At 55.6% G+C, this 216,402-nt stretch overlaps 20 protein-coding genes and 3 long non-coding RNA genes across 46 annotated transcripts; 12 read left to right on the plus strand and 11 right to left on the minus strand.

Moving 5' to 3' along the window:
* Nucleotides 1-7,161: 7,161 nt before the first annotated feature.
* Nucleotides 7,162-20,688, plus strand: LOC147209887 (LIM domain and actin-binding protein 1-like). Of its 2 annotated transcripts, XM_086109822.1 has the most exons (9): nucleotides 7,162-7,400; nucleotides 8,143-8,516; nucleotides 15,092-15,158; nucleotides 16,099-16,187; nucleotides 16,275-16,340; nucleotides 16,414-16,468; nucleotides 17,735-17,784; nucleotides 17,854-17,987; nucleotides 19,230-20,688. In XM_086109822.1, the coding sequence occupies exons 2-9, from the start codon at nucleotides 8,388-8,390 to the stop codon at nucleotides 20,248-20,250; spliced, it is 1,611 nt and encodes a 536-aa protein (XP_085965948.1). In that variant the 5' UTR covers nucleotides 7,162-7,400; nucleotides 8,143-8,387; the 3' UTR covers nucleotides 20,251-20,688. The 2 variants fall into 2 exon arrangements, with proteins under 2 accessions (XP_085965948.1, XP_085966032.1); XM_086109906.1 differs by lacking the exons at nucleotides 7,162-7,400; nucleotides 8,143-8,516 and adding an exon at nucleotides 12,663-12,799.
* A 2,409-nt stretch (nucleotides 20,689-23,097) lies between these two features.
* LOC147209888 (uncharacterized) lies at nucleotides 23,098-26,435 on the plus strand. The gene is made up of 3 exons (XR_015100856.1): nucleotides 23,098-23,355; nucleotides 25,119-25,252; nucleotides 25,334-26,435. It is a non-coding gene; the product is annotated as an uncharacterized LOC147209888 (long non-coding RNA).
* A 5,489-nt stretch (nucleotides 26,436-31,924) lies between these two features.
* Nucleotides 31,925-40,110, plus strand: igfbp6b (insulin-like growth factor binding protein 6b). 2 transcript variants are annotated; one of them, XM_086110236.1, is made up of 4 exons: nucleotides 31,925-32,484; nucleotides 33,014-33,048; nucleotides 33,542-33,661; nucleotides 38,304-40,110. In XM_086110236.1, the coding sequence occupies exons 1-4, from the start codon at nucleotides 32,154-32,156 to the stop codon at nucleotides 38,415-38,417; spliced, it is 600 nt and encodes a 199-aa protein (XP_085966362.1). In that variant the 5' UTR covers nucleotides 31,925-32,153; the 3' UTR covers nucleotides 38,418-40,110. The 2 variants fall into 2 exon arrangements, with proteins under 2 accessions (XP_085966362.1, XP_085966279.1); XM_086110153.1 differs by having other exon boundaries at nucleotides 33,542-40,110.
* Nucleotides 40,111-41,544: 1,434 nt separating this feature from the next.
* Nucleotides 41,545-48,087, minus strand: pip4k2ca (phosphatidylinositol-5-phosphate 4-kinase, type II, gamma a). The gene is made up of 10 exons (XM_086110026.1): nucleotides 47,688-48,087; nucleotides 46,397-46,494; nucleotides 46,218-46,314; nucleotides 45,784-45,933; nucleotides 44,079-44,225; nucleotides 43,310-43,348; nucleotides 43,105-43,218; nucleotides 41,973-42,225; nucleotides 41,769-41,872; nucleotides 41,545-41,650 (listed from the first exon to the last, which is right to left on the minus strand). Exons 1-10 carry the CDS (start codon nucleotides 47,859-47,861, stop codon nucleotides 41,570-41,572), a joined length of 1,257 nt encoding a protein of 418 aa, XP_085966152.1. The 5' UTR covers nucleotides 47,862-48,087; the 3' UTR covers nucleotides 41,545-41,569.
* Nucleotides 48,088-50,534: 2,447 nt separating this feature from the next.
* On the plus strand, nucleotides 50,535-52,647 carry ackr5 (atypical chemokine receptor 5). Its single transcript, XM_086110886.1, has 2 exons — nucleotides 50,535-51,105; nucleotides 51,433-52,647. Exon 2 carries the CDS (start codon nucleotides 51,444-51,446, stop codon nucleotides 52,512-52,514), a length of 1,071 nt encoding a protein of 356 aa, XP_085967012.1. The 5' UTR covers nucleotides 50,535-51,105; nucleotides 51,433-51,443; the 3' UTR covers nucleotides 52,515-52,647.
* A 744-nt stretch (nucleotides 52,648-53,391) lies between these two features.
* zbtb39 (zinc finger and BTB domain containing 39) lies at nucleotides 53,392-59,360 on the minus strand. The gene is made up of 5 exons (XM_086110775.1): nucleotides 58,936-59,360; nucleotides 56,942-57,952; nucleotides 55,947-56,003; nucleotides 55,517-55,816; nucleotides 53,392-54,925 (listed from the first exon to the last, which is right to left on the minus strand). Exons 1-5 carry the CDS (start codon nucleotides 59,017-59,019, stop codon nucleotides 54,068-54,070), a joined length of 2,310 nt encoding a protein of 769 aa, XP_085966901.1. The 5' UTR covers nucleotides 59,020-59,360; the 3' UTR covers nucleotides 53,392-54,067.
* A 1,049-nt stretch (nucleotides 59,361-60,409) lies between these two features.
* On the minus strand, nucleotides 60,410-77,084 carry agap2 (ArfGAP with GTPase domain, ankyrin repeat and PH domain 2). 7 transcript variants are annotated; one of them, XM_086110648.1, is made up of 19 exons: nucleotides 73,531-74,955; nucleotides 73,400-73,488; nucleotides 72,609-72,667; nucleotides 72,420-72,507; nucleotides 71,775-71,860; nucleotides 71,560-71,695; nucleotides 70,723-70,857; nucleotides 70,502-70,620; nucleotides 69,147-69,293; nucleotides 68,926-69,000; nucleotides 68,733-68,837; nucleotides 67,818-67,995; nucleotides 66,579-66,713; nucleotides 65,490-65,549; nucleotides 65,214-65,365; nucleotides 64,849-64,939; nucleotides 64,255-64,477; nucleotides 63,616-63,868; nucleotides 60,410-62,761 (listed from the first exon to the last, which is right to left on the minus strand). In XM_086110648.1, exons 1-19 carry the CDS (start codon nucleotides 73,587-73,589, stop codon nucleotides 62,552-62,554), a joined length of 2,400 nt encoding a protein of 799 aa, XP_085966774.1. In that variant the 5' UTR covers nucleotides 73,590-74,955; the 3' UTR covers nucleotides 60,410-62,551. The 7 variants fall into 7 exon arrangements, with proteins under 7 accessions (XP_085966774.1, XP_085966476.1, XP_085966467.1 ...); XM_086110350.1 differs by lacking the exons at nucleotides 73,400-73,488; nucleotides 73,531-74,955 and adding an exon at nucleotides 75,071-77,084 and having other exon boundaries at nucleotides 67,854-67,995; XM_086110341.1 differs by lacking the exons at nucleotides 73,400-73,488; nucleotides 73,531-74,955 and adding an exon at nucleotides 75,071-77,079.
* A 3,389-nt stretch (nucleotides 77,085-80,473) lies between these two features.
* On the plus strand, nucleotides 80,474-89,100 carry tspan31 (tetraspanin 31). Of its 2 annotated transcripts, none has more exons than XM_086111017.1 (6): nucleotides 80,474-81,464; nucleotides 82,941-83,108; nucleotides 83,184-83,264; nucleotides 83,736-83,876; nucleotides 84,637-84,747; nucleotides 85,905-89,100. In XM_086111017.1, the coding sequence occupies exons 1-6, from the start codon at nucleotides 81,402-81,404 to the stop codon at nucleotides 85,977-85,979; spliced, it is 639 nt and encodes a 212-aa protein (XP_085967143.1). In that variant the 5' UTR covers nucleotides 80,474-81,401; the 3' UTR covers nucleotides 85,980-89,100. The 2 variants fall into 2 exon arrangements, with proteins under 2 accessions (XP_085967143.1, XP_085967229.1); XM_086111103.1 differs by lacking the exon at nucleotides 85,905-89,100 and adding an exon at nucleotides 85,412-85,893.
* Nucleotides 89,101-90,402: 1,302 nt separating this feature from the next.
* Nucleotides 90,403-102,681, plus strand: marchf9 (membrane-associated ring finger (C3HC4) 9). Its single transcript, XM_086111226.1, has 4 exons — nucleotides 90,403-93,240; nucleotides 98,153-98,308; nucleotides 100,749-100,941; nucleotides 101,916-102,681. Exons 1-4 carry the CDS (start codon nucleotides 92,884-92,886, stop codon nucleotides 102,248-102,250), a joined length of 1,041 nt encoding a protein of 346 aa, XP_085967352.1. The 5' UTR covers nucleotides 90,403-92,883; the 3' UTR covers nucleotides 102,251-102,681.
* Nucleotides 102,682-103,824: 1,143 nt separating this feature from the next.
* On the plus strand, nucleotides 103,825-117,533 carry LOC147209896 (natural resistance-associated macrophage protein 2-like). Of its 4 annotated transcripts, XM_086111439.1 has the most exons (16): nucleotides 103,828-104,296; nucleotides 105,221-105,316; nucleotides 105,688-105,827; nucleotides 106,064-106,186; nucleotides 106,824-106,943; nucleotides 107,004-107,110; nucleotides 107,190-107,260; nucleotides 107,349-107,416; nucleotides 107,991-108,146; nucleotides 108,213-108,371; nucleotides 108,446-108,532; nucleotides 109,896-110,015; nucleotides 110,087-110,236; nucleotides 111,103-111,176; nucleotides 111,256-111,409; nucleotides 117,052-117,530. In XM_086111439.1, the coding sequence occupies exons 1-16, from the start codon at nucleotides 104,164-104,166 to the stop codon at nucleotides 117,238-117,240; spliced, it is 1,947 nt and encodes a 648-aa protein (XP_085967565.1). In that variant the 5' UTR covers nucleotides 103,828-104,163; the 3' UTR covers nucleotides 117,241-117,530. The 4 variants fall into 4 exon arrangements, with proteins under 4 accessions (XP_085967477.1, XP_085967565.1, XP_085967653.1 ...); XM_086111351.1 differs by having other exon boundaries at nucleotides 103,825-104,296; nucleotides 107,991-108,371; nucleotides 117,052-117,533; XM_086111527.1 differs by lacking the exon at nucleotides 117,052-117,530 and adding an exon at nucleotides 113,074-113,427 and having other exon boundaries at nucleotides 103,829-104,296; nucleotides 107,991-108,371.
* A 1,580-nt stretch (nucleotides 117,534-119,113) lies between these two features.
* On the plus strand, nucleotides 119,114-128,548 carry ctdsp2 (CTD (carboxy-terminal domain, RNA polymerase II, polypeptide A) small phosphatase 2). Of its 3 annotated transcripts, none has more exons than XM_086112791.1 (7): nucleotides 119,114-119,865; nucleotides 121,553-121,728; nucleotides 122,986-123,087; nucleotides 123,461-123,517; nucleotides 124,119-124,211; nucleotides 124,607-124,792; nucleotides 125,197-126,008. In XM_086112791.1, the coding sequence occupies exons 1-7, from the start codon at nucleotides 119,805-119,807 to the stop codon at nucleotides 125,494-125,496; spliced, it is 975 nt and encodes a 324-aa protein (XP_085968917.1). In that variant the 5' UTR covers nucleotides 119,114-119,804; the 3' UTR covers nucleotides 125,497-126,008. The 3 variants fall into 3 exon arrangements, with proteins under 3 accessions (XP_085968917.1, XP_085968999.1, XP_085969085.1); XM_086112873.1 differs by lacking the exon at nucleotides 125,197-126,008 and adding an exon at nucleotides 126,533-128,548 and having other exon boundaries at nucleotides 119,140-119,865; XM_086112959.1 differs by lacking the exons at nucleotides 119,114-119,865; nucleotides 121,553-121,728; nucleotides 122,986-123,087 and adding an exon at nucleotides 123,305-123,370.
* A 462-nt stretch (nucleotides 128,549-129,010) lies between these two features.
* On the plus strand, nucleotides 129,011-134,475 carry LOC147209898 (putative Bax inhibitor 1). Of its 3 annotated transcripts, none has more exons than XM_086112433.1 (10): nucleotides 129,011-129,147; nucleotides 131,260-131,336; nucleotides 131,408-131,516; nucleotides 132,543-132,663; nucleotides 132,750-132,798; nucleotides 132,869-132,966; nucleotides 133,190-133,269; nucleotides 133,634-133,734; nucleotides 133,820-133,895; nucleotides 133,967-134,475. In XM_086112433.1, the coding sequence occupies exons 2-10, from the start codon at nucleotides 131,281-131,283 to the stop codon at nucleotides 133,988-133,990; spliced, it is 714 nt and encodes a 237-aa protein (XP_085968559.1). In that variant the 5' UTR covers nucleotides 129,011-129,147; nucleotides 131,260-131,280; the 3' UTR covers nucleotides 133,991-134,475. The 3 variants fall into 3 exon arrangements, with proteins under 3 accessions (XP_085968559.1, XP_085968477.1, XP_085968396.1); XM_086112351.1 differs by lacking the exon at nucleotides 129,011-129,147 and adding an exon at nucleotides 129,449-129,610; XM_086112270.1 differs by lacking the exon at nucleotides 129,011-129,147 and adding an exon at nucleotides 129,854-130,040.
* A 103-nt stretch (nucleotides 134,476-134,578) lies between these two features.
* LOC147209899 (nck-associated protein 5-like) lies at nucleotides 134,579-138,393 on the minus strand (the record flags this gene model as incomplete). The annotated part of the gene is made up of 6 exons (XM_086129173.1): nucleotides 134,579-135,394; nucleotides 135,667-135,821; nucleotides 135,900-136,166; nucleotides 136,495-136,552; nucleotides 136,619-136,745; nucleotides 136,973-138,393. Coding segments are annotated over 6 exons (2,289 nt in total), but the record flags the coding sequence as incomplete, so codon positions are not given.
* Nucleotides 138,394-138,419: 26 nt separating this feature from the next.
* On the plus strand, nucleotides 138,420-143,654 carry LOC147209900 (carboxy-terminal domain RNA polymerase II polypeptide A small phosphatase 2-like). Its single transcript, XM_086113077.1, has 4 exons — nucleotides 138,420-138,623; nucleotides 139,225-139,317; nucleotides 139,713-139,898; nucleotides 141,639-143,654. Exons 1-4 carry the CDS (start codon nucleotides 138,426-138,428, stop codon nucleotides 141,762-141,764), a joined length of 603 nt encoding a protein of 200 aa, XP_085969203.1. The 5' UTR covers nucleotides 138,420-138,425; the 3' UTR covers nucleotides 141,765-143,654.
* A 462-nt stretch (nucleotides 143,655-144,116) lies between these two features.
* LOC147209901 (putative Bax inhibitor 1) lies at nucleotides 144,117-149,581 on the plus strand. Of its 3 annotated transcripts, none has more exons than XM_086112672.1 (10): nucleotides 144,117-144,253; nucleotides 146,366-146,442; nucleotides 146,514-146,622; nucleotides 147,649-147,769; nucleotides 147,856-147,904; nucleotides 147,975-148,072; nucleotides 148,296-148,375; nucleotides 148,740-148,840; nucleotides 148,926-149,001; nucleotides 149,073-149,581. In XM_086112672.1, exons 2-10 carry the CDS (start codon nucleotides 146,387-146,389, stop codon nucleotides 149,094-149,096), a joined length of 714 nt encoding a protein of 237 aa, XP_085968798.1. In that variant the 5' UTR covers nucleotides 144,117-144,253; nucleotides 146,366-146,386; the 3' UTR covers nucleotides 149,097-149,581. The 3 variants fall into 3 exon arrangements, with proteins under 3 accessions (XP_085968798.1, XP_085968723.1, XP_085968675.1); XM_086112597.1 differs by lacking the exon at nucleotides 144,117-144,253 and adding an exon at nucleotides 144,555-144,716; XM_086112549.1 differs by lacking the exon at nucleotides 144,117-144,253 and adding an exon at nucleotides 144,960-145,146.
* Nucleotides 149,582-149,684: 103 nt separating this feature from the next.
* LOC147209902 (nck-associated protein 5-like) lies at nucleotides 149,685-161,948 on the minus strand. 3 transcript variants are annotated; one of them, XM_086111895.1, is made up of 13 exons: nucleotides 158,129-160,073; nucleotides 156,844-156,926; nucleotides 156,020-156,271; nucleotides 155,107-155,175; nucleotides 154,991-155,029; nucleotides 154,797-154,916; nucleotides 154,536-154,628; nucleotides 152,079-154,420; nucleotides 151,725-151,851; nucleotides 151,601-151,658; nucleotides 151,006-151,272; nucleotides 150,773-150,927; nucleotides 149,685-150,500 (listed from the first exon to the last, which is right to left on the minus strand). In XM_086111895.1, the coding sequence occupies exons 3-13, from the start codon at nucleotides 156,149-156,151 to the stop codon at nucleotides 150,240-150,242; spliced, it is 3,663 nt and encodes a 1,220-aa protein (XP_085968021.1). In that variant the 5' UTR covers nucleotides 156,152-156,271; nucleotides 156,844-156,926; nucleotides 158,129-160,073; the 3' UTR covers nucleotides 149,685-150,239. The 3 variants fall into 3 exon arrangements, with proteins under 3 accessions (XP_085968021.1, XP_085967938.1, XP_085967861.1); XM_086111812.1 differs by lacking the exon at nucleotides 158,129-160,073 and adding an exon at nucleotides 161,782-161,948 and having other exon boundaries at nucleotides 150,773-151,272; XM_086111735.1 differs by having other exon boundaries at nucleotides 150,773-151,272; nucleotides 158,129-160,074.
* An 870-nt stretch (nucleotides 161,949-162,818) lies between these two features.
* kansl2 (KAT8 regulatory NSL complex subunit 2) lies at nucleotides 162,819-169,338 on the minus strand. Its single transcript, XM_086112150.1, has 10 exons — nucleotides 169,241-169,338; nucleotides 168,010-168,270; nucleotides 167,566-167,738; nucleotides 167,193-167,310; nucleotides 166,847-167,010; nucleotides 166,603-166,766; nucleotides 165,310-165,406; nucleotides 164,072-164,325; nucleotides 163,812-163,991; nucleotides 162,819-163,735 (listed from the first exon to the last, which is right to left on the minus strand). Exons 2-10 carry the CDS (start codon nucleotides 168,261-168,263, stop codon nucleotides 163,700-163,702), a joined length of 1,440 nt encoding a protein of 479 aa, XP_085968276.1. The 5' UTR covers nucleotides 168,264-168,270; nucleotides 169,241-169,338; the 3' UTR covers nucleotides 162,819-163,699.
* A 137-nt stretch (nucleotides 169,339-169,475) lies between these two features.
* ccnt1 (cyclin T1) lies at nucleotides 169,476-176,591 on the minus strand. Its single transcript, XM_086112019.1, has 9 exons — nucleotides 176,407-176,591; nucleotides 175,245-175,326; nucleotides 175,031-175,159; nucleotides 174,640-174,700; nucleotides 173,832-173,894; nucleotides 173,675-173,720; nucleotides 173,377-173,540; nucleotides 172,725-172,795; nucleotides 169,476-172,021 (listed from the first exon to the last, which is right to left on the minus strand). Exons 1-9 carry the CDS (start codon nucleotides 176,577-176,579, stop codon nucleotides 170,816-170,818), a joined length of 1,995 nt encoding a protein of 664 aa, XP_085968145.1. The 5' UTR covers nucleotides 176,580-176,591; the 3' UTR covers nucleotides 169,476-170,815.
* Nucleotides 176,592-177,239: 648 nt separating this feature from the next.
* Nucleotides 177,240-178,766, plus strand: LOC147209905 (uncharacterized). The gene is made up of 2 exons (XR_015101178.1): nucleotides 177,240-177,347; nucleotides 177,421-178,766. It is a non-coding gene; the product is annotated as an uncharacterized LOC147209905 (long non-coding RNA).
* On the minus strand, nucleotides 178,396-184,811 carry sarnp (SAP domain containing ribonucleoprotein). Of its 2 annotated transcripts, none has more exons than XM_086113333.1 (11): nucleotides 184,220-184,811; nucleotides 183,088-183,187; nucleotides 182,434-182,483; nucleotides 182,290-182,360; nucleotides 181,747-181,798; nucleotides 181,578-181,651; nucleotides 180,882-180,919; nucleotides 180,770-180,795; nucleotides 180,609-180,677; nucleotides 180,012-180,098; nucleotides 178,396-179,322 (listed from the first exon to the last, which is right to left on the minus strand). In XM_086113333.1, exons 1-11 carry the CDS (start codon nucleotides 184,250-184,252, stop codon nucleotides 179,281-179,283), a joined length of 642 nt encoding a protein of 213 aa, XP_085969459.1. In that variant the 5' UTR covers nucleotides 184,253-184,811; the 3' UTR covers nucleotides 178,396-179,280. The 2 variants fall into 2 exon arrangements, with proteins under 2 accessions (XP_085969459.1, XP_085969528.1); XM_086113402.1 differs by having other exon boundaries at nucleotides 182,434-182,477; nucleotides 184,220-184,789.
* Nucleotides 184,812-185,559: 748 nt separating this feature from the next.
* hsd17b10 (hydroxysteroid (17-beta) dehydrogenase 10) lies at nucleotides 185,560-188,591 on the minus strand. The gene is made up of 6 exons (XM_086113208.1): nucleotides 188,446-188,591; nucleotides 187,582-187,746; nucleotides 187,257-187,421; nucleotides 186,846-186,974; nucleotides 186,119-186,227; nucleotides 185,560-185,885 (listed from the first exon to the last, which is right to left on the minus strand). The coding sequence occupies exons 1-6, from the start codon at nucleotides 188,467-188,469 to the stop codon at nucleotides 185,695-185,697; spliced, it is 783 nt and encodes a 260-aa protein (XP_085969334.1). The 5' UTR covers nucleotides 188,470-188,591; the 3' UTR covers nucleotides 185,560-185,694.
* A 1,636-nt stretch (nucleotides 188,592-190,227) lies between these two features.
* Nucleotides 190,228-192,582, minus strand: LOC147209908 (uncharacterized). 2 transcript variants are annotated; one of them, XR_015101186.1, is made up of 3 exons: nucleotides 192,402-192,582; nucleotides 191,373-191,490; nucleotides 190,228-191,290 (listed from the first exon to the last, which is right to left on the minus strand). It is a non-coding gene; the product is annotated as an uncharacterized LOC147209908 (long non-coding RNA). The 2 variants fall into 2 exon arrangements; XR_015101182.1 differs by having other exon boundaries at nucleotides 190,228-191,490.
* Nucleotides 192,583-193,685: 1,103 nt separating this feature from the next.
* Nucleotides 193,686-215,223, minus strand: fam120c (family with sequence similarity 120 member C). Of its 2 annotated transcripts, none has more exons than XM_086113792.1 (17): nucleotides 213,673-215,223; nucleotides 209,766-210,012; nucleotides 209,541-209,623; nucleotides 208,095-208,223; nucleotides 207,250-207,352; nucleotides 205,557-205,630; nucleotides 204,809-205,083; nucleotides 204,034-204,196; nucleotides 203,865-203,948; nucleotides 203,610-203,781; nucleotides 201,650-201,899; nucleotides 201,132-201,246; nucleotides 200,840-201,049; nucleotides 200,519-200,756; nucleotides 200,301-200,436; nucleotides 199,088-199,151; nucleotides 193,686-198,970 (listed from the first exon to the last, which is right to left on the minus strand). In XM_086113792.1, exons 1-17 carry the CDS (start codon nucleotides 214,198-214,200, stop codon nucleotides 198,719-198,721), a joined length of 3,123 nt encoding a protein of 1,040 aa, XP_085969918.1. In that variant the 5' UTR covers nucleotides 214,201-215,223; the 3' UTR covers nucleotides 193,686-198,718. The 2 variants fall into 2 exon arrangements, with proteins under 2 accessions (XP_085969918.1, XP_085969838.1); XM_086113712.1 differs by having other exon boundaries at nucleotides 203,580-203,781.
* Between the last annotated feature and the right edge of the window lie 1,179 nt (nucleotides 215,224-216,402).

Below are 216,402 nucleotides of genomic sequence, written 5' to 3' on the forward strand. Positions count from 1 at the left end.
CGGCATACAGGCGGTTTGGTGTTTTTGACGCCTTTGGAAGGATACGGGGGTTAGGGTTTAGAGTTTAAAGTTGGGCTATGGTTTAGGTTAGAGGAAGGGTGTGAGGGTTCGAGGTCATTCTGAAATGTGATCAGTTAGTCACTGCAACCCTAAAGAACACACGTTTGGGGTGTTATAGGTTGGAGTTTGGAAGGGGAGTTAGGGTCAAGTATATGATTGAGGTTAGGATGAGTGTTAGGGGTGGTGTTACGTTTGGAGGTGATACATAGTTATCACAACACTTGCAGCTGAATCAAAGCGCTTTACAGAACACTTCACATCAAATCACAAATGCAGTCATATAACACAACAAGCATTAGTCGGTTAGGCAGTTAAGCGATTATGGTTTGGCGGTGAGAGTTACGCATTTTGGTGCCTGGTAGATGAACAAATACTGCATCTGCAAGACGGAAAGGAACCAGGACCGTTTGTGTGAATTTACCACACCGTATGTACAAACGAGGTTTTGGGGCAGTTCTGACTCACGTCCATCTGGAAGAGCTGCAGACGCTGCTCTCGGATTTCCAAACGAAGCCAAACACGTCCACTCCTGCCCGGCGTGCAGCTTGTCCGTCATCCTGACAATCACGATGAACCTGCCTGTCTGACCGACACTGGCGCTGGGGTAAACATCAGGCATGTCAACTTTGGATTGATGTCACCAGAGTTATGAATGGAACTATTAATTGATTTACTATTAGGGTGTTAAGACTTGCGCCGAATTTTCTGACCTCATCAAGTAGTTTCAGCAGCTATCTTCTTAATATTAGCCAAAGAAATATTTTGAAGTGCGATGCCTTCGGTGTACCTGCAGTGGACCACAATGGACGCCAAGGGCGGATTGGGCGCCTTTGACTTTCTTGGGGAACTTGAGCATGCCGAGGGGAGAGATGGGCCAGCTGGTGAAATGGAGCTGCGTGACCACACGTGGCATCTTGCCGGCATCGCAGGGTTGCTATGCGATGAACATAAAGTGTTATTGGCAAACCTTGCAAAGAACGAGCCATTCGATACTTCTGCCAGCGTATGTGTTGGATGTAGAACTTGAATTTACACATCGCATAATCCACCAGGATGGCAGTCCTCCACTGCCACGCACACGTAGGTCCAGCAGCCCTGATCCAGCCAGTACTGTCATACATGTCAATGGACATCTTTCATTTTGTTTCAAATTGCAATTTCAGAACCCTTGGAATGTTAATTCTCCACCATTGCTTTGACTATTCCTCCATTTTTGTCTTGCCACTTGAGGGTGCGACCCGAATGAAATTTTTTGGGAGGATTGGGGGGGTGGTCAGAAGCCCCTTTTATGCCACCATTTTTCCACCTGTTTTGCTGCATGACAACCACTCACTTCCTCTCCTTCAGGTGCGCCAGCATGACAACAGTCAACACCTTCTGCTCCCAAATCATCCTCCAGAGATCAGCTATCGTGTCCTCTTTCGACCTGGCACAACAAAAATCTTGTTTGTTTTTTTTGTGAAGTAACGTGAATCAGGTGAGCATCAACATACCTTGTGTTGCTGAGAATTTCTTTATGGTGAAACCCTGTTCAAGACTTGGAAGAAAAATCATACAATTATCTACCACTCACGTCAATGTTGAAGGTGTATGAGTGTTAGAGGGTCAGGTGTTTGGGTGAGCCCCTTTGGCCCTGTACAGCAAGCAGCGATAGCTGCCCTCTGCTGGTCAAACTTTGTCACTGCAAACTGAAAGAATACAGGTCGAGGGTGTCCGAAGTTGGTGTGTGGTTCGTGTTAGGATTAGTGGTTTCGGAGTAGGGTGAGGTCTGGATGTGATACATCGTTACTTCCGTTGAGCGTACACAACAGCTGGTTTGAGGTTAGGTGTTGGGGTTGAGCATGAGGATTGGGGTGTGAGGGTAGGCGTGTCCAGCTCTGGGGCTTGAGGGCCACTTTGCTGCCCGTTTTCCAGCTCAGACGGGTGCAACATACCGGATTTAGATGATCAGCTCATCAGCCAGCATTAGAACGATCCTGATTATTTGAATCAAGTGTGTTGCTCCTGGGAGATGAAAAACAGGCAGGACAAGGTCCTTGATGCTAGAGTTTGGACACCCCTGGTTTTAGGAGTGAGGGGGTTGGAGTTCGGTGGTTTGGGTTTCTTGTTAAGAATCAGGTTTGGGATCGGAGGTTAGAGTAAGGCTAACGGTTTGGATTAGGCAGTAAGCGTAAGGCAGGTTTGACAGGAGATGTTTGACGTTATGGGTAAGGGGGAGACTCAGGGTCCACGGCAGGCCCGCGGCCCAGGCCGGGCCAGTCCTGCCAAACCCCTCGAGCCGCGACGCAGTCCGAGCAGGGCCGCAAACCCTTGCGAGAGGAGCGCAGGCCGGACCAGGCTTGAGCCCACGCTGCGGAAGGCCTGCGAACCAACGGCCCAGCCGTGAATGGCCGCGTGCCAAATTTAACCCATCCACGAGCCCATCAGCGCTACGCCAGCGCAACGCCGAGCCTGACGTCGGCCTGTTAAGATCCATCCTTACTTCGAGGCGGACCTTACCTGAATGGCAACCCGGTGGAGATCGACGGTACAGGAATCACATCGACGGTACAGGAATCACAGAGACCCTCTTCTCGATATACTCTCATGATGGGAGTGCATCGCCAAAAGGGCCCCCCCTTCAGGAATAAACCCCACAGTGGAAGGGGGAGCCCGCCGACCCCAAGCCGTTGTCCAGGAACGCAGGTGGTGAGGCCACCGGCCCCAAGCCGCTGTGACGTCTGGAGGGATAAACCTGCCCGCCCGAGATCCAGTGGCGTGACATAGGCACCTCCAGGAGCGCTGTCGTAATGATCTTCTTCTGCAGGATGTGCTATCTTTAATAAGGGGGTTTAAATCGCCTTTATAAAGGCGCCCCTTAAGGAATGTGCCTCCAAGAGAAAGGCGGTGCAGAATGCATTGGAATTTGTTTAATCACGCCACCCCTTACAGTCAAGGTGTCACATCAAATTTGAAATGATCACATTCGGTCATCACAAACTGAATAAAATATGAATATTTTATAAGAAATATAAGAAATAACGTACCTAAAACATACATTTAAACAACATTTACATACTTCCTGAGTGCCGCAATGAATGCTGGGAAAGTATAGTTTCCAGCCCAGCATTCCGCCACGCAGACCATTCAAATATAGAAATGCATACAACTCAAAAATTCCTTAAAATACATCGTGAAGATTGGAAAAGTGTCAGAATGCCATTTAAATTTTTTTCCAGAATATCATTAAATCAGGAAAAGGAGCAAGAGCGGAAGCCATTTTACATTTAATGTAAAGGCGACGGAATAGCTCCCAGCATGCTCTGCGGCACGAAGAATCGAGTTTAAATGCATGTTTTGTGAGACTTATTTTCTTATTTTGGATACATCATTTATTCAGTCATTGTTCTCTCTTTTCATTATCAGCCCAGATTGATTTCAGTTTGCTTCATAAATGTGTTTAAAAGTGGTACCGTGAGTCTACAAGAAGGTTGGATTAGAAGCCTATTTATTTTTCATAAATGCTCCCACAATGCTTTGCAGCACTAAGAATCGCGTTTAAATGCATGTTTTGTGACACTTATTTTCTTATTTGTTTTGGATACATCATTTATTCAGTGGTTTTTCTCTCTTTTCATAATCAGATAAGATTGATTTCAATTTGCCTTCATGAATTGGTTTTTAATGTGGTACCGTGATTGAACTGGAAGTTCAGACAGGATTGGGTGCGATGTCGCGGCCTGTCCACCGGAGGGAGACACACACAGGCCTTCGGAGAGTGTGGCTTTGAGGTAGATGATTCAACACGAGTTGATACGTGGACGAATTTGGAATGAAAACCTAAATCATCCAACAGCTAGTCGTATGACGGCAAAGAATTCTTTGCGAATGCCATTGTTGTTTTTACTGCTGCGAAAAGGCTCCCAAGGGGGTGTCAACGAGCAGAGGGGAAGTCCTATCCAAAATGGAGGGGTGCAGTGGGGCAAGGTCTCCACCGGAGGAAGCCATATTGAGGGCTCGGAGATGCTGGCTTTTCTTGTATTTAAAACGATCATTTAGTCGATGAGTTGATAAACGGAAGATTGAAGAGAAACAAGCACCCGACTCATTCAACAGCTCGTGATATGACAGGACATTAAATGAGTTAATGAGGTCCGGTCGCAAAATTGCTACTTCTCTTCAGCCTTTGGATTACATCCAATTAAAAAAAAACAAACAGGCAAAGATTAGGGCAGTTTGAATAGAAAATACATATTGACCATAGATCTTGTTTTTTAACTCGCGAATGTATAATACAAGCATCCCTTTCGCAGTCAACACTGACGTGTTTATCATCAATTCAAGCTGAGCTGTATTTTGCTCAATTCTAGTCCAATTAATTTTATTCACGTCCCTTCATATATTGATCATCGGCAATGCCTTCATTGTAATCACCATTTTTGGATCAATTCACCCACTATCAAGTTTCAGCTGCAACACACAAGCATTGATGGTGTTTGTGTTGGTTTGGTTCAACTTACCGAAGAGCTCAAAAAGTTGAAAGCTGCTCGAGACGCCGAAATGCAGCGAAGTCCACAGCGTGAGCAAGTTTCCACGCGAAAGCATTTTCACTCCTCAAGTGTCAGAATTGAACACAGTAATAGTGACACGAAAGCGCCTAAGAGCAACCCCAATTTGAGTCACTCCAACTTGAAAGAAAACATGTCATAAAGGTCACCTATTTGCTGGTCATAAAGAAGTCTTAAGATTCAAGGAATGAGCATGACCCAAATCAATCCGTATTAAAAAAATAAAAACCAAGCAAATCCTGTCCAATCTAGTCACAATGTTTTCACAGATTAGCCACAGCACTTTGGTTCCAGGAGCTGCGGTAACAAATTTAAAATGCCCCCAAAGTTGTCCACTTAAGCCCGACTGGAGTCAATCAACTTGATTCCCTTCCCCGCGGCTGGCTAATCAAGACAAATCATACCGGCTGGGTGCCCTCAGAGAGAACCTTCTCCACAAAAGGGGAAATATTAACAGAGAGGAGAAATGGGATCAACCCCTCAAAGCTGAGGCACTTGGTTTAGATTTCAGTTGGGTTTTTTTTTTTAGCAAGAGCTCCCACCATGCTTTGTGGCACTAAAAATCGTGTTTAAATGCATGTTTTGTGATATTACCTTCTTATTTGTTTTGGATACATTATATATTCAGTCGTTTTATCTCCCCTTTCATAATCAGCTCAGATTGATTTGAGTTTGCTTTCATAAATGTGGTTTTTAATGTGCTACCGCGAAGGAACTGGAAGTTCAGACAGGATGGGTGCGATGGCGCGACGTGTCCACCGGAGGGAGCCACATTCTGGCCTTGGAAGCTCCCGTCTTGTGAGTTTTCAGAGTTGATAGTTTATTGCTAAGAATGAAGCAATCTAACACCTAAATCATCCAGCAGCTCTAGTGACATGACAGGACAGACTTTTTTTTCTCACGTCATCACTTTTTCATGCCGGTAAAAGTCAAGTCAACTTTATTGTCAAATATGCTCTGTGTGCAACATACAGCACAGATGAAATGTCTCTCGTCTCAACCACGGTGCAACCGCAGGAGAGAGAGACAGAGAGAGAGCTTTGAAGAACCGAGTGGAGAAGGCTTCCATGTTGAACAGCAGTTGAACAAGGCTCCGTCGGTCCTAAGGGATGGGGGAGCGCCATTTGGGAGCGCGGGGACAATGGTTTACGTCGATCAAAAGGGAGTCGGGTTCACGATGCGCTCCATCGTAAAAAGCGACTCGGTTAACGTTCCAAAACACAGTTTGTTCACGGTGACATCGCTCACTGTTTCCCACTAAGCTAATTGGCACGATTGAAATGCAGGATTTCAACAAGTTCATCTCGACAAGTGACAAAAACGCAGCACATGTTCTGCTACTTCAATGCTCGCCAGCCAACGGGAATAAATGACTCTGTCTAGAAAGGACAAATGACACGCGGAAATATCAACGCGATGGGCGGTCACGGCGCGAAGGAGCTCCGTTTGGGCCACCCGGAACTAGACGCTTGCGTTTCCTTCCTCACGCGAGTGCCGAAACAAGACGGACGTTTCAAAATTCAGCGATCGCGCATTCCACGTGTCACTGACCAATGGAGCGGCTTCATTTTTTTGACCTCATCGGCACAAATATTTGCGTGGTACTGCGATATTCCAAATGACTAATAATGAAAACATCGAATTTCCCTTCGACGACAACAATCGAGCCGTAAGTGTCACGAGTCATTTGACCCCGGTCAAGCGGAGAAGACGATGACGTTCATTCGCGCGGCCCGCGTGACTCCGGCTCCTCGCCCGCCCCGGCGCCCGAGACCCGCTCTGTCCGCATCGTGGACTGCTCTTCTCGCTGGGGCTTCGCTGACTTTGCGGGGAGCAAGTGAAGACCCGCGCGGAGCAATATCGGCCCCGCCTCCTCGGTTGCTGTCCGGGTCAGATGGGTTTGGCCGCGGAAGGGTGGGACGGACAAGAAATGCGCCTATCGGACAGCGAATATACACCCAATAAGCTGGTAGGGGCCAAAGTTCAGATCAAATGATTTACGAGTGTGTCACATGCCCAAAAAACTCCATGAAAATGTCATGAATGAGAAGAGGAGCGGACGACATCATCTGCGTCCATCGACAATTGTTTTGCTGCGAATGGATCGGGTCTGGAGGATATGAGAGGCATTTAATCAAGGGCTTATTCGATGGCTCATGGTTTTGTTGTTGTTGTTTTTGGAATGCAATTCTGTAAAGACGACCGACTGCCACTCGTCACGCTTTAAAAACGCGCTAAGCGCAGGCACCGGATGCCGACGGCATCCCCGGTCCAACCAAAACAAAGGCCGGCCGGCAAGACGCGTGGAGTCTGCTGCTTTCTTTGTCACGACTTGTACCGACCACCGACTCGTCGGTCGGGCAGCGGATGGCGGCAGAGGAGGGCAGCGAGGATGAAAAGAAAACGTCTGCCGCATTCGAATCCCAGTTTGGCTGCTGACCGATAGAAGGTGCAAAAGAGATTTGAGATGACGGCATGGCAATGCATGTGGAGCGCCCGCTCCCCTCCCCCTTCTCATTTCCTGGACTTATTTTCCTTCACTGACCACCTCTGTTTCAGATTTTCTCATCTTCCCCGCCCCCTGGCGTCCCTCCCTTATTCCCGGTTCCCTTGCTTCCTTCCTTCCTTCTCTCTCTCTCTCTCTCTCTGTGCTTCTCTCGTGGGACGTTGGGGGTGGGAGAGGTCGCAATCGCCGGTCCCGGCTCTCACATCCGGAGCGCGTTGTGGCGTTTGTTGCCGGCCGGCCGACGCTCGTCGACGCCAGCGGACCAGCGGGTCTCCGGCCCCTCTCAGGTTTTGACTTATTCTTTGACTTGAAGTTTTTTCTCGGTCGCTACTTTCGAAGCGCATCCAGCACACCCTTGTCTGAATCGCTCTTTGTCTTCTTCTGTTGGGCGGTTTCCTGTCTCTGCTGGCTTTTCGCTCCCCATAGCCCCTCCTCCCCCTCTGACAAACTCGCTTGCCATTAAGTTGTGTTTCAAAGTGATCAAACCTCCCTCAGCCTGTCTCGGTGGCCTTCGTTGTCTAAACTCTGCTCGCATCTAAATGGCGGCTGGTATCGCTCTTTGTATGTCTCCAAATGGTGAGTCATCACATCTGGAACCTTGTTGTGGCTCCGCATTCCATGTTGGAGGAAAATGTAGTTTTTTCAATCTATTGCGTTCGGCGTGTCTCGTTTGATGATAAATTTCATATTTCTTGTGTTCGGACAAAAAAAAAAAAAAAAAAAGTGTGGGTGGGGCAGTGAATTCTCCAACCGGGACAAAGTTTCAGAAACAGAAACTGTCGGCCAGGTCACAGAAGTTCTCTTCAACCGAACACAAGAACTCAAAAACTCTTCACATTTCTCGCTTCATTCCGGGTGAACTTGTGAACAGATGAAGAGGAGACGTATCGTCTTCGGTTTCCGGCCGAAAGGTTTTAGCTTGAGGACAGACATTCTTGTGCTCATTGTCGAGTGCGCCGAACCAATCGGTGACAAGTTCGAGCGACGTTGTGTTCCTTTGCGTCTCATCAAACATATTCCTCTCCGCAGGTGGCGGAATCTCGGCACTCGTCCCTTCGCGGCGGCGACCTGAGCGTTTGAAAGAAGCGCCATCCGGCGGCAGCGAACCGCCCGGCAGCGGCTCCGCCTTCCGAGAAAGTCGGCCCCGTCTATCAACGGCCGGCGAGTCGCGGGCCCAGAGAGCACCGGACGCCCGCGAGCCGGGCCTGCGGGAGGACCGGCGAGACGCGGAGTTGGCGGCGCGCGGCCGTCCCGCCCCTCGGGAACAGGCGACGATGGAGGCGAAGGCCGGCGGAGTTGCGGAGCGGCGGGAAGGAGCGCTCGAGGGGGCGCCCGGCCCGGAAAGACCGAGCGTTCCCCTCAATGACCTGAAGATGGTTTTCGAGAAGGGGGAGGCCCGGCGGGTGAGTCGTCGCCACGAGGATCGGCAACGGGCTCCGACCAAGTTGCCCGACGTCCGGGTCGATCCGGCCGCTCCGATTTCAAAACCAGTCCAGACAAGAGCCCGCCGATCGCTCACGCGTTGAGTCAATCGCTTCGCTCGGTGTCAAAGAGCCTCGGCGGCGTCACGCTCCTTGTCACGTGCTGTGCTCGACCCTGGCTGGCCTTCCCTCAGCTGACGGGTTCCGAGAGGGGGGGGCTGATGCCCCAAAGTGTCACTCGCACGGCAGAATAATAGCCTCGAGGTCAACTCGAGAAAAGATGAGCTGTAGCAGTCCCACAATGGGCAAATCTGTATCGTTTCAGCGGCAATAGTGGATGCGGGAAGTCCACCCCCCCCCCCTCCAAAACAAAACACCGCATGCAAGAGAAGACATCCCGCACTAGACACTAACTGTTGTCCACGCTTAAACAATCCAACGTTGCAGTTGCGTCCTGAATGTTGGAAGGCAAACATCAGTCACGGGTTCAGGCCGACCGCTCACATTTTCAGGTACGTTCCGAACCACCGGCGATAGGTGAGAATTTGCCTGAGAGGGAGAGAGAGGGAGGGGGAGAGAGAGAGAGAGCGCTTCATTCAAAAAAAGCTTGCTTGACAGATTCAACTTCCCGCACACACGCTCATCACATTGAAACTTTTGTAATCGCACTTTTCAAAGACGTCGTCAACATATGTCAATTACAAAAAAATGATGCTTCAAAGAATGATCTGCGATGCAGGAGGACCCAAAATGGGGGGGGGGGGGGGGGATTACTGCGCACGAAGAGATGTTTATTCCCAATTACAATTGCAAAAAGAAGAAACAGAGAATTGCAAAGAGTCCTCGCCGGGTCACATGACGAATGAATGCGGTCGCTCCTTATTAGGTCAGCAAAGACGAAGATCCGTCGAAAGCATTCAAGCCGCAGCGCGTCGGCGCGCATCATCATCAAGGACGCCATGCCAGCTGCACACTTCTTGATGAGCGAGCGCGCTTAGCGACTGGCGAGCGAGCGCTCATTGCGATGCGCCCTTTGCCTTCGAGCGAGGGAGGATGCGCTCCGTTAAAAAAAAAAAAAAAAGGAAAACCCTCATCGAATCGTCCCATCTTGGACAAGAAAGTCGGCCAAAATGCTCACGAGTCACGTGTGTTTGAAAGCGGGAGGATGGCACTCAGTTTGTCTGGTGGCAGACTCGCAACCAATGTACGTATCGCTCTATTATTCCCAAATTCTAATATTATTCATATTCTAATCGACGTATTGGGCAGATTCAAAGGACTCTTTTCAGTGGCGTGTCAAATGTTTTTGTGTGGACGTGGGCCAACCTCCAGTCCATAAAACAGTTGCGCCCGTGGACTTTTTTTCCCGCTGTTAGGACGGGGCCGGACTGGGAAGAGCAAAGCCGTATTGGTTGGCTTTCGGAACGCCGTGGTAGCCGTGACCGGGCTTATTTTTGTCGTCGATGATGTTATTCGATTTGTTGGCGTCGTCATTCCAATATTTCTACTCGCGGCGTGATTCGGGGTGACACTTGACGCGCGTGCGCGCGGGACACGGAGGCATACAGGAGCCCGTTGCTCGGGGTCTTCCCTGAGCGCCCCCATAGTGGCGCGACGCAACGCCGCAGCCGCAGCCGCAGTTAAAATACGAAGAGAGACGTCAATCGGCACGACCGGAGCTTTACGCCGTGCGGAGCGAGATCAATCGGGCCGGCCGGGGGGCGGCCGCCGCGCAATTTTGGACGCGGGCAAAACCCCGATCGCGGAGAGCGTAAATAAAGTCCAAAGCGCTTCTCCTTACCAGGGTCACGGGCGTGCCGGAGCCCACCCCGGCCGTCTTCGGGCAGCGGGCGGGGCGCACCCTTAACCGGTTGCCGCCCGATCGCGGGGCACGCGTAGACAAACGACCGTTCGCGCTCACGCTTTCCAGAGATCCATTAAACTGCCATGCACGTTTTTGGAATGGGCGAGGAAAGCGGCCTACCCCGAGAAAAGCCACGCAGGCACGGGGGAGAACATGCAAACTCCAACCACTCCATCGCCGGGTCGCCGTATAGTGTGTGGTGTGTGTATATACTTTATACACACACACACACACACACACACGCAGAAAATAAATATTTGGTTCCTTTTTTTTTCTTCGATGTGCAAACCAATAGTTTGCAGTGACGGCGACAGTATTTGGGATTGTTTAGAAGCAGACACAATTCAATCACAAGGCAACGAAAGCACGCCAAATTAGTTCTAGTGTGCAAAATATTTCACACCATCTTTTTCTGCCAACAGAACCAAAACGGAGGTCATCGTTCTAGCGTGGTTTGTAAGTCCAGAGAAGGCGAGCGGTGGAATTACTTTGCGCAAATCATTTTTGCGTGATGACATTTGTTGCGAAAGGGAAACAAAGTTGAAAGTCTGAAAATAGGCCCGCGGGAAGATGAAATTGGCCGATAGCCGTTGGCCGCCGCGCTCGACGAGCGCAGCCTCGTCAAAGTGGCCGTCTTGCGATGCACGGATGAGCGGAGCCGCGTGAAAGGACGCGAGCGCTCAATTGGACGCGAGCGCAGAAGGGCCGGCGCGAGGGCCCCCGCGGTTGCTCTTTGGAAGAGCGCCGATGTCACGTTGGATGGTCATGACATCAGCTGATCTTCAACCACATCAATCACATGTGTGCAAACTTCCGCTCCAACCGCCCCCCCCCCCCCAACACACACACACACGCTTGAAACCTCACGTCGACCTCCACTTTTGGCTAACCCTTTAATCCAGCCATCTCCCTCCACTGTTTTACTGAACCCGCCCCCTCCCCCCGCACGACGACACCCCCGTCGTCCCGTTGTCAGGCATGGAAATGAATGCGGCCCTTTTTGCCATCTGGGTGACATGCGCAAAAGGGCGAGGGAGGCCCCCTCCGCTTCCCTAAACGGCCGCGAGCAATGGCCGACGTCGACCGGCCAAATGTTCATATTTGTTGCGTGGAAATCTGATCAAGAAAGCCCTCGCGGTCGATTCTGTTCATTTGCTTTCCAGTACGTGGCTGTGCCGTTGCACGTGGGCCCCTCCGATGCGCCCGGGGTCTGCGATTGGTTGGGCAGAGCAAGATCGGACAAGCCAAACACATCTCACCCTAAATACACTTGATGGAAAGGATCTGTGCTAAAATGATGCGCTTACATTGGCTTTTTCTACGGTATGGACGGTTTCCCCGATGGCAAGCTCGCGGCGCCGTTAAGTCGGCTAAATATCGAATGAGAAGACTGACGGGCTCCTTCTTTATAAACAAGGCGCCGTTTTCCTTGTTTTGGGTTGACCTTCCGCCGGGAGTGGCACCAAACGGCCGGGAGCTTATTTGTCAACCAATTGTGAGACAATGCGACCGGCGAAGTGGCTTGAGTTCACTCCCGCCCTCCGGCGCTCGGATCTCAAACGTCACCTCCTACGCCGAGGCAAAGGATTGCGCGAATGACGGCTCGTCCCTCGGCCCGGCTACCAAATACGCCGGCCGCTGCTGAATGCGCGCGTGGGCCTCGGTAGGCCAACTCGGCGACGCGAGGTCGCGGAGGCCTCAACTTTCAGTCCCGCGCCATCATCCGGAGTTACCCGGCGGTCGGGCGGGCGAAGGTTCGCCGCCACCTCCGCCGATGGCGCGGCTCATCGCGGAACGTTAGCCGTCATCGCGTACGTTGGTATTATTCACGTTTGAGCCGTGACGCTGACGGAAGGTTGCCGGGCTACGTGATGACGCGCGACTTGCATTCACTGTCCTTGACCTTTGACCGTCTTCTCCTTAGAGGTGGATCTAGCCTACGTGTTGGTGAGTTTTCAAAGAACACAAATGGCACGCTCCCTTGACAGCGCAAATGTTCAAAAGGCAAGAAGGCAAACTCGTCACGTCATGGACGCAGTTGGTCTTGAGTCTTGAGTCATGGTCTCGAGTCCCGCAACTCTGGTCGCGGCGGCGATTCCGCAGCAGCTCGCGGACGCAAATCGCTTGCTCCCGTTTGGCCTCCTCCAGAGCCTCCCGATGACGTTCCTTCAATTGCCCTCCTTCCCTTTTGACAGCGCTACCAATCCAGTGCGAGGACCCCCCCCCCTCCTTCCCCAGCCGCACCCGCTCCCTCTCCCCTTCGCCTCATACCCTCTTGCGTCATGAGCCAGTCTGGGCCGGCCCACACCGTCTGCGCCTCGGAGCCGAGCGCTGCATGGCCTCAACGCGTCCGCGCCGGCTTCTTCTTGCCCCTCAGTCGTCGTTTCTCTTCACGGGAGAGGTAGTTATACGCGGGTGCTTTTGTTTGCGTTTTCTTTGAAAGTACTTTGTAGTTGAGCTTGTGAGAGCTGCCTCCTCTCAAAGTTGCCTTCGCAGATGAACAAGTGGCTCTTTGGGGCCAAACATTGTCGCCTGTGCAGAGTCAAAGGCTTTCCTTCTTTTGCTTTGTTTGTGAAAGGCCAAACGTGAGGCGAGGCTGCTGTCGTCATTTGGTCGCGTGTGAGCCACAGACCGTGTCGTTTGCACATTTGCATTGCTGCTTTGAAGGCATCCAGATTAGCAGCAGATTCTTTGTCTGGCCTGCTGAGACCCCCCCCCCCCCCCGTTAGAGCCCCCGTGCACGTTGACATGGGGCGGGCCAAATGTTTACACCCCCTCCTCGTGTGTCTGGGCTACACCCGGCAACATCTGCCGGCGCCTCTTCTTAGCCGCCGCCTCGGCCCGCAGAACCGAATCCGGCCAGGGCGATTGATCCATTCCAATGGCGCCGGTTTGGGCGTCAAGCGGGCCCGCTTGAGCGCACTTTCTTCGTCTCCTGCCAAACGTTGGCAACAAATACAACGAAACATCTGCCCTTTTTTGACAGTCGACATTTCTCCACCAATTCAAGCCTTAAAACCTCCGAATGATTCGGGGAATCCGAGAATCCAATGCTGCCCCCCATTTTTTCCACAAGGAAAAAATAAAACCTCCTGCCAATAAACGGAGCTGTTCAGAGTTGAACTTGCACTTTTAGAGTTCAAAACGATTCCAACTTGAAACTGTTGGGTTCATTCGGGACACAACAATGTTTCATATTCCCGCAAGGGGAACCGAAAGGCACAAGTTGTCTGCCATTTTGTTTTCCCGGTGCCTTTTATCGATTCTTTCGCCCCGCCGAGATTTTTGCTCATCTCCGGGCACGTAGTCGAAATGTCATCGTGAGTTCGACTTTGGCTCAGCGAGCGCGCGGCGTAAGCAAACTCAAGAAGCAGGTGAGCCGCGATTGGTCGTTAGCGGAGCCCCGAGTATCGGCGCTGCCGTTTTCAGTTGACGGCAAGTAGCAAAATGGCCGCCCCCTGAGGGAGATCCAAACACCCGTTGGTATTTTGCCGCTTATTCCACAAACGCGATCTTAATCGGAATGCCGTGTTTAGACTGGCGGGGCTGCATATTGACGTTTTGGACTGGACTTGCCCCGTCAAGAGTGAGCACGTTGATGTGAGACAAAAGGCGCCGGAGCGTCCCTTGACAGCGCGATCAAGTGAGGGCAAAGGAAGGCCTGCGCTTCTGCTCCTAAACACAAAGGCAGCGCAAGCCCATCTGCTCTCCGCTCTCCGCTCTCGCCAGCGGACGTTTGTGGGAAACGACACGCGAGCGACATGAGTCGAGCCAGTAAAGACAAAATGGAGGGCTAACTTCATTTTTGCAGGCTGCCTTGCTGGGCGTAATGTGCGGAGCTGAGCGGTCTGAGTGAAGGCCACGTAAACGATCTCTAAAGAGCAAAAGCTGGCATGAATGCGGCCGATCTCGGCGCGTTCATAGCTTGACCGGCGCCCGAACTCTGCACACTGCAGCAGATGGATTCACTTTTCCCTGACCAGAGTTGGCACGACTTTTGATCAATCATCGTATTCATTTTCAGGATGACTATGCAAAAACAAACAAACAAACAAACAAACAAAAAAGCCCATCGAAAAACTCCCCTCATTCATTCCAATATCGTTTAAAATGTTGGTGGCGGGTGTGGGCGGATTGCACCCGTTACGGCATATGATGAAACTTGAATTCAGCGCGTGGCGTGACGTGATTTGTTTTGGACGTGCGAAACGAGCGTCTCGCATGTTGCGCACTGTGTACGGTTTGGATTTGCTTTGTTTGACGATGGTCTGCAGTCAGCTTGGCATCGCAAAGGAGAATCTGTTGTCCTCGCTGGATAAATAAAGGTTCTATTCATAAAGTGGACACTCCCAAGCCCAGTCACGTTGAATTCTATCAATTTCAATCTCGAGGCATTCGCCGACTGGGTAAATAAAGGTGAAATCAATCGAGAGAACAATTGCCTTCCAACCCCAGCGGGCTTGAATGATTTCAATGTGAATGCGGAGACACGTCACGGGCGCAGCGCGTTTTGTCTCCGGCCGATCGGACGGCTCGTCTGCCGGCCTCGCTGAGCTCATTAAGCGGATTAGCGCGGCGGGGCAACAAAGACGCGCGTGGCCAGCGAACGGCGGCTTTGTTGCGAGCCAGGAAGCAAACGTCTTTTTGCTTCCTGGCTCGCGTTTGATTGGCTCCCGTTTCGTTTTCTTTGCAGGTGCCTCGAGAGCAGTCGAGCAGCGGAAACGGTGGCGATACGGCCGGCATGGAGCAACTTCTGGGGGGTATGTACTCTGCGCCAAAACCCCAATGCATGCGACAGGGTCCCTTCGACGCGGAACACGGGCGCTTGAGAGCCGTGACGTCGATTCCGCTTTCAGACGGAACGCGGCAAAGGGCTGCGACTCACAATTTCGCGAATCATCAACGATTTTATTTTCGAGCGATCAGTTGGATTGAAACGAAAACAGATATTTTTCCATCATTCTTGTCAAAAGTCCAAGCCCATGTTTTGCAAACGTTTACTCTTCTATTTACGGTTGAGAGGCTGAAATTGCGAGGACCGGCAAGTTCAACCGTGCCTCCAAACGATGAATCACTTGTCAAAATAGGCGGCGGTACGTTTGACGGGCGATGAGCTGTCGCAGCTGCCGCGCTTTCACACGACCGACCGGCACACGGCTGTCGCGTGCCGCATAAAACAGCGCGGACCTCGATATGCTATGAGGAGTGAGTCCGTTTTGAAGCCTGACTTTTTGCTCCGGTGCTGCCTCTGAGGGTGGAATATCCCTGGCTCGGGTGCTTGCTCAGAGCAGCCGGCGAGAACCGCGTAATATTGGGCCTTTTGCGAGCGGTACCGAAAGGAGCTTTTAACCCTAACCCCAGAGGTGGGAAACTCGCCCCTCATTCAGGGTCTTACACAACATACCGTAGATGTCATTGACCTATAGACGAAAGCTAAGTAGTCCTACGATTGCACCCTGTGGACACCCTCTTCTAATTTTTGAAGGCGACTCGGTCAGAGACAACATTCCATTGGACAATCTTTGAGAAAGACCAACGCAAGCATTCGCAGGTGGTGTCGGCCTCATCGTGCACCGGAGAGATTCTAGTTCTCAAAGGGGGAAACTGCCCGCTCGACAAAATTGGCCACAATTTTGCAGGTTAACAGATTGACCACAAAACAAGGACCTGGAATAACGCGGCGTCTTGTTTTTGCGTCAGACGGAAGTCTCGCAGAGTCGACTCCTCTCCGAGACAGGATGGCCCTCTACCGGGCTGCCATCTCCAAGCAGGACGCCTCCCCGGTCAATGTGAGTACTCTACTTGGTACCCCCCCCCCCCCCAGAAAACAAACAACAACAAAAAAAGCACCAATATTAGTTATCGATCACTCTCAGAACGATCCGCAAGAAACATTTGGTGGCAAACAGAAGGAGAACGTCCCACCCTTCTCCCTGGACATGGTGAGCTCGGCCTTCGCGGAGTTATGTTGAGGATCATGACCATATGATGCAAGTTGTTTTTATTTTATGCCAGAGTCCAGAAGCTGAGTTGCCAAACAACAGAAAAGGTTTGAACGCCGACAACAACGGTAACGTATTTCTACACGGATAAAATTGTGGAAATTTGAAAACGAATTATAAATCAATCAATCATAATGCTTCAACAGAATGATCTTGAATGAAATATTCATAAAAATGGCCAGGACAAAATGGCGCCACCCTGAGCTCTTCCCTAGAAGGAATGTTTCGGTTTCACTTGCGGAGAAAAAAAACAAAATCATTGGCACCGCCCTAACCACTCTGGAGGACTTGCACAACACAAGAACCGAGACAAGGGCACGGACCCCCCCCCCCCCCCCCCTCACCACCTTTTCCAGCTACTCCCCTCAGGCAAAACCGGCAGACGATCAAACGGCTTCTCCCCGCTCGCCATGAACTCCCGAAACAGTAACCCAAATCTCTCGTGGCTCTTCGCATTGTCGCACACCCCCGTGGAACAGAATTACCTACCGCATTGATCCTCGGAGCTCCAACAATTCTCATCGATCTACGTTCGACTGCACCAGACACTTTCAAGCGCTCAAGGACTTTCTGTATGATCGCACACCAAAAGTTACTGCTAGTGGCCACTTGAAAATTGGGGCAACGATTATCTGCGCTAGTTGCACGACGTCGCGGTATTGTACTGCACCGCCGATGACGTTATCTGCGCTCGATAACTCTGCACATTGTCGCACAGCTGTCATTGGGTGCTACGACCGCACGACGGTACCCTGACGTGACTCAAAGTCTTTCGATACGACTACGTCACGTCCTTGTTGATGGTAGTTGCTTGTGATTGCAATCGTCGTGTAGCTTGTACCACCGGAGACAAATTCCCCGCGTGTCCGACCTACTTGTCCAAATTGCAGCGAGTCCCTCAGAAGGTTGTCCAATACAATCCTCAAGACAGCCTCGTTCCTCTCGCAGTTTGTTCCTCTCGCCGTTTTATGCCGCCGATTCGATCTTCCCGCACTGAGATCAGATCCTTCAGATTACGATGTGGATGGGCACATTTTTCCCATTTGGCTGCTCACTAAATGCTCCTCAAATGATAAATCCCATTTTGCAAAAGGCACATTTCCATCTCTTTCTTGTCCACGCCATGATTTCAAATCTCCTGATTCTGTTACTGGTTCGGTCCATGGCATGCGGCGTGAAGGAATTCCACGTTTGGCGAGCGGGAATTTAAAAAAAAATGTTTTTAAACCGAGCTTCCCCTTCTCTGGCAAAATGAGTTGTGATTGGTGAAAAGGCGGAAGGGACGGATGCTCGAGCGCACCGCCTGGTGTTGAAATGTGGATTTGCCGCCACAGGTCTCGGTGCCAGCAACGCCGCTTGCTGCTCTGCGGCCAAAAGCCCAAAGGTGAGTGGCGCGGCGCCTCGACGCGCGCCGACACCCGCACTCCCACTCAGGCATATCTACTTGGAGCAGAGTTTCCGTCCGGCCGTTCGGGACGCCTGCGTGTCCTGCCGCAAGACGGTGTATCCTCTGGAGAGGCTGGTGGCCAATCGTCAGATCTTCCACAGCGCTTGCTTCCGCTGCTGTCACTGCAACACCAAACTCAGGTGAGCATCTATCCATGGCCGATATGGATGACTTTGTTTGTGGGGGGGTTTTTGTATAGCTTGGGCTTTTGCAGAGCGCTAACCAGGAACAAAACTTGACAAAAGCTGCCGGCGCGCCACGTCAAATCGAATGGCGATCCCACTGAACCGAAAGGCTCCACTCGTATCCACGTACGGTTCCGGAGTCGATTGTCCTCCATAAGTTGAGAGATGACCCGAGAGGGGGTGAACCGGTTTCCACCTCTTGGAAACCGCAGTGCCACTTGTTCTTCCGCAACACGGTCCTGAATGGAACGGACTCGTTTAGAGGAGATCAAATGAAGGTCATTGCGCGTTTGACTTGAAAGCCCAACGCGCCGCGAGCCTTTTGTGAGTGCTGCCCGTCTACTCCATAAAGGTTGAAAAGACCTTTTTTCGGATTCACTCGTAATCTTCTAGTCGTGAGTGGTATATCAGGGCTATGTTTGTAGGAGTTGTGATTTCTTGTGCCGCTTTGGATTTTCACTCGTTTGTTTTTCCTGCGGAACCTCCTCTCAGCTAGCGTCGAAAACTTTTTTTGTTGTTGCGCTCGCTCTGCAATGCTCTTTCGACGCCACAAGATGACGCCAAAGAAAAAAAGTAATTTTTGTCACGCAAATATGTTCAGCTTGACATCTTGACAGAGAATTAGAAGGCGACGACTGGAGTCTGGGTTGTAAGCAGGTGCTTGAGAGCGGACATAGCGGTGTTTTGACTCGGCAGTTTGCGGTATCGTGAGGGTGGTTCAAAGCGGTTGTTTTCAAAGCTTTTTACACCGCGCGCCGACTCGGCAAAATATGCGACTCTCTTAAGTCAGCCCCACAACAACAACACCACGAAACAGGCCAGGAACATCACATGAGCAAACCCAGAAAAGCGCGCAGCCGTCATCGGTCGTGACTCGAGCCCTTGAGCGCCGCGATGTCGCAAAGATGTCCTTTTGGGTCCACGGCCAGTGGCAAAACGGCCGCTCCCCGAACGGCGTGAAAACAAAGAAAGTGCGGCTTTTGCCGCTTAGTTCATGTCGGCGAAGGCGACGTTCATCGGAATGCCGCGTTGAGACGAGCGGGGGCCCCATCGAATATATCCTCACGAAAAACGTTTGACTGGAACTCCCCTGTGACCACTTGTGAGCGGGTTTAGTGCCTTCCTTTGCAGTGAGGTTGAATACTCTGAAGAGTGGCTGCAATTTGTTGAGCTTGTGCGCCCTCTCTTGCCATCCAGTTTGGTCAACTACGCGTCCCTGCACGACAACGTGTATTGCAAGCCGCACTTCTGCCAGCTCTTCAAGGCCAAGGGGAACTACGACGAGGGCTTCGGCCACCGGCCCCACAAGGAGTTGTGGGAAAGCAAAGGCGAGGCGGGGGAGACGGCCGCCCCGTCGACGCCGACGCGTTCGCCGCGGGTCTCCGAGAGCCCGCCTTCCGCCGGCCCCGGCGTGGAGGACGCCCCGCTGGCCAAGGTCAACGTCCTGACCGCCACCATGGAGGCCCTGGGACAAGGAACCCCGGAGAAAAGCCGCAGGCCGTCGGATGCGCGCAGGCTGAAAATTTCCTGGCCGCCGCGTCCGCAGGGCGACGGAGGCTGCGATGGCGGCCGCGGCGGAGCCGCGACGCCGGCGGACTCGAGCCGCAAGCCCGTCCGAGCCAAGTGGCCCCCGGAGGACGATGCCGCCGCCGACGACGACGACTCCTCGCCGCCCGAACAAGCCGGTGAAGCTTCCCGCTTCCCGAGGAGCGCCTTGAAGGCGCGCCGCACGCCCTTCACGCCGGCAGAGCAAGCTTCCGCTGAACCGCCGAGCACGGAGCCGCAGCCCGACGGGCCGCAGCCCGACGGGCCGCTGCCGGACGGGCCGCTGCCGGACGGCCACGCGCCCGCAGAGGACAGCTGCGGGGATGTCGGCGGCGGCTTCGGAGAGGAGGGTGACCGCGTGTCAGAGGGGGAGGGCCCAGGCGTGCCGGAGAAGGGAGGCCGAGACCGGGAGAAGGGAGATGACGGGTCCAAGCGTCAACTCGCCGCCGAGGTCGGTGCTTTGGGTCCGGCTCGAGCGGAGGACAAAGGCGAGGAAGAGGAAAAGGCGAAACCCGACCGTTGCGCTGAGGAGGAAGAGGCGGGGGTCCGCCGCTCGGCGCGGGACGAGGGCCGAGAAGCCGCTGAGCGAAAGCCGGAGCCGCTCAGCGTGGAGGAAATGATCAAGCGAAATCGTTACTACGACGATGAGGAGGAGGAGGAGGAGGATTTCTGAACCCGTCCGACGTCCACTTGCCGCCCGAGTGGCCGCAAGTTTCAGCTCGAACGCGACCAAGTTCTTGAACCGTGCCTCTTTTCTACCATCAAAGCCATTCCGATGTTTTCTTCCTCTGAGCCTTTTTCAGCCTTTTGTCTCCGTTTTTTACAAACCTCGACGTCAAGGCTCAAACTCAAGGTCGCGTTTCATCCGACCTTTTGGCATTTGAATTTGAATGCGCTTTGCCACTGCGGCTCCTGCGTTCCAAATGCCAATGAGAAGGTGACGAAATCAAGCAAAGCCTTCCTTCCGCCTGTTACTTTTTCAAAAGTATTTTGAAGACGCGCTCTTCCCATTTGGGATGTTCCTCTTTTAACCGAGACTGCGCGCTCCGAATTTGACGCACTGTTTCTCGAGCCATGACTTCCTACTGAAATAAATTGTGTAGCAAACCTCCGAGTTGTTATTCCTCTGTGAACGATGACCAATGGGAACAGCTACGCGCAAGGTGCCTTAAGCGATGGCGACTGTCGAGCGCAGATGGCAAACTCGCATATTTCCATGAGGTAAGAAATGATTTTCCCCGAAAGGCCGACTTCTCGTTGATGCGCAAGCGGAGGGGAGCGGAGGGGGCACCAAACCGGCAGAGGGTTGGCGGAGTCGGACGAGTGAGGACGTAACGTCCGGCGGGGAGCCGGCAAAACGATGACGCCGCAGAGGTAGGCCTCGTCGAGGACTCCCCGGCTTTTCTCACGGGCCGCGTCTCGCATCCGTACGACGGGATGGCGCAGACCGCCGCTTGCTCCGTCCTTCCCTCGGTCCTCGGGGAGATGGCGCGCCGGGGGCGAGCGCAGGGAAGCCGAGAGTCGCGCAAAGGCCGATCGGGAGAGGCGGATCCCGTCGGCGATGTCCGCGGCACCTCGCCCCTTCTCCCGAAACAAGGCGACCTCTTGCAGCATCGGCGTGAGTCGCGCGTTGAGCTGCCGCCGCTACATACCGACGCCTGAATCGGTTGCGCATGGGCACGAGTTGCGCGAGTTCTGTACTTCAGGGACACTGGCACTTTTGGAAGAGCTGGCTTTGGAAAAATGATGTCAGCACTAAAATTGAGAGAAAGAATCTGGGCTTGTTGGCGGGATTTATCGGAAATTGACCCGTCACTTTTGGAGCTTGGCGTAAATGTTTTTCTCTCGCATCTCAGGCTGGGAGGCAAGCATGAAGAATCCGTCTCGTTTCCTGGCTTGCTAGGTCACGTTGGGTTGTCCCAAGTGTCTGAAAGGGGGATTCGTTGCCACCGAAATTCTGATGGACATTCCTTCTCTTGTCTAGAAATAGAAAAGCGATCGGCGCAATATTCTGCATTTCTGCAGAATTTTATTTTTATTTTTTACAGGTTGAAGTGGACAATAGGAGGAATGTGCGTCTGAATTTTGGTGGCAATCGGTGGTCATTTTCAGACACGGCAGCTCCACGGGCAGACAGGCAGGCGGCCGCGGCTGTTAGCCGCCGCTAGCTAGCGTGGCTCGTGGAGGCTAAACGGAAGCGGATACGAAGCTCCGCGCCCGACGCCCACCGCGTTCGCTACCGCCGGTCAGGCGGCCAACGGTCACGAACAGCCAACACGGCGAGAACACAAACGCACCGAGCGACGTCAATTTTATTTGGAAAAAAGCACGGAGAAAAGCTTGGCTGAGAGGGTCGTTTCAAACCAGAGGCGGGCTTTCCATCAGGACTGAGAGCATGTCCGTCGGTCCGTCTCTGACGAATCCCCCCCCCCCCTCCCCCCCTTTGCTGATGAACGACAGCCGACGGGCTGAACGGCGACGGAAGCGGGTTTCCATCCGTTACCGCAAAGGTCACTTACAGGGTCAGTAATGACGCTTCCTTCTCAGTCCGTCACCGGCAGACTCCCGTTTCGCAGGTGGCAGAGAAACGCGCGCGGCATTTCTGTCCGCGGCGGTGACGATACACGGCGGGGGTGGCTTCGAGCCGACAACGTTGACTCGATACGGAAAAGCGTCAGCGGAGACGCTCGGCTTTGACCTCCGCTGGAAAACGCAGCCCGCCAAGTGCGTTTACAGTTCCTGCACAGTCGGTGGCGCCGTGCGCCAAAGAGCCGTAATCCGCCAATCAAGTCAGAGAACAAGAAGAAGGGGAAAGAAAAGGAGGAAGCTCACGTTGGGTCTGACCGCGCCGTTCTACAGGAGATCGACGACAGATGCGGGTGAAGGAGGAGCGCGCTTCAGAGAACAATGACGCACTGCTGACATTTACTGAGGGTCCGAAAATAGCGGGGTCCGACTGCCATTTAGCGGCGAGGGCGGCGCGGCGGGCGACATGTTCGCCTGCTTTCAGAGCACGACACGCACGCAAGACTGAAGTCGATTTGCAAGCAAAAGTCAGGAGTTGCAAAACAAAACTTCAAAACTCGCCACCAAAGTTTTGGAACTTGCAACCAAAATGGAAAAAATTGTCATCAAAAAAAAAGAATCCGCAATATGCAAACAAAACAGATTCTCTCATGAGAAGACTGTTTTTGGGGGCGGGCGGGGGGGGGGGGGGGGGGGTTTGGGAACAAATCCAACACTTTTTTGAAAGTTCTGGAAATATTGGTCTTGTTTGCTTTTTCTTTTTGTGACAAAGCCATTATTTTTGTTTGACTCAAAATAAAGACCTATTTCTCACATCCGTCGTACCGCTCACTCCGCGTCAAAGCAGAAAAAATTATATATATATATATATATATATCGTTTAGACGATAAATACCGTATATACTGTATATACAGTATATCGACAGTGTTTATCGTCTAAACGACAGTTGGTGTCCGGACAAACTCGTAAGTCGAGTGACTTGTGCCTGTTGGAAGCACCTCGTTGTGCGCTGCCGAGGTGTGAATTTGTTTGGACGCGGCCTTAAAATTGTCAAAGGATGGGAACGTGTCGAGAACGCCGAGACATTCCAAGCGCAATGAGTGAAACCGCTCCCTCAAGAAAGAGCGCGCGGCACGCTCCAAACAACCCTGCGGACACAAACGTGGGAAACGAGTGGAAAAGGAAGAAGGTTGCGGCGGTCGACTGCCGTGACAAGAAATTCTTCTCAAGGAATGGTCGCGGCTCCTACGGGTAAATATTTACCCGGTCGTCATGGAAGCCTCGCTCGACGCAGGATACCGTTTCAACAACGTGAGCGAGAGGAGGCCGGCAAAGCCGCGGCGTCGCCGTAGCCCTCGCGCGGGACCCGGCGGGCCGGCATATCCGGTTGCCTACATTTTCATTCTTGACTTTTCAAGCGTGTTTTGTTTTCTCCCTTTTGCTTGCGAACGCTGTTCTTTTTGCAAAGGCTTTGAGGCGTCGCGTCTTTGCTCGCGTGGAGTCGCCTTGTGTATGAAATGCGCATCGGAGCTGCCTCGTCTCGCTTTGCCTTCCGATCGGAGCCGGCCCCGTGCGATTGTTTTCCTCTCTCCCGAGCTCAGCGGGGTCATCGAGGGGACTTGTTTTGAAGACGCGCGTGACATCGAGATGGCCGTGCCGAGCGAGACGCGGAGGGTCCCGCCCGGAAGAACGAAACGCCCGCAAAAGCGCCTCGGACTCCGGGGAGGGGCGGGGGAAGCGTAGGAGTCGAGATTTGAATCCGATCTTTTGCGACGCGCGGTACACGACGCTGCGTGAACTCGTCTGCGCGACTGCGACGGCGGCTACGCTCATAAAAAAAGCCGGCCGGTGCGCGAGGCGCAAGCGTTGCCTCCCTTCGTCGCCGGTGACGCTTCACGGTCGGTGCCGAAATCGCATTTGCTGTTGTTGCAAAGTGAAATTCTGCCTACCTGCACAAAGGGGCCCGCCGAGAATGTGAAAATATGAGAAGCGTCTTTTCCTGCGCAGAGAGCGACCGTTTCATGATCCCGTCAGTTGCCGGACCCTGCGACAGACAAATCCAAACAAATGAATGCAATTGAGAAATTTGGCTTGGGAAGTGAGCGAAATCAAAGTTCAGAGATTGCGGACAAACTCTGCCACGAGACATCCTACGGTACAAAACGAGACGTCTTTCGCGACGTGGCACGTTCGCAACAGCTCCATACCCCTGAAATGCATCTTCCGCAGCGCCGTCCCGACAGTCGCCTGCAATCGCACGCGGAAGGGCGGTGAAAATATCAAGTCGGCTGCGAATTCGCCCGGATGTACGTTTGGGCAAGGGCGAGCGCGGAGGCAAAGATGCGCGTGCCCACGCCCATCCCGGCGAGTAGGGATTGGGAACCGACGCACGTCTGTTTTGGCAGCGCTGGGCTGGAAACGGCTCAAATCGAGTGCCGATTCAACTCGGCACTTGATTTGAGCCGAGTTGTTTGGCCATTTCCAATTTCCTTTATTTACAAGCAACGTTAAGAAGCACTTTCTTGTTTTATTCCGATGACAATGAAGACATTCGATTCAGTTCATTTCAAGATAGCCGCTGATAGAATGAAGGCGCTTCGTACTTCTTCGGCGGGAGAAGGCGGACTCGTGACGTTTCGCTGACGATCGACAAATACGGGGACACCTCAAAAACACCGACGAAGGTGGGTTTTGGTCCGTCAGTTTAGTCGTCACTGACTGGGTCAAGTGCCGCGCTGACGGACGCCCGTTTTACCGTCTACTCAAGTCAAGTCAAGTGTATTTCTAGAGCACTTTCAAACAGCCATCGCTGCATACAAAGTGCTGTACGTGGAGCAACTGAACACGCACAATAAACAGTAAGACAAATCGGTAATAAAGACGGTAGAAAGCACCAAAGAGTCTACTGAGAGAAACACGCCCCGCCCGTCGTCTCGTCTGTTTGTTCGCAGGGCTAAATACAAGCGAGGTTGTTGCCATTGACTATTTATGGAAATACTTTGCGCTTCCTGTAGGTGGCAGTATAGACCAAAGAGCTGCAACTCGCCAATGAACCAAGAAGAAGAAGATCAATATAGACGGTTGGCATCCGAGCTAACAGGATTGGATTTTACACTTGGCCACAGTGCAGAGTTGGATTCTAGTTCAGGCGAGCCATTTCATACTTTAACTTCATTTTCTTTTGCCGTTTTAGAAGTTGAAACAGGCGTGTGTGTGTGTGTGTGTTTAGGTGTCGTGGGGGGGGGACACTGACGGACTGGCAGACCGGTGAAGTTTGGTGACGGAGGCCATGACAGAAGTGCAGTTAAAAGGACATGATGGACCGATGATGAACGTGTGGTTTGATTTTTCTTTTAAAAACTGACGATGACAGACGGGTACCCAGGTAGCCGGAGAAAATTCTGTAAATTGCCCACCTCTCGCTGTTTCGAAACGAATCGGTGAATTCACTTTACAGGGTCTTGACATTCTGTCCCATTCATCCCTATGATCGAGCTCTGTGAAAGAACTGCAAAAGAGTCGCGGATCTTGTATTTGCGTTGCATTTGAGTCAGTTGTCTTTTTCCGCACTTTGTTTTTAAACGCTTTGAAACGTGGTACTTTGAATCACCGAAGGCACGTTGCGTCAGCTTGTGTATGAAACGCGCTTGAGAAAGAAAGAAATCTGCCTTGCCTTAAATTGACCTCGTTTGCTTCTACTTTGGGGATTTTCAGCCTTTGCGGTGGGAAGAAGGACTGCTCTCAAGACTTGAAGTGAGAACAAAGGAAACATCCATTACGCTAAGTCCTTAATCCTCCGGCACAGTCTTTTTTTTTTGGTCCGACTTCAGGGGGTTGTTCGTTTCCGCAACCCCTAAATTCCACTGCAGAACTGAGCCTGGATCTCTCTCTCTTTGTTCAGTGTCCTGGCAACCAGCGTGTGCGCGGAACACATTGAGCAAATGCGCTGTACGTTCGAACCCTTGGGGCCTCATATCTCGAGACAGACGGAGGTCCAGCGAGGTCTGCGTTCCGCAACCTGAGGATTTTTGCAGCAACGCGCATATATCACGGTGCTCTCTTTTGTTCAGTCGGACACGGAACCCGTTTCAACTTTGATGAAGATTTTGTTTCTCGTTCAAATGGCAAAGACAATAACAGCAGAGATGCGAGCAGCTTTCGAGGGCCCTCGCCACCCTGGCCAGCCGTGTCGCGGTACCTGCCCATTAGAGTACTGGCGCACGGGATGATAACCCTGTGTGTGCGTGTGTGTGCGTGCGTGTGTACGGAGACGTACAGTAGCTGTATTTGTTGAGACTGTGAAAACCATGAATAAAGTCTGCGTTTAAAAAATAATAATAAAACCACAGCTCTGCTTTTTTCAACAAATACAGGTGCGTCTTTGTCCGTCTCCGTGCCTTCTCTTCTTCCGTTCAACTCGAGAGGCGTTCATGACCGCCTCCGAAAAACGCATTGGCATTTCCTTGATCATAGCCCAACAGTACGATCAGATGTCAGTAGGAGTGATTTATTCCTTTGTTGTGTATTCACAAATGAGGAAATCACAATATAAATTCTGTAAGGGGGGGGGGGGGGGCTAAAGAAATCATTTTGCGATATCCTGTCTTGCTTTTCAGTTTTGATGCATTATTTTCAATGTTCGTAGTTTCATTGAAGTGATCGTTAGTTTAGGTTTTTCGGAGGCGGTCTTGTACGCCTCTCGAGTCGAACTGAAGAAGAGAAGGCACGGAGACGGACAAAGACGTACCTGCGTTTGTCGAGAGTGTTTTAAAAGAACAACACCCTATAGTGCGGAAAATACGGTACATGGTCGCCATGTGAATTGCCATAGCGCTCCATCCTATTGCACTCCATCAACTCCCGCAGTCATGAAATGACTTCAGCGCATGACGAACCCGCTGTTGTCGCCGCATCCATCGCGTGGCCGTTGCGCGGGTCCTCGAGGTGTGCCGGCAAAAGACAGAGAGAAGGCCGGACCGGTCGTCGCCATGTCACGACTCCTCTCAGCTCATCGAGGTGGCACCGATATTAGCCATTCCGTGCAGAAGATCAAGAAGATATGACCGCGGTTCCCGTCACATTGTTGGCCTGCGTACGTTGCGGCCACGCCTTGTGTTCAAATGATTGTGAAACGTCCGAAACATCGATGCTATTTACAATTAGGAGCCTCCTCTCCGGCGCCCTTGAATAGACCGGACCGGGAAGGCCGAGGAGTGTGATCTGCAGTCCTCCGGGGTGCGCGGAATCAAATGCAAATTATCATCCAATCTTATCCTCCCGATCGGATGTGCGCAGAGCCGACGTTGTTTTGTCTCGGCTGAATTGGCAACGCGCGCTCCGTTCGCATTTGCGTTTGACGAGCTTTTGCTTCTTTGCCGCCGCGTCACGGAAGAAGAGCGCGAGACCTAGCCCGGGGCAGACGCGGCCTCGCTCCGATACCTGCCAATCTCCTGACTGGGCCGGTGTCATTCACGTGGGCGAGAACGCTCCCGCCGGTGTGCGAGCCTTGTTTTGTTGGGCCGCTGCCTGGGAGACGGCAGGAACATCCGCGGGGCCACCTTGCCCGTGCTCGTTGGTCGTCACTCCCAGCGGAAGAGAAATTGCAGCCGCAGCCTCGCTGTTCGGGGCAAAGACCGAAGCTTCTCGCTTTCAACCCCGTTTGGGCTTTCCCACGGCGCGCCGACTTTTCGCCACGGCTTCCGCGGTTGTCGGCGAGCCGCATCGCACTCGGAGTGCCCCTAAAATGCTTTCCGAGCACGTTGCGGATGATCAAGCTGCGTACGGCGCTCGCTCGACATGCGAGTTTCATTCATTGCGCCACCGCGATTGCAACGCGTTCGGATGCCTCGCGAACAAGCGAAAAAACAATGAGAAGCAGAAAGAAGATGTTGAAAATGAACGGCCAAAGAGCGTTTCCAGATCGGAGTGGCGCGCTACGTTGCCGTTAGCGTGTGGACATGCGTTCCGAAAAGGATTGGCGGCGCCGTCGAGCGCTTTGGACGCGCTGCGCTGTCGCTAAAGTGCACTTTATATCCCGTCACCGCGATCAAATCTTTCGGGACGATATGCCGTGTTTCCGATGACTAATCCGTTCGAATGGACTTTTGCTGCCGGCGGATCGGAGGCCCGAGCGCAGCCCCGAAGCGCTCCAGATGGACAAATACGCCAGCGCCGCCATGACGAGCATCTGGCATTTGGCTGACTCGCAAGTGGCGGGCGCGCGGCACGGCCCGCTCGACACGCGCTCGTTTTGCCATTCAGGTACGCTGGATCCAAAGGTGCTTTTTTTTTTCGCTCGGTCCCGAGCCCGCCTGACAAAAGAGCTCCCGCAACCAACGCGGCGGGTCGCCGTGCTCGCTTTGACGGGAGCCTGACCTTTAAGAGCAGAAAAGCTTGCAAATGTTTGAGATAAGTGGACAGCGTGTGCGTCACCGCTGGGGAAATTCATGGCCGGGCCTGAAAGAGTCTCCTACTTGCGTGGCGGCGGGCTTGTGGAAATGTCAGGGGAGGTGGGGGGCGGGGGGGGGACTTTGCCTTCGTCCTCTTTCGAGACAAACGCCGTGGGTCGACTCTTGCAGGAAATGTCAGGCACAAATCAGAGGCACCCGCAAAGGATGCGAGCGCGCCGTCGACTGGCGTGCCGCCGAAGCGCGCTTTGCCGCCGCGCTCCCGGAGCTTCTTCCGTTGGCGTGCGTGTCGGCTTTCCATACGCAAGTCGAACGAGCGCCGAAAATGTCGCCGCTGACGTTTTCCAAACCGTGGAAGAGGAAGCTCACGTTTTAGGCCGCCGCTAACCGGTATTTTAATAATCGATGGCCAAAAAAAAAAATAAATGACCCGACCGTTTTAAATTCCACCCCCTCCTCATGTCAAAGTGACAATGCAGAAAATGCACGAGTTCATTCGGTTTCAGCTCCAAATTTGGTTTGTAACACAATCGGCCACAATGTTGAGCGGAGCTTTCCGACGTCCAAGCGGCTCTTTGCAAACGTCTTCCTTCTTGCACGGAAGACGACGGACATCTGAGATGATTTCCTCTTCGGTCTCGAAACGGTGAAGCATCAATTCATTTGATGATTGGATTTGCGGTCGAAAAACGGCTGCGCTTCAACCGTCACCAACGGATGATTGTCGTTTCCTTGGGAGCCTTTAGTCATGAAATAAAACCAAATAGCAAACAACGAAGCGATCCCGGATGAGGGGGGGCCGAGGCAATGTTTTCGAAAAACAAAGACCCGCTTCCTGGCTCCACCTTCATTGCCAAGGACGGGGGGGGGGGGGGGGCCACGAGCGAGGCCGCTTCGGCTTCAAGGACGAGCCGGTTCTCGGTTGGTCCTACGGCGGCTGAAAAGCTTCGCCCGACTCACGATTTGTTTGCGGGAAAGAAATGATCGACTTGCCGGCGCGCTCCGCAGCATCCGTCCGACGCGTGGAACCGCTTCATATCCATCGGGCAACCTCGCCCAAAGGCGCAGCGTTGTTTTCCGAGGCAAAAGCACATTCGTCGCCTTTGGATTGGCCGGGATGGCCGACGCGGAGAGCGTTCGCTTGCGCGGAGACTGAAACGCGAGCATTGTGACAAGTCGGGCTCTCGACCGTGAGCCCCGTCCATCCCAACGCTTTGCCTGCCATCGGCGCGACCGCCCGGGCTCTCGGGATGGATGAAAAGGAGCTCGCTCTGCTCCGTGCCGCGCATTTGTTGAACCAATTGGCGTCCCAAAATAGCTCTGGATTATAAGCGGGCACTATCAAATGGATTTTCTTGTTGGTTTGGCCACGGATTAGCATTCACTTGCGCTCTCCGTGTTCGCCCGTCATTTCTTCCCGCGAGTTGCCAAGGGAACCCCGAAGCAGCGGCTCGCTACGCGGCCGGCCGGCCGGCCGTCCTTTCGTCGAAGGGAAACGGCCACTTTGTCCGGCTCGGCGGCAGACGCTTGCGCCGTGTCAATGTCACTTCTGTGAAGTGACTTTTACTTTTGAATGAGATGGCTCCGTATTCCGGAGCTCACATCCTGTTCGGGCCATTCCTTATGGAAGGATCGAACGTGACCGGCAAAAAACAAACAAACAAATCAAATCCGACTGGGCCGCGGCATCGGGGCGTCGTGTAGAAGCCGGCGTACGATTTTGTAATCATCCCTCGGCATGTTTTGAGAGCATTTGAGAGTCAACGCTTTGTGAATGTAAAATCATACAAATCCATTTCTCGGTGCATCCGTTTCTTGATCGTGGATTTCACCGGAATACAACGCCAGCGACAGAGGCTAGACGACCGTGTTGGTCGGTCAAGACCGCTCGCGAGAAAAACAACCGCTCCCGATTTGCGGGTTATGCGGGCACCCGATTGGCCGTTGAACACGCGTGACCGGAAATCCACTGACGGTTGGCCGGCGAAATACCGCGGCGTGCGGACGCAAAGGGAAGGTGGACAAAACGCCGGCCGCCCGGGATTCCATCTGCGCGGAGACAACCCAGAAATAAATGATGGCGTCGCCGAGGGCAATTTGCGTTCCCGCTTTCAGAGTCGGGACGGCTGGACTTTGGACAATCGAGAGCGTCGCCGCGGCGTCGGCGCCGGTTGGCGGGAGTAGCAAAAAAAGACTCGTCCCGGCAGATGCGGAAGCGGAGAGCCCCGCTCGCTCCGCCGCTCGTCCCGGAACGTTCTCCGGCTACGCCCGATATGCGGACTGACGCCGAAGGCCGCAAACGGATGCCGACGCGTGTCGGCGGGCGACGTCGGCCGCCCTCGCCGAGATCAACGCGAGCCTTTTGGGCCCCGCGTTCTCCTGAACTGCCGCCGAGCGATATTAGCCCGAGCGCGCCGCGACGTCCTCTCTCGAGCCGCGGCGCGTCGACAGCGCCTTGTCGTGAGCGCGTACCGTGAAGAAATGTTCCGCAGGGAATTGGATACCGCCGGCGTTCCGAGTCACCGCTGTGACTCGAACGCTGCCATGCCGTCTTCTTCTCATATTTCATTTGAGAAGACGACGACAAAGGAGTTTCCCGAAAGCGCAGGGATGGAAGTGCGCCGGCACTCGCAGCACGCGGTTGAAAAACGCGCCACGTGGTTTTCCGAGGCGATCGGGGAACGATACGGGAGACGTTCTTTCTTGTTCCCGACTTGTGCAAAAGTGGGTCGCGACTCGGCGACAGTGGGCAAATGCGGGTCGCGGGGTCACGAGAGCGGGGGACCGATGAGCGAAGGATGACGCGGCGCCCGCGTTCGCTCGGCTTTTTGCGACGGGGCGACGTTCGCCCGCGGCCAAACGACGCGATGACGGCGACGGCCGGAGCGAGCGGCGTTTTGTGCTGGCATTTGGAGGAGAAAGGCGAAGGTGACGCCGGTGATCCACGTCGCTCAAAAATAGCCGCCGCTATTTTTAGGAGCGGGAGCGGGCCCCGACCATATTGTCCGCCGACAATCCGGGATGCGGACGGGTGCCGGCCGCGGTCAATGCCGTGGGCGAATTGACCTCCTTTGGCGCTTGTGGTTTTTCTCCGGCGTTGCCACGGGGAACGCCGTGCGCGCGCATGCACTTACGTCCCTCCGAGCGAATTGTCAAGCGGCGGCAACGGTGATGGAAGCGCGTTTGTCTACGTTAGCCACGTTCTTCCGGGACGGTCCTCGACCTCGGCGAGCGCTGAATGGGTTGTCCATGAAGATTGCATGTGAGGCTATTTGGATCACTTGTGAAAGGGACACAGCACAGCACACCCCCCCCCACCCCCCGCTTCCTCTCTCCCTCCCTGCCACCCCCTCCTTTCCTCTCTCTCTCTCTCTCTCTCTCGGTAAGTCCCAGCCCCTGAAGGTGTCATAGCTGTGCTCTCTCTCTCTCGCTCTCACTCACCGACACGCCGCCTTTCAGCTCTTTAAAAGCCGGCGCCGCGCCGCGTCGCTCCGGAGCTCGGTTCTGGCAGCGCAGGGGACCCGGCCGCCGGCGACGCACCGAGGATAGCCGTCGTCCTCGAAGCGGGAGGGCGAGTACGAAAAGGGAGAGGGCGCAGAGGGGAGCCGTCGCTTCAGCCCCGTTCACCCGTCAGCGCGCGGAATGCCGGAAATGCCTGCGTTCCGTAACTCGACCGGCGTCGTCTTCATCCTGATTGTTCTCGGGGCGTCGCGGACGGGGGCCAAGCGTTCCGGCCCCTTCAAGGTCTGTCCCGGCTGCGGGGATCCGCCGGCGGCGGCGGCGGCGAGGCCCCCCGGGGAGCGCGGGCCGGCCCAGGGGGAGCCGTGCGGCGTGTACGCTCTGAGCTGCGCCAAGGGGCTCCGCTGCGTCCCGCCGCCCGGGGAGCGCAGCCCCCTGCAGGCTCTCTTGCAAGGCAGGGGCCTTTGTGTCAAGCAGATCAGGACCGGTCCCACCGAGAGGCCCCACCCCACAGGTAAGAGACACGCGCGCGCGTTTCTATGCGGTCGCGATAGAGGACGTGCCGATGGCCACCGATTGTCCATTTCAAGCTGCGAGCTCCAACATCCAGTGCTGCTCTGCGATGTCTTCCTTCACCCCCCCCCCTCTGGCAATTTGTTAGCAAGTTGCCCAAAACGTATGCGGGACACCCACAGAAAGGCTGAATGGCCTTTCCGTGGGCCGCTGCCACGGTGTCCCAATCGTGCGATGACCCGCATTGACGCGACTCGCACGGTGTTCGGCGCGACCGTAACGGAGGCGCCGACGTCCCGACGGAGGAGCTTTTTACTGCCAAACCGAGACTCCGTCGTGTGAAATAGAAACGCCTCGGCGCAAATGATCTTAGTCACTGCCGATGAGCGCCCGTCCGTCGGATCCGTCGCTCGATGGCTTGAAACGGTTCTGCGCGCACAGCGATCAAGCTCCGGTTCCTCCCGTGCGATGATAAGAAGGCGGATGCCTGCGTTTCACTCATCTGGTTTTGCCGTATGGTCTTCTCTCAGGTCCTCATCCGTCCCGCAGCAGTGACAGTGAAAAAGTAAGTTGTCTTCTTCTACACCTGAACAACGCCCGCCTGACAAGGTCACGCTGACGGATTGGGGATGGACGCGCACTTTGAGGAAACGGCTTTGCGCTTTCACGTGTTCACACGCGGCATTATGCGCTACGACGCGTGCGGCGCAATTAACCAAGTATGATCGCGATTGGCCAGCTTTCAAGCCCGCACAAAATATTTGCGGTTTCACCCGAGGCTTGTGGAAGGAAGATACGTGATCAGAGATGATTGATCATTTGGTCAATTGGGACAAAGTCTCACAAAAATCGTCCAAAGGTCATCCGAAAAATCGGAAGCATTGTGGAACGACAAGGCGCTTACGTAACCTCGCGGCAAATGTGCCCCGTCGACATGCTTTCCCCGCTTATGGCTGTCGGGCGGCTCTCGCGCGACACAACGCGCGTGACCCGACGCCATGAAGCGTCTCTCTCGTAAGCTTTGGCCCCAGTCGCACTGCGCCTTGCGTCTCTCACAGGCGCCGTGCCGCAAGCTGCTCAACAGCGTCCTGAGAGGCTTGCAGCTGACCATCATCCGGTCGGACCGCGACATCTACATCCCCAACTGCGACACCCGAGGCTTCTACAGACAAAAGCAGGTCAGGAAGCGAGCCGGCATTGTCGGGAATGCCGGCGCGGTGCCACACTGGATAAAAGCTGCGGCAGAAAGTCAACCGCCGCCTTCCTTTCTCTCCCTCGCCTCTCAGAGGCGAAAATAAGATCAGCGTTTTATGACCGCTTGGCGCCTCGGCCTCACGGTGCAGAGGTGCGGCACCGGCCGTCCCGTGTGGCCTTCGCCTGTTCTCCCCGTGCGTGTGTGGCTTTTCTCCGGGTACTCCGCTTTCCTCCTACATTCCGGTGAATGGAAAAAGCTGCATCGTCCCGCGGCGCGAGCGCGGATGCTTGTTGGTCTCCGTGTGCCCTGCGATGGGCTGGCAAGCGGTTCAGGGTGTCCCCCGCCGACTGCCCAAAGTCAGCTGGGAGAGGCTCCGGCACGCCCCGCCACCCTCCTGAGGATACGCGGGTCAGAAAACGGACGGAAGGAAATACTGTCGTATAAAAAGTGGGACGTCGCGCGGTGAGCCGGCTTCTACGACTCGTTTTCACGAGTTGCCTTGAGTTAGTTGCATGTTTTGATTCACCGGTTAACTGTGAGATGTTTTCTTTTACAATGACACTGAACACGATTTCAAATTTCAAATGTCTCCGTGGAGATAAACGATCGATATCGTGAATGCTCGGGCCGGCCACAAATGGCCGGCGTTTCAGACGCGGATTCGAGTGAATCTTTGAAGATGGCGGACGGCGTGCTTCGGCTTTATTTTCCATTGGCGGCGCTCGCCGCTATTCTCCCCGAGTCTGGACTGGGTTCTGATCGCTATTCGCTGTTGGATTTTCGACAATGCGTGGCAAGTTCGGCTGCGTTTGAGCGCGCTAGTGGCGAGATGACGTCGCCTCCGTTTCTGGCGCGACCTCTTCCGCCTTCGTGCGCGCCCTTCACGCAAGCGCCGCCGCTGCTCATATGCTCCTCATGAGGCGATTAATATTCATGGGCGTTGTCCTGAAAAACCACGAGAAAAGGCCCCGTGAAGACTTCTTGACTCTTAACCCTTTCGGGGACAGCGGTTACTCCAGCGGACAACCTATCATGTTGTCAGGTTACAGGTTATCATAATTGGTGCCTGAAAAGGGTTCATTTTGTGCACCGTGACCAGCCCGACACATGAACAGGGACAGATTTGAGACCTTGTTCTTGCTTATGGTCCGGCAGTGTCAAACTTGAAAGTCTTGGACAATGTGATCTCTGATCACGTGACAGTTTTCTTTGATGTCGTTTTCTTACGCGAGGCTGTTAAATCTGCCGCTCCCAAGCGCAGCTGGTCAATTTTTAACCCTCTCGCCGCTGGGCGGTTCTCTTATGCCTTGAATAACCTTTGCGTTCCCTCCTCAAACAGAAAGGAACTCACCTCTCTGTTGAACTCGTCATGCCGTGCCGTACCGGATTCGGTGGCTCTGTTGAAAACTGCAGTCAAAACCCCTCCGTCGGTCCTGGCCATTATCAACAGCAGCCTGTCTTTTGGTATCGTTCCCCCAACAATTCAAACATGCGGTGGTGCGACCCTTTTGCGGTGCTGCCCATTCCCAAGCTGCCTTGCATTCCAAAAAATCTGCCAAAGGTGGTGCGCATGCAGTCTAAACCTTTCCTGGATGAACAGAATGTCTTGGAAGTCTTCCAGTCGGGTTTGAAGATGATGCATAGCGCAGAGTCAGCACTGTGACAAGATTTTAATGACATCCTCCTGGCAAATGACACCGGAGACTATGCGTGCCTGGTTTTGATTGGATTGAACCGCGGCGCTTGATACGGTGGATCACAGTATTCTGTTGGCTCATTTGCAGCACCTGGTGGGCATTGGCGGTAGCGCCAATGAGCGGTTTAGGCTCCATTTAGTCGACGGAACCTTTTGCGTTAGCCTCGGTTGCTCTGAGTCACGAAGTGCCCCGCTGTCGTGTAGTGTTCCACAGGGCTCAATTCTGGGGCCTCTGCTGTTCTCACCGGCTCTGCTCCCATTGGCTTCCATCTTACGGAAACGCGGTATTTGCTTCCGCCGCTATGCGAATCACCGTCAGCCCTACTGTATGTCCCACTCATTGAGGCCACTTTTATCCTGTCCCGTCGAGAGGAAATCAAGACCTGAATGGCACAGAATTTCTTGAATTTCATTGAAAAGAAGACGGATGCGATGGAGTTTGGTCCCATTGTACATCCCATCGCGGGAGATCCCGAGCCATTCCCAGGCCAGCTGGGAGACGTACTGTAGTCTCTCCAGTGTGTCCTGGGTCGTCCTCGGGGCCTCTTGCCAGTAAGACATCACCAGGGAGGCGTCCTTTCGACGTGGAGGAGAAGCGGTTGGAATGCCGCTTGTATCCGGGGTGTCGTTCTTTCGGTCACGACCCATAGCTCGTGACCAGAGGTGAGGGTCGGGACGTAGCTCGACCGGTAAATCGAGAGCAATAATACGAGTTGACTATCCCATTGGATTGAATCATCAGATAAACATTTATTTTTGCTCTCATGTTTTTTGCAAAGACTTTTTTTTTCCTCACCATTGCCGTTTGGAAATGACTGGTGTTCATTCGGTGGCGTTTCGTGATGAAACGACACAGAAGAAACACCAGTGAGGCAATATCACGTTTGACTGAAAACTGAGAATAGCTTCAAAGGAAGGGAGCGATACTAGTTTGTATCTAAACTAAACATCTGAGGCCGCGTCAACAAGTTATTCTTGGTACGCACGGCCGCAAATGACCATTATTATCTTTTCAATCAAGAGATCAGCAATCGGTGAACCATTCGGTCCGTAACCTCTGTCAGAAAATCGGCTCAAATGTTGATCGTGGTTTCCGTCAGAAAGAGCGGTCCAAAATCCTTGCGACGGCCACCAAATGCGTCGGGACTGAGAGCGACGCACGCAAGAAGGCATACGGTAGGCATGTCCAGCTCCGGGCCCGGAGGGCCGCCGTCCTGCCTGTTTTCCAGCTCTCTCGCCTGCAACACGCCTGATTCAGGCGATCAGCTCATCAGCCAGCTCTGAAGCAGCACTAGAACGACCCCGATTATTTGAATCAGGCGTGTTGCTCCGAAGAGAGCTGGAAAACAGGCAGCACATCGGCCCTCGAGGACCGACTTTGGACACCCCTGGCATACGGTCAGTGGCGGGCCGTGCATTTCAACCTTAGGCCTTCAGTGAGGCCACATACTGTACATGAACACAATATAGGCTGAAAGGCAGCACTTAATTTCAGGAGCATTGAAAACCATCAAGTATGCATTCGCAATTAAGAGCAGGAAACTCAATTTACAGATGTTGTCAAAAATAAAAAGATTTAAAAAATACTCAAAAAAATGCCACCCAAATGACGCCGTGTGATCATAAACAAGTCTGTCCAATAAATTGCGCAATGTCGCAGTTTCATACAAGACACCAACCACACAATAACAAAACAAACTATTCTTTGAAAATAAAATGAACAGATCATTTGCATTTTGAGAATAGGCTAGACAACAGCAAATAACTGAAAATGTTGAGCAGCTGAGATTGAACGAATTTTAGTGCACGAAGCGGACTACAATGCGCCATTCGAAATTGCAGCTGATTTATTTGATACATTTTTGTATCTTTGCCATTGTATTTCGTGACCATTAATACTAACGAAATAAAATAACAAGAACAAATGTAAAATAAAATTCATTGACTCACCAATGTAGTGCCTGTTCACTGAGCTGCAGATCTACGCGAGTGTCCCCAAACGCACCGTAGCTTGTAAGTGGCCAGCCGTGCTCTGATGTTTCCTTGCTGCCTTGGTAAAACAACTTCAATTGGTAAATCCGGCGGAAGGTCCGTCTTGAAAATGGTGTGGAAAGTAGTCCTGCAACCAGATCAACGTCCTCTCCTTCGGCCATTTTGGGTTAAAATGCAGCAACAGCACTCTCTGGCGGGCGCTCATCCAATCACCGAACGCGCACGTCCAGCGTCGACGTCAGCCCTTCCGGCTGGCCCCGGTACGCAGACTCGTGATCTGATTGGCTATCGCGAGCTGACTGTGCCCGTTCATTTACAGCGCGCAGGGAGGGGCCTGCTCCGTTTCATCTGAAGGCCCCGAGCAAGTTTAGTTTACCTGGCAACACAAGCTATCTGAAATAGGATTGGTTAAAAACTCTACCATAATAAATAGGTTATTTAGCGAGTGGCTTTCAATGTTATTTAAAATAACACTCGACTAAGTGGAAATAATATGACGTAAGGTTACAGAGAATCATTTTGTTTCCAAATTTATGAAAAGAAAATAACATCAATTAAATGTATGTTATTCTCAGAAAAGTACATTTACTTTTCTGAGAATGTTTCGGCCGGCAGAGAAGGCCTCGCTGGCCCTGAAGGAACGCCACCGCATACGGTATTTACTTGGGTGAATACGCTGCACCACGTGAGCGTGTGTTGTGCGCATGCGTGTCGCTTCCCGGCTGGACTTGGAATGTGATGGACTCCATCAGAAAGATCGGGTTGAAAATAAATCAAGACATCGATCAAATCAAATCAAATGTGAAAACCCACAATCCCACGCGGGCATAACGCGCCGCGGCGTGAACGTTTCTGGCCCCGGCGGCCGGCGCGCGCGCTCACTGTGTTTTGATGACCTGCGATTTTCTCTCCGCCGTCCTTTTCCCATCGCACCCAGTGTCGCTCTTCCAAAGGGATGCAGCGCGGCCACTGCTGGTGCGTGGACGAGGCGGGCGCTCCGGTGCCCTCCCGGACCGGCGAGGACGCCGTTCCACCGTGCGACGGCGAGTGAGAGCCGAGCCTCTGCCATCGTTCTGCGCCCGGAGGAAGACGAGGAGGAGAGTTTGTTCGGGGAGACGGGCGCGAGCTTTTTGCGTGGGCTACAATCGATCGCCACTGCCCGGACAAGAGGTAACGGGGAGAGTCAGAAAGACGGAGGTGGACTCGCGGCTCAGGCGTGCGCGTCCGGCTGCGTTGTCGCTCGACAACGGCGCTCGCTCACGCTCTTGGCCGTTGGTGCCGGAATGCTTTCCCTGCCTCTTGCCCCGGCTTTCGGCTTCGAGTTTTATTGACTTTCTCTTCGGGGTGTACCCAAATAAAAATTCTTGGCCAAACCCGAAATCAGAAGTGAGGAACGAAATGCCAGGCGCCAAAACACAAAGAAATTGGAATACTTTTTTTTTTTTTAAATCTTCGCCTGGATCATTTTTGGCACTTTGGCAAATTTGTCAAAGTGCGCGCTGTGTGGTTCCTCCCGAACGACGCGCGCGCTTTTGTCAGCCGCCGTAGTAGCGGTGCAGTCCTCGGCCCGGGGCCAACGGTGGGCTGAATGTGGAGCTCCTTTCACCGCTAGTCAGCCCGGCCCGGCTTCCGCCGCGACCGCTCGCCCAGACCAGATCGGCCAACCCCCGTTTCTCTTCTCGTCTAATCTTACCTCAAACTCCAAGTCGGCGCCGCGCTTGCCAGCACACCCACAGGGCTTCTTTTGAAGGGGGTTCTTCTTTTTTTGCCCGCATCACTAAAATGCCCCGTTTTGGCAGCGCTGCTTCTATGACACAAGTGTTTTGCCCGGAAAGCGAAAATAGCCCTTTGGGTCATCTTCTGGCCAGAAATTTTCAGTCGGGGCATCCCTACTTTCTACTTTCGAATAGCTGACAGCGCCTGTGTTTGTTCTGATCTCAGTGGGCTGAAATACTGTTACGCGGGTCAAGTGACACAAATGCGTCTCCCTCACCATCCTCTCTCCCTCTGTCCAAAGCTGCTCTCAACAAGTCGATTCTCTATTTATTGGGGGCGGGGGGGTCTGCTCATTGCATACTACTTAAAACCTTCCTTACCTTCTATTTTTGTGGATGTCGTGTCTGGGGATGGCGAATAGTTATATGAAAAAGACCCGGGATGCTTTAATTGTCAAGTGAGTGTGGCGAACGCTTGTCGGACGATCGTACTTTGGGTATGTTGGACTTTAGTGCGTTGACCGCGTGATACTCTGAAGCGGCAGATAAAAAGAAAAAAAAACGTCGTAAGGCATATTTTTATACACCTCAATATATTTTAGATATGAATTATTGCTTTATTTAACAACTACAGTATATTGCCATGTATTTTTATATTGTCAGCTATTTCTTATTTAAAGACGGAGATGATTTTGTTTCACGTGGGTGTTAAGTCTTTTGCTTTCGGGGCACCTCACTTTATGGAAAAAAATATCCATCGGCAGAGCTCACTCCAGCCACGTCGAGCTTCTTTGTGTTTTGGCCTCGTTGATTTTAGAGCCGAGAACGTCCACGAAAACATTCCGTTCTCCTCGATGTGTCACAACGGCAAAGAAAAAACTCGTCCAAAGCCCTACAAAACGGGTGTGCTGAGCGTGATGACAATTGACGCGTTCCTGACCAATGTGGTGCCGACGCGTTACCGCGACGGATGGATGTCCGCGCGCAATGGACATGAGACGTCATGAATAAAACAGACCTGAACACCAAGCAGAGCGGCTTCTTGCTTCCCGATCGGCAGCCGCGATACGCGCGCAAACGAATGACACGTCGGTCGACGGGGAGCACCTTGGCGCGACTCCGGCCGATGTCGGAATTCGGCTTGGGGAAGGGAGAAGGCCGAACCCAAATCGAATCCCGAGTTGCGCTCGAAGCGTCAAACGGCCGGAAGGACGACGGCGCTCGAGTTGTCCAGAGGAGGCCCCCCCCCTCCCGGCCCGTCCGCGCCGCCGCGCTTTGGATTTGAACTCCACCCACCTTTTGAGTCAAAGTTCAAGTCGAGGTGGCGTCTCTCGGGTTGTCAGCTCGCGAGGGACAAACGACACCTTAGGGGCTCCTCGACGACTTGCGGTTGGCGGCCACAGTGTTCGGAAGGCCGGCGCTCTTGCGCGCGTTGTTAGTAGAATGAACAGCAACAACGCAGCCTTTTTTCTTTGCGTGTGTAAAATATATTTTGGTCAAAATGGCGATTTGCAAAAATACAAGGCGTGCAACGGATGAGGCCCGACACAGAGTGGAGCGACTTCTGTCCACTTCCGCGCCGCTTTCATGGAACGTCGCGTTCGGTTAACTGCGGAATTGAACGCGGCGCGCCACTTTGGGAGAGAAGCCCACGGCTCACGGGGACCTCGCGAGATTCCACCAACACGTCACACCGGCAGCAAGAAACGACCGCGACAAGATGCTTTGAATTGAAATCGCATCTATTAAATCGCTGCGTCAAATATTCCTTGATGAACGAGTCGCGTTGTCCTTTTGAGCAAAGAATTCATTTCTTGCATTTTTGTGGCAGTCAAGTGCAAATTCTGCATGCGTGACTGTGGACGTGGAACACCTTTGGGGCATTGCTCACATCGCAGATGGCCCCCCACCCCCTCTGAGATTCACATCAGAATATGAGCGCGACTTTCAAGTGGGCCATGCGGCCCCCAAAACCGCTCCTAAATGGTTTGATTCCGAAAGACAAATGCAAAGCTCCGACTTCGGGAACTGGGCGTCGGCGTGGCCGCAAACAAAGTCATTGGTGACGTCATTCGTATTCTTGTGCTTCAAAAAAAAAAGAATGAAGCGTCGCCAACGGCCTTCCTCTTCTGCCGAGCCGAAGGTGAGGGAGCGCAGCCCGCTTCGAGCGGGTGTTTCAACGAGCGGTCGGGTACCCGTCGCCTCGAATGCGGTCGAAGCGCGACGACGGTGCCGCCGTGTGGAAATGAGCGGAAGGGCCGCCGTCGGAGAGGCCATTTTTTTTTTTTCAAACATCAACTCGTCTTTTTAATGTACGAGGAAGAAACCGGCGGGACGTTTCTTCCCATCGGCGGAATGGCGAGAGCCAATCTTCTACATAAATAAACCGATATGAAGGCCGCCAAAGCGTAAGAAGCCTTTCTCCGTGTCAACACATTCAAGCGATGGCCCGCGCACGCCGGCTTTGGTCAACGGTAAGGCGTTTAGTTTAGGCAAAAATGTTGGCGATGAAGTCCCGGAATCGTTTGGCGTACTGCTCGGGGTGTACGGTGGAGATTTCGGCGCCCGCCTGCGGCACAAGAGCAAACGTGCGGGTCAGAACGCGGCGAGCGGGAAGGCAGAAAAGAGAGCGCGAAAAAGAAAAAGAGACAAATGTCTTTTTCTTTCAGGCCGTCCTCGACGCTTACCCCGTGCTTGACGGTCTTGGCCGCGTGAGCCGCCTTCTTCTTGGTGTCGTATTGAGTCAGGACGTCAATCAGGCCCATGAAGTAGACCTCCCTCCGGGGGGCGCCTGCAACCGCAAAAAGCTTGGTCAAATCGGGTACGGGCCAAAAGCCACCAGCGAGATTTGGGCCAAACGCGGCCCGACTCGGAGCGCCGCGGGCGCTCACCGGAGCAGCCGCCGACGGCGTAGACGTCCACGTAGGGGTCAAACTCGCCGGCTCCCAGAGGTTTGCAGCACGACATGTAACCGGCGATGCCCTCCGGAGACGTGCCGTACGATCCGGCGGCGGGGCCGTTCTCCGCCTCGCCGTCTTCCTCGTTGGAAACCTCTTCGCCTTCCTCTTCCTCCCTCTCGGCGCGGCCCACGTCGTGGATGCCGAGCAGCAGGCTGTAGTCCATGATCTTCAGCTTCACCAGAAACTGAGGAGGAAACGAGTCTCGTCAACCTTCGGACGGCGCTCGGGCCCGACCCGTCGCCGATCTCGCCCGCCCCCCCGTGACAAAGTCGCAAAGACCGCGATGCGAGAAGAAGGCCCGATGATGCGCTTCGCGAAACGTCAAGTCGGAAGCGCAAAGGCCGACGTTCCTTCACGTGCATTTTGGTTGCGGCCCGACGGGGACGCGCAGTTTGCGCCGCGCTTTGCGGGGCCGCGCGTGGACGACTTCCCCGAACCTCCTTCCCGCTCCCGTCGGCCACGAACCGCCTCGCGCTTCGTTCGCCTTCGACTTGGCATCCCGTCACGCGGCGCAAAAGATCGTTTCGTTGGTCGAAAAGCACCGTGGTAAAACAAATGGCGATTTCGAGGGGAGGGGGGAATCGCAATTTGACGATTTCACCGAGTTGTTCAGCCCCCGTCGAAGCTAATTCGTTCAATGAAGGACGGGCCGAAAATCGCGGGAGAGCAAAAAGTAGGCCTCGCGCCACCGACGGAAAAGTCCACCGGGCCGTTTGGCGTTCCTGCTCGCCATAGCAACAAAGAGTGTGTGTGGGGGGGGGGGGGGTCGCGTGTTCTCAACGAAAAACGGCAAAAAAGATCACGCGCACAGCCGCGCAGCCGTAAAGAAGGCCCGAGCTGTCCCAAAAGGGTCGTACTCTGGCAGCCAAATTTGGAGCGGCCCGGACGCGTTGTGGAACAGTCGCATCATCTCGGTCGAGCGAGAGCGACTTTTGGGGAGGCGCAGAAAGTGACACGGCAAGTGGCGGGGATTCTTTTCCCCCGCCGACGGACGGACGGGACGGGCGGGGTCGCGGTCGCGGCGAGGCGAGGCGTCCCCGTTGGCGCCGGCCGGCCGGCTCACCTCCACGTCTCGATTGAGTTTCTCCATGAACTTCTCCTTCTGCTCCTCGGTGACGTAGACCTTCTGCATGTTGTTCCTGAAGTCCACGTCTTTGAAGGTGGGAAGCTCCTTACCCTGCGCGGCAGGCAAAGGATTCCGTCATTCGCGCGCGCCTTGGTGACGACGGGAAACGACGTGCCGGAGAAAAGCGGAGCGGGCTTTTTACTCGTTCTTTGTCGCTTGCTTCCCGATCCACCAGAGAACCCTGCGGAGAGAACCAGACTGAATAGCCGCGTCGTTCTCACACCTTTCAGACCGAACGCCCCCCCCCCCCCTCCAAAAATACTTTTCCCGCATCTTAAAAATGCGTCGACATCTTGTCAAAGAGCGCACGCGTGATCGAAGATCAGGCGATTAACGGTTTCGATCATTCGATTGTCTGAACTCTGAGCGCGCGCCACAAAGATTCGGTCACCCCCCCCCCTCAATCTTAAAACTAAAACCTCCGCAGCAGATTTCTCACGAGCATTCAGAAAAAAAAACAACGCCTTGCCACCGGGGAGTATTTGGGACGGATATTTTGTACGATTGACCCCCGCCTCCTCGTTTGTCAGTCCGGGCGCCGCTTTGACCTTCGATCGCGATGAGTTGAGTCGCATGAAGATTTCGGGTGTTCTGCCCATAGATGCTGAACGCGTGCACGCAAAGTGTCCTTCCCCATCGAGTTCAGACACGATTCCAAAGACAAAGCACGGCTCAGACGGAAGGATCACCGCATGCCAACCTCAGAAGATGGAAGAAAACGTCTTTTTCTGCGTCACCAAGCGCCCATCAAAAAAATAGGGCAGGGTTGTTATTTGGGGGCGGGGGGGGGGGGTCTTGTAAAGCATCTACCAGCGGAAATTGATCCCGAATCCGAGTTCACTCCAAGTCGCAGCCGAATAGAGACGAGTTGGGAGACGGCGGCGCCAGCGAAAAGCGGCGTTTGGCCTCACCTTGAGGTCGTACTTCCTGTGCACCACCATTCGGTGGCTGAACATGTTCCTCATGACGATCAGGTAGGTCTCTTCGCTGTCCACGCTAACCCGGTACATTCCCAGGAACTGAGGCAGCAGGGTGCTCCCGTGACACTTGACGATGTGCTGCGGCAAAGAAAGAAAAGACGGCAGGTGCGCAAGTTGACATCCTTGAATTGGCGACCTCACGCATCCTCGGGGTCAACCATTTTTCCAACACTGGCTTGCGCCGGGCTTCCAAAGTAGAAAAGTAGAAGCCCGCAAAAGGGGCGAGTGAGAGAAGCAAACGGGCCGGCCCCCGCGAGGCCGCCGGGCTCGAGCCCGGCCGGCTCGCTTGCGCGTTTTGCATCTCGACTGCGGAGAGCGCTAAACGCGGGCGAGATCGCTGGCTGCCTGCGGCGTTGAAAGCTAACGCGAGCCAGACACAACCCCCCCCCCCCCCCCCCCGAAGTTTATTCGGTGGCAAACGGGAGGGGCAAAAAAAAAAAAAAAAGAGCTTGCATTTTGTCATCCCCAGTCAAGTGCGCCGTGGAACCACCGGCAACAAATTCCAACAAGTCAAGCTCGCCTCTATTTTCCAACTATCCAAGCAAATGTGCCCAAGTACGTTCACAATGCAAGGGGGGGGGGGGGGGGGGCTGAAATACAAGACATGCACGGTCATCTGGTTATTGTCCTGATCAGATGTGAAGGGAGAACATTCTAGTTTGGTGAGCTAACCGTCTTTGGGCAGGAGGAGCGGGACCCCCCCCCCCCCCGAAGCGCTTGCCAGCCCATCGCAGCGCACACGCAGAGACCAACAGCCGTCGCGCTCGCGCCGAGGGACAATTTGGAGCGTTCAATCGGCCTGCCACGCATGTGTTTTGGAATGTGGAAAGCGGAGTACCCGGAGAAAAGCCACGCGGGCCCGGGGAGAACGCGCAAACGCCGAAGGCAAAGCCGCGACTCTGCGCCGTCAAAGGCCCTCTGCCGCCCCCAAAGAAGCTTCTTTCTTTCCGCGCACGGTTCTGGATTGGCGCACGCTTTTCACGGCCAAAAGAGCAAGTGAGCTCATGAGGCAGATGGCCGCGACGACCCGCAGCGGAGATCGCAAACGACGGCGGCCGTAAAAGTACGTCGGAGACAACCGGATTCGAGTTCCGGCCGAATACGCCGCGACGGCACCGTTGCTCTTTCCGACACGCTGCCCGCGCGAGGCGGGGCTTTTGCGCAGCAACGGCGACTAAAACAAAAGGACCAAGGAGACGGGACGTAAAGCGCACGCTTCGGGCGTCGTCGTCTCCTATTGGCCCGAGACGGGAGCGCCCGCTTGCGGAAAATCAAGCTCGGGGCTGTGGCGAGTCGACGTTTTCACCCACTTTGAATTTGCCTCGTCTCGTATTTTGAAGGCATTGAACACGAGCGAAGCCATCGGATCGGACGCTCCCCGTGTTTATTTCGAGCTCTCGAAAACAGATTCTTTTGGAGTATTTATCCGCCACGCCTTAAATGCCGCGCCGTGAAAATATCGTCCGACATAAAGCGGTCGGCGGGGCAAAATAGGTCGGGGGCACAGGACGGAAACAAAGTGATCGGACGCGGCGCGGGCGCCGACGGCGTCGCCCCCGTCGGGTCCTTTTTTTCCGGTCGAGGTCACGAGCCGACGCGCCCGCGGCGGATCGGAGCCGCTCTCGTTCCAACTCACCTGGTGATACTCGGAAAGGATGTTGTGCATGTCGGCCACGTCCTCGCCGGAGATTTGCTTGACGATGAGCGTGCGGTCGTAGGAGTTGAGGAGCAGCCCCTCCCCTTGGTCGTCGACGCTCCTCGTCGGGGGGCTGCGGGTCAAAGACACCTGGGAAGTCGGGGGATAGAGACAGCCGGTCGGCTTTGGGCACGCCCGCAAATCCGTCGCTGCGTTTCCGCGGCCGCTCCGACGGTCGAGTCGCCCGCGTCCCAACGTTTTTTTTTTTTTTTTTCGGGGGCGGCCACGTACGGACGAAAATAGCGCACGCACGCCTCCGCCGCCCGCCCGCTCATCGAGGCCGCTTCCCTTCGATCCGTCGCTCGGGGCGAACGGCGCTGGAGATGACGTTCGCGGCTCGGCGGAGCGGACGCCCGCCGCGGCGGGTCACCCACCTGATAGTCCAGATCTTCGATACCGAAGCGCTCCCTTAGATTTCGAAAGACTTGAGGACAGTACTCCTTGAATTTAAAATGGCCGGGAAGATTTTCTCTGCGCCAAGAGAGGGAAGCACGGCGATGTCATTGAAGCGTCAGCGGAGCGCGGCGGCCTCCGTCGAGCGCGTGGCTCTTACTTGTTGAAGAGGTGGTTGGTGACTTTGATCTTGGTGTTGGCCTTGAAGTCGTCGGGCAGCAACATGACGGGCACGGGAACCTGGTTCAGATCGTTAATCTGGAGAAAAAGCCCACGAGCTCCGTTAGGAAATCGGGCGAGACCTTGAAATCGGCAGGCCGGGGTGTTACCGCGCTCTAGAAACGCAAACGCGTATCAATCTCAATACGGTCGACTTGACTCCCGTTCGCTATGTTACAGTTCCCCCGAGAAAGCGGATCGATTCTCTTGGTGTTGAACCAAATGAGCCATTTGAAAAACAAGTCCTCTTCGCTCGGAGAAACGAACCGACGGCCTCGGACTGTCAATTTGAAATCGGCTCCGGTTTTTGAAAAGGGGATGGACATTTTGAAAACGCGTCGGTTCGTTTGCCGTGCCCGGCGCCTCGCCGGTGCCCGAATAACTGCAAGGACAAATTCTCTCTCTGCCAGTTCAAGTGTGGCAGCTCGCGGCGTACTGCGGCTTCATTCCCTCGCGTCGTGAGTTCAAATGCCACTTTGTAGCTTTTTATTTCATTGTATTTCTATATATTCATCCATTTTTGCACGTTGTGGTGGCCAACAAACAGGTGGCTCGGAACAAAACGCCCAAAAATGGAAACACACACGCGCGCGCGCACACTTGTTTTCGTCAAATTCAGCGTGGGATTCTGATGAGGTGACTGGACTGACATTGGCCTCGGGGCCCCAGCCGGAATGGGGGGCGGGCTGTTAATAGGGCAGCCTTGGCATTGCGCTAAAGTGAACGAAAGTAACGCGGGCTCCAGTCCCCACGAGAAAAGAGCCGCTTGACGTCAGGGCCACAATTGCTCTTTCCGGCACTTGACCGATCGCAGCGTTCACGGCAAGAGAAGGCCAGCGGGCGAGTTGCCATTCGCGACACAACAAGCGCCGCCTTTTTTCTTTTTTTTTTTACCCGATTCATGAACTGAAAACATAATCAGCCCACGAATCCGTTGTTCTTGAAATGTTGATACAACCGCGAGTCGCAGCGTGATCCCAAACGCTTTGATAGCAGCTACTCCGTCCGTTTACGCGGACGCGCGCGCGCGCTTAGGGTCATCGTTTCGTTCGGTGCGGCGTCCTCTGGTGTCAAATACGCTTCGGCCCCAATAAAAGTCACGTTTTGTTTCAATCTCCACGGCCGCGTCGTACGAAGGCGCATTTGCCGCGCGCGTGCGTTCGGGGCGCCGGCTAACGTCCGAGCTAAGAGTGCGTAGCAGCGCGGCGTTAGCTCGCTAGCTTGCGACCCACCGAGTGATTGACGCCCCACATGAAGACGCTGAGGACGGGGTCGCTGGCCCGAAACACTTTGACCTTCTGCTGGACGAAGTGCTTCTTTTTCGTCTTGGTCTTGGGCGCCAGCACCACCATGGGGCTGCTGCCGCCGCTCGACGAAGCGGCCGCCGAGTTCCCCAGCGAAGCCATCGACGAGGGGCGAAGGGCGAAGGGCGAGGAAAGCTCGGGTCGTCGACCTCCGCGGACGCTCTCGAAGCGGCTTCAAAACAACTCGCGCTCCATCGGCCGCCGATCGAGTCGAAGCCTTTTCCGTCGTCCGTCGACTTTTCCTTTCGGCGGCGGAAATTGCGGAGTGCGTCGCTCCGCCGTCGAGAGGGCGGGGCGCCCCCTGCCGCTCGGGAGTGCGCGAAGGGACTCGCTTCCGGACGACGACCTCGCGCGCCGATTCCCGACCGCGGAGGCGCGCCGCGCGAGCGCGCGTGGAAGCTCGCCGTTGGAACTTCACCAGATTTGGCTGAAAAATCAAGCAAAACTCAACCCAGCTGCGTTTCAAGAGGTTTTGAAAGAAACCGCCGCTGTGCAAAAAGAATTCAGATGACAACAAATAAGAAAAACGTTGTCGATTCGTTCCAAAGATGGCTTGTTCATCCGTAGTACAGCGTATCGATGCATGGCGCGAATACACTTCCGTTCCACGGTAAAAGGGGGCGGAGCTTGTGCCATGCCCGCAACGGGATGAGCGTTGTGTCCATTCCCGCCCGAAGCAATTGCATTCAAGAAGCACAATACGGCAAATAAAAAAAATCAATCAATCATTTGTCTCGGGTGGCACGTTTTTCAGTACCAAACAAAGACATGACATCAAAGTCTGGAAAGTGGCATCGATCACAGCAGGATGCACCCGCTGACAGTCAGGCCCCAAACAAATTCTGCGGTTCCGCTCGTTCCGACCCCGAGTTTCGACCCCTCCTTTGAAATGCAGCCGTTTTCAAACCCTAATTGGAAACGCAACTCTTCTTGACAACACTCGTTGTAGCTTCAAAGCTTCATTCGGAACCCCGACCCTGGCCTCGAATCCGCAATGGAAAACCTCAAGCCCAGTCGAAAAGCCTCCGGTGTGACCCGAAGCCTCGTTTAAAACCCGGCCGGCCCTTCCGCACGCCCCGAAGTACGCAGTCGGGTGCTGTGCTGTGGATGCCCCCCGCCACGCCCCAGTAGCCCCACCCTCTGCGCGCCCCTGCAGCGAGGGCGTCAACGGTTCGCTTCTTCCATTCAACAGGCCCAAATTTCACAGCAAGCGGGTCGAATTGGGAGTCAATTGAGACGAGATCGTCAGTGTTGGCGCTTTTCCTTTTTCTCCGGCAAAATGGGCGCCTTGGCTGGCGAACGCCGACTCGTCGACTGTGCAGGAAAGTGACAGAGAAGAGCGCTGTTGACAAATCTGCCAATTGGAGCGGAAAGCACAAAAAGCAAGTCGACGAGTCAGGCTTGGTGAAAAAGGACGACTCGCAGAGGCTGCGGGCGCGTGCGCTCGAGAGGCCCGAAACGCAGCCGCTCCACTCTTACCCGGGGAACCTTCTCAGGCGGAGCCGCTGACCGACGGTAACCGTCACGACGCGCGCCACCAGGACTCGCCCCGGGGGGGTTCGTTCTCATTCCCGTCATCTCGCAAGGCAAAAACAAAGCCTTCTCTCCAACGCGCCGCCACACACATGAAACGCATCAGTGAAAAGAAACAAAAGAGTCGCTCCAGCGCGCCCCAGTGGGTGGCCACGCATTTTCCAGAGTCCACCAAGTGTTTTCAGGTGTCACGCCCCCACCCAAAAAAAAAACCAAGTACGCACACAATTGTGGTTTGGAAGGATGGGGAGGGGGGGGGGGGGAAACAACCTCAGTGTACTCGCACACGGCAACCTGTTGGGAAATAGGAGAAAATGAGCATTTGCAAGCAGCGCCGTCAGCTTCCTCACCAAAGAACGAGAAAGAGAGTCCGGCCCGCCGTCGCCTTTTCACATCTCGACACCAAGTCGAGGCCTGACAAAGGGAGACCTCCACGTCGGGAGGATTCCGACGCCGCGCGTCTCGGAGCGCCATCGGCAGCTCGCGACACAGAGACCGGAAGAGTCACAGAAAGGCGCGCCCGCCAACCTTCTCGGGTTTCGCCGCCGGTCGTCCCGTTGCCCGCGCAAGCGCCGAAACGCCAAAGATTTGCTTTCGGACGTTTCGAGAAGCTCCAACCGAGTTCGCCCGCAATTTGGAATTTCAGCCGAAAGGTCCGCGGCGTGAACATTTTTGCGCCGGAGGCGCGAGTCACGTGCTCGGAGAGGGCGGCGGGGAGGATGGCGATGACGATGGCCACGTGGAGGTCAGGGACTGTTGTTTGTCTGCTTTGTGTCAGAAGAAGGACTTGTGCTGACCGCTTCCTTCCCGTCCAAGCGGAGAGGACAGAAGGCGCTGACTGCGGCAAGTCTCTCGTCTCGAGCTTCCGGGCCGGACGAGCGACGGGCCCAAGGGTCGGCTTGCAAATTGCTGACAATTTCCAGAACGGCGCGGAGTGCGCAGGTCCCAGCCGACGTTCCCCGATCTGACCTTTGCCTGCCCCTGCGGCGGAAACGCGGTCGAGCGCCAGATGCGGGTGACGCCAAACACAAGAGAGCGCACGACCCATCCGTCCATCCATCCCTTTCCCCTCAGCTCAAGGGGGTGGGGTGGGGGTGGGGGGGGCAGGGCAGGGGGCGTGGCAGCTTCGGCGGGAAGCCCGCACCGGACTCTCCCCGGACGCCGGTCTTCCGGAGGACGCGAGGCTTCGGCCGGGCTACGCAGCAGCTCTGGAAAAAAAAATGCTTCTTCTTTGACGGGAAAGCGCGTGAGAAATCCAGATGATCCCGCCGTATCGAAACGCTCCCATTTGGGAGCAGGCTTTGCAAAGCCGAGAAAGCGCAAAGCGGGGGTCACGCAAGTGATCCACTTGGCCAATCGGACCTTGACGCAGAGCGCAAAGTCTTTGTCGGAAAGGCAATTATCTCGGCGCCCCCAAACGCGGTCCCGTTCCCGTAAATGCAAATGAACGCAGATCATCATCGTTTGAGAATACCGAGGGCACTTTTTGGGGCGGTCATGTGATGCGAAACGTTGCGCAATAAACATCGGGAGGCACCGCGCTACGGTCGAGAGCTCCGCGTGTGAAAAAGTGCTGATCGGGATGATTTTGAAGGTGAAGCGAGGGACCGCCCCCCAAGCCCCCACTTTGCAACTCCCACAGGATGTCCTGTTTGCTCTGTGGGGGAGAAGCCGGGAGAGGCCGGCGCGCAGCTCAGACATCTGTCGACATCGGAGCCGCTAAGCTTTCGCCGCCGCTCCGACACTTCAGCATCATCCGCAGTCATCCGCCTTCCGATCTTCCCGGCTGGAGTTTGCCGGACTTCCATTTCAGGTGCTCACTTCTAAATACTCGATTTATCGTTGACCTGTTTCGATGACAAATTTGAAAGCAAACGGTTGAGGCTTAAGAGTAAAGGTTCCATCCGACCGGACTCTTCCTAAAACGCGGACGGTGCGCGCGAGCTCCAGAATGCGCCGCCGTTCGATTGAACCGCGCTTGACAAACAAAAAAAAAAGAAAGAAAAGACAGCAAGTCAAAACGTCGCGCGCTCTCGAATCGCTCGACGGAACGACTTCGGGGTAGCCCGGCTTCGACCGCCGCCGAGAGCCGTTTCGGTAAAACGCCAACCGGGGGTGGGGGGGTGCCTGTGGTTTCCAGCGGCGTCGGAGATGAGCGCCGCCGAGGGCAACGGCTCGCAGGCGCCGGCCAACGGCTCGCCGTGGTTCGTGTACGAGTGCACCCTGGAGCTGGACGCCGAGTACCGGCGCATCTGCCTGTTCCTGCTCTACCTGTTCGTGTTCGTGGCGGGCCTGCTGGGGAACGCGCTGGTGCTGTGGGTGAACTGGCGGCGGCGGCGCTCGGCCGGCGGCGTCCTCTTCTGCGTGCTCAACGTCAGCCTGTCGGACAGCATGGTGATCGCCGTGCTGCCCTTCTTCATGATGGAGGTGACGGTGGAGCGCGTGTGGCTGTGGGGCCGCTTCCTGTGCAAGCTGACCACGCTGGTCTACGGCGTCAACTTCTACAGCAGCTCCTTCTTCCTGGCCGCCATGACCCTGGAGCGCTACCTGGCGCTGAGCCGGCCGTCGGGGCCCGCCCTGTTCCCGGCGGCGGGGCGGCGGCGCTGGGCCCTCTGCGGGGGCCTCTGGCTCTTCTCCCTGCTGCTGGCGCTGCTGGAGAACGTGCACGTGGACCTGCTGGAGTGGAACGAGCCGGGCTGCTACATGCTGCCCGAGGGCAGCTACGCCGAGTGGTTCGCCTCGGTGGCCTTCCTGTGCCTGATCTTCCAGTTCCTGGGGCCCGCCTGCGTCATCGTGGCCTGCAACGCGCTGATCGCCCGGGCCGCGCGCTCGGCCCCCGACGCGCGGGGCCGGCGGCGGGTGTGGCTGGTGCACGTCTACTCGCTGGTCTTCCTGGCCTGCTGGCTGCCCTACCACCTGGTCATGATGCTGATGATCATCAACGACCTGTCGCCCAACCTCTTCAGCTGCAACGCGGTGGAGTTCGTCTACTTCTCCTTCAGCGTGGTGCAAAGCCTGTCGCTCTTCCACTGCGTGGCCAACCCCGTCCTCTACAACTTCCTGAGCAAGAGCTTCCGCGAGCACCTCGTCGACGCCGTGGTCAGCCGGCTGCCCCGGCGGGCCCGCGCCGCGCCACGGGGAGGAGGAGAGACGGCCGGCGGCGAGGGCCCGCGACGCAAGTCCAGTGACGTCAGCACCAGCCATTCCGAAGTCGGGTCCTGATGGCTTCTTCGCTCGGCAACTCGGAAACATACGAAGGCCCGCGCATGACAAATCGTGGCTACGATATCGATAGAAGCGGCGAACAGGATGCTCAGTTGTGACCGCAAAACACATTTCTCAGGACCCCCCCCCCCCCGCCCCCCCGAAAAATGAGCAGTCACATTTCCAGATGAACCTAAAATGCACAAAAGTGGACCGCGGCTTCTCATTGTTTGACGTTTATTTTCCAATTTTTATTTTGGGGGCTAGGTTAAAAATAAATTAAGATTTAATTTGGGGGTGAGGGGGTGGGGGTAAAAACTGCGGATAAACTGTGGGTTTAGGTGAAAAAAAACCAAGACACATGACACTATGAAACTTGACATGCTTAATGCTTTTTTTTTCTTTTAACTTGATGCTTCCGCGGTGCACGTTTGCCGTCCGGCGGCCAGCCTGGGATCCAAGCTGGCCGTGAGCCCTCTTGCAACCGATTTTCTCCTTCTGGAAGTCATAAACGAGCGCCATCTCATTCAGCCTTCTTGAATGTCCAAAAAAGTCAATCAATGTCGACAGATCGGAGCGAAACCCGAGCTGCTTTCTGCACCATTTCGGCAAATCTTGGGCAAAATCTAAGACCTGTTTTTGTCTTGACCATTTTTTCCCCCTTGTTCCACTTCCAATGCGGAATTTGCCCGACTTGACAGTTTGAGCGATAAGCGAGAGGAAGAGCTGGCCTTCGTACAATGGCAGGAAGAGGACGACGGCAATTTGATGAGGTGCAGGGGTCGCACAAATGTGCCAAGTCATCACCAGCCTGTTGGTTATTTTATTTTTTTGGGGGGGGGGGTCACACATTACGAGCCGTCGGCCTTCATACGATGATGCATGACGACGCAACTTCCTCAGTGCATTTATTCTTTTCTTGTCAATAAAAAGACATTTACAAAGACAGAAATGCTTCGTCTAGCAGTGGACAAAGTCCGAAATAACGCTCACAGTATCTTAAATATGAGGTAAGAGTCAACGCGAACCTTTTCCTTCTTCAGGGAGCCCATTTCTGAGGTCTCGTGAAATTCCTTGCGTGTTCTACAAACTTGGCCAAGAAAGAGGATTCAGATTCCGATTTTGCGCCCAACGGGGGCGCACGGAAGGAAACGGGTGCCCTAAGTAACTGCAAAAGCAAGTCGCTGGAGAAGGGGCGCTCCTTTTCCTGAACTGCGCATCCAAGTTCTTCATGGGGGGGAAAAAACCAACAAATTCAACACCCACTTTTGTGTTTCCTCAGCACATTCTGCCCGTTTTGTGTCCAGAACTTTTTGGATTTTGTAGGCGGCCCAATCCCAGGAGAAAAGGACGAGTCGGTCAAAATGCCGAGCGCGCTCGGATCGGCCGGCGGGCGTTCCCCAATCAAAATCGCCACGAAAATCCCATTGGGGCGCTGGCGAGCAACGGCGCCGCCTTCCTTCCCGACTCGAAGGGATGTCGGAATTCCCGTTTTTGACTGCCGCCAAAGCCTTTGAACGCGCGACGCGTCGCTCCGAGATCAAGAACCGGGCCGGCCGGGCCCCGAGCGCTCAGGCGTCCGCAAGAGGCGGCGCTTCTTTGGAGCGGTCGTTGTACATGAAGGTGTGCTCCATGTTGAAGTCGGGCGGCAGACGGTCCTTGTGGAGCTCCACGTGCACCGCCATCGTCTTGAGCGTGGAGCGGTAGAGGCCGCAGACGGTGCAGCGGTACATGAGGGCGCCGGCGTGCGTCTTGAGGTGGCAGATGATGGTGGAGCGGCCTCGGAAGAAGCGCAGGCACACCTTGCACTGGTACGGCTTCTCGCCCGTGTGGATGCGCCGGTGGTACGCGAACTCCCCCGAGTGCGCGAAGCGCTTGCCGCAGTAGCGACAGCGGTACCACTTCCCGCGCGGGGGGCGGGCCCCGTCCCGGCCCGCGCTCCCGTTGGCCAGAGCGCGCCCGGGCCCCGGGAAACAGGTCGCCGGACGGCCGGGGCCCGCTCCGCCCCCCGGGCCGAAACCGGCGCCGCCGAGACCCGCGAGCTCCCGCGGCCAGGAAGTCCAGGGCGAAGGATCCGGAGGCCGCCGGGCCTTGCGCTCGCCCGAGCGGCCGGGAGCCCCCGCCGCTTCCCCGCCCCCTCCCGAGGAGGAGGGCGGCGCCGAGCGGTCCAGCTCCTCGCCTCCCGAAAGGTTCTCTCCCCCGACCGCGACCGCTCGGAGGTCCCCGCGCTCCCCGGTGTCCCGGCCGTGCGCGTCCGGCGGGGGGCGCTCGGCGAAGCAGCGGCCGCAGCGCGGGCAGGTGAAAACGGGCAGCAGCAGGTGGGCGAGGGCGTGCCACAGCAGGGAGCACAGAGAGCGCTGCGGCAGCCCACAAATGCCGCAGCTCAGGCTTCGGGTGCGCACGTGACTCAGGACGTGCTCTCGAACCGCCTGCGGGCAGGAAAAAAAATGGATCCATCACACGACAGCGCTTGCCGCGTTGGTCTTGGGACAAAGACGCTTTCAAAGGACGAGGACCGACGGGGACGCGGGGCCCGAATGATATGGACAAGGGCGGAGGGCCGACGGCGCGAGGGCCCCCGGGTCGCGGACCGACAAAATGGGCTCAGGCGGCCATCTCTGTCCATTGGGCACGGATTGACGGACCCCCGTTGACAGAACGCCCACCTCTGGAACGGGGACGTTTCGAAAGCTTTTTCGGAGGGGCGCCCGGACGAGGTGCGGGGTTCGATTCCGACTCCGACCCCCCCGTGCCGAGTTTGCATGTTCTCCCCGGGCTCGCGTGGCTTTTCCGCGGGTCCTCCGCTTTCTTCCCACATTCCCAAAAACATGCGCGGCAGGCTGATTGAACGCTCTCTAAAATTGTCCCGAGGTGTGAACGCTTGTTCGTCTGCGTGTGCCCCGCGAGGGGCTGGCAACCGCTTCGGGGTGTCCCCGCCTACTGCCCGATGACAGCGCCCCCACCCCCCCCCCCGCGACCCTCGTGAGGATAAAGCGGATGGGAAAACGGACGGATGAAACCTTGAAGTCCTTGCCGAGGTCTTGCGCGCACACGGCACACCGCGGCTCGCGGCCTTGGCGGGGCGGAGCCAAGTAGCGAGCCGAGCCGCCGCGCCGCTGGTGGCGCAGTAGCTTCTTTTGGCTGCAGAAGTCCAGGTGGCACATGTCGCAGGAGAAAAGCGGGCGGGAGACCCCGGCGGCGCCGCAAAGATGACAGCGGCCCGGCTCGCTCACGTGGCTCTCGGCGCGTCTTCGCGGGGCGGCCGGGTCTGCGGGCAGAGGAGCCGCGCGGGCTTCGAGCGCCGGCGCGCCTCCCGCAACCTGCGCGGGAAAACAAAAGCATCACAAGCGGCGGCGGTCGCGCCAACGGGGCCGGGCGGCGCTCATTTTGGGGCTTACGTTCGAAATTCACGTTTAAGCGAGCGAAATGTCTTTTTTAGGATTTAAATACCTTATTTTCCGGAAGGTACGTCCCTTCTGAGCGCAAGTCGCGCCAGCCAGAAAATGCCTGATAAAAAAAAAAAAACATATCCAAGTCGCATTTTGGGGGCAAATGAATTTGATCAAATCCAACGCCGAGAACAGACGTGCGGTCTTGAAAGGCAAATAAAAATCAAGAACAACAGGCTGAATAAGCGCACGGCAGGCTAATGCGACGCGACGCCGAAACAACGAACGGAGAACGCGGCCGGTACGCTCGGACCGCGCCTCTCGCCCAGCAGGCAAACGGGATGGGGGCGCGCGCCGCTTATGGGAAGGTTTTGCCGCAAATCGCTGATCGTTCAGATCCACGCGTTGGCACGAAGACGTGACCGCGGTCGGTCGCGCGTGCTCCTTTTGGACCGCCGCAACGTCACATTTTAAGAGTTATTCCGATAACGACGGCAGAAAGAACACGTTTCGCAAACCGTCAGTGTGGCTCCAAATCACTCGATCCAATGAAATCTTCCGTGAACTCGGGAGGTAGAAAACGCGGCGCCTCCTCCTCCGCGTGGCTTGCGTCCGAGTCGCCGTCACTCGTTCGGATCGGTTCCCGCCGAGGCGGGCCGAGAGCGCCCTCTCGCGGCTCGATTCAATTCAATCGTATTTCCCGAACAGCCGTGGCTGCATACAAAGTGCTGTGCGTGGAGCAACTCAACATATGCAATAAACAGTCAAACAAATCGCGAACAAAGACGGTAGAAAGCAGCGAACGGCAAAACCAAGAACAAATCCAAGTCACGCCGGGTCGAATCGATGTGAAAATAACACGACGTGCTCATCCTTTCATCCGAAAGTCGCACCCCCGCCAAACTGCGCTTTACAAAACTGCCCAATCAACTTCCTCCCCAAAAACAAAAAGAGTTTGGCCGCAGTGACGACACGGAGCAGCATTTTTGTCTTTCAGCTGACAAGACGCCGAGATCGAAAGACAACCTCCCGATCAATGAGCAACGCAAATATTACCTGGCCGCCCGATTGGCCGTTTTCCACGCGGACGAGGTCGTCTTCCTCTTTGTCGCGGTCGTCGTCGTCCTCATCGTCTCCCTCCGCCTTGAAGTTATCGTCATCGCTCAGTTCGATGATCTCGCCGGCCAGTCGCCCCCACCGCTCCTCCCGCGCGCGTCGAGTCGCGCCGTGGCACGGCGGACGCCGCCGTTCCTCGTTTCCCCGCGAAGACGTCGAGTCTCGCGCGCCGCTCGCCGAGGGCGAGGGGCTGCCCGCGCCGAGCCGCGCCGGCCATTCGGGGAAGGGGCGGCGTCCGGGTGGCTCGGAGTCGCCGGTCTTCTGGGAAAGCGTCGCGGCGCCCGGAACCGCCTCCTCCCCCGTCTGCTCTTTCTCGGTCGGAAGCTCGGGGCCCGCGGGCGGCGCCTCCCCGCTCCAAAGGCGGCGCGCCGCGCTCTCTGCCAGAATTTGCCCGTAGCCTACAAGAGACCGGATGTCTTCGATCTTCAAGTCCGCCGACGCGGTCCCGGCGGGAGAGAGGCGGCCCGCCGCCGCGCCGGACGACGACGCGGACGGGCGGGAGGCGGCGGCCGGACGCTCTCCCGGGCTGCCGCGCGCCGACGCGGATCCCGGCAGGTCCGGGAAGGTGGCGTGACAGGCCCTGGCCAGCTCGCTCACGCCCAGCCTCTCGGCCAGCTCGTAGAGGACGCCGACGTCGATGAGATCGGCCAGGATCTCCCCCGTGTACACGAAGCTCAGCACCTTCTCAAAGTTAGCCGGGGAAACAAACTCCAGCGAGACGGCGTCGGCGGGCGCGGACGCGGACGCGGCCTGGCCGAACAGGTTGCGGAAGTACGTGCCGGCGCAGGCCAGCACGGCGCGGTGCGCCGCAAAGGTGCGCCGGCCCACTCGCAGGAACACGTCGCAGTAGCGGCCCGAACGGCGGCAGCGGTCGAGCTCGGCGAGGAGGCTCCCGGCGTGGCCGGGACCCCGCAGCCGGATCCTCATCTCTGCCGCCGGCCTACGGGCCACCTGAAGGAAAGGGCGCACGTCGGCCGGGAAAGCGCGTTAGTTCCACAAACTCTGGCTTTTCCGCAGGACGTCCGGCCGCGATCGACAGCGTGCCGCAAGATTCGGACGGGACGTGTCAAAAACCTCGTTTGCGTGCATTCTTGTAACCCTCCCGCGGGCGGTTCTCGGACGGGGCTCCGTGACCTGAAATTTGGGGGGGGGGGGGGGTGTCTGTTGCAACAAGGGAAACGACGCAGGTCCAAAATGTGACCCATTGCGATTTGCAAAAAGTTTGCAAACGCCTTCTTTTAATTCACCACGACGACAATCGGAGGACGACAGAAAACGGAGAAAATTCGCGACTTAAGGGCCTGAAATGTCCAAGGATTTGGACGTTTGACTTGAACGTCAACGAGGTCTCGAAACAATTCAGCGATTATCACACCAGTAGTTGCTTCGTTTGATCAGCGATGAGGTGCCAACGAAGCCAACAACTTGTTCCACCTCAACAGTCAAACGCTTTTTGGTCAGAAACTGGCGACTTTGGTGGAACCAAGCCATGTTCTCGTGACGATGACAGAAAAAGCCCCAAAGAGACTTTTTATGTTTCCTGCTGAAAGAAGAGGTTCTACTCTTGCTTTTGGTGTGCCTGCGGTGGCACAGAACATAAAATGCCGGGGATCTTGAAAGAGCCGTCAAAATGCTTGAAAACTCTTGGCGGGTAACAATAATAGCGAACATTCAAAACAAGTACAGTACAAAGGGACTTTTTTTGGGGGGGGGGGGGGTTGCGTTCATCTCAACGGGGGAAACAACGACAGTGTAAAGGTCCAACCAGCCGCTCGTCGCCGTCGCGCTGCTTCACAGCGTGTCGGATGCCACAAACAAGACGGCGGGCGGTTGACGAGCGCAAGCGGAAAACGCCGAGCGACGACACATTGGCGCGTTACTTGCGTCGGCTAAGCAAGCGAACGGCAGCTTGCGCGATTGAAAAAAAACCTTACCCAGTTGAACCGTCCTCGGGTTACGGCTCGCTCGTTCCGCCATCGCGTTGACGAGATCCATACTTCAAGGGGCCGTGACGTCATCAACGCCTGACCACCAAGCGTTCTCGACACGTGTCGCGCGGCGATGACGCAACGCTAGGAACCATTCGCTCGGGCTTGCCCTCTGCGGACGCAATGAACAATGCAACCAAACGTTCCGGAGCGCCTCGCTCGGCACGTTTCAATCGCTCCGCGCCGCGCCGCGCGTATTCTCGCCTCATCCGTCTCGGGCGGGGCTGTCCAAAGTGGAGCCTCACGGGCCGCCGTCCTGCCTGTTTTCCAGCTCTCCCGGGAGCAACGCACCACATTCGCATCATCAGGATGGTTCTCTTTGTAGCAGACTGGACTGTCTTGTTAAATGTTGTTTATTCCTTCGTTGTGGATTCACCCCCCCCCCCCGTAGAATTTATTTTGTGATTTCTTCACTTGATTTTCATCTCCAGTGGATTATTGTCGATGTTGTTTGTGTCATTGGGGTTCTCGTTCAATGACGCTTTTCCGAGGCGGTCCTCGAACGTCTCTGGAGTCGAACGCCAGAAGAGAAGGCAAGGAGACGAGAAGGACGCGCCCGTATTGGCTGAGCTCGGGAAAAGCGTCAATAAAGTACACGTTCAAAAAAACCAACACCGCAGCTCTCCTTTTTTGGAGCGGCAACATATTGCTGGCTGATGAGCTGATCATCTGCATCAGGTGTGGGGGGGGGGGGGGGGGTCATTGATGTGGAGACACCGATGGTCGGAATGATTTCTCACAATAATTTGGAGGCGAATAAATATCAAGATGCATATTTCTCGAGCACGCTGTCAGTGTTTGCGTTTTCACCTGCTAAATTGTACAAAGGTCCTCCAAAGAGTCCCAATGTCCCGTCCCATCGCTATTTTCGAACAGGGTCACCGCGGCGGTCAGCCCCGCTCTGCGTCTCATTCATGTGGCTGCGACTCTCTCCATTGCTTTTGCCAGATCAGCGTGGCAGGTCGGAGCCCGTCTCGGAGCCTTTTCTTCAACACCAGCACTTGCCTCGATTGCTTTGCCGTTCTTTTTTTTGCCTCTTTGTGTGGCGTACAGCTGTCGCGGTCAGCCCGAGAGAAGTTGCGAGGCGCGTCGGTAAGAATGCGCCGATCCATTTTCTCTGCCAAGTCGTATCTCCAAGCGCTCCTCCCCGAGTCGTCCGTATCACGCGGTGAGGACCGCGAACGATGAAATGAAAGCAAAGTGCCTCGATCGTTCCGACACGCCAAGCGGCCGGCCGCACCAGACGCTTTGACTCCGATTCTCGTGGTTTTCAAGTGTCGCAAAAAGAAGATTAGCTGTGATTCCGCTCGTATTTTTCTCTCCTGAAGAAACGCTTGCATTCGTCCATCCATCCGCAGGGGCGTCGCGTGCCGCGTGGGGGGGCCCAATTTTTTTTTTTCTCAGAGGGCCATTATGAGGCTTAATGAGTCAATGCGTTTATTCAATCTGGCCGCCGCACAAAACGAGTCGATAGGAAACATCGGTTATGAATTCAACATGAAAACAAACAACCCCCCCCCCCACCCCCCCAAAAAAGTTGCTTTAATACTGACTACTGGGATTCACACGACCCACAACGCGTCGGAAAGAACAACTCTTCATTCGTCACAGGACAACAGGAACAGGAACAGGATACCAAGCGCGGAATGGCTTCCCCTCATTTTGGGACGTCTCAAATCACAATTCATGACAAAGCGACGGGACACGGATGTTGCCATGGAGCTGGAAAAAGACAACGAGGAAGACAAAAGCCTTTCAAAAGAGCGTTGAAGAACTCATTGGGAAAAAAAGGGATTTCCGTCGTGTCTTTGAATGGGAGCGTTTGCAGTTTGGCCAAACGCTTCTCTTGGAGGCAACAACGTCGACGCCTTTCCTTTTTCCGAGGCGTCGAGCGCTTCTTGGGGCCGAGGCCGCCGTCGGGGGGAGGCGACGGGCACGTGACGGGCAGGCGGCTCGTAGCTCAATGGAAGAAACGCTTCCGCGGCGGGGGCGAAGGTGGCGAAGGGACCCTCCCCCCGGCACGCGCGCGCCGCCCTATTATTGCACTCGTTCGAGAAGAAGTCCAACGCGAGTAGGACGGCGGCTACAAAGAGTCCACCGAAGTCCACCGCCACCGCGCGGGATGAATATTGCTCGCTCGAAGCGCTTCCGTAGGTCGCCGCGTCTTCACGGGCGCACTTCCCTCGACTTCCAAGCGCAGGTGGGAGGAAGTCGCCCGCGGCCGCGGCCGCTCCGGAGCGCCGCCCGCCTCTCGACCGCTACTGGCAAGAGGCAGCGCATAGGGCCGGCATCCCCACACATCTGAGAGTTCTTTTCGAGATCCTCTTATTTGTTTTCAAATCTCGAAATGACCTCTCCGAGCTCCTCCGCCCCCACGCGGCCGACGTTATTAGAAGGGCCGAGAACTAAGCGCGGGCTCAGAGGGGACGGAGCCTTTTGCGTTGCCGCTCCCTCTCTCTGGAATGAGCTCCCGCTGAACATTGGGCAAGGCCCCTCGCCGCCCACCTTTGAAAGCCGCCTGAAAACTGGCTTGGATTCTTTGGCATTTGACTCAAATTCTGATCTTAGTCGGAGCGTTTGGCGCTCCGTAGCGTCTTTGTTAGCCACTTGTTGCTTTATCGTTGCACGCGCGATGGCTGCTTGAAAGGGCTCCAGAAGTGCACCGGAGTGGCGCGCGTGCCGGTCACAAGCGCCTCGCCGTTTGGAAGAAGTCCCAAGTGACCGAGGCGAAAAGGAAGCGGGCCGAGCGGCCTCCTCGCCACATTTCGAGCGAGTTGAGCCCGAGCTCGGCTTCGACGCGAAAGCTCCGTCGCGGCAAATAAGCGAGCGGTCCGTCCGTCCGCCTGTCGCTCGTCACTCGGCCGCGCTAACGCGTAGACGCTCCGAAGCCGGTCCGGCCTCTCCCGCGACGCCGAGTTTGTCTTTCGCCGGCCGTCGCCGGGCCAAACCGTGAGGGTAGTGTCGCCCAATTTGTCTTGAAGTTGGACGTCGTAGCCTTTCCCGGCTTTATTGCTTTGTTCTCTTCTCCACGAAGCAAATAATTCAGGTGAAGTTGGAGCGGCTATCGGGCAGCCAAACGGTGACGCCGCCTCCCGTCCGCTCGCTCGGCCGGCCGTCCGCGTGATGGCGATGAAGGAAGTGAGACGTCACGTGGTCGGGATGGCGGGCCCGCATGTCGTCATTCGAGCTTCCCCCCCAAACCCCCCCCCGGGACAAAATCCCCGAAGCGGAACCAAAGAGCGGTCGGCGTGGACGCACGGCGGCGGCCTGCCGAGTTTGCGCGCGCCGAGCTCAAGGGCGCTTTTCTCCCAAGAACAAAACAAGCGGGCCGCTCTCACGCGAATGACCATTTTCAAAATGTGACGGGGGCCGACTCGCCCGGGCGCGCGGGCCGAGCCTCGGTCCGAAAGTCGAGTCCGGTGTCATTTTTCCCGGCCGAATGGGCGACTCGGCTCAAGTGATGCGGGCGGGGGACGCAAGCCCCGTCGCTCTTTCGTCCCTTGCGGCCGACCGGAGCGCCTTTGACAAGAGTCGCCAAAGCGGGCCGGCGCCCGCGGCCGGGCTACGAGGCCTGCTCCCTGGAGTCGCCGCCGCCGCCGCCGCCCGGGCTGGCGCCGCCGGAGCGGCGGGAGAGGACCGGCGTGGCGGCGGGCGTCTCGTCGGAGCAGCCGTGTTGGAGCAAAACGTCCGCGCAGCCTCCGCTCCCGACTTTTCTGGCCATCGTCATGGCCGTCCGGCCCTGGCGGTCCCTCGCTTTGGCGTCCATTCCGTACTGGGGGCGGACAAATGACACGGCGCGACGCTGTGAGAATCGCCCGATGTCGCATCTGCGCCTCGGCTCCATCGAGGAGCGGCGATTTCATCAATGACGCGCGCGCACAAAAAAACATGCTTGAAGGGTGACCCCCACCTCAGCGATGTTTGATCCCAGGTCCCGCATACGGATATGACATCGATAGCGATCGATCGCGACGTACTCGGACAGAATGACAAAGCGCCGCAAAGGCGAGCTTTCGTCGTGACGCAGATGATTTGCCGAGGCGCGAGACCGCCGGCGCCGACTCCCGCCGCCGAGGAGGAATTACTCGATGTCGGATTGTCCGTAGCCCGAAGTAGCGCCGGCTCGTATCGCCGGGCCAAAAATGAACGCCGATTATTCCTAGCCGGTCTCCGCGCTCGCCCGTCGCCACCCAAAATCGATGCCGAAAGCGGAACGCGTGGAATTTTGGGCTGAGGCGGCTGTCGCGACGCGAGGAGGCTTTTGGTTCTCGCTGCTTTTCAAATCGACTTTGTCAGCGAGAGATGCGGGTGGCTTTCATTGTGTCGACTGTCATCCGGTCAAAGGGCGGTGAAATTTGGTGCCTGTCATGACGTAGATGGATGAAATCAATCAATAAATATGAATTTTTAGGCCGATGAGGCGCAAGGACCGGGTGATAGAGTGCTCGTTTTCGGAACGGGGTAGCCTGAGAAAAATCGAAATCATTTTCACCTTCAAAAATCACCAGCGCACCATAAGAGCAATTTGATGTGGTCGTACCCCGAGAAAACCAAGGGGGTGGGGGGGTCAGTGAAACAAAGGAGAGACGAGGAGGAGGAGAAGAAGAAGAAGAAGACGAAACTCACCCAGATGAGCAGTTGCGTCATGACCACGTCGCCCAGCTGACAGGCGGCGTGCAGGGCCGTGCCGGCGGGGGCGGGCCGAGCGTTGACGGCCTCCCTGCTGCTGTGGGCCAGCAGCAGGAGGAGGCGCGCCAGGTCTCGCTCGGTCACCGCCGAAAGCAGTCGCGCCGGCATGTCGTCGTCCGCTTGCGGCCGCAGCGGCGGCACGAAGGCCCGTTGTTCGTACTTGGCGCGAATCCACGACTCCCTCTCCTCACTTTCAGAGAAAACAAACAAACGGGTCACGCGCCGCTTCGGGCGGCGGGCGGGGCGCCCTCCATCGCGGGCATCGATACGCGCAAACGGGAAATACGCCGATGGAATTTGTCCCGCGAAGCCATCGGCCGAGCCGAACGTTTCCGAGCCGAGGTTCGATCGACCTCGTCTGCTGAAAAATGAACACGGCGGCGCAAAGAAGGAGGCGAAGACGCAATCGGCGGCCATGAAAAGTGCGGGGGCGTCGCCCTTTTCGCCGTGATGACCGACGGCCCGAAAGGATGCAACTGAAAAGCTGCGCTGCATTGCGGCGGCCATTGTAGGCAAAAAAAATCAAACAAAAAGCGGCGACCCCCCCCCCCCGCGTCCGAGAGCGAGCGCACCCACCGTGAGGCGTTGGGCGCGGGCTTGGCCCTGCCCAGCGTGCGGCCCTCCCAGACGCCGTTGGCCGTGCGGTTCCCGATGGCGGACAGCACTTGCGTGAGCTCTCCGGGCCAGTCGTCCAGGTCCAGCGAGCGCACCCGAGACAGGTGAGTGCCCAGGTTGCGGTGGATTCCCGAGCACTCGATGCAGATCAGCGCGCCCAGGTTGAGGCTGGCCCAAGTGGGGTCTTCGGGGAGACAAAAGCGTCAGAGGTCCCGTCGTCAAAGCGCGCCTCCTCCTCGTCTTTTGGCCGCGCAAAAGAAGTCCCGGGCCGAAAGACGGATTAGCGGCGCGGATCTCCGAACGTTACCAAAGATCTGTCCGCGCAATAAGCTCGGCCAAAACACGCCGGGCCGGCTTGACCGACAGGCTTGGGGGGGGGGGGGGGGGGGATTTTTTGCCCTTGAATTTCTCCCTCATGGCTGTTTTATCTCGAATTGAGAGCCGGGCTCACGCGCGCTTTCTCACGGTGGGATCGGGCAAAGGCGATGGCGTTCTCCCGCGCCATCTTCCCGCAGGCGGTCGGACGGACGGACGGAGAAGCGCGCGGCCACTCACTTGGCGCTTGGCAGTCCACGCACAGGTCGTTGCCTTTGGTGTTCCGGATGGCCTGCAGCGCCACCGCCTCGCTCTGGCTGCTGCGTCGCGCCTGCACGCACGCGCGCACACACGCGCAGAGCTCAACGGAATGGCAAGTCGGCGCTTCTGCTCGGTCACCACACGGAGCGCGATCGTTCCCGCGGACGGCAAAACGAGAAGGCGACGAGAGCGCGCTGGCGCTTTCGCCTTTGCTTACTTTCCCCGTTGGAACCAACGGAAGTGGCGATTATCCGGCCGAGAGCTCCCGCCCCCTCGATCCAAAACATTTGGCGACATGTCTTCTGAGCGAGGAGTACGACGCTTTTGCGAGCGCACGCACGCACCTTGTTTCTGCCGCTCTCGCACGACTGCAGGCTGGCCAAGATCTGGCTCTCGATGGCCGACACCCACGAGTCCCTCTCCTCCGGACCGGGAGCCTCAAAGTGCCACGTCTGACCCGTAAACGACACGACGATGAAGTCGGCGTTTTCTTCATCTGAAAGACAAAGGGCGCGCGAGTCAGCCTCCGCGAAGCCCTTTTGCACGCGGACGTCCGACGACGGCGCGATGAGGACGCGCGCGGGTGGGTCGAACGGAGGAAACCCGGGCGCAAACGTTACCTGTCCTGTTAATGTTTCTCAAGCTACCGAAGCTCTTTAGCTTCCACATTTTGCGCTTGGCTGCAGAGCGAGGGACAAACGCAGAGGCACAAGGCAAAGCAGAGAAAGAAAGAGAGCGCAGGTGTTAGAAAGAGGCAGAAAGAAAGTCACAATTCATTTGCAAGCGTTTTGAGCCGGCGCCTATCCCGCCCCGAGCGACTTTGGGACGGGGGGGTAGGGTCGGCCGCCCCGGACCGCGTCGGCGGCCCGGCGCCGGCCGGGTAGCGGTTTGGAGGGACTCCGTCGAGGCGGCCGTCTTGGCACCTCTCCGGCCGGATGGAAACGCCGGCGAGGCAGATAAACGGCTAGCCCAGAGATGGGCAAACCACGGCCCGCGGGCCGAATCCGGCCCGTTGGTCCTTTTAATCCGGCCCGCCGCAGGTCGGTCCACGTTTAAGGTTCGATGTGAATGATTGCATTCATTTCAATTGGACTTGTAATGACGGGCATTTCACCGCCAGGTGGCGCATTGACTTGAAGTTGCCGAACATGGGGGGGGTGGGGGGCGGGGCAATCTTTTCGACCACCTAGTACCTCCGTATCGCTCTACTTCTACTGGTCTGACCACAACCCATCTGCAGCGATGCACAGGCTAAAATAGGTCATCAACAACACTGTCGTCATTTTAAAAAAGTATATTAATACCGTACGTTCATGATTTTGTTCTGTTGATGTTTGATATGGACTGTCAACAAATGCCGTTTTTTTTTTTTTTGAATGTACCATAGCTCGTGCTGATCTGGCCCTTCTGTCAAATTTTAAAAGTCAATGCGGCCGTCGAGCCAAAAAGTTTGCCCGCCCCCCGGGCTAGCCGCTAGCCGCCGCGCTCGTCGTCGATGAGCCTCTGAGGAAAGCGCGACTCCGATGCGGGCCGCCGCCAGGCATAAATGGGACGGCCCTAATTGCGCGAAGGTTTTGGGGACCGCGAGGCTGGAAAAGCCGCGCGAGAATTGAGAAGAAGACCCAAACGGCGGAGGGGCGCGCCGAGCGCTCGGCTACTCTCCCGTCCCAACGGACGCATATTCAATTCGCGCCGAGCTTTGCAATTACCTTCGGCCTGCCCGACGGCCGCGTCTCCTTTTTGATTCATGCTTTTCTTCCTCCTGTTCTTCTTGCGGTCGCTCACGGGAGATGATTGGCCGGCGTCCTTTCCGGAAAACGGTCCGGACGCCCCCTCGAGGGCATCTGACAAGAGTGGGCGGAGGCGGTCAAGTCTTTCATCGCGGACGGCAAACAACCGAGAGCGCGCGGTGCCACTTTGGAATTTGACGGCCTCCGTTTGAAGAAAGGACGAAAGCTTTCTCTCTTTTCTCCTGCTTACTTTGTCAAAAAAGGCTCCTTCCTTTTTTTTTTTTCCCGGCTAGCCGGTCAAACGCCGTGGCTAAATACGTCGGGTGGCCCCGTAAGGCACGGACTCGCGCCTCTTGATACGCGCTGCTCAAAAATGGACGTGGCGAACAACGAGCGAAGGAAGGCCACCCGCGAGATTCAAGTGACAAAACGTTCTCTCCTCCTATTGAGGGTTGCTTCCCTTTCGAGGTCAAGTCAACTCCATTTGTATGCGTGACGATAGCCAAGTAAAGTCTCAACCGCGCATTTGTCGTCAACGCCCAACGAGTCGTTTTCTTGGTTTCGGGTTTCATTTGACGGTCCGCTTCGATTGCCGCCGACTTCCCGAGGCGCCGCTTCTTGCCGAGCGAGTGCAATTGACCCGAGCGCCGCCGTCGAGTTTGAGCTTGCGAGTCCGAGGCAAAAGCGGTCAACGGGGGACAATTGTTCCGTTTGGATCTGGTTACGTTTGGTTTTGCTTGCTCATGTGGCCTTTTTTCGCCGGCCGTTCTCGCGATCGGTGTTCCTCGCGTGTAAGCGACGAGCTCCCTGGAGCCTTTGCGTGTTGTCCGGCTCTTCCTCGTTGTCTCGTCACTTAGCTTGCATTTAGTTCCCCGAGTTTCTGTCGGTCTTTGTCGGCAGTATGTGAGCATACGTGCGCTCGGGTCATGTTTTGTTTCCTGTTGTAGTTTGCTTTGATCCTTGTGATTTCCAGGCATTTTTTAGTGGGGTTTTTTTCATCGTACTGCCGTGTGTATTTTTTGTTAAATACATTTTGGTCAATCCACCCCGCCCCCCCCCTGCCTCCCTGCTTTTTGGGGTCCTACAACTACCGTCGCGCAGAACGCGACGGCAATAACTCGACTGGTGTGCCGGCCAAGCTTCGGTCGCGCGGAGAAACATTGGGCCCGCCGCGCCGTCATTTGTGACGCAACGGGAAGACGGAAAGGTCCTCGCTACCTGCGCCGGCGCCCTCGGCCGCCGCCGATTCCTTACTGAGCCCGTTGATGCCGGAGGAGGCGGGGGCCACGGGCGAGGGGCCCGCCGGCGCCACGGCTCTCGGAGGACGCTTGCCGGGAACCTTCACCGTCACGCGCAGCAGGTCGATTTCCTTTCCGTGCGCATTCTGCACGTAGTCCTGAAATCCGCAACGCGGCATTCGGTCACTTTCTTTTGTTCGGTCAAATATGCACAGGCGCGGACGTGGATGCGTACAGCTTAGTATTCTCCGGGAAGGACCCGTACTTGCGTTGTCCAAACTGGGAAACTACGATGAAGGCGCACGCGTGTGTTAACAAAATACACGAGCAATAAAACGGCAAAAATACATGCTCCCAAAACCGTTCAGAACACAAAAGCCGCAGCATACGGCGCGTCACAAAAGCGGGACTATTTGCAAAGAAATGCCGCGAGTAACCGACCCGGTGGCTTTTCTTTGCACTCGCTCACCGTTGTCGAACTGGACCTCGCCTCGATCGCCACGCGAGACGACGGCGTTGCTCGGCTGACGTCGAACCTTTCGAGCCTTGCCCTTTTTTGTCAAATGTCATTTTTAGTTGTCGGTTTGTTCGGGGGCTTTTTTGCCACGTCGCAGGCCGCTTAAGAAAATGGATGGCGGCTGGCGAATGGCAGAGGTTTGGACACCCCTGCTTTCGATGAAACTGACAGTATAGAGCAATTCATCTTGCTTTTGTGTGGCGCCCCCCCCCCCCCCAAATCATAATCATTTTTTTGAAAAGGGTCTGAGGGCCGCCGCCCTGCGGTGTTTTGGACAATTGGAATGGCCGCCGACTCGAGGACCGCAAGTCAGCGTCTCCAGTTTGGAGAGGGCGAAGGTGAAGCGAAACGCGAGCCGTGCGCGCGGCGTCTTCTTACGCCGGAGCTGGAGTGGTAGCACAGCGTGCCGTTGGCGGACAGGGTGACGTATTTCTTCTTCCACTCCTTGTTCAGAGAGCCGCCGCTCCTCTTCCACAGGACGCTCTGCGGAAACGCGACAAGCCCGAGCGGCCGACTTTGGGCGAGGGGCCGAAAGGATGAGCGCGACGCGCGGACGAAGGCCGGCGCCAACCTGCTTGATGGGAACGGCTCGAGCGGCGCCGGCGTCTCCTTTGGCGTCGGCGGCTCTCTTGTCCGAGTCCCGGCTCTGAAAGACAAAGGCGAGGGCGGGAGTACGCGCGCCGCCCCTCCGACCCGCCCGAAGCGCCGCGCGCGGACACCGCTGGCGTGAAATGAGGACAGGGGCGTGAGATGGCGGCGAGCGGGCGCTCGGACGGCCGGCGGCGGACTGACCTTGAAGAGCGAGGGTCTTCGGGGGATGCCCTTGAGGGAACGGGAGCCGCCGCCCCCCTCCCCGTGCGCCACCCTCAGCTCCCTGTGACCGAGCACGGGGGTGGAGGGGAGGGAGCGGGCGTAGCCGGCGCTCACGCCGTTACCGACCTGGGAGGAAAGGTCACAGGGTGCGGCGGCAGATGATGAGGATGGAGACGCTGAAGGTGGAATGTGACGCGCGATTCCCGCCTCGGAGAGGCAAAGTCCGGGACGCCGGCGCCGTCCCGAACCGTCACACCGCTTGGCAATTGACGACCGACACCCGCGTGCGGGCGGCCCGCGGGCCGTTAACTCAGCGGTGACGGGACGGGGGGATTTGCGAGGAATGTCGTCGAAGTGATGATTCGACAATGGAAAGCGGCAACGCGACGATAGCGGCAGTATCGGCGTATTAAAACGGCCGACGATTTTGTCGCTCTCGTGTCATGAGAGGGAGGGCGGCGCCGCTTGGAAAAAGGCCAAATAGTTTTCCCTTTGCGCAGGTCCGGAGGAGGAGGAGGAGCAGCGCAGATGCGCATTCGGAACTGAGAGTCGCCGCTCGGAAGTGAAGCGGATTGACACGGGACGGGAGAAGTCAGCCGATCTCTTATTTGTCAGCGGGCGCCGCGGCTTCTCGTTGGCTTTGAAAGCTAGCTTGTAGCTTGTAGCTTGTAGCGGACGCGTGCGCATTTGGAGCGTGACGCCTCTGATCCACTGGTGACGGGACACTCGGATTCTCTCCTCTTTCATCGCAAACTGCCGCGACTGTCCGTGTGTTGTGTTTCTTATTTACTTGATGTTAACCGTTTTGACAAGCGCTTTGCTACAGCCGCAGCTGTTGGGAAATCTCCAAAAAGATGGATTGTATTGTATTGCGCGATAACCCCGCGATTGGCGGGCAACGCCCGCTGCCCCAAGACGGCCGGGACGGGCTCCGGCATGCCCCGCGACCCTTGTGAGGATAAAGCCGATCAGAAAATGGATGCATGTATCATAACCGCAATGACAACATTTCTTTTTGGGGGGTTTTTTCAAACAAAATCTTGAAGCTTTTCCGTGAAAAGGTTCAAGAAATTTGCAAATGTGAAACTGCAAATATGTGCGTGTCCACTGCAATTTGGCAGTTACTTTGTCAGTACCTCACCCTGTGCCCGGAAACATCATTTTGCCGTCGCCGTGCGATTCGGATCTCAAACTATTTGCCGAAGATCGGCCACTTCCCAAAGTGAGTGGCAGAAGCCCGCCGACGGTGGCGCACGTTCGGTCTCGGGCTGAAGCGGTTTGGGTGAAAGCAAAGAAATGAGGGTGCGGGACACGGCGCCGTGGGGGTTTCCAACCTGGCCGGGGAAGGAGGCCGATCCCGGCGTGGAACCTCCGGAGTGACCGGGAGAGTTGGGGAGAGACTTGCAGGCCAGCAGCGCCGCCTGCTTCTTCTGGGCCACAATTTTCTGGGCAGCTGGGCAAGAAAAGCGGGTGACGCGTTCGGTCGCAGAGACTCGAGGCGCGTTTGCCGGCTCGGCGGGCTGGGCGGACGCGGCGTACCGGCGGCCGGACTCACCCTCCGAGAACACCCGATCCACGTTGAAGCCGTAGGTGGCGCAGGTCTCGTAGAAGAGCGAGTGCCGCACGTCCACGCACAGCCGGCGGGCTCTTTGGTCCTCGATCACGCGCGGGTTGCCGCTGCTGATCTTATCTGAACGTGGAAACATTCGCGTCAGCGCCGGGAGAGCGCGACGTTTCTCGATGCCGCGGTACCGCTTTCGCAATTGAAGTTATCAAATCCAGATTGGAGAAGAAAGAAATGGGAGGACGGCGGGGGACGTGAAAGCGGTTCTGCTCGACGGTCAAAAGGTTTGGAGTTGGAAGGGCTTCCCGCAAAAGGTGGGCTGCAGCTCATCTGAGAAGATGGCAAACTGGTGGGGCAACGCCCCCGCCCCAAATGTCATCACTACAAGCGAAATGAGGAGAGAGCAACTCGTAGGGCAAACATCGCGGACGGAACCGACGGATCGGCGGGGGAACGCGCCGCCGTTGCGTTTGCGCGATGGAGCGAGCCCGTCGCGATCGTGTTTGTGACCACCAGGCGGCACTGTAGGGCTCGCCCCGCGGCCGCACACCCGTCGGTCGTTATCGAATTCTTGCTTTCAAAGGACGACCGCTCGGTGTCGGCTCATTGTTCGTTTGTCCCGTCATGTTTCTGTGCCTATTACTTTTGAGCTTCTGCCGTGGTTTTTGTTTGATATTTGTTTTGGATTTGGTTTTCTCTGGTTTTTATCAATACAATTGGTCAAGCGCGACCTGCTCCTCCCTCCCGCCTCACTTGCCGACCGGCGGCAATCGGGAGAACGCGCCAAGCGCGCCCCGCCGCCGCCGGCGGCGGTACGGCCGCCCTCACCTTGAGTGCCGACGACGATGACGGGGACGTCGGCGCGCAGCGAGCCCAGCTTGCCGTAGAGCTGGTAGAGCTCCTGGAAGCTGCCTTCGTTTTCCAGACTGAACACCAGAATGACGGCGTCCGCCCAGCTGCTGAACTGAAGAAGGGCGCAGATGATCAGATCGGGGGGGGGGGGGGGGGGGGCGCACGCCGCCGCCGTGTGGCTGTCCACAAACCTGCGCGTCAGGTGCCCCGCACTCCTCTCGAATCAGTAATAAATAACTCTGCCCGTCCACCAGCACCTCCTTCTTATAGCGGCCACCTGACCAAGACAAGTCGGCAAGGATCACACGCGCACGCGCACGCACACACGCACACACTTTAAGATTTGGCTCCACCACGAATGTAAAATGGAGTCCTCCAAGATCGAAATCTTGTGTGATCAAACAAAAATGAAGACGACGAAACATGAGCAGATAAGGTGGCTCAATGTTTTTTTTCCCCAGAAGAAGACGGATTGACCGAAAATGAGGATGTCGCGACGGAAAATCCTACCTGGCGTCTGGGCAAGCCACTTTGATACAAAGAGCAACAGCGGGTCGGACACGCTGGTTTTTGTTTGTTCCTCGGCGAGCCGGCTTCTTGCTCGGCAGCACGACATTTCACCGTTTGTCGGCTTTTCCCGCAAACGCCGAGACACGTTCGACGTTTTATAACATCGGACCATCTCATAAGATTGACTGATGTTTAACGTCTTTGGTCGAAAATCCACCCCCCCCCCCCCATGGTACGGCGGTTGACATTTGCGTGAGTGGCGGTGGTGAAGCGCGACCTCCCGTTCAAATGTTGAAACGCACGCCGCGAAATGAAGTTGCCCTTACCGTCGGCTTTCTCGAGCGCCACATAAGAGCCGGTGACGTATTTGGTCACCAGCGCCGACTTGCCGCTCTTCGCGCTTCCCAGGACGCCCTGAAAGAAATGGACGCAATATTGGAGACGCGCCGGCGTTTGCGCAACGGCCGTCCTCCTTTTTGCTCGGGTGCGCCGTCGCGGCCGAGCGGCCGCCTCACCAGTCTCAGCTCGGGAACGGGTGTGCTCAGGCTCCATTCCTGACTGTTGGCGATGTTAACTGCGGACATGCGGAGAGACAAAAACAGTCAGCGAGGCTCGGTCGCTTTCACCGCGAGCGGCCCTCGCCGCAGCCCGAGGCGAGCCGGAAGTCGGGGCGTCGGAAGCGCGCGCGTGGCCCGGCCAACGGCGTTAATGAATGCGACCTTTCCGCAACGACGACGGCGGGGGGGATTCCGAGGCGCCGCGGCCACACTGCTCGCGGGCCGCTTGGCTGCCCTCGTGCCGGACGAAGCCTGAGGAGGAACGGCGTTTTCCAAAAGCTCCCCAAGTGCCGAGACGGGAATGCGCCTGCTCACAAATTGAAGCCTTCCCTCGGCACTTGGACTTGCATTCTTGTGGATGAAAAGTGCGGCGTCAATAAAGTTGGATTGGTTGAACACGAGTGAAATCACGCTTGTTTATCTGCGGTGAGCTGTGGGCCAGGTTCCATTCGAAAGAAATGCATATTGAGGTTTTTTTGGGGCGGGGGGTGTTTTGCTTGATTGCCGAGCTGTTTGGGGGGGGGGGGTTTCCTCCACTGTACAGTCTATGTAAACATAAATGTATTTTCGTTTCACAAATGTGCCGACGCTCCAGCCGTGCATTTTCGAACCCGCTTCTCCTCAGGAGGCTCGCGGGCGCGCCGGGGCCCGTCCCGGCCGTCTTTGGGCAGCGGGCGGGGCAAACCCCGCACCGGTCGCCAACCCATCGCAAGGGCACGCGTGGACCAACCACAAGCGTTTACACTCACGATCACAGCTAAGGACGGGGTTCCGTTCAGCTGCCATGCATGTTTTTGGAACGTGGGAGGAAACCTGGAGAAAAGCCACGCAGGCGCAGGCGCAGGCGCAGGCGCAGGCGCAGGCGCAGGCGCAGGCCCAGGCCCAGGCCCAGGCACAGGCGTAGGCGCGGGGGGAACAGAAATTCATCCATCCATCCATTTTCCGAAGCGCTTAATCCACACTAGGGTCGCGGGGGGTGCCGGAGCCTATCCCAGCCGTCTTCGGGCAGTAGGCGGGGGACACCCTGAAGCACTCGCCAGCCGATCGCGGGGCACACCTGGACGAACCGTCATCCGCGCTCACGCTTGCACCTCGGGACAATTTGGAGTGTTCAATCAGCCTGCCACGCGTGTGTTTTGGAATGAGGGAGGAAAGCGAAGTACCCGGAGAAAAGCCACGCGGGCCCGGGGAGAACTCCACACAGGGAGGGCTGAGCCCCGTGCCTCCGCATTGTGAGGTCGACGTGCTTGGAGCCACCCGTTTTCGAATCATTTGATTTCTCTGAGGCGGAGTACACGCTGGATCGATCGCTTATCGGTCGGTCACGGGACTGAACCACAAAGACCCAATGGCACCGACACGCTCTTTGGTCTAACTGGGGTTTTTTCAACTTGGGGAGGAAGCCAGAGAGCGAGAGGAAATGACACGCCAGTAGACCGCAGCTCAACCTAAAGGCCTTCTTGCTAGGAAGCATGTTCACGTCAGAGTCTTTTCTTCTTTTTTTTGTTTTCTTTGAATTGATGGCGATGTCCGTGTGTCCATCTCCGAGATGCGGAACAGCAAGTACTTTCCATTTCATTCGTTTGTGACAAGCAACGTGTGTCACTCTGGCGGGCGCACGCAAACAAGCCGCCCCCCCCCCCCCGCCCCCCGCTCGTCCTCCGCCCTTCTGTTTCATCAGACTCTGCCTCGCGAGCTGCAGCGGTCGTCCTGCTCGTTGCCATGGCAACGCTTCCTCCCGCCTTGGGCAAAACTGCGCGCGCACGTGTGTGTGCGCGCGTGTGTGTGTGTAGTCTGACTACTTGAGTCAATCCACAAGGTCTAACCGTGTAAATGCCCAATGAGTGAATGAACACACGCGCACACACACACAATTGCAAAAGATTTGTCAGTAGTGACAAATATGAGGTGAGTGAACGCAAGCGAACATCTGGGCAGAGGGAAGGAAACGCATGAAGCGGGCGCACGAGAGAAGGAAGGCTCCTGAGGGTGAATTCCCCTCTTGACGCTGGTGAGGCTACCTCGCCTCGTGCCTTTGGCCGACGCGACCGTTTCAGCTCCGCGAGCTCAAAATCGCCCCGAGCGGTGAGACCCATCTGTCCCCCTAACACCCCCCCCCCCATCCCGCATCATCCGATGATTTGGAGCTACGCTGGGAACGGCGGTTTTTGCGCGCACGCAGATGATCCCTCCGGCGGCGTGAAATCGGCCCACGCTCAGAGGGGGGTCGAAGATGAAGACCGCCCTCGGGGGTCTGAATGCGGGAGCGCCGGCGTCGCCGAGAAACATCTTCCGAGAGGGCCGTCAAGGTGACGAACGGGGGGCCCGCGCCTGCGGCACCCGGAGCGGAGTTGCCCTCGTCGCGGAGGGCGCGGGACGGCGAGAGGCCGCGGGAGTCGGCGTCGTTAGCGGCCACCTACCTTCCTCCTCGCCGGAGTCCCTCCGAACGAAGACGGGAGCGGCCGACGTGGCCGAGCCGACCGGACCCGAATTGCTCTTTGTGAAAATGCCGCTGATGAATTTGAGCATCTTGCGATCTTTGGAGGCGCCGCGCTGGCCCCGCCGGGCCTCGCCGCTCCGCGCCAGGTCCTCGGAAAGGCCGTTCAGGTCGCTGTTGTCCAGCGTGCGGCTTTTGCCCTTGCGCGGGGCTTTGCCGGCCCGGGTCGCCGGCGCCGGCAGGGAGGCCGACCCCGACTTGAGCCTGTCCCTGCGAGGCGCGTCTCGGAGACACGCGGCGGCCGCCCCGCCTCCCGTCTCGGCCGGGACCTCGTCCGGCGCGTCCCTCCGCGCTCGGGTCCCGCCGGCCTCGGCCCAGGAGGCTCTGCAGGGGCCCGGGGAGCGCGCGGGCGTTCGGCGGTCCTTGCGATCGAGACTCTGGGCCGAGGCGGGGCCGCGATCGCGATCCCGACCCTCCCCGGAGTCCCGGCCTCGGGGGGCCGCGCCGTCGCGGGACTTCGGAAGACTCGCGGGCCTCTGGCCCGGCGGACGGATGGGCAGGCCGGTTCTGGCGGGAGTGCGAACGGGTTCGGGGGTCTCTGTTGGGGGGGTGCCGGTCAAAGAGGGAGGCCGGGATTGCTTCGCTTCGGGGGCGCAACAGATTTCCTCCGCTCGGCTTGAGTCCGGCTCGGCAGACTTCGGGGTCCGGGCTCTCTCGGGCCGTATGGGGGCCGAAGGTCCGCGGAGCGGCGGTTTCTCACCGGCGGTTTCTTCCGACTCGCTCGGAGGATTCCCGCCTTCGTCCGCGGCTTCGTTCGCTTCGGGCCCTCGGACGAGTCCGGGTGCCTCGGCCCCCGGCGCTCGGGACCGGGTTTCGCCAGCCCCGCCGGGCGTTCGGGTTTGCGGCTTCGCCCCGGCTCCTTCCGCCCGGCTCGCCCCCGCCGCCGTGGCTCCCTCCCCCGAGGAAACGCTCTGGACCGCCCCTCCATTCTCCTCCACCGCCTCTACCTTGACCAAGGTGAGGGAGATGAGGTAGGTGGTGCGTTGCTGCAGGGAGCCGCCTTCGCTCATGGGATCGAGCTTCGGGTGACGCGCGGCAGAAGAATGAGAGCGGACGCGGGAAAAGGGGACCGGCGAGGGTTTGTCCGACGCGGAAGGGTCCGACGTTGCCGCGGAGGCAAAAAACTGGCAGAGGAGGAGATCGAGTTCCTCCTGACGTCGGCAAAGGGAGCGCCGGCCTGGTCCATGCCCCGAATCTGCCTTCTCCTTTGTTTGGGCTTTCAATCGAAGTCACGGAGAATCACCGCATTCCAGCGGCCGTTCCCGGGAAAACGCACCTTCGCCACTGAGGCCGATCGAGCTTCACCAATGCGGACCTCGCGGCGCTCACCCTCGTTGATTGCGTTGCCCCGCGCGGGATGCAAACGTGGAATGACAAGGTAGCGTCGTTCAATATTCCGGAGCGTCACCTCACGGCGGCGCGGTCAGAGATGCGGGCCGTGGGCTCCCGCGAGCCCGACGGGTGCCTTGACAGCGGCGTCGATTCAAAAGGCGGGCGCGCGGGGAGCGCATCGACGAGGCAGAAGCCCCGGCGGAAACGCGGGGGCGGGGGACGCGGTCGGGGCGCATTTGGCCATCACGCCCCTCTCGTCGGCCGCCGGCTCGCCCGAGTCCTCTCGGCGCGGGAGGTGTTGTCGAGCGTGACGAGGCGGAGAACGAGGGAGGCGCCTTACGAGTCGGGAGCCCGTCTCCCGCGCGTGCCGCTCGCCATCTCCGTCGGCGTCGGCGCACGATTCCTCTGGCAGAGCGCGCTCGCTCTCCGCTCTTTCTCGCTCATCCCTCCTCTCCCCGACTCCCCTCCATCTTTCTCCCGGTTTGCCGCCGAGGCGGGGGTGGGGTGTCGACGGGGGGAGGGGCGGGGGGACCGGAGGGGAAGGGGGGGTGCGGGGCTGGGTGTCGGAGGACCCGCCAAATGAGCGGAGAATGTGTAAAATGTCGGGGGGGGGGGGGGGGGGGGGACTAAAGGACGGAGCGGGGAATGGGAGCGCTCCAGCCGGGGGCTACTTTCCCCCAGAAATCATCGAGATCATCCGTCTCTCCTCAGCCGTCTGGCTCCACGTAGCTCCTCCTCCGCGGGAGGCTCGGCTTGTTTGTTGCTAAGGTGTCCCGATCTTCCCGGCAATGGCGGCGCAATCATCTCCCCCCCGCCCGCGTCCTTCCTCCTCCGCCGCCGCATTCCCTATTGCCGCCTCCCCCTCGTCGATGTGGGCGGCACAAGAGCTTTCCTGCGAGCGTATGGCTCTGGAGCCGCACGCGTTCAAGGCTCGGGTCTCGGCGGGACCGCGGCAACGCATTGGACGTCCGCAGCTGGGCCGCGCCGTGCGATCGGCCGGCGCACGTTGACTTCGATCTTTGTGTGGAAGTCAAAGCGAGTCATTGGAACACAGACCGCGGATGTTTCCAGTCCTTTGTTTTGTTTTGTGTGCGTGTGTGCGTGTGTGTGTGTGTGTGAGGTTTGTCAAGCGTGAGCGGAAGGATACGTCGACCTGCGCTTCCTTGCCACTCCGTTCTGACCGATCAAAGACCCCGAGGCGATCGGCTTGTAGCGACGCCACTCCGGCAAAGCGCGACTCAGCGGTCAATAGCCCGCCGCTCCCCGCGGGCGTACGTACGCCCGGGCCCGTCTTTTGGCTTCAACCAATCAGCGCCGACGCAACAGACGTGACACATCAAAGAGTTTTGATCTACGACACCGGCTAAGCTAGCCTAGCCCAGACGACGGCTAAGCTAGTCGTACAGACGACGACGCGACGCTCGAGGTCGGACGGACACGCTCTCCGCTAATCTGTATGTTTCGTTTCTTTTCTTTTTCTGTCCAAATATCTATTTTTCTACTCCAATAGTAGTCTCGTCCACGGGGTCCTTTTTCGTCCCACCGGGGTTGAGCTCGTGTGATTATAAAGAGACCAAAATCTCTTGAGGCGAACATTCATTTTGGTGCCCGTGCGGCATTTTCACAGCCGTGTCCGGTGTCCGTCTGTCCGTCTCGCGGCGTGAGCGGAATCATGCCCGAAAAGAAGACTTTTTGGGTGGCGGGGTGCGGCACGGGATTCCTTAGCGTCCGTGACATTGCGGAGCCCAATTCCGACACAATCGTCGCGACGCGATCGATGGCGGGCCTCCGAACGCAACATCGCCATGTCAAATTTTCGCCGCGTCGTCAAATCAGTGAGTCGCCACCATCGGGCCGTATTTCCAATTCACCGGGATCACATCCGCGACGCAAAGAGAAGAAAAAGGCGGCGTTTCTATTTTTAGTCGGCGGCGTTTGAAAAGGAGCAAAAGCGGCCGCCGCTCCGACGACGACGCCTCCGCGTCCGCCTCTCGAAAAAAAAACTGGCGGCACAAATTTGCTCTGACGAAAAGGCTTTGATGTGACATCTGGAGGATGCGTGCCACGCGCCATCGTCTCGATCCGACCGTCCACCTGCTCTGCCTGCGTGCTGCCCCCCCCCCCCCCGGTTTGCCCAGTTACACCTCGCACCGAATGCAAACGAGCCGTTGGATCAAGGGGACACACGCGCGCGCCGTTCAAAGGAACGCAAAATCGCTCCAGAAGCATCCGTGTCGGCAAAATTGAATTGAGAAGCCGGATCAAGTGCCCGAGGAGGGGTGGGGGGGGAAGTCTGGGCTTCTCTGCCCCCCCAGACTACACCCAGAACCGCTCGCCCGTCAGTGGCGGGGCACCTCCGCCGTTCACACCCACGCCGTCGCGCTGCCCGCGCACAAGCCCGCCGAGCGGACCGCTGCGCCGTCGGCGACGTTTTCCACCCCCTTGTGACAAAACACTTGTCGCAAACGTCGCCGCCGACCGTCTGCCGTCGCGCGGCGGCCGCACGAGTGGAGTCGGATGCTCTTTTGGACGTGCGGTGAGCGTTTTCAGCTGCGATTTGCCACCCTTCCCATCGCTCGATCCCGCAAAAGTCGCGGTCCGCCCCCCAAATTGCTCCCGGCGCCTTTTTTAACGAGAGGGGATGAGAAGCGACGCAAGTGCGCAGAGGAGCTACAATTCAACGGCGTGCCTGTGCAAGAGGAAGTGGTTTTGAGAGCGGTCGCGCAGCGGCAGACGGGAAGTCGGCAGGCCGCTCGTCACTCTCCTCCTCCTGCTCGCGGAGGTCGTCGCTTTGTCCGCCGGCCAGTTCAAGCAGAAACGCCGCCGGATGGCCCGCTGTCAACTACGTCGATTGAGCGATAAAAAGAAAAAAACGTTTCACGTGGATGGAGGAAGCGATCGGCTGACGGGACAGGCGGAAGAAGCGATCCCACGGGCTCCGCCGCGAATCTTCAAATCAAACTCGGAGTCGACTTCAATTGGCCGCCTCGCTTTCGACTGAAAGCTGCTGAATTTCTCCGTCGCGGTCGCGTCTCCTTCTGCCACGTCCCACGCGGGGACTTTGCAGATCTTCCGGCGAGGCGCCGCTCTTCCATTTTGTACACGTGACCGGGATCGACCGTTTCCCGTCCTGGGATGAGCTTCGTCTTTTTCGTTTTCCGTGTGTGGTTCTGCTCGACTATTGTCACGACTGGAAGTGCGCTCTGCGTTCTTGGCCAGATCGCCGAAGAAAAAGCCGCCGTTTGCGGCTTTCCCGCGGAGCCGAATGAGGGTTTTCGACGGACTCATTGATGCTCGGGTGCTCCAGATGATCGACGTGCCACGCTTGAGTGTTGGCATGTTGCATTTTCCATTTCTGCCGTGTACGATTGCATTGATGTGCTCGTGTCGCTCTGAAGAGGCGAATAGGCCAGGCGGGTCCCCGCCAAAAGCCACAAAGTGGAGCTAACGCACGCTTCGCCGTCGCATTGCACCGCGCCTCCGCACACACGCGCACACGTTATTTTGCCCCCCCCCCCCCCAAAAAAAAAGTAATAAATCGAGAGCATGTTCAGAAGCGGCTTACCTTCGATACTGCGCAGGTAAACTCTGAGGCCCGAGCGCAGCTGCGGATCCGAGACCCTTTCCAGCTGCTTGGAAAGTCTGCCGATGCCACCGCACAGCGCTTGGTAGCGCTTGACCTCCGCTTTGATCAGGGCCGAGTGGAGCGATTTGCCGTTGCCGCTCATCGTCGGGCGCGCCGCAAAGACAAGCGAGGACGCGTCGGCTCACCGGGGCCCATGGAAACGCCGGAGCGACTCGCGAAACGGGTCTCGCTGTTTCGTCTCAAAGCGTCCTGCGGCGGTTGAGCTCAACTGAACTCACTTCCTCGTCTCTCAGCCGAGTGACGGCTCGCGACGCTTCTGCGGTTCAAAGCGTGACTCTCGCAGAGCGTCGCCCTCACTTCCTTTGTCGTCAAACGGCGATAGGAAATGTGCTCCGCCCGCACTTGTTGCGTGTCCTGATTACGGGCGGCCGGGTGGAAGTCGCGTACGGTTTTGAGGCGGGAAGGACTCCCTTCGCCGACACGAGTCATACAATTACGGAAAATACAGTGACCTGTGGTTTTGTTGAATGTGGATGAACGGAGCAGCAACTCGAATTGGGGCCGCCGCAAGGAGTTTGTTCACAAAATGAGCGGGTGCTTGAGCACCGCCTAGTGTCCGTGTGCGCACGGGCCCGCTGCGGGGAAGGAGGGTCCGCCCTTCTTCACCACCTTCCCAAGATACAAGGTAGGACGCAAGAGAGTGGAGTCGAGCCAATCCTAAATCCCAACAATCTTGCTCCGGCACGGGCTATTTTGCTCTTTTGTGAAGGGTGATTGGAAGTTGGGTCTTCACCCGTTGCGGACGGCCATCGCTCACGGCGAGTCGAGACTCTGAGCAGAGTGAAAAGGGGGAGGTCGAGTGCAGTTGAGAAACATGACACGAGAAACATATCGATCACATTTGAGGGGGCAAGCAGGACGATACGAAGTGGAGTGGAAGAGAGAGAGAGAGAGGCATGAGATGTGAAATATATTGTTGGCGGCACAACATTTATTTGAGGGGGCCAGGCCCCCCTCTTCCCTCTGCCTAGACCCGGCCCTGCTTTGAAATCGCAAACCTTCCATGAAATTCCAACACTTGCCTTGAAAGTATTCCACCTACTTTTGTCTCCACCATAAGTACGCATACAAACACGTCGTGCTTACAGTCCAAAAAAAAAACGTAGCCGAAGAGGAAAAGGAAGTTTGCTTCCGGTCACGTGCTGACGTGACGCCCGCCGCCGACGTCACGTTCGCCCTCCGCCCTCGTCTGAAGAACAGCCGAAAGCCGAGAGCCGGCGAGCGCTCCTTCTGTTTGGCCTACCGACGGTCGCCCGGCCGAGCCGAGAGAGCCGCGATGGTCTGCGGCGGCTTCACGTGTTCCAAGAACGCCCTGTGCTCCTTGAACGTCGTCTACATGGTGAGTGTCTTGGCGCTAGCTTGCTCGCCGCTAGCCGCCTTAGCCCCTAGCCCGGCTAGCAACCTAGCCGCGACGCAGAACAATGAGTCAGACTTTCGCCTTTGTACCTCCACGTCTCCGGTTTGAAGTCAAACTCGGGGGGGCTTTGACGTCGCCGAACGCCCGTAGCGAGTCTCCAATGTGCCCGATGGTGTCAGCCTGCGAGCTCTTACTCGGGAGGTTGGACGGAGTCGTCGCGACACATCGGGAAAGCGACGCGCGCCGCGGGCCCTCTTCATTCTGACACCCCGGCCGTTTTAAGGCCAATTAAAAGGCGGAAGCGCGTTTATTATTGGCGTGTTACGTGCCGTCCCTCGAAAGTAGCCAAAGCGGACATTGCGCGGCCCAACTCGGGGCCTGGGCGCCAGCACTGACTCGCCGACACGGTGTCATGTGGCCCAGCGTCACCAACGGAATGGCCGACTTGTTTATCGACCGCTGAGGTGCAAAATTGTCTTAGGTGGCTCGCTTTTGATTGCATAAGGCGCTTCTCGGTTGACCGTAAAACGGTGCACGCCGGCCGTGTCGTCGTTCGATCAATGCCGAGAGCGAAGGAGATCCGCGTTACTTGGGATTCGGCGAGATCGCGATGCGTCAGCGTGGCCGACGAACGTCTCCCGTGCGGACGTCCGTGGCCAATCCGCAGTTTGGGCTCCTGTGCGTGCAACCGTGACTTTGAAATTGTTGCGTTGTGAAATGACAAGTAAACAATCCTACTCCACAGCAAGCCACTAATGTTTGGCATTTATCAGCACGCTTACGAGCCGGAGGACGAGCCCAACATTCGCCGAAAGTCAAACCTCGATCGCTGCTATTCATAGAAGCGCCTAAATGTTTGTCTGCTGAAGTGGGATGGAAGGAAGCCCCCGGTTAAATGAGCGATACGACGTCGTCCGTCACCGTCAGGAGCCAGAGGTGCGTTACCAGATGGGGCCGTGAAGGTGACGAGGCCCGAAAAAGCCTCCGCTTAGCGCTCGGTCCCTCAAATAATGTCTGCTCCGCACCGACCGGGCGGGCGGGTGCGTCGGAGCTCAGAGAGGTAAGGCGGAGCGAGGCCATTTTGACATTTGAAAACAAATCAATCTTCGAAAGAACTCTAAAATGTGAAGGGATGCCAGCGTAGGAGTGACGTGCTCCCTCTTACGAGTAGCGGTCAAGAGGCGAGCGGCGGCGTTCTGGACCAACTGGAGACGCTTAATGGAGGATTGGCTGGTCAAGCCGGTGTAATAAGGATTAGAATAAATGTGTATACCTGACATCATCTGACATGGACAAAAACAAAAACCCATCTGATAACCCATCTCAAGTTTCCTCTTGCGGTCGGATGATGTCATCGGTCAGCGAGAGAAAAAAGTCGCTAACGGGTTGAAAAAGGAGGAGGGTGAGCGGGCCGGTCCGGCGGCTCTCGCTAAGTCGCCGCCTTTGTGCGCCGCGCAGCTGGTGGGCCTGCTGCTGATCGGCGTGGCGGCGTGGGGGAAGGGCTTCGGCCTGGTCTCCAGCATCCACATCATCGGCGGCGTGATTGCCGTGGGCGTCTTCCTCCTGCTCATCGCCATGGTGGGCCTGGTCGGAGCCGTTCGCCACCACCAAGTCATGCTTTTCTTCGTATCCTTTGCCCGCCTCCGCCGCCGCAAATTCAAAGCGGTCGCGCTTTGCTTTCTTTGACGCCCGCCTCGCCAGTACATGGTCATTCTTTTCATCGTCTTCCTCTTTCAATTTGGAGTGTCCTGCTCCTGCCTGGCGATGAACCGCAGCCAGCAGGTGAGTCGACTCGGCCTCCGTCCCTTCTCCTTTTGGCTTTGGGAGCAAATTTCAGGACCGAGCTCAAATGCCGTGTGACCTGCGCGGCTCCTCGCGGCAACCTGGCAAAAGTTCTCGGCTCCAACGCGCAGAACTTCTCCTTGTTGCGCCAAACGCGCTGAACTCAAGTTCGCCCGCAAGTGTGCGTTTGATCGCGGGGTGCGAATTTTGAGTCCGTCCTGAAATTTCACATCGCAGCCAAACGGCCGAAAGTTTTTGTGCTCGGCGTTTGCCGTCTCGGTTCCTTTTGATTTGGCCGTTGCTTCCGGTGCGTCGCGATACCTCTTACGGAGCCGTTTTTCGCGCGCCTCTTGCTCCGCCCGTTGTAAGCAAAGACGAGAGCCGACTTTTCTCGAGGCGTTGCCGACGCGCTCGCTCTCCGTTTGATTGTGGAGACGTCCGAGGCCGAGACCCCTTGCTCTGCGTTGACAGGAAAAGCTTTTGAACTCGGCGTGGGGAATGTTGGAGAACAACACCAAGACGGACTTGGAGAGTCAGCTCAACTGCTGCGGGCTGCTCGACGTCGCCAGCAAGCGAGCGCAGTTTGAGCAGGATCTGCAGAGCTGTCCCGCCGTAAGTCCGCCGACCGGACGGCGCCCCGCGCTCGCGACTTGAGCTCGCTCCATCTCGACGCTTGGCGCTTTGCCCCCAAAATTGGCCATCGTTTCATCTGCTCGGGCCGCTCACCCCGGGACGTTTCTTCTTGACAAACTCTAGCTCTTTCTGAGCGATATCCCGGAAATGAGCCGGACGAATATTTACGGCGCGTGCCCCGAAATCTTCGACTCGTGTTTGAGCCCGTATCTCGCCGTGCGGCGGAGGTTGGCGAGTGTGCGCGCACCGAACGACTGCTGATCTTTCTGTTGTTTGTTTTGGCCAAAGTTCATTCAGTGTTGCCAACAGACTTTGAACAGACATTCCCAAATGGTTTTTGTTTGCAAAGAGTTGTTGTTGTTTTTTGCCACCATCGAACATGTTTAAAATGTCTTTGCGACGGAGAAACTGTTTGGCGAACATATTTGCAACCTTGAAGGCTCCCCGACGACAAAACATCGGCGACGCGCGCACGCGCTTGCGAACCGCCGCCGCCGAGTGGATACGGGCGGGTCACCAAAAACGGCCCGCTTAATCGGGAGCCCCGCGGCGCTCGACGAATGGCGTCGTGAGCGGCTCAAGAGCGTGCAAATGCCCCCCGCTTTTAGCCGCACGGTTTGTCCCGGTGGCCGGGACAAACCGTGTAAGTAGGCCACATTTGAGCTCAGCTGACGGCTTGCCGATTCGCAGCGCCGCCGACCAAAAGCCTCATCTGCTATTTTTGTGTCTTGGACGGCAGTTATGCAAGAATACGAGTTCATGCTACACCTGCGGGGATATGATGCTGCACCACGCCAGCGAGGCTCTCAAGATCCTCGGAGGCGTCGGGCTCTTCTTCAGCTTCACCGAAGTGAGCGGCACCCGTGCGCACCCCGCCCCATCTCTCGCTCGCTCGGGGACGCGCGCGCCATCCGATCCGTCTTAGTCGATCGAGCGCTTTCGCCGCGGCTGTCGCGAGGCGCGCGACAGAACGGCTCACGTAAAATAGCAAAATCGTACAACGTAAGACACGGAGAGTCGTGCCATCGTAAGCACGCGCTTGGGGATTTGAAGCGGTTCGCGATGAAAGAGGAGAGAATCCAAACGTCCTCTCACGGTGAATCGGAGCCATCGCGCTGAAAATGTGCCCGCGTCTGCTACGAGCCAGGTTTCCAAGTCAAAAAGAAGCCGTGGCGTCCGTTGACAAAAAAGAGATTGGCTCACTTCTCCTGCCTCGTGTCAATCCGCCTCAATTTCAAGTTCCAAACGGGCATCCGCGCCGACGCTCCTCTCTTCGCCCTCGGTTCCGCAAGCCATCCGTGCGGCGCCGACGCCGCTCCCAATCAAAATGTCCGCCGCCAAGCGCGGCTTCTTCGCCTATGACGAATGTCGCGGCCCAAAAAGCGTCCACGCGAAGGACGGCAAAAACCATAGGACAGGGGTAGGGAACTCCAGTTCCTCGAGAGCCATGTCCCGCCTGTTTTCGATCCCTCCCCGCTCCGCACACCTGATTCAATTGTTGATGATTATTTCAGGCCTGGACGGGGCTTGCTGATGAGCCGCGTTTGAATCAGGTGCGTTGAAGTCGAGAGGGATCGAAAACGGGCAGGATACGGCTCTCGAGGAACTGGAGTTCCCTACCCCTGCCACAGGACAAGAAGAACACAAAGCCGACCGAGCTCGTGACGGCGCCATCTTGGATTTTTGACACTCTGGCCTCTCCCCGAAATGGGCCGCCCTCCGCTTTGTTTCAAATGAGCGCGCGCGCGCGGCCTTGGGCCGGGGACGCTCCCAACGGAGACTCTGGCTGTTTTGTCTCCTTCCCAACCGAGGAGGACAAACGTCACGTCCTTTCAAATGATCCCGTCGGAGGTGCGTTAAGAGTGAGGTTGACCCGAAACGGGTCAGGCCGACAACCCGAAGCCCGTGTCTCGCTGCGCGCGTGGCAAATGTCGTTTCCCCCCTTGTCAGCGATTTGCCCCCAGAGTTGACCTTTGGCAGCTGACTTTGACGACTGTCCTCCTCCAGATTTTGGGCGTTTGGCTGGCGGTGCGCTACAGGAACCAGAAGGACCCGCGAGCGAACCCAAGCGCTTTCCTCTAAGCGCGTCCCCGCGCTCGGGCGGCGCGGCGCGAGACCCGCGCCCTTTCCGACACACCGGTACACCACGCCGCCGACACGAGAACGCGCCTCCTTCACCCCAGACCAAGAAGCCGCCTGAGCTCACGCCCGGGCGCGACTCGTACGGGCGCCGAGGCCCCCTCGCCCGTATCGCCACCCCAGCCCCGTCGCACCGACGAGCCGCCGCCCGACCCGGCAAGTGAGAGACGTCTCGCAAATCGGGCCACCGCGCGCACCTCGAAATGTTCTGCGTGACGAGACCGCGACGGGGCGTGTCCAACAAAATGGCCGCCATCTTTGTGGAATCTTAAAGGGCGCGGAATGGCCGCCGCGCGCGCGTCCTCTCGGACTGCCCGCAGTTGCTCTTCTCGCCACTCGTCTCGCGTTTAAGTGAGATCGGAAGAAATAACTGGAAAGTGGCTCGGAAGAGCCCTTCCCCTCAAATTGCTCGCAGCCTCGCAATTTCCACCTCTCCGGTTTCTGTTGTGCTTCATGAAATCGGACCGATGATCGCGGGTGATTATTGATGTTGAAATCGTCAGGACATGAAACCGCAATGGCTCAAAGTGGCCATTTTACGGCAAGTTTGATACAGCCGACGGCTTTGGACGCTTGCCCGAGCCGCGCCGGCTTTTGGGTGGGCTTGGAAGCCATTCATCGCAAGCGGGTGAGTGGAGCTCCCTTGGGGAATAACCGGGCTCGAATTTGAAGGCATTTGATGAACAGATGAGAAAATGTCCTGGGGGGTCTCCGGATTTCAAATTTGCTGTTGGAAGCATTAAAGGGGAAGCCAAGTCAAAAATGGTCTTCACAACAACACGGTCTTGTCGAAAGATGAAATTGGGATTCATATTGCGGTCGCGCACTACCAATTTGCCGCAAAATGGCCGCCCCCGAGATGGATTTGAAAAAACGGATGGGTCATTTTTTTGCTGAACTCGTATTGCATATAACGCAACGGAATCGGACTTGTGGGGGCGCAGAGAACGTATTCCTGCAAACAACACTTGACTTCCCCTTTAAGGGATCAAAAGCAAAAACTGGTTTCTTTTCCATGAATCGGGCTGTCCGTCGGTTGTGTGAATCATTCCAATTTTGAAATGTTACTTGTACTCGGCTCGAGGTGGCTCGTTCCCGACCACGCTTGACATTTTGACTGCCCGCCATCTTTGTTTCCTCGCGTCACGTCGCCTCTTCCGGTGATGAGGGAGGAAGCGATCGGGACTGCGGATGCACTTCCCGTGTTTGCAATCATTCGTTCAATTTGCCCTCCCGAATCACGACAAAGCCATTCCAACTGGACATCTTCCTTGCAAAGCAAGTCCACAAGTTGCGGGGAGATGCAGCATTTTCACAGACTTTTGTGTGTGTGTGTGCGCGCGCGTGCGTGTGTGTTATGTTGCTATTGAATGAGTTGCCAAGCCAATGGCGTTCAAATATTTATGAACTGCAGCTGAGCCAGCCGTCACATGTCGGAACTCCAACGGACCGCAGACGTGATCTTGTACATAGAGTAAACGTGCTGTCGCGCGACGGCGTCGCTTTGCGCAGTACGTCCCGTCCGGCGCGTCGTCGGTCCCGACCCGTTGGGCGGCCATTTTTGGCCCCTTTCTGAAGCATCGCGAGTGGCCCGACTTTTAACCGTTGAACGTCACCTTCTCCGTTTCGTCGTCCAGCGGCGCTTGCGGAATGATGTCCTTGCGCCGCTTCTCCACTAGATGGCGCCAGGAGGCCCAACAACCACCTTTGTCCTCATTCCCGCGTGGCCGTGCGCAAACATCGGCAACGATCATCGTCTTGCGTTCGTGCCGCGCGGAAGCTCCTGACCTTGATATCGCTTCACTCTCAGACTCTCCTGGAGGAGCCCGGCTTTTGGCTTTTTAAAACATGGCCGTGGCCTTCATCTTGTCCTCTTTTTAGTTGAAATGGGTTGAAGTTTTCTTTTTGATCAGACTGGATTTTTTGGGGAGGGGGGGGGTGAAGAAAAAAACGTAACGAGCTGACGGTTTCAGCTGCCACTTCAGCCTTCATCTGAGCTGTTTTGGCTTCCCCGTGACACGTCTTTAAAAAAATAAACTGACCGGCTCGGGAAACCTTGAACCGAAGCAACTCCCTGCCGCCACCGGCGTTAAAGCAATGTGTCCCCGTTGATGGTTCCATCTCCGACGAGCGCGCTCCCACGCAGCCGGGACGCATTGCGTCGGCAAGGGGCTGCGGCGCGGCGTAAGTCATCCCAAAAAATTCAACAACAAACGGTCAACGGCGAGACACGAGAGGAAATGCCGCGCAGATCAACGGCTCAAGGCGCACCTGCGCTTGTGCTCTCATCGGTCGATGTCGCGACGTGAACCAATCGCGCGCCGCGTTTGAGTGGGCCTGCGCGGAGTCGCGCCAACGTGAAACGATGCGTCTTTCCGTTATGGCGGCATTTTTATGAATTCAGTTATTTGGAGGGGAAAAAACCCCGCAAAACATCAAGCGGTGAGGGATGACCGTCTAATTTTTGAATTGATGGGGGCGCTCGGTCACCAAACTTTGGAGCCTGCGTCCAAAAATCCGTCTCGGTCGGGCCATCGGATGGGATCGACTTTATTGTGAAATGGACTGTATGCGTCACGCACGGCACAGATGAAATTTCTTCCCTCCACATAAACGAGAGGAGCCGCTGCGGGTGTCCGCGCCGCTACGTTCGCCGGAACGGTGACGGGAGCCATCGTATCGCGTGGCGTAGCCAACTTTGTTGTACGGCGAGGCCTCGCCTCCGCCCCTTTTTCATCTTCAGCTTTTGTCCTTTGGCGCTCGTCGGTGTTGTTCAAGAAATGCTTTGTGCAAACGTGTTTGTGAAAAATGTCGCAGGTGTATTTGAAGTTGTCTTTGATGAGCTTTGACCTCGGAGATGAGATGAGCACTTTCATTCCGTGTCTTGAACTTGTCAGCTTGCGGCCGGCGCACGTTTTTGCCGCCGCCGTTTCTCCCCTCGCCGTGTGCAGGCGCTTTGCCGTTCATTTGTCCGCATTTGTGCTGCCGTTGTATCTCCCCCCCCCCCCCCCCCCATCTTTTGGGGACTTCTAATTTTACAAATAAATTTTCAACTTGGTCCATACGTTTGGAGTGCCTCTTGCTTTTTGTATGCGTCGCGTTGCTTGTGAATACAAATATCAATGACGTGAGGCGTTGTGAGCTGCTATTTCTGCCCTCTCAAAGCAAGAGTCATCAAGGCGCACGCCAAGGAAGGAGACGCCAAGGACGAGGATAGAGCGCAAATGGATCGCCGTGATGTTTCTTCAGATGGCGCTTCGTGCCTCAGATGAGCGTGGGCAGCAGAGGGAGATCTTCGACAATCTGCCGGGGAACCCGGAGTAAAAAATCGTGACCCGCGGTCCTAAGCGCCGTCGGCGTCGCCCGGCTTGACCCGCTGTGAAAGCCGCGACCGCCGCAGTGTCGGGTGTGCTTTTGGGCTACGAACGCTTCCCAACCAACAGGCGCGTTGGACCAAAACGTCCAGATACATCCTGAGATCTATTTTTCAGTCAGCATTCGCATATTTGGTATCGGAGTCGTCAAAGTCATCCAGTTACGTGACGCTAGTGGCTAACGACACGTTGAACAGGCAACTCGTCATGGTAACCGTATGGGAATGTCTTTTCCAAGAAAATCTCCATCGATTTTGTGGGGGCGGGGGGATGACGGCTCCTGAGGGCCCTCTGCCAGTCCCCGCCCCGCCCCGCCATGCGGGCCCATATGCCGGCCGGGCACTCGAGCTGGCGGAAGCTGTGGAGGATGGCAAGGAAACGGAGTGAGAAAGAGAGCGAGGTGGCCATCTGTCCTCTCTAAGCTTCAGGAGACGCTCCGCAAGCACCACAACCGTGCATCCAAAAGGGTGTCGTCCTTCCGCCTGACGTTGCGCCGCGTGGAATCTTGCCGCCATTTCTTTTTTAGCTGAGGATTCTTTTTGCATAAGCGCTCGTGAAAAGAACGGCCTTCGGTCACACGCAGCGACTGCTAAAAGCTCCCCGCCCGAGGGCGACGTCTGACATGTGCTCCTGCCTCATCTACGCAGACGTTGAAAGCATCAAAGGAGGTTCCCGATCAATAATCTCTTCGATGCGCACCGGGGCAAAATAACAGCCACCTCGACCTTCTGAGTGACGTCTTTTGACACCCAAGCCCCTTCTATTGGAGACGGCAGCGCGAGCGGTGTGCTTTCGGGATGGCGATGGAAGTCGTTCTCGCCGCTCGGCAAATCGTTCTCTTCACTGAGGAAAGGCAAACGGCTCAATAAGGCCCGTCCATCATGAAACGGAGCAGGAATGCTCCTTGCTTGCTTGTCAGAGAGGAGGCCGGCGTGTGCGTGCGCGTGTGTGCAAATGTGGGGGGGGGGGGTCAGCTGCGAAATGTGGCCGGCGACATCGCGCCACCTGTTTCCTCAAGAGTGTCATCAAATAATGCGCTGAGCTGAGGCTCCAATCGATGCCTTGGTCTCCGGAGCCGTATGATGAGATTGCGCTTTGACCACTTTTGGGGTTGTTTTGTTCGGGTTGTTTCTGCCCGTGGCTCTCGGGAGACGGATTTCCGTGGGCGGGTCCCGCAGCCCAAATGGAGAGCGCTGGAGAACCCGACCTGGCTTTGCTTTTTTTTTTTCTCCTCTTTGAAATAGCTCTTTGAGTCACCCACTTGTGAGCTTCAGGGATTTGGCTCACATCTGTCATGATTGTGTTTGTGACCACCGGGTGGCACTGTAGGGCTCGCCCTGCAGCTGCACACCCGTTGCTCGTTATCAAATGATTGCTTTCAAAGGTGCGGACGTTGTATCGGTCAGCAGTGGTAAAGAAGGAGCTGAGCCAAAGGGCCAAGCTCTCGATTTATCGGTCGATCTACGTTCCAACCCTCATCTATGGTCACGAGTTATGGGTCGTTACCGAAAGAACGACATCCCGGATACAAGCGGCCGAAATGAGTTTTCTCCGCAGGGTGTCCGGGCTCTCCCCGAGAGTTGAGGTGATAAGCTCAGCCATCCGGGATGGGCTCAGAGTCGAGCCGCTTCTCCTCCGCATCGAGAGGAGCCAGATGAGGTGGCTCGGGCATCTGATTCGGATGCCTCCTGAGCGCCTCCCCGGTGAGGTGTTCCACCGGGAGGAGACCCCGAGGACGACCCGGGACACGCCGGAGAGACTATGTCACCCAGCTGGCCTGGGAACGCCTCGGGATCCCCCGGGGAGAGGTGGAAGAAGGAGCTAGGGAAAGGGAAGTCTGGGCTTCCCCGCCAAAGCCGCTGCCCCCGCGACCCGGCCCCGGGTAAGCGGTAGAAGATGGATGGGTGCTTTCAAGGACTCCCGGCACGACCACTCGGGGTGGGCTCATTGTTTGTTTGTGTTCTGGTCGTGTTTCGGTTATTGACGGTGTCATGATTGTGTTTGTGACCACCGGGTGGCACTGTAGGGCTCCCCCTGCAGCTGCACACCTGTTGGTCATTAGGTAATTAGTGCTTTAACAGGACTCCCAGCCCGACCGCTCGTTGTCGGCTCATTGTTGCCGTTTGCTCTTGGCTACTGTCATGTTTGTTTGTTGCTGTTTGTTCCTGTTCTTGAGGTTTTAGCTTCTGCCACGGTTTTGTTTGTTACTTTGGATTCGTTTTGTTCTTGGGACTTTGTTTTGGATTTAGTTTTCTGTTTTAATACAATTGGTCGAGTACACCCTGCTCCTCCCTCCCGCCTGCTCTTTGGGGTCCACCACCACCTTGCACAGGTGACAGATAGTTTTTGTTTCAGTCTGATACTTTGGCTTCGTTTAGTTTTTGGGACTTTGTTTTGGATTTCGTTTTCTCTGTATTCCATCAATACAAGACACTTCAAGTCCGCCCCGCTCCTCCGTCTTTTTGGGGTCCACCGGCACCACCGCGCAAAACGTGTCAACATCAAAAGGGCGATGCAGGAGGCGGGGCAGACCACGCTTTGTAGTTGGCGAGGGGGGGGGGCGGTCAGCACCGCGGACAGCGCCCTCTCAACAAGCCGACCTCCCCTCGGAAGGCTTCATCTGCGCTCTCGACAGAAAAGAAAATTCGATTGGAAAAAAAGTCCCGTGTGCGCCGGCAGGATGCCAGCAGGCTGGTTCCGGAAGTAGCTGCTCGGGCGAGCGACCATTTGGAGGAGGGGAAGCGAGCGAGCAGCATCCTCAACGGCAGCGTCGACGCTCCTGGCGTGGCGTTGTTGTCGCGGGACGCCGTCTTTCGAGGACGCCTTGGGTTGTTGTTGTTGTTGTTGTTTTTTTGGGGGGGGGGGCGTTGTTTCGTTTTTGTGTTTTCGGGGCCGCCCTTTCGCCTTCTTCCTCCTCGGATGGCGGGCGGGGAGCAGCAGCGCACACGATCGTCTTTTTGGGAGGAGATGGAGTGAGAAAGCGAGCGGCGGCGTTGGGCCCGACTCTTTTGTTGTCCGGAGGGCGCCAGGCGGCTCGCGAGCCCCGCTCGGGCCCGCCGGGCTCTTTCGTCGGATGACGACCGCGGCCCGGGCTCGCAGATGTGAGCGCGCGGATGGCGTCGGCGTCGCTCGGTGTTCCGCCTCGGCCGGCGAGCGTGTCTGCTCGTCGTTCTCTCGCTCCGCCTTCGCCTTCGCCTTCGACGCCGCCGTCGCCAGCCGCTCGCCGCGCATCGACGCCGGCCGTCTCGTTTTGGTTCGGGCTATTTTTTCGGACTTGCTTTTTCTTGGGGGGGGTCGAGGCCGATGACATGGCGAGCGCCCTGTGAGGGACGGACGCCGGCTTTCGGCACGCGCACGCCAGCAGCGGCTCCTTTTTCGGCCGCCACCGAGCGCAGAGCGTAAACAGGCATCCGGGCGCACTCGGCGCACGGGCGTGCGCGCGTGCGCGCGCGCGCGCGTAGCGGCCCGGCAACATGTTCAAGTATCGGATCCGCATGTTTCTCAACGAACTGAAAGTGCTGGTGTTGACGCGATCCGAATCGAGCCCGTCCGGCAACGGCGGCTCCTCCGAGCGCTCGGCGGCCGCCATGCGCGGCTTGGGGGTGGGCATGGGCATGGGGGGCTGCGGCTGGCCGCCCTTCGTCGACTGCCGCTCGCGCAACGACGACGAGGACTACTACGGCAGCGGCGAGCCGCGGCCGCGCGGCCTGCGGGCCTCGGACGACAAGGAGCCCAAGGCGCAAGCGGGCCCGGACGCCGTCTCGCTCGCCAGCACCGCCAGCGGCCTGCGGAGCCCCCAGTGCAGGATCTGCTTCCAAGGCCCCGAGCAGGTAACGTACCGCATGCGTGCGGCCGCTGTGCCGCCGCCGAGCTTACGTCACGCGCGGAGACGACGACGCCGCCGCCGCGCTTCGTCTGGCCTTTCTTTCTCCTGCGAGTTTCGGAACGCGCTTGAAGAAAAAAAAAGCAGTTGAACAGCACGCCACGGTGGGTTACGGTTCACGTGAAAAGTTCACGTTCAAACGTGGGGGGGGGGGGGGTCACGTACAAAGTTTGACGAAGCAACTCCCTCGGATTCTTTGACGAATCAAAAGTACTCGCTGCGTCACTAAATAAATCCGCGTTCACAAAAGACGCGCGTCCATAGAGCGCCATCACGGGACCAGTGGCGGATGCTGCTCCGTCAAGGAGGGGAAGCTCCATTTCGGCCGACGTCATCAAACGTCCATCCATCCATCCATTTTCAGAAGCGCTCGATCCTCACTAGGGTCGCGGGGGGTGCCGGAGCCTATCCCAGCCGTCTCCGGGCAGTAGGCGGGGGACACCCTGAATCGGTTGCCAGCCAATCGCAGGGCACACAGAGACGAACAACCATCCGCGCCCACACTCACACCTAGGGACAATTTAGAGCGTCCAATCAGCCTGCCGTGCATGTTTTTTGGAACGTGGGAGGAAACCGGAGCACCCGGAGAAAACCCACGCGGGCCCGGGGAGAACATGCAAACTCCACGCAGGGAGGCCGGAGCCGGAATCGAACCCGGTACCACTGCACTGTGAAGCCGACGTGCTAACCGCTGGACTAAACGTGTCCGCTTAGTTCCACGTCAATTCTCCTCTCCGTTCCTTGATCTGTGACCCTGTCAGACCAACGAGGCGTCTTTTGCAGGGACTTGACGAGTGTCTTACAACGACAGCAACTACAAGAAAAGACACCAGAAACGAAAGATTGATTTGTCGCTCGTCGTTTTCAACAAAGAGAGTGTCGCCAAGATGATTAGAGGAAGTCTCCAGTTCAACTCGGAACGGAATGAGAATTGAACAAGATCGGCCATTGGCTCATTTCGCTGTCAATCAAAAAGAGATTCTGCCTCTGACGGATCATCCGATCATCATGCAGAAAGGCCGAGCGTCCGATAGCGCCCACCGTCCACGCTGAGCGTCCGATGGGCGGGACAAAAGCGGCATTTATCCAATGACTCGTCCCGTCTCGTTTCGGTGCACTGGAACGACTTTCTCGACGCTCGGCGTCCACGCGGTTGAAAGCGCGGTGAAGCTGCGGGGATGAATGACGAGAGAGTCGCGTCGTAACCAGTAAGAAGAAGCTGACTCGGAACAAAAGTTGACAGTCACATTTAGTCGATGACGTGTCCACACAACTGGATGGACGCATCGAGATTTGATCACTTTTTAGGGGAAGCTGAGCTTCCCTTGCAGTCTTAGAGCAATCGCCTCTGCATGGGACCCCCCCCCCCCAAAAAAGGATCGGCGTCAGCATGGCAACAATTGTCCGCCACCGCCAGATGCTCCATTTGAGCCCATTTTGGGGAAGCAACCCAAAAGATGGGCTTGCTTTGTGACAAAACAAAGCAAAGTCGTCGCTCCGTCCGTTTTCTCACCAATTCTTTTTCTTGCTGTTTTTGGAGCCGGCGGTTTAAAAGGTGTGTGTGTGGGGGGGGGGGGGGGGGGGGTCGCTTTGAGCCGTCCTTCCCCGGACAGCCGGTGGAAGGTCCGTGTCCCGGTTTGCCCTTTGGCCTCACGAGTAAGAGAATGTCCGCACATTGCGACGAGTAAGGCGCTTCTCAATACCGGTCTCGCTAGTGTATCCCGAGGAATGTTTTGCCCCCCCCCCCCCCCCCCGCCACTCGTTCGGCCCGTTGGCGTACGCGGGATGGATCTCAAGGAGCTGTTGGCGCACTTGTTGCGTGGCCTGGATCGCCATCTTCAGCTCCTTGGGTTCACTTGTGAGACAATTGAAGGCGCGAGTTCAACGGTGACGAGTTGCCAACAAGCGCACTTTTGCCTGGCTCCTCAAAAGGCGGTCGTCCCAATGGCGAGGACGAGGACGTCCGTGGGCCTGAAGTTGGACGCGGAGGCTCCGGAAGGCCTCGGAGCCGTTCTTTCAGCCGCCGGATTTGTCCGCTCGGTTTTGGATGACCGGTCGCACGGATGTCGTCGTCGTCGTCCCGCTCGGTCGGATCCAATAAATGCCTCGAGATCCGGAATCGAGGCTCGGGCGCCGGGCCCGAGGCTCTTTGTCCTCACCCACGAGACCGTTCGGCGCGCTCGCGGAGCCGCTCGTCGAGCGTGCCGAAATATGCTGCGGTGGGGAAAACAAAAGCCTCCTCGTCATTCCGTCGCCGGGCTCTTACTCGTGACGACCAAGCGTGTCCTCGCGCGGAGAGCCGAAGCCGGATCTCAAGACCGTCGGAGCCGTTTGCGCCTCCGTTTTGCCTTCCGTCAGTCTGCGACTCGGGCTCGGTGTCCTAGTGCTCCGTTTGTCATCCTCGCCATGAAGACAAGTCGGCGCGCTAATGGATCGGTTTTGCCGCCGCCGTTGCGCGACCTCCAAGCGGCTCCTAAAGCCGCCCTATCCCGGGTACCCGAAAAGCCGGCCGTTGCTTGTTGACCGGGAAGCGTTCGTAGCCCGAAGGCGCGCGCGACACCGACTGGAGGTCCTTCCTGCCGCCGCCGCCGCCGCACGCTTATTTGGCCCGCTCGTGGGGCGAGTTACTAGTGAGGCACAAGTGCGCACCAGTTGCCACCTGCTTTTCTCCATCGATTTGTCGTCGTTTGAAAGCTCTTCCGGGGCGCAAGAGCGGCAGCGGCATCCCGTCAGCATAGCAACAAAGAAGGCTGGCCAATGAGATGGAGACCATGACAAAGGAATGCGGTGACGATGAGTCACCAGCACGAGCGAGGGACCGGCGCGGCGTGTCACTCGCAGCTCTCTCTCGTGTCATCCGAGAAAGGCCTTGCTAGTTTTCTGCCGTTCGCTTTGTCCACATTTCACAGCCAAAACGCACACAGAGGTCACGGTGCACACCTTTGGCCCAAATGTCGGCAGACGTGCCGAAAAGCGTCAAGCGGCGGCAGATCCACCCGACGACCGCTTGCAAACGCCGAGGGGGGTGCAGATGGATCTTTCCATTTCTGTCACGCCCCCTCCCGCGCGCATACGTGTCCTTGCGGCCCATCTGCCTCATTGTGCGCGTCTCCGTTGCTCGGCGCCAGCGCTTCCAAAGGTCACGGGGAGGTGACCCCCGGCGTATCGGGGCCCCGAGTCGCACCGCGGCGGCCTTTCTCGGCCGACCCGGACGGAAGGGTCCGAGCCCCCAAATAGGCCATGAACGGAAAAGACACGTGAGCGGCGGGCGCGAAATGAGCTCGGCTGAGGCGCCGCCCGGCCAAAACGGATCGGTGACCCACTTATGGCTCGCTAACCCGTCGCTTGAGAATTGGCCGGGCACATGCGTGCCGCGCATGCGGTCGTGCCCCCATTCAGATGAGGGCCACGTCTGCCGTTTTCTTGTCATTTCATCAATGAAGAGGTCACACTGGGGGGGCTGCGTCGGCGCAGTCAGCGGGCCAATTAGCCTTCCCTCGGGGGCCACGCGTGTCAGTCTCCCGGCCAGCTGACGAAAAGCCTCCGTTTGGAAAAACAACACGGCAAGAAGTCATCCGAGCGTCTCTTGGAACTCCAATTCCATCGGGCACCGAGCTTCGCCTTCACCGTTGAAATGCGCACACTGAACGGTGTGCCCCCACGCCGTTGAAGTGAGGTTTGGAGTGGGCGCTAAAGTCTCTTCACGGTCGGAAAATGGCCGTCGGCGGCTTCCTTCCGCAACAAGACAAACAAAAGCTCCGGAAAAGTGCGAGGGTGAGTCAAGTCTGTTGTCACGGCCGCCGTCGCACTCTCGTCATCGGGCCGTCGGCCGCCGCCGCGCCGAAGATGCGTCGAGCTAACGGTCCGGAGAGCGGGCCGCGCCGAGCGGGAAGAATCCGACATTTCCACCGAGAACGCGAGCCGACGTCCAAAGCGCCGGAGAACGCGCTGGAGTCGCAGCCGCCGATTGACACTCGCTCGGCGCGGAGGGCGCCGACGTCATCCGGCAAGAGCGCATCGCCGCTCGAGCCTCGCGGACGGCGACGTTTGCGCTCGGTCTTTGGCGTCGGTCCGAAGCCCGCCGGCAGGCCGTGGCTCCCGCTCGGCGTGACCTCTTTCTTTCCGAACGGTCCCGGAGTCTTCAACGCGGCGGCGGCGGCGGCGGCGGCGCAACCCCGCACGCCAAATGCGATGAAGCCCGGCGGCGGCCCGGCCGGAAAACGTCGTGAACGTGACCGACGGCGTTTCCGGCGGGGACCCCGCGGTCCGCGCGAGCCATCTCCGGACCGGGCTTTCTCTTTTCGTTCCGTCGAAGCCAAACGACGAGCGGGAGCGGGAGCGCGCCACCGTCTCGTCGACGCGATGCCGACTCGCCGAGCCGATCGCGATACGTGGACGTGGCCACATCGGCCTCAGCGCGTACGCGCTACCTCATCTCTTTTTTGCCGCTTTTCGGTGCCGGAGGCGCTTTTCCACTGTCCCGTCCCAACCGGATCGTCGCGATTCTGTTTGCGACCGCCAGGCGGCACCGTGGGGCCCTCCCTGCGGCTGCGCACCCGTCGCTCATGATCTCATTCTTGCTTTCAAAGGGCTCCCGGCGCGACCGCTCGGTGCGGGCTCATCGTTTGTTTGTCCCGTCACGTTTCTGTTCTCGGTGGTTTTTTAGCTTCGGCCGTGGGCTCCGTTTGATACTTTGGATTCTTTTTGTTGTTCGGACTTTGTTTTGTATTTCGTTTTCTCCGCGTATGAATACAAGTCGTCAAGTTGGCGCTCCCGCCTGCTTTTTGGGCTCCGCCGCCACCACCGCCGGCCGGCACGGTGACACGGATGTTTTTTCCCGACTGGCTGTGGTCCCGCAGGGCGAGCTGCTGAGCCCGTGCCGCTGCGACGGCTCGGTGCGCTGCACCCACCAGCCCTGCCTCATCCGCTGGATCAGCGAAAGGGGCTCCTGGAGCTGCGAACTCTGCTACTTCAAGTACCAGGTCCTGGCCATCAGCACCAAGAACCCCCTGCAGGTACGCCATCCGCCGGGGTCTTCCCTCGCCGCCGCCGCCGCCGCCCACGCTTGGCTTCGAAATCGGAGCGGTCTCACGGGAGCGCGTCGGGTAGAAAATGTGTCACCGCGGGGCAAACGATTGACCGGGCGAATCGCAGAACAGCGACGGAGCCGGCGTGGCCGCTCCCGAGTCGAGGGAACTGAAAGAAAAAACAAAAGCCATTGAAAAGGTCGTCTGGCAAAAAAAAAAAACGCAACATGGAATCTCATGGGTGAGGTCTTTCATTCCGCGGGGAGCCAAAAGAGGGCTCCGTTCAAAGCGTGACGCACGCTTAAGATGATTTCTTTTTTTGTCCGATCTTTTTGGTGTCGTTGGACTTCCCGCAACAACTAAACAACCGACATAATTAGACTAAAAATGAGTGGACATAACCGCGTATGTCTCCGCAAACGGCGAAGCCGGCAGCCTGTCAGTTGTTGTTGCGAACGGCAGCCTTACTCGGAAGCGCGCTTGTGAGGTCACCGCGTCTGGTCGCACACGACCCGCGCGGGGGGGGAGATGAGTGACGGCGATCCCGCGGGTCGATGAGAATCGCGCCGATCCGCTCATGGCGACCATTCGCTCGGTGCCGTCATCGTGAGCGTCGCTCGCGGAGGGACGCGTCCGCTTCCTGGAGTCGCAGCTGCCGATTGACACTCGCTCAGCGCGGAGGGCGCCGACGTCATCCGGCAAGAGCGCATCGCCGCCGACCCTCCGTCGTCTTCGGTCTGAGCCGCGATGCGACGGCAGCGACGCGGACGCTCGAGAGAACGCTTCCTCCGTTGATGTCGACGTGTCCTCTGGAGCGGTCTTAAAATGGGCGGGGCGAAAGGCGATCGTCATCGCCGTGAGCGGGAAACGCTTTCCGCGGCGTCCTCCGCTCTTTCTTTCAAGTGTTTGAACAGATCCGAGGAAAATCGCAGTGAGGAATCCGTTCCTGAAGCGGCACGCCGATCGTCACGTTGGCAAAAAAGCGAGGACCTTGATCGCGCGACCTCTGCTCTTCACCGCGCGATATCTCAACCGTTTGCGACCAATCCTGAAACGTTCAAACGTGGACGTGAGCGGCAATTATCGTGACAAGAAGAGCAAAACGCAATTTAGCAGAGACTCGGGCTAACGCGATCACCGTGACGGCACGCTCACTCGCCCCGGATCCAAAAGCAGCCCGAGCGCCGATGTGGATCCCTTTCTTTCGCCCCCCCCTGGCGCTTGGAGGGCGAAGAAAGCTTCAAAGTCGATATGGCAGATGGATGCGCTTCTCTCAAAATCGAGCTAGCTAGCTCGCTAGCTCTGGCTGGCTGTCTCTCTCTCTCTCTCTCTCCCCATCTCCTCCTTTGACCGCACACGTTTCCATGTAATGTCGCGCAGCCTTCCGGCCGGGAAAGGGGGTTGGTATGAAAAAGGGCCGAGGCGCTCGTCCCTTCTGATCGCTGGCGCTCGCCGTTGCCATGGAAACGCGTGCAAGTCAGAAGCCGGGCCCCGCGGCGTTTGTCTCCATCAATGGATCGTTAACGTGGATGGGCAATTCGGGGGCCACCGTTGCCAGGATCGCCCGCGTAAGGGGGCCGGGGGGCTTTTCGAGTCGAATCTGCTCTTCCATTGACATCTTCTCCATGCACTGCTGCGGCTTTTGCGGCGCTCGTCTAACTTCCTCCCACGTGTCACCAACGCGCCGTGCGGTCGAAATCTGTCGTTGTCTTTGGCTGCGATTGGCCGGCGAGACGGAGGACCAAAGTCGGGCCGCAGCTCACTTGTGAGCTTCATGAGGACGAGTCAAGTACAAAATGGGTGAAGAGCTAGAATGCCCCCCCCCCTCCGTCCCCCAAATGTTGAGAGATCTCTGCGGGTCATCTCTGCACAAAGAACGCCGTGACCGGCAAAGCGGTACGAGGGCTCTCTCTGGAACTTGAACATATTCCGCCGGCTAGTTGATTGGATTCTTTTGTTTGTTTTGTTTCTGAGCAAAACATTTGAAGCGAGTTGTTATTTCAGCGCCGTTTGTCTGTTACTTTTCAAACGTTGCCGTGACTTTGCGGCCGTCTTAAACGCACTTTGTCGGAATCAAACCTTCGGGCCTGGCGCGCGACTGTATTTGACGGTCGGCTTTTCGAGGTGCCGAACGTTGGAATAGCGCCGCCGTCACTGACGACGTTGCCCTTTGAAATTTCGGACCGCATCCGGTAGTGCGCGAGCGACGCCGACGTCAGTCGCGCGACGCCACGCGGCGCTCGTTCGCCCGTTGCGCGAGGAGTGGCGCTTGCGCTAGGCGGGCGCCACGAATGACATATCGGGACGGATGTTTCGCGGAGGGCGGGGGCTGAAAACGGCCGGTTGTGAACGGCGAGCGTTTTTGGCGGCGGCGCTGGGCGTCCGGCGCGGCCGCGGTCTGACCGTGTCCTCGTTTGCGGCGGCGCAGTGGCAGGCCATTTCTCTGACGGTGATCGAGAAGGTGCAGATCGCCGCCATCATCCTGGGCTCCCTGTTCCTCATGGCCAGCATCTCCTGGCTCGTCTGGTCCTCCTTCAGCCCCTCGGCCAAGTGGCAGCGGCAGGACCTGCTCTTCCAAATCTGCTACGGCATGTACGGCTTCATGGACATCGTCTGCATAGGTAAAGCGCGACGGCAGACGCGGCGCGAAGGGGCACTCGGACGCCGCCTTCAGATAGCGCTCGAGTTTGTGCCAAAGTCTCATCTCGCAGATCGTCTTTCTCCATTGAAATGAACGGACCTGGCCGGCCATGACTGTTCTAGTCCCCCCCCCCCCCCCCCAAAAAAAGACAACTCATTCAGTACCAACCCATTCTAGACCAAGTCTGAAAAGACGTTTAAAAACGTCATCGGGAGTGAATGAGTTGATAAGAAAAATAGCACTCGACGCTTCGGTCTAGCCTGCGAGTAGCAAAACCCCGCGTGCAATTGATGCCCATTGAACTGCTTTTTTTTTTTCCGGGGGCGGGGGGGCAAAAGAAATGACGAACCCTAAGCAGCCAACTTCAATTTCAAAAGGGTGTCCATTCGGTGGGCGAACGAGGAATCGGTGCGACGCGGCCGACGACGTGACCGAGCGCCGTCGCTGCCGCAAAACCTCCGTTGGGTTTTTAACGGCGCCCCCGAACGCGTCCGGCCGAGGTCACGCAAGGTCGGAGAGCGGCGGGTGGCGCGCGGGTAGGGGGCCGAACGGCGCGGCGCGTTCCCCGTCCCGGCGCTCGCCGAGCGCTTCCGACGGCACGTCTCGGCCGCGAGGCGATTCGAAGCGCTTGCGCCGGCCAAAGTCACGATCCGGTCGGTCCGGATTAATGTCAAGACGGCCGGCCGGCAGATGGGGCCGAAGAGCCGACGGGTTCGCGACGACGACAAAGGCTTTGCTGTCACCTGACTTGACTCGACTTGGGCAAAGAGCGGCGCGCTCGGCTTCAAAACCCCGACGGGAGCGGCGGAGCGCGATTCCGCGCCGGGATCAATAGAGCGGGCGGGCTTCGTCAAAGTCTGGCGACGGCGAGATTTCCGAACCGAGAGCTTTCCGAGCGACGGCGCTCGCCTGTCGCGAAGGGTGAAGGCTCCCCCTTGCTCCCCCCCCCCGCAGGCCTCATCATCCACGAGGGCTCGTCGGTGTATCGCATCTTCAAGCGATGGCAGGCCGTCAACCAGCAGTGGAAAGTGCTCAACTACGAGAAATCCAAGGACCCGGGCGAGCCGCCGAGCCTGGGCGGCAAGGCGGGGGCCCGGGGCGCCCGCGGGGGGGCCCCTCGCGGCCCGGCGGGCGGCGGCGGCCGGGGCGGGACGCTGAGAACTCTTCTGAACCGCCGCTGCGGCTACACCGTCTTGCACATCCTGGGCCGGCTGCGGCCGCGCCGCCCGCGCCTCGGCGCCGCCGCCGCCGCCGACCGGGAGGTGGTGATGAGGGTCACCACCGTATGAGGCCCGGACGCGCCTTCCCCGGAACGGAGTCGCGGCGACGGGACCAAATACGGGGGCGAGCCAAAGGGGGCGCGGCTATCGGGACGCGCGCAGACATTTCTCTTTGGCTTGCCGCCTTTCATTGGCATCTCCTCTTCTGCTTCTCTTTTCTACTCCAACGTTGATTTTGTACGCCGAAAGGAAGCGCGTCACGCGCCGAGCCTTTGCCGACGCCGCCGTGTCGAATTCTTCACGGGAACAAGCTTCCTTCTCGCCGCCGACGGCAAGAGGAAAAATCCTACGTTAGAAATCGACGAGACGTCACCTCTCCGCAATAAATCCATATTCTGTACATTTTTTGCATGACTATATGCTTTGATGGATCACATAACACGACCACCTATTTGCTCTTTTTTCGAATGGTGCTTGCCAAAATAAACACTTTCAAAGCAGCCGCTTGCTCGGCACCAACTTCTTTTGGTCACCCGCGAGAAAGTCGGGGAGGGGGGGGGGGGGCGATCGAGTCCGGATCGTCGCCGCCGCGTGTCCGAAGGATTCCAAGCGGCGTCTCTGCTTCAACTTGCATCGTTTGGGAACGGCGGCGGCTTCGGGATCGATCGACGCGCGCAAAAGGGCAAAGTGAAAGACGGGACGGGTCGGTCCCAACGCGGGGGGGGGGGGAATCCACAGGATTGCGGTCATTTCAAGGATTTCGTGTCAGTGTCAAATGTGGCGGCGGGGGATATTTCAATTATGGGAAGAAGACTTGAAAGCGTTTTATTTTGTGGGGGGGGGGGGGGGGGTATGGTCTTACATTAAATGACATTAGGTAGAGCAAATTCTTGTTTTGAAGAAGCCGAATATAAGATGTACGTCCTCGTGTGCCCGGGCGTGAAAAGAAGGTCCGGAGCGTCTACTGTGGAATGACAAAGAGGTTCGGGAACCGCTGCCGAACCGCTAAACCTCCGGTCGGGTAGATGGGGGCCGTGTGCCGGAACGCCATTCGAACGGAGGAGGGGCCGGCCGCCGACCCGATTCGGGGAAAGGGAGGTTTCGGCAAGTAACGTTGCGCCGGATTTGACGTCGGAAGGATGACGCCCGAGTCCCAAGTAAGTCGCATGTGGATCTTAAAAAGTTGAAAAGGCCCCGTCATCGTCAGATCATTGAACAGCAAAACCTCATTTTAGTTGTATTGCAAAGTTGCTCATCAAATAAGTCAAAGTCATTCTATCTCAAATGAGTTTGATCCCAAAAATATTCATCATCTTAACTTCATTTTTAAAGAAAGATTATGATTCAAATCAAATCATTTCAATCCCCCATTACAATGAATGAACATTTCACTTTCATTTGCAGTCGTGTATATATATTGGCTTGGATTGGATGAACCTTATTGTCAAATGTAAGTACAGATGTCATTTCTTCTAAATATATATATATTTCATAGCTAAGTCCCCTCAGTAAGTGAGATAAATCAACCTCGACTTTTCCGGGGCTTGAAAATCCAATTTGCCTGAATTTACCGCAGCCGCTTTGGGACTTTACTTTGAAAAGCCAATTTGCCTCAACTTCCCCCATTGACTTCCGGCGTCCGTCTCCCATCGCCTGCAGCCGGATACTATTGCCTTCAAATGGGACAAGAGGAGGAAGAAGCAGCAGCAGTCACGTGAAAAGCTATTTGTCCACCTGCCGTCCCTTCGTGACTCACTTGGGCCAACGTTTAGGGGGGGGGGGGGCGCTCTCGTCGTCCAGCAAAATGTCATTCCGATCGCAAAGGTGCCGAAGTTACGGCCAGCAGTTGGTCTCCCCCCCGTGAAGCAAAGTGGCAATTCTCTCTCTCGAGTGAGCCCCGCCCCCGGACACCACGTGACCGGTCCCTCCTCCTTCCCGGCCGCAAGGAGGTGGGGGACACCTTGACTCCCACTAAGGGGCCGATGTCCAAACTCAAGGGGTCCTTCCACTTCCTGCCCCCTCGGCGCAACTTTGGCCAGTCCGCCGCCGTCGAAGCGCAGACGACAAGCGAAGCAATTTGGCCGTCGGTCGCGATGTTGTCCTTCCTTCGAGCAGGTGAGTTGGCTTCCTCGCGCTTCCTTCCTTATTTGGGGGCTTTGGGCTTTGCTTTGGCTTTTTTGCCCACCCCCGCAAGCCATTTCACCCGATCACCGACTAGGCCACGGAGGAATCCTTTGAGTTTTAGGCGCACTTGAAACGGAGGGGGGGTTCACATTTGAAACTTTTCGATGCGGATGAAAGAAATAGTTGACTCTGATCCTGAAAAAAATAATTGATTGTTATTAGCTGACACTTGACTTCATTGTCAACAAAATGTCATGTCAAATTGTGTCTTGCAATAAGCCGGCGCTTGCCATCCGAGGCGTAGGGGTCGTTAGGGACGGATGTTTCTCCAACTTTTGTGCGCTGCTCCTTCATCTATGGGTGCCGGTGACGCATCACGGCGGGCACAAGCGTCAAAGGCTTCCGCTCGATGGCAGAAGGTCGGCGAATCCGCGCAAAACAACCTTCCCAAACCCCCCCCAAAAAACGTGCGTGCTTCGCCAATAGTGGGACAGAGACTCCCCCCGGCCGCCCAAAGCTCAACGGGTGACAATCCATAAGTCGCCAAGCACAATTCTGCGGATGAGCGCCGGAGAGTCAAACAAAGAGCGAAAAAAGAAAATCCAAGTCCAAAGCGTTTGCGGCCGGCGATATGAATGCTTTCCCATGTCAATCGAGCGCGGGCGAGACAGCCGACGTGCTTTCAAACTCGGATCGCAACGTCGCCGTGACAGACGATCGGATGGGAACCAAAGCGCACCCGCGCACGCCCCGACGCCAAAGACTTTGGATTCCGACAAAGGCCGCATCCGGAAATTGTTCCTCCGTCGGCCGCGCGGCGCAAAAGGGTCGCGCCGCGCGGCCGATGGCAAAGTGCGGCTCGCGGGACCGTCCGAAGCGTCGCGTCCTTCCTCCGTCTTGCCTTTGTGCTTCCAGCCGGGGCGGGGCGGCTCCCGCCCGAGAACGTGCGCGTCTCCTCCCTGCCCCCCGGCGGTCCCGCCGCGGATGAGCCTCGAGACGCCGACGGACGAGGTAACTCTTTTTTTTTTTTTTTTTTTTTTTATCACGGAGCCGCTAACTAGCGGAAGCGGGGTCGATTCCAGTCCGCGTCCTTTGTGGCGGCTTTTCTCCCGCGTTCCGAAGACGCGGAACACCCCGATAGTCCCGGGGTGCGTTTGCGGGCGCGCCTCGCCCACAATGTGTTATATTCCGCCCCCGCCCCCCAACGTCGGCATCGCTCTAGTTGAGTCGACCTGCCGCGTATGACGATCGGCAGACCGAAGCGCTTGATATTCCCAACGAAACTCTGAGCGCAGAGGAAGCGCGAGAAAGAGGCGAGCGGGCGAGGCTTCGGGCGCTTCGGTCTATCCCGGTGGCTCGCCTCGATGCATTTTTGCATTCAGAGGGGGCCGTCCGCGGGAAGAAGCCGCCGATCCGGACCGGCCGCACGCGGCGCGGCGCCTTCGTCGGCGGACGTGACCCCGGAGCCGCCTCGCCGACTCGTTTGGAGGAGAGCGTCCCCGTGCCCCGAGAGGACGCCGAGGTAAAACGCAACGCCGGCCGTGGCGCCGGCGGGTCGATCTGAGCGCCATACCTAATCCCGGACGGCGAGGGAAGACGCGGCGTATGGGCCGAGGTCCGCCGCGGGTGTCGCCCGCGAGCAGCCGTGCCCATTTTCTGCTTTTATGGGATGGCGCTGGGATCCTTGGGAGCGCCGTGGACGTTTGCTATGCGCCTCTTCTTCTCGATGTGGCGTGCGCGCGTGTGTGTCGCCCGCAGAGGGGCTTTAGTTTGCGCAAGCTGTGGGCTTTCACCGGGCCGGGCTTCCTCATGAGCATCGCCTATCTGGACCCGGGAAACATCGAGTCGGACCTGCGGTCCGGAGCCAAGGCCGGCTTTCAGGTACGCGCGCTCGCCGTCCTCGTCCTCGTCCTCGTCCTCGCCCCTTTTCAAAAGGGGGGAAAGGAAAGATCGGGCTGGCCGGACCCGCAAAACAGGTTGGTTGCGTGCGCGCGTGGCGCAATAAGCGGCAAGACAAAGGGGCTGACCACGTCTTTGTTTGAAAGCAAACAAAGAGATCGCTCTTCGGACCGCGCTCGGAGACCTCCGCCTCATTTATTTCCGCAAAGTGCAACAACTCGGGCTCAGGCCCCCTTGCGCGGCGCTTCGGTAACGTCCGGTGTTTCAAAACAACCCCCCCCCCCCCCCCAAAAAAGACATCGTCGACGTTGAAAGTTCCCGCGGGTGATTTCTCCTTCAGAGTAAGAGCCCAACTGCCGCGAGAGCAAGTCAGCCATCTTTGAGGTTTGGCTCGCAGAAAATTTCGAGAGGACTTTGTCTTGATTGCGCCCCGCAAATGAGCCCGAACGGCCGCCCGCCACAATGGCAGACTTTGGCTCATTTCGCTCAACGGAATGAGCTTCGGGGTGGACCCGAGGAACCCCCCCCCCCCCCTCAAAAAAAAGGTCCACTCCCCCCCAAGCCGGTGTTGGGGGCCGGCGGGCATAATAATAGTTGGGGGCGCGTCGCTTGCCGTCAGCTTCTGTGGGTGCTGCTGGGGGCCACGGTCATCGGGCTCCTGCTGCAGAGGATGTCGGCCCGGCTGGGCGCGGTCACCGGGATGCACCTGGCCCAAGTCTGCCACCGCCACTACCGCACGGTCGGTGTCCCGGCGCCGTCTCTCTCGCTCTCTCTCGAGCGGCGTGTCGCCCTGGCGCAGGTGCCCCGCGTCCTCCTGTGGTCGATGGTGGAGCTGGCCATCATCGGCTCCGACATGCAGGAGGTGATCGACTGCGCCGTCGCCTTCAACCTCCTCTCGTCGGGCAGGTGAGGGCGACGGCGTTTGCGCCGCGCCGCGCCGCCGTTTGCGCCCGTCCTCGCTGAGCGCCGCGCTTGTGGCCGGCAGGATTCCTTTGTGGGGCGGCGTCCTCATCACCGTGACGGACACCTTCGCCTTCCTCTTCTTGGACAAGTACGGTGAGTGCTTCAGCCCCCAAAGGTCCCCCCGCCCGCCCGCGCGCGCGCGGCCGCCCGCCAGCTAAAGCGCTCTGCGGCGCTCTCGCAGGCCTCAGGAGGTTGGAAGCCTTTTTCGCTTTGCTCATCGCCGCGATGGCCGTCGCCTTCGGATACCAGGTACAAACGTGCCGGCCGACTCTCGCCGTTTCTTTCTTGCTTCGTTTGGACTGGCCTCGAGGGCGTTTCGGATTCGCCGTGGGCCCGTGGCTGAAACGGAGAACAAAAATGTGCCAAAGGAAACCAAGCCCGTCAAAGCGGCCCGTGGCTCGAAGGAGAACTGACGTGCGATCGTGAACGTTCACGAGGGAAAGCGGCCATTCGAGTCCAACTCGAAGAGCTTGAAAAGGGACATTGCGGGCATTTCCAAACCAAAAACCTGATCAGGATGGGGAACACTATTTCCCTTCCTTTCTCTGGGGGCGGCCGATTTGAGCGTCGAGTGCTTTGAGTTGCAAGCGTGTCCGCGCAAGCAATTCAACTGCGAGGCGCCGTTGCGTGGGCAGCGATCCTTTCGGCTACCACTAGAGGGAGCCGCGCTGAGGGCCGGGGGGGGGGGGGGGGGGGAAGCAGCGGATGCAGCTTTGTGGATGTGGCGCTTTCACGCCGGCTGCGGCCGGAACAAAAGGACACCGAAGCAGTGTTTTGTTTCGTTTTTTTTCTTCTTCTCTCTTTCTCTTCTGGCCCCCGCCAGTACGTGACGGTGAGACCGGACCAAAGGCAGCTGCTGAGGGGGATGTTCGTGCCGTCTTGCCGAGACTGCGGCGCCGTCCAGCTGGCTCAGGCGGTGGGCGTCGTGGGCGCCGTCATCATGCCCCACAACATTTACCTGCACTCCGCTCTGGTCAAGGTGGCGCCGAGGCGGCTCTCCTTTGCGCTCGAGCCGCCGCTAAGCGTTCCCGACCGTCCTCCTCAGTCTCGAGAGGTGGATCGCTCCAGCAAGAAGAGCATCAGCGAGGCCAACAAGTATTTCTTCCTGGAGTCCTGCGTGTCCTTGTCGGTGTCCTTCATCATCAACGTGTTTGTGGTGGCCGTCTTCGCCGAGGCCTTTTATGAGCGCACCAACGCGCAAGTGGTGAGTTTGGCCTCCCCTCGTCCCGCCTTTTTTTTTTTTCTCCCGGCTTCAGTTGCGGGGCGCTTCGCTTGCAGAACGCTGTCTGCAACCAGACGGGGAGCCCCCACTCGCACCTCTTTCCTCCGGACAACCGCACCCTCCAAGTGGACATCTACAAGGGGGTACGCCGCACACTCTTTTCTCACGTCTTGGCAAACTCCCAGCGCGCCGTTGCCGAAAGCGCGCCGTGCGCTTTTTGCGTCCCGGTGACGACCAAGGCCGGAGCGCTTCCTCGCGGCGAGGTGGCGCGCTTTCCGGGGGGCGGGGCCGCTTCGGTCCGGTTGCGGGCGCGGCTTTCGCCGAGGACGTCGGCTAAAGCGAAGCCTTCCGGCTCGTCGGGGCCGATGAGGCGAAGCTCCTCCTCCGTCCCCCGCGTCCGAAAACCGAGACTTGGGAGCGGAGGGCGCTTCCTCGCTATCGGGCAGAAGTAGGGAAAACGCAGTCGGCTTTGGCATCAGATTCCCCGAAAAAATCAAAAGTCGAGGCCCATTACGGAGCAAAAACGTGTACGCCGCCGCATTGGAGCCGTTTGTGAAATGTCCTTTTCCTCCCTTTCTGTCTCGGATGGGTTAGGAGTGCCGCCTAAAGGGCGGGGGCATTTGGGGCGCAATGAGCCCGGGACGAACGGCGGCACGTTACAGCACACAACGCGTCGCAAACCTGCCAACGTGCGGGCTTATTTTATCTCGTTGTAGCGTTGAGGGGGAAAAAATCGCTTCGTTTTCTCTGTCCCCCCCCCCCCCCCGCCCCCATCTTTTTACTTGCTATGTTAATAACAAGGGCCGTCCGGTCGTCGACTTGACAGTGCAGAGGTACCGGGTTCGATTCCAGCTCCGGCCTCCCCGTGCCGAGTTTGCGCGTTCTCCCCGGGCCCGTGCGGCTTTTCTCCGGGTGCTCCGCTTTCCTCCCACAGTCCAAAAACATGCATGGCGGGCTGATTGAACGCTCTCAATTGTCGGTCTCTGCGGTTCAGGGTGTCCCCCGCCTCCTGCCCGAAGACAACCGGGATGGGCTCCGGCGACCCTCGTGAGGATAAAGCGCTTCGCAAAATGAATGAATGTTCATAAGATCTTGAAGTCCTCTGGCTCTGCCTTACTTTTCAGTCCAGGCGTTGTTAAAACGGCTCATGCGGAATCGCGCTTGGTTTGGAATCCAGTCCTGTAATCCCGTCGTCGTTGGTGTGCCCCGCTTGGCCACCGGGCGGCAGTATAACGGCCCGGCAGGCAGGCAGGCAGGCAGGCGTTGACAGATGCGTTGGCTTCTCTTCCTCTTTTGCGTCCACTCCGCCGTCAGAATGGTTGTCGCGCGTGTCGCTCCGCTGGGCGGAGGGGTGTCGAAGCTCAACTTTCAGCGCCAAGCGTTGGCGTGCCGACGGGCTGCGAGTCGCTTGACGCTCGGGCAGCCGCCGTCGGACGCGTGGCGCCCGAGCGCTCCTGATCTGAGGTGACTTGAGGTGAGCCTGAACGAGAGTCCTCTGGTGTTCAGGGAGCGGCGCTGGGCTGCTTCTTCGGGCCGGCGGCCCTCTACGTCTGGGCCGTGGGCATCCTGGCGGCCGGTCAGAGCTCCACCATGACGGGAACCTACTCGGGCCAGTTTGTCATGGAGGTCGGCGCGCCGAAGCCCGGAGCCGCTCCGAAGAACGCCGGCGACGCCTTTTTATTTTTGGGTCCCCGCAGGGCTTTTTGAACCTGCGCTGGTCTCGCTTCGCTCGGGTGTCGCTGACCCGCTCCCTGGCCATCGCGCCCACGCTGCTGGTGGCCGTCTTCCAGGACGCGCGCCATCTGACGGCCATGAACGACTTCCTCAACGTGCTGCAGAGCATGCAGGTGGCCCGCGTTTCCCATCCTCCTCCCGACTCGCGAGCGGAGTCGACTCGCTTTCCATCGGATACGATGCATACGCTAACCCCGAGCGGTCGCGCTGGCTTCAACCTAAAATGCAACCCGAGGGAATGTTCACGCTGAATTTGAACGGGAATTTTGTTTCCCAAGATGCAACTCGTATCCCTATTTTTTTTTTTTCACGCGGGGTGAACAATACAATTCCGACCCCCCTGCGCCCCCTTCGTAGACTTCACGTATCCGATGCGCCCGCAGTACCAATGCTCGTCGGTAGGTCAGCGAGAGCGTAAGATGCGCTCCGCGCTTGGGAAATGACGGACGGTCGTCCGTTTGCGTAACGTTGTCGATTTGATATCGAACGGCGGCCGAAACGCAAAGTGAAGCATAAAGTGGCCATTCGTGGCGCTCGATTGGCCGCGCGCCACGAATGGCCACTTTAGCTGTTTCCGCGAGCCCGCCACAGCGTTGCTCTTCCGTCGATCCGAGATGAGCCCGTTGGCGCGGGACCGCATTGACGTCGCTAAACGTCGTCATTGGCGTTTTGAGATGCAAACGAATGCACGGAAAGATGCGATGAAACCCCCCCCCCCCAAAAAAAAGGGGGATTGGGCATCGCACGCCGCCGGGTCGGCGGCGCCCGATTGGACCTTCGCACCACTTTTGAGCGGGCGCGTCCAACGGTCAAATGCGACTTTTTGACCACCCGCCGTTCGACCTCAAAGATGAAAAATCCGGCGCCGGGGAATCCTGCGTTTTGCGAAATGAGATCAGTCGGTGGTTAAGACGCGGCTTGGCGAGACGGCGCCGCATGGGGAAAGTGCAAGCGCGAGTGTGTTTTTTGTGTCCCGCAGCTTCCGTTCGCCCTCATCCCCGTCCTCACCTTCACCAGTTTGCCGTCTCTCATGAAGGACTTTGCCAACGGCTTGTGAGTGCGCCGCCTTCCGCGTTGCCCCGCTTGCGCTCGAAAAGCAAATTGGCAGCCCGGCGTGGCTTTGTCCCCGCAGCTTTTGGAAGATGTGGGGCGGCCTGGTCATCTCGGCGGTGTGCGCCGTCAACGTGTACTTTGTGGCGCTTTACGTGGCCATGCTCGGCAGCGCGTGGCTCTACGCGCTGACCGCCTCGCTGGCCGCCGCGTACCTGGCCTTTGTGGGATACTTGGTAAGCTGCTCCTTTTACACACGCAAATGAAAAACCCCGAGAAAGGACTTTGGAAATTCGACCGTGAGGCGAACGGCGCGGTGCGCTCGGCCCCGACGCGGCGCCTCTCCGTACGTTGTCCAAGCAGACCAAAAAGAAGACGCGCGCGGTGTAGTGAAATCAAAACAATGTGGGACGGCAATATTGGCGCGTGCGGGACCGAGAGCTATCCGTGAACACCTTTACGGGCCGGGACCGGCAAAAAAAAAAAAAAAGAAAAAAGGAGCGGGCTTGGAGAACGCCCACCCGAGAAGTCGGCCCGTCCGCCGAGCGGAGTCACTTGTGGACAGCTGCTGAGCTTCAAGCCGCTAACTTGCGTTGAGCCGCCAGCACCGGCGCAGGTCACCGCATTGACTGGCAAACTGTTTTTTCCCTCTTCTGTCGCGGGAGGAGCCCTTCCTCCTCTCCCCCCCCCCCCCCCAAAGCAACCGCGCTGTCATCGCCAAACGCGCGACGCGCTGCGGCGTGTCCGAAGCCAGCATTCCAAATGCTGCGACGGCCAGAAGCGTTCGAAGCGCTTCAACTAGTGATGCGTCGTTCGCGAACGAAGCGGCTCTTTGAAGCGAGCGACGGGAACCGGATCCTAATAGGGAGCCGACTTTTTTTTTTCTCCTGTTTTTTTTCCCCCACCTTCGGTTAAAGCCGCACGTGATTGGTTAAGATCCGAGGTAGAAGAGGAAGGGGAGGGTTACCCCCCCCCCCACACACACACACACGCTGCAGTGAAGAGAAGGGGGAGGAGTTAGAGACGCACAACCCGTAGCACACTGTGAGCAGCACACGAACAGGAGAGCTCGATAGCGCCACAGAGAAAAAAACAGCACGGTGGAAAGTGGAAAGGCGAGAAAATGGATCGGAAACGCAGTGAAATTTCAACTTAATTGATAGTTCAAAGGCAGCGTGTAGACTGTGCAAGGTTAAAATATCCAATATCAAATTTTAATTCATAATTTGTTGTGGGGTAATCAAAGCTTACTTATGTTGTTTTACTGTAAATGGCTAAAAGCTTATAAATATACACAATCGGAGATTGGAACTTTTTGTTGACCTTGTTTTGAGATGGCTCTTTGTTCTCGTACTTTGTCATTTATTTTTTGTAGCACTCCATGTTGTACTGTATGTTTACACGTGGTTTTACATTCTTTTTGGAAGTAAATTAATTTAAGCAACAACAAAAAACCGAGGAGCCATATGGGAGCCAAAAGAGCCGGCTCTTTTTAGTGAGCCGAGCCAAAAGAACCGGCTCTTTCGCTAGCTTCAACGAGTAGCCGCAGATGAACATCCGCCTCTTTGGTTTGAACATTTGACACCGACCGGGTCAAGTGAGATGAGGTCATCGTTAGTTCAGCGTTCATATTTTGCGCTGCTTTCTTCCGGCGGTGTCGCGTGAGAGGTTTTTAGTTTCTGAGCTCAAATCCGTGCCTCGGCTTGATAAATGCGTTGAGTTGAGCCGGACCGGCGGGCCGCACTCGACCGAAAGTGCTTCAATTCAGCCGGCGCGCGCGTGTCCCGGCCCAAAGCGATTCCTCCGCGGCCCCGACCGCGGCAAATGCGAGCTGCGAAAAGCGGCCCTTTGAACGCGCGCGGCCGGCTGTTTTCACTCCACTTCTCGCCATTGTTTGCAGACGTGGTTGTGCCTGGCGGCTCTGGGGGCGCCCTGCCCGCATCCGATCGGCCGCGGGGGGAACGACGTCGGCGTCCCGATTGAGCCGCGGCCGGAGTTTGGTTCCTGAAGGCCTTTGAACGGGTCCCGGGTCGCCCGCGCAGGCGATGGTGCTTTGCGGGTCGGACTGAATTCCTCAACGGGTGTCGCGTGACGGCGAGCGACGCCGCCGAGGCCCCGTTTGAATGTGAATCTGCCGCAAAAACAAAGTGTCCCTTTTCCACTTGTTTCCATGAGCCGAGCGGGCGTTTTTCTCGCTGAGCTCAGCTCACACGATTTTGATGACATAAAAGTCGTGACCATCTTTCAAACCCGCCTCAGAACTCACTCGTATCCTTTGGCCTTTGACTCCGATTTGATTTTAGTTTGACTGTTTAGTGCTTCCTATCGTCATTGTTACCGATCGATTGCTTTGCTGTTGTATATGTTAGTTGCTCCACGCACAGCACTTTGTATGCAGCCACGGATGTTTGGAAGGGCTTTATAAATAGACTTGAGCGCCAATGCTAAGTTAAACTGTGCCGTGGGAATGTGATGTTCTGCGATAATGTGGTGCAAGTGGAAGCGCCGTAGGATGCGGGGCAACTTTCCTCATTTTGAAGCCTGGACCGCATCTGCATCCCTTCGAATGGGGAAAGAGGATTGGCCGAAGAGCGTGCTTGAGCTACGAACAAATTCAAGTGGTATCTCAAGGCGGCCGGCGCTTTCTTTGCGGCTCCCGCGCGTTCTCTTTTGTCCGCGCGAAGGCGTCGCTCGCCGCCCGCTCGCGTCACCGTAGGATGGAAACGACGTCTTGGCCGAGGCCCCGTATTGGCTTTGAAAAAACCAGACCACCAAAAAAGCCGCGCGCGTTCAAATCGTTTGGGTGTCGGCCGAGTTGACCGACGAATGGACTCGGTGTCCGAGTGAAATGAGCTCCCGACTCCGCTCGGGTCGGATGAGCGGCGCGGGCGAAATGCTGCCAGACTCTCAGGCTATTCCTCGCCTGCGTGCCCAACCTTCTTTCCAGTCACGCCGTCAATGGAGCAAAAAGGACAGCACTCTTTCCTTTTTATTTGGAATGTCTTCACGAGAAGCAACTCGACATGAGTATCTGACGAGGCAAAAATGGTCGCTCCGATCAAAGAAATCATCCTCCGTCCGCGTCCTGATCCGCTTTTATCCTCGCGAGGGCATGCCGGAGCCTCTTCGGGCAGGAGGCCGGGGGACACCCCGAACCGCTCGCCAGCCAATCAAAAGCTTTGACTTTTTCCAAATCCTCGCCGCGGGCCCCGAGAAACCCGGCCAGATGGAGCGATTCCGGATGCACTTCTCTGATTGTACGCTAGGTGGCGGCGTTGCCATTCAACCGATACTCTTGAGATGAACGACTGGCGTGTTCGGCTCCACTCTGGCGGTGTTCTTTTGCCTCCCCGATACCACGAACTGTACTTCAAATACGAGGGACGGCCTTCTCGCCTTTAAAACGAAAAACGCGGGCGGAATGCCCATCTCTGTTTTAAAACCCGTTTCCCCATCCTATCTTAGCATTAGCATGAAGTCCGCAAGCCGAAAGGCTAAGTAAGCTATGTGATTGTCTCGTGTTTTGTTTTGCGGCCTTGAAATGTTCACAAAGCGCCGCTTATCGTCAAGTGAACCGAGTTCTCTGCCCCCCTTCGGCACTCGTACTTCAAGTCGGCGCTGGCAAAATAAAAATGAGAAGCCACGGAAAGATGGCTCATATCTCCAACGACTTGGAAGTCGGCTCCCCGGTACCTCGAGGCACGCGCGCTTCTTTCCGCTTGTTGTTACGCCAAGCCGGACGTCGACGGTAACGCGTGGACTCCCTTTCCGTGCGGCGGCGGTCTCCGGATCACGACTCGACGAAGGCTCGCTAAAGGCGGTCTTTCTCGGAGGCGGCGTCGTGCGCTTTCAACTTTGGTCATTGCAAGCGCCTTGAATACGAAAGCATAAAACAAAGGCGAAATGCGCGGCTGCTGCGTATTTCAGAGAACCGCGTGGCCCCGCGTCGCCGGACTCCGTTTCGTGACATACGCTGACGTGTTATTCTTTACGTGGTCATAGTTAGCATCAGTAGTTGCGGTTTTAGAAGCGATGGCTACTTGCACGCAAACAGCGGAGCGACACGTGTCGACGGTTCCGATAACAATCCCCGCTGGCGTATGTTCTTCGACCTCGACGGGAGAATGGCGACTGTTGCGCTACCGTCCGGAGTAGGCCGCGAAGTCTTCGTTTCTTTCCGCGGAACGGTATCATACTTGCCCCTGGTGGCCAAGCGAGCAGAGCACAATGGATTGGGCGCAGCACGAACTCAGGAGCGGCAAACGGTTTGATTGCCCGCATTCTATTTTCTGACGTTGTTGTTTTTGAAGGCGCAACTCTTTTTGCACAGGAGAAAAGTGAGGCCAAAGTACGGCGGGGCCGGGCGGGAACGGATGATTGGCATTTCCCTTCATTTCGAAGGAGTGGCGGCCGGACGGGTTTGTCTCCTTCGGTTTCTTCCTCTCGTGTGGCGGAGGCCGACTTATGTAAGAGAACTGCGTGTTTTTGTTTTTCTCAATGAGCCAAACGTCTCCCCGCCGAGGCCTCGCAGCCCGTCCGCGAGGCCCCTTTCCTGGAAACTTGCAGCAGAGGCGACTGGGGGCAGGCCCGAGGTTTTGGGGGGGCGGGGTGGCGCCGGTGGTTGCGCGGCTCGGGTAGTGGCGGAGGCTGTCGGGAGTGGGCGTTCTCTTCCAGCAAATCACATGACTGGCGACCCCACCGGCCCGGCCGCTCTCTTTTCAGCTGTTGCATTTTTGTTTTTTGTTTTTGCCATCCTTACATACGCATGTTATTCCACACCCAAAAACTCGGATTATTGTTCCCCCTCCCACCACTTCCACGTGCCCCTCCCCCCAGAATTCCCCATTCATTCCCAGTAAGACATTCAGCCCAAAAGTTGCACATCTTGCCCCTTCAAAAGTCATCACCAACAATTGCTGCATTCCCCAAATGGCCCCCTTTTCACGGTCCAATTCAATTTGCTTCGATTTTCCCTTTGAATTCCCACATGCAGGCATATACTACATCGTCGGTGTCAAAGTGGCGGCCCGCGACATCATTTCATGTGGCCCGCGAAGGCGTATCATCTCCCATCGACTTTGTGTGCGTGCGGGTGTGTATATTCACACCCGCACGCACGGGAGGTTATCATTGAAATAATGCAATTTTCCATTCGAATCTCGTGTGTTCAGCGATTGAACGCCACAGACGGAGAAGCTCGTACTTTTCAGAGGACAATTTCCTTCTGCCTTATACGTTCCCTCTCTGACATGAACTTTCGGTATCTTACCTGTCGGTAAATTCTTCAAAGCTTTCATAAATGGAACTATGTGTCATCATTTTCCACTTTCAAAGTCACGCATTGATTTGGGGGAAATAGCCGGCACGCCGACCGACGTCCTTGTGACTCTTTTGTGTGAAGCGCATCGATTCTGAAAGGCGTTTGAGAATGCGTTCCCCTCGATGGCAACGCAATAGAGGAGTTTCGGTGTTTGCAAACATGGCCTCCGAGATGCGAGCGCACCTTCATGACGTCACCGTTGTTTGCAAAGACGCCTCCTCGCTCCGATTCTCACGTCGTCAAGCTCGTAACCCGAACTTTCGCCGGTTTTCTGAAAGGGGTGTTTCTATACAAGACCGGATCGCCGCGTGCGCTCTTTCCATTCGGACAACCCGCGGCACGAGCGTGTGTTTTGCGCCTGCGAGATGCGCCCGCGGCCAGACTCGGTGCGCGCGCACGTCACACGAAAGTGATCTAAAGGACGGATCGAGAAATGCGCAGTTGCGCATTTTCTGTTTTCAAACTTCATTTCACCGCTTGTGCCATTTGCACATTTTCAATTTCCAAACATCCCGCGTAATTCCCAACGCGCTTTGTTCAATGCTCATTTGTTGACAGCGAGGCCAACTTTTGCCTTGGAACAATTCACCGTTGACGATCAATTATGGCTGCCGCAAACCTCCTCCGGGACAAACGTCACTCTCAAATGTTGGACCCTTCTTGCGGGGGCTCCCGAGGCCATCGAATGCGCGGCCCGGCGGGACGTGGCCGCGACACCTCATCGGGGTGGTCCGGGGGGCATCCTAAACAGACGCCCCCGAGCCACCTCGTCCGGCTCCTCTCGACGGGAAGTAGTGACTCTACTGCGACCTCCCGACCCCGCCCCCGCGGATGAGCGGCCTTCGCACCTTTGAACGAGCTTCTCGTCATACGACAAACAATAAATGACTAACAAAGACGGTTCGCGAGCACACACGAAAAAAAGAAAGAAAAAGCGGCCTCGTTGAGAAAGCGTCTTTTTTGCTCGGCGGAGCACAGATCTCCAGGAACGATTTGAACCGCGGGCTTTCCAAATGTTGCCGCTGCTGTAAATTGCAAATGTCGGCGTCGTGAGGAAATAAAGTTTTGGTATCTGATCTTCACCACTTTTTGCAGAATGTTTGAAAGGAAAGGCAGCGAAGCGGACCGTACATCTTGCTCAAGGCCGGGTGTCTTGAGCCGGGGTTGCGCCACGGCACGTTTCAATTGTTGGGGAAGCGCACCAGAAGACGGACCGCTCTCGATCATGGCCGAGACCGACGTACCGCGACTCGAACCTCCGTAAGAAACGCGCAGGAACGGAGGCGCGAGCGGAGCCAGATGGGCTTCGTCCGGCAAACGGCCTCTTGTAAAAAGGTCAAGGACACAGCCGAACACGGGACAGGAAGGGGGGGCGGGGGGGGGGGGGGGGGGGTCAAATGTTGCTTTTGAAACGAGAGTCCGAGCTGTAGAAGCCTTCTCAACGAAAAACCGAAGGGGGGGGGGGGGGGTCTGTTGCACATTTCGGGTCGAGAGTCCGTGCAAATAGGCCGATGGGGTTTCGGTACCGAATCACTACTTTTCAATTGTACACGCGGGTTTGGACGACGAGCCCGAATTGGGTTTGATAAATGTTGTCTTTTGGCCTCGAAGAAAAACGGCAGCGTTTTGTCCAAATTTCATAAGAGAGCCGCAACTTGTCCGTTTTCCTCACTTTCGTTCGGCTTCACGGCACTCCCGCTTAGCTGCGCGGGTTCTGTTGTTAAATCGAGTGTCCGCTGGAGGTTTTGACTGCGCAGTTTTCCATGGGGCGGCCCGGTAGGCCAGCGGTTAGCACGTCGGCTTCACAGCGCAGGGGTACCGGGTTGGATTCCGGCTCCGGCCTCCCTGCGTGGAGTTTGCATGTTCTCCCCGGGCCCGCGTGGGTTTTCTCCGGGTGCTCCGGTTTCCTCCCACGTTCCAAAAAACATGCACGGCAGGCTGATTGGACGCTCTCAATTGTCCCTAGGTGCGAGTGTGGGCGCGGATGGTTGTTTGTCTGTCTGTGTGTGCCCTGCGATTGGCTGGCAACCGATTCAGGGTGTCCCCCGCCTACCGCCCGAAGACGGCCGGGATAGGCTCCGGCACCCCCCGCGACCCTAGTGAGGATCGAGCGCTTCTGAAAATGGATGGATGGATGGATGGATGGATGGATGGTTTTCCGTGGAGCTACCGAATCCAGTCTGGCACGGCGGGATGAGGTGAGATCCTCTGCGTTTGAGGAGGGAACGCAAAGGCGTTGTTTCAACTTGGAATTGACACCGATCAAGGTGGCAGCCCATTCTCACACCCAATCAGCGTCGCATCCTACATTTCACAGGCTCTTTTATGACCTGAGCGATGTTCATGCGACACCCGACATTCCGTCCCCAAACGCGCAACAATGGCCAATTTTCAGTATCAATACCGTAGGCCGACCGACGGACAGATTATTTGTAAGATGATGCACGGAAGAGGCTCGATCGTCGTTTGTTCGTTGTTTCTTTTCGGACGTAACGATCGAGTTAGCAAATGACAGCGGCTCTTCGTGGGGCTGGAATGTGACGCGTGCGGGCCTGGGAGGAATGCCTCGACCACGCCCCCTCTCCGCGGCTCTGCCAATCAGAAAAGGTGGCCGGTTTCAGGGCACCCGCCGAGCGCCAACTGGAGAAAAACAACGCGCGGGCTATTTGACAAAAGTCGTATTTATGTCCTTTGGGGCCGCGGTGGAGTATTTTCGCGCGGGGGCAAGGTGTAGCCTCGAGCGGCTGCCGCTTTGAGAGCCTTCCGAGCGCGTCCGGCCGAGGTTGTTTATGTGTAGTAAGGGGGGAGCTTGAAACCGACCGGGCTTGCCCCATTTCCTCGCTTGTTTTCCTCGTCGGCTCGCTCGCGCCCGCTGGATTCTACTCCATGTTGACGCCGCCGCCGCCGCTGCTGCAAAGGTGACGACTCGACGGCCGCGGGAAGCCAAGGAAGGACCCCTCCACCCACCCCACCCCCCGCAACCCCGCCCACTGGCTCCTTCTTATCGCCGTCGAAAAGCCGTGCCCGGGTAGCGGTTCCGGGCTCAGCCCGCTTTTTAAAAAACATTTCATTTATTTATTTATTTATTTGGGTGCGAACTAAAAAGAAAAAAAGTACAGGCGTCGGGGAAGAAAGACAGAAAGAGAGCAGCCGAGCCACGCGGGAGGGCACGCGAAAGGCGCCAGTGACGGGCGTTCTCGGCGAACCATCGGCTGGGTCGGGACCGTCAAGACGGAAGCCAATGAGGGGTACCCGTCAGTGGCCGGGGACAGGACAGGAATTGAGGATTTTCAGGGCTCCGCGATTGTCCGATGGAAAGTTCGGTTATCACCCAAGTGCACAAAGAAGACGTCCAAGTGTCGCCCAAAGCAGGTGAGTCGCCTCGGGACGCGTCGGGGAGGGCGCGCTTCTCGGCTGCTGCCGTCCCGCCACTTTGAATCGGGCCGCGTTCGTTTGACGCTTGAAAAACAAACAACGAGCGGCGCTTCGATTTCAAGTCGCTCCGAGCGGCCCGAGTAACGTTTAATGGAGACGACCAAAAGGACGCTCGGCGTCGCATTTCGAGTCAACTCGGAACTTGAGCTCTCAAACGGAAAACGTCGCCGCTGGAGTTTGCCGAGCAAGAAACAAAAGCCGTCGGGGCCTTGGCGAGTGTCCGGTCGCAGCTCGTTTGGGAGAGCGGCCCTCGGTTTTGCTTTTGCCACTCGCGCGCGAGTGCGCGACAACAACATGCTCGCTCGCTTCGCTCCCCTTTTCGAACTCCGCTCGGCAGTTTGAGTCGCATTCTGGGGGTGGGGGCGGGGGTGCTTGTTTTTTTTCTGTGTTTGCATAACGCCAACACACACCGTAAATAATCTCGCTGTTGCACTGGAGAATGTGTACGGCGGGGGGGGGGGGGGGCGCTGACAGCGGAATGCTGCAACCCCTCCCGCCCCCCCTCCCTCCGCCACCCCGGGCCCTACCCGCACACGCCCAAAAAATAAAATATACTATTAATCAATGAAGCTTGCTTTTGGAGATTGGATCACGTCCCAAATCGTCAATTGGAGAAAAAAAAAATCCGCCTGCTTGTGAGGGGGGGGGGGGGGGGGCCTCGAGGGGCTTTTGTTTGGGTGTGCGAATCAACAAATGTTGTTTGTGTCTTCGAGCGGGCGACAGCGCGGTACGTCTCGATAGTGCCGCGTTTGGACTTTGCGAGCCGCGCCGGTGCACTTTTGGCCCGTTCCTCTTCCCGGGAAGCTCGACGGCAGGCTGCAGGTCGCAGGCGCGCCCCGCGTCCTTGTGACTTTCGGCCGGTCGGCCAAACAAAACTCCGAGCCGCGTAGCGCGCCGAGGTGTGACCGAGGGACGGTCCGGCCTCGGAATGTTTTTCTGTCAGCGGAAGGTAGCGCCGCCAAGCCAGCGTGCGTTTTCCCGCCCTGCCCGCGCGATTATGTAACCCGCGCCGGCCATTTCCAGCGGCGGATTTCGCGCGGGCCGCAGACCGCTCCTCTTTGCAAAAGTCGCAAGGATCTACGGATCTATCGGGCTATCGATCGATCTGGCGAGCTACGCACACGCCGAGACGCACGACCAGTTGGACAAATCATCGCGGCGTTCATCGATTCTGCCAAAACGACGGCCGACGATGTTGCCTTGCTGTTTGTTGCTGGTCAGAGGGAGCACCCAAGTCCACCTCTGGCCTCCCTCCACCGGCTCTCTGTGCATTTGAAGATTTGCTTTCAAATCTTGAAGTGACCTCCTGTTTTAGCGGGGAGGGGGGGGGGGGGGTCAATGTGTCCCAAAGTCAAAGCGGGCGTCTCTTGGTGAAAATTCATCAAGTGAGCGTCTATCTTGGGATTGGTCTTTGTCCGCCTGCCCGCATCTAGAAGGAAGCTCGCTGGCTGGAGTCTTTCTTGGTTTCCTGGGCTGTCCGTAGAAAGACAAAAAGCAACCGCGTGCGGCGATGAAGAAAAACGTGGGGGGCGCGTGCGAGGTGGTTGACGTTTTTGTCCAACTCGCTGTGAGCAAAGGACGACGCGAACGCCGGCTGAGCGTCTGTGTGTGTTTTGCGCGGCAGGCCAGGTGAGCCGCTCGGCCCTGAAGCAGCCTCGGAGTTGTAACCTCTTCAAAGCGCTCTTCTGCTGCCTGCGAGCTCCGGATGGGCCCAAACAGCCGCCGCCGCCGCCGCCGCCGCCGCCGCCGCCTTCCCAGCGGGCCTTGCTGGAGGCGCAGGAAAATGGGGCGCTCGCCAAGGTAACTTCCAAATGGGACGAGAAACACTCTCGCCCGTCGGATCTTGAACGTGTCGGGCGACACGCGGGCGTAGCACGGCTCCTTCTTTAGCCCGAGAAAGGCGTCGCCCTCCACGCGCGCCGGACGTTAACCCGAGAATAGTTCACGTCGGAGAAACGATTCCCGTGTCGCCCACGTGATGGCCATAAATGCTTGCCAGTCAATTGCGCTCACGTGGCCTCAACTTTGCTATTTTTGCAAATTTCGACGCCTGCCGCGCTCTCTTCCCTTGACCTGCAAATGAAAATCAGCTCCGAATGTCAGCGGTGGCCCGGAGAACTTTGCGGGTCAAAGGAACGCATCTGAAAAGGTCAAATTGCAAAACTTGGCCTTGGATACCTTGAACCGTCTCAAATAGACTTTCACATTTGCGTGTGTTAAATGTTCAAGTTGTGGGAACGTTTGCGCGTGTGTGTGTGTGTGTGTGTGTGTCTTGGACAATCCAGATGTCGGTTTTCTAACTCTCCCAAAGAGTGTCTGAGGAAGTTCAAGGAAAACTTGAACTCATGGCTGGCACCCTCAAGTTTTTGTCAAGGTCACTGAAAGGCCCGGGGGACAAAAGCTCGCTTTTTGTCCAACAATTTGTCAGTGTTGTTGTGTGGGTGTGTTTTATTTCAATCGATCTGTCCGATTCCCTGAAGTTGAATCCCTTTTAAATCGATCTGTTCGACGATCGACTCGGTCGATGATGGGTTTCTCTGAAAAACACAAAGCATCCGTTGGGCGGTGCGTTTTGGGTGGCGGTCGGAGTCACGTTGAGCGCACGGGGGCCGCCTTCGATCAAAAATGACAATGTGCAACGAGGCGCGGTCAAGGACTCGAGTCGGCTGTGCCAGGCAGAAATGGCGGCGCTCATCCAATTGAGAAAAAAACATTTCGGGTGTTTCAACTGTCACGTTTGGGGTTTTTTTTCTTACTTTTGTCCCATGACAAATAATTCTTGTGATTGGGAGAAAAAACGGGTACTCTAGTGGTGTCATACTCGTTAGTGAATCAAAGTCAGCCCGTTTCAATCAAACGTGAGGCCCGGGGGCCATTTGTGTGCTGCGCGGTGCCATTGCACGGCCCCGTACTCGACGTCAAAGGTCGTCGTCAGTGCCGCCTGCGCAGGTGTTGCCGTGTTCATTTTGTGTGCCGCGATTGGTTTCATTGAACGCCGTCGTTGTTTGGAACGCGCGCCGGCGTCCGATTGGCTGAGAGCTGTCCGTGTGTCGTCAGTTGTGCGACGCCGGCCTCCTGCCCCGGGTGACCGCCCGCGACCGAGGCAAGATCTGCGCGGTCATCGATCTGGACGAGACGCTGGTGCACAGCTCCTTCAAGGTGGGCCCCCCCGCTGACCGGCCCTTCCTTTTGTTCTCCCGCACGCGTGCGCTTCGCCCACCGCCCATTCGCATGTTCATATTTTTGACTTTTGTTTCAATATTTTGACGTTTATTCATTTTCCCCCCCCCCCAAGGAAAATGCAAATCAGATGTTTATCAGGTCCCCCCCCCCCCCCCCCCCCATCATCTTCTCTCGCAAAACCCAAAGAGCGTTTCTCGAATGACTATGTATGCGCGTGCGGCCTGGAGTCAAATATTTCCGGCAGCGGCAGTTACGGCACGTAAGCGATGGCTTACGTAAGGTCATGCGCGAGCGCGGAGCCCCGGCGCACGCGCTAAGCGAACGTCTGCCCTCTCTGTTTCCACCGCAGCCGATCAGCAACGCGGACTTCATCGTGCCCGTGGAGATCGAGGGGACCACGCACCAGGTAAGCGGCCGCCTGGGCGCGCAGACGAATTTGCAGAAGGCGCGCGGCGGAGCCCCCTGCCGGCCGGACGGCGGGAAGGGAGCCGAGCGGCTTGGCGCCGGACGGCCAGCGGGTCGGCGGCGGAAGGTGGTGCCGCCGAGGCGCGGCCCGGTGCGGGCCTCCGCCTGCTTCAAGTAATCCAGGATAGGCTGCTTTACGCCGGCCCGGCCTGTTCTCGATTACTTGTTTCAGGAAGGGGCCGTTGGCGGCTGACCGGGGCTTCCCCTTTTCCGGAGCGCTTCTCCTCATGAGGGTCACGGTTGGGACTTGTTTTTTTAAAATTTTATTTTAAAGAAGGCTGATGCCAATATTTGTTCTTCCTGAAAGCGCTTTGCAGGTACTTTTTCAAGACCGAGCGATCGCTCAAATGATACACACGCACGCAGGCAGGCTCGCGAGGCGCAACGTCCCGAGTCAAACGACGCCACGGAGACTTCCGCACGCGCGGCGGCACCCGAACCGCCATCTTTCGCTTCCAAAGCTTCACTCGCGGATCGGCCGCAAAGGAGCGGTGGAAAGAAGTGATGCATTTGCTTTTGTTTTTTCCCCGACGCGTCGGCAGGTGTACGTGCTCAAGAGGCCGTACGTCGACGAGTTCCTGCGGCGAATGGGAGAGCTGTTTGAGTGCGTGCTGTTCACCGCCAGTTTGGCCAAGGTACCGGGCGGCAGACGCGTCACCTTCAGATCGCCAGCCTCATTGGCCGGAGTGCGCTCGCGACACGATATGCAACGGAATGGCTCCGTTAAATGGCAGCGTACGCTTGGCTCAAGTTAGTCGGACTTGATTAGTTTAGTCACATTCATCCATGAAAGTGCCAACCAAATGAAAAAGGTTGCGCCCCGCCCCGCCCCGCCCAGTCCAGGTGGTTGAAAACTCAAGCGGCGGTCAGGGCGATTTCAGCGAGCGGCCCTCAAAACTCGGTTGACTTGAAGCGGCCGCTAGCTTTGGCGCGCTTAACTCTCCACAAATGTGAAGTCTCTCTCGTCTGCGGCTAACGCTGACTCGGGCGCGACGTCCCTCACCGCGCCTTGTGGCTTCTTCTCCGCCAGTACGCCGACCCCGTGACGGATCTGCTGGACCGGTACAGCGTGTTCCGGGCCCGCCTCTTCCGGGAGTCGTGCGTCTTCCACCAAGGCTGCTACGTGAAAGATTTGAGCGTGCTGGGCCGAGACCTTCGCAAGACGCTCATCTTGGACAATTCTCCCGCGTCCTACATCTTTCACCCCAACAATGCTGTGAGTTCACGGTTCAAGCCCGCTTCCCGTTGACGTGGCGCCGCCAGTCGCTTTGCTTTCAGGAACAAAAAGGATATGGGAACCGTCACCAGCCCGGCAAAATGTGGAGTTTTTCTGATGTTCATATTTCCGGTTCGTTTGAGTAAAACGGACCTTTCCCTCGCCCCTTCCATAACTTACTCGGAACATGACCACCAAACGTGCCCATTTATTTGCATACAGTGAAACTCCTCTAGAACGAAACCCACATGGGCGAAAATGTGAAAAAATCTTCATGCATTAACACCATTCCCATTCTCCTGCCCCCCATACGACGAAAAAAAACCCCTGTTGCGTTTTACGAAATCATTTTCTCTGCTCTAGCCTCGCGAACAGATTCATTACAACAAAGTCTAATTCAACAGCGACTTCTACTGCTTCATTCGGAAACGGCAACGGCAACCACCACACTGGTCTACACAGCTGCGAGTTTCCTGAACGCAACATACTCGGAGCTGCTCTGCCGTTGGCTGACCCAGCATCATCCTGGCCTCCGATTGGCCAAGAGGGACCTCACTGTCTATGTGTGTGGATTCGTGGAAAATAGAGTGGAACGCGTCCGATTAGCCGCTCGGAGTAAATTGCTTATGGCTCGACGGAGATTCAAATCAACGAACGTTTCCTCGAATGCTTTACTTGTTATCGTGCTAAAAACCTTCCGCTAACCGCAGCGCTAATGAGAGAGAAGGCGAGTTCCATCGCGCTAACTATGGCCATCGAGGACTACAAAGCGTCCCGTGGCTGGCTTAAAAGTTCATTGCATGACATCAGCTGAGCAACGCCGGCTTGGGTGGCGATCGAGGGGAGGTCGAGTTAGAGACAGTGAGATGGTGGAAAGAAAAGCCACCGGGTCCAGGACGTATCTGTTATTGTTCGATTCAGACGCAGCATGAACGTTGCATTGCTAAAATGGCTACAAAACGGACCTTTGGATGTCAAGCAGCTAAGACGAGAAGCGCTCTGACTCTGGCAGAGAGGCTAAAAGTGATCAAAATGAAAGACTGAGCAAGCAAGATAAAAGACATTATCCAAGAAATTGATGGAAGTGAAAGTGAACGCTGACCGTAATTTTCACAATTTCTTTCCCTTTTTTCTTTCTACACTGACAATATGAAGTGTCAAATAACCGTGTGCTCATACTTATGCACTATTGGAATAAAATAAAGAGTACACATACGATTGTGTGTGCGTTTACATCTGAGATCAAATTTGCTAGAGTGAAAAACCCCCTGTTGTGAAACATTTCTTGCTCCAAACATGATTTCGTTTTAGAGGAGTTTCACTGTACAATGAAAAATGGTCCAAATAAGCAACAAATTGCGCTTGAGAGGAGGGGTGCCCAACCAGCCGCCGTGGACCCTAACGTGAACATACGAGACAAGACTGAGTTTGCAGAAGGTCATCACTGCCGACCTTAGTGGGAGACCTGACGCAAGGAGGCAGTCACGCGCTTTTGGAGTGGGTTAAGTGCAGAAGCATCACTTTATGGTGCTGTAGCTCATGTGTACCGTTTTAAACGGATGCTGCTGGCGCTCCAGGAGACCCCCCCCCCCCCCCCCAGTGCTTAGGGACGTTGATTTGAGCGACTGCCACCGCGTACTATGAATTGAGGTCCCACGCGACTTTGTCCGACAGATCCGCGCGGCCGTCTTTCCCGTCCGGGCCGCCGCTCTTGGTGACGTGCGTGTGCGTGGTCCTCAGGTGCCCGTGCTGTCGTGGTTCGACGACGTGGATGACGCCGAACTCCTCAACCTTTTACCCGTGTTTGAAGAACTCAGCCGGGCGGAGAACGTCTACACCCAGCTGGACCAGCTTCGCGGCCATTAAGGGACCTTTCCGCCTTCCGCCGCATGTCGCGCATTGAAACGGGAGCTGTTCAACTCGTCGTCGCCCGCGAGGGCTTCGAGACGTTCCAAAGCCCGATGACGCTTGCTTGGCTTTTGTGATTGCGGCAAGAACGGTTCCAAATCTTCCCAATCGCCACCAGAGCGCCGCCGTCGCTCCTATTCAGCCAAGTATGCCAATTGTTCTCGTGCCAAAACGCTTGCTGGCATGCCCTCATTTGACTGTTCAACGTCCTTTTTATCGAGTGCCTTGAAGGAACCGCTGGGGGCTTTTTTTGAAATCACTACCGGGTTTTATACACCGTTTGTTGTTTTCTATGGAAATCCAATTTGAAACTAGTTCCTCTATGCAAGCCGCTTCTGTCGGCATTTCGTCGAACTGGAAGTCAGCGTTGGCCTTTTAAATAAGCAACAAAACAAAGAAAAGGTCACACTGCGGGATTTTGTTCTCTCCCCCCCCCCCCCCCCTAAATCCGATCCATTTGTGGAGCGGTTCACATTACAAAGCAAATGCGACTTGTAACGTGAATGAAATGCATCGGTGAAGCGGCGTGCGTTCGCACAAACCTCAACGTCATGTGGCGCGGTGCGCTTCCATCACATCGCTCTCAGTCCGGACACGTTTGCGGCGATTTCAAGGATGTTTGTGCAAAATCCACAATCCTCTCTTGGATTTTGATGACATACGGGTCGGATGACAACGTCCAGACTGCCGTCACGTTGGCCCATTAATATCCGCGTACCGGATTGGAAACGCTAAATTGCAATTGTGCTGTTCCCATTGACCAAAAAAACCAAACAAGTCGGATACGTGTCACATTGGGCCTGAACCGATCAGAATTGACTTTCAGTATGAATGGAGTCTTAATGTGTACGGTTCTCGATTGATATTTTTCAAAATGTCAGTCTTTGATTGTTTTGATTGGATTTCATCTTGGGACCCTCTTAAAATAGTGGCCTGAGTCATATTTAAAGCTCTAGACCAAAAAAAAAAAGAATTGCCTTCAACCTGCTCTCACGGTGCTGGCCACCTCCTGTTAAAACCGGTGAAATCTTTAGTCGCATCCATCATTCTGTTCTACCCCTGAAATGAAGTTCAGAAATATCATCAGTATTTGTTTGTGTGTGTGTGGTTTTTCCTCAATGTGTTTTCCGGAGGGGGAAAAAAATGACGGAGGCCATTATTTTAAGAAGGTGGCAATATGTAGCTTTCAGATTGAGCAAGGAGGACAAAATCATACTCGTGAAGAGTCTGTAGGCAGCTAGGCAGCTGACACACTGGAACACGCTGGCACATACAGTACATACGCCACACATTCGGTCAAGCTTTCCGACTGAATTTATTATTATTTTTTTAGATATTGACAAACAATCCTGATCGAGAGAGTCAGGTGTGCCTTTTGCAATTTGGAGCAATAAAAGTGTTGTGCCTGAAAGAGATTTGATGGCTTCAACACTTGAACGCATGTCATGCTGGGCATGAGTGAGGAATCGCACTGTCAAGAGCAAGTTTTCATGCTCAACATTTTGAACTGTTTTCCATTTGCCAACTTTAAGGCTGGCCTTGGATGGAAAGGTTTTGTTTGTGCCGAAAGAGCGAGAACACATCCAAAGTGAGCAGTTCACATTTTTGGCTGAGTTTCCTGGGGTGTTTTCTGTTCTGTTGAACACCGAATACAATTCTGCCCCCCCCCCCCCCATGTTAACTAATTTTAAAAAAAAAGCTAAGTATACCAGATGTGACGATCCAAGGTATGTGTTAACATTTTCCACCGGTCGTCTTTGTTTTGTTTCCTATATCTTATCAGAGCTTTTCAAGACAAGGTGCTAACAATTTTTAATTGAAATAAAAATGGGTTCTAGTTTTCCTGGAGTAGTGTACTCGAGTATTTTTGTACTACTTTCCCCCTCGCATTGATCGAACATCATTTGGCTGAAAAGGCTTTAAACTCAGAGTTTACACTCAACGCTGTGTTTGAATCAGCTGTTAAGGTTTGTATCATCACGTATTCTGTTACAGCAAAGCGTGACAAAATTGTGACTTTCTACTCTTCTCCCAAAGATCCGGCGTGACCGAGGGTTGAATAACTGCTGTTCTTAATTCTGAAGTTCGGAGGTCGACGAGCAGAATTGGAATGAAGTGACGTCACTTGTACAAAGCGGCGGCGGCCATTTTAGGTGGCCGAAGGCGAACGCTTGGTCGCGAACGGGCGGGGGAGTACATGTACTTTTTAGACTTTGGTGATCTTATCGACGCCTTTGATAGATTCGCCTTTTTTCCTTATGCCCCACTGTGTATAAATCAATGACGACGTCGTCGTCGTAATGACCAACTCGTCGTATCCCCCTCTCCCCCTTTAACTTTCCGGAAGTGATGTACTTCATTTTTGATTTTTATTCTTAGCTTCATCATGCGAACAACATACAATGTGGAATGCGTACAGACTATATCGGTGACCCTGCATATGATAGGTGAGCGGTCGAAAATTCTTTCCTTCATATAAATTGCTGCCCGAGGACCCGGAACAGGATCATAGCTAATTTGCAGTCTTCTTGTCCCAATCGAATGTGTAGGTCGCAAACTTCACGCGGTAAATCTGAAACTTTGCCAACATTAAGAAAAGCTTAATAACATATAGCTCAACCTCTATTTCGTCCCATTTGTACAGTCCAAATAGTACACGCACCCTAAAATGTATTTTGGTTGAGTGTTCAAATTTGGAGTGACTAAAACAACCATGGGTCAAAAAGGCATAGTGCAAAAGTGGCGTGCGCGTCTCTGGGCGTTTCCGCAGTGACGCCGCTGCAGCGCGTGCGCTTGCGTTTGCGTGACACGTCCTAGCTTTCCAGACGCGACTCAAAGCGAAACGGAGAGAGGAAACGATTCCGCGAAAGGGCCACAAAGCCAACTCGGGACCTCAGGAGCACAGGCCAGGTGAAAGACGCGCACACCGTGCCCTCGGGAAACCTCGAAATATTGCACGGATGACCTGACGTTTGGTATTTTCGAGTTAATTGTCGAAATGTTGGAATTTGTGGCCTCGCTTGCCGACCTTAGCTTGGCGGGCTATGAACGCGTAGCGGGCGAGCGACAATCCAAACAACCAAACGGTACTCGCCACGTTTCAAATACTTTTTTTTTGTTGTACGTAACACACACAATTTTGTTCGCGAAAGCGACTCGACACGGGTCCGGCGTTGGGGGCGACGTTCGTGCGAGTTTTGCTAATATATCAAGTCGACGGGCGAACGGACGCATCTGCTCTGGCTCGTTGTGTCTTGTGTGCTGCCGACGAACAAGAATCAGCATCGACAAAGACATTCTTTTGGAAGCCGAGCGAAAAACGAAAGGAACGTTTCTCACAGTAGGGAGTGACACGGAGTATATCAACAAATACATTTGACTTCCAGAACTCACCACGTCGGGCAGTTTGAAACAAAAGCCGACAACAAACAACGCGTTTACGTGTTAGGTTCCTGGACTAAAATAACACGACGTTCTATTTTGGATCGCACTTGTTGATGGATCATTTCTTTTGGGTAATGCTGGAGTGTCGGGCAGGAGTTTGTACTTCTTCCCACTCCTTTTCAAAATGGCGGCGCACATTGTGTTGATGTCTTTGAGATTTTTCTTTTCCCGGCTATTTTCTTTAATTATTTTCGTATTTCGGCGATTGTCAAAAGCTCAATTTCAAAACGCGCGGAGGCGCGGCAAACGATGAATCAAATAATCCATGATCAAATGAATTGACAACTTTGAGAAGTAATCATTTACACGGTAGAACATGGGTGCCGCTCATTTTATTTGGCCCGCGAAAGCAAATGATGTGCATTGACTCGATGTTTCTCGCTCAAATACTACAATTGAAAACTGTCCTCACCTTTCAAGATGGTGAGAGATCGCATCCATTTTTTGGTTCCTAATCCGACTTTTGAAATAAATGCGATCGTATTTCAAGACTTTTTTGTTGTCTTTTTGCGTTAGACGGCCATCATCCGTGTTTTTGGATTCACAGTCATGACGGCCCTTTGAAGGAAACCATAACGACGGCGTAGCCCGCGGCAAAAAGGAGTTGGAAGCGACGTCGCCCACGACACCGGACACACCCAAAAACGAAAGAGATCTAATCCGACAAAACCCGTGGCGATGAAATGCGAACCGCCTCGTTTGGACGTGTCGCCGTTCTTTCGGCGCAAACAAAACCTTTCCACTCGAGGCCAGCCTACGGAAAACGGTCGAAAATGTTGAGCGTTAATGGACAATGCAGGTTTTTGGCCAAAGAATACAGAAAAAAAGGAGAATAAAATGTCCTGTTTTTGGATGAAGGAGTGGCAACCGATAAATGTTTTCTTTTTATTGTACTTTGATTTCCCTTTTTCTTTTTGTAAGACCTTAATATCTGAGATTTTTCTCAAGAGCCGCCAACTTTCTCTCCCCATTCCGTGACAAATGATGGCAAACGCAGTTGCGGCATTCACGATCCCTCGCCTCCAAAATCTCGACAAAAGTTCACCGGACATTTTTCGGAACCGCCTCGGCCCGAGGGATCGCGAGCGGCGTGTAATGGGTTTCTCTTTCCCCAGATCTCATCTTCTCGTCGCACCATGAACGTGTTTGACCGCAACCTCGACTTGGACGCTCTCTTCAAGTTCTCCCAAATGTACGTTGGCACGTCAGACTTGTTGTCGATGGGCGCCGCGCTCCTCAGACGTGCGCCTTTGCCCCCCGCAGATCTCATTCCACCCAGGCGCACCTAAAGAAGGTCTACTCCAGCTTGGCGGCGTGCACGTTCTTGGCCGCGGCCGGCGCCTACACGCACGTCGTCTTGCGCCTCTTCCAGGTACTCTGAACGGCGGCCCTTCGGTCGGCCCCGACGCGCATTCTTGCATGTTGCGCGCTTGACGATGATGATGACGAGGAGGGTAGAAGCAAATGCCCCAGCTCGATGGCCTAAGCGCAGCTGGTCAGATTGTGCGTTTTGGTTCGGAAGTTGCAAGATGCGGTGCATCTGCAAACCGGAAGTTACAGCCGCATTCCCAATCGGAAGAAATGCGCAACACTACAATATGCGCTTTGCCCTTTCACGGCAGCCGCAGACGGAACATTTTGCATCGAACGGGAATGCGACGGAACCCATAAAACGGCGAGACCAGTAGCACGATTCCCACGTCGGGCCCCGTTTGAAGCAGTCCGAGATGAAAGAAGAGAAGCCAATTTGCTTGAGGCCGAGTTTGAAACTCAACCGGGAGCCGTCGCCTCCTTTGCCCGCCACGGCGTTCGCTTCGATTGCCCCGCCCCGTTTCAATTCGCTTCAATTCCAAGCACCCCCCCCCCCCACCCCAGAGATGAATCGACAACGAATTAATTTATCGAACAATCGAGCACATTTCAGCCGCTTGAAATATTACCCGACTGCTGATGTGACCCGCCCGCCTTAAGCCTTTTGGGGTGGTGGCATTTGGGGCCCTGATTTCAAACGATACTCAAGGACCTCCGTCATTATTTATGGAGGCCAAACGCCGCGAAAGACGGCCATCCTCTCCGCTCACCGTATTGAATGAAATTCTGAAACATGCTAGCGGCTGAAGTTGAGAAGCGTGCGGTCTAGCGGCAGAGCAGCCGGCTAAAAACAAAACAAAAAACCCAACACTGCGCACTCCCCAAAGTCTTCTGTGTTGTAAAACTCTAGTTAAGCAAATTGTCGATGTACGCGGCCGTTGTGAAGCGTGCGGATTTGGAGATCAAAATGTAGCATACGTCGCACACAAGGTGTCAGTGGGGGGGGGGGGGGGGCAGCTGCGATGGAACGCGGAAGACGGCGGTCGGCGAGCGACATACGACGTATGACGCCTGGCGTGTTTGTCAGGGCGGTGCGGTGTTTGCCCTGGCATCCCTGGCGATGATGGTGTGGCTGGCGGCGACGCCGCACGACGCCAGCACGGAGAAGAAGAGGCTGGCCATCCTGGCGGGATTCGCCTTCCTCAACGGTTTGCGCTCGCCAAAGGCCTCCGCTCTGTCCTCCGGATAGCGAGACCAAACTCAGGCCGCCGTTTGTCCGCTCTCTTCCCTCTAGGCGCGGGTCTCGGCCCCACGCTGGACTTTGTCATCGCCGTCAACCCCGGGTAAGCCGCTTTTGGATGATTTGTTTGTCTTGTAAAGCGGTCGCTGAGCTCGTACCCCGTTTGTGTTTAGCATCATCGTTACAGCCTTCATGGGAACCTCGGTCATTTTCATTTGCTTCACGCTCAGCGCCCTCTATGCCAAACGCAGGAGCTACCTGTTCCTCGGAGGTAAGCCGACCTCATTTGCCAACGGGCAGCGCACCAAAGGCTCGACCGTGTATAGTAAGGCGTTTTTAGACCAAACAATGACCATTTACGCCTTACTATACATGGTCGTTTTTTCGCCGGTCAAAAGCAAAGAGCTCCCGGGACTTGGGAAGTCCATCACCCTTATCTGTGTGTGTGTGTGTGTGTGTGTGATTTGTGACGGCCTTGCGGCGCTGGCGGGCAGGCACGCTGATGTCCGGCGTGTCCATCCTCTTCCTGATGTCGCTCCTCAACATGTTGTTTGGGTCCGTGATGCTCTTCAAGGTCAGTCGCCGCCGTGGTTCTCAACCGCGAGCTCTCGCGTCCGCCTCACCTTTCATGTTTGTGAATTTGGGCCCGTACGAGCCCCTCGGTGGCCGTTTCCCGCGAGCCAGGCCAAGAGCGCTGCGGGAACCCCGTCTCGTTTTGGAAAAGGGGCCCGTTTCCCCCGCCGCACCCCCAAAAGTCAATAGCTCCCATTTTTGCCGCCCGCTTCTCACGTTGAAGTGGGCGCTCGAAGCCCGATTTTGACAGCAAGTCATTTTGGTCGGCGCTGGCGCGTCATTGCCTCAATCGCCGCCGCGCGGGTTGGAACGCCCTCCGTTCCTTCCTCTTCCCACACCCCCTTTGCTTTGTCCCCTCCCCGCAGGCTCACATGTACCTGGGCCTGCTCGTCATGTGCGGCTTCGTCCTCTTCGACACTCAGCTCATCATTGAGAAGGCGGAGAACGGAGACAAGGACTACGTCTGGTGAGCGAGGGCGCCGCGCCCCCCCCCCCACACACACACACACTTCTTGCCGTCGTAAACGTTGGTGCGCTGTCGCCTCGCGCAGGCACTGCGTGGACTTGTTCCTGGACTTCCTCACCATCTTCCGCAAGTTGATGGTCATCCTCGCCCTGGGCGACAAGGTGCGTCGGTAAAAGGCCGCGCCGAGGGTCCGCCGGGGCCTCATCTTGCCTCTGCTCTTTGCTTGTTCCAGGACAAGAAGAAGGAGAAGAAGTAGACCGCTGGGCGCTTGCGCGAGTGCCGCCAGTTCGCGCCGCCCGCTCGCTACTTTGGATTGAATTTCTGCGGCCGACTTGTTGCCGTCCGACGCTGGGATGGCAAATGCTTTGATCTTTCTTTCCCGTTTAATTTCCAAGGGGTGATTGTTTGTACGCCCGCGTGGGCCGCCGCTCGGCCTGTAGGGGGGAGTCTCGGCTCGTGTCACTTAACGACGCCCGAGTCGCGACCCTTTGTTGTCGTTTTCTTCTCATATGTTTAGCCGAGTGTGGTTTTGACACTGGATGCCCTTCTCCGATGTCCTCGCGAGTCACGCTTTGAATTCTCTCGGACTTTTTCTTTTCCCCTTCCGCCGATGTCGGATGGTTTGCCAAACGAAGTGAAGTTAACCTTCCCTTTTCCAGCGCATACTGTGAAGAGTTTTGTTCATGTATTCATTTGATACGTTTTACCCGAATAAAAGTGGAGAGCACGCCTGGGGGCAAACGCTTTGGCGAGAGATTTCCGGCGCACCCGCAATTTCCCGTTTCGATTTGGATAGTCAAACGTGACCGCGGCAAATATTTGAGCGGCGCCGCGTTGAAGAGGCTCGGATGAAAGGCTTTTAATAGAAAGTTGAAAAAGGGGCGGCCAGGGGAGCCCTCGTCTACAGGATCTTGACATTCTAAACTAAGCCGTTTTCACCCAAAGATTACAAAAAGATGAGACCCGTGTACGTTCAAAAATAAATAAATAGAAATATTCGTGGACTGGCGGAGCAATTTCTTGCTTCTTATTGCTGCTATTTATATATGACCTTGAAATGCATTGGCGTGGTCAAACACTAAGTTTTGTTTTTCCCTGACAAACTTCGGTGGTCGCAAAATGATCAAATCGAATCCTTTGTACAGACAAACTGAGGGAAAACATTTCAGATGAACATTCTTTGTTCTTTTTCAACTTTTGGAGCGCCCCCTTGTTTCGTTTCCTCGAGTACAAGATGGAGCGCAACAAAAGAAGCCCGACGCCGCCGCCGCTTGTGCTCTCGGTTAGCTCGTTTGCGGGGCCGCGCGCACGGCTCCATCTCGGCGGGTTCCTCGGGAGGAGAAGTCCGGCGCGGACCTCGGGCGCTTTTGAGTTTCCGCCCCGGCGGCGGGGGGGGTCCTCATCCCTGGCTGCCGCACGAAGACAGACTGTCGTAGAGCGAGTCGCTGAGGGACTCGGGCGTCTCCGGTACCCGCGGCCGGCCGGGTGACAGCGCCTCCTCCGGCCGCTCCCCGAGCAGCTCCAGCCCGGCGTCCCGGCTCACCTCGGCCACGGCGGGGGCGCGGGTCTTCCCCCGGCGGCTCGGTCCCGACGGGGCCGGCGCGGGCGGGCCGCCGGGCTCGCCGGCGCGGCTGGAAGACGGGCCGCCGGCCTTCGAGCTCTGCGGAGGATCGACATAGCGAGGAGGCCGATGAGCGACGGCGCGCTTGGCCCGACGCTTCGATGGCGTCGGGCCAAAACCGCCCACGTCCAAATGTCACTTTTCACAAATCCGCGTCCGTATTTTGGACAAATGATTGACGGCCGGCCGTCGCAGTTGAATGTGACGTCGTCATGAGGTACCCGCTTCCGAGTTTCACATGTTAATGTGAAATCTCTCACGTTTCACATTAAGGTGAGAGCGTGCGAGGAGGATGAGGCAAACGCACGCACCGCTCTGAAGGGCGCGCCGAAGGACACCGCCTCCCGGTCTTCCTCCTCCACGGCCAGGTACACGTCCGCGGGTCCTGCCGGGGTCTTGAGGTTGGGGAAGGTCCACGTCTTGGAGCGAGGGGAGAACACGCGTGGCCCGGGGGGGGCCTCTTTGTCTGTCAACGGACACAGGCGACGCCGAGCGCCGTCACCGCACGCCGGGAAAGCGGCATCCGCCACTGGCGCGCGCTCACCTTCGCCGAGGACGCCGGCCGAGCCTCTCGCCTCCGTTTTGGAGAGGTGGCGCGCGTCGGGAAGGGGCCGCCTGCGCGCGGCGTCGCGGTCGTCCTGTGACGCGGGCTCCCGGTCCAAGGTGCGGGCCCGTCGCCCGGCCCTCCCCGGCGAGCCCGGGGGCCGCTGCTCGGCCCTGCTCTTGGACGGCCCCCGTCCGGTCGCCCCTCCGTCGGGGAGCGGGAAGGTGCCGATGCCGCTGTCCAGCGTGTAGGTGGACGCGCCCGAACCTGTGGGGGGTCATGAGCAAACTCGTATGATGAAGTCCTCTGAAAGAGAAACGCTTCCAGGACAATCACACTTCCTCAACTCGACAACAAACGGTGGATGTGGAGCTTGAAATGTGAATCCTGTGTCAACTTTTGACCGCAGAACGCTACGATCTCTCCCTCTTTTTTTTTTTGCGCCGGCGGTTGTCCGACAGCAAGGAACCGAACCGCAAAACCGACGACGGGCGTTTGAGCCGCGGCTCGACGGCGGAACGCGTCGGATGGAGCTCGGAAGGAACGCGCTTTCTTTCGACGTAGATCCCGATCGTATCGCGGCGGCCGGTCTCACCTGAAAAGTGTTGCGTCAGGTTCTCATCTGACGTGATCTGGCCCAGTCGATGGGACGCCTGCGGGACAAAAGCCGCTCGTTATTTTTCATCGAGGCTTGAAAGGAGACGACGACGACGACGAACCTTTTCCACGTCGTCGCCGGCGCGAGCGAGGACGCCGTCGCTTTGCTGAGGGAAGACGGGCCTGGCCGTCTTGCAGTCGAAGGAGAGCCTCCGCCGCGGCGCGCCCGCATCTTCCTTGCCGTCCACTCTGCAAGCACCAAGCAAGCACCGGGCGGTCAGCTCTCACAATCGGGGTGCCCACTTGTCCCGGAGACCATTCGGAGTCGCCAACGAACCCAAAAGGGGCTCGGCGACTCCAATTCAAGACGGAAGCCGTCATCTTTGTCCGGAGCCGAAGCGCCTTGTCGTCACGCGCGTACGCTTAAGACCAACGAGGAAACGGCGGCGCGGCAACATGCGGTGCCCGATGTCCACCTGTTGAGCAGCTGCCGCATGAAGTTGTCGGAGCGGCCCCCCCGGTACATGACGGCCAGCTGTCCCTGCGCCTGGTCCACGACCACCTCGCAGGAGCGCCCCCTGGCCGACCTCTCCACGTAGGCCCGCTCCTCCTCCAGCGCCCGCCGCAGCCCCTCCGCCTTCTCCATCAGCGTGGAGATGTTGAGGCCCTCCAGGCCCTCCCGGCACCTGCCGGCCACCTTGGCCGAGTCCTTGCCCGCCGACGGGATGTTGATCTTCCACTCGCGCGCTTTGGCGGCGTCGGCCTTGCGGCTCAGGGCGGGCAGCTTGCTCTTCTTGCGGCCGAACCAGCCGGCGATGCCGTTGGAGGCCTTGTGGCGGGCCTCGGCGGGCCGCGGCCCCCCCCGGTCCTGCTCCTGCAGCTTGAGCGCGTTCTCCCGGATGCCCCGCATCACCTTCTGCTCGATGGCCGAGCGCGGGGCGGGGGCGGGCGCCGGCGCCGCGTCCTCGCCTTCCGCCGGCGCGGCGGGCCGGGGGGGAGGAGGCGGCGGCGGCGGGAGGCTGTCCCCCGGCGTCGGGTTCCTCGTGCCCGTTTTGGCTCTCTCCTCCGACTTGGAGGAGTAGCGCGGGGCGTCGGCGGCTTTGCCCGCTCTGCCGAGGCCCCCGCAAGGTTTGGACGGGGACTTTGGCGGGACTCTGCCGGGAGCGCCGCCGCTCTGAGGCGCGCCTTTGGCCGCGCAGGCTAAATTGAGCGAGCCGGGGCACCCGATGTCGGCGCGCGGCACCTGCGGCGCATCGGCGCCCACGCAGGAGAGCGGCTGAGAGGGGCCCGGGCGCCCGGGCCCCCCGCCGCTCGGCCCGGGTCTCCCGTCCGAGGGCTCGGCGGCGCGCCTCTCGGCCGTCTTCCTCGGGTCCCCGGCGTCCGCCTCCTCCGAGCTCCTCAGCTTGCCCAGGGCGGCCAGCCGCTCTTGGAAGGCGTGGCGACCGCAATCGGCTTGCGACCTGGCCGCGCCGGCCGCGGGCCTCTTGGGGATGGAGGACGAGTCGTTCCTTCGGGCCGGAAGCGCCGGCCGGGCGGCCCCCTCCTCCGGAATGCGCGCGCGGGCGCGGCCCGGGGCCAAAGAGTTGGGCAGGCTGCGGTGGTTCACCCGCAGCGGAACGTCCGAGTCTTCGTCGTCGTCGTCGTCGTCCGACGCCGACGACGACGTGGAGGACGGCGAGTGCTCTTGCCGAGCGGGTGCGGCGAGGACGCTTTCGGGAAGCGATTGAACCAGCTTGCGCTCGCCTTTGCTTTGAGACGGGAGGGTGGACCTCTTCTCCAGAGCGTGAGCGGGCGACAGCCCGCAGACGTTTTCATAATGCGGGACGCCCTGAGCCGGTTCGGGGGGGCGGGCGGCAATCTCGCCGTCTTTCACGGGCGCGGGGCAGGCGTCGTCGCAAAACCCAAAGAGCGTTTCTCGAATGACTATGTATGCGCGTGCGGCCTGGAGTCAAATATTTCCGGCAGCGGCAGTTACGGCACGTAAGCGATGGCTTACGTAAGGTCATGCGCGAGCGCGGAGCCCCGGCGCACGCGCTAAGCGAACGTCTGCCCTCTCTGTTTCCACCGCAGCCGATCAGCAACGCGGACTTCATCGTGCCCGTGGAGATCGAGGGGACCACGCACCAGGTAAGCGGCCGCCTGGGCGCGCAGACGAATTTGCAGAAGGCGCGCGGCGGAGCCCCCTGCCGGCCGGACGGCGGGAAGGGAGCCGAGCGGCTTGGCGCCGGACGGCCAGCGGGTCGGCGGCGGAAGGTGGTGCCGCCGAGGCGCGGCCCGGTGCGGGCCTCCGCCTGCTTCAAGTAATCCAGGATAGGCTGCTTTACGCCGGCCCGGCCTGTTCTCGATTACTTGTTTCAGGAAGGGGCCGTTGGCGGCTGACCGGGGCTTCCCCTTTTCCGGAGCGCTTCTCCTCATGAGGGTCACGGTTGGGACTTGTTTTTTTAAAATTTTATTTTAAAGAAGGCTGATGCCAATATTTGTTCTTCCTGAAAGCGCTTTGCAGGTACTTTTTCAAGACCGAGCGATCGCTCAAATGATACACACGCACGCAGGCAGGCTCGCGAGGCGCAACGTCCCGAGTCAAACGACGCCACGGAGACTTCCGCACGCGCGGCGGCACCCGAACCGCCATCTTTCGCTTCCAAAGCTTCACTCGCGGATCGGCCGCAAAGGAGCGGTGGAAAGAAGTGATGCATTTGCTTTTGTTTTTTCCCCGACGCGTCGGCAGGTGTACGTGCTCAAGAGGCCGTACGTCGACGAGTTCCTGCGGCGAATGGGAGAGCTGTTTGAGTGCGTGCTGTTCACCGCCAGTTTGGCCAAGGTACCGGGCGGCAGACGCGTCACCTTCAGATCGCCAGCCTCATTGGCCGGAGTGCGCTCGCGACACGATATGCAACGGAATGGCTCCGTTAAATGGCAGCGTACGCTTGGCTCAAGTTAGTCGGACTTGATTAGTTTAGTCACATTCATCCATGAAAGTGCCAACCAAATGAAAAAGGTTGCGCCCCGCCCCGCCCCGCCCAGTCCAGGTGGTTGAAAACTCAAGCGGCGGTCAGGGCGATTTCAGCGAGCGGCCCTCAAAACTCGGTTGACTTGAAGCGGCCGCTAGCTTTGGCGCGCTTAACTCTCCACAAATGTGAAGTCTCTCTCGTCTGCGGCTAACGCTGACTCGGGCGCGACGTCCCTCACCGCGCCTTGTGGCTTCTTCTCCGCCAGTACGCCGACCCCGTGACGGATCTGCTGGACCGGTACAGCGTGTTCCGGGCCCGCCTCTTCCGGGAGTCGTGCGTCTTCCACCAAGGCTGCTACGTGAAAGATTTGAGCGTGCTGGGCCGAGACCTTCGCAAGACGCTCATCTTGGACAATTCTCCCGCGTCCTACATCTTTCACCCCAACAATGCTGTGAGTTCACGGTTCAAGCCCGCTTCCCGTTGACGTGGCGCCGCCAGTCGCTTTGCTTTCAGGAACAAAAAGGATATGGGAACCGTCACCAGCCCGGCAAAATGTGGAGTTTTTCTGATGTTCATATTTCCGGTTCGTTTGAGTAAAACGGACCTTTCCCTCGCCCCTTCCATAACTTACTCGGAACATGACCACCAAACGTGCCCATTTATTTGCATACAGTGAAACTCCTCTAGAACGAAACCCACATGGGCGAAAATGTGAAAAAATCTTCATGCATTAACACCATTCCCATTCTCCTGCCCCCCATACGACGAAAAAAAACCCCTGTTGCGTTTTACGAAATCATTTTCTCTGCTCTAGCCTCGCGAACAGATTCATTACAACAAAGTCTAATTCAACAGCGACTTCTACTGCTTCATTCGGAAACGGCAACGGCAACCACCACACTGGTCTACACAGCTGCGAGTTTCCTGAACGCAACATACTCGGAGCTGCTCTGCCGTTGGCTGACCCAGCATCATCCTGGCCTCCGATTGGCCAAGAGGGACCTCACTGTCTATGTGTGTGGATTCGTGGAAAATAGAGTGGAACGCGTCCGATTAGCCGCTCGGAGTAAATTGCTTATGGCTCGACGGAGATTCAAATCAACGAACGTTTCCTCGAATGCTTTACTTGTTATCGTGCTAAAAACCTTCCGCTAACCGCAGCGCTAATGAGAGAGAAGGCGAGTTCCATCGCGCTAACTATGGCCATCGAGGACTACAAAGCGTCCCGTGGCTGGCTTAAAAGTTCATTGCATGACATCAGCTGAGCAACGCCGGCTTGGGTGGCGATCGAGGGGAGGTCGAGTTAGAGACAGTGAGATGGTGGAAAGAAAAGCCACCGGGTCCAGGACGTATCTGTTATTGTTCGATTCAGACGCAGCATGAACGTTGCATTGCTAAAATGGCTACAAAACGGACCTTTGGATGTCAAGCAGCTAAGACGAGAAGCGCTCTGACTCTGGCAGAGAGGCTAAAAGTGATCAAAATGAAAGACTGAGCAAGCAAGATAAAAGACATTATCCAAGAAATTGATGGAAGTGAAAGTGAACGCTGACCGTAATTTTCACAATTTCTTTCCCTTTTTTCTTTCTACACTGACAATATGAAGTGTCAAATAACCGTGTGCTCATACTTATGCACTATTGGAATAAAATAAAGAGTACACATACGATTGTGTGTGCGTTTACATCTGAGATCAAATTTGCTAGAGTGAAAAACCCCCTGTTGTGAAACATTTCTTGCTCCAAACATGATTTCGTTTTAGAGGAGTTTCACTGTACAATGAAAAATGGTCCAAATAAGCAACAAATTGCGCTTGAGAGGAGGGGTGCCCAACCAGCCGCCGTGGACCCTAACGTGAACATACGAGACAAGACTGAGTTTGCAGAAGGTCATCACTGCCGACCTTAGTGGGAGACCTGACGCAAGGAGGCAGTCACGCGCTTTTGGAGTGGGTTAAGTGCAGAAGCATCACTTTATGGTGCTGTAGCTCATGTGTACCGTTTTAAACGGATGCTGCTGGCGCTCCAGGAGACCCCCCCCCCCCCCCCCAGTGCTTAGGGACGTTGATTTGAGCGACTGCCACCGCGTACTATGAATTGAGGTCCCACGCGACTTTGTCCGACAGATCCGCGCGGCCGTCTTTCCCGTCCGGGCCGCCGCTCTTGGTGACGTGCGTGTGCGTGGTCCTCAGGTGCCCGTGCTGTCGTGGTTCGACGACGTGGATGACGCCGAACTCCTCAACCTTTTACCCGTGTTTGAAGAACTCAGCCGGGCGGAGAACGTCTACACCCAGCTGGACCAGCTTCGCGGCCATTAAGGGACCTTTCCGCCTTCCGCCGCATGTCGCGCATTGAAACGGGAGCTGTTCAACTCGTCGTCGCCCGCGAGGGCTTCGAGACGTTCCAAAGCCCGATGACGCTTGCTTGGCTTTTGTGATTGCGGCAAGAACGGTTCCAAATCTTCCCAATCGCCACCAGAGCGCCGCCGTCGCTCCTATTCAGCCAAGTATGCCAATTGTTCTCGTGCCAAAACGCTTGCTGGCATGCCCTCATTTGACTGTTCAACGTCCTTTTTATCGAGTGCCTTGAAGGAACCGCTGGGGGCTTTTTTTGAAATCACTACCGGGTTTTATACACCGTTTGTTGTTTTCTATGGAAATCCAATTTGAAACTAGTTCCTCTATGCAAGCCGCTTCTGTCGGCATTTCGTCGAACTGGAAGTCAGCGTTGGCCTTTTAAATAAGCAACAAAACAAAGAAAAGGTCACACTGCGGGATTTTGTTCTCTCCCCCCCCCCCCCCCCTAAATCCGATCCATTTGTGGAGCGGTTCACATTACAAAGCAAATGCGACTTGTAACGTGAATGAAATGCATCGGTGAAGCGGCGTGCGTTCGCACAAACCTCAACGTCATGTGGCGCGGTGCGCTTCCATCACATCGCTCTCAGTCCGGACACGTTTGCGGCGATTTCAAGGATGTTTGTGCAAAATCCACAATCCTCTCTTGGATTTTGATGACATACGGGTCGGATGACAACGTCCAGACTGCCGTCACGTTGGCCCATTAATATCCGCGTACCGGATTGGAAACGCTAAATTGCAATTGTGCTGTTCCCATTGACCAAAAAAACCAAACAAGTCGGATACGTGTCACATTGGGCCTGAACCGATCAGAATTGACTTTCAGTATGAATGGAGTCTTAATGTGTACGGTTCTCGATTGATATTTTTCAAAATGTCAGTCTTTGATTGTTTTGATTGGATTTCATCTTGGGACCCTCTTAAAATAGTGGCCTGAGTCATATTTAAAGCTCTAGACCAAAAAAAAAAAGAATTGCCTTCAACCTGCTCTCACGGTGCTGGCCACCTCCTGTTAAAACCGGTGAAATCTTTAGTCGCATCCATCATTCTGTTCTACCCCTGAAATGAAGTTCAGAAATATCATCAGTATTTGTTTGTGTGTGTGTGGTTTTTCCTCAATGTGTTTTCCGGAGGGGGAAAAAAATGACGGAGGCCATTATTTTAAGAAGGTGGCAATATGTAGCTTTCAGATTGAGCAAGGAGGACAAAATCATACTCGTGAAGAGTCTGTAGGCAGCTAGGCAGCTGACACACTGGAACACGCTGGCACATACAGTACATACGCCACACATTCGGTCAAGCTTTCCGACTGAATTTATTATTATTTTTTTAGATATTGACAAACAATCCTGATCGAGAGAGTCAGGTGTGCCTTTTGCAATTTGGAGCAATAAAAGTGTTGTGCCTGAAAGAGATTTGATGGCTTCAACACTTGAACGCATGTCATGCTGGGCATGAGTGAGGAATCGCACTGTCAAGAGCAAGTTTTCATGCTCAACATTTTGAACTGTTTTCCATTTGCCAACTTTAAGGCTGGCCTTGGATGGAAAGGTTTTGTTTGTGCCGAAAGAGCGAGAACACATCCAAAGTGAGCAGTTCACATTTTTGGCTGAGTTTCCTGGGGTGTTTTCTGTTCTGTTGAACACCGAATACAATTCTGCCCCCCCCCCCCCCATGTTAACTAATTTTAAAAAAAAAGCTAAGTATACCAGATGTGACGATCCAAGGTATGTGTTAACATTTTCCACCGGTCGTCTTTGTTTTGTTTCCTATATCTTATCAGAGCTTTTCAAGACAAGGTGCTAACAATTTTTAATTGAAATAAAAATGGGTTCTAGTTTTCCTGGAGTAGTGTACTCGAGTATTTTTGTACTACTTTCCCCCTCGCATTGATCGAACATCATTTGGCTGAAAAGGCTTTAAACTCAGAGTTTACACTCAACGCTGTGTTTGAATCAGCTGTTAAGGTTTGTATCATCACGTATTCTGTTACAGCAAAGCGTGACAAAATTGTGACTTTCTACTCTTCTCCCAAAGATCCGGCGTGACCGAGGGTTGAATAACTGCTGTTCTTAATTCTGAAGTTCGGAGGTCGACGAGCAGAATTGGAATGAAGTGACGTCACTTGTACAAAGCGGCGGCGGCCATTTTAGGTGGCCGAAGGCGAACGCTTGGTCGCGAACGGGCGGGGGAGTACATGTACTTTTTAGACTTTGGTGATCTTATCGACGCCTTTGATAGATTCGCCTTTTTTCCTTATGCCCCACTGTGTATAAATCAATGACGACGTCGTCGTCGTAATGACCAACTCGTCGTATCCCCCTCTCCCCCTTTAACTTTCCGGAAGTGATGTACTTCATTTTTGATTTTTATTCTTAGCTTCATCATGCGAACAACATACAATGTGGAATGCGTACAGACTATATCGGTGACCCTGCATATGATAGGTGAGCGGTCGAAAATTCTTTCCTTCATATAAATTGCTGCCCGAGGACCCGGAACAGGATCATAGCTAATTTGCAGTCTTCTTGTCCCAATCGAATGTGTAGGTCGCAAACTTCACGCGGTAAATCTGAAACTTTGCCAACATTAAGAAAAGCTTAATAACATATAGCTCAACCTCTATTTCGTCCCATTTGTACAGTCCAAATAGTACACGCACCCTAAAATGTATTTTGGTTGAGTGTTCAAATTTGGAGTGACTAAAACAACCATGGGTCAAAAAGGCATAGTGCAAAAGTGGCGTGCGCGTCTCTGGGCGTTTCCGCAGTGACGCCGCTGCAGCGCGTGCGCTTGCGTTTGCGTGACACGTCCTAGCTTTCCAGACGCGACTCAAAGCGAAACGGAGAGAGGAAACGATTCCGCGAAAGGGCCACAAAGCCAACTCGGGACCTCAGGAGCACAGGCCAGGTGAAAGACGCGCACACCGTGCCCTCGGGAAACCTCGAAATATTGCACGGATGACCTGACGTTTGGTATTTTCGAGTTAATTGTCGAAATGTTGGAATTTGTGGCCTCGCTTGCCGACCTTAGCTTGGCGGGCTATGAACGCGTAGCGGGCGAGCGACAATCCAAACAACCAAACGGTACTCGCCACGTTTCAAATACTTTTTTTTTGTTGTACGTAACACACACAATTTTGTTCGCGAAAGCGACTCGACACGGGTCCGGCGTTGGGGGCGACGTTCGTGCGAGTTTTGCTAATATATCAAGTCGACGGGCGAACGGACGCATCTGCTCTGGCTCGTTGTGTCTTGTGTGCTGCCGACGAACAAGAATCAGCATCGACAAAGACATTCTTTTGGAAGCCGAGCGAAAAACGAAAGGAACGTTTCTCACAGTAGGGAGTGACACGGAGTATATCAACAAATACATTTGACTTCCAGAACTCACCACGTCGGGCAGTTTGAAACAAAAGCCGACAACAAACAACGCGTTTACGTGTTAGGTTCCTGGACTAAAATAACACGACGTTCTATTTTGGATCGCACTTGTTGATGGATCATTTCTTTTGGGTAATGCTGGAGTGTCGGGCAGGAGTTTGTACTTCTTCCCACTCCTTTTCAAAATGGCGGCGCACATTGTGTTGATGTCTTTGAGATTTTTCTTTTCCCGGCTATTTTCTTTAATTATTTTCGTATTTCGGCGATTGTCAAAAGCTCAATTTCAAAACGCGCGGAGGCGCGGCAAACGATGAATCAAATAATCCATGATCAAATGAATTGACAACTTTGAGAAGTAATCATTTACACGGTAGAACATGGGTGCCGCTCATTTTATTTGGCCCGCGAAAGCAAATGATGTGCATTGACTCGATGTTTCTCGCTCAAATACTACAATTGAAAACTGTCCTCACCTTTCAAGATGGTGAGAGATCGCATCCATTTTTTGGTTCCTAATCCGACTTTTGAAATAAATGCGATCGTATTTCAAGACTTTTTTGTTGTCTTTTTGCGTTAGACGGCCATCATCCGTGTTTTTGGATTCACAGTCATGACGGCCCTTTGAAGGAAACCATAACGACGGCGTAGCCCGCGGCAAAAAGGAGTTGGAAGCGACGTCGCCCACGACACCGGACACACCCAAAAACGAAAGAGATCTAATCCGACAAAACCCGTGGCGATGAAATGCGAACCGCCTCGTTTGGACGTGTCGCCGTTCTTTCGGCGCAAACAAAACCTTTCCACTCGAGGCCAGCCTACGGAAAACGGTCGAAAATGTTGAGCGTTAATGGACAATGCAGGTTTTTGGCCAAAGAATACAGAAAAAAAGGAGAATAAAATGTCCTGTTTTTGGATGAAGGAGTGGCAACCGATAAATGTTTTCTTTTTATTGTACTTTGATTTCCCTTTTTCTTTTTGTAAGACCTTAATATCTGAGATTTTTCTCAAGAGCCGCCAACTTTCTCTCCCCATTCCGTGACAAATGATGGCAAACGCAGTTGCGGCATTCACGATCCCTCGCCTCCAAAATCTCGACAAAAGTTCACCGGACATTTTTCGGAACCGCCTCGGCCCGAGGGATCGCGAGCGGCGTGTAATGGGTTTCTCTTTCCCCAGATCTCATCTTCTCGTCGCACCATGAACGTGTTTGACCGCAACCTCGACTTGGACGCTCTCTTCAAGTTCTCCCAAATGTACGTTGGCACGTCAGACTTGTTGTCGATGGGCGCCGCGCTCCTCAGACGTGCGCCTTTGCCCCCCGCAGATCTCATTCCACCCAGGCGCACCTAAAGAAGGTCTACTCCAGCTTGGCGGCGTGCACGTTCTTGGCCGCGGCCGGCGCCTACACGCACGTCGTCTTGCGCCTCTTCCAGGTACTCTGAACGGCGGCCCTTCGGTCGGCCCCGACGCGCATTCTTGCATGTTGCGCGCTTGACGATGATGATGACGAGGAGGGTAGAAGCAAATGCCCCAGCTCGATGGCCTAAGCGCAGCTGGTCAGATTGTGCGTTTTGGTTCGGAAGTTGCAAGATGCGGTGCATCTGCAAACCGGAAGTTACAGCCGCATTCCCAATCGGAAGAAATGCGCAACACTACAATATGCGCTTTGCCCTTTCACGGCAGCCGCAGACGGAACATTTTGCATCGAACGGGAATGCGACGGAACCCATAAAACGGCGAGACCAGTAGCACGATTCCCACGTCGGGCCCCGTTTGAAGCAGTCCGAGATGAAAGAAGAGAAGCCAATTTGCTTGAGGCCGAGTTTGAAACTCAACCGGGAGCCGTCGCCTCCTTTGCCCGCCACGGCGTTCGCTTCGATTGCCCCGCCCCGTTTCAATTCGCTTCAATTCCAAGCACCCCCCCCCCCCACCCCAGAGATGAATCGACAACGAATTAATTTATCGAACAATCGAGCACATTTCAGCCGCTTGAAATATTACCCGACTGCTGATGTGACCCGCCCGCCTTAAGCCTTTTGGGGTGGTGGCATTTGGGGCCCTGATTTCAAACGATACTCAAGGACCTCCGTCATTATTTATGGAGGCCAAACGCCGCGAAAGACGGCCATCCTCTCCGCTCACCGTATTGAATGAAATTCTGAAACATGCTAGCGGCTGAAGTTGAGAAGCGTGCGGTCTAGCGGCAGAGCAGCCGGCTAAAAACAAAACAAAAAACCCAACACTGCGCACTCCCCAAAGTCTTCTGTGTTGTAAAACTCTAGTTAAGCAAATTGTCGATGTACGCGGCCGTTGTGAAGCGTGCGGATTTGGAGATCAAAATGTAGCATACGTCGCACACAAGGTGTCAGTGGGGGGGGGGGGGGGGCAGCTGCGATGGAACGCGGAAGACGGCGGTCGGCGAGCGACATACGACGTATGACGCCTGGCGTGTTTGTCAGGGCGGTGCGGTGTTTGCCCTGGCATCCCTGGCGATGATGGTGTGGCTGGCGGCGACGCCGCACGACGCCAGCACGGAGAAGAAGAGGCTGGCCATCCTGGCGGGATTCGCCTTCCTCAACGGTTTGCGCTCGCCAAAGGCCTCCGCTCTGTCCTCCGGATAGCGAGACCAAACTCAGGCCGCCGTTTGTCCGCTCTCTTCCCTCTAGGCGCGGGTCTCGGCCCCACGCTGGACTTTGTCATCGCCGTCAACCCCGGGTAAGCCGCTTTTGGATGATTTGTTTGTCTTGTAAAGCGGTCGCTGAGCTCGTACCCCGTTTGTGTTTAGCATCATCGTTACAGCCTTCATGGGAACCTCGGTCATTTTCATTTGCTTCACGCTCAGCGCCCTCTATGCCAAACGCAGGAGCTACCTGTTCCTCGGAGGTAAGCCGACCTCATTTGCCAACGGGCAGCGCACCAAAGGCTCGACCGTGTATAGTAAGGCGTTTTTAGACCAAACAATGACCATTTACGCCTTACTATACATGGTCGTTTTTTCGCCGGTCAAAAGCAAAGAGCTCCCGGGACTTGGGAAGTCCATCACCCTTATCTGTGTGTGTGTGTGTGTGTGTGTGATTTGTGACGGCCTTGCGGCGCTGGCGGGCAGGCACGCTGATGTCCGGCGTGTCCATCCTCTTCCTGATGTCGCTCCTCAACATGTTGTTTGGGTCCGTGATGCTCTTCAAGGTCAGTCGCCGCCGTGGTTCTCAACCGCGAGCTCTCGCGTCCGCCTCACCTTTCATGTTTGTGAATTTGGGCCCGTACGAGCCCCTCGGTGGCCGTTTCCCGCGAGCCAGGCCAAGAGCGCTGCGGGAACCCCGTCTCGTTTTGGAAAAGGGGCCCGTTTCCCCCGCCGCACCCCCAAAAGTCAATAGCTCCCATTTTTGCCGCCCGCTTCTCACGTTGAAGTGGGCGCTCGAAGCCCGATTTTGACAGCAAGTCATTTTGGTCGGCGCTGGCGCGTCATTGCCTCAATCGCCGCCGCGCGGGTTGGAACGCCCTCCGTTCCTTCCTCTTCCCACACCCCCTTTGCTTTGTCCCCTCCCCGCAGGCTCACATGTACCTGGGCCTGCTCGTCATGTGCGGCTTCGTCCTCTTCGACACTCAGCTCATCATTGAGAAGGCGGAGAACGGAGACAAGGACTACGTCTGGTGAGCGAGGGCGCCGCGCCCCCCCCCCCACACACACACACACTTCTTGCCGTCGTAAACGTTGGTGCGCTGTCGCCTCGCGCAGGCACTGCGTGGACTTGTTCCTGGACTTCCTCACCATCTTCCGCAAGTTGATGGTCATCCTCGCCCTGGGCGACAAGGTGCGTCGGTAAAAGGCCGCGCCGAGGGTCCGCCGGGGCCTCATCTTGCCTCTGCTCTTTGCTTGTTCCAGGACAAGAAGAAGGAGAAGAAGTAGACCGCTGGGCGCTTGCGCGAGTGCCGCCAGTTCGCGCCGCCCGCTCGCTACTTTGGATTGAATTTCTGCGGCCGACTTGTTGCCGTCCGACGCTGGGATGGCAAATGCTTTGATCTTTCTTTCCCGTTTAATTTCCAAGGGGTGATTGTTTGTACGCCCGCGTGGGCCGCCGCTCGGCCTGTAGGGGGGAGTCTCGGCTCGTGTCACTTAACGACGCCCGAGTCGCGACCCTTTGTTGTCGTTTTCTTCTCATATGTTTAGCCGAGTGTGGTTTTGACACTGGATGCCCTTCTCCGATGTCCTCGCGAGTCACGCTTTGAATTCTCTCGGACTTTTTCTTTTCCCCTTCCGCCGATGTCGGATGGTTTGCCAAACGAAGTGAAGTTAACCTTCCCTTTTCCAGCGCATACTGTGAAGAGTTTTGTTCATGTATTCATTTGATACGTTTTACCCGAATAAAAGTGGAGAGCACGCCTGGGGGCAAACGCTTTGGCGAGAGATTTCCGGCGCACCCGCAATTTCCCGTTTCGATTTGGATAGTCAAACGTGACCGCGGCAAATATTTGAGCGGCGCCGCGTTGAAGAGGCTCGGATGAAAGGCTTTTAATAGAAAGTTGAAAAAGGGGCGGCCAGGGGAGCCCTCGTCTACAGGATCTTGACATTCTAAACTAAGCCGTTTTCACCCAAAGATTACAAAAAGATGAGACCCGTGTACGTTCAAAAATAAATAAATAGAAATATTCGTGGACTGGCGGAGCAATTTCTTGCTTCTTATTGCTGCTATTTATATATGACCTTGAAATGCATTGGCGTGGTCAAACACTAAGTTTTGTTTTTCCCTGACAAACTTCGGTGGTCGCAAAATGATCAAATCGAATCCTTTGTACAGACAAACTGAGGGAAAACATTTCAGATGAACATTCTTTGTTCTTTTTCAACTTTTGGAGCGCCCCCTTGTTTCGTTTCCTCGAGTACAAGATGGAGCGCAACAAAAGAAGCCCGACGCCGCCGCCGCTTGTGCTCTCGGTTAGCTCGTTTGCGGGGCCGCGCGCACGGCTCCATCTCGGCGGGTTCCTCGGGAGGAGAAGTCCGGCGCGGACCTCGGGCGCTTTTGAGTTTCCGCCCCGGCGGCGGGGGGGGTCCTCATCCCTGGCTGCCGCACGAAGACAGACTGTCGTAGAGCGAGTCGCTGAGGGACTCGGGCGTCTCCGGTACCCGCGGCCGGCCGGGTGACAGCGCCTCCTCCGGCCGCTCCCCGAGCAGCTCCAGCCCGGCGTCCCGGCTCACCTCGGCCACGGCGGGGGCGCGGGTCTTCCCCCGGCGGCTCGGTCCCGACGGGGCCGGCGCGGGCGGGCCGCCGGGCTCGCCGGCGCGGCTGGAAGACGGGCCGCCGGCCTTCGAGCTCTGCGGAGGATCGACATAGCGAGGAGGCCGATGAGCGACGGCGCGCTTGGCCCGACGCTTCGATGGCGTCGGGCCAAAACCGCCCACGTCCAAATGTCACTTTTCACAAATCCGCGTCCGTATTTTGGACAAATGATTGACGGCCGGCCGTCGCAGTTGAATGTGACGTCGTCATGAGGTACCCGCTTCCGAGTTTCACATGTTAATGTGAAATCTCTCACGTTTCACATTAAGGTGAGAGCGTGCGAGGAGGATGAGGCAAACGCACGCACCGCTCTGAAGGGCGCGCCGAAGGACACCGCCTCCCGGTCTTCCTCCTCCACGGCCAGGTACACGTCCGCGGGTCCTGCCGGGGTCTTGAGGTTGGGGAAGGTCCACGTCTTGGAGCGAGGGGAGAACACGCGTGGCCCGGGGGGGGCCTCTTTGTCTGTCAACGGACACAGGCGACGCCGAGCGCCGTCACCGCACGCCGGGAAAGCGGCATCCGCCACTGGCGCGCGCTCACCTTCGCCGAGGACGCCGGCCGAGCCTCTCGCCTCCGTTTTGGAGAGGTGGCGCGCGTCGGGAAGGGGCCGCCTGCGCGCGGCGTCGCGGTCGTCCTGTGACGCGGGCTCCCGGTCCAAGGTGCGGGCCCGTCGCCCGGCCCTCCCCGGCGAGCCCGGGGGCCGCTGCTCGGCCCTGCTCTTGGACGGCCCCCGTCCGGTCGCCCCTCCGTCGGGGAGCGGGAAGGTGCCGATGCCGCTGTCCAGCGTGTAGGTGGACGCGCCCGAACCTGTGGGGGGTCATGAGCAAACTCGTATGATGAAGTCCTCTGAAAGAGAAACGCTTCCAGGACAATCACACTTCCTCAACTCGACAACAAACGGTGGATGTGGAGCTTGAAATGTGAATCCTGTGTCAACTTTTGACCGCAGAACGCTACGATCTCTCCCTCTTTTTTTTTTTGCGCCGGCGGTTGTCCGACAGCAAGGAACCGAACCGCAAAACCGACGACGGGCGTTTGAGCCGCGGCTCGACGGCGGAACGCGTCGGATGGAGCTCGGAAGGAACGCGCTTTCTTTCGACGTAGATCCCGATCGTATCGCGGCGGCCGGTCTCACCTGAAAAGTGTTGCGTCAGGTTCTCATCTGACGTGATCTGGCCCAGTCGATGGGACGCCTGCGGGACAAAAGCCGCTCGTTATTTTTCATCGAGGCTTGAAAGGAGACGACGACGACGACGAACCTTTTCCACGTCGTCGCCGGCGCGAGCGAGGACGCCGTCGCTTTGCTGAGGGAAGACGGGCCTGGCCGTCTTGCAGTCGAAGGAGAGCCTCCGCCGCGGCGCGCCCGCATCTTCCTTGCCGTCCACTCTGCAAGCACCAAGCAAGCACCGGGCGGTCAGCTCTCACAATCGGGGTGCCCACTTGTCCCGGAGACCATTCGGAGTCGCCAACGAACCCAAAAGGGGCTCGGCGACTCCAATTCAAGACGGAAGCCGTCATCTTTGTCCGGAGCCGAAGCGCCTTGTCGTCACGCGCGTACGCTTAAGACCAACGAGGAAACGGCGGCGCGGCAACATGCGGTGCCCGATGTCCACCTGTTGAGCAGCTGCCGCATGAAGTTGTCGGAGCGGCCCCCCCGGTACATGACGGCCAGCTGTCCCTGCGCCTGGTCCACGACCACCTCGCAGGAGCGCCCCCTGGCCGACCTCTCCACGTAGGCCCGCTCCTCCTCCAGCGCCCGCCGCAGCCCCTCCGCCTTCTCCATCAGCGTGGAGATGTTGAGGCCCTCCAGGCCCTCCCGGCACCTGCCGGCCACCTTGGCCGAGTCCTTGCCCGCCGACGGGATGTTGATCTTCCACTCGCGCGCTTTGGCGGCGTCGGCCTTGCGGCTCAGGGCGGGCAGCTTGCTCTTCTTGCGGCCGAACCAGCCGGCGATGCCGTTGGAGGCCTTGTGGCGGGCCTCGGCGGGCCGCGGCCCCCCCCGGTCCTGCTCCTGCAGCTTGAGCGCGTTCTCCCGGATGCCCCGCATCACCTTCTGCTCGATGGCCGAGCGCGGGGCGGGGGCGGGCGCCGGCGCCGCGTCCTCGCCTTCCGCCGGCGCGGCGGGCCGGGGGGGAGGAGGCGGCGGCGGCGGGAGGCTGTCCCCCGGCGTCGGGTTCCTCGTGCCCGTTTTGGCTCTCTCCTCCGACTTGGAGGAGTAGCGCGGGGCGTCGGCGGCTTTGCCCGCTCTGCCGAGGCCCCCGCAAGGTTTGGACGGGGACTTTGGCGGGACTCTGCCGGGAGCGCCGCCGCTCTGAGGCGCGCCTTTGGCCGCGCAGGCTAAATTGAGCGAGCCGGGGCACCCGATGTCGGCGCGCGGCACCTGCGGCGCATCGGCGCCCACGCAGGAGAGCGGCTGAGAGGGGCCCGGGCGCCCGGGCCCCCCGCCGCTCGGCCCGGGTCTCCCGTCCGAGGGCTCGGCGGCGCGCCTCTCGGCCGTCTTCCTCGGGTCCCCGGCGTCCGCCTCCTCCGAGCTCCTCAGCTTGCCCAGGGCGGCCAGCCGCTCTTGGAAGGCGTGGCGACCGCAATCGGCTTGCGACCTGGCCGCGCCGGCCGCGGGCCTCTTGGGGATGGAGGACGAGTCGTTCCTTCGGGCCGGAAGCGCCGGCCGGGCGGCCCCCTCCTCCGGAATGCGCGCGCGGGCGCGGCCCGGGGCCAAAGAGTTGGGCAGGCTGCGGTGGTTCACCCGCAGCGGAACGTCCGAGTCTTCGTCGTCGTCGTCGTCGTCCGACGCCGACGACGACGTGGAGGACGGCGAGTGCTCTTGCCGAGCGGGTGCGGCGAGGACGCTTTCGGGAAGCGATTGAACCAGCTTGCGCTCGCCTTTGCTTTGAGACGGGAGGGTGGACCTCTTCTCCAGAGCGTGAGCGGGCGACAGCCCGCAGACGTTTTCATAATGCGGGACGCCCTGAGCCGGTTCGGGGGGGCGGGCGGCAATCTCGCCGTCTTTCACGGGCGCGGGGCAGGCGTCGTCGGCCGGCGGGGGGGACGTCGGCGCCGAGCGAGCGGCGGGGTACGACTCGGACCTGGCGGGCGGCGGCGGGGGCGGCCCGCACCGCTCGGTGGTGGTGGCTCGCCGGCTGGGGACGGGAGAGTGGTACACCTCGTAGTTGTTGCTGCGGCAGGGGATCCTGGAGCTGCGGGTGAGCTGGGGGCTGAGGCGGACGGGGGGGCCCGAGCCATGGCACCCGTCCCCCGCGGGGGGGATCTTCAGGAACTTGAGCAGCTTGGACGGCGAGTTGACGGCGGCGCTTTTGACCTCGCCGAGGCAGGAGGGACTCGGGCTCGGCGGGGCGCCGGCCCGCGCGGCCTCCGGATCGGTGCCGTCGAGGGAGGGGCCCGTCGACTCGGGGTCGCCTCCCGAAGCGGGAAGCTCGGGGGCCGGACGGAAGCCGGCGAGTTGGGGGCCGGGCGCCGGTTCGGAGCGCGCGGCGTCCGACGGCGGGACGCGCTCCGCCTCCCGGCTCTCGGCGCAACAGCCGTCGGCCGCGGCCGCGGGCGCGCTGCGGCTGCGGGCGGCGCAGGGGCGGGCGCGCGGCTTGGGACTTCCCTCCGGGCACCTCTCGCAGTGGAAACAGCAGGCGCCCCGGCGGCTCGGCGCCCCGTCCCCGTTGACGCGCCGGAGCGCCTCGGCATCGGGGCGGGGGCAGTGGCGGCGCGCGGGGCGGGACTTGCGGCGCAGCGCCTCGGCCTCGGCCAGCGCGGCCTCGGCCGACGCCAGCGCTCGGCCGTAGTCGCGGAAAGACAGGCCGGCCGTGACCGGGTGGAACTTCAGAGGGTCCGTCTCCTCCATCTTGCGCAGGACTTCCAGGATGCGGGCTTTCTTCTTGAAGAAAGGAGAAAGCGCCTCCATGGAGGGGGCGGGGCCCCGAGGGCCCGGCGAGGAGCCGCCGTCCCCCTTTGGACACAGAGCGACAATTCCGTCAGCGCCGCGCGGGCCCTTCACAAACGACACTCGCTAAATCCCCCCCCCCCCCCCCCCCGCCCCCCCAAAAACGGCCGGCAACGGTCACCTCGGCCTGCGCTTCGGTCCGAGCGGCCTCCGAATGCGCGGCGGAGTCATCGGCCGGCTGCGCGTCGTCGTCCGGGAGGGGTCCCGCCCGCACCTGTCGGCGGGCAGACGCTGGTGACACGGCGACCGTCTCGGGCCGCCGCCGCGGCGCTCTCGCTCGCTATTGCGCAACGTCCCCTTTTCATTGTTTTTTTTGCCGACGCCACAAAAGTCCCGGCGCGAGCAAACGCGGCGCGGGACGGAAACGAGGCCATCGGGTCACCTGGTAGTGAGCGGCGGGATGGTCGGGCAGCTTCTGCTGAAAAAGCTCACAAAGGGCCCGGTTCTGCTTCTCCAGGTTGAACACCAACATCTTCAACTTGATGCACTCTTCCCTCAGATCCTGTCCGGTCACACACGCACGCTTACACACAGCTCACATGGGGGAGCGGGCAGACACGCGGCGGCGTAGGCTACCTTCTGATTGAGCAGCGCTTGGACCACGTGGTTGGCCACCTGCGAGCCAACAAACAAAAACAACCAGCATCTCGGCGATCGGGCCGTCGGCGCGCCCGGCGGGCATTTGAGCTCACCTCGTCCAGGCACCTCTCGTACGCTTCTCTCTGACTCTCGTTGGCCAGCATCAGGGCCGAATTTTCCGCCTGAGAGAGAAATGACAAAATCCGGCGGGTCGGACTCGGCGAGAGAAATGCGCTTTCCGTTGCGACGGCGGCTCGCCAAGCGTTGGAAGAGAACCACGTTGATGACCAAAAGGCGGCAAAAAGCAAAGGCCGCTGCTAAGCGGCGCCCTCACGGCGGACCGAGGAAGCGGGATTCCATCTTGGGATTCGATTCTTGGGCCGCCGCCGTCCAACGCGACAGGTGACCTCGGCTCGACCTCGCGCGCGTCCGCGGCGGCGTTCTCGGCAGCCGCGCGGACCGTCGTCAGATTTCCCGCGAGCCTTGAAACCCGCGTGCGGTTTTTCCTCCTGCGTTTCAAAGCCGCCTTCAACGAAAGGGACGCGCGGCCCGCGAATGGGGTGAGCGGCGCAAGCGCAAAGGGAGCGACGGCCGCAGAAAGAAGGGCCGGGAGGAAAAGAGGCTCGCTCTCTGGGCTCCTTTCCGGCGGAGGGAGGGCGGCGCTTTCGACGCTCGCCGGGGTCGTCCGTTTCTCATTTCCAAGCGAGTGATGACCAAGGCCCGCATCGGACGGGGCGGCCGCGCATGTCGCCGCGCTCGACCGTAGGTGGCGAAAACCGCGTTTTCAGCCGCCCCCCCCCCCCCCCCGCATCCTAATTGACCGAACGGGCTCTCTTTGGTCCGACGGCTCATCAATGAATGATTTTTGGTTGCACGGCGCTGGTTTTCCCTCGTGCGGCTGCCCGAATGGCCAAAGCGGGCCGATTTCAACCAAAGGAGCCGAGACGCGGCAGAGTCGGACACGCGACGGCTCCCCTTTAGCCGAGCGGAGTTTTTTTTTGGGGGGGGGGGGGGGGCGTGGCTCACCTCCAGCTCCTTGAGCCGCACCACGAGCTCGCCGCCGTTGTCCTCCGGGTACGACTCGGCGTCCGCCTCCTCGTCCGGGGCAAAGTCCTCGCCGCGCACTCTGCGCTCCGCCTCGGCCGACATGCTCGTCATCCGCAACGACGGACGGGCCGGCAATTCTGACGCCGCCGACGAGAGCTCGGGAATCCGCTTTTTGTCGTCGCTCGCATGAGCGTTGAACGCAGACGGCGGTGGACGGCACCTTTGCTTTTGCTAAATGAGGCAAAGAGAAGCCAAGCGAGCAACAAACATTTGGTGGCTGTGAGAAAGGACCCCCCCCCCCACCCCAACAACAATCAGGTGTGGGGTTTCGCCCCTCAAGTGTCATTCATGTTTTTGCTGTGCACATTTCCCGGGGCGCTCGTGTCGCAGCCTCCCATGAAGCGGGACGGGGCCGCCGCGGCATCCTTAGCACGAGGCCTTTTGGGGGGTGGGGGGGCGTTGTTGCGTTTTGCAAGAAGGTGCACCCCCCCTCCTTGCCGTTTCTGCTCCTTCTTGGCGGTTCTCATCTCGCGCCAATTAGTCTTAGCTGGGCCGTTTGGCGTCCCGGCGCCATCCCGGCCGGGCCTGTGGCGCCGTCCGGCTCCTTTCATGGGCTTTTCAATTGGTACCGCGGATTTTTAAGGGCTCTCGTGGCGATTCGCTCTTGCGCCGAGTCGGCTTCGGGGTCGTCGACCCGGGGGGACCGCGCTCCGTCTCAACGCCGATTGGTTTTCGGGACGATCAGGACATGGATTGTCACGGCGCAACGGGGAGAAGGAGCGGCTAGGATGACACGCACGCACCTGTGGTTTCCGTTCCCCCTTCGGCGCCGTCACTCTGGCGTCAGACCGTGCCGCCTCGCTCTCCCGACACCAGAAGCAAGGAGCTGAGAAGGCAAGACCAAAAAGAAAAAAAGGTCACTTTTTTTTTTCCATCGCCATCTCGGACCGCCACGCGCCAAACTCTGCGTCGCTTGGCGGCCATTCAAACAGAGCGGCAAAAGCCACCTTGGCCATGGGCGGTGGTTTTTTTTTTTTTTAATTAGTGGCGTCGTTCTAATGAAGTCGACGCGTTGGAGGTGTTCGCGGTCCGCCAAATCGGCCAATGGAAAATAAGCGAGGCCAAATGGGGACGTGGTGGACGGCCAGGTTGCGGTGTCGCGGGGGAACGCCGTCTGCTGTTTGCAGCGTCCCCCCCCACTCGCCTTGCTGTCACGGCCTCGTGCGGCAAGTTGAAAGGGGAGCCATTCATTGAAATGGTCCGGCCGTCGGCCAGGTGAGCTGCGCGGGATGGGCCCCCCCCCCCCGCCGACCCAGTGACCCGTCACTTCTCCTAAATGGGACGCCGGCGCCTTAATTCCTCCTTTGCGACAGGCGTCTTCCAGCCAGCCGCGCCTGATCCTCGCGGCTCAGGTCAAAGTGAAATGAGATTAGAGGCGCGGGGCATCTGCCCTCGCCGTCTGGCCCCGACGTGCGGGGGGCCGGCTCCCGGCGACGCTCGCCGCAGCGCGCAAAAAACCAAAAACCAGGCCCGAGCTCTGAGCACAAGCGCGACACCTCATCGCCGGCCGCCGCGGACGGAGACGCGCGTCAAAAACCAAAACCGCCTCAGGTGCGCGACGGCTCCTCAAATGGCGCCGCCATGCGGGCAAAATCTTCGGCCCAAATCTTCCCGGCAAAGAGAAGGTGGGCCGAAGCCATTGCCTGCACGCTCACGTTTGGGATGACGATCAAAGAGATGTGACGCCGCGGGGGGGCTGGGGGGAAGACGCAGGCGGGAGGGCCAGGGCGGGCCACGGGGGGGTTCTCCGTTTCCTGTCTGACGTTTGGCTGCACCAACCGTGACCATGCAATATTGGGGGCGGGGGGGTATTGGATGCTAGCCGTATCCGACGCGCGCGGAGGACGAGGGGGGAGGAAGCGCATCTCGGCCACGACCGTGTCTTGTTTTGCTTGGAGACAAAGCGCCTTGTCCGTTCGCTGCGAGCAAAAGCAGGCCGCCCGCCTCGACACACGACGCCGCGCGCCTTCCGAGCGGCCCCCGCCGTCGGGGGACTCGCGAGGAGGGAACGGGCTCCGCTGGGCTCACCTTTGCCGGCATTTTCCGCGGCCGGACGCCCGACTTTCAAGAAGGACGAACGGCCTCCGCCATTGTTGCGCGAGCGGGGAACGGGGCCGGCGAGTCCTTCCTTCCTCAGAGCCGGCGCGGCCTCTCCGCGACGGCAGCTGTGGACCCGCCCCCTGAGCTCCTCGCCAGCATCCCACCCCTGCCGCTGCTAAACATTAACCCCGCAGCTGCCGTAACCAGGCGAGAGAGAGAGAGAGGAAGGGGGTTGCGCTGGTGAAGAGCACAAAGGAATGGCAGAGAGGATATCCTTCCTGCACGTGAGGAGGGGGGGGGGGGGGGGGCTCGAGCAAGGAGATTGGCCTCTGCGGGGAGCCGTGGGATTCTCCCTTCGGGGACGCACGGGGAAAACCGGATCGGTACCGCGCCGCTCGGGACGGACAGCGGAGGGGTCTTATGACGCAGAAAGGTCCGCACCGAGAGCGAACCCCAAAAGTATGAGTATGGGGGAGGGGGGAGGGGGCCCGCGGGCCGAGGGGGAGCTGCCCGATGGCGGCCGGGGCCCATCTTCCGAGCGCGGGCCGACGTACGCGGCGGCCAAAGCAAAGGCGGCGAGACGCTGCCTCTTGCGCAATACCGTCAATATTCTGTTAGAAAAGAATTTCCCTATGTGGGAAATGAACATGCAAGTAAATGAACAAAATACAGTCGAACAAATTTAGGACTATTTGCTCGAAAGTGAGACGAGTGGCTTTTCTTTTCCGTGTCACTGTTCTCTAACTGGACCTCGCCTCAATCGCCACGCAAGACGACAGCGTTGCTCAGCTGATGTCGTGCAATGAACCTTTGGAGCCAGCCACGGGACGCTTCCAAGACCTCCGTGGCCAGAGTTAGCGCCACGGAACTCGCCTTCTCTCTCATTAGCGCTCCGGTTAGCGGAAGGTTTTCAGCACGGGAACAAGTAAAGCATTCCAGGAAACGTTCGTTGATTTGAATCTCCGTCGAGCCATAAGCAATTTACTCCGAGCGGCTAATCGGACGCATTCCACTCTATTTTCCACGAATCCACACACATAGACAGTGAGGTCCCTCTTGGCCAATCGGAGGCCAGGATGATGCTGGGTCAGCCAACGGCAGAGCAGCTCCGAGTATGTTGCGTTCAGGAAACTCGCAGCTGTGAACGAAATCAAAATCCTTCACTACTGCAGTCAAAGTCCTGCTAATGGACTCACTTCCATGTCGCCGTTTTGTATCCAGTGAGAGGAAAGAGCGGCGATCGAGCGGGACTTGCGCCACTGCGTGCTTCTGGATGGCTTCCGGCTTCCGGGTAGTGGCAATTCCGTTGTTCTGAATTGATCGTGAATGTAACATGGGAGTCGAAGGTTTTTAGTGCGGGTGAAGGAATTTCCTTTTGAAAGAACTCCGTAGATGGGAATATTTCCTGGATTGGTTGCCTCCAAAGAAGCCAGCTTGGCCCGCGGGCGCTGCGGCCGCATTGTTAAGCGTTTGGGGTCGGGGTCACCCCCGTTGCCGGGGACGCCGCCGGCCACGCGCGCGAGATGGTCCGCCGCGCGCTGACCTTTCTTGGCACGAGGCCACCGGCTGACTTTGCTTTAGCGTCCTTCTCGCCCTTTCTCCCGGACCAGATTGCAGTCGCGTGCCAACAAGTGGCGGGACGACCGAGACGACGACACATCGGAGGGGCCGCAAATGGCTTTCAACTCGGGAGGTTCAAGCTGCTCTGAGGTCGGTCGGCTGTCGAGCGGCCACGGCGGACGGCTCCGCGTCAGCTGGCTTTGCGGCCGGGATTAGCGCTTGAAAGGAGCTTTTTTGGGTGAAAACTGGGCTCATCAAATGAGGGCTCCCAAACACTCCTTTCAAAGGCTTTCAAGCCACCAGTACTTTTCGATTTCGGCTCTCTCAAGTCTGGCTTCGTATTTGAAGCCAGACTTCCAATTTCAAGGGGAAGTAATGGCAGCACCCCCCCCCCCCCCCCACCAGTCTACACACGGCGGCATTCTGATGAATATGGCCTTTGTGGAACAGGAGCCAAGCGGTGAAACGCCGGCGCTTTTGTCCATCTCAGGGGACGGCCGTTTTGCACCAGCCGTCGACGCAAAATGACGCAGCGGCGTTGCTCCCCGGGCAAGCCGTCCATGAAGGGGCCAGAGCGAAAACCTATCGCTTCATCATTCAAAACCAGGACACCTCAAGGCTTTCTTTCCGAGGAGAGAAGACAAATAGCTGAGCGGGGTGTTTTTTTTTTTTGGGGGGGGGGGGGTCTCGTTTTTCGGGCGGGCCGTGGCCACCGAGCAGCAGCCCGATCCCATCCGCGAACGCAGAACCAAAGCTGCAGGAAGCCGAGCACGCTTGAGGATCATCCGAGCGACACGCCAAGTGGGCCCTTCCTCGCGCCTTGCGGAGAAACTTTGCCCCCAAGGATGAAATGCCAAGTCGCAACCCAAATCTTCTCGGCCCAAAAGAGTGAAGAGAGCTTGACGCCGTGACCTGGTGTTGGTGCCCGACCCCGACTTGAAAGCCTCGTTTCAAATTGCGATCCCGGCCTTGAAGCCTTTGCTCGTAGGCGAGAGAAGTCGTTTCAATTTGAAAGCCGAAAAGGCCAACCGTGGAGTTCCGGCGGCAAACTTGCGCAAGCGGACTTCCTTCTTTTCACTCTTCCTCCGTGACCAAAATGTGATGTCGCCCGGATGAGTATTTCCAATAAATCGATCCCAATCATAACGGGCTGTCTGCCAGTTGGCCGCGGGCATGGCGTGAGCCACTTTTGCAAAAATAGAGGAACTCCTTTATGTGACCAAGTGTTTCTGAATGATGACAAAGCAAGATAGAAATGCGATGATGAAAACAGCCTTTGTTCAACACGCGGATACGATTTTACAGCTCTGCTCTGCTCCGGGTGCCATCGGGCGGCGGGAGGCGATTGTCCAAGAGGAGTGAGTGGAAAGCCAAGGAGGCTGCTCTGTTCCAAAGTGGGCTGAGGAATCGGGGACTCGGATCAAAGCCGCATTTTGGGGGCTGCCCCGGCACGCAAAATTTGGGAAACATGTTTGTCAAGTGACCTTTGCGTGTTTTCATTCAATGTCCTTTCTGATGAAAAACCACTTCATGGGTCCAAACCTTAACCGCCTACAAAAACGAAATCCAACAATAAAGCCAATGGAAGGATTTAAGGCACAACGAACTTAACCGTGACAAGAAAGACAAGCCCCCCCCCCCCCCCCAGCATTAACGCTTGAAAGTGTAACGTGCGTTTGGCACCCCATCTTGAAAGGAATCCTGTTCCGAAAGGCCCGTTCCTCAGCCTCCCCCTGGCCTTTTGCAACCTTTTTTGAGCCATCCAGTTTCCAAGTCAGGGGCAACTCGGGTCTTTCTGCTTCAGTCAGCTGAGCCTTCTCCACGACGTGTGGCAAGCAGCCGCCCAAGAAAAAAAGGAAAAGAGAGGGGGGGATATATAATGGGGGCCAAGATCCAGAAGACCGGGACGGGGGCTCCGACTGGCAGGCAGCCCCCCCCCCCCTGTTCACGTTCCCATTCCTAAACTTGACCGCCCTCGCTCGGCGTGCGGGCCAAGCTTTGGCCGGAACTCGGGAGCAAGTCCATTATCACGACTTCTTGGTCCACGGCTCCGAAAACGACACGGGGACAAAGGCGCTTACCTCATTTTCATGGGAGGTTCGTCGACGCCGATGGGGCTGACATGGAAATGGAGAAGCTCCTGCCGCCGACGCCGGGCTCATTTCTCCTCCTCCTCGCCGCCGTCGCTCCTCTGTGGCGTGTTTGGGTTGAGGAAAAGTGATGTCATCGCATGAATCCGCCCCCCCCCCCCCACGCGCGCGCCGTCCTTTTGTTGCCAAATCCAACTCCAGCACATACTCGTGCCAAAGCCTTGACGAGATTTCATCATCTTTTTCATGTCCCCTTTTTATTTGGCGCTCTCTCGTTTGGGACATGTGGACACTTACACATATTGGGGGGGAAAAGATCGGTCGAGTGTTACACAAGCTTTTCTTTGATTCGAATGCACTAACAACCGCCAACCCGACTCCCAAATATTTCCATTCATTTGCAGACAATTCACAATGGTCAAATGACCGACTGAAAAGACAAAAAAAAAAAGGTCCGGTGAGACGCCGTCCACACGGCCACGCAATGCCCGCGTGGTGGCGGTTCTTCGAGTAAAAGGGGCGCGATCGTCATTCCTCAACAACGTACCAGCTCTCAACTATTTGGGTCATTGCCGATGCCGGAGACATTCATCGCGTGGCGATTTCAGCCTCTTGGCAACACATCCGACCGCTTTTCTGTTGTCGTCCGTCGGAACCGGCTGGTCATCTTTGTGTGAAACAAGCACGCATTGCGCAAACATCCGCTTTGACTTTGGGGAAACAAGGATCAACGCTTTTGCCGATTGTCTGACGTGTTACCTATCATCCATTCGTGGCAAAAGAATGAGAAAAAGCCATCACTAACCCTCTGGGAATCGACAGGCCGTCTTGCACCCGAAGCGTAGATGTGCAAACGAGTCGTCCTTTCCCAATTGGCGTGAATCGGTCGCCGGCAAACGCATACCTGTCAACTTTTCGTTGCGCCAACCTGTATAAACTACCAATAAAATCCTTATAAAGAGCAAAAAATCCTTATAACATACCAAAGCATTTTAGATGTCAAAATAACGGCAGAAAAAAAACCCACGAAATTTTCAATGACATTTATTGTAGATCTCCATAATACAATGTCTGGTCAATGTCTAATCATCATTCTACTTGGTAGCATTACTGTGCTCAGAGTTGTATTCCTGCGTTACTTTTTTGGAAAGTTGCCGGAAATGAAAGCATTCGAGTAGACTAGCACCATTCTGGGCAAAAGCAAACGGAACTACCTGGTAGGGGAAGAAAAAACCCCCGGAAATTTTCAGAATCCGTAGGATTTGTGCGATACGGCCATATACGTAAGATTCACCACAAAATCCGTATGAACTATGGCTAAACCGTATGAGTTGACAGGTATGCAAACGCATCGGTCGCCTTTGCGTGATGTCGCGCCCGTCAAGCGTTGCCGTGTAGGCTTCGGCTTCACCGTTCAAAAATGCCAACAATCATCAGAGTCACGGGGGGGAGAATGATTTTGCACTCGACTTTAATCCAAAACGCCCCCCACCCCCAGATTATTGAATGAATGGACGGAAGAATCAATTCTAAAGATGTGCAAGAGCGGCAGCAAAGTGCCCGGTGAGAAAAAGATCAGACACGGGATTCAGATCCCCGGACCTCCTCACCGTCTGCCGGAAACTCCGTTGCGCTTCCACACCCTAAAAGGCCCGTCGGCAAGGAAAGCGGCACATCAGCGATCCGTTTACCGACTCGGCGATGACGACGGGGAGCGCTCCGCCGCAGGGTTCGCTCCCCGCGGCGGCAAACGCCAATCAACATTTTGTACTCCAAACAGGCCGAGGTGGGGCGACGTTGAACGCGAGTGGACGAGAGCGATCAAAGAGCGGGCGGCGAACGCTTCAAAAAGCGTCGAGTCGGTTCGCCGCCGTCTGTGGAGAGAGCAAAAGCGAGGGCCGGCTTTCCTTCATCTGGGAGCGTCGTCTTTGGCCCGCGCCTCCGCCTGCGGGAACGACACGGCGGAGTCACCCAAAGCGAAGCGGCTCGGCGCCCGGCCGCGGCGAGCGACCCGAACGAACCTGCTCGCCCGCGACGTCGTCGTCGACGTCCGGGTCCACCTGATCCGGGTCGTCGGCGGTCAGCAGGTCCATGGGCGCCTCGGCGATGGCCCGAATGGTGTGGTCCTCCAGGGCCAGCGCCGTGTCGAACTGCAGGGGGGACGGCGGGCCCTGCGTCCCGTCGCCTTCCACGTCCAGGTCCTGCGGAAGAGGCCGACGGACCCGTTAAACGCCGGCAGGCGGGGAGAGCCCTCCCCGCCCCCGCCCCTCCTTCCACGCACGTCGCTGAACTCCAGGGGGAGGCTCTCGGTGGGCCGGAGCTCGGCGGCGCTCAGGTACAGCTCTCTGGCGTCGGGGGTGGGATGCTCCTGCTGGGGGGGCTCCCGCTCCGGCCGGTACATGGGAGGCGGCAGGGGGAGGTGAAGCGGGCAGCGGGGGTCGTCCGACTGGCCCATGTGCACCGGACGCTCGCACGGGACGTCCTTGGTGCCCGGACAGCTCTTGAACAGGACCTGGTTGCCGTCCTGGAAGATATCTGAGGGTGACGCCGTCAAGGAAAAAAGCGGCCAACCTCGGGGTCCAAACCACAAGAGAGGAAACCGAGCGGATGAGCCGAGCGGCCAAGTCGCGACTCCGCAAACGTGAGGACACGCGCGGGCCACTCAAGTCCACCGCTCCGCCTGAGAGAGAAAAAAAAACAACAACAACAAAAAAAAAAAGCCAAGCTTTGCCGCCGGCTCGGAAACGCTCTTGAATGCGAGCCTTCGGAGGACGCCAATCGTTGAGCAATGGAGGAAACCACATTTTCAAGAGGCAAACGCGGCCCACGACGCCCCGATCGGGCGGTCAGGAAGGACGAAGAATGGCAAAGGCAGTTGAAGCGGCCACTTCCGGCTGACTGGCCATTCCCCCCCCCCCAAGCTGCCACATTGCCCAAGAAATGCCGTTTGCCAGCTCATTGTCGAGAAGGGCAGCTTTGTGTCCCGACGAGCAGGCCCACGCTCATTCCAGCGCCAAGAAAGGCTCAAGATTTCAGCCTCAACCATTTGGAAGCTTTTGGCCTCAAGTTGCTCGTGGGGCTGTTCGTTGCATCCTCAACAATCCTTCCCGGCAGCGGTGGCTGAAATCTTTTCTGGGGTCTACCCGACTGCGGCTCGGCCTTTTTTCATACCCCCCCAAAGTAAAAGCAGACGTTGGCAAATGTCTTTCTTTTTGGGAAAAATGCTAAGGTAAGCCGGGCACCTAAACGATTCATCGGTGCCCAAAAGAATGATTGATTCATATGATAATTGATGAGCTGTTGATGCCCCTGGCCACCCCTCGAAAAATGGCGTTTTGCACATGATATTTTCCAAGATGCTGCGAATGGGACACAGATTCTGCCGTGCGGGGCACAAAAGAAAAAAAAAAAGGGCCCGCTCGGGGTGTGAGGTTTTTGTCTGGTGCCGCGCTGCGAGATTCTGCGAACGTCGATCCTCTGCACGGGCTCAATAACGCGTCTCGTCTTTGGCCAGGATACGAGCCAGGCAGTGGCGGGTCAGGGGAAGGCAGGGATTGGGGCAGCGATCGCCATCCGTCGAGGAAACGCACTTCTCCTGCGCCGCTCGCGACTGGGCCTACAAAATGAGGAACGGCGTCAGGCGGTCGCCCGTCTCGCTTTCTCTTTCAACTTCCACTTCGCAACGGCACAACCAAGGAGAAAGAAAGCGCGCAGAGGCGCCCACGTCCGATCCTCCGGCGCGATGCCCGTCGACGCGGCCTCCCCTCGCCCGCCGCATCCCGTTCAAATCGCGACATCGGGCTTCGCGGCGCCGATCGTTTCGATCGGGTGCGGGGGAGAAGGGCCGCGTCTAAAACACGCGCGACGGGGAAGCCGGGACCGAGTCCCGTCTTTTCTCCGCTGCGGGTGAAGACGGCGACGCGGCAAACCACCTGAGCCGACTGGTCAATATGAACAAAAATCAGATGGCAATGGCCATCTTGTCAGGCAAGGCCCATCGATACGATTTGAGTAAAGCGGCACGCTGCGATCGGCAAAAGGAAACGGTCGCGACGCCTCAGCCGATGTCGCTTTACGTCCGAGCGGGCGGGCAATACTCGTCTGCGTCGTTCGCCAATTCCTCCGGGATGCCGCCGTCGTCTCCGCCCGCTTTGTTTGACACACCCGCTTCGGAGGCAGAAAGGCTGGAGCGTAACGCTTCCGGATATACAGAAAAGCTGCCGGCGGGCGCAAGCCTTGCATTTCCAAAACTTTGCAGGAAACCGAAAAAGAGTTTGTTGAGCCATTGAGGCCGTTTTTGTTTTGTCATGTAGTAGGAAATCAGTAATTCCAGGTTCGGCCTTATTCCTCCAACTTTTTCAAGGAGTATTTTTCAGAAAACGTACCGACGTTCAACTGCTGTGAAAGGTGGAAATGTCTTTTTTTTTTTAAAGCTTTCTTCTGGCAGGGTCCGTGCTGATCTAGCGAGAGAACTTCCATTTTCTGAAGGCCTTTAAAAAAACAAGATTCAAAAAGGCCCTCCCAATTGGACAAAAACGAAGGAGCTTCAAAAAATAACCAAAAAAAAGAGAGAGCGAAAGAAAGATGGGAAAGACCGCTGCGTTGAAAATGGCAATATGGCTGCCAGTCAAAAAGTCTTTGCCGAGGCTGAATGCGCAGCGGAAAACGATACAAGTCGTCCGAATCCGAATGCGAGAAGGCGCGCGACAGACGTGGATTTTGTCCCGTTCATCGGCCTTTGCGTTTGAAAGGCGAAGGCCGATGAACGGACGTGCGCGTGTGAATGCGTGCGGTGGGAGATTGGGCGAGTACCTGCGCAGCCCCCTCGGTCACCGTCTGTCGGCGCTCTCTCAGCTGGCGGTGCAGCAGCGCCTCCGCGCCGTAGCGCCGGCGGTAGCGGCGGAGAGCTTTCAGCTTTTTCAGGTTCTCCCTCTCCTTGGAGGACAGGCCTTCGGGTCCGGTCAGCAAACTGCTACCTGTTGTCGAAAACCAAACGCCCGGTCGGGACGCGGACATTTTGCGGGGGGCGGGGGATTGGCCGCGACTCAATATTTACCGATGGTTTCATGCTCGATTTTGCGGTTGTGCAGGTATCTGCGCTTCTTTTCCTTGAGCAGATGCTGGAGGCGTTTGAATTGGTCAATGTAGAGGGACTGCAGTCTGATGAGTTTCTCTCTGGTGAAGAGCGCCACCTCCTCGGCGGTGTACACGCCGGCATGTCTGCGGGGGACGCACAGAGGACACGTCGCAATCGGCGGCCCGAGATTGGAATACTTGTCAAAAGCAAACGGCTGTCTTGACATCGTCTTCCCAAGCTATCGAGCTTGAGCTTCCGAGGCCGCGCTCGCTCAGAGCTTCGCTTGGCAGCCGACAACAAACACGGGCGGGAGCAGCCGTCTTACTTGAGCGGGTCCTCGTGGTCGCTGTCGATGCTGTCGCCCTCACTTTCGGGGTCTCCTCTCCACGTCTGATCCAGTACCAGCGGAGCCTGTTCTTCCTCACTCATTGGACTGTCCTCATCTGGATGCAACGTAGACACGCATGACAACAGTGGCCCAAAGTGAACTGTCAAAAAGGCTCCGACGCTTCTGCGCAAAAGCGTTCCAAGCCCAGCCGTGTGGCCTTTGCGTGCTGGCCGGCATCCTGCCACATTCCAAAACATGGAAGACCCCAAACTGTCCGGAGGGCAAATGCCAGCACGCGCTTATTTGTCTGAATGCGCCCTCATTTAACTCATCCGATTTCGACGGCAGGCGGCACGGCGGTCGACTTTACCGAGAAGGCGACCGGCTTCCGAGCGACCGCCATCGAGGCCGCGCGTCTCCGCGCGGCCGTATCCGCTCAGCTGGGACAAGAGCGCCTCTGGCGACGGGCCGGACGACGCCTTCCTCATCTGAGCGCGCAGGGCCACGGCGTTCCGGCGGGCGTGCTCGGCACAGAACGTCACGCTTCAAAACAAAGAGAGACAGAAAGCCAAGACGTGGCGGATGACGGAGTAAGTGCAAACGGAGAATCTTTGTGTTCAATGGAACGGGCGCAGATTTCAGAAAAGGAGACCCGAGCGGCCGAGTGAGGTGTCCGCCGAGACGGCGAATCTTTTTCACCTCCGTAATATGGAAGCGTACCATGTTTTCGACCGCGGGCCAATACAATCGGTTACTTCTTCTCAACTTGGACAAAAGGGCACCCGGCCGGAAAAGCTTTTCCCGCCCCGCTTACCCGTCTTTCCTCTCGACCTTGGGCGCGGCATTGGGGCAGCGTTTGCCATTCTTGGCGGAGACGTAATTGCACTGCTTGTAGGGGGCGCTTTTGTCCTCCAGAACGTGTTTGATGCAGAAATCCAAGCCGTCCAGCCGGGGCTGCGAGCACAGACGCTGGGCGAAGGCGCAAGTCTGAGCCTCCTGCGGACGCGCCGGCTGCGGTGTCAGTCGGTTCCGACTGCTCGGCAAGACGTGGATTCGGATCCTGTTCATGGCGACTCTGCCAACAGGTTCACAACAACGTGCGTCTTAGGCTGGCCGAGATCAGAAGTGCCCCCTCCCCGCCGCCCGAAATGAATAAAGAAATCAACCCTACATTGAAGTGAACCCTTTCACTTCAATGTAGGGTTGATTTCTGTGTTCACAACATTGTGAACACAGAACAACAATGTTCACAATGTTCTGTGAACATTCGGTGACTGGTTCGGTCCATAAGAGACGTCAGAAAAACGTGCAAAGATGGGTTTCGTTATTCCCAAGTCAAAGCAAAATGAACAGTAAATGCCTGTGCTAGCCAATGTCCTTTTTCGATTCCACAAGACATTCTCAGTCGGCTTTCGTGGATGACTCCTGAGAATATATCCTGTGGGGAGACGGACTTCTGAAGGTTTGGACAATTTTAACGTGACCTACGGACGCGGGTGACGTAGGACGGCGGACAGGACACACGCCAACAAAGGTCGGAAGGCGTGGAAGACTCGTTCGTAAAATTCTATAGTAACAAAACAGGAGCAGTCATGGAAAGGAAAGTTGCTGTGTTTTGCTCGGTGGGTTCTTCCCGAAGGCCCAACCGAGCACGCCTCTACCCCTTGATGCAGCTATCTATACTTTCGGAAAAAGTGACAAGTATCATATATATTATATGATAAATTATATTCCTTGGATACAGCACATTTTACATCGCTTACCTATTTGCTGTATGTGGTACATTTGTCAATAAAATTTTATATATATATATATATATATATATATATATATATTTATTTTTCAGTGCGTCACTCTGATGGCAGCGCCATCTTTGCTAGTCGTAGCTAAGCTAACGCTCGTTATCTTCAGGTCGCGGCCAACACTTTGCGCCTTTCAGTGCCCGTGAGGCACAGCAACGTCTCACAGAGGGCGATAATTATCCCCGTGACAATAGGAAAGGTGTATCTGTCCGTTTGGAGCGAATAACTAACTGCGTCACGTACCTCTCTCCGAAAGATTCGCCGTCACCGAGCTGCTGAAGCACAATGAAGCGCCACACGTTTACTACAACGGCCAAGAAGTTAACTTAAGCCCGCCCCCCGAGAGCGCTGATTGGTCCAAGTGCCTTCACTTCAATTGGGCTCACTTGTCTAAAAGGCTGCCAATTAAACGTGGCAGACGGTTTATTGTCTTACAAAACCGCTGGTGTAATGAAATCAGGAAACGTATCTTAAAATATTCCCTTAAAGTATGTATTGACTTTAATATGAAAAAAATATATATAGAGAGAGAGAGCGAGACAGAGAGAGAGCGAGAAAGCGAGAGAGATGTATATGTGTTCACATACAACAGGTTACCTGGAAGAACTTCCGCTAACACGTCATTGACGACCAGTCCTGGGCACATTACAAAACTCTAAAATGCGGGAAACGCTCTGGTAAAGAAAGTGATTTGCATTGCTGTGTTGCATGGCAGTTGTCAGGTTAAATGTTTTTTTTGTTTTTACCCCCCCCCCCCCCAAAACAAAGTTAGATTTGCACTTGCATTGCAGAAAAACCGCAGTGCAACTTTTCAGTGCATTTACTCTCCACAGATATAAACATGATTAAAACACTGTTGTTTGTTTTGCGGTCAAAGCCATGAAGCTGATGTACAATCTAAAATATATAAAAGAGGTCATTTGTAAGGTGATTGTAGAGGTCAAAAAAATAATAATAATAAACATCCTCCAAGAAGAAGGCCTACACCAAAGACAGCCAACAGTTGGTTAATCAAAAACTTGTTATGGTCACCCTCATCCTAAATCTAAACCTGACGAGAGAAATTCCAAGGTTAAACCATTCAAAATCTTTTCCAACCCTGCGCCAATATCGGCACAATGCGTTCGACAATTTTGACCCACAAAACACATCTGCTCTCCGTGTCTGTGCAGAAGTATGCTGAACATCATTTCACAACCATTTAAAACAATGACTGCAATACTCGAAACAATTTAAAAAAGCTGATAATTTACATCTTGATTTTTTTTTTAACAAAGTGTAAAAATATGTCATGTTTTATACATTTTACAATCTTTGCACACATTTACCAAATTTGGCAAATAAACACTATGGCCATCTTTTTGGGTCACGGCTGCTTTGGAGACCGACTCAGTCACGTCTACACAGTTTGTATTGTTGATTATCGTGGTGGTTGGGGGGGGGGGGGGGGGGGGGAAGAAAAAAAAAACGAGTGTCTATAAATGTATCCTTTGAAGAAAGGGGTGTTGGGGGGGCACGACAGAGCGCAAGAGAAAGGGGAAAAAAACAGGATCAAACAACAACCTGTGCGTGGTGATCAAATCGAACGTCCTTAATATCCTCTCAACCTCCGTTTTGGGGGGTGAACAATGGCAGCCAAAGCACACCCTCCTGGGGACACGAGGAAGCTTTTCAAGCCTTCTCAGCAAAATGGCAGTAAAACTAAAAAGGGATCAAAGTCGTCTGCCGCACGTGATCGATCCGTGCCGCATGTTACACAGACATACAGCTCATTTGACAATTGTGAAAACCTTCGAACCGAGCGAAGCAGACAGCAAGTCATTTAGGCAAGGGCGGAAGCGGGGGCGGGGGGTCCGAAGGCAGGGGCGGGGGTCTAGCGCCGGCCCCCCGGGTCCCGCCCGAGTACTTGTAGTCCCCGTATTGGGACCTGTAGTCAAAGACGGACGGCTGCGAGGGCTGCACCCCTTGGGCGCTCAGGAGAGAGTTCAACATTTCAAAAGTGTCCTGGTACTCGTCGGACTGGGCGGCGCCGGCCCCGCCGTGCCCGTTGGTGTCCGTCCTGTCGCCTTTGGGGTGCGAGTAGCTCCCCGGGGGGTGGGCGGGGAGGCCCAGCGCCGGCAAGATGTCGCAGGAGGACGAGAGGGGGGGCAGGTGGTAGGGATTGCGAGAAGCCTTGCTCACTTTGGCGGCGGGAGACGGGTCCTGGGGATGCGTCCTCTTGCGCGAGGACGAGGTCGTTCGGGATGAGTCGCCGGGGACTTTTTTGCCACCTCCTACGGCGCCGGCGGAGGTGGACGAGTGCTTGTGCGAAGAGGAGAGGGAGGTGCTGCTGGAGGAAGGGTGGTGGTGGTGGTGGTGGTGATGGTAGTAGTGGTGGTGGTGGTTGGAGCGCTCCCCCCTGTGCTTGTCCCTGCTCTTGCCGTCCTCGGCCGAGCTCCCCCTTTGCTTGTCGGGCACGCGAATGCGCACCTTGATGTCCTGCTCCGGCCCCCGGGCGCTGCCTCCCCCGCTAAGGGGGAACCTCATTTTCAAAGAGCTCCGATCGTGTCTCTCCTTCTCCAGGGGGATTTTCAGAATAATGGGCGACGGGTTGGACGGGTCAGAGGAGGACGAGCCCGAGTGCTGCTGCTTCTCCTTCCTTTGCTGCTGACCAATGAGAACCTGGGCGGCGTTGGCATAGTCCCGCTTCACGCTGGCCTCCATGTTCTCCAACTTCCTCTTCTGCGCGGCCAGCACGTCGGCGTTCTTGGCGCGGTACTCGCTTAATGACACCTTGGCGGGGGTGTGAACCTCGTGGCCCGATGGCTGCTCGGGGCCCCCCTGGCCTTTTCCGCTCCAGGCGGGCGCGCTGCCCGGCGTGCCCCTCTCCTCGTCTGCCGCCGAGGCGCAGGGCGGCGCCGAGAGGCTCATCAGGCCCGCCACGGTGCTCTCGGACGAGGCCATGGAGATCATGCTCAACATGGCGTCCCTCTGGTCTCCCTCCTCCTGGACCTTCGGCTTGGCCTTTGGCGTCTGACCTCCCGCCTGAGAAGAAATAACAGACGGGCCGCTAAGCGAGGTTGCGCGCGTGAAGAAAACGGCATTTCTGCATCATCCTGGCGGGATCGAGCACATTTCACACCTCCCATGGCGAGCGGCCCGACTGTCGACTTAGGACACGAGCAAATGTTTATCGAAGGCCCCCTGCGATTGCAGTTCATCGAGGTCGCCTCCGTTTCAAGTTTCTTCCCATGGGACGTTTTCAATTTGGAATACAGTCGTTCCGAAGTTCCCCAGTTTCACTTGCCGGGGAAATATTTACAAGGTTCTCCGTGCGGAGCCACGCCAAGTTTGAAAATTCTCCAAACTACGTGCAATCATCAACACGTTATTTTGAGAGCGACATTCAGAGTCGCGTCCACTTGATTTGCTCAATCGTCATCGATCACGACACGGAACGGCAGCCTTTTGCCCGTCCGGCGAAACCCTTCCTTCCATTTCGAGCCCAGAAAATACGTCGAGCCGGCTGTCGTCCTCCGACTCGGACAACAGAATGACACTGAAAAATAACCACACAAGTCATGTTTTCTGAAAGCGCGCAGCACGAAGACGCCAAGTATGAGACTTCTTTCGCGTGATCCCGACTATACGGGGCCAGTTGCGGCGGGGCCGGCAGCCGACAGGGTGCCACTCGGGACCCCGATGTCAGCAAGATTGCTCATCACGCTGGAAACACGATTTTATGTACCTTCCAGTTGCGAATCCGTTTCAATCGGCTGGGCGTTTTCTCCAGAATCTGCAGGAACTCGTGTGTGAGCTCTGATCGAAGTCATTGAAGAAACGGGAAAAACAATGTCAGCGGGGGAGAGTGACGATTCAAACATCAGAATCCAGTGTTCCCTCGCGTCTACATTTTGACAGCAAATGGCGAGATTCACACCGCCGACACTTCGGTCAGCCCACGGCTACGCCGGCCGGGTCACGTTGAGGGCGAGCGAAGCCGTCTCACAGTGATCATTTTACAGTTTCCCCCCGCCGAGTCCCGGGGACTCGCTGATCGGAAAAGTATGAGTCCCATTATGCATTGAGAGAGTCCCAAATTTCAAATTCTGAAACGGTCTACTTATTCAATTGCACATGATAAGAACACAAACAACAACATATACATACAATGATAAACAAATGCTGCGAAAATTGAAATAATTCAGTCGCAGGCCTGAGGATTTCGGAAATTCACGGTAACCGTTTTTGGGTTCCGTCGGATTACCCGATGGGAAACCCGACGAACGGACCAAAGGGTCAAGTAGAAATGTTGAGGAATAATCTGATTTTTTTTTTTTTTTTTTTTTTTTAAATAAAGGAACCTTGAGCCAGTCTCCAAGGAGCTTTGGCGCACATACCATCCAGCAGCTTGAGGGTTACGGTGGGGTCAACATATTCCCACCAGTGTTTGCCATCTGTAGACACGGGAATCTCCCAGTTGGACCACTTGCAGGCCAGATGGATGCACACGCAAGCCACGACGGGCGGACTGTATTGCAGGCAGAAGGTGGTCAAGTGGAGGCTGCGCGGCGGCGTACGTCCCGGGAGAGCAAGAAAAGAGCAACGGGACGAGGGAAGGGGAAAGCCGGTTCAGTGTATCGACTTGAATGGAATTGGATTTGCAATAACCTGGAGCGCACGCGATCAAGCCTTTACCTGTTGGTCGCCATGAAGTAAGACGTTTGCGCCAGATCCTTACTTGCTGAAACAACAACACAACAGAGAAGCGCACTTTAAACACGAGTCAGTTCAACGCATGCCGCCCCCCGCCCCCATACAACTAAAAATGAGTCAAAGGGGTGTTGACATTCACCTCGGACCAGCTGGGTGCACTTGACAACATGCGTGTGCGGATGGTCGATGGTGATTTCAAACGCTGCAAGAGCGGGGGACAAAACAAAAAACAAAAAAGGTGAGTCCGCCGCCAATCACAATAAAAGGCGCGCTCCAAATCGACCGCGTTCGCCCAAACACGGGGATGGCAATGGCTCGTGATGAAAAAAATCGGAAAGGGGCGTGGCCTGGACGGGGCGACCAATCGCAACAAGTAAGACATCGTACACGTGCGATCGCAGGGCTGTTTACGATCGGAAGATGGAAAGACTGATCGGGAGAGCTCGTGAAAACTCGACGATAAGGTACCTGACCCCCCCCCCTAAAATTTTCTCAACGGATTTAGACGATTCACAAAAATGATCAATTTAAGAAATAAAACGGCGGATTTCCGCGTATCCGCGGAAAATTGCCATCCCTGCAAACAAGGGTTCGGTGTCATTTGCACGGGGCCTTCCAATAACACCCCGTCCTCAATGAAAAGGTTTCTTGAGAACAACGGGATGTGCGACTAGCTTTGAGGCCAGCAAATCTGACCGATGCCATTTTCCCTCGGACTGAATACACGGACGGGGAGGGATCTGGCAGGGGGTCGCAAGGATTTGCCTATTTCAGTGGCTTGGTGAAGCACAAACGTGACTTTGCGCCATTGTCAACTGCGCGTGGCGTCTCTGTTGGACAAAAGTCAAAACAGGTTACCGCTTCTTGAGAATGACAGATAGGGGGAGGGGATTAAAAAAAAAAAAGGGAGAGAATTCAAGGGAGCCAGGTTTTCCTTCCCAACTTACCCAAGGTCTGGAGTATTATGCTCTCAAGAATGACCAGGTCTTGGGCTTGTTGCAGGTAGGCCTGAGGTTGAGAGGACAGGCACATTACTCACTGCGAGGCCGCTATCCGTCGGCGCACAAGATCAATCGCTCATGCAGTTTACTCTCAGTCATGTCAAATGATCTCGACGGCTTCCGGAGGTGATCCCGGGAAGCGGACTTTTCTGCCATCCATCTTTTCAAAATGCCCGGTGACCGACCGCACGTGCCGCTTTGGAACCAAATAGCCAAAGGCGACGTCAAACCTTCGCGCAGGTTGATTTGACGCGGACGGGAAGACACGACGGTGCCCATTTGGGTAAAAGGAGGGCGCCGGTTGCAAAAGGGAGACTTTTGATGACCTCAAACTTACATCGCTGCGTACGTCCGGCGAGGGCTCCTGCGGATTGAGACAGGCGTGGGCCACCTTGATAACGTGTTCCAGCTTTCGGGGCTGCTCCTCCACCTTGGCGGCCAGGAAAAGAGCCGCTGGAGAAATGACCTGAGAGACGGGGGGTGGGGGCGCTGGGGTCAACAGGCGCCAAATGAAAACACGTTGCGAAGCACACAAGTAGCATCGTACTCACGTTTCGGTGAAATCTGGTGAATGACTGGACCATGTAGAAGCGATGCATGTACACGATGGCCGTATTAATGGTCAGCTGGGACCTAGCATATGCTCGTTAAGTCGCGTCAACATCTGAATGGCATCAAACCGATCAAATGGAATGCGGTCACGTCGGGCCTGTGACTCACACCAGAGCGTGACCCCCAACATTACCGACTCGCCCCACAATAAATCTCAAGACTTCAAACCCCTTGAGTCCGGGTTCCATTGATTGCTTCCAATGTACGGGACCGGCTCATGGAGCGTTTGCTCGTTTGTGTCTTTCTTGACATGCTTCAGTGCCAAGCAAGCACGCCGGCACCCGCAAACGCCGCGAGAGATTTGTGTCAACCCGGGGCCTTGATTTTCGAAAATTACTTGGAAGTTCTTCATCATTATATGGTGTATGCTTCCGTGTTCGGCAAGCTTTCAGACGATAGCAACCATTGGAAAAGACGCGAAAGATTAGGTAACGCCAGAGTTAAGCTCTGGTCCAAAACAAAAGGTCCCACCACAAATGCGGGCCGCAACGGAACGACGTCTTCGCATCGAGATGTTTTCCAGTCGTAACTGCAGTACTTGGCGCGGAAAAACGATACGTCTTTCATTGGGATGGTTTTTAAATGATCTGACGGACAGCGCTGGCCTCGTCCAAATCAACTCCGCTTGGAAATGGAACGCGCATAGCGGTCTGTGCTGCAAAACAAGGAGAATTGTCCCTCCCTCGACTTGGCTCGTGAAAACGATTCCGGGTTACTTGAAGTGCACCAAACAACGCGCTGGAAGCCAAGTCTTCCTTGGGTCGGAGGGGAAGTCGGCAAAATCCTTAATTTAAAAAAAAAGTGGAATTGCAGCGCGAGCTAAAGCTAAGGAAAACGCGCTCACGTCAAGGCCCGGGGCCTTCGCGGCTCGGCTGCTGCCAAATCAAAATCTCTGGCGTGTTCGTTCGCACGACAGTTTTGCAGCACAAAAACGCGGCGAAAAAACACCCCGGCTGGCGCGAGCTACGTAAACAAATGAACAGGAGAAGAAGGAAGATGGCAAGGAAAGCAGGAGGGACAGAGTCGAACGGGACGACAAGAGCCGCCGCTAGCCCGGCTAGCCGTTAACGAGCTGGAGCGGCTAACGCGGCCAAAAGATACACGTTGAGCCGCTGGCCCATGTCCTGCAGCAGGTTGGCCGCCTGTTGCCTGTACGATAGCTCCTTGTCCGGGTCGAGCCCGGCTCGCCGAGATGGGTTGTTGTCGATCTCTTGCCGGCTGTAGTACCATTTGTTATTACAGCTAGCGGAGACACAACGAAGCGAAGCCGCCATCACTGACGAGGGGTGGGGGGGGGACACTAGTTTAAAAATTGCAGCGCGTCACCGGAAGTGCGTCATGCGCCAAAATGCCCCCCCAACGTTTGGGGGGGGGGGGGGGGTGCGCCCCTTTACCACCTTATTCATACAGCGGACCCCGCATACCAATTCGCGATTCCTCCCCTTCCCCCAAATCCTTTTTTTTTTAAATATAGATTTTTGGGGGGGTTGCGGGGGTGTTTTTTTGGGAGGGGATGACCCACTTTTCATAAAAACGCTTAATGGTAGTATTTCCCAGCTTATTCGAGAATTTTGGGGGTTAATTATTTTCTCCCCTCAATGTAATTAAAAGGGGCGTTAATTAATGGCCGATTTTTGCTCTTGACGGGCCAGCCAGCCCATTGCTCCAAATAGCAGGCGTCTCCTACACTGCTTACAGTGGAGGGCTACCTCGAGGCATTCGCAACAGAAATCAACTCTCCCCACTGGATGGAATGGAAATGCCACTCAGCCTGCTACACACCGGAATTCAGCGCCAAGCACAAAAAAGTCCCCCCCCCCCCCCCACTCCTTTTGGAACACTGGTAAAAGATCATTTACTTCAATAATAATGACTTGACGTTACACATGATGAATTTAGTATGATAATGATAAGATTTTCATTTCGATTCACCAGGCAAAGGGCGGCCGTGGACGAGCGGTTCGCGCGTTGGCCTCACAGTGCAGAGGTGCAAGGTTCGATTCTGGCTCCGGCCTCCCCGCGCCCGCGTGGGTTTTCTCCAGGTACTCCGGTTTCCTCCCACATTCCCAAAAACATGCGCGGCAGGTTAATGGAACACTCCAAATTGTCCCGCAGTGCGAGTGCGAGCGCGAGCACGGTTGGTCCTTGGTCTTTGTGTGCCCTGTGGTTGGCTGGCTGGCAACCGGTTCAGGGTGTCCCCCGCCTACTGGCCGAAGACAGCGGGGATAGGCTCCGGCATGCCCCTTCTGAGAAGAAGCGGATCAGAAAATGGATGGATGGATCACCAGCCAAATAAGGCTATTGACACTGCAGCTCAATTTCCGTTTTTTTTTTTTTTAAAGAAGCGTAAATGGTACAATTCTCATCTTTTAAAATCTGTGTGACTATATATCGGTTATGTATGCAAAGCTTCTGCGGTGTTAAGGCCCCTCCACACAGATTGGCCCTGTACGTCGCCAAAAGCTCAAGATGCGACTGTGCGGGTGAGAGACGATGCTCGGGAGACGACTGATGATCGTCCACAACGCTGTCAAGTTGCCTTTATAATTTACTTGAATCATAAAGCATCGAGTTGACGTACGTGGTGGGAATAGTATGCGATGGCTGTTTGAAAGTGCTCTAATAATACAGTTGAGTTGAGAATAGTAATTCAGCCCCGCAAGTTAATTCTTTCGTTACACCCTGCAACCCAGTGGCCCCCCTCGCTACTCTGGCGATGAGATAAGATGAGCCCTGCGACCAGATTTGCTTCCGTAAACACCGTGTCACATGACGGGGGTTTTTTTTTCTCCTTTGATATGAGCCCCCAGACCCGATGTACTTGTGTCAACACTGCGTCACATGAGGTGGGGGGTTTTTGTTTTTGGGGTGCACGTCACCGGACGGCATCCTTTGCGCGCACGCGTGTCACGTCACGGACGCGTCGCTTCTCATGCGCTCTCGTGACAGTTTGGTGTCCGCGACACGCCAGCGATTGGAAGCATTCGGAATACAGAAGAACAGCGCTGAGATGATGGCGATACGTTGCTGATAACTTGGGCCAAATACTGCCTGCGGACACGGAGAGGATCCAATGAAAGGAAGCCAGTCTCAGAAAGATGAAAACGTGATATTTTATCAGATGAACAGACAAGTGAAGCGGTGAACCAAGCGGTTACAGGAGTCAAATGTACAAACGCAAATAAAAGATGACAGAGTTTCATCCTAACGAGTCATTCTCTAAAAACACTTGCTTGCCTCCGATCGGCGTTTGCTTCGTGAAAAAATGAAGCCTCGTTCACGTCATTTCCACAAGTGGTCTGAATTGATGACGCGGTTTCAAGTTCCCCGGCCAAATGTTCCAATTTCCCCATGAAGTTCACTATGGTGAGAAGTTGAAGTTTTTGTTTCAATTTTTGGGGGGGGGGGCTTGCCACAATGAACACGAAATTTCTGGGTGGCATATTAAAGAAGAAATCAACTCTCAAAATGCCCGAAAAGTGTCAATCTGTCCTTTCCTTATTATCGGGCCGCTGGGAAGGGGGGCGGGGGGTGTCCGACATGTTTGGAAGCACTACGATGCCCATTTTTGGGGGCTTTTTGTCCCAAACTGCCGATAGACACTGGCGCTTGGGGGCGTGGTTGACATTGCGCTCTTTCACAGAGAGTTGAAAAAGATTTGACAATATCAAAAAACAGGCAACAAAATAGCAAAGACAAACTTAAGTCATCAGTCATGGCCACTCAATATGTCTGATATTTGTCAAGTGTGAACGGGGGGGTTGGAAAAAAAAGTCAGAAAATGATTTCAATGTAAGCAGGCAAACAACAAAAAGATCTCCTTCTGGGTTCCAAAAGCTCTCCAAACTTTTCTTTTTCAATTTGACTACCAAGGTCAAAGTTGAAGACCTTTGACATTACTTAGAAACATGATAATTGAAAATGTTTAAAAAAAAAAAAAACAACAACAACAACAAATGAACCAAAAAACACCCACTATACTATTCCAAATCGAGCAGCACGCTTCAGTTTCTTTGCCTGTGAAGAAGGGGGAAAAAATGTGGCATAAATACACAAAACGAAGAGAATCAGCGGGCGGGCGGACGACAGCCGCGACTCGACTATTTGCTGCGCGCTTGTCACAAATTGCCCAAATCGCCCATCGGCCTATTTCGGAGACGGCAACAAAGTTCTGGCGAACGGGGAAGCAGTCACGGGTGTGAAGGAAGGAGGAATCGTCAAAAGCTCAAGCTGAAACGGGACAGTGGCGCATTTTCAAGCGATGACGCCCGCGCTTCCAGTCTTTTCCCCCCCGCCCCCAAATCAAGACGCGCTCCAAATTCTGGACAGTAGTTTCTTTCTACCATCTTGAACTTTGGATTAGAGCGTATCTTCCGCCGATGGGACGTGCCCGGAAGAGCTGATCGGGGGGGGGGGGGGGGGGGGTCCTAAGCGGATGCCCGAGCCACCTCATCTGGCTCCCCTTTGAGCCCCTCCCGGAGGAGCGAGCTTTGATGGCATTGTGGGAGGGCTAAACTTCAGAAGATTCAATTCTGCCCAATCCTTAATCTCCAAACAATTTGTTGTTTTTGTTTTTAAAACCTCCTCGTTTCTTTTAAGTGCAACAATGTCAAAAGGGGATCTGAAATCAAGTGTTTGAGGCTCATCATTGGCGGTATTTTTATGTTAGTTTCAACCGCGCGGGAAACAAAACAACGGGAAGCTACCTCGACGTCCGCCGAGCCGGCCGCTCCGCCGCCTGTGAGGATGCCGAACCTTTCCTTCCTCTTCATCAGCTTCTCGTCTGCTTCCAGCTGCCGCCGCCAACGACGACACCACCACCGCCACGGAAAGACAACAAGTAGCCTTTCAGACTCAATCTCCAAATAAACTCTAACCTTCCGTTAGGAGCTGAATTCCTTTCCGGAGTCGGCCCCCAACTTGATTCGCTCATTGATTCGGAATTGGCAACATGTGTTCCGGTGCCCCCCCCCCCACCCCCTACTTGTAGGAGGAGAAAAACGGAGAAAAAAATAAAACCTAGAATGCTCGTGTATTGCCAACGGTTAAACCGTATAAAGTCCAACTCAAGTCATTGTTTTGCTTCCGTCGCCGTTTTTGCCAAAGTCATTTTGTCCCGCGGCGTGACATCTGCCAGGCTTCAAATTTGACATTGATGACGAGGAGCTGCCTTCTTGGCATTTCCGTTTCATGTCGGGGGGGGGGGGGGGACTCTTGAATGCGCCCCGTAAACCGTTTGTGCGGGTAATACGCGGGAAACCTTTGTACACCGGTCGCGCGGCTTCCGAGCCAGGTGGACCCACCTTTTGCGAGAGCGACGAGACGTTCATGCCAAATCTCTCCGCCCTCTTCTTGAGCTGGTCCGCGTTGACCTGTGACAGATGGCAAAAGGATTCCCGCGTCATGGGAAGGGTGCCGACGCATGCATTTGGGGGTGGGGCTCGCTCGGGGCGGCGGCTCTTACCGGCACGTTTCTAGCCACGGCGGCGCCTGCGCGGGGGAAGGAAAGGATTGATGTTGCGCGGCACTTGGACATGACGGACGGCGGCGTGGCGCCCATGAGTCATCATACGCACCTGCGGATGCATCTGAAGCGCTGATCGCTAAACCAAACCTAGAAATGCAAACAACAGGAAACGCTGTTAGGTCAGGAAAAAACAAAACAATACTTTACACGATTGACCTTAACATTTGGATGGTGCGGTAAAAAAAAAAAGAAATCAACAAAGGCAGTCTAAGGAACAATCCATGTCCGAGAGGAAAGTCCCCTAAGTGAAGCTCCATCAGTAGCACCCACGACAAATGAAGAATGAACACATGCGCAATAGAAAAGACGTCCACATTTGCAGTTTCCATCGCCAATTGCTCTTCCCATGCACACGCATTTTATTGCTTGTGAACCACAACAATCGCCGCAACATTTTCCTTTATTGTGGAAAAAAATCCAAGTTTGCATCAATGTTTTTTTTTGGGGGGGGGGGGCAGAGAATAGTGAGCAATACCAGTCACATATATGAAAGGCTTGATGAAAAGGGCTCGATCGTATCATTTTGCTTTTATTGTGTCAAATCGTTGGGCTCATATCGATATGGAACGCGGCGGCCAAAACCCCCCCAATTCTGCTTCCCGTTTGCCACCTCGACCCAAATGCGACTCGAAGCGAAACGGAGGGGTCCCGTCTCAATTGGGCTCATGGCCAAACGAGAGGGTGGCTCGGGTTGAACATAATAACTGTGTTGTATGAAGATTATCTTATCTGTGTTGGGTCTCACCTGGCAGCACGCCGGGCCTTCTTGTCTTCGGCCGACGCGGGCAGATTGAAACGCTCGGCGCGTTTCTGGAGCTGCTGCTCAACAAAAAAACGGCGTTTGCTGGTGAACGGGAGGCGCTGCAACAAACGGACAGGGGAAAGACAAAAGGGTCGCGCTGGGCCGCACGTACTTCACCGCCTGTCGCCGGAGGACATATCTTCACTATCTTCTTCTCGGCGGACCTGAAAACACAAGCGCGGGAACAAAATGGCATCCAATTTTAGCATTCACTCCTTTGTTAGATTATTGGGGGGAGGGGAGGGGGTCCTCGAGCACCCCCGTTTTCACATCGTTTCCTGTCTGACGGGACGAGAGCCTACTGGCGCCGTGTCGTCGGAAGCCGCAAACTACGCGCGCCGCCTAGCGGGTACACCGCATCGGTCTTGTCGCCGGGCGGCCGTCTCGGCGCGCGCGGGCCATAAATTGCCTCAGAGTGAAGCGTGATGCCAAGCAGCTGGCAGCCCTTCCGCTGTTCGCAATCGGACTTTGTAGAAAAACTTTGACAAATTTAAAGCGCCACAACACGTAGCATGCAGCGGAAGCTCAAGAGCAATCTGAAAATCGTCCCCGTTTTTGGCATCGCGGGACTGCTGGGGCTTCATCGTGTTTCAAAGTCATCGACAGTTACGACTATGCAAACCGCTTCAAAAAAGCCGACAACAACCAAACTCACAGCTTGGCCACGGGTGATTGCGATTCTTTGACGTCTTTGCCGTTGTCCACAATCTCGCCTTTGGGGAAGTCCTACAAGGCAAACGGAAAGGCTCGTGATTTTTTACACAAGCGCACAATCAAAGCGGCATTTTGACGACATTACCGCGGTATCGTCCGCCAGCACCTCGTCCACGTCCACATCTTCATCTGTGGCTTGCGTGAAAAGACATTCAAGACATAAGACGCACCATGTCGATCAGACGCAAGCGCCTCCGAAACTGCGGCGAAAAGAATCCCTTCAAATGAGAGTCAAAGGGAAGAACTTGCTTCTTTCTCCACATATCTCCTCAGGAGGAGATATGTGCACAAATCTGCGAGTTTTGGTTACCCCTTCTCTCTGCGACGCAGGTTTCACATTAAAAAAAAATAAAAAAATAAAATGTTTAAAAATCCACCATTCACTCGTATGGGCCAAAATTCCAAAGAACGGTCGCATCAGGATTGCGGTGAAACTGCCCTCAAAGCCGGACGTGCGAGATGAGAGCCGGCTGAAGTGCTCATTCCGTGTTTATGAGCCAACTGCGCTCGCGGCGCGGCCACTTGGCATGTGGCTATTTGAAGGAGAAGTGCACAATTCAACCATTTGCTCCTCTTGAAACCCTTCCACGTGCGTTAGCTCAAAACGTAGTCACACTATTTCTACAGGTCCAGATTGGAAAAGCTTCTCGCTCCGCCGTCTGACCACTTTACACCGAAAAGAAACAACCCCCACCGCAACTTTGAGCCCGACTCCGGCGCGCCGCCTCTCGGGGCTCACCGTGCTCGTCCAGGTAGGCCTGCAGGCGTGCAACCAGGTCGCCTTTGTTGCCTTTGGTCTCCAGACCTCGCGCGTCGCACTCTTGCCTCAGCTCGGCAAGCTGAAAGCCAACAGAGAAACATTCACAAATGCGTGCAACTGTGCGTTTTGAGGAGCACCCGTTGCCCGGGTTCGTGAGACATCGCAAGCTTGTTGGTCCTCAACACACGATCTCTGCGTTCGTTGCCACATCGGCGGTCTGCCGGCTCTTTTTCTGCATCGGTCCGTTTAGCGGGTGCAGCGCTGAAACCGAAGCTGCGCGAGCATGTGCCCGACGTTCTAGCTTCAACCTTCTTGGCAGATCTTGCCTCGGGCTTCAGTGGGAATTTGGCAGGACCTTCAAAGTTCGTTGGAACATGGATGTGCTCTGTGCTTTGCAAAATGAAGAAACATAAATGTGTGCTTCTCAATCACGCCTTCCGTCCATGAGAGCAAACCAGGTGTGTCCGCTTCATGTCACTTGCATAAAAGGTTTCTTTTGATCTTGGGGGGAAATCTCACTCAATGCTTTAAAACAGATATTACAACTTGAGCATTGTTTTCACCAGATCCCTTCAAATATTAATTGAACAGTTGTCATGTCAAGATAAAAAAAAAAAAGATCCGACCAATGAAACACGTGGGTGTGTGTAATACACACACAAATATATATATACATATACAGACATAAAGATAAAGCGTGAATAATAATAATGTAAGAGGTGAGATGTGTTTTTCAGTGTTCAACATTACTTCGACGTGAGCCGACAAAGATTCCCTTTTCCACCCCATTAGACCTTGAGCCACTGGCACTTAGTGCTCCCACTCGCGTTGTTTTTCAGTCCGCAAAGTGGGACCTTCCGAGTACGATTTCGAAACATAATTGGCGTGTTTCGAGCTCGGGCGGAGAACGTTCGGACAACGTGAGCACACGCTTAGCTTTAGCATTAGCATGGGCAGCCGGTGGACGCGCGTTACACCGACGCGACCACTTTGGCTTTCTCGCCGCCCTAACGGAGAACATGAGCGTGAACAAACGACTGCCCGTTCACCAAACAATCGTCAAAGCTAGACATCTGCACTCCGACATTCGATATTAAATGGCACGACCAACCTTTAGTTTGTGCAGCTCGATCACTTCAGCCATCTTTCTGTTGATCAAGCCCTTCCTCCAATCAAACCGCTTCTTCCGCTGCCGCCGTTTCTTTCTCTCTTCTTCTTCTTCCTCAATCTTTGGCGGACTGCAGGCAACGGTCAGGTGCAAAACGCCACCTACTGCACACGCGTGTGCAACACTTTTGTCTCCAACTTGTGAATTTGAGCAACTTGGTTGCTGTCAAAAATGTAAAAAGTGCTTCCCTCACACGCCTGATTTTATCCTTCTCCTCCTGCTCCAAGAATCCCCTCGTTACCTGCCTTTGTGGAGGGACAGAACATTTGTGCAGAAACAAGAAACAGATTGCGGACACTCTTGTCTTGTGCATTTTCCAAACAAATTCTTGGTGCCTTTCCATTTCCACGCAAACATACAAGTGGGAGATTTGATTGAATTCATATCACTGAAAAAGAGCGGATGGATCCGCACGGACCGGCGCCTCGCTGAGCAGCGACGGTCTGCGCCGGGACGCCCGGCGCCGTTTTGTGCCACTCGCTTGCGGACAACTGGACCGACTGATTTGGACCTGGCATGTCAACTCTCATCACGCTTGCTCATATCGGCACCAGAATTTCAAATTGTCATACGTCGTAAAAAAACGTGTGAAATCATCTCCAAGTGTGCTTGATTCTCGGATTTCAAAAAAGTTGACCAGGAAATAATGAAGTGTGCCGTGTGCGGATCACCGCTGATGCTTTTTGCCAGTCAAAGTCGATTGCAACCAACCAAAGGATGGAAAAATGCCGACATCATCGGGGACCGGTGAGGATGAATTTGAAATGTGATTGGTTTAAAAAAAAAAAAAAACACATCCTTTGCTAATCGAGCGGAAGGTAGGCGGGCCGGCACGACTGATTTTGAGGTGGGCCGACATGGCAAGACAAAAAGGGAATTTGACCGTAGCTGACATTTGTCGAGAGCTGCGGCGAAAGACTGGAGCCTGCCCGAAAGCGTTGTCAACGGAGGACCGCGCTCGCATCCCTCCCTCCATTTCACATTTTGAAACTCGAGAGGAGTGCGGTCGGTTGAAGTGAGATTCACACGCGGCGACCGAGACGACGTCAACATTTCCGCAGTTGAGCCTTCCCATCTCTCTTTCCGGACCGGAAAGAGAGATGGCCCGACCGACCTTGGGTTCCGTTCGACTCGCCTGCGCCCGTGGCGCGATGCCAAACAAAATATTCTGATGATGAGGAAGAAACCCACCTTTTTTTTTCTCCCCTCTCTTTCTTTCTGCGAGGAAGACCAAGTGGTTGAATACTGCTTCGTGGTCGACAATTTGAAAAAGCAAGACTCCGTCCCGTTTGGAGCTTTATTTTCCAAGCGGTTGATCAAACAACCGGACAGTACTGCCGCGCGCTGAAAACTTTGCAAACGGGACGGTCCGGCGGCCAAAGTCGGGCTTCTCGCCACGAAGAGGCACCGCGGCGGACTCAGGGCTGCATGCGAATGGCGCCGTCCAGCCGAATGACCTCGCCGTTGATCATGGGGTTCTCGGCCAGCGCCGTCACCAGGTGGGCAAACTCGGCCGGGTCGCCCAGGCGCGAGGGGAAGGGCACCTGGCGAGCCAGGAAAGAGCGCACCTTCTCCGGCAGCCCGGCCAGCAGCGGGGTGGAGAACAGACCTGGGGGCGGCAAATTCACGCGTGACGCTCCGGAAACAAACAAACAAACAAAAAAAAAAAAAGCACCTTCGCTCTTCTGCGTAGGTTGGAGCCCATCATCAAAAAAACTGGAAATGAGCCCCGGGAGCGATTCTGACATAATAGCGCGGGACCAAGTGCTTTCATGCCGCTTTCCTCTTGAAGGATTGTTGCCATTCCGGGAGCTTTGCGCAACGTGATGCGGGGCAACCTACCCGGCGCGACGGTGACCACCCTGATGCCCATCGGGGCCAGATCCCTCGCGATGGGAAGGGTCATTCCAACGATGCCCCCTTTGGACGCCGAGTACGCCGCCTGGCCAACCTGCACGCGACACAAAAAACATTTCAATGCCGCCCGGTCTTCTTCTTCTTCATCTTCCGACAAACCTTTGCGGGCCCTGATGGCAATGTGCCGAGTGGCCGCCAAGATTCATTTGCAAAAGCGAGGAGTGAGCTTTTCAAACGATTCCACAACAAATACATTCAGGTGGAACAAAAAAACAAACGCATGAGATACTCTACGGCTCTGTTTTTTTACCACCAATAATTTGTGCCGTTTTTTGACACCATCTGAAAGGTGGCGCTCATTTTGTCAGCCTGTACGAGCTCATTGGGGAGGATTCACTTTTTAGGAGAAGAGCTTGCCCGGGGGAGCAGACAAAATAAAAGGCTCATGGAAAGATAGTGAGAAATAATTCAGTTCAACTTTGATGACATTTTAGTCTTTCCTCATGCAAGAAACTCTTTTTTTTTCCCAGGAGCCCTCATCCGATTTGAAAAAGGTTTCCCCGCCGCGCCGTCCGCCGGTTGAAGGGGCCGTTCCGAGCCGACGCCCCGCGGTCACCCCGAGGCAAAAAACGGCCGGCCTTAAAACACGCAGCAGAGCGCGGGCGAGCCCGGCGCCGACGGATCGGAAGCGGACCCCCCCGCCGCGGCTCACCTGCCCGTCAAAGGCGGCCACGCTGGCGGTGTTGACGATGCAGCCCCGCTGGCCGTCTGCGTCCGGCTCGTTTTTGGCCATGGCTCCCACCGCCAGACGAATCACATTGAAGGTTCCTGCGATGTTCACCTGCAGCGCACAGTCAAAGGCCGTCACAATCGACTCCCACCCCCCCCCCCCCCCCTCCCTTTTCAGTTCAATTACAAAAGGAGAATTAGATCGTCACTCTTTCTGTGACGTTGCTAAAAGTTCCCGCTCGAAGACAAGAGTGTGAAAGCGATCCGAGTTGATGTTTTCCGGAAAGGGAACAAGACCCCCCCCCTCCCCCGAACGAAGGCTTGATTGAACAAACGTCTTTCCTTTTGATTGGAGGTGGACGCCGAAAGGGGAAATCGGGCGCAAAGCTCTCACATTGATGACGCGCTGGAAGTCGTCCAAGCTGTGGGGGAGCTCCTTCTTGAAGTTGTACGTTTTGACGGCGACAGCGATGCCCGCGCAGTTGACGGCCAGGTCCAATTTGCCAAACTTGTCTCGCGCCAAGTTCACGGCCGACCGCACGTCCGCCTCCGACGTCACCTGCGGGACGAGACCGGGGACGCGTCACGCGCGGAACCTCCTTTGCGCTCTCAAAGCAAAAGACGCTCGCGACTCAAGACCCTTGCCGTGGAAATGGAGGGCGGCGGCGAGATTATTTAGGGCCGGGGAAAGTGTCGCGGCGAGTCATCGGTGTACTTGCATCCGCCGCAGCGAAGGCGCATCGGTCTCCCAGGGCGGCCGCCAGCGTCGGCCCTTCGGACGACGGCAGGTCCACGATGACGGCGGACGCTCCGCTGCGCACCAGGCGCTCCACCGTGGCCCGGCCCAGGCCCGACGCCCCGCCCGTCACCAGGCCCACCATGCCCTGAGACCGCGGGGAAAGGAAGCCATTCGGCATTCGTATTACAATGGTCCCCGGGTGCGAAAGCTTCAAATACTCAACCGACCGCTACGGAGGCCGTTGCCGCCCACGCCGGCTTAAATTAAATTAAAAAAAAAAAAAAGGGGGGGGGGGGTCCTATCAGAACACAAACGATTCAGGAGACTGGCAAAGTCCTTTTTGTGTCTTATGGATCCAGGTTACGAGCTATGCTGCGCTCCATCAGTTTCGCGACGCTGTCGTTTTTTTTTTTCCCACATTCCAAAAGAAGACACGCATACACACGCGGGGCTCCGCTCGAGACGCGAACCGGAAGGAATTGCTTCATTTTGCATCAAATTCACCAAATTACCCAACACTGAACTCTGACCAAGTTCCAAGGCTCGTGTCTTTTTGAATTTCACGCCAACACACTGACTCCAACGAGACAAGAGCGACGTCGCGCCAGCTCTGCAGCGACGGAGGCATACTTGCGGGCACCTTAAGGAGTTTGGGTTGAATGGAAAGCGCTTGTGACAACATCAGGCTAGCGTCAACATGTTAGCCCGCCGAGCCCGCGGCCGCGCAGCACGCGAGACGAGCGACGGAACACCATCTGGTGTTTGACACACGGGCAACTTTGATACGTGCGCGACGGAGCATGACAAAGCTTTCTTTGCTTTTTCACCCCTCTCCTTTACTCACCTTCACACACCGGATGTTCGCCATGTTGGATTGCAGGCGGCCGTGACGTCACGAGCGAGCAAGGAACGCGTCTGGGACACGAGCGTCACGAAACGTCAACTCTGACGACTTTTTTTTTTAAAGTTGCCGTAATTAAAATCTGAAATGACACGCCGCAAACGTTTCATTTCAAAGTAATTAGTTTACAGTGGGCGAACAAAACGAATGAACAAATAATGTGTGTTAAAGTCCAAAAGCGAATTTGGCGTTTTCACTTTCAAAAAAAGAAAAATGAAGAATATCATTAACCAACCTCTTGGCTTATTTTCCACATTTGAACGTCATGACTACTTTCTGAGGAGGAGGCCTTACTCTTTCGCCATTTGGCTAAATGGGAACATGGTTCTGTAATCAGTCCCAAAAATGCTGTCTGAAACAGGGTTTGAGTTTCCCCACCCGGGAGCGGCACCATAGCGAGAAGTGAAGCCACCGGCGGCCATCTTACGCCGCCTCCGGCCAAGTGCGCCCAACTTGAAGACATTGATTTCTGCGTATTTCTTATCTTTATGACAAAAAAAAATGCCCACAGCGTGTGACGTCCGGTTGCACCAACGAGAGGATCACCACAGGTACATTTCATCTCTAAGAAAGTCACTAGAATTTTTCTCCTCCAAGGTATCGTGTTCTAAAAGCATCACCAATAAAATGAAAGCAAAGCCCGTCAGGAAAACACAACGCCCACCTGACCTATGCAAGTCCTGATTCACAACGTCGCTCTTAAAGAGGCTCTCATAACTCCCATCGTGTTTTGCCAGCGAAAACACGCACCGATAAGCCTTTTCAGTAGAAACTGCCTGCAACTCAAATTGGCCGCCCTCCGGCTTAAGCCGCAAGGGCTTCATTGTTTGTCCCATCAGATACGAGTCAGTGCCGCACACGGTTTGGGTCAGCTTCTAGTTGATGGGTGCCATCGCTAGCAGTGCGAGATAAAAATAAAGCGGCACTGTTCAAATGCTACTTCAAGCGTTGGGGGGTTTTCAGAATGAGCCGAACCACTAATAAATGTTTTTATCACATTGCTTTACAAAAAAAAAAAAATCGAAAAATATACTGTTGCTGATTCATTTTGAATAGCAAATTTGTCCACATAAGACCTGAGCAGTTTGAAGTGACCTGGGTGATGAAAACAAGTGTGAGACTGCTGAAATTGCCAACGGCAGTGGCGGTTCTGGGGGGGGGGCAGTGCCCCTGTAGCACCGATTCTGGCCCCCCCTCCGAGCGCAGATTACGCAGTCGTGCCGAGTCGCCGACGCGAAAGGTGGAACCAAAAGGCGTGATTTAACATTCTAGTCTGACCCTTTAGTGCGCTGCGCAATTTAAAAATGAGCGGGAAAATGAGAAGCAGTCCGCAGAGAAGGAAATTACCACGACACGAGTGCTATTTGCGTGTGTGTGTGTGTGTGTGTGTGCTTCAGTGTATTTGCAATTTTTGTCCCGGGCAGGCTGGTACCATATCATCCCCATATTCTCAACAGACGTATTGTTACGCTTGCAGACATTTTAGCCCTCCTAATACTGTTTTTTTTCTCATCACTGTAATGTTATGACTACAATTTCAAAGTCTGAAGAAATAAAAAGTCAAATAAGATTTCGAATCTGTCTTTTTAGCCCTGGGTTGAATGTGCCCCCCCATCAAAACCCCTGGCCCCAGCCCGGCCCCCTCAGTGAAATTGATCCAGAACCGCCCCTGGCCAACGGTCAAGCGAAGGCAGAAGAACGGAAATGCCATTGACACGGCACAAAGACCTTTCAACCCAAGCCTTTATTTAGCACAAAAGAAAAAGACATTGAGGCTGACGTCTCTTTCTTCATGGCCATCTGGAAGCCGAGCCGCCGACGAGCCGGGTTTACTTGTCATTCCGAGTCAAATGATTCAGACTGAAGCTCTCTGGAATACAAGGCTCCAGTCTATCCGAACATCATCTTTCAGACAACTTTTGGCTTCAACTCTATAGTTTTTTTTGGGGGGGGGGGGGGGGGGGGTACGGGGAGTACTTTGTTCTCCCTCCCAATGCCTTTCTAAGAGAATCCTTTGATGCAGTGATTTGTGATGTGATGATTTGTGGTCAGTGTTGTCTAGTGCCAGTCTAAAAAAAAATAACAATCAAGCACTCAGTCAGTTAATAAAAGAGGGGAACTATTTAGTGTGTAAAGACGCCCCCTCTCCCAACCATTTGTGCCATGTTGTCAACATGGGTTTTAGATAGTATGGAATTTTGACATTTCCGAGGACTTCTTCAAGGGGAACTAAAGCCCGCATTTATTTTAAAAGCAAGGATTTCGATAAGTGGCAGCACTGATTCATATCGCGCCCACGGAGTAAGAATTAAACCGCAGAATTGTCACCGCAAGCGAGTAGACCCCATGTTCTAAACATATTTCGAAGAATAAATACTTGGTGCACAGAAACAAACGGCAAGCTAATGCGGAAAATGTGCGCATTTGAAATACCAGGTTTGGACATCTTGGTTTTGGTTTGCCTTTGAGGGCAGGAGTTGAATCGGGACTTGATTCTTATTTTCTGAGACAACTATCTGTGCTTCTACTTGAGAGTGTGAATAATTTTGCCACCTCTGCAACAGCATTCCTATACTGAACGTTTATGTTGCACCCTGAAAGCGAAGCAAAGTGAGAAAAGGAGCATGCGTGTTTCACATGCGAGCTGCCCCAGATGAAGTTCACCTGAGTACAGCGCAGCCACAAACACCGATTAACGTCCTCAAAGTTGGCACGGGCACGGAAGGGCCCTCCCGCCGTGGTCGATGTGCCGGATTCGCGGGTGGCCTCTTGTCACATCAACGGGACGCTTTGGTTGCCGTGAGGAAGACAGTAGGCTGTATAGTCATCTCCCAGATCTGGTGTGATCCTAAAACTATACAAACTACTACCTCATCCCACAGACAGCCCCACCGCCGTTGTCCGGGAAACCAAATGACCGACGTGCCCTTGCAGCCTTTGTGAGGGACGCCGTCATTCTCAAGCGGGGAAACGGGGATCTTGCCAAGCCTGTGGAGTAGGGAGATGGGGGGAAAAAAAGTCACGAACCGTTTGCATCAAAATATTGGCATTGAAATTAAGTCATAACATTTTGACAATAAAGTTGTATTCAATTCAATTTGATAACTTGCTCATTTCTAAATCGACTCTCGTGAGGTTTACTCTTTTAGCAATGCCAAAACATATGCGACAGGGAAAAAGACAACTTTGCCGGTGTTGTGACTGAAGGATTTGAGCAGACGAGACCACACCGTGCATAATTTGGCCACAGATGGCTGCAGTCTCTCATGTTTCTTAAACGCCATTTGGTGTTTTTAACTATTTATTTTAAATCGACGCGGGGATCTTTTTTAATCAAAAATGTCGTTGGAGAAAAAAAAACCCTTGCACACTCTGTTAACAGCTGTCACTTGTATTTCAAAGATCATTTTCATTAAACACTAACGGTTCGACCCTGTCATGGTTCTTTTTGATGCCGTCTGTCTTGTTCTCGACTCCCAATAACCTCGGTCTTGGTGCCCGATGGTGCGCACAACCCAACACGAAGGTCTTTGTTTTTTATTCTTCGGTACATTGTCGACCCCCACCCCCACCCCTTGCATCTCTATTTTTTTATTACTATTTTCATCAATTGCCTTTTCGGAGTATCCGCGGAGGGAGAGTGGCAACGTCAGAGATACACCTCTCAGTGCTGTCGTTATGTTTTGATGCCAAGGAAACATGTTGCCTCTTGATTCGTCGTCGGGTGAAGGAAGGCGAAATGCGAACCCGATCGCCATTTGAGCCTTGGAGCAAGTTAACGATCTTGAAAGCAGCCCGCCAAGCTGTCGATGAGCTTTTAACGGCAAAACGGCTTCACGCGTCCGTGAACGTGCGTTTGTCGAGCGGCTAGCTGACAGCTAACAGCGGTCGGTGCTTACCCCAAGTCCGCCGCGCAATGAGCGAGCCAAGCCGCGGCTATTCCTTCATGGAAAAAACAGGTCTTCGCATGCTAAGGGAAGCCTAATCAAGGTGACAAGAAACAAAAAAGTAGACAGCTTGTTCGCTTTCCATTTCAATTCCGACTGTCATTGTCGCTCGCCATCCTGGTGTTTAGGCTTCTTCTTCTACATTCTTTTGGCGCTTGGCAAACAACCGCTGGTACATTAGCGCCACCGTCTGAAATGAGTACGTGGGATGACTATACTACAGTACTGTACTGTATTTTCTTGCCTGATGATATTTAACCTCGTTCTAATACAGTACATACTCTGTAGTCTCTAATCTCTGAGGTCCACGCTCATTACAGTATGCCAGTTTTTAAGTCTTTGTACATTCGGCATTATTATTTTTTGCTAAAACAGCCATACATTTCATCCAGAATCTTCCTTTCAGAGGAAAAAAAAACATACCCCAGTGATTCTGCAAGCAGGCTGGGAAATTTCACGAGATTTGAAGCTCTCGGCGACGAGACTTCAAAGATCATTTCTAATCGTAGATTCGTCCTGAAGTACCGCTTTCATGTGAAAAAAATGGTTTTAAATCTACGGTCAAATAAAACTCGTATTTTAATGGATATGCCGTCAAAATGCAACACTTTCTGCCAACAGCCTCACACATTACAGTTGTAGCAATTAACCAAATACAGTACTTCAATCCTGGATTTGAGAGCCGTACTGTACTTGTTTTTTTTTTTTTCAAACGACCTCTAACTTTTACTCCCTTCAGTTGAAACCGGACGCCTACAAGGATTTTCCCGATACGAGTCTCCAAAACAAAAGGAGAAAAAAAAAAGAAGCCTGGCTGAATTTCTGACAAGCAGTCAAAAAGAATGGGCAGACTTGAGGGGGCTGTCCGGGGGGGTTGGAAACTCGTGAAAACGGTCAAGCAGCTTATCTCCTGTGTATTTTTGTGTGAATTTGTTTTCCTCAATCTGCAAATTACCAATATGGGCATTGTACCTGTATATATATTTGACAGGGAAAAATGCACTTGAGTACAATTCTGTATAATAGAATTTTTTTTTTTAAATGGGTTGAATTAGTTGTAGAAGCCCCCCAAAAGTTATTTGTATTCTGCTTAAGTAGAGTCTCAATACCTTTTCCACATCTGCACATTTAAAATAGAACAGTAGTTTTCATTGAGCATTGAAACACCAAGTGCAGGCCACAATTGAGTAAAAACTTGATCAAACCCCATTTCCTCCATGCCCCAAAAATAAGACCTTTTTTTTTTACTAAAAGAATAAATTTTATTTCAGCACTGTAAGTCATTTCCCAACCAGTACAAACATGACTGCCGTGGTTGTCTCTTTCTGAACCATTCCTCCTCCTCTCCATCTGTGAGATCAGACCACCAACACCCCGGACGAAAAAAAAAAATGTCACTGACTCTTTCTTTCCTCCTCTCATCTTTCCACAAACAGTCTGGTGCTTCCATAATGCTAACATTGATGACAAATGATACCAACCGTAGTTATAACAGCAATGATGATGATGATGATAATATCTCTCGAACAATAATATCATGGATATATATTGGAACCCTTTTTTTGCTGCACAGGTAGGTTCGGCGGGTGGTCCTGGGTATTGATGTGTATGCTGAAGGCATGCTAGAGCAATGTGGCAGCAAACGCCCACATTGATCACGAGGAGCACCTTTGCAGGGGGGGGGGGGGGCGCGATCGGGGCACCGAGCTGATTTCTTAATATGGAGTTCGGAGGGATGCTGAGGGCGGGAGGGCGCAGTGGCAGTGTAGAGACAGACATATCCGGACCTTGTTCAAACTGGACAAAATGCTGTGAGAATCTTGCAAACAGATCAGGACAGCGCAAGAGACGAGCGCACACCGTTCCACAAGTGAATACGTAAAATTCATGTTTTACGCCGACACCGCACAGCGCTTTTCTTCCCCGGCCGAGACTCGAGCTGGTCCAACATTGTTGGTCGGGCTCCTACGAGCGCCTCCTGCCAGCTGGGGCAACGAGATGAGCGCCCCGCGTGGCTTGGCTCACTCAGTCCAGTTGTCCTCGCCAAACAACAGGCGAGATTTTGATCGCGCCCAATCTATTCTCCGAATGGTGAAACAATACCATTTCCCTTTTAATCTGATAACGCCCAATCTATTCCCCAATTGTTAAAACAACTCCTTTTTTTCAACCTACAAAATGTAAAAATTGACAAGTATAAAATGGCCTCTGCAATCTTTCCACTCTAAAATGCTCGCCACAGCTGGTGAGAGTGGAAACAAATTGATATGAAATGCACTTCAATTTGCCGCCACCACTCCCCCCCCAAAAAAAAACATCCCAGGGGAGAGAAAGGAGGACGCAAACAAGCCGACTAATTGTCGAGCGGCGTTTCTTGACGCGCGTGCGCAGTGGCACGGCCTAAATTCAGTCCGTGTGGAATGAGCAAATTGACATGGAGGCGCTCGCTGTTCACACTTCCCTGCCTGTTTGTGTCTCCAAGACAACCGAGGTCTACAGCCGCCCTGACCTCACAGCCTTGTCTGTAAACTCGGGGCAAGCTGTCAACGTTTGCAGGAGGTGGGGATAGACTACGTGGGCTGGGGCTGGGGGGGCGACACTAGGTGTACTTTGGCTCTCAAGTGAGATGTTCCGCTGCTTTGTGCAAGGGTGCAGAGTTCAGCTTGGATCGACCACAAAATTATCATCGGGGATATTATGAAAATCAACAGTGCAGACGATGGTTCTCAATCGGTAACGGGCAATAGTTACTTACGTACATTAATGGTGAAAGTGTCTAAAGATGCCATATAAAGGTGAGGAAAATCGCAATTATTACAGTTCAAATCTCTAGGTTGGCTAAGCGAATTTCAGTACTAACTGAAGCAATGGTAGAAGGATTAGAAGATGCAATAACATTAAAATAGTAAGAAAAACACATTTGCACAACAGAATTTAACAGGTTTTTTTTTCAGATTTTTTTTCTGAACTCTGGCTAGATACATACAGAAACTGATTATTAACGTTAATATAACCTTTACTGTTAGTTGGGTTGATTAAGGGGCAGGGCAGCCTAGAGAGAAAAGCGGCCGATACAAATCATCCTAGGGCTACAGGACAAGCGAGGAGGCGTGGGGAGGGGAAAAAAACGGAGAAATTCAGAAACACTTTATATCATTAGGTGTGTGTGTGAACTAGAAAACTGCCACAGGTGACAACATGATCCCCGCAAAGCAATCACTGACTAGCTATGAGGCAAAACAGCTACATAAAAACCTTGGTTGAATGGGAGGGTTTGCACCATGGAGATGTATAGAGTATTTTCAAACCGAATGTGAGCACATTTGTGTCTTGAAAGAATTTAAAATTTGGAAGTACCATATTATCAAGCCGAACGACGCTTACTACAAAGGATAATGATGTAAAATGGTGCAAATGTCCTAAGTTTAAGGCTGTGAACACTTGCACATTATATATATATAACTCCCATGACATGGAATTGGAGAACCCAAGCCTTAAGTAGTCTTGTTGCTTTGTGGGGACCAAAACGTGTGTGTGTGTGTGTGTGTGTGTGTGCGTGAGTGTGTGCCGAGGAAGATAACGAGCAGAGCACAGCAAAAGAAAACTGTCGGCAGAGGAGGCGCCGTGTCAAGGCAGGGGAAGGAAGGGTGGTTGAATTAGCAAGCGTAAGAAAAATAATAATCATAAATCACTAATTAAATCCCTATTGAACGAAAACATACAGGGACAAAAGAGGGATACTACATGATGTGTTGTGTTGCTGTTTGAACCATACTAGCTACCGTGTAACTCGGGTCGTTTAACATCTGTGTGTGTGTGCGTGTGTTTGTGTGTGTACATGCGTGTGCCTACCCGGAACTTGGAAGGTGTATTTTTCATGTGTGTAGGCGTGTGTCGGGATTGCGAGTCAGTCGAATGTGTTACCAAATGATCTCCAATGAACTGACGAGCACGCCACTGGCAACTGAAACTGCACAAATATATCACGTCAGCACGAACGCAGAGAGAATGCTGCTGGTAACAAACGCAACTGAATATCTGTTTGTCCAATGTGTGCGTGTGTGTGTGCGTGTGCATGCGCACGAGTGGCGAGCAAATCGGTAGAGGGCATCGTATAGCAGATCACGCTCTGACCCGTGACGGGAACGCTGTCCTCGAACACGTACTATAGCAATACGTGTCCTCATGTCAAAATAGTTGAAAGCGGTTAAGTACGCCGCGGCTCCCAAGAAGTCTGGCCGTCGGGCGCTCTTGGCCAGCGGGGCGATATTCTCTAGTCTAGCCGTGATGTCTTCTTGGCTGTTTAAATCCAATGACGTCCCGACTGAAAAGGTACGGCGCCGGTTCCGCGCGTCGGATCGTTTCCTTTCGTTTGGCGTCCGAGAGGCGAGGGCAAGCGCGGCCCCGGCGGCGAGCGCTCGGGGCCGTCCGCTCGCGGCTAATGTAATGGTTGCGTTGCTAACGAGGGGGATGTCTGACGCGACTACATTGACGCTTAACACACACTCATCTTTTTGTTTGCCATCAAAACGGCATTTATCCATGTCAGTTTTGTGGCACGCGAAAGAGCTCGCTCAAGTCATCGACGTCGTATGAAAATAAGGTGCTTTCTTTTGTCGACTCTCCTTTGCGAGTCGAGTCTGCGACGCGCACGCACGTCGCTCAGCTTTCAAAGCCGCAGTTGCGTCAAGGTAACGCGTATTTCCGTTCTCGCGTGAAATCTGCCGTGGGGGACGTCCGCTTCTATCCCAACCTAAGTGCTCGAAGCAAACGGTTGCCGAGCGTCGTCTACTCGGGCGCTTCGCTCCGGAAGCCTCGGCCTTGCTCCCGTCGGGCAGGAAAAGTGCATTCTATTGGTCTAAAGTGACACGCGCCGGAGCTGTCGGCGGTTCTCGACGGCCACCCGAGGATCGTTCGGGCTACGCCGGCGCACCCCTTTTCCCATCACCGGTGTTCAAATACACTTTGGACTGGACTTTTTTTTGAAAAGTGACAACGATTCCCGGATAAGAAGAATCGGGCGTCCTTCAAAAGTTCTTGAGCGAACGTTTGGGGCCACTTTGCGGGGTCTGCTTGGAACTTTCCGATATCTGCTTGGCGGCAGTCTCTTTTTTTTTTTTTGGGGCCTGGAACTCTCGAAAGGTGCTTCAAGGTGTTTGACTTGTCCATCACCTGGCAGAGGACCGGCCGGTGTGGTTTTTACATCTCGAAAACAAAGTGGAACCACTCTGTGCACATTCTGACGTCTCGCAAATAGATCTCTACCTTTAAATGTAGTTCTCTGTTCATCATGAACATTTACTGAGATGCGCGCACCCCGCAAACGGTCAATTCATCGCTCACAGGGGCTTCTGTTATTGTTGTTGTTGTTGTTTGGGCTTGTTTTTTCTTCAGAGAAAAAAAAAAACTTTTACATTTAAATACAACATCAAGTGCTTGTGTTGGGATAGTACAATCAAAGCTTTCGGGAGGAAGGGGCGGGAGGGCGAGGGGAATTTCATATAATGCACTTTTGGGGGGAGGGGCGGGGTAAAACCTCGCATACTTTAAGGTGCGTAAATTGGTGGGATTTCTTTGCGCAGCGAAGCGCTAGGCTCCGCTACATAGGTCAAAGTAGAAGAGCTTCCTAATATCACGGTGGTGCCACCGAGAAAGGAGCTTGGGACTATTTTAGCGGTGCGGCTTTCTCGCATGCCGGACGCAGCGGTCGGTCACTTGATTGCATTGGAAGCCGCCGATGGCCCGACGTCTCCAGGAAGTCAAACCTCACACGAGACGGCAATCGCAAAACGCACCGACACGCACGCTAGCCCGCGGAGCGAGCGGGCTCGCGGGCCGTAACCGTGGAAACCACATCCGATCAATGGCTAATGCAACCCGTGCGTGCCGAGAAAGTACAGAGCTCGGCCGTACTGGAGAAGGGGCCCGCTTACGTGGCGGCAATGGGGGGGGGGGGGGGACTTCTTTGAGTTTGTGTGTGGGAGGGCGGGGGGGGGGGGCATCTTTGGAGGGGCGGGGTGCTTACAGGCTCATGGAGAAGATCTCTCTCTCTCTTTCTCTCAAAAAAACAAAAACCCCAACAATATAAAACGACATGAGAAAACTAAAAATGGGATTTAACCGCTGCGACGGCCAACCGTTTGGACGTATCGCACGGAGCAGCAGACACGCTCGCGGCCGCTCCGTGCGATGACGTGACAGTTGGTGGGAGGGGCTACAAAGACGGGGAAAGGCAGTCAAACACAAACGCTCTCCGCGGACGCCGTCCGTCACTCCTCCTTCTGTAACGCTCCGTCCGACGGGCAGTCGTCAAGGCAACGGGGGCCCTCCGCTTGCACCCCTTCTGATTGGTTGTCTCTGCTGGCTAAGGCACACTGGATTGGCTGGGCCAGGGGGGCCAGCTCCAGGGGATGGCCCGCGGCCGGCGAGCTGCCGTTCAGCTGCCGAGCGGCGACCTCTGGCGCTGAGCCCGCCTCCTCCGAGGGCTTGGGGGGACTGTTGGGCGGAGGGGGCGACGATGTCTGCGGCAAGAGGAGAAGAAGTTGGGGCGCCGTGCACTGTGCCAGAGCTTCCTTTCGCCCTCCGGCCAGCCGCAAAACGGGCTTTTGAGAGCGTTGCGAGAGCAAAGGTGGCCGTACCTGTGTTCTGTTGGCGGTTCCTTTTTTGCCTCCCCTTAGCTTGGCCGGGATCTCTTTACCCCTCCTGCGGTGAGCAAAACAGGCAAGACTTCAATCGGCGCGCCCGGGCGTCCACCCCATTTGAGTTCACGGGCCTCATTCGCCCCCAATTTGACCCCAAGCGGTCCGGGTCGGTACATTCGTGGCCCGACGCGCTGCTAATCGCGACAATTCCAAATCTCGCAAGTACATTCTGAAAATAGCCGCCCACATTTGTTCACCCCTCGCCGTAAATAAAACCGGCGGTGTGAACCGTCTTACTGAACAATGGGTGCCATTTCGACAACTTTAGGAATCCACGTTTTCCATCTCTTTACCTTTTGTAAAACAATTTGTTCAACCCTTTTAAATTGAACAATTTCCACCTCCATCTTGAAAACTTGACAACTCAACTGTCTCATGAGTGCCGACCAACTGGAGTGGAAACCTTTTCGGCGAAGGGTGTCGTGGTTCACCTCCTTTGGAAACGGAGACAGCAAAATACCGCGCGCAGGTTGCGGGAGCGCATCCCAGCAACCGACGGTGTTTTGAACTGCGGCCTTTGTCTTGTCATACTTCTACCGCAGGTATTCATTTTTCACACAAAAATCAGGCCGCGCAAAGGTGGCGCAGCAGCAGCCTATTTTATGAAGCGGCCTTACTCTGCTCCTGAAATTTGGCATCTTTCCGCCTGCGTAAGGGCATCGATATCAAGCCGCAAATCCAGACTAACGGCCAATTTCGGAATGTCGTCCAAGTGGTCAACAGCCGGCGGATGAAATTGGAAACGTCGGCTGTTCCAAAGCGAAAGCTGTACGTTTGACACGCTTGCATGCGTGGCAGCGGCGCGGCTCGTCATAGCGCGGCTTGAGCCAAGTCATTCCGCGACCCACCAAAGAATCGCGCCAATTGGTGCCGTGCCTCTCAACTACATGCGGTTGACGCCTAGCGCCGAGATTAAAAAGACTGAAAAGGCCGTTTTGCTTTGATGCGGCTACAAGTCACACCGCTGGGAATTGGCGCATTGCGCTCGTGTTCACATAGCGTGCTTTTATAAACGGGACTCTTAAAAGGTCATTTTTAGTCATTTGCAAGCCTCTCCACGAGAAAGAAACCATCCGAGGTGACTTCTTTCAACTGTGAATTGAAGGCATGATTCTTTTTTACGATCGCGCCTCCCCAACTCATCACTCACCCTTTCCCGGCTCCGACTGAAACCACCTGCATGTTGAAGCCGCCTCTGCTGCGGATGGGTTTGTTCCCAGCCCACTGGCCGACAACCATGCCGGCAATCTCCAACTTTCCTCCCTGCGGGGGGATTGACTGGATGCCTGGGGAGCGGGTGAATCCATCAAGGGATGACGACTGAGTCCTATGACGTTTGCGCGACGAAAAATTCTGGTGTGAGCGTACCTGGGAAGGCTCTGGGTCTGTGCTGGGCAGGGTGGTGCGGATGATGCGGGTGATGAGGAGGCATGCCGCCCATGGGGCGGGGCGGGTAGAGGGGGGGCATGGGGTAGAAGGGGGGCACCATGGCGGGCGGCAAGAAGGCAGGGGGCGGCAGAGGGGGAGGCGGAGGAGGGGGACGAGACAGATTGATGCCCTCCAGGATGGCCTGACGCATCTTCTCCACTTTGGATACCAGCTCCTCCTGCCGAGCACAAAGAGGGTGGGGGTGGGCGCGCGTTCTGGCGGGCGGCGGCCTCGAGAAAGGCCTCCCGCGGCGCTCCATACCTGGCCTTCGCACATGTCCAGCAGGGCCGCGCGGTCGCGGGTGGCGCGGGCCAGCTTGCTCTGGAACAGTTTGCCGTCAAAGAAGCCCCAGGGGCAGCAGTGCTCCCATGGCAGCGGCTGGCCGCACACATCGTTGATGAAAAGCGCCGTGTCCACGCCGGCCATAAAGAGAGCGGCCAGCTGCACGCCGCGGGCGTCCACCTTCTCCACCTGAGAGCCCAACAAATGGAGAGGCAGAAAATGCAGCGCGCGGCAAGCGTGCGTGCGTGCGTGCGTGCGTGCGGCAGCGTACCTTCAGCTCCTGCAGCTGGTCGGGTTCGTAGAGCTGGTTGGAAACGGCCTGGGCCAAGAAGGCATCCAGCTCATTCCTCTGAAGGATCCTTCCTCCAGGCCACTGCATCATATACCTGAGCAACCAGGAAGGCTCAGTGGCTACATCGCAGGCGTCACGCTCAAGGCCCGCCCATCATTTTATGTGCAAAGCGTCTTCACTTTTCAAAGCGTTGGGCTCACGCAGGCGTTTCCCTTACCAATCCCTCTTTTCAAACAATAAAATGGCCAAAGGATAGTCACTCATCAATTCGCTGCACGCATGAAACAGGAGGCCATTAGGGTTCTCGGTTCGAACATCGCTATGAGCAGCGGCAGTCAGGCAACGAGGCGGAGGACACGGTCCCGCGTCCACCGTTAACGTTCGGACGCGCCGCGAGCCGCAAAAAAGCAGTCGGCCTGTCGCAAATGTCGCCGTGCCGTCCGCCGGTCTACGGGTGGCAACGTTTCCCGGCGGGCGGCGGCGAGCCTCTTCCCTACCTGAGCACGCAACACATGAGCAGCAGATGCTGCGGGACCTGCGCCGGGTTGAGGAGGGCCGGGCAGTCGGAGCGCAGGCAGGCCAGGAAGGCCCGGGTTCTCCTGGAGCGGTCCTCGCTGGCGCGACCCAACCACAGGCGGCGGAGGTTCGGGCAGGTCCACTCCCGGAAACACAGCGCCGGGATCAGTTCGGGAGTCAGAGCCGACTTGGCTTTACCGCTGCTCCACTCTTTGACGATCACCGGAGGAACTGAAAGAATGCCACCGGATCAGTTGCCGCCGGCCCCGCTTGCACTCAAAAGTTAGCCTGGGAAAAACCTGACTCCGCCTTCTTCTGTTCTGTCCTAATTCGCAGTAGGACATATGGGGTCCGTCTCGTTTTTACCAAATGCGGCCCTTTTGACCCAAAAACCCGGTTTTCTGTGAAAAGAGACTTATCAAGCAGAAGAGTGGCGCTCGTGTTTTTCGCTTTTGTCCAACCTCTCACCTGTATTTAGATGTATCGATATACGTTTGTTCTTCTACTTCTCCCTTGCATAATTTGGCTGCTGTCAATTGGGAATTTCTCCATTGTGAGACAAATCAAGGGTTTCTTATCTCCTCTTAACAGCGCTTTCATTCGACAAAGCGGCTAATACGACATTGAGGAATAGCGTCCCCTCTTTACCAATTTCCAACGACGGCGAGCGACTAACTCACCCCATTGCGCGGCCACTCCTACCGTTTGCTGGCAGTAATTGTGGTCATACACCCGAGCGCCATATTTGGTCACCTGGGTCTCGTCACCTCTTCTGCTAACAAGCGCGCTGCCAATACAGCGGCGTGTAAAATGCCCAAACTTGTCTGGCTTCCAACGGGCATTTTCGCTTCCTACTTTCACATAGCAGACGTGTGCACATTTTCAGCATGACGTCTCTGACCCACTGGTGAAAGGACACTTTGATCCTCTCCTCTTTCATCTCGAACTGCTTCAGACGACAAAATGTATGCAGAAAAGTGGTGAAGATTGCACGACTGTCTGTGTCCTATGTGTTGTGTTATTTTTGTTATTTTGACTTCAAAATGGCGCGGCGAGTGGCTGCCTTTCCAGCAGCTCCTAGATTTTGTTGTTCGACTTCTTCCTTTCATAACTTTGCTGCTGCGAATCTGGAATTTCTCCATTGCGAGACTAATAAAGGTTTTCTTAATCTTTGTCATGTGGCACACGGGTCCAGTTACAGCTGTTCATCCAGTCAGTATACGCGCGCATCTCCAAACAGAGTCAAATGTATTGCGACAACGGCGCCGATGGTCTCCGCGAACGCTCTCTCATTGCATCTTGCGAAATTAACTGCAAGAAAATAAAAGCATCTGCGAGCCAAGACGCTCGAGCTATGTTCACACTGCAAGGGATGATGGCCCCTTTTGGACTTGACCCCATCTTTTTATGGCCAAATCTCAAAACATGCGAGGTGAACGGAACGCGTCCGTCCATGAAGTGACAGGCGTGCCCGCAGTACACCACATCACACGGAAGGAAGGACGGACGAGCCCCCCCCCCCCCCCCTCCCCCCCTCCGACCGCTCGTGTCTCAGCCCTGGCGCATTTGCGGCAATGCGAAGGATTTGGTGCAACCAGAGGCAACGTCTTCTGAATCAAATAACTTTTCGCCACCGTTTTCTGCTCCTTTGTTTGGCACCATTCATTTTGTCAACAATTGTGAGGACATATCGGTCAGTGGTGGCATCAGCCACATAGCCGAGTCATATCCACATATCAAGGAGGTTTCATATTCAAAAAAATTGGGGAGGAAGGGAGGGAATCCCAATCGGACCGTTTGTATTGATGTGGGGTCGGGGGGCATTGGGAACAAATTAAAAACCATTGAATCGACCTTCAGTATGAACATAGCCCTTTGACACAACTTGAAAAATACGACGTTGTTTGCCACCTCCGAATACTTGACAATCCCAGCCCCAACCTTCCAAGGGAGCTCGCTTGCGGAGGGCGAGTCTTTCCAGGCGGCGCTGCGTTTCGGCCAAACTGAAGAGGACGCCGTAGGCATACTGTCTGGCGGTGCGGAAAAGCAGAGAGGCAGGAGGCAGCTCAGCGTTACACTCGTCTTCGATACAAACGGGCATTTTCATCTCTCCCTGTAGGGCAGAAGAAAGTCGGCCGTTAAAACAGGAGCAGAGCGGGACAAATGGCACAAAAGGAAGCCCGGCGGGACTTTCACCTTGGTCAAGATGTGGTAAATCTGCGGGTACATCAGCCCTCTTCGGTGTCTGTGTTCAGCTACACGAAGGACCTCGGCACTAACCTAAAACAAAACATTGCGGGGGTGGGGGGGTTCCTCTCGGCACCATTCAGGTCCTCTACTTCGAAAACGGGGTTCGCAGACAAACCTGAGGCAGAGGGGGTGTGGTGATGTCCATGTGACTGCGAGTCGCCATAGAAAGCAGTGACGGAATGCTTGAGCTGCTCCCGTTGCCTTGGGAACCGTCTCCGGAGGCCGAGCGCTCCCTTCCGCCGGGATCCTCCCATCGTGACGACTTGTCTGTCAAATGGCTGCGAGAACGAGCAAAGGTCAAGATGCGAAAACAAAGTTCCTTTTGTTGCAGGACTATTTCCATTGCTTTGTTGTTTTTTTTTTCTTTCTTTCTTTCTTTCGTTCGTTCGTTCTTTTTTTTTTTTGGTGTTAAACCAGTATTTGTGCGACTACCAGCGTGACGAGGCGTAAGTATATCCTACTTGGACGATTAACCTCCAGCCGTCTCCTCGAAAGCTGCAAATCCTTTAATCCGAAACTTTACACCAAAAATGCTACCGGACGGCGACGTCTGTGAGGTGTTCAAAAGTTGGCCGGTGTTCCCACACGTGTGGGAACTCGACTTTGGGAATGAGGACTGAAGATCCGAAATCAGGCAACAAATCAACAGTGAGAGCAAAAATCAAAGTGAGTAAATTCAAAAACAACAGAGGGAGCAAAATGGGCGGGGAAATCAAGTTGCTGACTTGCTCGTCTCCCCGCGGTGGCAGAGAATGAGCTAAAAAAATAACATTCAATTAAAAAGCCCTCACCGTGGAACCAAATTTCTTCTGGCGTTCAAAGTACGCGTCACGGAAATGCGACGGAGTTGCGTCCAAGCCAAAGTAAAGCCGATTTTGTTTGCGCCTTACTTTGCATTGTTGTCATTGGGTTCGTCTCCATCCGATGACGAGGAAGGTGACGGGGAAGGACCCGACTGAGTGCCCGTGTGGTGATTGGGCAAACGCCCTCCGCCCTGGGAGGAATCATATGGCGCCGACCAATCCGAAAAGCCCATCTTTCCTGTGGGCGAATCGTTGCACTCTTGCGATGGCGGCGGCGGGTTGTGGAACAGGGGGGCGGAGCCGGGTCCAAACGGAGCGTTTGCAAAAGGCGGTTTGAAGCCGGCCACCTGCGGAGGGGGGAACTGAGAGCAAGGACAGAAAGAATGAACGTGACGCTACGCCGTGGTATTTAAAAAAAACAATACATCACTTTCAAGTGCTGAATTGCATTCAATTTGCTGGGAGTTGCGGTGTGACAAGTGGGCGCCATCTTGGTCAGAAATATGAAATGAGCACTTCACGTGCTTCCAAAATCCTCCAAAACACATACATTCACACAAACATAGAAAAAACTTGATGAATGACGGACGTGAGCTATTCTACTCTTTCACACCAATAAGGCTCCGTTTTTGCACCCCTGTGGCACGTGTGCACCAAAGCCCTTGCGAGCGTTCCACCTCGCTGTTTTGGCGGGAGTTCCATTTTCACAGACTGTCATTTGGGGGGCTGGGGGGGGGGGGCTTCAGAAAACACAACACATCACTCTGCTCAACACTCTCCTCAAGCCCACACACAAGGTAGGGTTCATACAAAACAAGAAAGACAACTACAGTACCTGATTTTTTCCTGGATGCATCAGTCCCATGTGGCAAGATGGTCCCCCAAACGGAGTGGGCCCAAACCCAGGTACTGAACACAGACACAGTCATTAGGGATGGACATCAATAGTCGTTTGCTTGTGTATTCGTTTGTTTGAAATGACTGCAGCCAGAGGCGCCGAGCTAATCATGTTCATAGTCAGTGGGGGTTGGGGGGGAAGCGGGGGGTGCATCCTTCCAAGGAACTACAGCAAAAAGAGGGCTTGGCTTGGGCCGCAAAAAACGAGCGTGATTGCTTTCTTTCGTTTCATCCAATATCAATGATGATCACAATTGCTTTTCAAATGCCAATTTGAAGGCGTGATTATAGAGAAGAATACAATTGCAATTTTTTTCCCCTTAAAGTTGCGATTCACTCAGGCAACATAATAAAACAAACATGCATGAATAAAAATGAAAGCCTACTTCGATCTCGATCTCCAGTTTGGACCGTGACACCCGCTAACGGGTAGGCAAAAGTAAGATCATGGCTGCTTGTGAGGGAACATCTTTGCAGGCATGACGCTCTTCGACCTCCCTTTGATTAAATGCGGAGTAACATCTTTTCGCCGGTCTTTGGGTTTACAGTATTCGTGAAACATCAGGCCAAATGTACCGTCGGAATATTTGACGACCACCTTTCAATACTTTGCGGCGCAAGCGGCAACACGCTGCGTGCGCTCAAACGTCACAGGCACGCAAATCAAAATCAACCCTTTCATTGGACTTGGGTGGCTCACAACAAATGAAATCAAATCCTAAATACCTGGGCGGCACACAACACATCCGAGCCAGACGGACAGACCCTTCCTCACACGCCCGCTGACATACCACGGCAGCCAAAACGTCACAAAATACCCACGCGTGCGCATAGAGAGGCTCCCCCGACCCAGGGAGATGTTTTCATCTTGCGAGGCGGAATAGCTTAGCGTGTTCAAATACTCGCCTCAATGTCTTGTTACTGAAAGCTTGCACGGCAACCGGCTCCGAAGCCCTCCGCCCGCAGCCAAACGGCAAGGGGCGCGCCGCGCGCCGAAGCCTACCCCAGCCGTCTTCACACCTCGGGACAATTTAGAGCGCTCCTTTAACCTGCCACGCATCCTTTTGAGGAAACCGGAGTACCCGGAGAAAAGCCACGCAGGCACGGGGAGAACATGGAACCTACACGTGAAAGGCCGAGGCTCGGATTCCAACCGGCGACCTCTGCACTGTTAGGGGCACGCGCTAACCAGTTGACCGCTGCGCAGCCCTCAATAGTTACACACATATTAAAATCGCTCCATAGAAGAAGAAGCCGTCCAGAAAACGGTTGACTGGCTGGTTGGAAGAACAGCCCGCGGCGAGTGTACGGTGAGGGATCGTGAGGCGTTTCAAGGACGGGCTTACTTTAAACTCAAGGTTGATGCTTGCTTGTCGTTAGCATGTTGCTAGGCATTCCCAAAAAAGTCAAAAAGCGCTTCGGCCAACAGACGGTGCCTGATAAAGCACGAGAAAAGTGCACTTCATTTCCTGATGATGATCAAATTGGATGGGGGTTTTTTTGGGGTGGGGGTGGGGGGGGGGGAACCCATTTGAACTTGGTCTAAAATTCGTGACGGTATTACCATACGACCCAACCCAATTATTTTGACGTTAATCCTTCAGTCAATCAACCTGATCGGTGTGACTCACAAATGAAAGCGGGAGGTCCCACGTTTGGCGATCGTGGCTTGGAGGCCGCTGAGAAATAGTCCACGGCCTTCTTGAAGCGATCAACCTTGTCCTCCATGCGAGACTGGAGGGGAAACAGAGAACCGTGTTCACCGCTCGTCTTCGTGCTCAACACGACAAACACCTGGTGGGTGGGTGTCTGCCGGAAAGACACATTTGCACCAAGTCTGGAGCAGAAAACGGTTTGCCGCGTGTCATCACGAGGCAAACCGTTTGAGCCAACGAGGGGGAGGAAGAGGAAGCGGCAAGGTCGGTTAAGATTTGACGCCGGTGCTCTGCCAAGCGTGAGCGCCGGCCACAAACGCCGACGACCGCGACAATTCATCATCGTTCAGCCGAGAGGGACCCAAGTTTGGTCGGAACCCGGGCCGGCCGGGGGGCCTCGTGGCCCGAAAAGAAACCCTCCCCAATTCCAATGTTAATTCGTCCCTTTCTAAACAAACACTGAAGTGGTGTTTTTGTTTTCCTAGAGTGGAAAGCTTTACTTCCTGACAGAGAAGTAAAGACGAAAGTGTTTGGCGGAAAAAAATAAAGAGGGGTTTTCCATCTGAAAAGCTGCCAAATCCTGCGCCGGGGATGCCGATGTGGCAACAGCGAGCGCAGCGCAAAGATGTAGCGTACGTACAGAAGAGCCGTCAATTGAATTTCGCCCCTGAGGAATTGGAAATTGAAAAAAGCGAAACGCATGGAACGGCCGTTGAAGCCACAAGCATCGAGGACGTTCCCGCGATCGCCCGTGCTTTGGGGCTTTCGCTCCGCCAAATGTTTTCAACGATACAATGCGCATTTTCTTGAACGTGACCCACCGGTGACTGTTTGAAGACATCTCTGGCGATGGCGTCCAGGTTGCCGAGGTCTTTGATGGAGGAGACGTACTCGGACACGGCCTTGATCACCACTTCGCAGGGCGGCAGCACCAACTGATGGGCTCGCACCTGCGGGCGACGGTGGGACCGGTCGCTTGGATCACTCGTGGCACGCAACAGCCAGCCGCGCCATTTTCGTAACATCGTCTTTGTCATAATACGCTCAACCTTTGGGCTTCAAAGGGTCAAAACGGGAAGATGACGTCAAACATTGACATCTCTCCACTCGAGGTGCATTCAAATACGGTCGGACATTTCAAACGGCGAAAAAAAAAAGTCAACCTCCGGAATTACGTGGGCCCGATCGACCTCTAAAATAGGACGTATCAAGAGCGACGGGCGACAAATCAATTTGCTCTTTGACCGAATGCCAACGAGCGGTCGGTCTCGTCGCTTACCGAAGGTTACGGCGAGCCGCGCGGCAGCCGGCGGCCTCGCCTCACCTCGGATTGCGCACGACCTCGCCGGCCGGGCCGAGGAGGCTCGTCATCGGCGAGCGGCCGTTTCGGTCTCTCTTCGCGTCACCGCGGCCATGTTTGCGGTCACTTTCTGATAGGCGTTCCAATTTGTCTTCTTTTCAAGTGAAAGTGAAAATAGCAGCCGCGTTTCGTCAGCCGCCGAGTTGTTCTCCGCAGCAAAACATTTCGCAAATATGTCTTCAGTCACTGTCAATCTTTGACATCATCCCAAACTACGGTCTGGGCATTGAGACGACTCGACATCGGCAAGTGTGGAAATGCTGTGCCGCACGAACCCAAAAAAATTCATTAATTAAAATGCGCAAATGTTGGAATATGCAAGGTACCCATCCCTAATTATAAATGATATCGTCCATCAGCATTTTTAGGCTCGAAAGGATTTTATTTGCAGTTTAACGGGCGTCAATCACATGCGCGCCATTTACGGGCCGGGCCTACTCCCTTTCTTTATTTTTGGGTTGAGGTGTCAGAAGAATGTCGTGCCATTTTACATCCAACTTCTGTAACCGTTCTGTATTTCAGATGGACAAAATGACGATTACAATGGAGGGAAATGAAAAAAAGCAAACGGAACGCGGGCTTCCTCAAAGCGTCGCCGGAGTTGGAAGCAAAGCATCGCAACGCCCCAAAAAAGTGTACGAACTTCACGACGGGTGTGCATCGCAAGCACAAAACTGTGAATAAATTGAATAAGACGTCCAATTTGCGCCGAAAGAGCGGGATGACTCGACAATAATACTTTCCGATCCAATCCATCAGCAAAGGACGACAAGAATGGACTTTTTCCGGGGAAGAATTACCGGTTGAAGTAAAATTCGCCTGACCACTTGGACACCGTTTGGACATTTTCATCTTTCATTGTTATGGAAGCTCATTTCTTTCCGCAAGACTTTCAGAGATACGCTACCTTGAGGGATGCTAGTGGGTGTTCTGGTCCCAGCAGGCTCCAGTGGAAGGCAGCCAGGTCTTCGTCAGGCAGAATATGATTTCCTTCACCGAAGGAAAAGAAAAGGGAAGGAGGAGGGGACACACAAAGAGATGCCCTCTGAGAGTGCGAACGCACTACGTACGGAGACGCCGCGGGCGTAGGCGAGCGCGTCGGGAAATCAAGTCGGCGCGGGTCGCTCCTTACCCAGCAGAGCAGCGAAGCAGGGCAGATGCTGAGTCTTGAGCCCGAGCTGCCTGGCGGCTTCAGACAGCAGGTACTGGTGCGTGGTCAGGTTTTTGCCGTTCCAGCTCAGCTTGAGGGCGTGCGAGGAGAAATAGGCGGGCACGTTGCACAGCGCAAACTCCGAATCCTGAGCGATCAGGCCGGAGAATCCGTAGTCCCTGTAGAGAGACAGCACTTCCTGGTGATGATCCTCCAAAGTCTGCACAACCTGCGGAGGGAGCGCACAAAGTCGTCAGAAACTTTTCCAGCGGGTCTTTGGCGCGTACTCGCCAGCGGCGAGATGACGATTGCCCCCACCAGAGCCCCTTGCGATGAGACGAGCGCTGGCTATTTCTTGGATTGTTTACAACCCGGGTGGCTGAAGGCTGCATCTTTTATACCTGCGTTGAGAAATCGATCGCGCCCTTCACGCATTGCGGAACTTGAAGACTGGCGTGGCTCTGTCTACAAAGTCCCCCCTCGAGCACATCCAACTCCTGGAACAACCCGCTCACGTACCCAATTGCCACACGCAAAAAAAAAACCCTGCGGCGTCTTTCCACAAAGCGTCCCTTTGCCAAGGTATGGTGAACCTGGGACGGACCGTCACAATCCAATGAAACGGAGCGGTCGGAACAAGAAAATGTCAGCGCATAGACACCAGCATCGAGGCCGCGGGTCTGTAAAGTTCTTTGATATTAAGACATCGATACCACTCGGTGACCGCGACGAGAGCCGTGTCAGTCAGCTGCGCGGAGATATTTGAAGGGAAATAGCGATGACAACACTCTTGGCCGACTGCAAATTAGGCTCTGCAAAACCCATGACGAGCTCTGCGCGCTAAAGACTTTGCATCTAAAAAGGGCTCCGCTTGGGTGAAACGTAGGTCACATTTGACTCGACGAAAACGCATTCATTGCAAGCGCAAGACTTAATGGCAGAAAGCATTGCTACTTGGTATGAGCGAGTACAGTAATCCCTCGTTTAGCGCGGTTAATGGGGGCCAAAACCACCCACGATAAACGAAAATTTGCAAAGTAGCGACCCCCCCCTCCATATAGATACATGTACATCATATTTATAAGGCCAAATTTAATGGTATACAAGCACGTAGAAGTCAATTTTGAAGTAATTAACATGACCTAATGCTGTATACTAATAGATTTAAACATGTACTGTATAAGTTAGGTTAGTTTATGAATAACAAAATACAGTCAACATTACATTTTTTTAACTCCATAAAAAGTCCGCAAACGGTCCGCGAGAAGCTGCGAAAGTCAGCAAAACAACAGCGAGTCACATAGAGCAACATATACAGAACTGTACTACATGTATATGAAAAAAAAAACTTCTTTTTTTAATGAATATGTTTGAAAAAATTCGCGATGCACTGAAGCCGCGATAAACGAACCGCGAAATAGCGAGGGATCACGGTACAGTACTCAAGTGCCCCCCCCCTCCCAAAGTGGACTTGATGCAGTCCTCCGGTAACATTCGGTTGAAAAGAGTTCATTCATTATTCATTCAAGAATGCGTCAGTCATGTTGCAGAAAGTGGAAGACAGCGGGCGAGCGCGGGGCAGCTTAGGAATGGTTACGTGTCACACGGGAAAGAAATCAATGACAGCGTTATCCGTGTCGACGCGTGTCCAAAGAGGACGAGGTTTCTCAACGCGGTTCAATTTGGTGACGCCGTCGAGGAGAGAGAGCGCCCGCCCTGTAGGTTGCCCCAGACTTGTGAACTGCTTAAGGCGAGACTTCATCCCAAAATGGTCACAGACGGCACCCGCGGCGTACCAGATCTATTTGGAGATTCTTTGCTGATCAGCTGGTGTGCGGAAAAAGGCGAAGGGAGCTTAAGAGCAAGCCGGCTCCATGACCAACTGACAAAGCAATGTGCAATATCCTCCCGCAAACTGCTGACTTGGAAACAAAGACGCGAAAATGACGGATCCAAAGTAAAAACTGGCGATTGTTGCTTTGGCTACATTGAGCCCTCTTTTGGTCATCACTTATACGCCACCAAGTACAAGTCTGGTTTGCGGCTGTCCTGCCACGTTTGGTCAAAACGCGCTTTCGAGACGCTTTCTGTGAACTTGGACAAGTGCGAGATTTTTAGATTGACGCGCAAACAAAGGTGTTCACCGCAAACACCCGAGAGTCCTAAATTAATCCCTTCGATGGATTGGGATACATCTTTTAAGTACTTGGGGGGAAAATATATATATATATATCATATATAGCCACCAGCCAAACGACCACTTATTTCACAATTTGCAAGAAAGGAGGCCCACTGAAATGAAAGCAAATGTCAGGCAGGAAGGGGGATTTTTTTTTTTTTAAATGAAGGAATCATTCCACACCGGCACCATATCCAACAAAATACTCCAAACAAGCCACCGTCCGGTACTAAGAGCTTATAAATAGCCACTCAACAATTCTCCAACTATGTATGTCAAGTTCACCGAGTTCGTGTTATGTAATTCATAAACCATTTGAAGGCCTACTTTAATTAGTGCTCAATTTGATCAAAAACATAGCGTGTGATGGCTAGATGCAAACACACTTCCTCCCAGGAAACATTTGCGCTCTGCTAGATGCATTATTAAAAAAAAAAACACACACACACACACACAAAAGATGGCAATTTTGACTGTTCTCGACACCAGAGCGAGTAGTGCAATACATGAAGGTCTCGTTGCATCGACTACGTGATGAATGCACTTTTGTCCGGAGGAGAAATGAAATCCATGCTAGTACATACACCAATGTACTTTGTGAGATCGTATGTGTGAGAAATGCTATCCATGCAGGTACACGGGCATACTTTGCATCCCGGGCGAGTAATTCCACCTGTCGCCGGTGAATATTTTTATGATTATTCCATCGATTGATCCATCGGATAAAAATGGACTACGTGCAGAGGTCGGCCGCAAACCCCACCCCGTACCCGACATCTGTTTGTGAACCGATGACTGGTGTTTATTTGGCATTTTTAAACGGTGAAAAAAAGAACAAACAAACAATTGAAGCGATACCACGGAAGAGGGAGTGATGTACTTGGCAACCTTTTTGAAGCAGAGAGCTGCTACGTGGCTCGCGATTCATGCCAAGGCAGGGCTACTAGTTTGCGCTGTGACGCGAGCCGCTTCGGCTTCCGTGTCCCCGACAGGTTACGCGTACCACGGGTGCAAATAACCATTCATTTGGCAAAGGTTGAGCCGCCTCATTTTTTCCCTCCATAAAGCGACAAGGATTCGGTCACTGCTTTGTCGTGGACAGTAACATCTGTCAGAAAATCTGCAAAATGTTGATTTTTGCTTTTACCGAACAATGCCGCTAAATGCTACCATTCTGCTCATCAATTTTGAGACGGTGCAAGTACTTTTTTTTTTCCATCTAGTCTTTACTGTGAATGTCAACTTACAGCGTGCGTGAGGCAATAAAATTTGAGGTTAGGGGCCACTGTGCGCGTTGTTCAAAAAAAAAAAAAAAAAAGTGGTGTTCTGGGACCCTGTCAACTAAAATCAGATGTAGACAAATGTCTTATTTGGATTCAATACAAACATAATTATCTGCGATCATGGAGGACCAAATAAAATGGAGAAGAAATTACTGTTGAGAGGCTGAATGAAATCTAGACAATGTTTCCGAAACGATTCATATATGATCGAAATTGTCGTGGATTACTTTGGCAAGTGATTAATTGTTGCACCACGAGTGGCAAGTTATCAAAAGGCTTTCGGTTTTGTTTTGTTTTTTGGGAGGGGAGCATTCAGTCTAGGGTGGGGCACATGCCAAATTAATTAAGCAAAAGAGAGGAAAACCTGCAGGAGAGAGAGGGAGCGAGTGGGAAGCAGGAGCAGGAGCAGGACGACGGGGTGGCTCACCCGCACTCGGAAGCGGAACATGGCGAGGCGGACGCAGTGGCTGAGACAGGCCGGGGGCAGGAACCAAGCCCGGGGAGGCGGGGTCGCCTTGCCGCCGACGTGGTTGACGATGAGCTGCGCGGTCTGTCGCTGGCCCTGAGCTCGCCGCGCCCACTCCGGCCAGCGCTCCTTGCCCAGCGTGCCGTTGAAGACCACCACCAGCTCCAGGCCGCCCTGGAAGAGGCAGGCCTGCGACAGGGCGGCCAGGTAGCCCAGCATGGCGTTCCACTGGCCGCCGCACACCCAGTCCGTCTGGTAGCCGCCGTAGAGGCGCTGCAGGCCGGAGTCGGCGTCCACCAAGATCCTGGCGGGCGGGGGCGGGGGAGGCATGGGCCCCGGGTGGTGAGGGTGGTGCGGATGATGGTGCGGGTGCGGGTGGGGGTGCGGGGGCTGGCGGGCCGCGGTCCGGGCGAGCTTGAGCAGGTCCACGGGCACCGCGGCGCCGGGGCAGCGCTTCTCCAGATACTCCTGGAAGCCCTGCACGCCCATGACGGTGGTGTTGAGCCGGTGCGTGTGTCCGGGAGCGGGCTCGGAATACGTTCGGTACGCCGTGGTTGGAACGGGGCGAGGGGCGAGACGAGCTAGCTAACTGCGAGCTAACCGTCTGCCCAAAGACTGAGTGACAAGTGGTCCGCTTTGGCGACACCCCAACGAGTCAGGCGACCGATCATGCGCGATCGCCGCCCGATTGTGCTTGACGACTTTCGTCCACCCCCCTCCACACGACCAAACAATTACGCTTCTCCGATTTTCTTAGGCGCTCGTTGGCAGCGCCGCGTCCATCTCTGTGGGTTTTGCCGAGAGAGCCACAAGGCCAGTGGAGCTACACGGAGTTGTCAGTTTCGGGCTCGCTCCAAACGCAACATCGCCAGCTCTCTCGGACGCAGTCGCTTGTCGGGTCGTGTCCCAAAAGTTTCCGATATCGACACAATACGTGGAGAAATGCTCACGCGTGCAATGAACGCGAGACTGCGCACTAGTTAGCGGGGCTGGACGGCCACTTCGCGGACATATTGAAGCGAGCGGCTAGCGCGACTCTTTCAACTGACAGCGACAATATTGGCCACACCGTCAGCTCGAAAGCGGGTTCAAATTCCGTATTTGAGTGACCGGCTCTGAAAGACGACGCGCAATAAAACTCGTGGCGTCTTGTATTTGCCAAGTGTGTACGTATGTGTGCACGCGAGCGAGTGCGCGCGCATCTGTGTTGTGCGAGTGTGTGAGCTGCGTGCGTGCGTGCGTGCGTGCGTGCGGCTAGCTGCTGGCAAGGGTCCCCGGCGTGATTTGGACGCGTCAACTCCCGACACAAGTCCGGGGCGGATCCGACGCGGAATGGGATGGATGTTTGACGGATTAAAAGAAAATAAAGTAAAAGAAGAGAACGCGAAAAGCCCGATGGTGCCTCCCTCGCTGTCGTCCGGGCTCACGGCTCCATGTTGCGGAGGAGAAGCTCACTTCCAAGCGACAGCAGCCATCTTGCGACTTCCTCGCGGGCCAGCCGAGTGGGAGAGAAGGCGGAGGAAACGCAAGGAGGCGGAGTCACCGCGGCGCCACACGGGAAATGTAGTGCCATCCTAACATCGCCGCCGTTTCGCATCGGGGAATCCACCTCCCCTAAAAAACTACAAATACCGACGCTAGATAGCGACCGATTGGACCAGACTCGTCGATTTCTCCCAAGTGTTCGAATTCACAATGAAACGAGTAAACGGCGTTTATGTGACAACATCAAAATGCGCTCCGCAAGTGTACATGTGAATATTTACAGGTGCTTTTTTTTTAAACCGATATTGGTCAGATAACCTGGATACTCGTAAGCTTGACACATTTACGTATTGACGCGAGGGGGTTGGCTAAGTGTTGATTTCCCCCACGAAAATGCCGTGCTTCACATCTTCCGTCAGTAACAGGTAGGATGGCTCGCTTCCGTTCAAGTTGGCGTGTCTGTCTCCCCTCTTCGGTCATAAGCGGCACTGCAAGCCCTGACGCAGGAAATGTGAAGCATCCACTTCCTGGTCAAAGTGTGTGGCACTTTGCTGTTCTGGCGCGAGTACGGTAGTTTATTTGAACTTTTTTTTTTAATCTAGCGAATGGCTGAAACATTTTTTGTTGACATTCAAAAGATATTCATTTCAAATTTGACGATTCAATGAAAATGAATGTGAAAGTTATTTCAAAAAGGAAATGACAAAAATGGACATTTCACATTAAAACACTGTCCAAGTAGATACTCAAGCTTCAGGGTTGCGAGGATTGTGATTTGCTAGTAGAAATTATGATTTAAAAATGCAAACACTGGCAGTATTGTGAGACATCTTTAAGATGATCAGAGCCTGAAAATTAAAATCATGAATTGAATTGCCTATATTGTCATTGCACACAAAATTTCACTTAAGTAATTTTAAGTATTAAAAATAACACATTCTCACATTAATAAATGGAATTTGTACAGATGTTATTTCAGACGTGGATCAATTCGGTAGCCCTTCACACAATCAGCACACGTGAAGTAGCTCTCGCTCTTAAAAAGGTTGCTGACCCCTGATCTCGTGTCTGAAAAGCGTGATCAGTCGTCACCAAATTTCATATGCGCAGCCTTTCTTATGTCCACTTCAAGCTGGGTAAATAGAAAAGCAATTGGCACAATATTTTAGAAAGAGCTCCTATGAGGGAAAGCCACGATCACGTCCA

Source organism: Hippocampus guttulatus, chromosome 1 (genome assembly GCF_054856545.1).
Source record: "Hippocampus guttulatus isolate MCC_2025c chromosome 1, RoL_Hgut_1.0, whole genome shotgun sequence".
In the NCBI taxonomy this organism is placed as follows: domain Eukaryota; kingdom Metazoa; phylum Chordata; class Actinopteri; order Syngnathiformes; family Syngnathidae; genus Hippocampus; species Hippocampus guttulatus.

Coding starts and splice junctions, on each gene's coding strand:
- zbtb39 (XM_086110775.1), bottom strand. CDS start 59,019: ATGACGTCACGGCCCCTTGAAGTATGGATCTCGTCAACGCGATGGCGG. Junction 57,953..58,935: donor CCCGAGGACGGTTCAACTGG/GTAAGGTTTTTT, acceptor CCTTTCCTTCAG/GTGGCCCGTAGGCCGGCGGC. Junction 55,817..55,946: donor CGTACCTTCCGGAAAATAAG/GTATTTAAATCC, acceptor TTTCCCGCGCAG/GTTGCGGGAGGCGCGCCGGC.
- LOC147209896 (XM_086111351.1), top strand. CDS start 104,164: ATGTCCAAACTCAAGGGGTCCTTCCACTTCCTGCCCCCTCGGCGCAAC. Junction 110,016..110,086: donor CGGGCCAGTTTGTCATGGAG/GTCGGCGCGCCG, acceptor GGGTCCCCGCAG/GGCTTTTTGAACCTGCGCTG. Junction 110,237..111,102: donor ACGTGCTGCAGAGCATGCAG/GTGGCCCGCGTT, acceptor TGTGTCCCGCAG/CTTCCGTTCGCCCTCATCCC.
- agap2 (XM_086110341.1), bottom strand. CDS start 76,157: ATGAGCGAAGGCGGCTCCCTGCAGCAACGCACCACCTACCTCATCTCC. Junction 70,858..71,559: donor CATCGTCGTCGGCACTCAAG/GTGAGGGCGGCC, acceptor TTCCACGTTCAG/ATAAGATCAGCAGCGGCAAC. Junction 64,940..65,213: donor GCGAGAGCGGCAGAAACAAG/GTGCGTGCGTGC, acceptor GCGTGCGTGCAG/GCGCGACGCAGCAGCCAGAG.
- LOC147209901 (XM_086112672.1), top strand. CDS start 146,387: ATGAACGTGTTTGACCGCAACCTCGACTTGGACGCTCTCTTCAAGTTC. Junction 146,443..146,513: donor CTCTTCAAGTTCTCCCAAAT/GTACGTTGGCAC, acceptor TGCCCCCCGCAG/ATCTCATTCCACCCAGGCGC. Junction 148,841..148,925: donor GGAGACAAGGACTACGTCTG/GTGAGCGAGGGC, acceptor CGCCTCGCGCAG/GCACTGCGTGGACTTGTTCC.
- hsd17b10 (XM_086113208.1), bottom strand. CDS start 188,469: ATGGCGAACATCCGGTGTGTGAAG. Junction 186,975..187,256: donor ACTTCCAGCGCGTCATCAAT/GTGAGAGCTTTG, acceptor TGTGCGCTGCAG/GTGAACATCGCAGGAACCTT. Junction 186,228..186,845: donor TGGCCGCCTTTGACGGGCAG/GTGAGCCGCGGC, acceptor TGTCGCGTGCAG/GTTGGCCAGGCGGCGTACTC.
- ctdsp2 (XM_086112791.1), top strand. CDS start 119,805: ATGGAAAGTTCGGTTATCACCCAAGTGCACAAAGAAGACGTCCAAGTG. Junction 119,866..121,552: donor CCAAGTGTCGCCCAAAGCAG/GTGAGTCGCCTC, acceptor TTTGCGCGGCAG/GCCAGGTGAGCCGCTCGGCC. Junction 121,729..122,985: donor AAAATGGGGCGCTCGCCAAG/GTAACTTCCAAA, acceptor GTGTGTCGTCAG/TTGTGCGACGCCGGCCTCCT.
- igfbp6b (XM_086110153.1), top strand. CDS start 32,154: ATGCCGGAAATGCCTGCGTTCCGTAACTCGACCGGCGTCGTCTTCATC. Junction 32,485..33,013: donor CGAGAGGCCCCACCCCACAG/GTAAGAGACACG, acceptor GTCTTCTCTCAG/GTCCTCATCCGTCCCGCAGC. Junction 33,049..33,541: donor GCAGCAGTGACAGTGAAAAA/GTAAGTTGTCTT, acceptor CGTCTCTCACAG/GCGCCGTGCCGCAAGCTGCT.
- LOC147209887 (XM_086109822.1), top strand. CDS start 8,388: ATGGAGGCGAAGGCCGGCGGAGTTGCGGAGCGGCGGGAAGGAGCGCTC. Junction 16,188..16,274: donor AGGACGCCTCCCCGGTCAAT/GTGAGTACTCTA, acceptor GATCACTCTCAG/AACGATCCGCAAGAAACATT. Junction 16,469..17,734: donor TTTGAACGCCGACAACAACG/GTAACGTATTTC, acceptor TTGCCGCCACAG/GTCTCGGTGCCAGCAACGCC.
- ackr5 (XM_086110886.1), top strand. CDS start 51,444: ATGAGCGCCGCCGAGGGCAACGGCTCGCAGGCGCCGGCCAACGGCTCG.
- ccnt1 (XM_086112019.1), bottom strand. CDS start 176,579: ATGGCGGCTTCGCTTCGTTGTGTCTCCGCTAGCTGTAATAACAAATGG. Junction 173,895..174,639: donor CATAATACTCCAGACCTTGG/GTAAGTTGGGAA, acceptor CCGCTCTTGCAG/CGTTTGAAATCACCATCGAC. Junction 172,022..172,724: donor AACGGATTCGCAACTGGAAG/GTACATAAAATC, acceptor ATTTCTTCTCAG/GCGGGAGGTCAGACGCCAAA.
- tspan31 (XM_086111017.1), top strand. CDS start 81,402: ATGGTCTGCGGCGGCTTCACGTGTTCCAAGAACGCCCTGTGCTCCTTG. Junction 81,465..82,940: donor CCTTGAACGTCGTCTACATG/GTGAGTGTCTTG, acceptor TGCGCCGCGCAG/CTGGTGGGCCTGCTGCTGAT. Junction 83,109..83,183: donor ACCAAGTCATGCTTTTCTTC/GTATCCTTTGCC, acceptor CCGCCTCGCCAG/TACATGGTCATTCTTTTCAT.
- LOC147209902 (XM_086111812.1), bottom strand. CDS start 156,151: ATGACGAGCATGTCGGCCGAGGCGGAGCGCAGAGTGCGCGGCGAGGAC. Junction 155,176..156,019: donor TGCGGCTCAAGGAGCTGGAG/GTGAGCCACGCC, acceptor TTTCTCTCTCAG/GCGGAAAATTCGGCCCTGAT. Junction 154,917..154,990: donor AAGCGCTGCTCAATCAGAAG/GTAGCCTACGCC, acceptor GTGACCGGACAG/GATCTGAGGGAAGAGTGCAT.
- sarnp (XM_086113333.1), bottom strand. CDS start 184,252: ATGGCTGAAGTGATCGAGCTGCACAAACTAAAG. Junction 183,188..184,219: donor TCGAGCTGCACAAACTAAAG/GTTGGTCGTGCC, acceptor GTTGGCTTTCAG/CTTGCCGAGCTGAGGCAAGA. Junction 180,099..180,608: donor TCTCGTCGCTCTCGCAAAAG/GTGGGTCCACCT, acceptor TGGCGGCGGCAG/CTGGAAGCAGACGAGAAGCT.
- LOC147209900 (XM_086113077.1), top strand. CDS start 138,426: ATGCGCGTGCGGCCTGGAGTCAAATATTTCCGGCAGCGGCAGTTACGG. Junction 138,624..139,224: donor TCGAGGGGACCACGCACCAG/GTAAGCGGCCGC, acceptor ACGCGTCGGCAG/GTGTACGTGCTCAAGAGGCC. Junction 139,318..139,712: donor TCACCGCCAGTTTGGCCAAG/GTACCGGGCGGC, acceptor CTTCTCCGCCAG/TACGCCGACCCCGTGACGGA.
- marchf9 (XM_086111226.1), top strand. CDS start 92,884: ATGTTCAAGTATCGGATCCGCATGTTTCTCAACGAACTGAAAGTGCTG. Junction 93,241..98,152: donor GCTTCCAAGGCCCCGAGCAG/GTAACGTACCGC, acceptor GTGGTCCCGCAG/GGCGAGCTGCTGAGCCCGTG. Junction 98,309..100,748: donor GCACCAAGAACCCCCTGCAG/GTACGCCATCCG, acceptor GCGGCGGCGCAG/TGGCAGGCCATTTCTCTGAC.
- pip4k2ca (XM_086110026.1), bottom strand. CDS start 47,861: ATGGCTTCGCTGGGGAACTCGGCGGCCGCTTCGTCGAGCGGCGGCAGC. Junction 46,315..46,396: donor ACCAACCACCTCTTCAACAA/GTAAGAGCCACG, acceptor CTCTTGGCGCAG/AGAAAATCTTCCCGGCCATT. Junction 43,349..44,078: donor ACAGGAAGTACGACCTCAAG/GTGAGGCCAAAC, acceptor TTCTCTCCGCAG/GGTTCTCTGGTGGATCGGGA.
- fam120c (XM_086113712.1), bottom strand. CDS start 214,200: ATGGGCGTGCAGGGCTTCCAGGAGTATCTGGAGAAGCGCTGCCCCGGC. Junction 205,631..207,249: donor GGGACCTCCCGCTTTCATTT/GTGAGTCACACC, acceptor GTCTGTGTTCAG/TACCTGGGTTTGGGCCCACT. Junction 205,084..205,556: donor TGCATCCAGGAAAAAATCAG/GTACTGTAGTTG, acceptor CCTTGCTCTCAG/TTCCCCCCTCCGCAGGTGGC.
- LOC147209898 (XM_086112433.1), top strand. CDS start 131,281: ATGAACGTGTTTGACCGCAACCTCGACTTGGACGCTCTCTTCAAGTTC. Junction 132,967..133,189: donor GAGCTACCTGTTCCTCGGAG/GTAAGCCGACCT, acceptor GCTGGCGGGCAG/GCACGCTGATGTCCGGCGTG. Junction 133,896..133,966: donor TCCTCGCCCTGGGCGACAAG/GTGCGTCGGTAA, acceptor TGCTTGTTCCAG/GACAAGAAGAAGGAGAAGAA.
- kansl2 (XM_086112150.1), bottom strand. CDS start 168,263: ATGAACAGGATCCGAATCCACGTCTTGCCGAGCAGTCGGAACCGACTG. Junction 167,739..168,009: donor AAGGTCGAGAGGAAAGACGG/GTAAGCGGGGCG, acceptor TTTGTTTTGAAG/CGTGACGTTCTGTGCCGAGC. Junction 164,326..165,309: donor GACCCGCCACTGCCTGGCTC/GTATCCTGGCCA, acceptor CGTCACCCTCAG/ATATCTTCCAGGACGGCAAC.